Raw genomic sequence first — 288,358 nt, forward strand, 5'->3', positions numbered from 1 at the left:
AACATACGAAGTTTCGTCATGTCACCGATTTTGATAAAACAGCTGTTATTTACTAATTAAAAGACGTATATTTAAAAAATATAAGCCCTTAGGGTCTTACGAGAACAGTAATGGATGTAAGGAAAGTTTAAACCATCATCAAAAATAGCTCAAAAACAAGGATTCAAAAAATTTCTTTTCTCACAAAACCAAAGTACCTAAGCTTCCAAAGGTGTGTATATTCTGAACATATATAAAATTTTCTACAAATAATATATAATAATTTTCTGAATTATTTTAATAATTCCCTGACCAGAAAATGTGTAGCATATATAGCCAAAAATGACCAATTTTTCAATACCTACATGTATGTACGAATGTTGTCTTTTAAAGTCAACTATTTCATAGAAAAATACTTGCCCCAGAACCAGTAAATAAACAAAGTAAAAAAATAAATATCACATTAAAAGCCAAATTAAAAATGCCTCCTGTCCAGGAAAAAAATAACCACGACGAACAAACAAAAATACAGAATATGTATATGGCCCAAATCCTAGTAAATAAGCACAGTCAAAATCACTAATATTATTCTAAAAGCCAAATTAAGTATGTCTTCCATCCGAGGAAAAAACCAAACCCGACAAAGAAAGGAGACTCATAGCCAAACATATTATGCATGGGGAAAAGCAAGATTCGGACGATGCGAGAGCCGCGCCGGCTCGATCCGCCCGTGGGCGTCCCTCAATGGGCGGGCATGTCACGTGACGACGGCCACTGGTAGTGGCTCCGCCCCCACCGGTAGGCTCATTGAGTGCCAGCGAGCGGCACATCAATGGCCGTGAGTCCGCGGTCGCCGTAACACGATCTGCCGAATGTACACGTGTGTGGTGATGATGATAGTCAGCAGCGTTATGTCGCAACGGGACTAGTGGTGCCGAGCTGTGGTGCAAGTTGTGGCCTGTGCATGCATGCACTCTAGTGCCTCTGTGAGTTCTTGTCGCGGCCTCGAGCTGGATCATCCGGGCGGTTTTGGCACGTCGCCTTGGGCGGCTGTGCTGGGTCACCACGCGGCCGCTGCCGCCTCCATCATGCAGACGGGGGAGTCCCACGGGTATGGAGCGGCTCACCATCCAGCGGCGCCCATGGACCTTCACATGCCGCAGGCTTTCCCGTATTACCGGTAAGTGTAGCAATGGTGCGATCAACAAGTGACATGACGGCCTCAAAAGGACCAAAATCACTCCTTAACTATTACCTAGAAAAAATCCTGGATTGATATTCAAAGATAAACCACCTGCAGCTGAAGAAGATTTGAAATAACAATTCTGTCTTTATCATAATTTCGATTTCACGTACTACCGGTGACATGGGTGCTCAGAAGGACCAAAATCAGTCCTTGACTATTACCTTTTGTATTGAATCTCAAAGAGTAATTAGGAATACTTTTAGTTGAAGATTTGAAATAACTCTGTCCTTATCATAATTACTGATGAAGAATACATATCAGCCTATAAAATACTTATTATCTCGAAAACGAAACAATTATCCCCCAAAAGATCATTTCAAGACTTAAAGGAATATCTGTCATCAGCTGTCAGTCCTTTGTATACATTCCATTTCCCCATTATTCAATTTATCATCACTAGGTGCAAATTAATGTTCAGGTATAGAATAAACAAGTTACCGCCGCACAAAGAAGGCCCTTTGGCCACTTGTTGCTCATTTACATTTAAGGCAGTTCTCCACGTAATATATAGACGTTTAGCACGTGGATGTTTTAAATAGTAGAATTTTCTTGCGCATTTGATTTTAATGGGAATATAATTTATTCCTATAAATCCCGAAATTTTCATAATTTGATCACTATGGTTGCTATTTTTGTTAAGAAGGGTCCAAAAGAAATTTTCTCACAAAGCCATAAGGTACCCAGGTTAAATTATGAATCTACATAAAATTTCCTACAAATACTGAAATTTGCGTAATTTTATGACTATGCTTAGTATGTTTCTAAGGCTTTTGGAAATATGTAAAAAATAGCCAAAAAATGGAGAATTCCTGGACTTTTTTCGGTTAATTATGAATCTACATAAAATTTCCTACAAATGCTGAAATTTTCATAATTTTATGGCTATGGTTACTATTTTTCTAAGGTCTTTGAAGATATGTAAAAAATAGATAAAAATGGACATTTTTTCGACTTTTTCAGTCACGAAAATTGTCGATTTTCGTCATGTCACCGATTTCGTTAAAACTACTGTTATTTACTAATTAAAAGGCGTAGAATTAGAAAATATAGGCCATTATAGTCTTACAAGAACAGTAATGGACATAGGGGACATTTTTCATCATGAAAAATATGTCCAGAAGGTCCCAAAAAACAAGGGTCCAAAAAAATAATTTTCTTACAAAGCCAAAGTACCTAAGCTTTCAAAGGTGTATATTATTCTGAATATACAAAAATTTTCCTTTTAATAGCAAATAAAGAAAAAAATGTCTCTTTAAATACCACAATAAGTAAATTCCAACCCATTTTTTACAGAGTCTAATAACAGAAACTAAAAAAGATTAAGTAAGTTAACAAAAATCCAGAAAACCAGTAAACAAAGTTTTTGTTTAAAAAACTAGCTCGGTTTGAAATGATTAGCTGTCCTCTCCTTATATGTCATCTTGCAGACTACTCTTTCGGTACGAAGGTTTTTCATAAAAAATGCAAAGAAAAATATATTAAATCAGCTACAGCATCGGTCGCGAGACCGGAAAATTTCGTTTCTAAAGTGAAACCAGTGGGGCTGATCGTATTTAAATTTTAATTGATGTAAATTTTAACGCTTCTTCGGCCACAAGCCTCTACCAGACTGGTTTTCACGATGGAAGGAAGCTCTCAATGAGTTTTATTTATCTGTTGACTGTCTGGAGAACAAATTAGATCATTGCTTAATCCGATTATATTGATAAAGATTTTTTTTTGAAAACTGTACATTTTTATTTTATAGATTTTTCCTTTAAACCTAATGACGAAGAGTATAATTTCTGTCCATATGTATAGCAGATTCTTCGAGATGGCTATCGGGCCACTGCGATGTTTTCAAATCTGTTGTGGTCCCCTTCTGATCCTTAGGGTACATTCTGCAGTCCTTATCGAGCTTATTGAGTTTGCCGAGAAGAAGACTATGAAAGTTTTCGCCATTCTTGTGACTGCTTTGGTAACGCCGCAGAACAATTCTGGGTCTATGAATGGCACTGATGAGTCTTGTTTGGCCATTTCATTTGCAATTTCTTTACCCTTGTGACTTGTGACCCCCGTAGAATACAATGTGGAATGTATGGGAAGATGGTTAATAACCGCGACCTTACAGATCTATTGTGTCCCCGTTGAGTTATAACGAGTTATAACTCATCAAGCCAGTATCTAAGACGGCTTCACAGAGGCTAGTTCTCCAACTCCGATATCAGTCGCAGAAAAGTTTATGACACGAATGGCTGCCGTCTCGGCGCACGCACTGATGAGATGTTCTGGTGTTTCCCCATTTTCCCCACAGAATCTGCATTCGTCGTTCTTTCTTACTGAGGTGTTCGTTGAGGAGACAGTGTCCTGTTAAAAATGCAGTGACAATCCGAAGAGTGTTCTAACAAGGAAAATCGTTGATTTTTCTCGGTCGTAAGTTTCTAGCTAGATGTTTGTTTTTTCATTGCCTTCTATCCCTTGATGAGCTGGCACCCAGAGTAGGAGGACTTTATTTTCTTTGCCTAATTTGTTCAGCTTCTCTAGGCATTTTTTGACCAACTCCCTCCCGTAAAATAACGTAATAGGTACTAACCTAACCTAACCACACTAGCCCAATATGTTTAGAGCATGCACACAGTCAATACTACAAATACTTTACTTAACAGTAAAAACTATAGGTAAAATTTTAAACTTAAATGATTAAAGGTTTTAATTTTAATTTAAAAGGTATATAATTAAAACAGACACCGTTTTCCCAAAAAGTAACGAGACAAAAGTACGGGGGGATCGAAAACAAATCGACTTCACGATAGTACAAGCTGTCACAGCGGCGTAGCAAATTATTGCTAGTACTTTGACTGGATGGGCGCAGCTACCAGAAGGGGAGCAGCGAAACATCCACTGTTTTAAAGCATAATCAGGCTGGCGCTGCGAGAAAAAAAATCATACTTGCAAATTTCCTCCTGATCGGCCCTTCGCACTGCGTAAAGACATTAGCCTCTTACATTTACACCCCTTGAACTTAAAACACGACCCTTGCGAATAAAAATTCGTCGCACGGAATTATTTTAAGGGAAAATTACAGGGAACGGCCTCTCTCCGTTCGCAAGCCTTTACTCTTAAGGTCCTCTATTTTTTTCTCGTCGATTTTTCTACGTCCCGACATTCTTCCCCGATAAATTTTAAACACCTCGACAATTGGCATCTCGAACCGAATAAAATTACTCCTTATTGCCCTTCGATTCCTAACTCACTGGATCGGTGCATACTAATTCGCCGATTTTAATACAATTAAAACGAATTTAAAGTCAGTATAATTAAAAAAAAGAGATAATACAAAGAAAATTATACTAGCATACCAAAATCAAAGAGAAAATATAATTTTTTATATTAGTTTTATCGAGATCTAGATATTCAGATTACCTCACCCCGTATATTTTTCTGTCTTTTGAAAGAGCTTTACTTGTCTTTTGGTAAAGCACTCCCAATATTTCATCAATTTTCCCAGAATTTTAATTCAAAAATCCAAAAATATCGCTGTGTGTTGCTTTAGACTGACCTTCTTCTTTACCAGATTTAGTATCAAGCGATTTTTTTCCTTTTTAAAGCTCAAAGTTGTATATGCATTGAATACAAATATTTTCAGTTTAGAAAGATATCAATTAGTATTAATATGGAACCATCGAAAGATATTTGTGTGAATATTGATTTGTTAATAAAAAGTTGGTGAAAGAATGTCTAGAGAAGCTAAATAAATTAGGCAAAGAAAATAAAGTCCTCCTACTCTGGGTGCCAGTCCATCAAGGGAGTGAAAAAGCAAACAATCTAGGAAGAAAAGGAACGAACACCCCACTAACTGGACAGAACCGTTCTGTTTCCCAGGTGAAAATCAACTTAAAGCAGAACTCAAGAACCTGGAAGACTACATCCGTAACCTGGAATGGGAATCCAACGATCTAGGACACTCGATGAAATTTCTCAGAATTTACGACCGAGAAAAATCAAAGATTTTCCTTGATTTGGGTAAGAATAGTAAGAAATCTCCGGATTGTGTCTCCTTAATGAACACCATGTGCCATAAACTTTGGTGTTCCTCCGACTGATATCGGAGATAGCCCTAGAAAGAGAACTAACCTCTGGAAAACCGTCTCAGATGGTGGCTTTTGTCAAAACCCTGTATAACTCAAGAAAGGGGAACACAATAGATCTATAAGGTCGCGGTGACTAAGTTCCCGCCCCCATACAATCTATTTACAGGTATTTACAGCTATTATACAATCTTTGAACATATTCTTACCAAAATTTCAATCATTTTCCAAGAGTTTTCAGTGAAGTATACAAAAATTCGGTCTAAATTGTTTGCATGTCCTCCAAACCCACCAGATCTAGCTCTATAAGTTTATTTTTGTATTTTTTTTTATCCTAACATATCTTTAAGCGCGCAGTGATTAACCTCCCCTCCCACTCAATCTACATTCTACATCCCAAGATATTTGCGATAGACTTAGATGCAGAGGAAAAAACTGGAGTAGATTAGGAAGTACAAAATTCTGTAATATTTCTGAGAAAGTTGTATTCAATTTAATCTTCTTGATTTTTCTTAAAACTTTTACGGCAATTTCCGGGCATGGAGAAGGAAAAACCACGAAGCATAATCAGGAGATTAAGAAAATATGTCGCCCCTGGAATTTATGCGATCGCGACATATCTAGGCGTGTGCGAGAAAAATTTTCCCCGAAGACATTTACATTCAGGGCTTATCCGAAATCCTATTTTCGCCCGGCTCTAAAGAAAAAACACCAAAAAGTATGATTTATGCATAACAAGTCCCTTTTGACAGTCACCGGCGTCTTTAACGGCATTATAAAGTATATTCATGAGGCGAACCGCGAGCACTTTGATTTTTGCTTCGGGAGCGTCGAGAATACGTAGTTATATCGGCGGTGGGTTTAGATCGGGGGTGCCAAAACTAATCAAAATGCATAGCTTATGCTTACTTATTGGTTAAGCCGAAATAAAAAGTCTAACGTCTTTAAGGCTTCTTTTAAATCGTGCCACCCTCATATTTTCCTTTTTTTAATTCCCCATTAAAATTGCATGGGCTATGAACCTTCATTTCCATAAGCTACATGTTTTATTTAAAATTATAGGAATGGAAAAAATATTTACATTTACTTTCAGGATGCACAACTTTAGAGAAAAATTGGCAAAAATTACTCTTTTGAGGCTATCAAATCATAGATCTATTGTGTTACTCATCATACAGTCTCAGAGCTATGACAGAAGCCAGTATCTGAGACGGTTTTACAGAGGTTAGTTCTCCATCTCCGATATCAGCCGTACCAAAGTTTATGTCACGAATTGTCGCGGCGCATTCAGTGATGAGGTATTCTGGCGTTTCCCCATTATCCTCACAGAATCTGCTTTCGCTGTTGTTTCTTAACTTCAATCTACTGAGGTGTTCATTGGGGAGACAATGTCCTGTTAAAAATCCCGTGACAATCCGACAAGATTGTTCTTACTTAAATCAAGCTCGCAAGTCCTGAACAATATCTTCAAGTGCCTTATGGTGCATTTAGACTTGAGCACGCACGCACTGATCCTTCGCGAATGCTCAAGTGTAAACGGCCGTGCGCGCACGCTCACTCTGAATCTGTCTGTGCGCGAGCAGCCGCGAACGTCAGTCGTCTGGTGTCGGTTTTTGGCCCGTGCTCAAAGGGATTTTATGTGTGCGCGAACGCTCAGTTTGCACCGGCAATTTGTTTTCTCTGCATGCGTGCATGCGTGTCTGTGATTTTTTTTTCGTTTTCTTCATAAAATTATGGAGTGGACCAATGAATCTTCGTTGTTATTAATTTAAGAATATGAAAAATCGCCGATATTATAGGATGTTAAACATTCTTCGTATTATTCAAAATCAAAAAAAATACGCATGGCAAGACCGTGTAAATAAAATTAATATTGAACAAAGCCCTCGTCGGACACTAAATTATTTAATAAATTATATCGACTTCTAAAAATTTGGGTTTGCCACCAGCGACGATGTTTTCGATGTTTCTTCTTTTTATTAGCTCATTTTCATTGTTAAGCTGTGCATAACAATCAATGCAGCCGCGACTATTTCTTGGTCGTCCATTATATTCATCAATACAATTGTGCTGTGCGCGCACAAGTAGATTACTTCATTCGTCGAAAAATAAGTTTTTAATTTAAACGGAGCCGATAGTGCGAACGAACGCCGTGCGCGCACGCTCAGCTCGTGCGTGCTCAAGCCTAAACGTACCTTTAGACCGTTGGAGGATTCCCATGCCAGGTTATGGATGGAGTCTTCCAGGTTTTTGATTTCTGCTTTAACTTGGTTTCCACTTGGGAACCAGAACGGTTCTGGTTCAATTAGACTAGATAGTTTACTAGATCGCTCGGGTGCTACATCTCTCATATTTCTAAAGGTTAACGTTTTCTGAAGGTCGTCTATTGTTTATGAAAGTATGCATTTTTTGAAAATTGTAAAAAAAATTGTGTGTTAAAAATTTATTCTGGACTTATTCTGGAATATTAGTTGATATATTACGGTTAAGTATATATCTTTTATTTCGAAACCTAAAAAGTAATTGAATTCTAGCTGTTAGGATGCGAGAACTTTGAACAGTTAAGTGAATTATCGACAGTACGGAGAAACCAGTAGCCGGAGTAGTCCGATACGTACTTAGATAACGTCCATTAGTACTAATTGGTGTTGAACGATAATATTTTGCCTGCAATCAGGTTGCGTGATGATTCGCGCTCTTCAGAACGCTCCGACTAAAGCAGTTTTTCTCCCAGGCAGTACTCATCGCGTGAGTCAAGCCGCAGGTGATTTATTATAACTATATTTTAACAGTACTAGTTAAACTGCTTTTAGCGCGAGTACTCTTCAGCTACCAGTTCTAAGAAGAGCCCGACGCTTATTTTAATTAATAGGATTAATAGAAGGATACTTGTAGCAATAATTCTCGTATATCTTCTGTGGTTTATGAGTTTAGTTTTTTTCGATTTATTTAGAAATCCTCTTCAAGTGCATGCCTCACTGTACAAAGAGGTTTAATTTCAAGGAATCAATTTAATCGATTTAGGAGACAGATACTTTTAAATAAGAAAAATGATATATTTTGAGAAGATCGAATACAACAACAAAAAGATTAAATTCCAAAACCTGACCTAGGAAAAAGGCAAAATCTCTCGTCTCAGTTCCCTTTCCCAAACAACTTCTAAACTTCATTTAAGGAATCTGTTTGCACAGCTGAAAGGGGAATAATGAAACGTAAACATTAAGGAAGTGATAATAAGGATTTACTTCATTGCATAAGAGGTTGAACGCTGGCATTATTAGATTATAATCGTGCAGACCATTTAGTTGATGCCACAATACAGAGAGGCGTGTTCACTTTCTTGACTCGTGGAATATGTTCTTCGAAAAAAAATCAGTTGATAGTATCACATATCAGTAATTGCGAAGATCTATCTTCGGTTTATAAATCTCTACGTTTAAAAAATACAATGTATAGGGTAGTTCAAACTGGCTAAACATTACTAAACAAGATGGTTCACGAGAGAAAAATATGACAACAACAGAGGTTCAAATTTCTTTAATTTTTACGGAAGGAGAAATAGTTTGTCACCAAATGCATAAGTCATCAAAAACTATATATAGCATTCTCCGCCGGTGCTGCCACCATCGGAGAATATCGTATAACACCTAGTATATACAAACACACCGGTTTAAATAGCGAGTATACGAAAAAAAATATTATTTAATAATTCTAAAGTGTTAGGAAGTATAATTTGTGAAAATTGTAAAAATAAAAAAGTAGGTATATATTTTGATATCTTCAGAAGGTCTAACTTGTACCGTATGATCGAAAAAAAAACGGCGTCCAGTTGGCTGGGAAATGACTATCGATGACATTTCCCATATAAATTTACATATAAAATGACAGCGATCTTAATTTCATAGCCAACACTGACGCCGTTTTTTCTCGATCATACGGTATTATAATTTATATTCCAGTTAAAAAACTTTTTAGATGAATTCAACTACGGTAGCGAGAGTTTTAATCACCGGTTTTGCTAGTGGGGCATAATTGCAGCTATTTCTGCTATGACGAAATTTTTTAAAGATACCTAATTATAATTTTAGAAGATGTTCATAAAACATTTAATCACTAGTCGATTAAAAAAGTATATCATTTATATTGCAAATTATATTTTATCCTCTCATAGTATATGTCTATTTAATTTTTTGATTATACCGGGTGCGTCTCAAAAGTGGCTCACCCCTATAACTTTTTTATTTTTTTAGAGAAAAAAACGAGATTTGGTATGTTAGTATATGACATAAATTAGGATTGATTGGTGTATTCAATTGTTTTTGGTCACTTCCTGTTTCACCGGAAATGACTACAACTTTTGATTTTTAAATAGCACCCTCGGTATTTTTTTACTTTATTCGATAGAAAATTACATTTTGAATAGAATGTTCTCATATGTCAACTCATTCTCATGTCAACTTTTGGCATTCTCGCTTAATAAAAAATTATATTTTAAAATTCAATCTAGAGTGCCATGGCTATGTTAAAAACAGAAATTCTTCATCAAGGAGCCTTGGAAAAATATATTTGATGGTCTAATGTTTTTAGTGTCTTGTCCTGGCCAGTTAGAAAATGCTCAAATCGTATTTTTAATCATATCTCAATTTTTTCAAATGGCTCATTAGCATATTTGGAAAAAGCATTTTTTTACGAATAATTTGATACCACACACTTGGTATTTCGAGTCAAATTTTAGTTACGAACCGCAAGTTATAATTTCAAATAAACCATATGCGAAAATGTCGAAAGTTGACATATGATATGTCATTCTATTCAGAGTGACATTTTCTATCGAATAAAGTAAAAAAATCCTGGGGGTGTCATTTAAAAATCAAAAGTTTAGTAATTTCCGGTTAAACCGGAAGTGACCGAAAACAATTGAACGCGTCAATCAATCCTGATTTATGTCATATACTAACATACCAAATCTCGTTTTTTTAACTAAAAAAATAAAAAAAGTTATAGGGGTGAGCCACTTTTGAGACGCACCGGGTATAACGAGCACTTTATTTACTCACTTCAACTCGTCGAACTGCTTGAATCCATTTTTGCTTTTGATCAAATCGGTGTGAGAAACTATGAAGCTATAAAATGTTGTTTCGGGAGAGTTAATTAATATCCGGGAAAGTTTAGTTATTGAATGTTATTGCACCCAACAACGCCCTAATCAACGCTCTACTTTACGCGTTAACATTTTTTCGGCAATTTTATTAATATTTGAAACTGTCACAACACAACACGACGCGCGGCGACGTGAAATACATATTGATAATTTCTGATTTCTACCGTTGAAGCGCTGCGGCCGGAATTTGTTGAAATCAACTGAAATGTACCACGCCTATAGAATGTGCAACAAAACCTACCAATTTTATAATTTGTTTACTAAAATTACTGTTTCTGCTGAATATGTTGAATATGTAGCAAACTTTAATATGTAGTTTATACTGTCTTTTCAACAGATACGTCTATAAAAACCGTTGACGTTCTGTTAAAATGACATTTTATATCAAGTTAAACCGTGGCTAACGTCATATTCAAGGCCTGACTGTTTTGACAGTTCTACCGAAGTGGTCCAGAATTAGTAGTCGTAAACAAACCAATTGTTTTCATTAGTTTCGCAACAAATCTGTGTTTTTTACGCGTTTCTATGCTAATAAAATTATACTAAATAATCTTGAGTGAATAGTGAAATATCTAGATACGATTCATAACATCGTACCCGCGAAAAAACCCATACTTTCGGTAAAAATTATAGTAACACCGGCGATGCCGGCTGTGTGTCCGGACTAGGAAAAAGTTGGGGAATTTATATAAAAACATAATTAATAGGCGTTAGTGTTAGTGTATAGTGTTAAACCAACGTAAGTGACGTGTATTTTTATGTAAAACAGTTTTCGTTTCTTTATTTTTACTTTGTGAAATAAAAAATTCCGCGAGATTGTTCTGTGCCTGTGCCTTGTAGCAGCAATTATAATAAGTCCTCAGGATCTGTCTACATTCTCTTTCCCAACAATATTAACTGTAACTAGGTCACGTCCAAAACATACAGAACATGCTGTGCCTAAAATTTTTCCAAATCAACCCTCTTATGGACCCTCTGTGCATGTTCCCATAAAGAGAAAACGTCCCGATGAAAGAAAACAAGATTTGGAAATTCAGGATGAAATAAATATTGAAAAGTATTATTGTTATTATGAAATGGCAATATATTTTAAAGAAATTAAATGAATTTGTACTTTATTTCAGTATTTTATATAAAAAAAATTATATCTTTATCTTTTTATTTACGATTTATGGAGATGGTTACTTGATGAACATCGAACTACAAATTACTTAATGTTAATAGTTAATTCTATCTGATATCCACATTTTTTAATATGTTAGGCAAATTTTTACAATTATTTTTAATAAAACTTTAAAATGTATTCTGCCGTTATCATATACAATACATTTTCTTAACTTGTCGATAAACGTATAGTTTTCAAATTTTTTAATATTTGGAAACTTTTTATCACAGGTATATTATTACTAGTTGCTAAATACTCGCTAACGCAATTTTAGGACACGCTTTTTATTATCTAGATTTTATAATATAAGTTAATGTTATTTTTTAATACCTTTCTGTATAACATTTTTCATATTTATATCTGGAAAAACTATCAATAAATACTATTATTTATGCAAAACGTATATGCAGTACCATATGGCACAATACAAAAGCCGCACTAGTGCGGTGACGTCACAAATCGATGTCTCTGGCCTGTCTGTCATGTTGGTCATGGTTAAACTTCAAAATTAACAATTACTACCTGATAACAATTATTACTTGATGAGGTAAAACTCAAACTTTTTGTATGTAGTGCAAGTGGCGAAATACCCATAGGACTTTCTTGAAGAAAAAAGTATAGAGTGTAAGATGGAATCCAGAATCCAGAGATATAGGTGGTTTATTTTGATTTTAAGCAATAGAGGGGACGTAATAAACTGATCAAATGCTTTAATTCCCTTGTGTCGTGTAGGCAAATCGGCGGGGCTGGATGTTTAGCATCGGCGGATGTCATGTAGCGGACATAAAGTCTGTCCTGAACTGTAACATGTGTCTAGAAGTGGCGTTCGTCGCAAACTTGTCGCGGGCATGTGCCACTAACGGCTCTACTCGTCGGGAATTACCGATGCCCGGCCTTTCGATCTCGGCTAACGACAATCTAATGAGCATTCTCCATGAGATCGGTCTTACGGTCGGTACGTCCTCGCAAATTTTATATTCCCAATCTTCGTATATCCAATCCTACAATTTCTCCATTTAATCATTAATATCCAGAAAAAAATACGATTAGTATAAAAGTTAACCTGGCAGCTCAAAGCAATATGAGGCGTCAAGTTGCAAAACACGTCTTATCCCAAAAACGTTGTTTCGAGATAATATGCAAAATCTGTTTTAGCAAATGTTTGAAGCGTTTTTCTAAAAATAAAAAGAGATAATTAATATTTAATTTTTAAAGAGAAAAAAAAACACAAAAATAATTCGATAAGGCGGGTTATGTTAGGTTAGGTTTCTAGGTTTAAGGAGGGTTAGATTAAAATTAGGCAAGGATTTGAAATGGATAAGACGTCAATATTATACTTGTCTAAAAAGTATATGAAGTCTTACGAAGAAATGCGGGATTTGCAACGATAATGACAACAAGAAGCAAATATAAGTGGATAAGACGGATTTTGCTGCATTATCGTAATTTGTAGTGAATTTTATATAGGAATAGGCGATTTTTGCTGCAGTTTGGGACAATGTTTATGTATATTTCAAGGTACACTATTAATATGCAGGGTATCATAAATAAGTGCAAATATTTTCAGGGCCGGTAGATCTCGATAAAAATATTTTTTTTCTTTACCGTTTTTCAAATAAGTCCAAAATAACCAAATTATTTTACTTGGAAAATTTAATAAAAAAAATAATTTTTTACTTAAATTTTGACAACCACTGGATCTTTTTTGTGTTTTCTTTTTTGTAAATTTAATCTACTACCTATATTGCAATATGATCAACAAATTGTTTTTTAACTAAAAAAAATCCAAAATTTTTTTTCAAAAAAATTGGAAATTTTCATTTTTTTTTCGCGAAAGAACCTCATAGACGTGTTTCTTGGGTCGAAATGTACTATCCCTAAAAATATCTGCACTTATTTAAGACTCACCCGGTATAACCATTAGGCCATTTATTTAAAAATGAAAAAGTCGGGTTTTGCAACTTGACGCCTCATATTTATTTTCAATCGTTTCAGACCTTTATGAATATATTTTTTAAACAGTTCTGAGTTCAAGATCTTGGTAAATTTCTAAGGAAGGACTAATTGAATATCACTATATCTATATGCCCTTAAAAACTACATAAAATTTGTTACCAATTTTATTTTTTTTTCTCTAAAATTAGATACTATTTTTCTGAACATGTGAAAGTTGTAGAAAAGAAAGCCCTATTGACCTCCATTTACGAAAACGAGGGTTCAACATTTTTTAATTTCTAAGAAAGGAAATATTTCTTGTTATCAACTATACGTCTCCAAAAAACTAGATAATATTTTCTACAAAACCTTCCAATTTCATAATTATGTTACTAAATTGACTATATTTTGCTTCAATTTACCAAAACACAACGACTGCAACCTCAGTCTCCTATTCCTGTGGAGGTCCTTGATAAGATGGGAGCATAGTTCTTGAATTAAATGAACTATACCAAATAATCTTTCTTCGAAAATAAATAAAATAATTCTTGTGGCTAAGAAAACAAAAAAATCAAGGAAAGAAAAGGCCAAGGAAACTGGATGATATACGTCGGAAGATACCAACTGTCACTGCGGAAAATATCTGTTGTTGATCAAAACCTTCCAATTTCATAATTAAGTTACTAAATTGACTATATTTTGCTTCAATTTACTAAAACACAACGACTGCAACCTCAGTCTCCTATTCCTGTGGAGGTCCTTGATAAGATGGGAGCATAGTTCTTGAATTAAATGAACTATACCAAATAATCTTTCTTCGAAAATAAATAAAATAATTCTTGTGGATAAGAAAAAAAATCAAGGAAGGAAAAGCCAAGGAAACTGGATGATATACGTCGGAAGATACCAACTGTCACTGCGGAAAATATCTGTTGTTGATCAAAACCTTCCAATTTCATAATTATGTTACTAAATTGACTATATTTTGCTTCAATTTACCAAAACACAACGACTGCAACCTCAGTCTCCTATTCCTGTGGAGGTCCTTGATAAGATGGGAGCATAGTTCTTGAATTAAATGAACTATACCAAATAATCTTTCTTCGAAAATAAATAAAATAATTCTTGTGGCTAAGAAAACAAAAAAAAATCAAGGAAAGAAAAGGCCAAGGAAACTGGATGATATACGTCGGAAGATACCAACTGTCACTGCGGAAAATATCTGTTGTTGATCAAAACCTTCCAATTTCATAATTAAGTTACTAAATTGACTATATTTTGCTTCAATTTACCAAAACACAACGACTGCAACCTCAGTCTCCTATTCCTGTGGAGGTCCTTGATAAGATGGGAGCATAGTTCTTGAATTAAATGAACTATACCAAATAATCTTTCTTCGAAAATAAATAAAATAATTCTTGTGGATAAGAAAAAAAAATCAAGGAAGGAAAAAGCCAAGGAAACTGGATGATATACGTCGGAAGATACCAACTGTCACTGCGGAAAATATCTGTTGTTGATCAAAACCTTCCAATTTCATAATTATGTTACTAATCGACTATATTTTGCTTCAATTTACCAAAACACAACGACTGCAACCTCAGTCTCCTATTCCTGTGGAGGTCCTTGATAAGATGGGAGCATAGTTCTTGAATTAAATGAACTATACCAAATAATCTTTCTTCGAAAATAAATAAAATAATTCTTGTGGCTAAGAAAACAAAAATCAAGGAAGGAAAAAGCCAAGGAAACTGGATGATATACGTCGGAAGATACCAACTGTCACTGCGGAAAATATCTGTTGTTGATCAAAACCTTCCAATTTCATAATTATGTTACTAAATCGACTATATTTTGCTTCAATTTACCAAAACACAACGACTGCAACCTCAGTCTCCTATTCCTGTGGAGGTCCTTGATAAGATGGGAGCATAGTTTTTGAATTAAATGAACTATACCAAATAATCTTTCTTCGAAAATAAATAAAATAATTCTTGTGGATAAGAAAAAAAAATCAAGGAAGGAAAAAGCCAAGGAAACTGGATGATATACGTCGGAAGATACCAACTGTCACTGCGGAAAATATCTGTTGTTGATCAAAACCTTCCAATTTCATAATTATGTTACTAAATTGACTATATTTTGCTTCAATTTACCAAAACACAACGACTGCAACCCCAGTCTCCTATTCCTGTGGAGGTCCTTGATAAGATGGGAGCATAGTTCTTGAATTAAATGAACTATACCAAATAATCTTTCTTCGAAAATAAATAAAATAATTCTTGTGGCTAAGAAAAAAAAAATCAAGGAAGGAAAAAGCCAAGGAAACTGGATGATATACGTCGGAAGATACCAACTGTCGTCACTGCGGAAAATATCTGTTGTTGATCAAAACCTTCCAATTTTATAATTATGTTACTAAATTGACTACATTTTGCTTCAATTTACCAAAACACAACGACTGCAACCTCAGTCTCCTATTCCTGTGGAGGTCCTTGATAAGCTGGGAGCATAGTTCTTGAATTAAATGAACTATACCAAATAATCTTTCTTCGAAAATAAATAAAATAATTCTTGTGGCTAAGAAAACAAAAAAAAATCAAGGAAGGAAAAGGCCAAGGAAACTGGATGATGTATGTCGGAAGATACCAACTGTCACTGCGGAAAATATCTGTTGTCGCGCTATTATTTAATATTTGTAAACCGACCCTCTTCAACACACGCACAGGCGGTAGCCGATCCGTGCCGAATTTTACAATGAAATCGCGGCAATCGAAAACATCTGTTAGCGAGATCTGTGGCACCTAATATCGTCATATTCGACGTAACATAAAACCGAACTGCCGTGTTTTAACAACCTTATTACGCATCAAACACAGCGTTACTTTTTTACGTCCGAAGGGTACGAGTGTGCACCGCCGAGGCTCTTTTATTTTTATGGCCCTCCCGGACCTGAATTAACGCTCATCCAGGAAAATGAATAAACAGATTTTACGTCACAAAAAGAAAGTAATGCTAAACTTCAGCAGTACAGGAAAGATTGTGTTTTGTTACCCTAATACCCATGGTTATGTTGTAAAATATTGCTTGGTAATAATCTTCAGTAAGTTACCATCAACCAACCTCATGCTCAGCTTATTCAACCAACTCCAATTTTGGTGTAGCCTCCCTCACATAGTTAGATACTCTCTTTGTACTTGAGCCCATTGTTGTCTACTGTTGGCTATGCGGGCCCAAGTTTTCTCTCAGTTTTTCATCTCAGGTTTGGTCTTCTTCTAGGTCTCTTAATTCCTGATGGGTATCATGCTGTAATTTTTGTGATCCATTTGTTTTCCGTCCGTCTTGCCAGGTATCTTGTCCATTAGTCCATTGCCACTTGAGGGATTTGAACCTGTGGACGACAGTTAACTATATCACCCAGTATTTTCTGATCAACTTAGCTACCTTATTAAAACGTGAAACAACTGATATTTACAAGACGTCAAAATAAAAAAAATAGAAGCTAGAATTAATAGTTTTGAGTCACAGCCCAAGAGTTTAAGAAAAAGCATAAATATAATTAAATAACGCTCCAAACCAAACCATCAAAGCTAGAATATTAATAGTTTTGAGTGAGGACCTAGGGAAGACAGTTGTATTTCCGAAGATTTGATCTTAAAACCAGCAAAAGAAAACGTCTATGTCTACCGTTTAAGAAAAAAATACTAATACTCTGAGACAATTAAAATTTACAGGACGTATATAAAATTTTATGACTTTTAAGATACATCCTCAATTTTTTCTTAATCTAATTTGCTTAACAAGAAATAGGTAACTAGAGCCTGAGAATTTCGACGTTAGAGCACTTCCAAAAAGTTTGAAATTCGGTAAGCGGCTACAAACGAAATTAATAGAAGGAACAAGCTTAATTACATGCGAGATTGATGTCTAAACATGCCCGAGGGGTCATCGCCTGTATAAAATGTCATGAGAAACTGCTGGCGTTCGCCTCACCTTTGGTCTTTGCCGGCAAGACCATGCGAGAGATAGATATAATTTCCCAGAAAAAAATATCTTTGTAATTATATTTCGCTGATTTTAGGAAGCAGTCATAAATACATATGGATATTCAGTTAATAATAAGTCAGTTTTAAAAAGACTTACGCAAGTCTTAAGTCATTTCTAAAATCAAAATGATTTAAGTATTAAGTCAATTTCAAATTAAAGTTCAAATGACTTAAGTTTTAAGTCTTCGACTTAAGTCATTTTCTTTCAAGTCAAGTCCTTTTTGCAAAGACTTAAGTCAATATAACATTATTTAAGTCTTTTTTTACTTAAATCATGATAATCTGCAAGTTAAGTCAGTAAAATGACTTAAATCAATATAATTTCCCTCAAGTCAAGACCAACCAGAATTTAATTTAAATACCTATTTTTTAAATGTTAATATTAATTTTATTGTATTACCCATTACCGATTTTTTATTATCTATATTAATTTATTGTAGATACAGATTAGAATAAAATATTAGCTGACTTCGGGTTTTTCTTATTACCGATTCTGGACCGTCCTAGAACTGTGATACGCATGCGCAGAAGGAAATATGAAGAAATTATTTCATTTGCGCATGCGCTGCAGAATTCTAGGACGGTTCAGAATCGGTAATGACAAGAACCCGAACAAAGCTATTGTATAAACAACTATAATAAACAATAAAAAATAAACTCATCAAGGACATAAAAACACACATATAAAAACATCAACAACTTAAATAAAATTAAATTTTGTGGTATCTATTTTGTATAGGTTGTCCCATTTTTGTGTGTTTTACAGGTTTACTCGTTTATGAGCAGCGGTACAAAGATATGGTTTTCACAGTTGCTACTTTTTTATGAAACTAAAGATGGTAAATACATATTTGATGCCGCTATTAAAAATTTACGATAAAATTATATGACTTAAATCTTTTAAAAGATTTAAGTCATTTGGAAAATGACTTAAAGTCATTAAAAAAAGATTTAAACTTTTTTAATGACAAATCTGTTTCTATTTCAGAATAAAGACTTAAACCACAAGTCATTTTGAAAATTACTTAAATTTTAAGTCATAAGTCAGCTTTCGAAATATGACTTAAAATGAAATGATTTAAGTTAAAAAAAGACTTTACTATAAAAAATTAAATGTCTAACAATTTCCAACGAGTATAAATCTGGAATACGACCCTGTTAGTATTGGGCGAAAAAAAAGGAGGAAATCAATTGTCGATCAAGAGCCGCACATCGGACAATTCGAGAGAGCCACCTAGTTTATTAAATCGATCCTGGAAGTTCTTTTGTGTCATAGATATCTAATCTATATGGGCTCTTTCCCCCGAGATTGGCACCAATTTCCGCATACACGTCACTCGATGGGAAATAGCCCAATGCAAACAATCCCCATCGTTCAGGCTTAAGGCTCTTATTTGCTCTTTTTTTCATATTACTTCGCCAGCGTGTTTCTCTTAGAAAATTAGACGCCCGAGAGTGACGTCACATTAGTTTCTCCTGTCAGATTACTTCATCTACGTCATATTTACCGAGTAAATAACTCAGTTAAGAATGTTTATTCTCTGTTGCTCTGTCACAAATAATGATTTGAGGGTTCAGAAATAATACAAGGCGTTAATTACTAGATGTCACTATATATTTAAGATAGAGAACGTCTTTTAAGCTACGTAAAATGTTACAAATATTTTTTGAACGCAGAAATAAGCTTCTAACCCTTCCTCTTGAGATTTTTTCGAGTGTAAGTTTAATACTGCGGTATTTCAGAGCTTTTATCTTACTCTGGTTATTTATCTTGCATGTGGACGGTATCAGTCTTTGCTTTTAAATTGCGAAAAATTTGCAAAGAATTCCGACAGTGTTCGACGATAAGGATTTACGCTAGGAAGCTTACTAACATGATTTAATCATTAGAGGTGTCGAATACCCTTAAGAACATGGAAGAAATTTATCAGCTCTCATTAGAAACAGTTATAGATATAATTTTATGATAAAAATCTATTTTTTTGGGGTCGTAGAACGCTTACTACGTCCCTGGAAAAGTAATTCCGGTCCATTGTTATGCATAGTCTAACGCCTGAATATTTCCTGGATCTGGAAGATCATCGTTCCTGTTGCTCCCTTTCAGGCTGGCAATTCCTATTTCTTATGTCGATCCTCTACCATTCGAAAGAACCTTTTTACCAAGTGCAACGATGCCAGAGTTAAAAAGAAGCTGATAATAGATAGATTTTTTCTTTAAATCTAACGAAGAAGAGAATAATTTCTGTCGATGTGTATAGTAGATTAGATTATTCGAGGTGGCTATCAGCCTGTTATAGTGCGACCTTTTCGGTCTATTGTGGTCCTCTTCTGATCCTTAGGTTACATTCTCTAGTCCTATTCTTTTCAAAAAGTCTTGCAATTTGGAGAGTGAACACCCATATAGCTTTTTGTCAATGGACTATCATTGCCTAGTACAAAGAAGCGCACATTTGAAAAAATATGTTCTGTAGTGTCTTCTTCAAATTGACAAAACCTGGACATGGCTTCGTCCGTCAATCAGCTTTAGATGCCTATTCAGCTTTACAATGTTAAGTTAGTAGACCCACTACAGTTTTAACTGATTTTCTACTACTATATGTACAGTAATCAAAACTCGTGTAAATATTACTTATATGTTCTTCGTATTTGATTTATTCATTATTCAAGAGATCTAAACAAGTTTTTCTACAAAAGAAATGTCACAAGTGGTTGTTTGACTGAATACACAAAAATATATAAAAATAATGTAATCTGGCAACAATGTGCTCTAAAGTCGCAGTATTATTAACCATGGTTGGACAGCTATATTCACTTGAAGCGACGGTTGGTTAACTCTGGCCCTTTGAGACATCATTGAAATGGCCCAAAAAGTATTTTTTGCACATCAACGCTGCCTTGGGGATGTCCGAGAGACCTTCTCAAGACCGACTTTTTGAAGTGGAATGGTCTTATGTGATATTTTTTCTTTACACATAATTTATTTTTAGTGGTTAATACTTGTTAAATACTATTAGTATTTGCAAATATTACAACTTGTAAATTATTTTTTAAAAAATAATTTTTGTATTTTAATATATTCTACTAATTAGATTCTCATTAATTAATAGCACTAAATAACTAAAAAATAGCGTATAATCTACATTAAATACAACAAACCAAAGTATACAATTCGTTAAGTGTTTATATGTCAAAATATCAGCAGGTAAAAGACCATGCCATAACGTGGTGGTATACTGATGCTTCCAAAATCAGACAGAAATATGCGTACAATGAGAATGCGTACAATTTATCTTAGATAGGAACTATCGAAAACAGGAAATCTATCTTATCCGATAGTCAAACAGCATTAAAAGCGATTAAGTCAGTAACCAACAATTCGAAGTTGGTCAAAGAATGCCTAGAGAAGCTGAACAAATTAGACAAAGAAAATAAAGTCCTCCTACTCTGGGTACCAGCTCACCAAGGAATGGAAGACAATGAAAAAGCAAACGATCTAGCTAGAAAAGGAGCGAACAACACTCCACTGGAGCCAACACTCCACTAACTAGACCAAGACCGGATAGGGATAGGAGTATTTAGACCAAAAACTAAATACTCCGATCCAATGGGCAGTATCATTCCCCCCAGTATCATTCAGGCAGAAATCTAAGCTATCGAAAGATGCGTACAATTTATCTTAGATAGGAACTATCGAAAACAGGAAATAACCATCATATCCGAGTATGCTAGTCAAGCAGCACTAAAAGCGATCAGCTCAGTAACCATCAATTCGAAGCTGGTCAAAGAATGCCTAGAGAAGCTGAACAAATTAGGCAAAGAAAATATAAAGTCCTTCTACTCCGGACAACAACTGCCACCACACCAAGGGATAGAAAGCAATGAAAAAGCAAACGATCTAGCTAGAAAAGGAGCAAACACTCCACTAACTGGACCAAAACCGTTTTGTTTTCCAAGTGGAAACCAGCTTAAAGCGGAACTCAAGAACCTGGAAGATTCCATCATAACCTGGAAGATGAGTCCTCCAACGCACTATGGTTTCTAGAAGCTACTTTTTTGGCCAAAATTAAACAACTTACATTTAATGGAAAATATTGACTGTAAATTTGTGTTTTTAATAAAATAATAAGATACTAATAAAATGAAGTTATTTTTAATATTCTTATTCAACTTTTACCTACGAAGCATCTTCTGTATCTAGTTCCAAAAAAGAAAGTTGATCAATCATCGAATTACTGCTGTTCAAAAACAATCTTCTTTAGAAATATATTCTTGCTCTTCTTCTTTTTGCATTTCTTCTCTTCCTGCTCTTCCTCCTCGTATTCCTCTTCTTTTCCATGCTTCTCTTCAAATTGTTCTTCATTTAACTTCTTTTCGATAAAGTCAGGTACACGAAGTAGGTTAAGTACATCGGCAGGATAATTAAATTTAGAAAGCAGCCTGCAGAAGTAAAGTATTTTGCAGTAAGTAAAGCCAATCCTGCCTATGTTCCTCGGAAACTTTTGAGGCCGTCCTTCTCTGGGTTCTGGATGATTGCTCCGAAAAAGGTAATGGTGGGCGGGCAGCAGATGATGTGGATGGAAGGGGTTCATTCAACTCAAGGATAAAATCCTCCTTTAACCATTTTGTTTTAAAAATAAATCTTTAAGCCGCGAAGCCGCCTGCCATCATCTTTCAAAATGTATACAAAGGCGATTTATCTTTTTTCCATTGTGCCTGACAGTTCTTGTTCATTATTCTGAAATTTCTGTCTTACAAAATTTGAAACATACCCGTTTTTCTCAACTTTATCGGCCCCTTGTAGCCATTTTTCCAAAATATCTATTTTTTTCAATCGATACATAGGAGAAAAAAGAAATTCTTTTAAAAAAAAAGTTGCAGCTAGTAGCAGCCAATTTTTTCTTAGATATGTTCAGAAAGGATTGTTTCAAATTTTAGAATAACATCTAGCATGGAGAAACATGGAGAATTTTTTATAAGTCAAACTAAACTTTTAACTTTATATTTATATTCTGTCTTAAACTCATTATTTTTAATTAATTAAAAAATAATGGATGCTGATTCTTATGTGCAATTGTTAGTGATTTCTTAAAAATACATACCATAAAGTGTAAAAATAACAGTAATCCGTTTTTATATCCCACTGAAATATATGACTTAATATTCACCAAAACTCTTCCGAAAATTAACAACTAAATAGGCACAAATACTTCACTACAACGTCTAAATATAGTCAGTAAAACGAATAACTTTGAATTTGACAGTTCCCGCGGGCTTTTCTAGTGTTAATTTTATTAGGTTAGCAACTTGCGGCCATGCTGACGCAATGCCGTCTCTAATAGAACAGCCTCGGAACGAGATTTATAACGTCACGCTAGTTAGATACTACAGATTAATAAATATGTTGTAGAATACATGGAAAACATAATTATTCCTCGTATTTTTGGTTTGTATTTTAAAAATGATATAGTTTACATGAAATATACATAATATACAGTTAATAAATACAATATATACATATATACCTATTTATAGTAATAAATACTTTGGCAGATAAACTATGAACCATACAAATGCAGCAAATGTTTTACAATATGGCTGAAATCGTACTCCATAGTCAATGTAGATAGTTTTTGTGTTAAGAATAATAATTTTAAAAAATATGTGTTTATCTTTTGACAAGTTTATATTAGTTTATTAATGGCAGTAAACATTATAATATATAAATAAATTTTGTGAATTCAAATAATACATCACTATTAGTAGATATTGAATGTGTTTTGTTAAATTAGATCGATTTTCGAACCCCAAAATTTAAAATATATTTTACATTTTACCCATTATCTTATGTACCACCTATTCATTATTTGTATATTGTAAAACATTTGCTGCATTTGTATGGTTCATAGTTTATTTGCCAAAGTATTTATTACTATAAATAGGTATATATTATATTGTATTTATTAACTGTATATTATGTATATTTCTTGTAAACTATATCATTTTTAAAATACAAACTAAAAATACGAGGAATAATTATGTTTTCCATGTATTCTCAAACATATTTATTAATCCGTAATATCTAACTAGCGTGACGTCATAAATCTCGCTCCGAGGCTGTTCTATTAGAGACGGCATTGGTCTAATATTTAGAAATGTCAAAAGCTGATGACATTTTACTTTTGTCCATTATGACATTTCGTGTTGATTTTTGCAAGAAGAGGAAGAACTGTCACTTGTTTTATTATTTTCCTTTTCTATTTCACGAAAGTAAAAAGAGTTACCTATCTGATTCGTTCAGGCAGTCAATTTAAAGAATATCAGTAACTATTTTGACAGCGGGATTTTATATTTGCCATGTTGGTAAAAAATAACGGTCAAAATTCAAAGTTATTCATTTTATAGACTATATAAATGCTGATAAGGAATAAAAATGAAAACTAAACAAAAATATATGCATGTGGTCTTGTTCATTTGTATATCTGCTTGCATTCCACTTACAAAAAAAGTCCATATACAGTGGGTCTAAAATATGTATTTTGGCCAAAAAATTAGCCTCTAGAAACCATAGTGCAACGGTCTAAGACACTCGAAATAATTTCTCAGAACTTACGACCGAAAAAAATTAAAGATTTTCCTTGAATTAAGTAGAACAATCTTGGACACTGTCTCCTCAACGAACACCTCAGTAGATTGAAGCTAAGAAACAACGGCGAATGCAGATTCGGTGGGGATGATATGTTTACTAATTTTCTAAGAGCTCTAAATTTAATTATTATATTGCCCATTTTTCAATATTTTTGGCATTAATTTTTGTAGAGAATTACAGATTATTTAATTACCTTTAGAAGAAATTATAGACCAAAAAAACAAATTGATTTAATAACGGGACAAAGTAATAATAAATACAAATACCAGTAGCAGCAACTGTTGAATAGGAAAACAACTCAGCGAAGATTCGCGATTTGTTTACAAATAGCGACCGACTCGTATAATAAACTTCATGTATATTACCGGCTATTTGTAGTATTAAATTGGATATTACGTTTAGATTTGCCGAGTATGCATTATAAATCATGTTGAACTGTCTCCTAAGTTGACATTGATGGACTGTACTCGACCACGGCAGCTTTTAAATTTCGTATTCAGCGTCTGTCCCTCGCTGCGAGCGCCATTTTTGTGTATTTTAGGGTGCTTTAAAAGGCCGTGCAATTTTTCATCTCCAACAATTAGATTAAAAGTAAGTTGCTTGCAAATCCTGGCTCGCATAGAAGATAAACCTAGAGACGCAGAATGTCCATTCCTGCTCCCGCATAATGTATTCAGTCACAAAAATACAATTTATGTAATGGAAAAAACGCGTTACATATTTCTTGTGACAGCAGGGACACATTTCTTTGATTGCTTTATTCATTTCATGGGTTTACAGTGCGTACAAAAAATATTTTCAAGTAAAACGGATAAAAATTGTTACATTCTTCAAGTCAATTTAAACACAATTTGACGCTTGAGTTGTCAAAGAGTCAAACGCGCTCTATGGGTTATGGATGGGTAATATTCAACCAAAATGCCAAACCACATTGAACAATTTAGTGTGAGAAAAAAACCATAGCCCAATTACCTTTAATTTTACTACTGAAAGAAATGCTGTAGTATGTGGCTCTTTTATAAACTATTATAAATTAAGAAACAATAGTACCAATCGAAAAAGACCTGTATTTAAATCGGTTATGTAAATTGTTACATATTCATTCCTATTTGTGGCATAGAAACGATATTTTATAGGGCCATTAATTAATTGAAAAGGACGGACAAGGGCCTTCAGAGAGCTCGTGTCCCGAGAAACATGAAATTTCAATTAAAGAACTAAATAATGAGCTCCACTTCACATAAGTTGAGCCGATGATCCCCGTTACGGATAGGCGTTAGCACGCAAGCGCCAGGGTACTACCTAATTTGGCAGTATTGCCTACATACGAACGATTACATATTCCGCATTTTTATTAAGAATTATCCTATCAACGGAGTAGATACGTTTGTTTTTCATTTAACAACTACTTGTAATATAATGACAAAAATAAACTTATAAAATACACTTACTGAAAATATGACAAATAATATTTAATATACAGGGTGTCATTGAAATGGTGTAAAAAAATCGGGGGGTGATAGTACTCCTAAAAATAATAAAAAAAGTTCCTATAAGTATAGGGAGGAAAATGCATATTAAGGGAGTTAGGGGCACTTAAAGGGTAAATTTAAAAAACGGTTATTTAAAATTGTAGGCTTAAAGAACGAGATAAAATTTCAAAAAAAAAATCCTCTGTCATAAATTTTGACCCTAAATCAAATGGTGATACTGAAAAATTATTTGGAAAAGCGGAAAGGGTAGTTTTTTCAAGGGTAGGGGGTTGTTTCGTGAATAACTTTTTTGAGGTTATTTTTTTGCAACGTGGGTTCATTTTTTGAAAACTGCATACTTTTTCCTACAAAAAATGTACTCTTGTTGCACATCGCCCAGAGCGATGGTTTTGGAGAAAATTGAAGACAAAGAGTTTGCTCTGCTGGGTTGCTAACTGGTTAATCAACATAAACTTACAAAAGTTATGGCGGTTCAAAAGTAACCAAGTAGTTATTAAATAATTAATTGAAAAATCAAAATTTCATGATTTTTAAAACATCTTATTGCTTTAAAAAAAGAAATAATCCAATTACCAAAATTCCTTATTAAAATAATGCATTCCTTAATTCATTCATAGTAAATGTTCAAAGTGACCGCCATTCATTTCAATGTAGACATCTGATCTTCTTCTCCACGATCTGCGTACCATGTGGAATATCCTTGTTGCTGTCCGAATTTGATTGGAACAGTAAATAATGCATTGTCGTAGTTGCTCTTCAGTATTATTCGGCACTGAAAAAACCAATTTTTTTTAAAACCAAAAAAGATTATTTCATTTTTAAAGCAATAAGATGTTTTAAAAATCATGAAATTTTGATTTTCCAATTAATTATTTAATAACTACTTGGTTACTTTGGAACCGCCATAACTTTCATAAGTTTATGTTGATTAATCAGTTAGCAACCCGTCATAGCAAACCCTTTACCTTCAATTTTCTTGAAAACCATCGCTCTGGGCGATGTGCAACAAGAGTACCTTTTTTCTAGGAAAAAGTATGTAGTTTTCAAAAAATGAACTCACGTTGCAAAAAAAATAACCTCAAAAAAGTTATTCACGAAACAACTCCCTACCCTTGCAAAAACTACCCTTTCCGCTTTTCCAAATAATTTTTCAGTATCACCATTTGATTTAGGGTCAAAATTTATGGCAGACTTTTTTTTCGAAATTTTGTCTCGATTTTTAAGCCTACAATTTCAAAACAACCGTTTTTTAAATTCACCCTTTCAGTGCCCCTAACTCCCTTAATATGCATTCCGCCCTATACTTATAGAAACTTTTTTTTACTCTTTTTAGGAGTACTATCACCCCCCATTTTTTTACACCATTTCAATGACACCCTGTATAGTGGAAAAAACATCGTAACCAAGTGTGTTCTAAATGAAATAAAAAGATAAAAACTGTTAAGGATCAAAAGGTATTATGAACACGTGAAATGCCGTTAGATACCAAGAGATAAAAATTCTTAAAGGTATATATCAGAATATGTATAGCGTTATACATATACGGAAAAAAACGACTAGATCATAAACCTTTTTCACGAGTTACTATAGGCTTGGTGCATTCTCCGCCGGTGCTGCCACCATCGGAGAATATCGTAAACAATTAGAATATACAAATACTCGGGTTTAAATAGCTAGTATACGAAAAATGTGTTATTTAGTTATTCTAAATATAATTTGTGAAAATTCTAAAAATTAAAAATAAAAAAGTAAATATTTTGATATTTATATATTCACAAGGTCTAACTTGTATCATAATTTATTATTCCAGTTTAGATGAGTTACGGTAGCGAGTATAGTTTTAATCACCGGTTTTGCTAGTGGAGCATAATTGGGGCTATTTCGATTATAACGAAATTTTTTAAGATACGTAATTATAATTTTAGAAGATGTTCATAAAACATTTAATCACTAGTTGATTAAAAAATATATATTTTTTATTTGTAAAAATATATATTGTTATTGTGTAAACTATATACCATTAAATTGGAAATTATATTTTATCCTCTCTTAGTATGTCTATTTAATTTTTTGATAATGTAACAAGCACTTTTGCAAATTTGAAAGAAAAATTGTCACAAGTCACAACACAACATGACGCTTAGTTCAAATTCCTTTTCGCACTTATTTTTTACTACCCGAAACAGCGTTATTCTACATCACACAAACCTCGTACCTGAGTGCTTTATATTCTCAATAAGTGCACTAGCAAAAAACTAAAATACCTAAATATTATGACAAAACCACGATTTCAATATTATTTCTGCCGTTGAAGCGCTGCGGTCGGAATTTGTTGAAATCAACTGAAATGCACCCCCCCCCCTTAGCCTATAGCATATCAAGTTTACTTACCTTTTCAGCCTAAGAGCGAAAATCAAATGTTACAATGTTACCAATCCAAATGCTTACATACTCCATGACGCCTGAATTGGCCTGAAAAATAAATTAAATTATTAAAAATTAGCTAAATAAAGGAAGTTCAGGTGGTAGTGCATTTTGAGTAAATTAACTGCCAAGTGAAAGAAAGACAGGAAGACTATATAAGACAGAAATTTTAAATCGTGCCTGAAGTAATTAAAATAAAGACAATATGAACAAAAACAGGGCTCCCATTTCTTCGAGTGCTTTTTAATGACCAAGGGTTAAAATTTGTTTAAGTCATTTGGAACTGGACTATGGGCCCCTGTCCTCGGCAAGGCTAAAACTGAAAAGCGGCATACAAAAGAGGCCTTAAACTTGTTGGGCTGAATTGACGGCATATTGACGGACAGCAAGCGACGATCCGCCGGTACGGCCTGATCCGACCACAATGTAATTTTTATACCGGCCGACTCGTTTATTCAAACCCTGCGATAAATAAATTTTCGCTCACAATGAGACTGGCGCATTTCTTTCCAATTCAACGTCGCTTTTCGTCCGTTTCACTTAAAACGCTAAATAAGGCAAATACAAACGTAACGGCATGTAGGGAAGGAAGACGAAATGTCTAATTGTTGTCGTGGCCCGAGCTACTGTCATAATTTACTGGTTTTTCTCCCGGCTCCTTATTTGTTAATGACCCTATTCATTCTCCCTTAAAATTTTTATTAATTGACAATTTAGTTTATCTCCAACAACTTTTGAATAAGAGCAAACCCAACATTTTTATTTTTTATAAAAGTATATAAAATTTACTACAAACCATTAATACCGTATGATCGAATAAAAACGGCGTCAGCGATGGCTATGAAATGAAGATCGCTGTCATTTTATATGTAAAATTATATGGGAAATGTCATCGATCTTCATTTCATAGCCATCGCTGACGCCGTTTTTATTCGATCATACGGTATTTTCTCTGGGAGCCTTGAATATATTTTAAAAATGGCCAAATATGGGTAATTTTTCGATTTTCTTCTTGCAATATAGTCATGGCAAATGACGATTTTGGTCATGTCACAGATTTTCTTAAAACTGCTGTTATTCTACTAATTAAAATAAGGTGTAGAATAAAATGATATAGACCACTGTAGTCTAACGAGAACAGTAATAGATTCACAGGGCTCAAATAATTTATTTCTCACCAAAAGCCTTCAAAGTTTATATATTCTGAATTTGTATAAAATGTCATACAAATGCTGAAATTTTTATAATTTTATGACTATTATTATGATTAATATTTATGACTATGTGTGAAAGATGTAGAATATAGGCCATTGTAGTTTTACGAGAACAGTAGGGGACGTTTTAACAACAAAACATCATCAAAAATAGGTCAAAACAAGTTTCCAAAAAATAATTTTCTCCCAAAGCCAAGGTACCTAAGCCTTCAATAGTATATATCGTCCTATTGCTGCCAAAAGTCATTAACTGACATTTTTCCGAATAACGTGAAAATTCAATAACGAACTATATATTGAAGCGGAGAATCGATCGAAACAGTCATTGACTACGGTTTCTGGCTATTTATGCTGTATTTTAATACAGAATAGTCACTAACAACAACTTTATGCAATGTAATTAATCTTTAGACGCGTTTCTCTCGGAAGTAATAAAAAGGAAGTTAGTGACTTTTGGCAGCAATAGGACGATATTATACATTCAGAATTTACATAAAATTTCCTACAAATGCTGAAATTTTTATAATTTTATGACTATATTTACTATATTTCTAGGGGTTTTAAAAATGGGAAAAATTGCCAAAAATTGGCATTTTTTGACTTTTTTTTATACATATAGCCGTGAAATTTGGCGAAATTTTCGCCATGTGGCCATGTCACAGACTTTCTTAAAACTGCTGTTATTCTACTAATTAACATAAGGTGTAGAATAAAATCATATAGGCCATTGTAGTCTTACGAGAACAGTAATAGATTCACAGGGCTCAAATAATTTATTTCTCACCAAAAGCCTTCAATGTTTCATATATTCTGAATTTACACAAAATTTCCTACAAATAATGATTTTTTTTTCCTATAAACGTTGAAAATTTCAATTTTTTTTAACTATAAGTTTACAATATTTTAAGAGCATTAAAATCATACAAAAAAATAGTTAAAATTGCCTGTTTACAAATTCAATCTTTCTAACGATACAGAAAACTTAAAACACAGGTTTTCCGTTGCTGAGAAAAGTTTAAAGTACGAATATAACGAAAGAAGAATTATTGACTCGTTCAGGAACTTAAACACCCTTCAAATTGCTATTGCTTCTAGGGCAAGACAGCTTGCGGGAGACGTTTAACGGCCTCATAGTTTCCTAATTTAAAAATGCGATATGGGGGTATTTGTCAATTGAATTATTGGCGCGTTGCAGACGGTGTCACGCTTTAAATTTTCCGTCATTTGGCCGTAAATGGGAATTTTCTTATTATAAAGCCTACTTTACATGCCTGTGCCGAGGGAGGGCGGCCTGAAAAGAGCCCCATTTTTTCCGTCGAAAAGTATTACGTTCGACAATGGAGAGGCTGGAAAAAAAGGGGCCAAACATCCAGAACGCGTACTTATTACAAATCCCTCAGCGTTCCACTCATTTACCACTCGATAAAGAAAAATAATTCCTTTTCAAGCTCTGAATTTTCATCAAAAATAAACATATTCCTCTTTAAATCCAAAACATTCAGTTTTAAGACACTCTGTATACATATATCATTATGGATAATTAAAATATTTATACGCAAATGACAGAGTAGGGACGATGAGAATGATTAAAATGGTCATTGGCGGAAACGATACTGGGAGAACTGACAGATCAGCGGCTTGAAATACCCTCAAAAAGAAAAATCCACTCCTCCAACTCCAGAATGTACAACTTTGAAAAACACCTCACTGTAGTATTGAGCAATAAAAAGGATTGGAAGAGAGAAACGTTTAATCGGCATGTAAAAGAGAATAGATTAACATGATGACTTCCAAGATCAAAGCAGGGACAGAGATAGGGATAGGAGTATTTAGACCAAAAACTAAATACTCCGATCCAATGGGCAGTATCATTCCCCCCAGTATCATTCAGGCAGAAATCTACGCTATCGAAAGATGCGTACAATTTATCTTAGATAGGAACTATCGAAAACAGGAAATAACCATCCTAGTCATCCTAGTCAAGCAGCACTAAAGGTGACCAGCTCAATAACCATCATTTCGAAGCTGGTTAAAGAATGCCTAGAAAAGCTCCTCCTACTCTAGGCAACAACTGCCACCTCACCAAAGGATAGAAGGCAATGAAAAAGCAAACGATCTAGCTAGAAAAGGAGCAAACACTCCACTAACTGGACCAAAATCGTTTTGCTTTCCAAGTGGAAACCAACTTAAAGCGGATCTCAAGAACCTACAAGACTCCATGCGTAACCTGGAATGAGAATGTTCCAACGGTTTAAGACACTCCAAGAAATTTCTCAGAACTTGCGACCGAGAAAATTCAAAGAGATTTAAGTAAGGATTCTTGATAAACAATCTTCGGATTGTCACGGGGTTTTTAACACTCCTCAACAAACACCTCAGTAGATTAAAGCTTCCTGGGACTCTTTTGAATTCTCTGGGACAAAATGGGGTAACTCCAGAACACCTCATCTCTGAAAGCTTTGGTACGACTGATATCGGAGATGCTAGGCTCTGTAAAGCTGTTTCAGATACAGGCTTTCGTCAAAGAGACTGTATGATAAGCACTCATCGCACTCAAAAAAGGGGTACACACAATAGATCTGGAAGGACACGGTGACTAACCCCCTCTCTTAAACATTCTACATTCTACATCTAAATCTAACGATAATTTGAAAACTGGAAGCTAAAACTAAAGTAATAACTTTAGTTTTTTTTTTTGATTAGCTGGTGATTTTTTATTAAACGGTAGACGCTCGCCTGATATCTCTAATAATTAATTACGTTCGTGTTTTTTTTCGGCAAAAGAACGAACCATTAAAGGTTCCGCCACAAGCGTTGTTTCCCTCTCTGAATGTCTTGTTAATCGCCGCAATCCGAAAATGGAGATGTCTGGTCGCAGTTAGTGGACCGCAGGCCTCTATGAACTAACCCCTGATTGTCGGCTGGAGGTTCAAAACTTTTTCCGCAATAAGCTGCAACATTCTCGTTTTAGTTGTTTTTCGAATAAAAAGTCGTTTTTCCAAGTTAGAAAAATAAGCCGACGCTCCGTCCTGCCGGCCATACCGACTTGCACGCATAAAGGAATATACAGTGTGGCCCAGTAACAGACATCCGAAGAAAATAAGAGTTCAAAATGTATGCTGTAAAAGAAAATCGTACAAATACAAGACGCTTGTTATTAATATAAAAAAGTAGGGGAATATTGGTTGCTTATTGTTATCTCTCTATTATGGGCATTTAATTAGGTTATTCAAAACTGAAATTTGTTATTTTCGGAACACAATTTGATATTCGCAATTCTAGACCTTAATCAATTTTTCTCTCTTGTTTTAGATATCGAGATGATACGCTATGCTGGGCTGAAAGGTGAGTAAAGCTTCTAGTCAACTTGCATATCAATGTAGTTCCGCTAGTAAACTGAGTTTATAAATATGCTTTCATATATCAAGTATTATATAAAGGTAGCCACATACATTGGGTTTTCCCTGAAGGCAAAACTGCGCAGTCCAGGCCTTGATTTTTGGCGTCTACCGACGATGCTTTGGTGGTAATTGGTTGGCATCAATTGTATATGTCATCAGTTTAAGACTCCAGAGTTAAAAAAGTCTTTGAATTTTATATTTCATTTTCTGTAAGAACTTTGAAGTTATATTTTAATAGCAGTATTTTTTGTAGCCATTTGGCTCAAATTTTTTCATTATGTTGCTCTGTCGATCTTGCGTTATCTTTTTTTATATTCCTGTAGTGGTATTCATTACACTTTTTTCGAATATTTAAATAAAGTGTTTCAAAAACTGATGGTTTATATTTGTAAAATAATCGTGGTCTACAGCGGAAAACTGGCCATTTTCGAGGTGGCTATTGGCCTGTTCCACTCCGCCCTTTTCAGATCGATTGTGGTCCTCTTCTGATTTTTAGGTTACATTATCCTTTTCCTTTTCAAAAAATCTAAAAACTTGGAGATTGAACCCTCTATAATGGTTTGTCAATGACCTATCAGTGCCACGCACAAAGAACAGCACAGTTGCCAGGCTTTCGCACCGACATAACATGTTTTCTATCGTTTCTTCTTCAGATTCACAATGTCCTGTTAGTAAACCCATACAGCCTTGCCTGTTTTCTGTCTTTGCTTACAGTCTTTTTATACAGTCTTCACCTTTGACCATACACGCTGAGGAATATAAAAGGCTTGACCTGGGCAATACAAACCTTGAGGGAAAATTGAATGTGTGTGACTACCTTTCCTGAAATACCGAATACTATAATTATTGCTGAGGAATATAAAGAAGGTTCGTTTGGTTTGGAAGATATGCGAACAATTCTTGCTGAGCGAAAATTCAGCGGAAGAGTTGCAAAAAGCGAGAGCAATTAAAATTAGAGTAGGCCTTCCCGAATTGCGCAAAAAACCGGCCACCAAAAAGCAGCAGAAAACGAGTAATTCTAGGCATCCAAATAAAGCGCACGTGCGCAAAAAATAGCGAAAATATTGACGGAACGGTAAAAAAAGAGCCGAAGTTGCAGCATACCAAAGGCGGTTGTTCGAAAGAGTCTGGCTCGTCGGCGATGTGGTCGCGTTGGGCCGTCTCAGTCGATAATATCATATGGGCCACCATTCAATCGATTCTCGAAACAAATACAATTCCATATATGTCACTAACCTTCAGCAATCCCAACTACCAATTATGGTCTAATTGGTTTTGAGAAACATTGATTTTCTGAACGGTTTATAGCTTTTAATAAACGCTATTTAATTAGTGAAGTGGCACTTCAACCATCAAATATTCTTATTAACTGAATTCCATATCATTTCAAAAACCACAAAAAAAACTAAATTTGTTTGACTGTTCCCTTATTTAAGAAATAGTTTTAAAGAAAAATAGCTAGGCAATGTAAAGCGTGACTTGAAGGTTTTAAAGTAGTAGACCCATGTCAGTTAAAAGCGAAAATATATCACCTTTCGGTAGGTGATGCGTGGCACAAATTTACATAAACTTCAACTTAGGACACACCGGCAAGCTACCGTAAAATACCAAATAAATAACAAAAACTTTATAGCACTAAAAAGGCGTATTATAATTTTATGGGAATGGATTTAAGACCTAACAAAATATCTAATTCTTTCGAACACTTGGATTGTACTATGAGTGTTTAAAGCTCTTATTTTTTAATGGAATATTATGCTTGGTTTAGTATTAAAAACAATAAAAATATCGACTTATTTATACCATCCCCGTTTAATTTAAACGCTAGTCTTTACAAATTCAGTGAGCGTTCTGTTTTTACTATTCAAATAAGAAAAGCAATCGACAATTTCTCATAAAGTCTGAATTAAAAAGTAGGAATTTTGTGGAGGCGCCAGGCCACAGCTACAAGTGATCGTCGGAATGCCATCAAATATGACATCGGGCATTCCCCGAGTATCGTGTGCTGTTTATGAGATATTTAACTGCCCTATAAATCAACACCCTACCAAAACGCTTGTAATTAAGGGCTGAGTCAATTTACCACCGCAAGTTAGAAGGCAGCACGGTTGCCGATATTAACAAGAATTCAGAGAAAAAATAAATATAAGATCCTTTATAATATACAGGGCAACAATATTATTTATAATATACCGAACTGTATTCGGCAGCATATTCTGGCGGATAAAAATAAATAAAAAAGTTCGTATAAATGTATGTCCTAAAATGCTTAGTTTCGAAGATACAGGGTATAGAAGTTTCATTTTTATTTCGAATTTTTCCAAATAATTTCTCAAATAACGTCAATATTTCGATGAAAATTGGTGTCTGGTAGTTTTTTGACATGAGAAATTTGATTTTGACATCACTATGACTTTTATTGGTAGGGGGCGCCACCTACATGTGTTTTAACTGTTTTGAAGAGTAATAACATTTCGTCCGTACCTGTATAAAACAACTGAGTGAAAAAATATACATTTATGTGACTTTTTACGCAAAATATGTCTCTTGGTAAAAATCGCGACGAGCAAGCCGTTCTCAAGATATTTAGTATGGAAATAGCCAATACATGTCATTATTGACAAAAAATAAACACATTGATTAGATATGACTGAAAATTAAAAAAATTGGGAAATTTTTATTTTTTAAATTAATCATAAATTATGATCTCGATGACCATTTCGAGAACCATTACTCCTAGAGATTTTTACCAAGAGACCTTGTTCACGTAAAAAAAAGTCGTAAATGTGTACTTTTTCCTCAGTAGTTTTATACAGGTACGAACGAAAAGTTATTATTCTTCAAACCAGTTAAAAAATATGTAAGTGGCGCCCTCTATAAGTAGAGAGTCATATTGACATCAAAATCAAATTTCTCATGTCAAAAAACTACCAGACACCAATTTTCATCCAAATATTGACGTTACTTAATAAATTATTAGGAAAAAAATTGAAATAAAAATGAAACTTCTACACCCTGTATCTCCGAAACTAAGCATTTTAGGACATATATTTATACAAAACGTTTTTACTTATTTTTATATATCTGCAGTATGTATATATGCTGCCGAAGTTTCCGGAAACCAGTTCGGACCACCCTGTATAAATATATATCAGGTGGGGTTGTAGTTAAAGGTAAATTGACACTAGATGACAAAGATTTGACACTACCTTACCCCTTACTCCATGTATGGGTATGTGTATGTCCGTCTGTAACCAGTGGGGGAACAATGACAGAAAATACAATATGACTGTGATTTATATGAAACGCAACAACTCTCAGTATCCTTACTTGTCCGAAATTTCCAAAAACTTACTTATATAAGCTACCAGAAAGTAAAATACCGATTTTTGAGTTACAAAAATGTACTGAAATGGGCTTGGCAACATTGTGGGCAAAGTTTTCGTCACCATCACGTCTGTCCGAGCCCGAAGGCGAAGGCCTTCCGGGTGTTATTGGCCCTAATTAAACGCCTAATGTCGGATTATGTGTAGCCCAACTTTTATGGAGAGATGCATCAAGGGCTTAGCGCAAGACAGAGCACTAAAAGGCCACGAACAAGAACACCATCTTGTAATTACAACTATATCTCGGGCTCGTTACTGCCATTTAGGGTTTAACGATTGTCATGATAATTAAGTATTCAGACAAAGAAAAAGGAAGAATAGACTAAATTAAAGAATAATTTACTGTAAAAAATGTAATTAATAGAAGAAAAACAGACGGTTGTTGGTGAAGGGAAAAGGGGTAGCACAGTCGAGAGCCGAAACAAAGCATTCGTGATCGCCGTCAAATAGGTTGAGGACGATCAATCAAAAAATCTGCCGGTACGATTACGTTTTTCGTCGTCTGGCAGTTTGGCCAGCTCGCGCCCATTGATGCAAAAAGCCAGAAACCCGGGCCGGGTTCCTTCGCAAAACCCCACGGTAGCATGCGACAGGGACTTTTTGTTAGGGACGCACCAAATCCTCGAAGTATCGATAGGGGATCTCGATTAGTCTACTGCTCAGTTGGTCACTACTCGATACTAGTCGCTCAAGAGAAAACAAAAATTTGCAAAGGCCTTAGACACAAAGTAAAAATAGTCATAAAATTATGAAAATTGCAGCATTTGTATGAACTTTTATGTAGGTTCAGAATTTCATAAATATCATGTGTGTATCACCTTTGAAGGCTTATTTACCTTAATTTTTTGGATCCTTATTTTTCACTTATTTTTGATGCTGGTTATGTACAATGGCCTATATTTTCTTATTCTACACCATTTAATTAATAAATAGAGCATTTTTAACAAAATCGATGACATGACGAAAATCATAACGCCAATTTTCATGACTATATGTATGGGAAATATGCCCATTTTTTGGCTTTTTTGCACATTTTCAAATGCCATAGAAAAATACACAGTCATAAAATTATGAAAATTTCAGCATTGGTAGAAAATTTTATGTAGATTCAGAATATTCAGAATAACCTTTGAAGGGTTAGGTACCTTGGCTTTGTGAGAAAATATTTTTTTTGGACCCTTGTTTCTCAACTATTTTTGATGATGGTTAAACCGTACCCTACATCCGTTATTGTTCTTGGAAGAGTACAATGGCCTATATTTTCTTATTCTACGCCTTTTAATTAGCAAATAACAGCATTTTTAACAAAACCGGTAGCATAACGAAAACCGTCAATTTTCATGACTTATGACATTTTCAAGGGCCTTAGAAAAATACTAAACACAGTCATAAAATTATGAAAATTTCAGCATTTGTAGGAAATTTTATGGAGATTCAGAACACATACACCTTTGAAAACTTAGATATCTTGGTTTTGTGAGAAAAATAATTTTTGGGACCCTCGTTTTAAGCTATTTTTGACGACGACAAAAAAAAGCTGTTATATGACGAAAGGACTTAAATATTGATAAACTTTCTGGTGTAAAAGCAGAAGAAAACAGATGGAACCCCGCGTCGTTCATAATATCGATTGAAAATTCGATTTCTGGCGCAGCCCTAGGCCTCACGGGCCCCCCTCATTAAAACCCATGTATGTCGAGAATGTGGAAACGCAAGTCGGCTTGCTGCCAGCGTCCGTCACATTCTGCCAACCGGAGGGACACAATAAATATTGTTGGTCCATCTAGCCACTGGCCACCACAAAAAATCCACAGTCAACTGAAGGTTCAATCGGAAATCCGTACTCAACTCTCTCTGGCCTCCGAAATAACAATTTCGAAGGTCTAAATGATATTTTTGCAATATAACAATAATTAAAAACATAAATTACCATACCGGTACCATCAAAGATAGAAGAGGTTTTCTCTGTACCCTTGTTGACTCAAAAGTCAATATTTTTTCTCTGAATTAACGACACATTTATATTACTATTACACTAAACCAACAGAAACACTAATAATCCTTTCTAAAGAATATGCCGCGGTGTTTAAGAAACGTATTAACACCATATTTCTAAGTACTTAAGCAACCCCATAAAATATAAAATCCTGCAGCAACTAAATTTGCTATTTCTTTGAAATTGATGATTGAATTACAGACGCAAGCTGCTTAGAAATATACGTTTACGCATGTCCATTCGTTTCTGTATAAAATACTATGTTAAAAACGTTGTTTATTATTTGAAATAATTATAAATTTGATGCGACGGGCTCCACGCCCAACCTGTTCGTTGTATAAAGGATTTATACAGCACGTGCGGCTAGTATTGTTATCTGGTGAAATAACTCAGATGAGGCTAGTTCAGTCTTGCTATATGGTATTGGCATAGCCACATACATTATTCAGCTACTTGGTGGATTAATGGTAGCAGCGGAGCCTGTATTGCCAAGAGCATTCACAAAAAAACACGGTCTGGTTTCTTACGTAGAAGAAGCACTGCAACTTTATATATTTGTTAATAATTTTACTATAATTAAAGATAAAGTAACTATAGTTTTTTTCAGAATCCTTATTGCGACCTCAAACGCCATTAACTTTTTAATTTTTTTATCAAAGGACACGCCAGCTTATTTGGCGAAAATAATCTTTCATTACATGGTGTCCAGTGATTTTGTAACAGGTTTGGTTTTAAGGTTGATAGACTGGCTCAGTTCGATAGGTAGTCGAGTCACAACGTAATTTAGTATCATTTTCGTTTATTATTACCAACCAAACCAAACCTTATTAGTTTATTTATATCCGATAATTTCACTTAAATGTCAACCCAGTTTTAAATTTTCAATTCCAAGCAGTTTTTTAGTTTGAAATTCTATAAAATATAAGCGATAATATCAGCTGTTATTTTTGAAGGTGGTATAAGTCCATTTTTTCATGTATCGAGCTAAATATTCGTAAACCTTAATCTATTCCAGTGATGTTATTAACACTATAAACCTTTTAAATTTTATTATGAAGTAATAACTTTTACATTCCTTACAAAAAATAAACGATTTTTTAACTCCAAATAACCTTATACCGCTTTCAAAAATAACATATTACAAGAAATAATAAAAACAGGAGTAAATATAAGATTTTTTTTATGTAAAAAGTAATAATTAAAATGAAGACAAAAAATTAAATGTATGATTATAAATATGGAAAGAATGTGTATGTATTACTGAAATTACCAATAAGTATTTATTTTTAAATTGGACTTATACCGCTTAAATAACGGTTCATATGTAAAAAAACGTTTTAAAATTTAATCTGAAGAAAAGTTGGTGTTAAGCAACCCTATGAAATGGCAACGCTGAGGTGAAGTAAAGAGGAATTTTAAATTATTCCCTTTGAAATAAACTGAAAAAGACTTCTGTCTGATGCATGGTGTGACAAAAATAAAAACTCGATTGACCAGTGCCCTCCTGTCGGTAGCCAAAATCGATCGAATGTCGTCGACTTGAAGAAAGAAGATCAAAAAGAAAATCGCTGGAGAAATCGATAAGTCTTCAATAATATTATTTCGAATTTCGTTTCGCAGTCATTTTTAATATCTAACTTTTCAGAACTATTCCAAAAAAAATACCTATATCTTTTTTGTGAAAATGAAAAAAAAATGAATTGATTTCGTTTTATTATTTACACGTTCCTGGAAAAATAATATGTAAACATTATCAGAAAATTATGAAAGTTTCAGTAATTGTAGAAAATGTTATGTATTTTTAGACAATATAACGATATAAAACTAAAATGCCTTAATTTTGTGAGAAAATTGATTTTCTAGACCCTTGTTTTTGGGCGGTTTTTGATGATCTCACCAAAATCGGTGACTTGACCAAAATCGCCAATTTTCATGACTATATGTATGGAAAAAAGTCGAAAAAATGGCAATTTTTTGCTTTTTTGTACATTTTCAAAGGCATTAGAAAAATAGTAAACATAGTCATAAAATTGTGAAAATTTCAGCATTTGTAGGAAATTTTATGAAGACTCAGAATATGTACACCTTTAAAGGATTAGATATCTTAAGTTTCTGAGAAAATTATATTTTTGTACCCTTGTTTTTGGGCTATTTTTGATGATGCTTAAAAAACCGATATAACCGTTCTCGTAGGACTACAATGGTTCTCGTAAGACTACGCCTTTTAACTAATAATAAATAACATCAGTATCAACATATAATAAATAACATCAGTCAACTAAAATCAGTGACATCACGAAAATCGTCAATTTTCTCGACTACATTTTTGGCTATTTTTACATACATATTTTCAAAGGCCTTAGAAAAATAGTAATCAAATCCCACAAATTATGAAGAACTCAGCATTTGTAGGAAATTTTATGTAGATTCAGAATATATACACCTTTAAAGGCTCAGGTACCTTGGCTATATTAATTTTCTGGACCCTTGCTTTTTGATAAAAGTTAAATCGTTCTCTGTATCCCTTACTGTTCTCGTAGAAGGACTACAATGGCCTATATTTTCTTATTATACACCAATACTAATTAAGTAAATAATAGCAGTTTCAACAAAATCGGTGACATGACGAAAATGGCCAAATTTTCATGACTATATGTACTCAAAGAAGTCGACAAATTGGTCACTTTTAGTTATTTTTTGAAGCTGTCAAAAATAGTAAACACAATGAGACACTTCTAAAAATATCATTATTTGTAGTAAATTTCATTTAGTTTCAGAATATTTAACTTTTTTTTTGGCTTAAAGAATTTGACATTATCAAAAACTGGATTTTCTGAATATCTGTTTTTGAATATCTGTTTTTTCATAATAAATAAAATTTCACTTCAAAATCAAAATCGAAAACTTCTTTATAACATAGTATGGAAAAAGTATATTTTCTTGAAAAAAAAATCAAAAGAGTCATGCAAATATATCGACAAAATAAATCTTGTTTTATTAGTTTCTTTAACATACAGACCCCACTCTTATCGTCGCAACAAATGAACTTCTAGGGACACGAGATGTATTGAATCGGACATATTAAGTCTTAGTTAGGGGTGGCATTTTCACCACCAGGAAAAGTAAGGGATGGGGCACAACGTTCCTTTCACAGCTCCAGTTGCATTTTCACTACCCTCGCGACAAGAAGGGTAAAATTCGAAACGTTATTTAACCCCATTCATTACGAGATGCTGTGCGGTTTGACATACACTGACTTTCTCTTTTCTTTTTCCAGAAAACCAACTGTAGACGACGTTGGAAACCCATCTTCGGTAAACGCACGGTAAGTACTAAAATATTAAAGTGCATACAGCAAAATTTACATATTTGTTTACCTTGTTTCAATAGTGTCCTAAACTTTAGTTGAATGATATTACAGATAAAAATAAGAGAAAAAGTTCCTAGTGTGAACATAACTAGGCTTAAAATGATTTCTAATGAAGTTACAACCCTTACAACATATCAACATTTACATTTTTAAATATATCTGGTACATACACTCACCGGCACGAAAAACGAACACCTTAAAATTTTTATGTATTTTGCTTGCAACAAATATTCTGTTCTAGTGGACCAATTTTGATGACCTTTTGAGTAGTTTGTAGCTAAATTATTTTACTTTTTAGTATCTCTTTCTAAATTAAAAATGATAGTTCACATCTGTCAGTTATACGAGAGTACACAAAATATTGTTATTTTGGTGAAAGTTGGTGGAACACCCTATAGAATATGTTAAAAAAACAAGGAATTTAAAAATATTTTATCATCTAGGTGTACACTGAAAAAAAGGATCTCTCAGTGGAAATGAATATGACTTTGCCCCAAAAGATTGGCGCTTTTCAATAGGGCCAAGAACGACGTTTCTTTGCCCAAAGCATTAACTATCTTTTCATAAGCTTTAAAAAATTACTTTAGAGAATAGAAGAATCGATCTGTCCAAAGTATTTCACTCTTGACCCAAAATGAATATGCAAAGAAGTTCTTGCTACAAGAACAGTAGTCTCTTTGATTCATGCAAAAATTCTTGATTGAAAGGGGATATTTCTTGATTAAAGAGACACTTTTCTTAAACCAATAGCGAATACTATTGACTCAACTAAAATTTATTTTGATCTAAGAGCAGTCTATATATACAAGCATATACAGGCATATTACGAGGTATATTATTTTCTGATAAATTTAGGTTTTCCTGGTCTGTAGTAAGTAAAGTGATATTATTTTCCTCGATAGTAGTTATTTCTGCTTCTTCACTCCTTGGCATTTTTTGGGGTGGTTCATCACTCTACAAATTACAAAAAAATGTTACATCACGATTAATCAAAGTAAAGCAAATAGGTTATTAAAATTATAAGCTTTGGTCACATTGTGAAATTTTTAATACGGCGACTTTTGTCATTATTTGCATAAAAAAATCGATACCTATATTCTTATTCTATCTATAGTCACGCATGCATTATCTAAACAGGCGCATTAGGTAAATGTCTCTTACCTTCAATATAGCAAATAAATGCTCTAATTTCCATTTTTTCAGAAACTCCTTTAAAGAATCCATATTTCCTAAAATTTGTCATTAAAAAATGACAAATGCATGTTAATAATGATCACTAATTTGTTATACGATATGCGTTTAAAAAGCAAATTATATGCAAAATTCCAAGTGGAAAATTCCAAGCAACAAAACCCGGGCGTACTATGATGTGCGACCTATGAAATGCGACGTACGACTGATTGTATGTACCGTCATTCGTCATCGTCTTTGCGTGTCGTTATTAGTTTTCATCAAAAGAGTATTTAGCTATTGGAAAAATGGTCATGTTTCTTGAATGAAGTACTTCCTAGCGTATTTTTCTTATTATCTTAAAACAAAGTAACTTGCACTTGGTTGAATGAAAATAGATTCAAGAGAAATTTTCGAATTTTTCAAGAGAACCAGTTTTCTTGAGTTAAGAGAGTTTTTCTTCAGGCAAAATATTTGCAAAATATTTCAAGTCTATCCTTTTTATCAGTGTATCTTATCTAGATAGTTTATTTTTTGGTTCATCTCAATAGCTTTATTTTTGTTGGAGATATTCGTTTTTCAACATTTTTTCGTAATTTTAACATTAACACCATGCCTTTGCTTTTCACTTGGGAAATCAAAACTACCGAGAAAGGATGTGGTACATCCTTTCTCGATACTCGTATAATTGACAGATGTGAACTATCATTTTTAATTTAGAAAGAAATACTAAAAAGTAAAATAATTGAGCTACATATTGCTTAAAAAATCATCAAAATCGGTCCACTAGAACAAAACATATTAACTTTAAAATACATCAAAATTTTAAGGTTCTGAGGAATTTGTTCATGGTAATTTAGTACTTAGGGCATATTATATGTTCATAGGAAATTTTTGTTTTATTTTTATCTGTACCAATCGAAGTTTGGTACTTGATTTCTTTTACACTCTGTCTAAGAAAAAAATATCAAACTCAATAAGTAAATTTAAAGATGGACATCTAAACATTGAATTACAAACAACAAAAAATGTAAAAAGTCGCGCGTAAGATAAAAATGCTTGATAGTACAATCGGAATGTTTGCAGTAACATTAGAAAAGCACATTTCAATCGAAAACGAGAAATTTATACTGTGGAAGTGTCATAATGTGCATTTTTTCGAGCCTCGTAATAAAATGAAAATGTTTATCGCCGACAGTGAAGAAATTAGCTGAGAAAAAGACACCTGTTGCTGATGGCTGCGTTGTTTATGTACGATCGTACGAATTATTTGCACGTAAACATGCACGAAGCATAGCGCCTATAATTTGTTCTGTAACAATTTGTCTTTTAACTGCGTACGTCGTCAACTTTAATATGTTGCATTATTTATTTTCCGTGTCCGCCGCTTTCCGCAAGACGCGCAGCCTTTTAAATTAATTTGTTCTCTCGATTGGTATCATCACTGAATTATTAAATTTGCAATTTAAAACACGCCTCAGATATTTACATCGATATTTTTTAGCCTTTTATATAGCCTTTTTAATACTACCCTGTCAAACATTAATATCTACAGATTACACTTGATATCTCCACTATTAAAATGTATTTAAACTTTTTTTTCTTTACTGGAAAAGCTTTATTTATATAAACATTTTATTACCCATAAACTTATAAGTTTTCATGGCTATACTTTTTAATTTAGAAAATTATGAGAATTTCAGTATTTGTAGGAAGTTTTATATAGATTCAGAATATGGGTACACCTTTGAAAGCTTATGTACCTTGGCTTTGTGAGAAAATTAGTTTTTGGACCTTTGTTTTTGGGATATTTTTGATGATGGTTAAAACGTTCCCTTCATCTATTACTGTTCTCGTAGGACTACAGTGACCTATATTTTCTTATTCTACAACTTTAAATTGGTAAATAACAGCAGTTTTAACGTAATCGGTGACATGACGAAAATCGCCATTTTTCACGACGGTATGGAAAAAAGTGGAAGAAATGACCATTTTTTACACACTTTTAGAGGCCTTACAAAAATAGTAAACGTTATCATAAAATTATGAAAATTCCAGCATTTGTAGCAAATTTTATGTAGATATAAAATATGTACACCTTTGAAGGCTTAGCTGTCTTGGTACTGTGAGAAAATTAATTTTTTGGACCCTTTTTTTCAGCTATTTTTATTTTTGATGAAGGTTAAAGCGTCCTCTACGTCCATTACTATTCTCTTAAGGTTACAATGGCCCATACTTTCTTATTCTACACCTTTTAATTAGTAATACTAGCAGTTTTAACATCGGTGACATGACAAAAATCGCCAATTTTCAGGTATGGAAAAAAAGTCGAAAATCGACCTTTTGGCTATTTTTTACACACAAAGGTCTTACAAAAATAGTAAACGTAGTCATAAAATTATGAAAATTTCAGCATTTGCAGCAAATTTTATGTAGATTCAGAATATATAACCAAATCAAACCTTTGAAGTCGGCCTCGCGAGAAAATTAATTTTTTTGAACCCTGGTTATTCACCTATTTTTAATGAAGGTTAAAGCGTCCTCTATATCTATTACTGTTTTGTCGTAAGACTAAAATGGCCTATATTTTCTAATCCTACACCTTTTAATTAGTAAACAATAGCTGTTTTAACAAAATCGGTGACAATGACGAAAATCGCCAATTTTCATGACCGAATTGACAATTTGACAAAAAATGACAATTTTTGACCATTTTTTGAACTTAGAAATTTGTAAACATATAAATCGCTAAATGGTTTCTTTAAAACATGCCTCTGGTATATACACTATCAAAATATATTTATACATTTTTTTTGGGATATTTTTCCACCGAGACAAAAAAATCATTTAAACAACTGTATCGTATCAATAAAGTTCGCGAAGTCTACTCTTACGAATATTTCAATAAAACTACGTGACTTAAAGCGAAGAAATCTGACTCTCAGAAAAATTGAATATGAGTTATTGAAACTGCGACGTCTGGAGAACAATCTGAATATGAAATGTGACGTGTATTTTAAAATCTCATAGAAAGCCACAACCAAAATAGATAGTTACGATATACGTATAAATCAAATTCTCTTTGCAACATTCCCGAATGCCAGAATATAGAAAGCAACTTACAAGCCACAGGATCGCTTCTGCGACTCACAGAACTACACTGCGTTCCAGTATTATTCATAAGTTCGCTCTTATTTCACGTTTCTCTCATAATTCATACATAAAGTTGTGTTTAAAGTTTTGTTTTGAAGTACAAACATCGAACTAGTGGTAATAAAAATAAATACTATATATTTTCGAGGACAAAAAAGAAAGATCTATGTGGATAGAAACGAAATATAAGGTAGAATTCAGGAACTCGGCTTTGGGGAGGATACACATTATGTCAGGAATATCGAATCACAATGTTTATCAATTATTCACCGTATTCTCGCCTCACAAGCGTTTCTTTTTTTCTCAATTCCCCAACGAGATGCTGAGGTATACATAAAATAATATTTTTCTTTATTATTCCTGGTGCCATTTGTTAGGTTATTTTTCTTTTTCTACACACAGCAAATCCTCGATTTGTTTCCAGTTAAATACATTTTTGATAAAATGAAATAATACAAAATGTACTTGAGAGAAATTTTAGAGCTTTTTAGCCCGAAAAGCATTTGAAATAAAAAATGAGCAGGTTCAACTAAGACCATCAATATAGGCACGTGGCACTCTACGCATGAATCTGACAAATGGTTATGTTTATGAGAGAAGATCAATCTTTATAAATGGACCAACAAGGGCCAAAAAGCTCCCGATAGGAATGTGCAGTAAATGTAAATGTTCGATATTTTTTTTTAAACTCTCAGCTAGAATATTTATAATTTTCAGAGAAATTTGTAATTTTTAAGATCTTGTTCTTAAATCTGGTCTGATAGTACGAGCTATAAAGTAATGCTTTGAAACAACTTGATGACCATTTCTGGCTATTTTTTTACACATTTCAAATGCCTTAGAAGCATAGTAAACATAGTCATAAAATTATGAAATTTTCAGCATTTGTAGAAATTGTAGAGAGAAACAAGCCCTATAACATAGGATACAACATTTTAATGAACAGTGCTTTCCATAAAATCAAAAAAATGAAAAATATACGAAATAATATACATGTACTGATTTCTTTCGAAAATCGACAACTATGAAACTATGATCCCTTCCCTGACACAAACAGTACATTGTGAGACAGGAAATTGTAGAGAGAAACAAGCCCTATAACATAGGATACAACATTTTAATGAACAGTGCTTTCCATAAAATTAATAAAATGAAAAATATACGAAATAATATACACGCACTGATTTCTTTCGAAAATCGACAACTATAAAACTATGATCCCTTCCCCGACACAAACAGTACATTGTGAGACAGGAAATTGTAGAGAGAAACAAGCCTTATAACATAGGATACAACATTTTAATGAACAGTGCTTTCCATAAAATCAATAAAATGAAAAATATAGGAAATAATATACATGTACTGATTTCTTTCGAAAATCGACAACTATGAAACTATGATCCCTTCCCTGACACAAACAGTACATTGTGAGACAGGAAATTGTAGAGAGAAACAAGCCCTATAACATAGGATACAACATTTTAATGAACAGTGCTTTCCATAAAATCAATAAAATGAAAAATATAGGAAATAATATACATGTACTGATTTCTTTCGAAAATCTACAACTATGAAACTATGATCCCTTCCCTGACACAAACAGTACATTGTGTAGAGAGAAACAAGCCCTATAACATAGGATACAACATTTTAATGAACAGTGTTTTCCATAAAATCAATAAAATGAAAAATATACGAAATAATATACATGTAAACGGAAACCGCTTAGGAAATTTTAGGTAGATTCAGAATATATACAGCCTAAATATCTCAATTTTGTGAGAAAATTATTTTTTTAAACAGTCCGAAATAATTGCTCCACTTTAAAAAATATTAATAATGTCCTGAAACAACTGAAATTTTCAGGACATAAAATATTACGTACTTTCAAAATAAGCATTATCTCCAAAATAAGTTAGTAATAAATAAAATTCGTATTTCTGAAAAGCTTGTCCTAATATTCGTCATGAAATCGATGTCGATCTTCTCTAAGCATCGATACACGTCGAACCTACGTAGTGAAATAGAAGGCCGCGAATTTAAAATGCATGAAAATGTCATCGATACAAAAACTAGCAATATTTTATGATCGACTCGATCCCCTCGCCCCTATAATCCGAGGATCTTCGGCTCCGGCGAGCGGGCAGAAGAAAACTGACCCTTGCCGGACCTCAAATTGGATTTAAAACAGGGTGGGCCCTTTATAATCCCCTCGAGATCGTGACACGCGACCTGGTCGCGTGCTCTTTTAATTCCCTTTGTCGATTTAATCCCTCGCCTTTCCCTTGGTTCCTTCGGTACGACGCCCACCGTTTAAAAGCCGCGCGTTACGCACTTAGATCGTCGTTAAATATTAATTTTTTATGCTGTTTTCACGCCTCTTCGTCGATTAAAAACATTTACGCGACAGGAGGCGTATTTAAAAGTCGCGTTTTTATTAATGCAACAGCTAGTTCCCGCGTAGAGACATCTAGTCTAGGAGGCAGTGAAGATTTTCGGTACTTATTTTCCCAGTCAGCAAACACAGATAGAATTATACGGGTTTCGGATGGGTTGAGGCAGAAAATACGTTAAAAGGACAAATATACTGCATTTTTTTCAGCAATAAAAATAGTTAGTAAGAGAGATGTGCATTTAAGAAAAACAATTTAGTCTGGCTATTCGGTGAGAATGTGTAATATCGTAACGTAATACACGGAAAAAAATTATTTCTATATTCAAGAACAATCATACACTTAAAATTTTACACTTTCTTTAAGGATAGTATTCTCTCCATGAGTACAACAAATATTTGGAACTATTTTACTTTTACACTTGCTTTTTAAATATAGTTATAGTCACTTTAAGTAATTTAGAATCTAAAAAAAAAGAATAAAATGACTTATATTTAAGAAAAACTTATATTACTATCAAGTGAATAAATCCTTTAGCAACGAAGAAACTAATATTAAATGAAGTATAAATGCTTTTATATAATAATAAGTCGTATTCTTAACTGTTTTAAAACTTTTACTTGAAATCGGTGTATTAAGACTTTAAATAAGTATATTATTCTCGGCGCGCGAGAATAACACCCCATTTCCAAGAGTTACTATTCTTATATTAAGTGACCATCCCCAACAACAACAACGCAACAGTGCATTCCTGATTCCTATCTTCATTTCATTGGGTTTCTGTTTCTCTTCTGCGACACGAGACGCGCCGGGTACTTTATATAAAGTTTTTTTGTTATCGTTTGTGCTTGTGATATGTTAAAATGGAGGACTTTCTTCAGGCATAGGAGATGACGGATTTGATCCCAAAATTTCAAGGTAATTTTAGCAATAATCCTACATTATTTGGTGACATTGGTTTGAGGTTAGGGGGACTCCATTTTAATATGCATTATTTCTTATACACTGGTGGTAAACTAGGTATGTACGCTTTTGGAATGATTCAATTATGTTTTAACAATTTTTATTACTGTTTCTCGTTTTTAATTAGCGATGCCGCTGTCCAATATCCACCTATATTGGGAAATTACACAGTTTTATTGTATTTTCTTATTACGAAAAGCATATAATTTGGTAGGCGATGTTTAGCTAATCTAATTTAAAAAGTATTAACCATATTCGGGGTTATTCTGGTGATATTTCAAAATTCCATACCTATTGTAAATGGAAATTAAGAAAAGATTTTACCAAAACAAGAGTTTCTAACAAGATCGAACCCGAACCTCCGAAAGCATAGGGAACACGTTACCGAATTTTGTGAGAACTATATAGTTTTTCGATCCCGGTTAATATTCGTCCTAAGAAAAACTAGTTTATCCTAAAATCGGGTTTGCCCGATAACATACATGAATATAATAGAGTTGGGACATGCTAAAAATTTTAATTTCCATTTCCCCCTAACCTCCAACCAATGTGATCAAATAATGTAGGATTATTGCCAAACTTACCTTGAAATTTTGGGATCAAATCGTCATCTCCCATGCCTGAAGAAGGGCCTCCATTTTCACATATCACAAGCACAACGACGATATTCTTGATAATATGGCAACATAGATAGTAGCTTAAATTTACATGAAAGAAAATCCAGAAAAGATCCAGTGGTTCTCAAAATTTTAGAAAAAAATCTTTTTTTTTTGGAGTAAAATAACTCGATTATTTTGGAGTTATTTGAAAAACGGTAAAGAGAAAAAATGTTTCTTTTGACCAGATCTACCACCCCTTAAAATACTTGCACTTATTGCTGGGACACCCTGTATATTCACCCACTGGGAAAATAAGTACAAAAAAAACTGCCTCCTGGTTAATCTGATCATTTTTAAAAACTCTTTCGATCATTAAAATCAAGTACTGTATCTTTTGTGAAACAATTCTAATCACTGGTCTGAAAATTGGCCAGTGATATGACTACGAGACAATAATATTCCATGCTTATAAATTGTTTTTTGAAAAGAAAATCTATCTAATTCCATCAAAACTGCGGTTTTCTTCTGGGGTTTGGCAAATATGGCTTTGGGAAAGCCAATAATATAAATCTATGCGACCCTTGGTCACCCCAAAATGTGTCGTCAGTCGGCATTATTTCACGTTAATCCTTGCATTGGTCACGGGTCTTACGAGATCAACTTTTTAATGTCCCGACGGTTTCCAATCATGGCCGGCTTTACCGTACCCCTCCGAATCGACCTTACAGCCCAGACGGTCCAAATTTAAATTTACCATTATCTTTGGTTACGCTAACTTAATTTCTTGGGGTCGTTTTAACCTCTTTTTTGTCTTGCTATCTAATCGTGCAGCCGAAGAAGTTTTTAAAATCATTCGGAAAGAGTTTTAGCGGCTAAGATTTTCCTTCATTTAAGAAGAACAATCCTCAGATTGTCACGAGATTTTTAACAGGACACTGGCTCTTCAATAGATTGAAGCTATACTCGATGCAATGATGACTGCAAGCAGATGACGTCCCATACCAATCTATTTATTTTACTAAAAAAAGTTTCTAATAATTTTTAAGTTAACTATGGATGGGTTTAAATATAAATCCGTTATACGTCGTCTCTTGTTGTGTTTAACCAGTTTTATTGGTTTACTTCAAAAATGACAGATCGTATTTCAATTTTATTGGTTTGAGGGAACGATGAACGACAAACGGACGCCGATGCGTATGAACCATGTATGAACTCGCCTTTAGATTTTTGACGCTTGTCAAGGTCTTGCCAAATTATAGGTTATAATTTTGTGTCAACTTTTGTCAAATACCCTGCGTTTTGGAAGATGATGCATTTTGATTCGTGTTATTACGTGTGTTTTGTGTCTTTTGAAGTCAAGTGGAGATAAAATCGAGTGAAAATTAACTGTAGACCCAGAGCACATTTTATGGTTAATACTCGCTGCCCAGGCAGAAAGTCTTATACACCAATAAAGTTCGTATACCATCTCGTCGTAGATAAGTGCATCTCGAATATGGTAGAAAGACCATACCAAACACATACTAAAAACTGGAGTAGCTGTAAAATATCGACATCACACGATAGGTAAATAATAGATTTTAGTACTGCAGAAAAATAAAAGGTACTAGTTTAAAAAAATTAAGATTAAAGTTAATTAATCAACTTTTAAGGTATAAAATTTGGTAAGTGTTATTATTAATAAAATAGTTTGTTTTATTTATGTTGTTTTATTTATTCCTGTGGAATATTACAAATTTGTATTTGTACATAAGTTCAATTGATAAATATAATAAATGCGGGAAGTTTCATAAAGCTTGAAAGTAAGAATAGATAGTTCTTTTTTATATTTTTTTGGTATGTGGTGTCTTGTTCTTGTTTGTTTTGATTAACACATACCGTTTTTTATTAAATAAAATAACTCGATTACATTTTTTCAGTTTTATACAATTTTTTTCACAATATTTTCAAGTATTCACTTGTCAGTCAAATTTTAAATATATTAATTTCCTGCTATGCGTTCCAGTTGTACCAACTTATTTCTTTGTAAAATAAAATAAACTACTTTGAAATTAAAATGACAGACACATCTATCACTGTCAAGGATCTTCTCGTTGGACAGACTATAAGAAACACCGGTAAATATGCAGATTCTGTGAGGAAAATGGGAAAACACCAGAACACCTCACCAGTGAGTGCACCCAGACGACAATCATTCATGCCAAAAGCTTTGCTACGACTGATATCGGAGTTGGAGAATTAACCTCTGTAAAACCGTCTCAGATACTGTTTTTATGATTATGATTCAAGAAATGGGGTCCATCACCGCGACCCTGACTCGATCTATTGTGTGTCCGCCTTTCTTGAGTTATAATGAGTTATAACTCATCATACAGTCTCAAGGCTTTGACAAAAGCCAATATCTGAGACGGTTTCTGACTGATGAGGTGTTCTGGTATTTTCCTCATTTTCCCACAGAATCTGCATCCGCCGTTGTTTCTTAGTACTAAGGTGTTCGTTGAGAAGACAATGTCCTGTTAAAACCCCGTGAAAATCCGAAGATCTTACTTAAATCAAGAAAAATCATTCATTTTTCTCGGTCGTAAGTGCTGAGAAATGTCTTCGAGTGTGTTGGACCGTTGGAGGATTCACATTCCAGGTCATGGATGGAGTTTTCCAGATTCTTGAGTTCCGCTTTAAGGTGGTTACTACTAGGAAAGCAGAACGGAAATACAATCTACATCTCCTGTAGTACAAAAGTGTATGTGAATGTGATTTTATTGGTGATTCCATTGAAACCAAATTACAAATTAGCATCGAGGCCCCAAAAGCGAAAGCCAGCTACTACGCGGGCTCGGTCAACTATTTATATCGAGCCGGTAGCATTAAAATGTATCGATAGACGTTGATTGGGTCAGTAATCTTGGCGCAGTGATTGATGTGCCGGTGCAGCGAGGGACCGCTCGCATCGGCAACATCCAAAAGGTACCGCTCTATGACGCAGGCCTTTGCCGCAGTACTATTTCAGCCCGAACCGCGGCCAGTTTACATTTGATTCGTATCGAGAACAATATCGCAGTATAATAAGATCGATAAAGATTAGCAGACGAAGGGCACGAGGACATAAGTTTGATTTTGCAGGATTAGGAAAGATACAAATAAATTTCAAATTAATCGTTTCCTCAATTTTTGATTTTATTATACTCAGATGCAAAAAACGCAACGGAAAGTTTTTTCGTCAAGTTTAAAGTGTGATTTTTTTAGAAAACTGAATATAAATCTATCAACTTTTAATACATAAACTCAGTTTTTTATAAACTTAAGTATTTCGCTTATTATACAGGGTTAATTGAAGGGTTGTTTTTAGCCTAACTTTAAAACACTCTGTGCAATTTCGTGTGTAACTTTTTTAGTTATACTTAGTCAGTAGTATAGTTATATTTAGTCAGTAGATATTTATTATTTGGTAAAATCTAGGTGGCTGTGATATGTCTGACATTACTTCAACATAGATGCCAAATTAATTTAACTTTAACAACTAGTTATCATTTTTTGTCAGTTAAAAAAAATCTCAGAAATTTGCCGAAAATGGAAAGATGAATGTCGCCCCTGAATGAGTGTGGTCTGCACAGGGTGGGTCAAATTCGACGCTTTTAAATGGAAACACCCTTTTCTATAGGAGCTCAATTTTTGTCAAAAACATGGTGGTGAAAACCGCATATCGATATCTGTTACCGTTTCGGAGTTACGGGGTGTTTTTCAAAAATATGCATTTTTAACAAATCGCTGTAACTTTTTTGATATGGAATATTTTGTATTTTTATGAAAACATTTCCAAAGCACCTTTTTACGTAGAATTTAATGGTTAAGTATATTTTTTAAAATTAATAGTTTAAGAATTATCAACAGAAAATTTGATTTTTTATATGGAACAAATTTATTTAACCAACATCAACACATTTAAACTATATCTAATAACAATAAAAATAAATAGCAAACCAAGACATGAGATTTTGCTACAGGTGTTCGACATATCGACCGTCTTCTGTTATGGAACTGGCAGTTTTTGGAAGATTTCTCGCGGAATTCATTAACTCAGTGGGGGTGAAAGATACCCTTCCATAACTGCTAAGTATTTCTAATTCCTGTGTAGATTATACGGAAGAATAAGGAATCTTTATTCTTCGGCAAATATATCCATAAGATTAGATCCATCGGCACTAAGTCAGGCGGCCTCGACGGCCAACGGCTGGGATCTTGGTTAGCTATTCAATTATTCTTGAAATTGGCTGTAAAAATTTGCTGATAGCTTCAGCGTTCTGAGGCGGTGCGTCGTCTTGCTGGAAAAATATGTTCTCGAGTTCCATTAAGGGCATATCATCAATAAGGGGTCCAAAGCCTACTAGTTAAAAGTGGCGAACTTTTAAAAATTCTGTATTTCGAAGGGGATTATAAGAAAATATCAAGTGTGTTATATTTTTGAAAAGGTAATTTTAAATTCTCTTTAATTAATTAAAAATATAGAGGGTGTCCCAAATAAAAAATCAATTTTTCTGTTGATAACTCTTGAATTATTAATTTTTAAAAAATTATACTTAAACCATTAACTTCTACGTAAAAAAGTGCTTTGGAAATGTCTTCATAGAAACACAAAATTTTCCATAGCAAAAAAGTTACAGCGATTTGTTAAAAATGCACATTTTTGAGTAAGTAACTCCGAAACGTTAACAGATATTGATGTGCGGTTTTCACCATCATGTTTTTGATGAAATTTGAACTCCAGACACCGATATTAGTTTTCGTCTATCTCCTATAGAAAAGGGTGTTTCCATTTAAAAGCGTCGAATTTGACCCACCCTGTACATATTAAAGCTTTCCTATCTAATATGGGATTAGTAAAACCGCGTAAAATATGTTACTAGTGTTAAAAATGCCAACGGTTTATAAGCGAAACTGTACTGCCTGTACTCCCAATGTCGATCGGTATTTGTTCTTGTATCTGCTCGGCCGAAGAAGAGAAACAATCTGAAATTAAAGCTCGTAAAGAAGTTTTCCCTGCATTTTTACAGGTCTAACTTAAATTCGGTAATAAAAACTCTCCCCCGGGGTTCTGAAGGTACACGGGGCGCGAAAGTAACAGCTTTCCTTGCGCCATTTTTAATTATCTAGCGCCGATGTTACCATGCTTTATCATCTGTAAATTTTATTAATGAAACGTTTTTTTCCTTCTCGTTTTCTGCCACCGACTTCTATTAAAGTAGTATGTAAATTGTCGGCCTGAATTTCTTTTCTCCCTATTTGACGACCTCCTTGCGCACTAATTAAAAGAACTTATGGTTTTTTTACTGCTCGGGGCTCTTGGCAATTTGTTTACTGGCCCCCTTTTTATTTCCTTCGAATTTTTCTTTTTAGATTTATGGATCTGGATGAGAATCGCCTTTAAATAAGGGTTATTCCATTAAGAATTAGACATTCTAGTAAATAACACAAGAATACACTGAAAATACACAGCTCGGGATCTCTACTACTAGAAATCAACAGAAGAATTAAGTTAGCATCGAGTACTTATTGAAGAAACTCAATCATATTCAAATCTAGAATACCACTTTATCTATAGAAGAAAACATTCGACCAATGTGTACTATCAGTCATGACCTAAGCATGCGAAACCTGGACACTTAAATCGGACATTACTAGTACAAAATATGCTGGGAATAACCAAGAGACCGTAACTGAATAGAGTGGATTCGATAAAAGACCAGGTAATAGTGATGGGTTGTTATTTAACTATCTGTTATTTTATAACAATTATTTAGAAATAACATAACGCAACCGTTACTGCTTTTAAAAAATAACAGATATAAAATAACCACACGCAGAGATCGAGTGTTCGTGAAACGAAATCGGCGCTCTGCACCGCCACGAAATTCGATGCTGCTCGAAGCAATTCCAAAAAACAACTAGTATGGATGGAAAACCTATTATTTCGACAACCATCGATACAGGCGGCGAGATACAACGGACAACGGAGTGGGGTATGCGCTACGGCGCGGCGCGTCGTGTTGGGCTGACAACAGCACAGACAACAGCTTAAAAATAATAGGATATAAAAGAAGCAGCTTTTTTGAAACAGTTGCGGGCATAACGCCTGGCTGTCGAGATAACAGGAGTGGGAAAGGAGCGCTGCTGCATCGGTCGATTGTCGATGGAGGCTCGCAACGGGTTGGAGAATAACGCATCAGTTGTTTTAGCTATGTTGTTTTTTTACCTGTTACGAGCATAACAGAACGGCGTTCGAGATAATCGGAGGTTTGAAACAGGTTGGAGAATAACGCATCAGTTGTTTTAGATACATATTGTTTTTCAACCTGTTACGAGCATAACGGGCGGAGGTCGAGATATTATGGCGCTGTATGTTTCAATACTTTGTTATTAAGTTTCAATATTTAAGTATTTATTTATTCTGAAAAATTTTCAGAATAATATTTTAAGATTTTTTAAAAATGTATACAGGGTGTTTTGAAAAATCTGGTCATTGATTAATCACGATCCTGCTTAAAGCCCTTGACGTAAAAAGCTGATTTTTGGAAAACGGATTGACTTTAGGGTGTAGAGGTGCGATAAGAAGGGATTTTTCGAAACTCAAATTCTAAGGGGGTGAAACCACCCTCAAATATTAGAATATTTTTTATTTAAAAACTGGTGAGTTTTTCGAAAAAACTCTTAAACACGTATATTTTATTTTGTTGTTTTACATATTTTGAGATTTTTACAAAATATATACAGGGTGTTTCATAAAATATGACCACTGAGTAATCACTATTCTGCTTAAACTGCTTGACGTTTAAAGCTGATTTTTGGTAAACGGATTGACTGTGGGGTGTAGAGGTGCGATAAGGAGGGGTTTCTCGAATCTCAAATTCCAAGAGGGTGAAAACGCCCCTCAAATATTACAATATTTATTATTTAAAAAACGGTTAGTCTTTCGGGAAAACGATTGGACACGCATAATTTATTTTGTTTTTTTACATATTTTGAAATTTTTTAAAAAATAATACAGGGTGTTCCAAAAAGTTGAGTAATTGATTAACCACGATTCTGCTTAAACTGCTCGACGTTTAAAGCATATTTTTGGCAAATGTGAGAAAATTTTATCCAGTTTGTATGTTAATGGAAATTCTTGCTTTGCTTTATCATCACCATTACAAATTAATAATTCGATGCGAACGAAGTCGCGGGTACAACTTAACAAGTATAGCTAGAGACGTGAGAAATATAAAATAAGAGACGCCCCCCGATGCGCAGTGGACATCCCACAAATTTGCTTCAATCAGATTTTTCGTAGCGTAACTGCATCTCTCTTCCGCCGAATGCGTTCTCTCTCTATCGTGTGCGCGACCGGTGCTATCCCCAAGTCTCTTCCTATATTTGTCAAACTGTACATGCTAGTTTAAGTGTAAAATTAATTCGAACTCTAGTGTGTAGTTGGTTTACTTATGAAGAATATACTACACATTTTCTTATATTGCTATTTTTTGACCGCAAATGGTAAAATCATAACGAAGAGCTTCTCGCCCGTCGAGTGAGATGCACCCTGTACACTGCTACGCAATTCAGAATCTACGCGGATCGAGGGGTAGGGCGTAGGTAGATCGGAATTTATAGATATAGACGAGTGGCGGCATTTTGGCTTTTTTATATCGCAATTTGTAAACAGCGCTTATTTGTAAACAACCCCCGTTTTTAGAGAGGTATTTTAGATAACAATCGATATTTAGAAATGTTATGACACCCTGGAAATACTACCACCGAGCACGTCATTGTTGCAACTGCGTTAATACGCCTGGCGGTGACCGCCTCATATTCTTTCAGATATTTAGCAATAAAATAAAGAAACCTGTTATTTTTAAGCTGTTATTTTAAGCTGTTTTTTATAAATAACTATAACAGTTTCAACTGTTATCTAAAAATAACAGTTTTGCCCATCACTACCAGGTAATAGATGTCATCCACAGAATGAAGTCCCTCAAATGGCAATGGACAGGACACCTGGCAAGAAGGACGGGCAACAGATGAAACACAAAAATTACAGCATGGTACCCACGAAGAATTAAGAGATCTAGATCGAACCTGAGATTACAAACAACAAATAACGCTAAAAAGCCAAAATAGCTTCATCGACAAAGCATTTACAAAACAAACAAAAGCACAAAAAATATACAAATAATATAAAATATACAATACAAATCATACAATTCAAAAAAAAATAAGTCGTTAAAATTACAAATAGAACATACATGGACTGGAAAATTAATTTTATTTTTCAGAAAGTATTAGAGACAGAGTTTACCAAAAATGCTTTTTATGACTACTAGTGGGTAAATGAATTTCTAGATATATTACGAATTTTTTTGGAACTTTAGTTTCGGAGATATAAATTTAATCGGACCTTTTTAAAAAAATTAATTTTATTTTTCAGAAAATATTTGAGACAGAGTTTACCAAAAATGCTTTTTATAACTACTAGCGGGTAAATGAATTTCTAGATATATTACGAATTTTTTTGGAACTTTAGTTTCGGAGATATACATTTAATCGGACATTTTTAAGAAAATTAATTTTATTTTTCAGAAACTATTAGAGACAGAGTTTACCAAAAACGCTTTTTATAACTACTAGCGGGTAAATGAATTTCTAGATATATTACGAATTTTTTTGGAACTTTAGTTTCGGAGATATACATTTAATCGGACATTTTTAAAAAAATTAATTTTATTTTTCAGAAACTATTAGAGACAGGGTTTACCAAAAATGCTTTTTATAACTACTAGTGGGTGAATGAATTTCTAGATATATTACGAATTTTTTTGGAACTTTAGTTTCGGAGATACTAAAATTAAGGGAGGCTACACCATAATTGGAAATGGTTGAATAAGCTGAAAATGATGATGATGATGATTTTCTTAAAAAAAGTTGTTTAAATTTTGAAACACCCCACACCCCGTAAAACGAGGCATCCCTGCAATAAAAATATAAAATATTATATATAATATTATTTATATTTTTAATCGGATAGAAGATTCTATATAAACCATATTAATTTGATTTAAAAGTTGTTGGTTAAGTGCATCATAAATAAGAGGATGGTTTTGATTTGACGCGCGTTATAATTGCAGAAAAACCGCCCTATACGCCACAGGTGCCATTGGGGGGTGAGAAAATGCAACAAGGGTGTATAGGTCGTGTGTGTTCGACTTCTTCAGAATGCATGCTCACGACTGTCGAGGGACCAAAGCTGACACGAGCTCAATTTATGGCGGCATCTCGACTATTTATGAATACTTTCACGGAATTATTGCCATACGGATGATTTCGGAGACTTCCAGCTTGATTTTTCTTCCTAGATTTTTTTATCGCACTTAAACCGGAACTTACTTCTACACTCAGAACGGAGAATTTTTTTGTCAAGTTTAAAATGTTATATTTTTTTACTTTTTATTATTTATTTAGTAAATTTTATTCTGATCTTATCTATACTGACTCACTGATTAATCACGATCTTGCTCAAACCACTCAACATAAGAAGCTGAATTTTGGCATACAGGTTGATTCTTGGGTGTAGAGGTTCGATAAGAAGGGATTTTTCGAAATTCCAGTTCCAAGGGGGTGAAACCACCCCTTAAATGTTACAATATTTTTCATTTAAAAAACGGTCAAGTTTCCGAAAAACGCTTAAACATGTATATTTTATTTTGTTTTTTACATATTTTAAGATTTTTTAAAAATGTATACAGGGTGTTTCGAAAAATCTGGTCATTGATTAATCCCGATCCTCCTTAAAGCGCTTGACGTAAAAAGCTGATTTTTGGATAACGGATTAACTTTAGAGTGTAGAGGTTCGATACGAAGGGATTTTTCGAAACTCGAATTCTAAGGGGGTGAAACCACCCCTCAAATATTAGAATATTTTTTTATTTAAAAACCGGTGAGTTTTTCGGAAAAACTCTTAAACAAGTATATTTTATTTTTTGTTGTTTTACATATTTTAAGATTTTTTAAAAATTTATACAGGGTGTTTCATAAAATATGACCATTGAGTAATCACGATTCTGCTTAAACTGCTTGACGTTTAAAGCTGATTTTTGGCAAACAGATTGACTGTGGGGTGTAACGGTTCGATAAGGAGGGATTTTTCGAATTCCATATTCCAAGAGGGTGGAAACGCCCCTCAAATATTACAATATTTGTTATTTAACCCATATAACCCTGAAACTATTTTTTTTGCATTTTATGTATTTTTTTCTTGAAAACGGTTAAATTAAGGTCACTTGAGCTAGGAAAAAATGCAAAAAAAAATTTGGTTGTTCAGTTTTCCAAAAAAATGGTGGCCTTTTAAAAGGACAGTAGGTTTAAGAGCTGCTGCTAAATAAATAAAATACAAATCAAAAATATGTTAATTTATTCTATCAAAAAGTTTTACAAAATATTTAAACTCAAAATTTAAACTAATTGGTATGATAGTTGATAAACAATCTTTTGGGTGAAGAGAAATATTGCATTTTTGACACAAGAAATTTGCTTTTTTGTGGCACACAGCACACCTTCGCTGATTTTCTTGGTATATCACTAAATGATCTAGTCTGTCATAGCGCGTATATTGGTGCGCGTTTTTCGGCAACTTTGAAGGCCCTTTCTTAGTGCTTTTCTTGTGGGATTCTAATAGTTCTGTACCGATATCTCTTCTAAATTGTAGTTGGTCAAGGGTACCACCATCATTTTTATGAAGGTGCCATGAGTTTTGTACTACCATGTCGACACAATGCGAAAACAAAGGAAAATACCACTTCTTACCACGTATGGAAACTCTGTATTGGCCTATGTTTTGGTCACTGCGATCTACGCCACCCATGTTTTCGTTATATGCTTTAATTAATCGTGGCTGATCTATACTCACATGCTTTTTCTCAGACTGAGAAAATCTTTTCACTTTATGTACTGGAAAAACTGTACAAGCATTAGTGGCCAATGTAACGACGCTATTGTCATTCCATTTGCACAAGGCGATTTCATTGTCAGCAACTCCATATTCAAATGTGCCTCTAGCCTTTTTCTTTAAAACTGTCGAGTTACTGAATGGTGATTTGGGGATCCTATTTTCGCGTATAGTACCAGTTGCCTGAATATTCCTCAATTTTAACTCTTTTAGAAGCGATAAAGAAGAAAAGAAGTTATCAAAGAAGAGATGGAAGGGCTGATAAGGCATTTTTTGCAACATATCGGCATATTGGAGTACAACTGACGCTCCCAAACCCATATGCTTATATTTTTCTGAAATTGTTGTCGACGAACCTTGATACGGGTCAAAATAAACTATATATCCTAGTCGTAGAGTACCTACCCAAAATTTATACCCCCACCTTATCGGCTTTCCTCTTATAAACTGCTTGCAGGTATGCCTCCCAAAGTACGGTATCATTGCTTCGTCAAAGCTGTGGTTCTGTTCAATTGGTGCAAAATCAAAAAACTTTTTATTTAGATTGTTAAATAATGGGCGAAGTTTACAGTATTTGTCATTTTTGTCAAGAGTCGTATTATCATTACAATGAAGATTACTCATTATGAATTGAAACCTGTCTCTGGATATAGCGGCTGATATAAGCTTATTCTGAGTATCATCGCAGTTCTGCCAATACATATGCCGTCTTGAAACGCTTGCGTAACCACTGACAAGTAACACCCCTAAGAAGCAGTACATCTCGTCTACCGTAATGTCACCGGTGCGGTTTTTTTGCTGTGAATATACATTGCTAAAATTAACAATTTCTTCTACTAAGTCTTTATCAAAAAAGATCTTAAATGTAGTTCCAGGTGAACGATTATTTTTTACATTTTGAATTGGTTGCCATTCCAAAAACGAATTCTCTAAATCTTTATTTAGGGTATAAGCAAACGTCTTGCTATTTTTAGGTCGCCTCTCTATAAAATTTGACAATGGTAAGCCATCATCGCTGTCCCAATCGTTGTCACTTTCCACCTCAAAATCAATTTCGGCCTGAGCTCTCAACTGCACCCCAGGTAAATTATTCGGTACTACATCATTCTCGTCCCCAGAATCTTCGTCTGTGTCGCAGGTATCGTTGGCATTTTCCGGTGGAAAAATCACAATGCCTTTAGGAACCTGCGGTATAGAATCACTTTCCAACTCCTCTAACAGTTCTGCCAAAGTCAGTGGCTTTTTCCAATACCTAAAAAATCATCCATAGTAGTATAAAACCCTACCATCCTTTTAAAAGGACATGCTCAAATGCACGTCAATGGATGGAATAACAAACACAAAATATAACTTCCAATACAAAAAACGATTAGTTTATGTTGTTCTTGGTTAGAAATAAGTAAAATAATAAGAAAATTATAAACAAGTTTGAAGATAACTTACCTTTTGTCACTCATTGTATAATTGTAATATTCAACAGACTTTATTACCGTCACTATCAATGTAAAATCAAAAGGAATACAATCGAACCAAATTAATTCTGTTTCAGAAATGTTGAATTTAAAGTGTTAGACTGGCGCCATCTTCAAACTAATAAGTGAACTGGATATTCGCAGGTTTCTTTTTAAAGTCCTTTTAAAAGGACAGTAGGTGTAAATGGGTTAAATAACGGTTAGTCTTTCGGGAAAACGCTTGGACATGCATAATTTATTTTGTTTTTTACATGTTGCGAAATTTTTTAAAAAATCATACAGGGTGTTCCAAAAAATTGGGTAATTGATTAACCACGATTCTGCTTAAACTGATTGACGCAAAAAGCTTATTTTTGGCAAACGGATTTTTCGAAAGTCCAATTCCAACGAGATGAAACTACAAAACACAAATATTACCAAGTTATATAATAATATCGCCATATTGTTTTTTCTCGTGCTAACCTAAATGTGAGAAAATGTTATCCAGTTTGTATGTTAATGGAAATTCTTGCTTTGCTTTATCATCACTATTACAAATGATTAATTCGACGCGAACGAAGTCGCGGGTACACGCTAGTATTCTATTAAAATTTTTATTTTTTTTAAGAGGTCGAAATCGATTTAAACCTGACATAAAAAAACGTAATTCAATTATTAATACGTCAGGGCTCTTGTGTCCTGTAATTATAGTGGACAAGGGCCGCATGTGTGTCCGCCGACACGCTGTACATAAAAATGATTTGTTGTGGACACAAGAGAGGACAACATGTTGTACAAATTATCTTATATAAGGCCGGACCAGGCCCTGCCCGGTCCAGTTTTGTATATTTTAGAAGTTTCATATCGAAACTATGAGCAAGAACCGGACAAGTTTTTCATAATGTCCATCATTTATCATTTCTTGTCCGGCAGAATTGTATTTTTTTATTTTTTGGGGTGTCTTGATGTCGGGGAGAGTTTAATCGGATTTTTTTTTCAAATTAACCATAGAAGAAGAATAGCAATATGCAAGAAGGGTAATGCAAAATATTTTAGAAACTCATTATTCTTTATATACCTACACAGATTTTTCGTTAGTTTTTCCATTTAAAAAGTTATTTTTATTTTAATATTAACTTAATTTTGAAATAAAATTATGGAATCATAATATTAAATAAGGATTTAGGAAGGAGCTGTAAGGCTCCGAATAAGAAAGCAAAGTCATCCTACAAAAGAACTTTTAACGAATTGTTATGGTGCCTAAGTTGTTATTCGATTACCATTGAAGCATATCCCCACAAAAAAATGTTTTAATCAATTGGTAAAATTATAGTTCTCGAATGCCATTAAAAGTGACAACGGATTTCACTGAAAGTCGTTATAATAAATAGAAAAAGTCCTTCAGCTGTGCCATATTTCGATTTTGTGGCAAAAACCGTACTAATTAATAACCAAATAATGATCTTATTTGATATTACTGTATATTTTTACCACCAAACCGCAAAAGTTTGTTAATTTGAATTTAATATCAATAATTAAAGCTCAATAACAAGTAATTGAGGCTCAAAATAATTTAAAGAACTAAATGCTCAACTGCTAAGGTATTTTAGAACAAAGTTTACGTAGGTATCTGATAGAGAAAGTAACCCCACTTGTATCGGTGAATAGCAATAAGGCTTGTGCCTGACAGAACATTTGTCTTAATGCGACTTAATATGTCGATAGGTTCAATAAAGCTCACCTATTGATTTATAGCTTGCCGACAGTTTTTTCTATATTAAAATTCTTCGTGAAAACCTTCCTTTTTAAAAGAAAGCTGTTCGTTACAACCTTTCCTAAAATATCCGAGCCTGTTGATACAAAACTGAAAATTCAAAAGCAACTGTATATCTAAACTAAGATAGTCCTGAAGGTTTGCTGAATCACGAGCTGAATAATCGAAAAATTTGATTTTGGGCGAAGTCAAATAGAAAAAAACGAGTAAGACGTAATACTCATCGACAATAAAAGACTTCATTTCATGGATATTTAAGATATAAAAGATATGGCGACGAAAAAAGGAGCGCACTTCGTTCTCGTACCTGGAATTCAATTACACGGGCACAAATTTTTATTAATTTCATTTAAGCCAATGGGTTAACACAAAAATCCGTAATTAAGGTCAGTAATGCTTTAAAAGACGCCGAATTCTATAGAATCGGAAATTTTAATCTCTTCAGCGCCGTGCTTTTTTGCTGTTTAAGCACTAAAAGTAATAGATTTTTTTAGTTGTGACTGTACCGCGTGAAACTTCTCACTTTGTAACGATTAGGTAGGATATTTTTATATAAAATTATGTGTATAAATAAATAAAATATGGCACAATTTATCGCGAAATATTATTAGTGCCATTTTGTGACTTATACGTCGTGTGGAATGCATAATGTGTAATTTATCAGTTTCTATTATTGGCTTAGGTATCTGAAAACTGCCAACATTCCGGCAAGTGGAACAACCACTGGGACAGACACATAAAAAGTAATTTGCAATGAAAAAATTCCTGATAATGATTGTCTGGTTATTTTACCATGGCCCGTATAGGCGGCTCCAATCGGAAGTTGACATTGACTGCCACTAACAGAATGTTCGTTTCTTTTGTATATACCGGCTCTGAGTTGATCTGCTTACGTTACCTTTACAAAAAAATATACCAATAATGGCCTAAAACACCTTAAATGTTTTTATATACATAAAATTCGTATTCTAGATAACTAGAGCACCGTTATTAAATTTACCGTTTAAAAAAAATATTAATAACGGTCTCATATAACCTTAAAATGTACTTGACGTATACAAAATTGTATATTCTTAAAGAAAATTTCCACCTTTCAGGTAAAATATTATTAGTATTTCAACAAATTTGGTCTTAAAGATTTTGCAAGAGAAGTTATATGTTTGCCGTTTACATAAAAATATTAGGAATAATCTGAAACGACTAAAACAATACTTCTTGTATACAAAATTTTATATTCTTTTAGGATATGGTTTACTTTGGGCAAAAATATTACTACTTTTAACAGAGGACCCGAGAGAGACAGCTCTTATTTCAGTAGATCTTGTCTTAAAGGTAGGGAAAAAAAGTTACATGGTCATTGTTTAAAATATCATCAGTAATTGTTTGAAACAACTAAAACTATAGGCTTGGTGCATTTCAGTTGATTTCAGTGAAAAAGAATTCAAACTACGCGTCGTGTTGTGTTTGGTTTGGTTTGGTTTTGACAATTTCAAATGTATAAAGTTGCCAAAAATGTTAACGCGTAAATGAGAGCGTAATTAGAACGTTGTTGGGTGCAATAACATTCAATAACTCAAGTTTCCCGGATATTCAACTCTCCCGAAACAAAATCTTCATCGTTTCTCACACCGATTTGATCAAAAGAGTAAACAAAGTGCTCGTTACATAGTCAAAAAATTAAACAGACATATACTATAAGTGGATAAATTATAATTTGCAATATTAATGGTATACTTTTTTTAATCAACTAGTGATTAAATGATTTATGGACATCTTCTATAATTATAATTATGTACCTTTAAAATTTTTTGTTATAGTCGAAATAGCCCCAATTACGATCCCACTAGCAAAACCGGTGATTAAAACTATACTGGCTACAGTAGTTGAACTCATCTAAAAAATGTTTAGCTGGAATAATAATTATAATACAAGTGAGACCTTCTGAAGATATCAAAATATTTACTTTTTTATTTTTACTTTTAGAATTTTCACAAATATTAAATAATAAATTTTTCGTATACCCGCTATTTAAACCCGTGTATTTGTATATACTAGTTGCTTAAGATAATCTCCGATGATGGCAGCACCGGCGGAGAATGCACCAAGCCTATATACTTCTCCTGAGCAAATTTTTATATTCTTATAGTATATGTCCACACTTAAAGTAGAATATTAATAACTTTAATGTTAATAAAATGATTTATAAATAAAAAAATATTAATTGGTATTTGAGATATTTAAAAATCACAGTTAATTCTATAAAACAATATATACTTTCAAGAAAATGCTTGAAAAAAGAGTCTTCTCAAATCCTTCGATATGTAAATAATCGTGGAGTTCTTCGCGAACTTATCAATGATCCGTATTCCAGCGTGGCGTTAGCTGAGGCCAAGTGCCCAATATGAGCCCAGTAGAACCCCGAACACGTATGGAGACGTGACCCAGCTGTGTACCGCAATATCTGATGACCCAAAGACGATGAGACGAAGAACCTGGTGCGTGATCGGCATGGCGCTGCTGGGTCCGCGCGACGTCGGCGGCGTCTAGCTGCGACGCCCCCACGTAGGGCTGGGGGGCCCCATCGGCACGTAGAGCAACGCAACCCGTCTGGAATAGCCGATTACGCTCTTTGCGAAGGTCAACCGATCCGATACATTTCGTCTGCCCTCTCTTAATTTTCCATAGATTTATTAAATGTCACAACAACAGCCTTCCAAGACGTGCACATTTATCAACTCGTTTATAATCAATAGAAAAGGATAACCATATAGCCAAAAATAGAGACGTCTTACGATCGGGATTATTAAAGACAATTCTATTTTTATTAAACCAAGATTATTATAGATTCAAAAAATGTTCAAAAACTTAATGTTAATATCTGTACCTCAGAAGCACTTGGGCTGAAGTCCTCCTGAAGAAATGTGAAGTGCCTATACACGAAAAGTATAGCAACCTCAATTCACTATTTGCTTATTATATTTTTTCTTATCATATATTCAACAAACAGCCTTTCTGCTACAGAAAGCCACGATAATGGTATGTTCAAAAGTTCCATAAACAACATTTAGTAAAAAAGTGTATGTATACGTGTCTTAATTTTGGTATAATTCTCATCACGTAACTTTTCCTAGTTTCTACATTTGGCATCTTGTATGATAATGCCATGACTCAAACGAAAAAAATCTAGGCAATACCTAAGCAGTGGATATAAATGTGTTTTAATAAAAGAATATTGGTAAAACTATACATAATAAGTCTTAAATAGGCGCAAATATTTTCAGGGGTGGTATATTATGTCATCACCAGGTGTCACCACCAGGTGCCAGGACACGTCTATGAGTTTTTTTTTGTAAAAAAAGATGTTGAAAATCGTGCTTTTTCTTTTAAATTTTCCTGTATACTTTAGAAATTTTTTTAGAACTTCCTGTTCACTGCAAATTTTCCCACGGTATAGTTTCTTAATCTTTGATATTACGGCACAAAAAGAGATGCCAATACAGAAAGATTTAGGAGACAATTTTTTTTAAAAAATCATTTTTTTTTTTAAATTCAAACTTTAATAACTCGGTTATTTTGGACTTATTTGAAACCCGGTAAAGAGAATATAGTATGTTTCTTTTATTCATATCTACCAGCCCTGAAAATATTTGCACAAAGCAAACAAAAGAAACATTTCAAATGGAACAACAAACAAAATTATTAGATGTTTATTAAAATTATAAGTGTCTCATAGGAAAACATCTAGCAATAGTTATTTTAAAAATTGGTGTTTATGTTTAAAAGCAACTAACCATTATATTGATGCAAACTGCTTAGTTAGTTGGGCAGTCACTAGAATCTTACGTAATTTTAGTTAGAAGGTTAACCATTTAATTTTTGCTAAATCAATCTTTTTTTGAGTTCTGATCGGGACCGGCCCACCGGCCCACCGGGAATTTTCCCGTTTTCCCATATGGCCCATCCACCCCTGGATGGAACCATGATGTTAGGATATTAACAGTGGAACAGCATATCCAACAATAGATAACAAATTATTATCTAAATATGTAGAGAAGGCTACACAATAATTGGATATGGTTGAATAAGCTGGAAATCTCCTATAAATTCTGATATTTTTTGAAATTTCAAAAAATAATAAATGATAACATTAAATCTTAGTTGATTGATAATAAAACACATTTCTCTACTGTTTTATTTCAACACAAAAAAAAATCTTCTACGAGAGCATTCTATTGTTATTTTATAAAAGGAAATATTCCCGATTATATCGTATTAATACATAGAATTATCGTATCAGTCCCGGAGCTCAAAAAACAGAATCGAATCCACATGTGAACCGTAGAAAATGCGAGATAAGGATCTGCAAAACTTAGGGGTGGTTGCTTCGTCGGATATATCGAGTCTTTAATCTTAATTTATTTCTGGCTTTTGCCAATGATGTGCCTATCATAAAAAGTAAGATGCGCTTAGACAACCAAGCGATATTTGAAGAATAGAGTTTTCAATCTTTCTTAGATTGGATATTCTGAAAACGTTTACAATACAAATCTAAAAGAAAGGAAAGAACAACGTCCTCTACTTAATTGTACAATAAGAGAACAAAAAACTTAGATTTATACATGCAACTGAGAGAAACAAAAAAAATGTTGGTAATAATGGGACAGGGGAAAAGGTAGTGTCAAATCCCCTGCTCAAAAGCGAGAAATAAATGGACCAGGCTGACTAAATACGTCACATGTCATTAAATCCAAAACGTAACCATTTATTACCGGCAGTCAACTCGAAATTACATTATATTTACGCCCCACTCTAAATTGATGCATATGAAAATATTTAGTTAGCGCGATTTACATTTAGTATGGGGATGGGACCTAATATCTGAGCTTTCTTCACAGGGTTGTTACATAAGGACTTGATAATGTACTAAAGAATTCCAGAAAAATGTACTAAATTCATTATTACCTAAATTATCAAATATTTTATTGATATTTTCATGTCTATCTTATGGTGCGTTTAGACTTGAGCACGCACGCACTGATCCTCCGCGAATGCTCAAGTGTAAACGGCTGTGCGCGCACGCTCACTCTGAATCTGTCTGTGCGCGAGCAGCCGCGAACGTGAGCCGTCTGGTGTCGGTTTTTGGTCCGTGCTCCAAGGGATTTTATGTGTGCGCGAACGCTCAATTTGGACCGGCAATTTGTTTTGTCTGCGTTTGTGCGTGCGTGTGTGATTTTTTTTCGTTTTCTTTATTAAAATTATGGAGTGGATCAATGAATCTTCGTTATTATTAATTGAAAAATATGAAAAGTTGCCTATATTATTGGATGTTAAACATTCTTTGTATTACTAAAAAATCAAAAAAAATATAACGCATGGCAAAACCTTGTAAATAAAATTAATATTGAATATGTCGATATTAATGAAATTGCTGTTCTAAAATTTGTATCTTTTGTTCGTAACTTTTGGTGTTATTAAATTTTGTAAATATTTAAAGTCGGTCCTGGTCATTCTTGTAAAGTTTTTGAACTGATCTTAGCCCTCCTCAGACACTAAGTTGTTGCAGTAAATTATATCGATTTCTAAAAATTTGGGTTTACCATTAGCGACGATGTTTTCGATTTTTCTTCTTTTTAATAATTAAGCTGTGCATAACAATGACTTCAGCCTCGACTATTTCTTGGTCGTCCATTATTTTCGCCAACACAACTCTGCTGTGCGCGCACAAATGGATCACTTCATTCGTCGAAAAATAAGTTTTTAATTTGAACGGACACGGCCCGAGAGCGCGAACGAATGCCGTGCGCTCAGCTCGTGCGTGCTCAAGTCTAAACGCACCATTAGATTCGTACAAAGAGATTTTCTCACAAAACCCTAACATTTAAGCCTCTTAATGTTTGTATATATTCTAAAAGTATATAAAATTTGTACTTATGGAAGAAACTCAATCATATTCATATCTTGAATGCCACTTTATCTAAAGAAAACATTCGACCAAAGTGACTACCAGTCATGACCTATGCATACGAAAGCTGGACACTTAAAACGGACAATATTAGGAAACTGCAGGTCGCACAACGCTCAATGGAACCAAATATGCTGGAAATAACCAAAAAAGACCGTAAAAGAATATAGTGGATTCGACAAGAGACCCAGGTAACAGGTAATAGATGCCATCCACAGAATCAAATCCCTCAATGGCAATGGGCAGGACACCTGGCAAGAAGGCCAGACAACAGATGAACCACAAAAATTACAGCATGGTACCCACGAGGAACTAAGAGACCTACAAGAAGACCAAACGTGAGATGGGACCATTAGGAAATTAGCAGGGATAACTTGGGTCCGCATAGCCAACAATAAACAGCAATGGTCCCAACTACAAAGAGAGTATATATTATATGTGAGGGAGGCTACACCATAATTAGAAATGGTTCAATAAGGTAAAAATGATGATGATGATGACCAAACTCAAAAATTGCTAAAAATCACATGTTCAAAAAATGATGTATAAAACACATCACAATTTACATAAAAGCACGGAAAAAAACTATGTACCGTACTAAATGCTGTACAATTTTTCAGAAACACCAGCGCTTTTACTGCTATTGGGGCAACTGAATGTTCCCTATACGAATTGGGCAATAGACCCCCTCACAATTAGCAATATGTTTGCAATTATTCATTTTCTTCCCCCCATTAGGTGTTTCCATGCCCTTCGGATATCTAATATGTTCTGGATTCATCTGGATAGAAGAGGGTTCTAGAAGAATGAGCTATTCTTGGCTGGTTTTAAAGAAATAACTTCAAATAAGTTAGATAAAATTGTATAATTTTTTTTATCATAATATCAGCTTCAAGATATATTATATTATTTTCAGTATATAAAGTTATAACAATCATATTTTACTGATCTGAGAAATACTAAGTACTTAAGAACTATTCCAGTCCATTATACATAAGACTGGCGACCAAAGGCCCGTATATACGAGAGCTAAGTGCAAAATCTTGTTAACTCCAAGATATGCTTCTAAGTTGGCGATTTTTCGGTAAGAAATATATTCCCCCAAGAAGTGTCTGGCTGCTGATTTCGCCATGATTCAGTTCCAAAGTTATTCAGAATTTCTTTTTTATTATTCTAGGTAATCTCGAAATATAACTTTTGTATTGTTATCGAGTTAGTTAATGTTCGGTAGGAAAGGAATATGATTTTGAGAGGCGTCTGTTTCATTACATCGTGATTGAGTCCCGGAGATTTTCGGCGATGTTTCTTTTAAAGGTAAGCCGTATAATCATGACAAAAACCGCAGCGCACTATCTCTGTTGACCAATTACGATGATCTCCGCACCATGTAATTTGGACCCATAAATTAAATTGGGGTTTCGGTCAATACTTTTGTGGCCAACAATACAATTGGATGTATATGCGACAATTATTTTCTTCGTACTGTGAGACTTGGCATATCCTTTCTCGAAACGTGTTATCCACTTTCTAAAAATTATATTCCAGTATTGTAAATATGCAAAAAAATCCTACAAATACTAAAATTTTAATTAAACGCAATCTCTATTTTTGAAAAACAGACCAAAGTGGCAAAAATTTCGAATTTTTTCCATACATATAGCATTAAAATTGGAGATTTTGGTGCTTTTAACAAAATTAATTTTTTTAAACCTATAAAAATTATATAAATTTTTTAAACCTATAAAAATTATATAAAATTTTCTGACCAAGTATAGAATTTCTCTGGGGACAAAACCAAAATTTGTAAGTCCATAAAAGTTTATATATTTTAAAAGCACATAAAATTTTCTAGAAATACTAAAATTTTCAAAATTTGGACAGGTATAGAATTTTTCTAGTGGATTTAAAAATGGTTAATTTTTCAGGTTTTTTATTATACATTTCAGAAACCAGTATTTAAAAATCAGTTTTTCCACAAAACAAAGTTTTAAGCCTATAAATGTTTATATGTTGTTTGTTGTAAAAGCACATAAAATTTTAAAAAAATACTGAAATTTTCAAAATTTTCTGGACACGCATAGAATTTGTCTATGCGATTTATAAATGGTCAATTTTTCAAGTTTTTTATATACATTTTAGAAACAAGTAATTAAGAACTCCTTTTTTTCACAAAAACTAAATTTTTAAGCCTATAAAAATTTAAGTATTCTAAAAGTACATAAAATTTTCTAGAAATATTGAAGTTTTCAAAATTTTCTGGCTACGTATAGAATTTTTCTAGGGGATTTAAAAATGGTTACGAACGAAAAACATTGACCGTATAGAGCTTTAACATAAGTGTGACAATAAAAATCAGTTTGATTTATTATGTATAGATTTAAAGATTAATTTTCTAAGAAAATTGCGAAATCAAAGAAAATTGGAAAGTTGGAAAAGCAAGCTTTAAGCTCTCTTAAAAAAGCAAAGCTTTAATTTCCTGAACTTTAAATTGGTGCGGTGCTATCGTTGGATATTCAATAGGCAACTTCGGGATTGGTTCGGCTGATGAGATGCAGAGTATTTGAGACCCGGGGGACCTGGTTTAATGACTAACTTGTCTTGGCGTACGCTAATAATTAAGACAAACACTCGTGGGATATAGCCTCACTTCAGACATTTTCCGCCGACATCGGGCTTACACCTTCCACAGGACCGTATCTTACTTTTTTTTTTGCCTCTCTCGCATAGTAAGTTTTCTTAGTCATCTACAATAGTTCAGAAACAAAGCTTCGAAAAATGAAGAATCAATTGTATCACGATACCAAAATAATAAAGGCTTATATACTCTAAAAATATATCAAATTTCCTACAAATTATAAAATTTTCAAGATTTTATAACCATGCTTAGTATTTCTCTAGTAGCTTCTTAAAAAACAACTGAAAAAAAATCAGAACCATTTTTTTCACAAGAACTAAATTTTTAAACCTATAAATGATAAAATAATATACTAAGGGCCTGGCATTTCTGGTGTTGGATGCCGATTTTCGTGTGTACGAAGAGTACGGTCAACACGCTTAGCAAAATAAGATGTACTGAATAAAGACAGAAGACAAGTATTTTCCCAAGCGCAAGCGCAATGGAATCTAGCAGACTAAGTCAGATTAAGTGGTTATGCAATAAATACTTCGTATTTTTGCTCTCTCCGACTTACTACACTGCCATAGCGATTCACTCCTATACATGTAAACGCCGACCCAAGGTTTCGTTTCCCAACAGGGTATAACTAATACACAACTCGAGGATCTCATGGAGTACTTATGGAAGAAACTCAACCATATTCAAATAAATCTAGAATGCTACTTTATCTAAAGAACAAAACATTCGACCAATGTCTACTACCAGTGATGACCTATGCATGCGAAACGTGGACACTTAAAACGGGCACTATAAAGAAACTGCACAACGAGCTTGGGACGAAATAAGTTAAGAACTAACCAAAAAAGACAGGGTAAAAGAATAGACTGGATACGACAAGACCCAGGTAGTAGATGTCATCCACAGAATCAAATCCCTCAAAACAGATGGACCACAAAAATTACAGCATGGTACCCACGAGGGTAAGAGATCTAAAAGTAAGAGACCTAGCCATTAAGAGACCTAGAAGAAGATCAAACCTGAAATGGGTCCATCATATTAGGAAATTAGCAGGGATAACTTTGGTCCGCATAGCCAACAATAAACAACCAATGGGCCCAACTACAAACAGAGTATCTAGATATGTGAGGGAGGCTATACATAATTGGAAATAGTTGAATAAGCTGAGAATGATGATAATAATGAATCGATAATATAGCCTAAAAGTGTATAAAATTTTCTACAAATTCTTAAATTTTGCTCAATATTCCCAGACTGTCTTTACTATACTTTTGGGAGAGTTAACATTATTATGGTGCGTCCAGACCTGAGGAGTCGAGAGCGAGACGAGCGCGAGACATTCCAAATTTGCGGTGTTTTTCAAAGGATGGAGGGGTATCGCAAGAGCCTCGCGACCGTCTCGCGAGACAACCCACGGAGCCTCGTTGCTATCCGTTCCCTGTCGATTTTTCAACGGCCGATCAAAGAAAGCTCGCAGCCAAGTCTGGACGTGTTTTTGGTAGGCTCGCTCGACTGCGAGATATTAGCTCTGATATTATAGTGCATATTGAAATGGAGACTTTCAGGAAGATCAGCTGAAATTAATCGATTTATATAAAGAAAAACCAATATTATGCAATCCAAAAGATAAAGAATATTAAAAAAACACGATGCGTGAGTAGATATGTGAATAAAACTTGGGAAAAATGTAAAAAAAAGTATGTCTCTACTGGTAACATACAGGAAGGAGATTATTATGGGAAGATTAATTATTATTGAATCTTGTTACCTAGTAAATTAAATATACAGGGTGAGCCAACGATAAAGTTCATTTTTATTTGTTTTGAGAATTATTAAAAAGTGTTTTTTAGAATTATTAAAAAAATAGAAAAACTGTAGAGAAGGTTAAGATACACATTTTAAAATTATTATAGAGTATACAGGGTGGTTCAAAATAGTGTTACGGAGATAACATAGTTTTCTAAATGTAATACATTATTTTGGCTCAAGTTTCGTTTAGCCGAAATCAGTTACATAGAACATCGGTTTATAGGATGATTCTATACAAGAAAACTAGCACTACATAGTTTGATTTTTGCCGCGGAAATTCTTTGTTTTTGAGAAAACTCGAATTTTTAATTTTTCTATTATTAACTAAACTTTAAAACTTTACGGTGTTTTTAATAGTTTTTCATTATAGAATGACGTAAAAACATTTAATATAACGATGTGAACTAATTTTTATTCGAAAATATATTTTTATCACAATAATTTTCATTGATTTTTCCGGGTTTAGAAGTGCCGAAATGTGCTAGGAAGATAAAAACTACATATTTTCGTTTGATTAATAATTTGCTATAAATTTTCTATATAACCTTTTCCGCGGAAATTCATCATAAGGGCGGTGTAATGGAAAATCTTCAATATTTCGAAGTTTTCCATAGTATTCTCAACTTTTTTACATACTTTCGGTTTGGTTTGGTCAAGCTGTAGTTGGTTTGGTTGTAATCGGTTTAGTTGGTTTCGTTTGGTTTAGTTGTTTTTTTAAGGTTTGGTTTGGTTTAGTTGTCGTTTTTATGCTTTATTGACATTTTTTTAAATTTTCGCATTTATTGACCATAGCCATATTAAGTTGATAAGAATAGATATTATTCATTGATCTATGTCCAAGGTCGGGAAGCAGATCACTGCATAGTGGTGAAATAACGCATTTCCGCGGATTTTCGTTTATGATTTTCGTTTCTTCGTGCTTAAAAATAAGTCTGCAATATAAAATAATATTATATTTTTATATATCTCATTTCGTTACTTCTAAACCGTATTCAAAAAACAGCGCATTTCCGCGGAATTTCATTTTTGTATTAGTAGTTACAAGGCGTCTAAAATATGAAATAACATTAATTTTTCATGTACGTCATTTCGTTACTTTTAAACCGCATTCAAAAAATGGTGGCGCATTTCCGCGGCAAAATTTTTTCAGTAATATACTCCCTGAGGTACCTAAATGACAGAAAAAAATTTGATTCTTTTTTAACAGATTTCGGCTAAACGAAACTTGACCCATTATTTTTTTTATTTTTAGATTCTGCGTAAAATTTTATATTAGTTAGTTTATATATGTTAGTTAGTTTAATTTAATAGTTTTATTTAAGTTAGTTTAATTTGATAGTTTTATAGGGACGAAGAAAGAGATATAGGTAAAGATATTTGAGTTAGATGCTACAGTGTGTTCAACATATATTTATGAATTTCGACTATTTAAAATGGAATTTGTAAATTCTATTTTTGCGCCACTGACACTTTTTACCGTACCGAAATCTAATATTTCTTTAAACAAATTGAATTATTACAAAATCGATTATTTTAGATATGTATATAATATGATATGCAAAAAAGTTACCGAATTGCACGTAGAATCTAATAATAAAATAAAAAATAGGGTATCCCATTAAAACATACCGCGTGTGAGAGAGTCAGAGTGTTATTTTTTCTAGAATAAAGTAAGAAAATACCGAGGGTCCCATTTAAAAATCACATGTTGTAGTTATTTCTGGTGAAACCGGAAGTGGCCGAAAACAATTGAATACGTCAATCAATCCTAATTTGTGTCATATACTAGCATACCAAATCTCGTTTTTTTATCTGAAAAAATAAAAAAGTTATGGAATTTGTAAAACACCTTTTGAAGTACCCTGCATACTCTACAGAAATTTTCAAATGTGCTTTTTAACCTTTCCTATAACATTTCTATTTAACATTTTGTTCTAAAAAACGAATTTTGTAAAAGACGTCGTGTCTCGAAACAAATGAAGGGTAAAAGGGGAAAAATCGACGATGAATAAAATACGACAAACCAAATATCATGTTAAAGATGCAAAAATTTATTACTTATGCGTTATTATTTGCTGCAGGTTTTTCATCGGATATGTTTACACAAACCGGTCACCTTTCACTATGATCCAACTCGCTTGTCTCGCGGCAGGCTTGCGCCAAAAAATGGATAGGAAATGTCTTGCTCTCGTCTCGCACTCGTCTTGCTCTTGCCTCGCTCTTGTCTCGCTCTCGTCTCGCACTCGACTCCTCAGGTCTGGACGCACCATTAGGGAGACTGGACATTACCATATCATGAACATTTTAACAAATTCTACTTTTTTTAAAATAACTCTATGACCTCTGGTTTTCTTTATAGAGATTTCTTAGCTTTACTGGTTGAAAATATCCGTGAGCCAGAGCTGCAAACGATCTTCTTTTAAATAATTATTCGCCAATAATCAGTAATGTAACGGTCCAGTGGCTGGCGTCGTACTAAATTGAACAGTATCGATTTGATGCAAAAAAACAGAAAAAGCGGCAGCGGATTCATTTAATAACGGGAACAAAAAGCTCCGATAATTAGTTCTATTTTGAAGTTAAGTGTCTTCTTTAGTGAATAGCGCCGTGGACCATTCAAATCGATCCGTTCCGGTCCTGCTTCTCTAATAAATTAATTCCTGTTACTTTTAAAGACGGTGACACTTGGTCCGTTGTTATTAATTGACTTTTACAATTCTTTAAACTTACCCGTTTATAAATATTTATCGAGAATTAGCCATAAGCACAATTAAGGGGACAATCATATTCATCTTTCTTTAATATAAAATTACTTTTGTAAATGGAAACATTAAACGGTTTTATTGAATTTTCGGGTTGTTTTAATAAGTAGCCTGTAATTTACTAATTAGAACGCGTAGATTACGAAAATATATTCCTTGTAGCCTTACCAGTATTATAGTAGATATAGACGACACATCGGCCAGGGTTCAAAAAATCGATTTTATCAAAAAACCAAAGCATTTAAACCTTTAAATGTTTATACAATCTAAAAGTACATAAAAATCCCAACAAACACTAAAATTTTATGGCTATGATTGCTATCTTTCTAATGCCTTTGAAAATGTGTAAAAAATAACAAAAAATGGGCATTTTTTTACTTTTTTCCATACATAGAGTCACAAAAATTGGCAATTTTCGTCATGCCACCGATTTTGTTAAAACTGCTGTTATTTACTAATTAACTGGTGTAGAATAAGAAAATATAGGCCCTTGAGCACTGAGAACAGTAATAGATATAGAGAACGTTATAAAAAAATAGCTGAAAAACGAGGGCCCAAAAAAATAATTTTCTAACAAAACCGAGGCACCTAAACCTTCAAAGGTATTTCTTCAATATTCTGAATTTACATCAAATTTCCTACAAATGCTGAAATTTTCGTAATTTTATGGCTATCATTACTATTTTTCTAAGGCCTTTGAAAATGTGTAAAAATAGCCAAAATGGACATTTTTTGAATTTTCAAAGGCCTTAGAAAAATAGTAAACATAGTCATAGAATTATGAAAATTTTAGCCTTTGTAGAAAATTTTATGTAGGTTCAGAATATGTACACCTTTGAATGCTTAAGTACCTTGACTTTGTGAGAAAACGCATTTTTTGAACCCTTGTTTTTCAGCTATTTTTGATGACGATTAAATATGGTACCCTTCGTCCATTACTGTTCTCGTAAGACTACAATGGCCTATATTTTCTTATCACCAATTTTCCTGATATGTATGAAAAAAAAGGCCAAACATTGCGTATGTATGAAAAAAGCCAACATTTTTGGCTATTTTTTTATAAATTTTCAAAGGCCTTAAAAAACAGTAATCATGGTCATAAAATTATCAAAATTTCGGAATTTGCACCTTTAAAAGCTTTAGATATTTTTTCGGCTATATTTAGCCTATATTTTCTTGTTCACGCCTATTAGTAAATAACAGAATTTTTTAACAAAATCGGATAAAAATGTTGGTTTTGTAATACAACAGATTTTTTGAACCCTAAACAATTTTTGTAAACTTATTATTTCACCAGCACCTCGCTGTACTCTTAAGGGGAAAAATGTCTCTATATTATTGGAAAAAAATGATAGGTATCCCATCAAATCGAATATCTGTTATTTAAGACTGCGTAAAAAGACGCTATCTATAACATAATGAATATCTCAAGATATAATGTATTACATAAGTATGCATATTACGTAAAGCAAGGGGGGTTCTTTGGAACGTCATGCATATGATTAGCTCATCTTTCGGACCAAGTGACGGCGGTGTGGGGTTTTGACAGCACCGTGGGCTTCCGATGGCGCGGCGCCTTCAAAATCTGTCAATACTTCAAGATGGTATCTAGTTAACATGCAAATTGTTACACGACAAGTCAGCCGAGCCAGCCCAAGCTCTTTTAGTGCCGCATCTTTATACAGGGGAGATGAATCGAAATATGTTTATAAGCCAGTAATTGTGATTTATAGTTCTTTTATATTCAGTAGAATTTTAAAATACCGTCTTCTAAAAAACAGCAGATATATTCATAAATTTTTGAAAATTTTACGTATTTTCAGGATACAAAAACGTTTAAAGATTTAGAAGCTTTAGTTTTGTAAAAGTAATCAATTTTTGAAACTTTGAAAAAAAATGTTTCGGAGCAGATTTTTTTTTGTTCGTGGTTTTAAAAATCTTCTACATCTATTACTGTTCCCGTAAGACTACAATAGCCTATGTTTTCTTATTCTACGTCTTTTAATTAGTAAATAACGGCAGTTTTAAAAAACAGGTAACATGACGAAAATCGCCAATTTTCATGACTCGAAAAAATGCCTAATTTGGCTACTTTTTTTACACATTTTCAAAGGCCTTTGAAAAATAGTAAACATAGTCATAAAATTATGTAAATTTCAGTATTTGTAGGAAATTTTATTTAGATTCAGAATATATACACCTTTGAAGGCTTAGATATCTTGGTTTTATAAGAAAATTGATTTATTAAACCCTTGTTTTGAGCTATTTTCGATGATGGCATATATTCTTGTTTATTTATTATACATATGTCAAAAAAATGCCCATTTTTGGCTATTTTTTACACGCTTTCAAAGGCCTTAGAAACATAATAAATATAGTCATAAAATTATGAAAATTTTGTATTTATTTTAATTTCACATACCGGATGCGTCTCAAAAGTGGCACACCCCCTATAACTTATTTATTTTTTCAGTTAAAAAAACGAGATTTGGTATGTTAGTATGTGACATAAAATAGGATTGATTGACGTATTCAATTGTTTTCGGTCACGTCCTGTTTCACCGGAAATGACTAGAACTTTTGATTTTTAAATCACACCCTCCGTATAACCCCCGGTATATTTTTACTTTATTCGATGGAAAATAACACTCTGAACAGAATGACATATCATATGTCAACTTTTGACACGTTCGTATATGGTTTATTTGAAAATTATAACTTGCGGTTTGTAACGAAAATTTGACTCGAAATACCAAGTGTGTGGTATCAAATTATTGGTAAAAAAATATTTTTTTCCAAATATGCTAATGAGCCACCCTCGTTCCATTAGAAAAAATTGAGATATGATTAAAAATACGATTTGAGCATTACGATTAAATACGATTCTAACTGGCCAGGACAAGACACTAAAAACATTAAACGACCAAATCTATTTTTCCAAGGCCCCTTGATTAAAAATTAGTATTTTTGACATAGCCATGGGGCATTCTAGATTGAATTTTAAAATACGATTTTTTATTCAGCGAGAATGTCAAAAGTTGACATATGATATGTCATTCCATCGAATAAAGTAAAAAAAATACCGATGGTGCCATTTAACAATCAAAAGATGTAGTCATTTCCGGTGAAAAAGTGACCAAAAACATTTGAATGCGTCAATCAATCCTAAATTTTGTCATATACTAACATACCAAATCTCGTTTTTTTATCTGAAAAAGTAAAAAAGTTATGAGTGAGCCACTTTTGAGACGCACCCGGTATACCTAGTACCGGATTCCTAGATCTAGATTTTCTTGTTTTATTAAAGTAAGACTCATCGTTAATATTTCATTGAATTTGAAAAAACTTCGGGCAGCAAAATATTTCCCTGTATACAGATAAAATAAGACAGAAGTGAGGGTTCCGTTAAAGATTCCTGCCACGGTAAATTGGCAATGTCATCGTGTTCCCCACCGATATAATCACAACCACATCAATGTATATCAGCCCAGCGCATTTACATAATTTCCTATGCAAATAACACTCTCACCGTATTTTTTCCCTATCAATCCAAATGAGTTTTTTTCCCGATTTAATAGATTTTTAATTCATTTTTGCGCGTCGATATATAAATTAGAGATACGGCCTCGCCGGGACTGGTTTTAAGGCCGGAACAACCCTTGTATCCGGGGGTGAGCCAAGGGCTATCGCAAGGCAATATGTTATTGTCCATAAATCATGGTTTAGGATGACTAACAGCCTCAGAAGACGGCTACTAAACCCCAGATCCCGCGCCCTTCTTTTCAGAAATATGATGTAATTTATATGAAAATGCATCGGAATCTTTGTCATTTGGAGATATGAATGAAAAATTCAACCGCTATACATCAACGGCTTAAGCGTCACTTTGATAAATATGTTTCTATTTATTGTTCGATAAATAACATATTAAAGCTAGTTAAGTCTTTGTTGTTTACAGGCTTCGTCCTTGCATTAACTCAAGAGGGTTTTAAACCCTATTAGTAAAGTAGCGCGTGTCTAATCATTTCATTTCTTTTGTGGCAAGTCATTGCGGTTATTTCAACATTTTTTTTCCAATCCCGGCTGGTTTTCTCCAAAGGCTTTTGTTATGTTTTGAGTCTGTTGTTCCGAAAAGGTAATTCCATAATTAGTTTATCTAATAATACTACAAGTTCTAGTCTTATAATTACCTTAAAGCCTTACTACGAAGGAAATTAGTGAAATGTTGGTTTTATATCATGTACATTTTCAAGCATTTTGGATATATAATAAACGGGTCACAAAAGGTCACAACATTTTTAAAATCTCAGAATTTGGAGTATACTAAGGGCTGGCAAAGGTTAGTCTTGGGTCGAGATTTCCGTATGTAAGAAAAGTACAATGCGTTTATAATGTACTGAACAAAGAGAGGACAGTAAACACGTTGCCAAACGTATTAAATAAACCGAGAAACTGCACATCGCTAAGAGACGTGGAAGGGGATATAGCAGATTTGTCGCAGTTGACCGGTCGACCCAATCAATACCTCTGTCAGTACTTAAAGTTCTAGGGAAAGGTGTACGTCATGCGTTCAGCTTCACGATTTAATTACGATACTTAATTTGTTCATTTATTAACGAATCGTTGTAATTTTCCCTATAGCTTGAATTTTTTTAAGTGCAAGCTGGAATTGAGTGGGTGTTCGATAGTGGCTATTAGAACTCTGAATTCAAAAATCGATATCTCGAAATCTATTAGAAATAATAAATTGTAGTTTTTTCAAGAATTGTTAATATTTCTGCTGTATTTTCTTTGTAGACAGTATGTGAAAATCTTTATCAATAAAAAAATTAAACGATTGCTGAAAATTGCTATGCTCTAAAAGTAAACAAATGGATTGTTTACAATTTTTGAATAGAAAAAACAACCTTATCGAATGTTTCTTATGTAAACATATTGTAAAATATCCGATCTAGAAAATAAAAAAAAGTTTCAATATCTAAAGTGGTTCTTGAGTTATGGCCTGTTATCTGTTAAAAAGTTGAGTCTTTAAATTATTGCGATTACTGACGTTTTCTCGTTATAAAAAAAATGACACCCTAACGATATCCTTATAATTCCATTTCAGATGCTCAGAAACATGTCTAATGATTTTATCTAGTTATCTCTTGAAAAAAAAGTCTTTTAAAAATAAGAGGTTTGCGATCGTGATTTTACTTTACTTGATAGAGAAAGGCGTATCGGCAACGCTGCAACAACATTTCTCTCATTCCAACTTAATAAGATCCCTATGCGATTTACTTCCACACATGTAAATGCCGACCCAAAAGTAACCGTTGCCAGCACGGTATACACCTTTGAGGGCTTAGAAGCCCTGGTTTTGTAAGAAAATTAATTTTTTGGACCCTTGTTTTTGTTTTTCACTTATTTTTTATAATGGTTAAAACGTCCCATTCATCCATTCCTATTTTCTTAAGACTACAATGGACTATATTTTCTTATTCTACACCTTTTAATTAATAAATAACAGCCGATTTTGTTAAACCTGCTGTTATTTACTAATTAAAAAGCGTAGAATAAGAAAATATAGGCCATTGTAGTCTTACGAGAACCGTAATGGATGTAGGAGACGCTTAACCCCATAACCAAAGCTCAAAAACAGTGGTTCAAGAAATTAATTTTCTCATAAAACCGAGGGACCTAAGCATTCAAAGGTGTATATATTCTGAATCTACATAAAATTTCCTACAAATGCTGAACTTTTCATAATTTTATGACTATGTTTACTATTTTTCTAATGCCTTTGAAAATTTGTAAAAAATAGCTCAAAAAGTGCATTTTTTCGACTTTTTTCCATATGTGTATGGAATCCTCTCACTTTAATCTAAAAACTGCTGTTATTTACTAATTAAAAGGTATAGAATAAAAAAATACACGTCATTGTGGTCCTACGAGGACACTAATAAATATAGATGACGTTTTAAAAATAATCAAAAATAGGTAAAAAGCAAGGCTCCAAAAAATTAATTTTATTTTCACACAAAGCCAAGGTACCTTCAAAGGTGTATACTGAATCTACATAAAATTTCCTGTAAATGCTGCAATTTTCATAATTTTATCAAAGGCATTTAAAAGTGGGTAAAAATAGCCAAAAATTGATATTTTTTCGATTTTTTTCACTAGCTTTACTTTCTACTATAAATGCCAAAGGTCACTGTTAAACAGACTTCTTTATAATAAAATAAGGCCCTTAATTCCTTAATTATGTTTATTAATAATCCATCCCAATGCTCTTGAAGCATACTATAAATTACTCAAAAATAACAGAACATATATGCTTAGCTTGAGAGTCTTGAATAAAATTAATTAGGTTTCTATGACAGAATATCGTTAAAAAAAATAATAGTTCTGTATTGTAGCGTCTTAAAAATCTCCTTGTCCAAACAAATCAAGTGATGGTTGGCCCTTGTTCTAACCGAAAGCCGCATAAATAGTAATAAAGACTTTAGGCTGAGTTCTTCCCGAGACAGTCGTTTAACATCTTTACTTTGTACGACTTGTAAACTCGTAATGCCCACATTAAGCCCGCTCAGTTGTTAAAAGGCTGTTAAAACTACATAATTATCCGCCAAGGTGCCGCGTTATGTACGCTTTTCTTAGATTTCAGATTAGCCGTAATGGTTATAAGGAAGTTGTTAGCGCAGGGGGTATTAATTCTCCTAACTTAGATCACCTAGCTGTTAGGCCTCGAAACGCGCCACTTAGCCCAATTTTCAACATTCTCTCTTAATTTTATAACGCACCAACAAACTAAAATAAAAAAGATAGAAATACATAATCGAAAGTCCATAATAGTTGTAAAGTTGAAAAGGACGTTTTAAAATTCATCAAAAATAGCGGAAAACCCAACGGTCCAAAAAAATAATTTTCTCACAAAGCCAAGATATATACAAAGCCTTCAAATGTGTATATATTCTGAATCTACATAAAATTTCCTACAAATGTTCAGCTTTTTATAATTTTATGACTAGTATTGCTAACTTTCTGAGGCCTTTGAAAATGTGTAAAAAATAGTCGTGAAAATTGGTTGGGATTTTTTTTTAAAACCGCTGTCGTTTATAAAATAAAAGACGTACAATAAGAAAATATAGGCCATTGTAGTCTTACGAGAACGGTAATGGACATAGGAAACGTTTTAATCATCATCAAAAATAGTTCAAAAACAAGGGTTGAAAACATTAATTTTCTCATAAAACCGAGGTACCTACGCCTACAAAGATGTATATATTGTGAATCTACATAAAATTTCCTACAAATGCTGAAATTTTCATAATTTTATAAGCATGATTACTATTTTTCAAAGGCCTTTGAAAATGTGTAAAAAAATATCCAAAAATGGGCCAATTTTTCGGCTTTTTTCATATATATAGTCAGGAAAATTGGTGATTTTCGTCATATCGCCGACTTTGTTAAAACTGCTGTTATTTACTAACTAAAAGGTGTAGAATAAGAAAATATAGACCATTACAGTCTTACGAGAACAGTAATGTAAAAATAGCTCAAAAACAAGGGCTCAAAACATTAATTTTTTCATAAAACCGAGGTACCTTAGCCTACAAAGGTGCCTACAAAACATATATTCTGAATCTACATAAAATTTCCTACAAATTCTAAAATTTTCATAATTTTATGACTACGATTACTATTTTTCTAAGGCCTTTGAAAATGTGTAAAAAATAGCCAAAAATTTCGTCATGTCACTGATTTTGTTAAAATTGCTGTTATTTACTAATAATATTAAATATAATTAAAAGGTGTAGAATAAGAAAATATAGACCATTGTAGTCTTACAAGAACAGTAGTGGATGTAGGAGACGTTTTAACCATCATCAAAAATAGCCCAAAAATAAGGATTCAAAAAAATTAATTTTCTCACAAAACGAAGGTATCTAAGCCTACAAAGGTGTATATTTCTGAATCTACCATAAAATTTCCTACAAAGCATTTGTATTTGCATTTGTAGAAATTTTCATAATTTTATGACGATAATTACTATTTTTCTAATGCCTTTGAAAATGTGTCAAAAAATAGCAAAAATTGGACAATTTTTCGACTTTTTTCATACGTCTAGTCAGGAAAATTGGCGATTTTCATCATGTCTCCGATTTTGTTAAAACTGCTGTTATTTACTAATTAAAAGGCGTAGAAGGACGTTTTAACCCTCATGAAAAATAGCTTAGCAAAAAATCCGGGAGCGACAACAGTACATACAACATAGTACCTAGTTACATTATCCTATGAGAATAAAATAAATTAAAAATTTATTATCGACAGTTGAAAAGATTTAAAACCAGGACCCAGAAGTTTTCTTTTACGCACAGCTGAAAACACGAGACTAGAATATGCTTTCTTATTTCATATAAAAAGAAAATATCGTTAATGATAGTACCCGTATGCGTCGGGCAGGGCGGTACGCCTTGGCACTTGGGCACAACGCATTTAAAAGCCGAAAAAAAAGAGAGAAAAAGGATACGTGGAGCCCAGTTTACATCATCGAAACGTTATGATCTGCGGAAACCAAAAAATATGGAGTTCCCTTGGGTCGCTGATGTGGGAAGATAGCTTTGATTAGTTTACTCCGTCTAGAGATGCGATCAGGTGGGTTCACAATGCCATAATAAGGAAGGAGTTTGTTAAGAAACAGTGGCGTACTTGTCACAATACATCAGAGAGAAAAATGAGAAATTATACACATAGTTTTGTTATAGGAATATTATTTCTAACGGGTATTCTCGTATACCGGGTGGTGCATCGTCGTTGGCTACCCTATTAATTTTACAGCGAAGTGCTACTTATTCTGAAATGGTTAATCCCGTTTATACTTTTCAAAATTTTTGTAGTCCTAAAAATCAAAAGGCGTTTCTGTGGTATTTCGATTTCATTCTTTCATAGATGGTTATTATTAATTTTGATTAATGTCATATTCTTTGCTGTTCTTAAGTATTATTTTTCCGATAACTATCATCATCCTTTTCGTAGCATTCAACTAAATAAATTTTGTGCTTTTTTAACATTTTAAAACAACAAAAAACATTACGTTAATTAAAATTCTATGAATAACAATCTACCAAAGAATGAAAATGAAGTTATATTACCATAGAAACGCGTTTTAATTTTTAAGACTGTTTTCTTAATTTTCTCTAAAACGGTATGGAAATTTGAAAAAGTATAAACGGGATTAACCAATTTAGAACAAGAAATTTTTTTATAAGGAATACATTTTTCTCAAAATATCAATAGTAAAAAAGTTTTTTTCCTCTTGTAAAGACAATCCGGGGACATACTTTTTCAAATACCATCAATTTTCCCTTTAAAGTAAAATCACTCCGTCCAGTCAAGGAAGTATATCGCCAGACGACATCCAAACAATAGAAAATACAATTTACCAGTGAAATAAAATGACAGATAACTCTCACTGTCATGTCATTCAATCCTTCGACAAACTTTACATAAATAGTTTCACAATTTATTTTTCGAAGTCCAGATTTTGTCCGGAATATCCAGAAACTTGTATGAAAACCCTACTCGTATAATTCGTACGTTACAACGAAATGTAGACCTTCTCAAACAGTTATTTTTTTTGTGTGCGAACCTGAAAGGTAATCAGGCGGATCAGGGAAAAAGTATTAAATAAGAAATAATACAATAAATATCGGGGCTTTCGGAGGGTGTTCCTCGCCGAGGCCCATCTGGAACCGACCATCAAAGTGTAAATGCGCTATTATTGGGGCAAATGCCCCATTATTTCGCCCCTAAGCCCCCAACTTACGACGTCATTTCAATTTCCAATTGGGATCGTTTCTAGACTCTTGGTCAGTCGGCTCAAGCAAATGCCTTTTTTACGGTTGACTTTAAACCACTCGCCTTATTTTTATTATTATTTTTGTCGATTTCGCTGGCTTTGTTTTCGACCAGACAAAAATAAAATTACATATTTTATTAAGATACAATCATCCCCAAAAATTATTAACTTAAATACAGTGGGATTGTACGGTAAACAATGAAAGATATTTTGCAGGATAATTTACTTATTAGTATCATGCCATTTTTTTATGTTATAGCGACCAAAACTGTGACTCAGTCGGTACGCAATAAAATAAGACATTATTTATTTAAGCACTGTTGCCACATATTTTTACAATTTTTAAAAAGTGCAATTCAAACAGAGATTATAATTACTAATTTCAATTCATTAATTTTGTTATTAATAATGATAATTTTTAAAAGTGGACGGTATTTTATATATTTATTTCTAAATGAATTAATTACTTCTCTACAAAGAATTGGCATAGACGGCAACTGTGCTACAAAAAGCTCCGTCGTTTGAGGTCATGCTGAATGAACATGCGAGATAATTTATTGTGGGAAGAAAATGATTATTTCACTGAAGCAGGGAAGAAATGGACCATACCGTGGTATTCGCGACATTAAAGTCGCAGACAATTTTAAGATTTTAGTTAAAAAGTCATTTAGTTTAGTTCCAGTGCCGTACCGCACGACGGGCTACACAATTAAATAACTAAAACAGCCTGAAACAGAGCTAGAATACCTATTAATAACTGTAAGAAAAAATTATATTTTCGATAATTGTGTTTCTATATTTACTATTTAACAAAAATATTTGTAAAGGTCTGAAACAAAATAAAATGTACCGTATGATCGAAAAAAACGGTGTCAACGATGGCTATGGAATGAAGATCGCTGTCGTGTCATGTAAACTCATCATCAATCGGATATGTCATCACATATTTATGCGGTTGTAAATAAAAAAAAGAAAATCACAAAAGTACCTGTCCATTTTTATCCATTTCATTATTCGTTAGTTTGACTTTCTCAAAAAACACCACGTGCTTCCTGAGCTGTTCTCCAGAAAACGGTGATTCTGGATGTGCGTATATCCTGCAAGGAGCTGGAGGAAGCGCTTTGCCAGCCACCTATACCTTTTGTTATCTACCGGTACTATGTCTAGTAGTCCTGCGTATTTTTGTTCGGGCCTGATACCGATGAAGGAAACTCGGAGAGTTGGAAACATCCGTCTGGAAATAAAAGAACATATAGACTTAGTTTTACTTTAATTAGTACCTTAGATAATTAAAAACTCAAATATAACTTTAATATATACAAATATAGTCTGACCAATGTGGAACATCCCGAAAGCTTTGCCGGACTGCGCTAAATTCGGCATTTTCAATTATACAATGCCGTTTCTTCTCCTCATTTAAGTACCTGGCTTGGTCAATAGTCTGGCAAGGTTTTCGTGATTGTAAATGACAGCCAGACGTGTATTTTCTATGAAATTATAGTGTGACAATTATTATGTGACAAGTTTTCAAATCTGGGAAAATAAAAGCCAAAATTTTGTAACTTTTGCAATTTTCAAGATGCCGCCAGACTTATTTGCCAATTTCGTAAATCAGCCAGACTTTCGATTATAATTTATGATGTATAATTTATTATAATTTATGATATATGAAATTTCAAAAATCTGTCAAATTTCTGACTGACCCTCCACTTGAGATGTGCCAGACTGTTATATCCATTTATATAAAGATTCACTTTAATAAATGTCAAGTAATTATAACTGGAAAAGTAAGAAAACTTTTTTATTTTTATCTAGTGAACCCATCAAACAATTTTAGCCAGACTCACAAATTGTCATTAATATAATGTCACCAACCAAACATGCTTTTTATATTCACCCCACTGGGAAAATAAATACAAAAATCACTGCCTCTTGGACTATTGGTAGTTTTGAGAGAGGACCCGGGAGAGACTATCCTATATGCGGGAATATCACGCTGTCGGAAGCAACTGAAAGTTTCAGGAGGTAAATAAAATAAAATAAAAACACTAAGATAAAGAAAAATTTAAAGTGGCCAAGACAAAGTATTGGAGAAGTGTCGGGCTGAAAGGAGTGAAAAAGCCCCACCGTGTATACGAAGAAGACAGAAGAACCAAGGAGAGAAGCCACCAGTTCAATTTGAGGGACGAATTAAGAAAATTACTACGTTGTTGCCATATTCTCGATTAACTTTTTTTTATTATTATTTTTCCCCATTAAAATAATCTGCTTAATTATATATTAAATTTAAATTAAGTTTTGGATTTTTATGCGCGCCTGCAATTTGCCGTGCCTTGATTAACTATAATGTGTGGACATCATATTGAAAGTTAACTGCATGCTAAATTTAACATTTTTACTATGAAACCGATCTTTTTCTAATGCCGCGCCTTCATTAAGCACGTATATCTAACAAGATTTTATTACTCACAGCGTAATGACAGCAAAAAACTACATTAACTAAATCAGGACATTTAATAATATAAAAAAGGGCTATAATTATTGAGCTGTTATTTTTGAAAATGGTGTAAGTCCAATTTTAAAAAAAATGAGTTATAATTGTAATTTCAGTAAGATATAGACACATTCTTTCCATATTTATAATCATTTTCAGCACACTCCTGTAATGATTTTAGAGGAACGTTGAAAAAAATGTATTAGCAATTGAGTATAAATTTAAGGAATCATCCTAATGGGCGGAAAATCGATGACCCCACGAGAAATAAAAGAGGACGATGTCCAGGATATGACGTTTGGGAGTATGACCCGACCCCGGCCGGTCATTTCGGCAGGTTATGGTCGAGTAATGGAGCCCTGGATGTGCAGTAAACGTGGCTGACTTTTAGATACCGAGCCGCGAACTCAATCAAGTGTTGAATCATTTATCGGACATTACCTATCGGTCAGCCGACCTCAAGACAACCTTCCGATGCAATCGAGCTCGCTTTGGCAGAAATTACGTGTTTTTTATCTACACGCCATCTTATCTAAGATCGCGTCATTATCGGCTTTTGTTCTACAATCTTTAATAGATCGAGTTTAAGGAAAATTAAGGATTTTCTATCGATTCTTAATTATAAAAAAAACTTTTGTATACCAATACCGACTGCACAACAAAATTTTTCACCTTTTGTTATTAAGTTCACTTACGTGAATACTGAAGGGGCATTATTATTGACAAAAATATTCCTATAAAATAAATTCAGATGCAAAAAAAACGCAACGGAATTTTTTCGTCAAGTTTTTTAAAGTGTTATATTTTTTTACTTTAAACCCTATTTTCATGAATTTTTTAGCAAACTGTATAGAAAAATATAAACTTTATATAAAACTAAAATATAAAACTTTAATTCATAAACTCGGTTTTTTTAAACTTTAGTATTTGGCTTATTATACAGGGTTAATTGAAGGGCTGTTTTTTATCCTAACTTTAAAACACCCTGTTCAATAATTTCGTGAGTAACTTTTCATAAAAAAAATATTTTTCGATCAGAACCATGTCTCCTGAGCATTTTGTTTTTTGACTCATCTCAACACACGCCAATTTTTAAGTGCGAAATGCCAACAATTTGCAATTTTTTCAACCATCATTACTTTATGATGTTTTTTTTAATATCACGAAGTGGCTTTGGTGACTATTGTCGTAATGTCATATCGACACTGATTAGAACTCTATATTATCTTGGTATTAATAAATATTAGTAGATATTAAAAAAATAACTGTAATAACTAATTAACACACAAACAAAAAACTTGTAAAAAATACTCTAATAACTTGTATTGCCTCCCCCGGCTGTTATAACTGTCTGTAGACGAAATAATATACAGGGTGGCCCATCGAAAACGTTCCGCAAGGCATAACAGCCAGGGTATTTTTTTTCGAAAAATCCAAAAACACGTCAATTTTGTTTGTGAGGGGGACAACTTTGGCCCCAAAAATGATTGCAAAATCTTCAACCCTCTAAGCGGGGGTGTCATCCCCCAATTTTGTTCAAATGGGAAGGGGGGTCAAGTGGCGTCGCAATGAAAAGGGCTTTCTATTCTCTATATTTCCCCGCTTCGTTTTTAAAAATCGGTCGAGTCATTTTGAAAATATGAAAGACTGAAATTTGAAAAGTACTTTTTGCAAAATAAATAAATAAATAAATAAATGCCTTTATTGTCAAAAAATTTTTCAATTTGTAGACAAAGGTAAACTAACAAACAAAGTAGAAAAAAAACAAGGTACACAAACAAACAAACAAACAAAAGATAATACAAAACATTATATAAATAATATTGTCAGTCTTATTGTTAAAATAAACATTTATAAATGTTTACAATGTCAAAGAACAAAAAATTTAAAATAATATTCAAAAATATTTAGCCAGTTTATAGCAAAATATCAATGACCTCTAAATAAATTAATTTCGATGTCATTAGTAAATATAGCAATAGCAAACATTAGACCAGTGTTTTCAAGATCAAATTCGATTTTCAATTCAAATATTTACAGCGTAGAAAGCCTTGTCTAGTAAATAAGAGTTCAATGCTTTGCGAAATGAAAAAAATGATGTTATGGATTTGATTTCAAATGGCAGGTGATTGTGCATTTTTTTCGAGTTGTATAATATTGAACTTTTAACTAACTCTGAGCGTGGGGTAGGTAGATAAAGATCTTCCTGAGTGGATAAGTGTGAGATGGCCTTTCTTGAGAAGCTGATACATGTTTACGTATTAGGCAAACGGATTCAAATATAAATAAGGAAGGAAGAGTCAATATTCTTAATTCCTTAAAAAAGTCTCGGCAATGAGTTCTGCTGTTTAGTCCTAGTGAATATCGAACAACTCTCCTCTGGAGCTTGAAAATGCGGTCAAATTGAGTCGCACAACACGTACCCCAGAATGGAAGGGCATACCTGAGGTGCGACTCAAAAAGTGCATAATAAACAGTTCTAGCCACTGACAAGTTAAGCTCCTTAGAAACAGACCTTAATGCAAAACAGGCAGAGCTCAATTTTTTCGACAAAGCTTCGATATGTATGTCCCATTTCAGAAAAAAAAACGCATAAATTGAATTAATTAAAAAAAAATTATCTTATTAATGAAGAAAATGCTGAAAATGTTGCCTGTCAACCTCCATACAGTAATACAAATTATTTTCAACCCGTTCTAGAACATTCTGAAGAACTTGCGGGGTCACTTCGCAACAAACATCAATAATTCGTCTTCGCAGGTCTTCTAATGAGGCGGGTGGAGTGCTATACACTTTACTTTTTATGTGTCCCCATAAAAAAAGTTTAAAGGAGTCAAGTCGGGTGACCGGGGGGTCCACTCAATTGCACCCCTTCGCCTTATCCACCGAACGGGAAAGTTATTGTTTAAATAATTACGCACATTTTGAGAGTAATGTGGAGGTGCACCGTCTTGTTGAAATATTAGTTCCGCTTCAACGTATCCAGGATTGTTCTCTATGATGTCAGTTACAGCTGGGTCGATGGTATTTTCCAGTAAATCCAAGTACATATCACCTGTTAGATTTCCAGGAAGAAAAAAGGACTCAGAATAGAATTACAAAAAAAATACCAGCCCACACGTTCAATTTCTGAGGGTTTTGAGTGTGCACCTCGTGAAAAACCCTGGGGTTGTCCTCAACCCAGTACCGACAGTTGTGCCGATTAACTACACCTTTCAAAAAGAAAGTTCACTCTACCTAACCCGATCGTTCATCCTTATGGCAAGTGAAAAAATGCGTAAACATCTAGAAATAATAAGAAAAAAACAGCAAATTGGTTGAAGGAATTTATCCTTATCATTTACTCTGATAAATGTTTAAATAAACTTTTCAAATTTCAATACTTCATCTTTTCTCAATGGCTCGACCGATTTTCAAAAACGAAGCGGGAAAGTATAGAAAATAGAAAGCCCTTTTCAATGCGGTACCACTTGACCCCCCTTCCCATTTGAAAAAAATTGGGGGATGTCACCCCCGCTTAGAGGGTTGAAGATTTTGCAATCATTTTTGGGGCAAAAATTGTCCCCCTCACAAACAAAATTGACGTGTTTTTGGATTTTTCGAAAAAAAGAAATACCCTGGCTGTTATGCCTTGCGGAACGTTTTCGATGGGCCACCCTGTATTTTGTTGTTTTCCCATTTTTCTTCAAGGACCAAGCGAATATTCATAATTTCGGCTATCTTCAACAAGATCAATGACTTTTGCACAATCTTCGACACTAAGAACCATATTCAATCGTACACAACAATAATCACCAAAAGCCACCTCGTCATTATGAAGAATAACATCAAAAAATTAACGATAATTGAAAAAATTGCAAAATGTTTGTGGCAAATTCATTTTGCTCTTAAAAATTAACCAAGGCATGTGTTGACATGAGTCAAATAACAAGGAGACATAATATAGGATCATTTTAGGAATATTTGCTCACAAAATTATTGCACAGAGTGTTTTAAAGATAGAGTCAGATACAAAAGTTTATAATAAATTGAGATTACGAATTTAAGTTGATATATTTATATACAATTTGCTAAACAAATCAAGGAAATGCGGCTAAAAATAAAAAAATAACATTTTAAACTTGACTAAAAATGTTTCCGTTGCGTTTTTTTGCATCTGAGTGTATAAAGATATTTCAGGATGAAAAAATGTTATGTTAGACGCCATTAGATGAGAATATTGTAGCGTTGGTGTTCAAAGCCGACTTGACATAAACCATTTCCACAATCCACAATACGTTATATGATATCAAGTTCACTTACCTTTTCAACTAACAGCAAAAATACATCCAATCCAACATGTTTCATGATTTATTAGGTCCTATGATTACTTCAGCTCCAATATGAGAAACGAATTTTCCATCACTCATAACCTGATACACAGAATCTGACAGCAGAAATACATCCAATCTAATATGTTCCATAACTCACTAAACCCTATGATTACTCCAGTTCCAATAAGAAATACGAATATACCATCACTCGCGACCCGATGCACAGAATCTGCCAGGATATGGAACGACCGTGTCCAGATGAATCTCTCGAAAGACATCCACTTGGCTAGCAGCTCAGGGTGTATATTCTTAGGTTATGATGAACTCATCCAAATTCAACACGACCGGAAGATCATGATGAATTCTTCAAAAATCCAACATAACTGGAAGGCCTTACCCTACCGTCCAATCCTGGCCGCGATGCGTCCGCGAATATAACGATACCGATATCGAGATTCTGTGCATTACAATGTCTAATTAATCTGGCTAGATCACTCTTCATAGGGCAGCAATAACAATTCATAAATCACTCCACTAGCCCTGAAAGAAAATAATTGAATATTAACTACTTTATTAGTATAAATTATTAAGTAAATAATGCCTTAATGATTTTTGACTTCAACCAAAGATTTTTTTAAATATGCCTAATAATGTAAAAGTACCTATAAACTGTAACATTAGCATGTAAGTGTAATAAGAGACAAGACAGAATGGAATGCGATGAATACTGTACTGATTACAGAGCGCTAGCAATAAGAAAATAAAAACAGTCACCGGGAAAATGCGAAGGACACTGGCAGAACCGAAGAAGAAAATTGTGAATTTAAATTTATAGACGGTTAATTTTCTGGAAGAAGGAAAAATGCGCGTTAGACGTTTTGCATCGGAATGCCAAAAGGCCGAAATGAGAAGAAGAAGGTGATTGTTTCTACTGGCACTCTTTCATTATCTTGCGATTCCTCCTTCTCATTATACAGAGAGATTCGTCTTGTATGGTTGGCTGGCCTGGCTTGGCTTCGCTCTCTCAATCGAACAATATATATATTTTGAATTATTACTCGGGATAGTAATAACAGGATCCTTTTGAAGTGTTTTTATCTTTCCGACAACGATAATTCGTTTCAATCTCGTTCAAAAAATTCACCGGCATACTCATTTTCACCGAGACTAATTTAAAATCGATTTTTTAAATACAAAATATATGAAGGCGACCCTGTATACTTTTATAGTGTTTTACAGTACAATTAATTTCCTAAAAGCTTACAATTTTATTAAATTCTTCAATTTATGATCAAAAATTTGAATTTTGCTCTGATCAAATCGATTTAATAAAATCAAAATATATATTCAAGACAACCCTGTAATTATTTTAAGTATTTTTATAAATAAACCTATTTTTCAGACTAAATTAACTTAAATTTCATAGAAAAACACTAACTTTTCTAATGTATACAAAAATAGACATTGTTCTCTAATTTTGGCAGCCTCCTAACTAATTTAAGACATTTTTAACAAAAAACTAAGAAATATTAGTCTAAACACAGACTTCGAGTACGCTTCTTCTAAAAAATAAAGTAATTATTGACTTTTATCTATAAATCTTGCTGAAATATTAATATTATATTATTTAGACAAGCATTGTGAATAACGGAGAAAAAGTCTTTTAAAAAACACAGAGTAAAACAATTTCAAATTTACACGCGCGAACAGAATTCTGCACTGGCAGCGCCATCGAGCGTGGAGCTTTCGAGCCAGCAGCTTGGCCAGTTTTCCGCCAGAGGGCGCGGCAAGAAAAATTTCGCTCTATTAGGGAACTACAAAGGACCAAAGCTCGCCTCTCTTATGTGAAGTCGGCGTAGCGAAGAAATTAGAGTTAATCGAGGGGAAATAAACAAGAAGCTGAAATGTAAATCTTCTAGAGGCCCATTAAATGGGCGGGAAAATGCAATTTGGCAGGGAAAAATAGCCGAACACTTTTTAACAGATCGAATTTGGTTTTATTACGCACTTCGAGCTTCAAGGAAAGAGAAACATTTATGTTATTTGTAATTTATAATAAAAGCTCTAATATCAATAGAGTGTCCTACCAAAAATTTTAATGTTTTAATTTGGTTTTTATTGATACTTTGCCTCGAGAAACAACAGACTAATCATGTTTATTAATATACAGGGTGGTCCATTAGTGAGAGGAAGTTCAATATCGTTGTCGACAAAGATATGAAACATTTTTTTTATACAGATGTTGCATGGCTTATAACGGTGCATATCCTAAAAATATTTTGTGGTATCAGTATTGTAAACAGAGTCCCCGAAAAGAAGTTATGATAAGAGTTTTATTTTTTTTAAATTACACCCCATATTTTTTGTACATAATTGGATTATTTTGATTTGAAGTATAATGCGGTGTCGCCGTCGTTTTTAACCACTTTTCGGATATAATGTCTTTAACCAAAGTTTCAGTAAATATAAAATAAAATGGCAACACCGCATAGTACTGTAACGTTTTTAGTTCGTTACATGTCTTTTTTATATATGATATACATGATGTCTATCGTATCGTCATCGGATTCCGTATCGTTCAGGCCTGATAATTTATTTAACTTAACGTACATTTTAAATAATATCGTACAGACTATATTTAGTGGTTAGATTATTAAGAACATTTATGTCGATTTAGTTGTTACAATATGATTTAGATTTTAGGTTTCATTACATTACGCCTTGTAATGGTATTACTTTCATAGATATTTAGTACAACTCTTAACACCATTTTCTTTGACATATAACCACTATATATTTACTAGAACTCTACAATGTCATGTACCAGCAAAGAACATCATGAATAAATATAGTCATTAGTTTTAAGTAATATACAACTGTGTTTTCTTTCTCTGTACATGCCTGGCGCCCAATATTTATATTTTCGAGTTATTATTGTTAATTAGTTCTTTCCAGTGAAATACCTTATCCACGACTGCTCTACCAACGAACAGCTGCCGTTCGCAGTGGTAATGTTTTTTAATTTGTATAAATAAAAATAGCGTATTATATGGAGTATTTTATGCTTAATCTCAATCTGTACAGAAAAATTGGGGACGCAATTTCAAAAAAAAAACTCAAAACTTTGTCATAACTTTTTTGGGACACCCTGTACACAACAAAATATTTTTAGGATATGCTCCTTTATAAAGCATGAGACACTTATATAAAACTTTTTTTTATATCTTTGTCAACAACGACGATATTCGACTTACTCATACTAATGGGCCACCCTGTATATGGCACTAAATTTCGACCTTCCCAAAACTGAAACAGCAATAAAACTGTAGTTACTTGTGGAACAATTAAAGCGCGCTATCTCTACTTACACTTATGGCCCTAAGGATATAATTTAAATCCGCAAAACACAGCGTTATCTTTGCACAGTAGCTTTATACATGTATCGCACCGAAAATGCAAATGCTTTCATAAAATTTCTCTTGCTGGCTGCCGGTATGTGTATATACCTAGATTTTGTCTCCCTGTCTTACCTCTAAACAATCATTATTTTTGCTTTAAATGCTGAAATGATTTGAAATGATTATTTTAGTCTAAAGCCATGAACTTTTTTTATGATTATTATTAAAAAAAGAAAAATTCTCAAGTACTATTAACCCTAAGAGTTTTTATATGGAAAGTGGTTGTAAAGAAACGTATACGACTTTCAAGCGTCAATTTTGGGTGAGAGACCCTTTCCAAGACCCTAATGCCGAATTTATGGCATGGTGTCAGCATTCGTAAACGCATTTGCCTTGACAGATCCTCAAATCCTCTAAAATGTAAATAAGATAATAAAGGTGATACTCCAGCGACACGTTTGATCTTCTCAATCGTCAAAACATAAGCTCCAAATTGCCAATGGGGCTGAAGAGTTTGCAGAGCTTTAAAAACCGGGATGTTACAGATTTAGGCGGGTTTTTACTGGATTAGAGTCCTATTTTTTTTTGTTTGTTTCAGTAGCTTTTGTGTCATAATCCTTCAGAGAAAAAAACACTGAAGTTATAGGCTTGGTACGTTCTCCGCCGGTGCTGCCACCATCGGAGAATATCGTAAACAATTCGTTCTTACCAGTACACGGGATTAAATAGCGAGATTACGAAAAATTTATTAGTGAATTATTCTAAAAGTGTTAGGAAGTATAATTTGTGAAAATTCTAAAAAGAAAAATTAAAAAGTAAATATTTTGATATCATCAGAAGGTCTAACTTGTATTATAATTTATTATTCCAGTTAAAAATCTTTTTAAACGAGTTCAGCTACGATAACGAGCATAGTTTTAATCACCGGTTTTGCTAGTGGGGCATAATTGGGCCTATTTCGGCTCTAACGAAATTTTTTAGGTAGGTACATAATTATAATTTTAGAAGATGTTCATACAACATTTAATCACTAGTTAATTAAAAAAGTATACCATTAACATTGCAAATTATATTTTATCCTCTCATAGTATATGTCTTTTTAATTTATTGATTATGTAACGAGCACTTTGTTTACTCACTTGTTTCGTCGAACTGCTTGAATCCATTTTTGCTTTTGATCAAATCGGTGTGAAAATGTTGTTTCAGGGAGTTGAATATCCGGGAAAGTTGAATTATTGAATGTTATTGCACCCACCCTAATTAAAATACGCTCTTCTTTACCCCTTAACATTTTTTCGGCAATTTTATTAACGTTTGAAATTATCACAACACAACACGACCCCTAGTTCGAATTCTTTTTCACTTATTTTTTACTACCCGAAACAGAGTTACACCATACAAATCTCGTACCTAAATGTTTTATAGTTTCAATAACTGCACTCTAGCAAAAAACTAAAATACTTAAATATGACAAAACAAAACCACGATTTCAATATTATTTCAATTGCCGTTGAAGCGCTGTCGGAATTTGTTGAACTCAACTGAAATGCACCAAGCCTATATTAAAAAATAGGTTGATGTTGAGGTTGAAACGATTAAAGATAAAAACCCTACCTTATTGTCTGGAACAATAAACATAGGTCTATTTAAAAAGGCCAATCTGTAATAATAAAAACTGTAGAACATGTGACAGGAGACATGTACTGTAAAATTTTATATTTAAATTATTCGGCGTATGAATTATCCGAAAAGCTCTGGGGTGCACTAAATCGTTTTTCAGAGACACTGGCTGTAAGTACAGCGAAAGATTTTTAAATTTATGCACGACAAGGAGCAATTTTTCCGGCTTTCTTGCTTCTTTCTCTTTTCGAACAAGGTTCTCTGCGGCGAAAATTTAGCTAACCCAATACGAAGATTTATACAAGAAAATAGCTAATATAATAAGCATACGAAATGAGGGGGTGCAACCTTTTTATCTGTAGCTGCGACCCCAACATAAGTTCGCTCAACGCAGTAATTTAAAGCTTTACAATGTTTAGTGGTTTACTAAAGGGGTGTACTTAGGCAAATTTAGTGACATTGTGCTGTAATTTGCATTTTACTGCCTTATTTATAACAGACTCGCAGAATTTGATCCTTTGTTTAGCAGTAAAAGCTCAAGTTTCAATAGTACCAAACGACATATTGTTTTATTTGAATATGAACTAAATAAAATTTAATTTTCCTTTTTAGATCCATATATTAAGACACTAGTACTGTTTTCGATATAAAAAAAAGTTTAGCAAAGACGATTTATCTTCTCTCGAAAAAGGAAACTTTTTGCCCGACAGAAAGAACATAAAATAAGGAGAAAGACAACAAGACTAGAGGATAAAATAAATGCGAGGAATATCTCCTAAATTAAATTTCTGTTTTATCGTACTGTTTTGGTGGCAGAACCGAAAACCCTACTCCTTTTATTTGTATCATTTTACATCTTGAATATTTTTCAGTTTGCTTGGGCCCTTATCAAGGCAGCTTAATTAAAAAATCATTATGAATTATTATCTGAAATCGCTCGAGAGTTTTATGATAAATGACTCCACCAAGCTCGGTTTGTTTATTACTTGTGCTTACGTTTTATATGCCCGGGCTTGAACAACGTCAGGAACAACTTACAAGGTGTTTCATTTAAATAATTACGTTGGCGAAATATGGCCGTATAAAATCATACAGAAGCACAACAAGAGTCGTAAAAGTAAACAGCTTGGTTTATAATTAACAACTTTATATTAAAACATTCTTTATTTCTTAATCGTCATTATTTCTGTAAAATATTTTGGTGCAGTTTTACTAACATATTTAGCATTTTATTTTATTCAAATAGTATAATCGTTTTATTTAATTTTATACTAGCAACAATATGAACTACTTTTCAAAAAGTTTCTTGACGATTTCTAGCATACTCGGTGTAAAAATTTCTCATGGAACACCTTGTATATAAGCAAGACACGGTTGTTTATGATTCGGCTTTAAAAAGAAGACCAGAAATTTATCGATACACACTGGGCAACATTTAATGCCATTTATCATTTAATTACGAACAGTCAAAAGCATAATAATTTAAAGGTGAAATAATATTAAGATTGCATCTCTCCTTACCTCCAACCGAGCGTAATGAAGATACACATTTATATGATGGTTTTTACCATCAGAAATTAATATGAGAGAATATGTCAAAGTAACGGCATAACACCAAATATGGCTTTTGTAAATTCTTGGCTTTTCCTATACCATCACCACCCCTTATATTATAGAATGTTTACTTTAATTAATAATTACCTCAATTATAGTTTTCTACAAACTTAGAATACTGTGAAAAAATAAAGAAAAACTCCAGAACTGAAATTAATAAGAGAATTAGACTATAATTTTAGCCTACAATAAAAGCGTTGAGCTTTTAGACATTTTGAAACAAAGAAAAATATAAAAAAATTGAAAAGCCCCCTTGGAAAAAATGTATTCCAAATAGAAAATTAAACAAATTATAATTTCAAATTTTTACAAGCGTTTAATTAATAAAGAAATTAGTTAACAGGGCTGTTATATTATATAATAAAAAATACCTGAGTTAATAAGTAGAGAATTATAAAAAGACAAATATTTCAAGTCAGTATAAATACATCACTGATTACTCTGATTAGTATCGGAATTGATTTTTATAAATCAACAATAATTTAATTAACAAATATCTGGTAAAAAATGGTGTCATATATAGTAAAAACGTTTTATAAAAACAAAAGGAAACTGGAAGATTAATAAATCAGGAGCCGAAAACCCTAGAAAACGGCTTATCTAGGTAAATCTGAGCTGCCTTCAGAACCCTACACGGCTTTACCGTTACTTCTCAACGCATCGGTGTAATTCAGGAGCATAATTTCTAATTATTGTGGCCACAAAACACTTGTTTGACTTTTTTTCACGGAAGGGACGATTCCAAAAAGACAGAAATATTATATTTTGAAGGGTGTAAACCGTTGCTTCTGATCGGACGATAGGGCCGGCTTTTGACAGTTATAATGCCCATATGAATCAAGGCTCCAGGTAAGAGAGGTAAAAAAGACGAAAGAAAGTTGTTTTATGGTATATTTAAGTGTCTCGTGACCTAGGCTAAGTTATGTCTTAATTTCTACCAGCTCTTGGAAAAGAAAAGAGCATGATCGAGGTAGATAAGCACAGTTTTTTGCATTGATATTTCAAAGAATTTTTTTTATAAACATCAGATGAAATTTTGGTAAAGTAAAATCAGAGCTGCAACAAGTCAGTTTTAAAAAGACTTAAGTCTTAAATTTATTATTTCTAAAATCAAAATGATTTAAGTTTCAAGTCAAATTCAACATAAAGTTCAAATGGTTTAAGTCTCAAGTCTTTGACTTAAATCATTTTATTTCAAGTCAAGTCATTTTGGTAAAGACTTAAATCAATATAACGTTATTTAAGTCGTTTTTATGACTTAAGTCTATATTTTTGACTTAAATCATGACGATCTGCATGCTAAGTCAGTAAAATGACTTAAATCAATATAATTACCCTCAAGTCAAGACAACCAGAATTCAATTTAAGTACCTTGTTTTAAATGTTAATATTAATTTTCTTGTATTGCCGATTAGGCGATTTTCTTACGTATATATAAGTATCATAAAATATTAGGATGAGACTAAAACTACATAAACTGACTGACTACGCACGCGTAACAACACATGATCAAATCCGGTTCCGAAAAACTAACATTTTATTTACTAGTGGTATTGAACATTGCTCGGCATCGGCTTGACAGTTTAAAAAAAATGCTGCTGTTGAAAATGTTGCATAAAAAAATATAGAAATCTGACTTAAGCCTTTTATAAAAAGACTTAACTCATTAAAATCTCTCTATTAAAAAATCTTTCTATTTCGGAATAAAGATTTAAATCACAAATCATTTTGAAAAAGACTTAAATTTTAATTCTTAAGTCAGCTTTCAAAAAATGAGTTAAGTCATTAAAACAATTTAAATAAAAAAAAGACTTAAGTTTTCTGTGAGCTTGCAGCTCAATATTTATGCACGAAGGGTCATAAAAACACAAGAGTCATCTAGGTAAGCAGCAATACCACTCAACGCCACTTGCATTTTACATAAGGTGTGCTTATGGCGAGCAGTTACTTTTTTACTGCAAGAAACAGACAAAGTAGAAACGGCAAGAAGTTGTATTAAACGACAATAAAATGTTTAGGATCAGCTCGGCGGGGGTGAGCTTCATAAAATAAGCATTGTAAATCCATTCTTCCAGGTTCTTCCCGTGGAATATAAAGAGCAATCTACGAAAGGCAGAAGACGGGAGAGCCAGGTCCCATGCGGCCAATACGTATACATATTTTAAAGAATGATTCGCGGTTTCAAACGGCTGGTAATTCGAAATTACCGCCAAAAATGGCACGACCGAGACAGATAAAAGTCTCGGCCCTCAACCCTTTTTGCATTTTCAGACTCGCGGGTTATTGTGTGTGAAATTAAAACCTTTAATTCAGCCCTTTTAAATACGATTCGCTTACCTAGGGACCTCATCTGCATCTGGACGACATCATCAGTCCTTTCAAGTACCTGAAATTAACAAGGAAACGCAATAACAACTCTTCTACCCTATAATGATAACCTTAGAGCTTTTAGACATTTTAGCCAACACAAAGGAATACTAAAAAAACGAAAAATCCCATGAAAACTTCTTAAAGTAGACTACTAGAGATTTATAACTTTTAAAAACATAAAGCTTTTAAAAATTTTCATATAAAAGCTATAAAAAATTTGTAAAATGTATTTATAAACAGTCCATTACAAACAAACAACTATAAGAACCAAAACATAACAATGAAACGAATTAACAGCGCTGTTATATAATATAGAACCAAACTTAGAGCTTTTAGACATTTTGAATAGAGAGAACATATCCATAGTCCAGGAGGCAGTGCATTTTTTTAATTATTTTTCCAGTGAGCGAATATATAAAAGTATGTTCAGATGGTGACATTAAATGACAATTTGTGAGTCTGGCTAAGATTTTCGGATAGGTTCACTAGATAAAAAACTAAAAAAGTCCACTTATTTTCCTAGTCAGAAATATTTTACATTTATTATAAAAAAGTGAAGCATTTCATTAATGGAAATAACAGTCTGGCACATCCCAAGTGGAGGAAAGTTAGTCTGGCTGAAAATTAGGAAAAAATTTAACGTATCATTTCATAAACTATATTCAAAAGCAAGTCTGGCTGATTTACGAAATTGGCAAATGAGTCTGGCGGCATCGGCATCTCGAAAATTGTAAAAATTACAATATTTTTCCCGGATTTGAAAATTTGTTTATATAAAGAAAAAATATTGAGATTTTAGGTGCCAAAGAATTTGAAATTAATAATGAAACTAAAAAACAGAACTGTTTTACACTATTATGACAAACTTTTCATGAGCTTTTAAACATTGAGAACACAAATAAACATTTAAAAGAACTGAAAACTCACCCTGGAAAACTTCAAATCAAGTAATCCAAATAAATTACTAGATGATTTTTAACCTTTATTTATATTTAAAAATGAATTTATATGAGACGCATACATATACTAAACTTTAATAATTTAATATCTATATTTATCTTATAAAACCTTCCCTTGTATCTTCTATGCAAAATTTTTGTCCACAGTATCATTTTACACCCTCTTTTAAACCGAATTAAAAAAATATCAGACCACAATCCAGCTTGAATTGGCCCTCAGCAAGTCATCGTTCCCCTCCCTAATTAAAACGATTAGATTTTGACTTCCCAATTACAGCCCTATGTCATCACCGATTTGTATAACAAGGGTAAAAAATTATTCGACGAACTACCATCCCTTAAGGACTCTTCTTTTAAAATTGTATCTTCCCGTTGATATCAAAACGCCAAAAAATATCAACTTCCTAGTTAACAAACTGAACCAAAATTTACCCCTAAAAGGAATATAGTTTGTATGCGACAGGAGTATAGAGATTTTCGTGAACTTTTATTGTTTATCCTGATTAGTGGAGTGATCATAACAAAGATACGTGAGATAAGAATTTGCAGAAGAGACAAAGACACAGTCTATAAACTCACGATTCGTTTGGTATTTTTCCCAGCATTAGTGTTTTGTGTTTTTATTCTATTTCTTTTTAATAGAGAGAGAGTATATTTAAAAATCTATTTTCGCTTAGGGTACAGAGGAAAAAGTACATTATTATTGTGCAAAATACTGAGGACTTTTATCAAGAAAGCTTCTGTGGAAAAATGTAATTTGTAGGGATATTTATCACAGGTCCCTGGGGTAGAGTAATGGGGCAAAGAAATTCATTATAACGGCGCGACATTAATATCTAGAGTTTCGTTAATTCATTTTTATTATCATCAGAGGAATTGCGATATACAGTGAGCCCCCTGATGATTTCTTTGCAGGAAATAACTTTTACAATCTTACTTACCTCTTCCTGTAGGGCTCTTGAAGTTGCATTCCTTTTCACTCCAAAAAAGTTACAAGAAGCGTCATAAATATTCTTATTTCATAGATTTCTACTTAAATGGGGAAGTATCCAACAATTTTCAGATATAAATTTTGGGGAATCTTCTTCAAGAATTCCCTAGGAAGTGTTGGAACAAGACCAATTTCATAGGTGGTCGTCCAGGCGGTGGAGGTGCGTTTGGTCGTCTCTCCTTAGCAATTTTCTCTAAGCGGTCATTTGGCATTCTGTCCACGTGGTCTGTTTCTCTGCTCTCTTCTTCTGAAAGAAAAACGATTGATTTTCAATAAAGCTTTTGACCTAGTTGCCTTGGTCATAGAAGTACTGATATGCTTTCTTTGCAGGAAATACATTTTACAATCTTACTTACCTCTTCCTGTAGGGCTCTTGAAGTTGCATTCTTTTTCACTCCTAAAAATACAAGAAACATCATAAATATTCCTATTTCATAGATTTCTACCGTACGAATTAAGTATTGTGTTCTCTTCAAGGGTTTTTAGGAACAGCTGGGATGATGAAGACCAGCTTTCATACCATCTTATAGGTGGTCGTCCAGGCGGTAGTGGTGTGTTTAGTCGTTTCTCGATAGCATTTTTCGCTAACCAGTCATTTGGCATTCTGTCCACGTGGTCTGTTTCTCTGCTCTCTTCTTCTGAAAGAAAAACGATTAATTTTCAATAAAGCTTTTGACCTAGTTGCCTTGGTCATAGAAGTACTGATATGCTTTCTTTGCAGGAAATACATTTTACAATCTTACTTACCTCTTCCTGTAGGGCTCTTGAAGTTGCATTCTTTTTCACTCCTAAAAAAATACAAGAAACATCATAAATATCCTTATTTCATAGAAGTCTACCTAAGTGGGGAAGTACCCAGCTATTTTCAGTTATAAATTTGGGGGAATCATGAAACAAAAACAAAAATGATTCTTCTTCTTCGTACATTAGGTCTAAGTCCTGTCTTTTCTTCAAGGGGTTTTAGGAACAGCTGGGATAATGAAGACCAGCTTTCATACCATCTTATAGGTGGTCGTCCAGGCGGTCGAGGTGTGTTTTCTCTGTTCATTCTGTTCACGTCTCTCCTTTGGTCTCTCCACTCTCCTAAAAGAAAAATGATTGTTTTTCAATAAAACATTTGCCCTAGTTGCATTTGTCATAAAAGTAATGATCTGTGTAATGGCATTATGGAATATAATTTTATACAGGATTTGTTAAACTTGTTAGAAACTAAATATACTTTGGGATATCGAAAATTAGCATTTAGTAGAAAGAAGCGAACGGCAACGTTATATTAAGGCCCGATCCCCAAGGTTTTCCGAACAATCCGATATAAATGAGCATTTTCGGGATGCAATGAAGCAATAGAAATCATAGCCCGGGAGCGGGCAAAATATATACGTTCTTTTGGCAGCCACGCGCGAATGAATACGTAATGCCATTCACATTTGTTTTTGTCGCACCCCAATTTCGTCCTGGCAGCGCTTAGGCGCATTATCTCGCAAAATTGCATTTTAAAAGATGCCTCGACATGTGTTTTTGATAAGAAGAATATTGCTTTGTTGCTTTCTTATCGTTCGACTTATTTGTTTCGCTTGTCTTCCTCCTCTTTTAAAATTTATCAAATTATTTGTCATTTTATATCTCCCACTAATACGTAGGCACGTGAATTCAAACGAATATAAATATTCTCTATGTTCTAAATGTAAATGTACAGTTATTAAATCTCCTGAAAGACATGAAGAACTATACAGCTATTTATTCCATTCTAAAGCAAAACTGAGAAGTAAATCTAACTGTAGGCATCAGATGGATTATCAATGTTAACAAACCTTTGTCTTTGTAGGTAGCTTAATGATAAGCGTAATAAATTAATAAAACAAGCAACAAATATCCCTTATCTGTCAAAGAATCTGAGCTGTTTACATTTGCTGAGGCCTGGTCCCCATAAAGATGCAACGAGTACTGATATGCATCTATAATAGTTCGAGATTTAGAGATTTTGCTAAAAGAAAGGTTGTAATGCATAGGATGACTATATAACTAACCTTTTCTTTAGATGTTTAATTGAACAAGTTTTGTGATTTTTTCTAGAAAAATATTTTCTTTCATTTAAAACAAATATCTATTTTAATAATATATTGACTGAAAACAAGTTATTAAAGATTGTCAGTTGTTGGCTGTCAATTAAGAGTAATAATAACGAGAAAGAAGTTGGTGGATCTCAAATAATTTAATAATAATGAAAGGGGTGTAGTCAATATAGAAGTGCCTTAATTCAGATGATAATACTTCCTTCCAATTTCCTGGTCGAGCCCCTGCTTAGAATCTTATGATTAAGAAAAGGGTGACATCGGCTTTGAAGGGGTTCGCTTTGATAACACAGACCATTGAGGACTTAACAGCGGTATGGCGATATTTCTTATAAGTTGTTTCAGACAATCAGTACGTCTGTCTCAACTGAAACTCGTTTATTACTTTAAAAAATTAACTACAGCTATTTTGCTTTAGCTTTTCACATCATTTATAATTCTCCTTTCTTTAAAATTCTTTGGTTATTCCCATGAAGCTTTTTACTTCTTTTTAACATTTCTATATTAAATATTAAAAAATAATCACTAAAAAAATAAGTCTCATTCTGATTTGACGTTGATTTAGTCCTGTCCAGTACATCAAAGACTCTTTCACTCAATCACCACGTATGGGGAAGACGGAAATATTTCGCCAACCGTAAGTAAAAGAATAAATCGAAAAAATTCGAGCCATGGCAGTAATTCTATTTCTAACTGTTCGGTCATCTCTAGCGTTTGTAATGTAGATTGAAGTAATTCCCGACAGGAATGCCACTTACTTGGCTCACACCCTCGAACGCAGCGCATACGGGGGCGTCGAATTTTTGGGGTGCTTAAAGCTCACATGGTCAGCTGAGCTTTATCTTGTAGGCCTACTATAGAGACAACTTTATAAACATAATTTTAAAGATTTTTTATCACTTAAAAAAATTATCTCTATACGTTACTACAAAAGTACAGACAATAGTTTTGTAACTATATAACTGATATTTGGAAGGAAATAAACTAATGACAGAAGTCCTATCAAATTAAAATATTTAAAAAACACCTATTTAAGAAAATTAATTCTGTTATTTAATTTATATACAGAAAAACTGATAGAAAAATTTGATTTCGTGACGTAGTGAATAATATTTAGTTACATTGGCCTATTTATGGTATATAACGCCTGTTCTATTTGTTATTTTAACCGTAGGCTCTTTGGGGCAGCGCGAATTATCCCGTGGGACCAGATATTCAATACTCAATGTTAAGGAAACCTAATCAAGCCTAGAATTTTTTTTTCGTGCTAAAATTAATTAAGAAATATTAGTATGTCGTCTAGACAGACATAATAATAAAACTGGACATTTCGAGAACAATTTTGTTTATTGAAAATTTAAGACTTAAAGAAATCATCAGTTTTTCTATTTATCTTTTAAAAATACATATTAGGACATGACGCTTCTCACTGCTTTTATATATTATCTGTTTCAAATTGTCTAAAAGCTTAAAGTTTGTCAATATAGGAAATATAACAGTGCTACTTTTTTCTTTATTAACTTCAGGTTCTTAAAGACATACAATATTCAGTTCTTCTAGTTTACAATAATCTTATTGTTATTACTGCCTCAAGATTCCTTTTGCAGATTGTGGACTGTTCTATATTGTAGTATAATAACCCATTGTGATAACATTGGTCATAACCCATTGTGATAACATCGTATATTTTTCATTTTATTGATTTTATGGAAAGCACTATTCATTAAAATGTTGTATCCTATGTTATAGGGCTTGTTTCTCTCTACAATTTCCTGTCTCGCAATGTACCGTTTGTGTCCGGGAAGGGATCATAGTTTCATAGTTGTCTGTTTTCGAAAGAAATCAGTACATGTATATTATTTCGTATAGTTTTCATTTTATTGATTTTGTGGAAAGCAGTGTTCATTAAAATGTTGTATCCTATGTTATAGGGCTTGCTTCTCTCTACAATTTCCTGCCTCGCAATGTACCGTTTGTGTCCGGGAAGGGATCATAGTTTCATAGTTGTCTATTTTCGAAAGAAATCAGTACATGTATATTATTTCGTATATTTTTCATTTTATTGATTTTATGGAAAGCACTGTTCATTAAAATGCTGTATCCTATGTTATAGGGCTTGTTTCTCTCTACAATTTCCTGTCTCGCAATGTACCGTTTGTGTCCGGGAAGGGATCATAGTTTCATAGTTGTCTATTTTCGAAAGAAATCAGTACATGTATATTATTTCGTATATTTTTCATTTTATTGATTTTATGGAAAGCACTGTTCATTAAAATGTTGTATCCTATGTTATAGGGCTTGTTTCTCTCTACAATTTCCTGTCTCGCAATGTACCGTTTGTGTCCGGGAAGGGATCATAGTTTCATAGTTGTCTGTTTTCCAAAGAAATCAGTACATGTATATTATTTCGTATATTTTTCATTTTATTGATTTTGTGGAAAGCAGTGTTCATTAAAATGTTGTATCCTATGTTATAGGGCTTGCTTCTCTCTACAATTTCCTGTCTCGCAATGTACCGTTTGTGTCCGGGAAGGGATCATAGTTGTCTATTTTCGAAAGAAATCAGTACCTACATGTATATTATTTCGTATATTTTTCATTTTATTGATTTTATGGAAAGCACTGTTCATTAAAATGTTGTAACCTATGTTATAGGGCTTGTTTCTCTCTACAATTTCCTGTCTCGCAATGTATTATTGCAATGTTACAATATTTGACCAACTATATATAAGAAACAATTTAAATGAAATAAAGGAACCTACGTTGTGTTAAGAATATTTTTTATTGTGATTAATAATAATTTCTTAGTAAAAGAGGAATAATAATAATACAAATACTGTCCCCATACTAAGGCTTAAAGTTTAACACACTTAAAACAGTGATAACTGAAGAGGTTTTGTTAGTTAGCAGGTCAGCACCTGCAGGTACTGAGGTCCCTGGATTCCGAAGGCTACTCAGCTAGAGCTGATATGGTTGGTGCCAATATCTTTAGACTATGAGTCAGAAATATGGCTTTAAATATAATATTTACATCAAATTATCTCTATTACACCTCATACAAATGAAAATTATTCATAATATCAATACATAGTTTATTAACGTAGTTTTCATGTAGTTAATTAACGGGAAAAGACGTAGTTTTTGAAGAAAAACTACACGTAGTTAATCAGGTAAATTACGTCCTAATTAACTACTTCCGAACCCTGCTCACAAGTCATACAGAACCAAAAACATCGGCTATATAACTAGTAAACGATTGTCTTATATTTAATTTTATACTAGAAATTATTCACAGCATAAATCGAATCCATACATACACATGTTATTTAATATAATTCTCAGATCAAATAAATCCGGAAAAGCTTTAGCACCGAATATTTTAACAGGAAAATAAAATTAAGCTTTAGTTAACACTAGTTAAATAATGAGGAAACGTTTACTTTACCTTTAATAACATTCTTTGTCACAATCTTCCAAACTAAAAACACATCAATGCGTCTCGAACGGTAGTCTAAAAGCTATTACCTAACATCTATGTATTATCGCTGTTATTTTGATTTCCCTCTCCCTAGTTTGCGACTAATATTTTAAAAATCAATAATTTTATTTATGTATACAGAGTGTCTTAAAACTGAATGTATTGAATTTAAAGAAATATGTTTATTTAATAGGCGGTTCATCTCAATATACTAAAAAACAAAGAGTTTCTTCTTAAAGAAGAATGAATCTTCGATCATTTGAATTCGTACCCATTTACTTCGACGTAATTTCTGAAGTCTGATGTAAAATAATCAGAGAGGCATTGCCATAGCAATAATAAGATCGTTCAGGCTAAATGTTTAATTGGGAAGGGACTATTATAGGTGCAATCAAGAGGCACAGATAGCGCTATCTGGTGTTGCTAATTGAAAGCTAATCGAGAGCGGCCCAATAAAGTAGAGGCTCGCGGCTTAACACAGATTTGTGCCCCGGGCTGCTGATAAAGGGCCCACTTGTAAGACACTAACTGCTTTAACAAATTACGCCCCTTATTTTACTTGGACCGATTTAGTATACCCACGGCAGCACTTTACGTATGCCCTTATAGCGAACGTGACCCATTAATTGATAGAAATGTTAACTTTGCCAAATAACATTTTTCAATCAGTTTTAGATAAAACATGAGTAAGTACAGGGTAAGTCAACCATAAACTTCTTTACAGGGTTTGCAAAAATTATGATTTTTTTTGGTTTAAGCCAGATTTTATTGATTTTAATAGAAAACATTATTTAAATCGGATTTCCGAATAATTAGGACTTATTTCCAAGTAAAGTCCTATCCTAAATGGCTACCGATAACATTAACAATTATACTGCGCGTTTCATTTTTCCACATCGGTCACCAATATATTCCGGAAAAAAGTCGCCCGCTTCTGATTAAAAGGATTTTTTTCAAACGTCAAAAAGTATTAATTTATGTCATTTTAACGCCTAGGCATAAAAATAAAGCCCTTTTACGCCTAAGCACTTTTTTAATGTTCCATTAAGAAATGTTGCAATAATGCAAAATAATATATTAGTTTTAATAAAATTAGTTACTCAAAAAATCGTCAATAAATTCAGCAGTGTAAATTCATTGTTTTATTTCATAAGTTTTAGAGTCACAAAAGTATTAATTTTTGGGACGTGATTTAAAATTGATTAAAAATTTATTTGTAAACGTTCGAAAAAAACTGTTCTATTCGGACTAAAAGTGTACTTTACGTCGGATTTTTTTTTTTATTTAAATAACATGATTAAAATTTAAAAAATCACTTGATTTAAATCACGATTTAAATCATGCCAACCCTGAAATAAATAATATTAATGTTGAATATATATATAATAAAATTGTTTAAGCCCAAACTATTTTGAAATATGTTTTATTTTATATTTATTACACTTGAATAATTAATGATCGAAAAACATAATTTTTACTCTATAAATGTATCTAAAACTCATTTAAAATACGAAAAAATACCCAGTTTTCCATTTTTAAATACTGTATAGGACAGATGGAATGGATAAATCGAATAACCCCACCAAAAACATGTTTTATCTATTTTTCAACCAGATTCAGAAGCTACAAAGGCCAACAATTTAAACATGAGAATAGGGCTAATTATTTAGGGGTTGCATTTCACTGCGTCTGAATTAAATACATTCTGTAAGGGTCAAGCGATAACTGTGAGATACAAATTAAGATATTCTAATTGCGCTGCTGTAGTATCCGTTCTTCATTTGCTTCCACCAACGCTGAGGGTATTTTAGGGACCGATCAGATGCGTATTTACTTTAGGTCCCTCTCGAAAAATGTGACTTTGAACACACTAATCAAACCTTATACTTAATTTCTTGTTTAGTAATGATACAAAGAGAGTTCTAATGTAATGAAGGAAAAGAGCTTTGTTATAGTACAATATGACAAATTAAGTTGAGTTGATATTCCTCGAAAGGGGTAACATTCCATTAAATTATTAAAATATCTGCATATCGCTGGGTCCAATCTTAACTGCTTCATAGTAAGCAAAAGGGTAGAAGTTACACTTTAGTGCTTTTAATTCCTGGCTGGGGCTCTTTTAAGTGGAAATTACACCGATTTGAACGCTCGATTTTCCAGCTGATTCTGAGAAAACATACGTAGATCAGTTTTTAGATAGAAAAATCTGGCACTAAAAAGAAACCCGGTAGTTGGGTCCCGTTTATTTTTGATGATTTGAAAGAGAGGGTGAAAGAAAGAGAGACAGGGAGGCAATAAGCTAGCAAGTAAATTCAGAAAATACTGTAAAAGCTAGCCTCCCTAAAGACATATCAAATAAGATGGCAATGATTGCTGGTTACCCTCGCTTATATTATTTACCCCTAACCCCTGCGTGTATCCCAAGAAGGTAAATACAGAGTAATCATAAAGTTCATTAGACACTGCATCGTCTGAGACCTAACCCCAATTCTATTGATTTTCGGTTTATTTTGCTGTGCTAACTTTATTTTTCCTTTTATTTATTTTTTTTTTCTTTCCTGTAAAAATAGTCAATTTTCAACCATACTTTATATTAAATCCTAGTTTTTAACACTTTCTCTAAACCATTTTAAATAGAATATTAATCATCATGGACTATTTTAAATGGTTGTAAGATATTTATGTCCTAGAGAAAGTTAAATAACAATAATAGCAAGACAAAATATATGATTTGAAGTAATATTTTTTTTATATAAGCTAATTTAAATGGCCTGCGATGTAAGCTTTAACTACTGTTGAAAAAAAAGATATTTATATGGAAAGACGTACAGAATATTAGGAAAAAAAGGATAGGAAAAAGTTTTCCTAAAGAGCGAATTCCCCTATTGCAATGACCAATCATTACTGGTGGGGTATTATGTTTGTTCAGAGCAAAGGAAAATAGTCTGGCTATCTTAAATTGGTCCTAACGAATCTATTGAATAAATTCAACATGTACATAGATCGGCCTAATCAATATTGGGGTTCGATTGATTATCGAAAGGGGGAGGTAAATTTCTTTGGTATAAGAAAAAGCTTAAATACAACTTCCACAAAGGTTCAGAGCAAAGAATCGTTATCAAAAATGTCTGGTATCAACTTGTTAGACACATTTAAAGTATTAAAAGTACGAATTATTTTTAAATTATTATTCTATGATCTATGAATCTAAATATGTTGAACACCTTTAGTACATTAATTATAAACAAAGTATTTTACATGTAGATTACATTAAATTTTATTTCTTTCAGATACCTACCCTACGATGAACCGTGAGTATTAATCTAAAATAAGTATACAAATTAACATCACACTACCCAATGCACCAGTGTTAATATTATTTATCAAGGTTTGGTCCTTATCATATTCATATTCACCATCAATTTCAACGTAACAAAACAGTTTTTTTGGAATTAATAACATAAATTAAAAAAATACGAATTTGAAATACACTGAATTGAGCTTTTTTACAAAAACGTTCACCTGATAAGTAAACACAAGTTACTTAATGCATGTTGTGTTTAACTTTTTGGGAAGAGATTTCTGTATATGAATCCTAAAACTCATTTTTTTAGCAGATTGAGATTTTTAAATGACGATTTAGTACATTTCTGTCAGCTTTTTACATCATCTATTGCTTCAAAACAGAATTCTATGTACTAGATATAATTTTAACATCAACTGATGATAAATTTTGATGAAACCACTAACGAATGCTTTTCTACATTACAGCTTTTCTGCATGTTGTGTTGAAATGTTCTGTTTAAAAGGTAATCATCTTCTATAAATTTTTATTTCCTAAGAATTTTCTATTGTTGATGTTTGAAAGAATTATCCTACCTATCCTTGGCCTACTGAATTGGCATAGGGAACTTTTCAGAATGATTGTTAATTTAGAATAGTATTTCATTCATAATATGTTCTGGCTTTTTGCTCTTTAATTTTTACTTCACAGAAAGAAGTGTAGTATGAATATCCTTGAGTCTTAATTGATATGGATTAGTCGTCATAATAACTGTTAATTTATAATTTCACTACCAGGATACGAGATGAACTACAATTTTTTGTAGTTTTTGATGGAAGCACTGAAATTTTCTGCATCGAGAAAAAAATTATGAGTTTAACAAGAATTCCTAGGTGTGATGTGAATATTCTTGAGTCCCAATAAATTGGCATGGCATAATTTTCAAAATAATAGTTAATGCATAGTTTTACTACCACAAAATCAGGTGATTTGGTTTGATTCACTTCTTTGTGTCAGCTCTTCAATTTTCTGCTTCGAAAAAGAGAAGTTTAAAACAAGAATTCCTAGGTGTCGCGCGAAAATTCTTGGGTCCCAATAAATTGGCATGGGATAGTTTTAACAAGAATTGATAATGCATAGTTTTACAACCACAAAATCAGGTAACCCAGCTCTTCAAATTTCTGCATCGAAAAAGAGATAAGTTTAAAACAGTAATTTCTAGATGTGAATATTCTTGAACCCCATAAATTGGCATGGGCTAGTTTTCAAAAGAATTGTTAATTTCTAGTTTTACTACCAGGAAATCAAGTGAACCAGCACTTTTTTGTGTAAGCTCTTCAATTTTCTGCATCGAAAAAGAGATGATAAGTTTAAAACAAGAAAATTCCTAGACGTGATGTGAATATTCTTGGACCCCCATAATTTGGAATGGGCTAGTTTTCAAACGAATTGTGAATTTCTAGTTTTACTACCAAGAAATCAAATGAACCAGCACTTCTTTGTGTAAGCTTTTCAATTTTCTGCATCGATCAAGAGATGATAAGTTTAAAACAATAATTCCTAGTTGTGATGTGAATATTCTTGGACCCTCATAAATTGGCATGGGCTAGTTTTCAAAAGAATTGTTAATTTCTACTTTTACTACCAGGAAATCAAGTGAACCAGCCCTTTTTTGTGTAATCTCCTCAATTTTCTGCATCGAAAAAGAGACGATAAGTTTAAAACAAGAATTCCTAGGTGTGATGTGATTATTCTTAAGCTCCAATAAATTGACATGGGTGTTTTCAAAAGAATTGTTAATGTATAGTTTTACTACCATCAAAACAGGTGAACCGGCACTTTTTTGTGTAAGCTCTTCAATTTTCTGCATCCAAAAAGGGATGATAAGTTTAAAACAAGAAGTCTTAGGTGTGATGTGAATATTCTTGAGCCCCAATAAATTGACATGTGTGTTATTAAAGAACTGTTAATGTATAGTTTTATTACGAGGAAACCAGGTGAAGCAGCACGTTTTTGTGTAAGCTCTTCAATTTTCTGCATGGAAAAAAGGGACATAAATTTAGCAGGAACTGCGGGTCAGTACAGGAGCAGCAGACAGGGCAAAAGGCCAAAATTTGCGGCTGTCACCGATGCATATTGGCTACTTGTTGATAGAGCCCAAGCGAGCGTTTACGTGGGCGTTCGTCTCGGCGAATGGCCACGGCGAAAAGCCAGGCGCTAGGATCGCTGCGTGGCTCCGGACCAACCGGAGCGACGGAATTTGAGCCCGTTCCGCCCGCATACCGCCCATTCTATCGTTAGGAAATCCGAATACTTCTTTTCCATCATTAGTCACTCTCCGTATTCGGCAAAAGAGACAACTTTACCTGACGGTGGTGCCGCACACTGTCAAAATCTCGCCGCGGGCCTCGCACTCTCGCTCCGGTGCTTTTTCCGGCAACCGCTACCATTATCGAGGTTTGTGAACTGTTTTTTGAGGTTTTTCACCTATTTCCCGTCTGGTATTGTGATGTTCTCAAAGCCTGGTAAACATTTTCATTTATATTTTCACCAAAATTAAATCAACTTTATTATTTTTTTTATACAAGAAGTTACTGCAAATCAATAAAAATCGTATATCTCTTGGAATTATAATCCTTTTAACACAATTTTTCATACATTTGGTTCCTCTAGTGTCAAAAACCTGGAGTATTTCTTTTAAAACTATATATTTTCATCACCAAATATGTTAACCCTCAATAGCTACACTGAATAATTATTTAAATAATAAATCCTTCAATCGCTACAGAGTCAGAGTAGTCTGGTCTCTTATTAAATTACATAATTTAATATAAAATAAAATGTTTTTGCATATCTCTATGTTTTTATGAGTTTACATGAGTTAGTAATGAATATACACATAATAGAAATTATGAATCGGCAATCAAACGTTGTTTGAAAAATTACATGGTAAAGTAAAAAAAAATCTTCTCATATGTTTTCATCCTCCCAGCAGTTTAAACATATTTTTCTTGAGCACTGTAAACAATTTTTTTTTCACAAACTGTACACAGATGCTGCATCCTTGTTTTTATTTTATAAGAGCACTTAGAGAAAAAAGTTATTGTTTCTAATCACTCCTCTTCAGCTGTTGTTTCGCATACCATAGTGTCCTTCAATATTCGCCCTAAAGTCTTCAGTTCTCTTAGTATTTTTTGGTTGAGGATTTTTTTCCATCATTGGATTTCTAATATCTCTAGCCAGATGTTTAAGTTCATATTATTAATTCATATTATGTCCCATTTTGAAGGCATTTTTATAGCTTTGGTGTATAATACATGCATTTATTGTGTTAACGTCAACCATTGGGGAAAAAAATGTCATTGGCTATCAATACAATTTTTTTAATAAGTATTTATGGTAAACTAGAACATACCTAACTTAATTGTATATATGTCTAGTATAAAACAAACAAATAAATAATGAAAACTTGTTTTTTTTTTTGGTATATTGAAAGGTATTCATCCAATAACTTTTTTATTGGATGGATAATAATTAATTCGAAATCAATTTTCCAAAAATCTATGGTACTAAACTTGGAAGCACCTTTTTCAAAACTGCATTTGAACGAGCCATTTTTTACTCGACTATAAATAAAACAAACCATTTAATTACTCAATTAAACTATCCTTAACAGTATCGCATCAAATTGGACATCGAAATCTGTATTCCACACCTATCGTCGCTATAAAAATGGTCATGCTAGATGGGAATACCGCAACTTGACAGCTTTATTATTTTCAATTGACGATTTTTATTTTATTTGTCCTTTACGCAAGTGTTTTCGTATTTATCATTAATTTATTCAGCAAACAGTACTTCGAAAAATTTATGACTAATATAAATTAGGTTTGTGAATGGAGAACATCACAGGTGACGTGAGAAAACCTCAAAAAGCTTTTTACCAATAACCTTTATGTTCTTTCGTGTAGTATTTAGTGTGGGAAGGCATTGAGGAGGTATGCTGCCGTACCAAGCGGTAGCGATGGACTACGCGGTGACGTCAGGGTTCCAGAGGCATCCAGGAACACACCAGGCGCCGATCAGTTTGGGAGTGAACATCAACCCGGGCTTCACGCACTCTTGGTTCGTACCGGCGGATCTCTGTGTTCCCTACAAACAGACTCCTCTCCTCGAACCAGGGCATGTCCAATTATATTATATGCTTTTTTCTCTCTCTTCTCATTTCTTGCTCCTTATGGTTCCAAGATGGTACACTCTTCGTAACACTATCTTTGAATCATGGAGCACATTCAGTAATTTTGTGGTACCCTGATATCTTGATAATTTGTAATTTATTAAATTTTCTTTATACAGATAATTGGTAAAAGCTGATATATTTATTAGGCCAGCTTGAACCTATTTACATTAATCCTAAGAATTAAATACTGAATAAAAAGTATGTATTTCTGTGTATTTACAGTTAAATTATTTACGACAATTGCTTAAATCAGCAATGGCACTATGCGGTTCGAAAAATCAAAGCCAATAATCAATCCCTTAACACTTCTGCCCGGAACGAAATTTTATAACGTCCTAAAATAGGGGTCCCTAAGGATGATAATACGATTATGTAAGAGACCAAATCCACGTATGAGGGGGACAATAAAATAAAATCGAAAAAACAGACTCTCTATTGGGGGACAATTTCGATTTTTTCTCTATTTTAAAGACTGAAGAACAGGAGTGGAATATAAAATTTATTCAGAAAAATATGTATATATACATGTAATTGATTTGCGTTAATATCGTTAATAATATTGCCATTTTTCTTCATTGTAATTGAATAAAAATAAAAGCAAGGAAAACATGGGGAAATGTGGAAATAGAAAACCAAAAGGATGATTATTTCCCTTCATCGTCGAGCATTTGCTCAATTTGGCGGCGAAGGGCAGCGTGTGAAAACAAAATTACGCTCAGAACTTTTGGCCAAATTGGCAGAAATTGGTCTCTGCTACTTGAAGCGCCATCCAGGCCTCCAGAGACTGCTGGCCCCTCAAAAGCCTTTATTAGGTTATCCTCGCCCAAAAAGAAAGCGTCTCTGATGTCCCGGAACGCGCCTTCCAGGGAACATCTTCGGTAACATGCCGAAAATACATACTACGCTCATTTTTAGAAAAGGTTTATTCACTATTCAGTTAACACCTAACTGGTTTCGTCAATTTAAAATATACAGAGGCCTAACTTGAAGTTCTATGACCAGTAGAGTTGGAAAGATTTGAGCTTTCAAAAATTATTTAAAATTATTAATATTCTCAGTGATTTATTGATGAAAATTGATATTTTAAAACTCCTTACGCTATTTTATAAGAATAAAAGTTCGACAACATTATGTAAATCTTTTTTGGCAATAAAAGATAATCAAATTTAAAACGTTCGAAGTATATAGGACTCTTGGGTACTTCAAACGTTAAATTTAAGGTAATACCTTTGTGATTTTAACGAGAAATCTATTATGTTCGATATGGCGGAAAAGACGTAATGCTAGGGGTCTCACGTCGTGTGTAAAGGTTGTATTGAAATAGGCACTCCCAATGGGGAATCGTGAAGTTTGCACCCTGGCAAAAACTCGGAAATTAGAATTCTACGTATGGGACAAAGGTCTCAAAGGATGAATAAAGCAAAAGTAAGGAACTGGGATCGCGGGAACTCAACTCCCAAGCCGGGAACTTAAGATTTACCTTTATTTTTCGATAAATAAACGTTTTCAATCGGGTTTCATTATAATTTTTCGATAAAATAGGATGTAGATCACAAGATCTAATAAAAATATTGCTATTAACTAAACAAAAGATGCATAATAAAAAAATGTAGTCATTTTTGACCTCACAATCGCAATTTTAAGTGTAGATATTTTTAAAAACCTCCAAAAATTGTTTCAAAAGCAAAGGTGTCAAAAAACACAGTAAATAATACGTAAACATGCATTTGTATTTTCGAATAGCACGTAAAATTTCCTATAAATCCTAAAATTTTCTAAAATGTACCTACGTCCACGTTAACTATAATTATTTTTTAAAAGCTCTATATAAAAATATGCCAAAAATGGCAGTTGGCAATTTTTCAACATTTTTCGAAACATCGATTGTGACAAAGATAATTTTATAACTAATTAAAAGGTCTAGAAAACGAAATTACAGTCCTTTTTGATCATACGATCACGGTGTTAAATGTAGAAATAATTATATACCATCAAAAAAATCGCAAAAACACAAGAGTTCGAAAAATCGATTTTCTTACAAAATTGAAGTACTTCAACCGTAAGTTTTTATTATGTGTCAAAAGTACATAAAATTTGCTAGAAATACTAAGAATTCTAAGAAGTCTTAATGTCTATTTTTGTTTTTTTATGAGCCCTGAATACAGGATGAACAAGTTTTCGATATTTCTCCATGCATATATAGTCATGAAAATTGGCGACTCATTAATAACTGACATTGTTAACCAATTAAAATATTTAGAACAAGAAAATACCTATATAAACTTTTTAGTGTTGCTAGTACTGTTCTACATGTAGACGAACTTCTAACAATCATAACAAACCGTTCAAAAACAAGACTTAGGTTTATATATCCTGAAAGTACTTACTTAAAATTTCCAACAAAATCTGAATATTTCAAAATATAATGGCTATATTTAATATTAACTACTTTTCTAAGAACTTTCGAAATGATTATTTCATAAAACAAAAATTAATACAGGACGCTAATCTTTCTCTTACGAGACAATCTTAAAATAAGTAATTACAAACGCACTTACATGCTTAACAGATTCAGAAAAAGTTCCTCAACAATGTACGTGCAGAAAAAACACTTCACTATCACTTTTCCCCAGAAAAAAATGAAAATTACTGAAAAATTTACAAAAACTTAATTAACTAGACGCCATATTAGCATCTCCGACCTGTCTCTCTCTCTCTCTGACGCCAACTCCACAGATCAAAAACAATAGCCGAAACGGAAGGTGTCGCTAAAGCTCTGTATAGATTAAATATACTAAACTCCTAAGCAGTGTTCACGCTAGATTTAATGTAAAATTTGTGATTTTTTTATGTTTTATTGGAAATATAATAACTTTAATAAAAAATTAAAAAATAGGAAATACGTTTATTAATTGCCAAAATTACAAAATAATGATAATATTATGTAGATATCACAAGCAAGACTTCAAAAAAAATGTTTACAGAAAAAAGCTTGTATGTTCTAAAAATAAGTACTACAAGTTACTATAAATAAAAAAGTCCATTGTAGTCTTATGAGAACAATAAAGCACGAAGGGGACGTTTTAACCATCACCAAAAATAAGAGAAAAACAAGGGTCCAAAAAATTAATTTTCTCAGAAAGCCAAGGTACCAAAGCCTTCAAAGGTGTATTATTTCTGAATCTACATAAAAATTCCTAGAAATACTAAAAGTTTCATAATTTTATCACTATTTTTACTAAGCACCTTGGAAACGTATAATCAAAAACGGGAAGTTTTTCGAAATGAAAACATGTCAGAAATGCTCTGAAAACATGTCAAAAATGGACCCAATTTTTTTTACTTTTTTCAGTACATAAAACTATTAAAAACATATATAATCAGCAAAATCGTCATTTGGAGTATCCGTTTAGTTTTTAGAATGAGACTAAAACCCTGTGCTAAAATTCTATAACTCGAAAAATTGGCCTAGACAAAATGAAAACGATAAAATTTTATTTAATCCCATGAATATTTGCAAAGGAATTGAACTGATCCCCGAACAACCGTTTGTTCACGAAGAAAGAACAAATACAATTATCGATAAATCGTGGAAATAAAATTGTCGGTAATAAAACTAAGTACGAATGGTCCAAATAGTGATTCATATCGGACGAGCCATTGGAGAGGTCACTTGGGGCCGAGCATATATTTTTTCTAAATAGAATAACCCCAGTTCTGGACATGGCAGCGGTATATCAAGAATACTAAGCTTTTTATTTGTTTTCAGGGAAAAAACGAGATATTTTTGATGCTGAAATGTTGTGTTATCACAAGGCAGAGCTGCAAGCTCATAGGAAACTTTTTGATTTAAATCATTTTAATGACTTAAGTCATTTTCAAAACGATTTGTGATTTAAATCTTTATTCGGAAATACAAAAAGAATTGAGTCATTAAAAATAGGCTTAAATTTTTTAAAAGATTTTTTTTAAAAGTCTTTTTTGGAAAAGACCTTAGTCATTAAAAATTAAATGATGTTTGGACTTAAGTCTTTTAATATATTATTATTAAATAACTTTCGACTTAAGTCTTTTTATAAAAGACTTAAGTCAGTCTTATATATTTTCATAATATTTTTTTAACAGCAGCATTTTTCTTTAGCATAACTGTTCAGCGTCAAATAAAAAAAAACACTCAATCTCAATACCACTAGCAAATAAAAAGTTACTTTTCCGAAATCGATTTTGATTATATTTATTTGTCGTGTTACGCATGCGTAGTGAGTCGGTTATCTTTCATGTGAATCAAGTGAATCTCGGAGCGGTATTTTTTTGTAACGTCGTGTCGCGCTCCACAACGAATCAGGAACCTGTTACTGAAGAACGACGATCATAATGAGGACAAAATTATAAATTATTTATATTTTGCAAATAAATTGTTTATAATCGCACTTGAAGTTAGCTCGAACCGTAATAACCGCATAGCGACGTGTTTAGCTCCAGCCGTCGTGATTTCGTCGGTCGCCAACAGTAGTATCTGGAACTGGTATGTATGTAGCGCCGCGCGATCTTGATCGGGACGTGTTCGCTCCAGCCGTCGCGCTCCTAGAGTTGTAGTTTCCTGTCGCGAACATAAGTAACTGCTGTAACTGGGCATCGACGCTCGACCTCGGCGGCGACCTACTTCGCTCCAGCCGTCGCGCTCCTAGAGTTTTAGTTCCCTGTCGCGAACAGAAGTAACTGCTGTAACTGATTATCGACGCTCGACCTCGGCGGCTACGTACTTCGTTCCAGCAGTCGCTGGAGCGCTTCTAGGGTTTCGGTTTTGCCTGTCGCGATTTGGTCGGTTACTATTGTGCTCCCGTCGCCGTCGCTAAGTTACTTTCGAAATAGCGATTTTTGGTATGTACTAGGCATGGTATAAAATAGTGTTGTTTGAAAGATGAAACGCAAAAGCAAATAAAATAAAAATATTTTATTTGCTTTTATACATTTATATAAGTTTTATTGTTTATATCTACAGGGTGAGTTTCCTACGATGTTCTCTATGGGTATCTCGGAAACTACTGGAGATAGAGAGTCGGTTAAATGGGGAAAGAATTGCAGTTTTGTGGGGTCATAAATATGCGCTTTTCAGATTCTTGAAAAAGTTCATGGCTTACTAGATATTTCGAAAAAACAAATTTCGGCAATTTTAAAAATTGTTCCTAATTCCATTATAAGCTATTTTAGACAAAAAGTTTTCAGATAAAAGTTGTAGATAATCATATCTTTTATGAGAATGTGCCCTCTGTTTTCTTCTAAAGCCTGTCATTTTTGACATATGACACAAACATCTGTTTTTTTAAATGGAAACCATAGTTGGTCATTACTTCATAAAAAGCGCCATTTTTTAAGCTTTTCAGCGATATAAGCTATAATATGTTTTCTTCGAAAAATTACTGAGTTATATGCAATTCTTATCATTTTTAAACAATTTCACTTAGTTAGCCATGGAAACAAGTTTAATCACCTTTGTTCTCAGAAATGTGAAGCTGTCACATCCAAACTTCGTAAATTAAAATAAGCAAAAATTGTAAATATGAATTTTTCAAATGAAGAAAAGCGTGTAGGATTATTGGTTCAACTTTTCTTGACCATGATGAACTTTTCTGGTGAATGTTACGTTGTTTAGAGAACGGTTTTCAAGACATGTTAGGAAAGTTAAATTTAGTTATAGCCAATTCTTATCTTTTTTGACTAATTTCAATTAGATTGCATGGTATTCTTATTCTGTTATGATTTATAACTTATAAAAAGTCACAATATATTACTAAACGGTTCCTTACAATTTACATTGAACAAACTAAAACTTAAAAAAAATAATTCCACTGCATACACTTTAAGTTATTTTAGAAAATGTTCCGCCATTGTTTTGAGTTGTATCTTTTTAAAACTGAATTACTACCTATTCTCATAAAAGGACCGGTCGACTTAATTAAACTTCTCTAGTACCGCCACTCGAGAGCAACGACGATTGAACTTGTTTCCATGGCTAACTAAGTGAAGTTGTTTAAAAATGATAAGAATTGGCTATAACTCAGTAATTTTTCGAAGAAAACATATTATAGCTTATATCGCTAAAAAGCTTAAAAAATGGCGCTTTTTATGAAGTCATGGCCAACTATGGTTTCCATTTAAAAAAACATATGTTTGTGTCATATGTCAAAAATGACAGGCTATAGAAGAAAACGGAGGACACGGTCTCATAAAGAATGCGATTATCTACAACTTTTATCTGAAAACTTTTTGTCTATAATAGCTTATAATGGAATTAGGGACAATTCTTAAAATAGCCGAAATTTGTTTTTTTCGAAATATCTATCGAACTTTTTCAAAAATTTTAAAGGCGCATATTTATGACTCCACAAAACTGCAATTCTTTCCCCATTTAACCGACTCTCTATCTCCAGTAGTTTCCGAGATAGCCATAGAGAACATCGGAGGAAACTCACCCTGTATTTTAAAGTTTAGGTTAGACCAATAAACAATTTTTTTTGACAGTGGTTTGGACTTTGTTCTTGATTTTAACATTAAATATATTATATTGCAATACACATAAATATGAGCCGTTCATTTTATTTTAACGAATATTGATAAGAAAAAAGATAACAAGGAATGTCATACGTCTTTCTAAAAATGAGATAGATTGGCTATACACAATTATAAACTCGATATTTGGAAAATGAGTGGCGGATAAAAGTTACATTAATCTACAAATATAGATAAGTTAGATATATTTTTAGCGAAGACTGCAATACTTTGGAAGTCGGAACCTCGGTTACAAAATCGCGGTATTTTGTCGCGGTATTTTTCTGGAACGGTCGCTATTGTAACGCGACTCACGTGGAACCGGTATTCCCATCGCTAATTTGATGGCATCTAAACTATAATGGATATATAATAGAAAAAGTACAAAATCAGTTAAATTTTATAAAAAAAACTATTTTTATGTTTGTAGTTAGTCTGAAAATTAACCGTTTTATTTTATGTGGTTTTAGTTTCATTACAACAAATTAATTATACAGGGTGCCCCAGAAATAAGTGCAAGTATTTTAACTGGTAGTATATTGCGGCCTCAGAAACACGCCTTTTTTTTGAAAATTTGATTTTTTTTAAACATTTGGAATTTTTTTTTAGTTTTAAGTTAAAAAGCATAATTTCTTGATAATACGGCAACATAGGTAATAGCTTAAATTTACATGAATATCCAGAAAAGATCCAGTGGTTCTCAAAATTTTAGCAAAAAATGATTTTTTTTGGAAATTTTGAAAGTAAAATAACTCGGTTATTTTGGACTTGTTTGAAAAACGGTAAAGAGAAAAAATGTTTCTTTTGACCAGATCTACCACCGCTTAAAATACTAATTTAAAATACCCTTATTTCTGGGACACCCTGTATAGGTAGTAAGCAAATCGACCAATCGGTAATACAAGAAACTTATTAAGATAAAAAGAAAATATTAATGTTTAAAAAATAGGTACCTATATACTTAAATTGAATTCTGGCTATCTTGACTTGACGGTAATTATTTTGATTTAAGTCATTTTGCCGACTTAACTCGCAGATCATCATGATTTAAATAAAAAATAGAGACTTCAGTCGTGAAAACGACTTAAATTACATTATACTGATTTATGAAAAAAAAAATGGCTGTGAAATTGATTTAAGATTTAACTCTTTTGGTTTTACATAAGACTTTAGATTTAAGTCTTTTTGAAATTGACTTGTTGCAACTCTGTCACAAGGATCGTGTTGCTAACTCGAACAGAATATACATATTCAAACTTTAATTCTTTTTTCAATTTTAAATTTCTCAATTTTCACATTAAAATTTTAATTCTTAGAAAAATAACGTACGTTCTAATTATTCCATAGATCAAGAATACTTGATAAATACCTGAGTATTATCCATGTATTATCAATGAATTTGACATTTTGTTCTATGGAAGTAATCCGCTTAAAGCTCTAGAAACTTGGCAAAACAAAAACAGTATTAGATGTAGCCTTTCTAAGACTGAAAAGAGAATAAAGCAGAAAGGTAAACTATGTCTGAGCTAAAACGAACCGTATCCTTAAAATGATCTATGTCGTAAAGAAAATAGAGGTGCCGGTTTTATTACAGGGGCGTAACGAATAAAAGACAAAACGCACCGGACAGCGAAGTGTCCGGTCCCCGGAAGCTTTTCGTTGTCCCCGGATTTGAAGTGTCCCTAGGGCCGCACGACTCATTAGTTTAGCTGGGATGGCACGTCCGGTGCTCATAAAACCGGACAATTCGCGGCCACTATGTCAGCATTCTGTCGAAAAGCACCTATCGAGTTCGTGACGTGGCCAATTTGACTGTGGTCATTCTTTTATTTAGATTGACTTTTTTCTTCTCCCTCAAGAACCCTATTCTTGCTGAAACATTAATCACATTAATCAAAAAAATAGTTTTGAAAAAATGCACTTCATACTGAAACACTTCTTGCTTCTGTTATACAGGGAGAGTCTTAAATCAGTGCAAATATTTTCAGGGCTGGTAGACATATTGTCGCTTTAGCGTTTTTCAAAACAATCCAGTTATTTTACTTTGAAAATTTAAAAAAAAAATTCTGCTTAAATTTTAAGAACCCCTGGATCTTGTCTGGGTTTTCTTTCTTCTAAATTTAACTATTACCAAATTTAACCCATATTATCAAGAACCTAAAAACCAAAAAAAATCCAAAAAATTCCAAATTTTCATTCGTCGAAATATACTACCCCTAAAAATATTTGCACTTATTTAAAACGCACCCTGTATTTTTATACGAGCCAAAACAGAAATCTAACATACTCCTTCTCGTTGTTTACAGTATTTTGGAATTGAGGAAAGAGAAAAGCAGAGATGCGGCTAGATCAAGGAGAGGAAAAGAAAATTTTGAGTTCTATGAACTCGCTAAGATGTTGCCATTGCCGGCAGCTATCACCTCACAGTTGGACAAAGCTAGTATTATAAGACTTACGATCTCATATCTTAAGTTAAGAGATTTTTCTGGTCATGGGGATCCACCGTGGAGTAGGGATGGACCACCCCCATCAAAGACTTTAAAAGGTAAGAGTATGGAGTTCTTTAAAACCAATATAAAACATCTAATCTATATAATCTTACTAACTAGTATATACCCGGAGTTTATCACAAAGTCATCATCATTAAAAATCGTTCAAAAACAAGAGTTAGTTTTTATATAATTTTAGTTTATTAACTAAATAATAAACTTATAAAATTTTGATTGTGTTGACTGTTTTTTCGAAAAGCTCTAAAAACGTCAAAATACTAAATATTGGATTTTTTTTTACTTTATTTCCTATAGACAAGGATAAAAGTATTGTATTTAAGTAATTAAAATAGTCGGGACAAGAAAATATAAGACTTTTGTAGGAAAGGAATAAAGATAAAAATATGGAGAGAAATAATTTTCGACTCAGCAGCCAAGTTTTGGCTGCGAAAAGTAAATCCCAGAACATCTGCGGTTGCTGAAAGGTCCAGAGTAATCGAATTACCTTCGGAACAAAAGAAATACTGACCGCTGACCGTAGGCTATTGTTTAGCGAACCTCTGGCCGCTTGATTTCTGTCAAGCCTCCAGTCAAACGAATCGAGGGTAAATAACATTAAGTATGACTCTCATATAGGTATTTTTATTTTATTTACTATATCACAGTTATAAATGTTTGTTTTTAATGTATTCGGTTGAATTAAATAAACAAGATTCGATAAAGTTGAGCTTTTCCGAGGCGGAACTTTTAAATAAGCTCCAATCAGACAGTGGGGAAGTTTAAAACTGGATTAGAGCAATTCGCGGGGCTGATTTTCATTTAAATATTGAAACAAAACCGCCTCTAAGCCCCTAGATCAATGTCAATTCATTAGCGGAGGTTTGCACAGGCCCGGTTTAATTTTACATAATTATTTCAATTAGGAATCTTTTCGTCCCTTGCCACATCGAGTTCGCTTAGACCTCGCCAGCCACAAGTACGAGAATTAAGGAAGTGAATTTTCCCAGTTTGGTTTACAATAAGCAACGGCTAATTTTATCACTTGTGTCGGGGAATGGAGAATTGGATTTGCGAGTTTAACATGGGGGACTGATGATTCGATTTACATGTTGTAGTTCTGCGGCACGCAGTTAGCTCGAGGGGATGACACATTTTCAATCACTACACACAAAGTACAGACAGCGACATGTGTGAACACTAAATATATATGTTATAATTCAAACCATAAAAAATACCTAAATCAGCCAATTGCAAACTATTGTAGAAAAAATATCAGTAATAAAAATCGTTCAAAAATACAGAGGTTCGAAAAGTCAATTTTCTTACAAAACCAAAACATTTAAGATTTTAAAAGTTTTAGTTTCCTAAAAATACAAGTTTTCAGCAAATCCCAAAATTTTCCAAAAGGGTAAAGGTGTGGATCCGGTGGCTGACCTTGAAGCCTGTATTTGCTGCATTTGATCATCGATACTACGCAAGCGCACATCGTCGATGTTGCCAAATGGCAGTTTATTTTCGAATTATTTACAGTAGAAAACAAATGATTTTTTGAGTGTTATTCAGTAATAATACAAATTCTATAATTCATTTTATAATTTCAGATTTATCTTGAACAAAACTTAAGGTAAGAAGGATAATGGAGATTGTGAAGTTAAGGTATTATGATTGTAATCGGAGTTGTAAGTAATATAATATTGTAATGTTTATATATTTACAATAGATTTAAAAATTATCATTTACGGATTTTTTCCTATTGGTTTTAAACCTATTAGATTTTTTTTGTATTATCAATATGACACATTTATTACATCCAAGTTGTTGATTAGGTATATCAATTATATGTATTGAAGTACTATACCGCATGACGAGTTTTATAGCACAAGTCGATGAAATAGAGGTAACATTTTACCTAGTTTGATTGTAGTGTGTTTGTATCATATTTTTTTAAAAATATCAAGTTAGTGGGTTAATAGCAATTGCTTAGGCACATATTTTATCGAAAAATGCTGATAGGATTAAAATAAGCTTTATGTTTTCACTTTTTCTCTTTAGAAGGGATATGGATATATATATATATATATATATATATATATATATATATATATATATATATATATATAGGATATCCTGTACTGTGATATTCTTTTCTTAATTTACTTAATTTCTTGTTTCCTGTAATGCCAAAATTAAAATTATTATTTATTATCTTGATAATATGGTGAAGGTTTATTTTTGATCTCATTAAATTTATACACATACCAACTTAAGCAAAACTTAAGTTAGTTTGTGATTTATATTAAGATATTTCTAATAATTTTTTTATGTCTTAATACAACGCACATTATGCTTTATGGTGTGGAGAATAAATGTTAAGATATCTTAATACTTACATTACTCCTTCCATTACGAAAAATATTATTTATAAATCATGTATGCTAAGAAAATCACATAAATTAGGTGTAAGAATAGAAAAATCTTAAGGTAGCAGAAAAATTAATGCAATATATGTATAAGCAGAATTAAACAAGGTACCTCTATTTAATGTTGCTGATTCTACAGTTATAGTTAATAGTTACCGAAGCTAAAAGGCCTTTTTAAGGCCTACGTACAATGGAATGATATAAAACCTTTTATGAACATGATATGGAGTTACAGCATTTAAAAATTTTAAAAAAGAAGAAACACACCCCTTTTAATTTAACGAATTTTTAACAAAGCAATTTTTAAATGTAGCATAATCTAGAATAATTAGATTAATTATAGCAATCTAGAGTTTTATTTCTATTTAATTTTATTGGCTATAAAAATACATAATAATCATTCACGTGTTGTGCAAAATATTAAAATAATAATATAAATAATAGATACAATTGACAGCACTGAAAAAAACATTATTTGTTTTCTACTGAAAATAATTCCAAAATAACCTGCAATCTGGCAACATTGACGATGTGCGCATGCGTAGTATCTGTGACTATATGCAGCAAAAGCGCGTTTCAAGGTCAGCCACCGGATCCACATCTTTACCTCCAAAAGTTATACCCACGTTTACTATTTTAATTATTTTTTTAACATATTAAATAATTAAAACGTATTGAACAGAAAATTATAAGCCTTTTGGCTTTACTGATACGGTAATAGATGTAGACGAACTTCTAACCATAATCATAAATCGTTTAACAATTAAGGGTTCCAAAAAGCGATTTTTTACGAAATCAAAATAATTAACGCCTTTAGAGATTTATATATCCTAAAAGTACATCAAACTTCTTATAAATTTTGATATTTTTGAAATTTTATAGCTAATTTTATTATTTTTCTACGAGATGAAGAATGTAAAATGTAAAAGAACACTTACTACAGAGCGCTGATATTTCACTTATGATAAAATTTCAAAATAAATATATACAAACGTACTTACATGCTTAACAGGTTAAGAAAAAGCTTCTCTACTAGTTACTTCCAGAAAAACACTGCACTATCACTTTTTTCCGTGAGAAAAAAAACTACTGGAAAATATACAAAAAATCTCTGCAAAAAATTAATAATTTGATTTTGATTTTTGACATCTTGACACCACAGAGTAAAAAGCGAGCAGCTACTTAAACTCTTAAGCATGGTTCACACAAAATTTTATTTAAAATTTGTGTTTTTAATGTTTTATTGAAAATATCGTACAAACTTTATTTATTTTAAGTCCCAAAATTACTTATTAGTACAGTATTAGATTTAGGCGACCTTTAACTATTGTTATATATAGATACCCAACACTGCACACAAGCAAGGCTTTAAAAAATAACTTTTTTTACAGAACGAAATAAAGCTAATTGTTTTAGTTTTTTAGTTTTTTTTTTAATTTTAATTTTGCAGTTTTAAATTGTTTATATCCCCCCTATTCTTAAAGTTTTATTTTTAATTTTATATATTACTATTTTTACTATATATCTAACACTGAAAAAGTACAGTCAAAAATAGTCATCATATTAACTAATTAAAAGGTGTAGAATACAAAGATATTTAATCATTAAATTGTTTATAACTCTTAAAAACAGACAAAACTTACTTTAACACATATTATTTTTCTAAAAACTCAAAAATTGGTTTCATATACAGGGTGAGTCTTAAATAAGTGCATGTACTTTTAGGGGTAATATATATCGACCCTCCTAGAAATACGATTGTGAGGTTTTTTTCGCAAAAAAAATGAAAATTTACAATATTTTGGAAATATTTTTAGTTAAAAAATATAATTTCGTGATAACATGACAACATTGGTGGCAGATTAAACTTACAAGAAAGAAAACCCAGAAAAGATCCAGTTGTTCTCAAAGTCTAAGAAAAAAAATAATTTTTTTAATGTTCATATATAGTAAAATAACTCGGTTATTTTGGACTTATTTGAAAAACGGTAAAGAGAAAATATGTTTCTTTTATCAAGATCTAGCAGCCCTGAAAATATTTGCACTTATTTAAGACTCACCCTGTGTATAGGCTTTAAAAATTACAACTAATTTTCGTATTTAAAAATGCACAGAGGCGTAAAAAAATAAAAATGCATATGTATTAATAAAAATAGTGCTATTAGAAAGTACTCATTTAACCTACATTTGGTACATTTTCGTACCAATCCACGTATTTTATGACAGGCGTTTTATGGCTGATTCTGAAGGAATCCAATCAATGAATACTAATTTGATATATTTACAGTAGCAAATGAGGTTACGCCAAATACCACTGTCTCAATCTTAATTATTTAAAAAACTTTCTATGAATTTTGATTAGGTCTTGCTTAACATTATTACTATGACGTTATTGTTTGTTGTTCAATTTGTTTTAACATTAAATTATCGATTATTTTGTTATCCTACACACCCCGTATAAACATGAAAATGTTTATTGGTTAATTCTTATGTGTTTTATAAAATAACAAATTATATTGAATGAATCGAGCAATAGTAATCTAGAAAAATACGACGACCTGTATCATATTTGTAAGCACGCAGCGAGATTGGGGTGATAAAAAGTAGGGAGACTGAATTTTGGGCGTCTAACAGTATCTATAAAGCCTGATATCAAGTTGCAATATTTCACCGCTGACATTTTAGCCAATTTGTTACCAGCTCCTAGCAGGTTGCTGCTGAGAAATATCCTGCAGCCTCATATGTTTCTTTATACCAATATGCGAGCGATATTTCACTCGAATTAAGATACCCAACAAGAATAAGTATTTTTCTTGTAACAAGGTTTATTCTTTTATATTTTAGGCAGGCGGTCATCTTTAGCTATGGATATCTTCGAGCAACACCAAGGCACACATATTTTACAGGTAACCGAATAATTTTCTGTAAATTTTATCGTTATTAATAATTTGTTTTGTTCGATTTTTCAGTCTTTGGATGGATTCGCTCTAGCTGTAGCTGCCGATGGCCGATTTTTGTATATTTCAGAGACTGTTTCCATATATTTAGGACTATCACAAGTATGCATTATTTTAAATAATATTAGTAATTTGTAAAAATAATAATAATGAATAATAAATGCCTTACTTTTAAATAGTAAACACTATGGAAAGATACGTCTATATGTCTAGCTGGAGCACGTACATGTTAAATTAGATACGTCAGCAATTACAGTTTTAAAGTATTTTTCATATAATTTCCTACACGTGCCTTTTCTAATCTGACGTATCTCTAAACTAGCTAAAAAACTCAAATAGCTACGTGAGCGTAATTGCCTGATGTATCTTTAGTATAGATACATAATAACGTATAAATAAACCAGGTACGTCGGCAATTGTAGACGTATCTACGCAAAGTTACTCGCATGGGGTAGTCTACATTATCGCCTGACGTATCTAGAAACTAAAGAACTCGTATCCATAAACAAGACATGTCAGCAATTACAGACGTATCTATTAGTGTAGAAACGTCTACTTAATCGCTCGACGTATCTATAAACTAGCTACAAACTCACCTATAAAATAGGTACGTCAGCGTAATCTCCTGATGTATCTCTAGAATATCTATATAATTATATTTTTTTTAATAACGTATAACTAAACCAAGTACGTCGGCAATTATTATAGATGTATCTACGTAAAGTTACTCGCATGGGGTAGTCTACATTATCGCCTGACGTATCTAGAACTAGAAACTAGGCAAAACATATCTATATAAACAAGACTTGTCAGCAATTACATACGTATCTGCTGGAAGTGTCAACAAAATGTTTTTCTCGCGTAGAGACGTCAACTTAAAATCTAGAGATGTCTACGAATCATATAACATGGTAACAACGCATAAATTTACAAATTAGATATGTCAGCGAATACACACGTATCTACTCAAATAATTTCTTACCAGTTTACATGTGCCAGAAATATGTGCCTGTCAGTTAAGTATTTTAACTGGGAGTATAGTTTATCCCCAGAAACACATTTGAAAATTCGGAATTTCTTGATAATATGGCAACATATGTAGTAGATTAAATTTACAAGGAAGAAAATCCAGAAAAGATCCAGTGGTTCTCAAAATTTTAGCAAAAAAAATTTTTTTTTGGAAATTTTCAAAGTAAAATAACTCCGTTATTTTGGACTTATTTGAAAAACGATAAAGAGAAAATATGTTTCTTTTATCGAGATCTACCACTCCTTACTTGCACTTATTTCTGGGACACCCTGTATAGATCATAACTTCAATAAGAGATTGTTTTTTTTAAATAAGCCAGAAAACTAATGTGGTTTAGGAGATCGATAACAGTCTGTTGTAAGGCGGTTGGTAAACAAAACTTACAACTTTTTAAAAGGCGTATGCAGGAATTTCGGGGCCTGCCGTAGCCTAGAGCAGGGCTAAAAGGTGATAACACGTAGGGCTACGTGCCCCTCTGTCCTTTCTGTTCGGGCTAGCGTTTCCCGCAGTTGCAAATACCCTATTGATTACGGCCCGGCAGCGGCATTATAAATGGCGAGCACGCCGCTGCAGAGGACTACGTGAGCGGCATGCCCATCTTCCTGGGGGCGGCTCAAGCCCTGGGTGGTTCTGGACACGTACGCCGGCGCCGCTACCGCCACTGCAATTCATGACGCAAGACCTCTGTCTTGTCGCTCTTTCGCTTTTCAGGATTTTACAACACAATTGTTAAAAAATTAATTTGCCATATTATTACCACATTATTACCATCATCATATTAACATGCATGTGTAGGTATTATCACCTCGCGGTGGCATATTATGTGCTCCGCTGTTGCAGGATCTTTATAGCAGAGTCTGCAGCAAAGACTTCCTTGATACAGGCATAATACAGGTTGAGCTTGTACAGGTAGAATCTATGGCAGGGAGCTTATATCTCTCTTTCTTGAGTTATAACAAATTATAACTCATCATACAGTCTTACACATACATATAGTCTATGACAAATCATACAGTCTTTGACAAAAGCCAGTGTCTGAGACAGCTTCATCACTCTTCTCGGCGAACTCAGTGATGAGGTGTTCTGGGGTTTCCCCATTTTCCCCACAGAATCTACATTCGCCGTTGTTTTTTAGCTTCAATCTACTGAGGTGTTCGTTGAGGAGACAGTGTCCTGTTAAAAATCCCGTGACAATCCGAAGGTCGTAAGTTCTGAGAAATTTCTTCGAGCGTCTTAGACTGTTGGAGGATTCTCATTTCAGGTTATGGATGGAGTTTTCTAGGTTCTTGAGTTCCGCTTTAAGTTGGTTTCAACTTGGGAAGCTGAACGGTTCCGGTCCAGTTAGTGGAGTGTTCGCTCCTTTTCTAGCTTGATCGTTTGCTTTTTCATTGCCTTTTTTGCCAATTGTAAATTTATTGCCAATTTGTTATAAAGGCAGTAATTGTTCAGGTAGAACTTAACAGCCATATGTCCTCTCAAGAGACCTGTTGTAATCCTCAATTTTTATTTTATTCCCACTTACACTAGTAGTTCTTTTGTAGTTTTATAATAAGGTCCTGTCTGTTTCTCCAGTGCTCATTCTGCTTTTCCTTGGCCCAGGGTTTTTCTGCACTACGGGTGATACATTTGGGTATTCCCATCAGTACTTGCTCTAGACCAAGATAGTGTTTGACCCGTCTGTATACATTACCTCGAATATAAAAAGCTACAGCAAGACAAAATATGTCCAAGGTGATATTTGGACATCTTTTGTCTTTGGAAATGGAAATTAATTGTAGTCATTTGTTTTCAGGTCGAAATGACGGGTAGTAGTATATTCGATTACATACACCATCAGGACCATACCGAAATAGCGGAGCAGTTAGGTTTAGGTTTATCCCAAGGCCAGAACCTTGCATCTCCTGGGAGTGGTTCGGAAGAAAGCAGTTCTACGGCAGGGACGAACAACCCTGACGGTAAGGGTAAGGAACAAACAACAACATTTTGAATATTCCAGTAGTTATTCAATATTTTGTTTTTTGGTTTGAACCGTACAATCTTTCGTTCCTCCCGGTATACGAGATTTGCCATTGCGGCATTCCACCGCACGGCAGTTGAGTTACACTTATGGAATAACAATTGAACACGTAGAAGTTTTGTCTCTTGCATTCTTAAACATCGCTTCCTGGCGGGTTCACTGCATGGTTATTTCTCCAACGAAACCATTCAGATCTATCTCGATTATTATTTTACTACCAGAAAGCGTACGTCATCGTTTCAAGTTTATTAAAATTCTAGGGATGAGAAACGCCATATCCAAAATTATTTCTTGTCGTCTATTGTTATTTCCATAGTCTCAAATAACTGTTCTTGTTTTTACGACATCATGGATTCATAATAGGTATATAATATTTTCTTTTAGTTTCAACTGTTATGTCGATAGCAACCAATCCTCCTTATAAAGGTTTAGATAGGGCGTTTTGTATTAGAATGAAATCGACCTTAACCAAAAGAGGCTGTCATTTCAAGTCGTCAGGGTATAGAGTACGTTATCCATATTCTCAGTAAAAAATAAAGTTAAAATAATGTTTTCATCCAGGTTGTATTAATGGTTTGTCGACTAAGGCCGCAATACATCTTTGCACACTCTCGCAAGTCTCAGCAGCCTCCCCTTCTGGGAATGGTAGCACTAGCCATAGCTTTACCTCCACCTAGTGTTCACGAAATTCGGCTAGAGAGCGACATGTTCGTAACGAGGATAAATTTTGACTTCAAAATTGCCCACTGCGAACCAAAAGTCATCGACCTCTTGGATTATTCCGCCGAAGAACTGACTGGTAGGAATTTATACACGTTGTGCCATGGTGAAGATGCCAATAAACTTAGGAAATGTCATATAGATCGTAAGTAATCTTGAACCTATATAGCTTCTGACTTACTAAAATTTGTATCAATATCATACTTATCCAAATTTTAGTTTGTTCGATTTCTTATTAATGTTATGTTTGTAGTAATAAACAAGGGCCAAGTACTGACACACTATTATAGAATAATGAACAAAAATGGAGGCTATACATGGATTCAAACTTGTGCCACTGTAGTTTGCAATACCAAAAATGCTGATGAACAAAATATAATTTGTGTAAATTATGTCATAAGGTAATAAAATTACTCTCGCGCCATGTATAAATTAATATTGATTTTTTTATCAAATCTTTAGCAGGAGGGAGTATGAAAATCTTATAATGGACTGCTGCCAGATGGAAGAGAGCGCTCATATGGTAAAAAGAGAGGAAGCAAGTAGTAATGACCCTGAAAATGGATCCCCAGATGCGGATCGAGGAGGTACGTTGGAGTACCTGCAGTGCTAGTAGAAGGTGCTTTTTTACGCCACATCTCAGTTTCTAACTGCAACTGGTACTCATCTCATTTTGTAAATCCAGAGAACTCTTGAACTCAACCAAATGGGGGTACCTATTTAATTATCATTAATAATAAAATTAGAGAAACCAAACTTTGTATAAACTCAAAAAGAGTCTATACAAGCGTTTAATTTTTTTCTGTATAAATTTTACTATACTGAGATGAGGTGAGACCAGAGATATAGAGATATGGAGAATAAATGTACAGTCTTAGCATCAAATAATTTTGGTATACAGACATATAATGCTTTACATTTTATTTTTTAATTTCAAATCGGTGAGTTTTATCAAAAAAACACAAGAGATAAAAAAGTTTCTAAATAAACTAAATTATCAAAATTAATTTTTTTTGCATGTGTTTGATAAGATTTTTCTTTAAATTTCATTAACAAGAATGATAGGGGTAGTTTATTTCAACCCCTTCCACTCATTTTAAAAAAGTGAAAAAATTACCAGAAAGTGTGTTTTCATAACAGTAATGCTTCCGTAAAATTTCATTAGTCTATCTCTTTTCGTTTTCAAGATAAAAAATAAAAACATTATTTTTCCGCCATCTTTGTACCGCGATATCTCCCTAATGGTTGACTTTTGACCCAACGTTTATAAAGCAAACTACCCTTTATTTTGAACAAGGCATTTTTTTTCGCATTTGTTTTGAAACACCCTGTATATACTCTTCGATGATTCCCTTATCTCTATTTTTCTCTGGGTTAAACAAACTTTGATTGAATTGAAATGTTTTATAAAATTGCTGTTTATCTTAATCGGCTCCGAATGGACAAGCCAGGAGGGAAAAAACAGAATCATATTTTTCTACATTTACTCTTCTGATATATTATATATTTCATACATTTCAAGAAACAGAAATCACACAAAAAACGTCAGTTTTAAAGCTGTAGTAGAAAGCTATATTTCCATCGAATTTTAACAAAACCAAGCATGTTTTTGGTTGATTTCTAGATGACAGAAATAGCGGAGGTCCACCAAACCCACCACCAGACCCGCCACAGGATATGGAAGATTCTACAGGCCATGGTTCCGATCCAACCACCATAACCAAAGACACAAGCGACTTAAGAACGCGGAGGTTGGATCCAACGAACTCCGTTGCGCAGCTACAAGGTACCGCTCCTCAGGTTGAACAAAGGAAAACAGCGACACCCGTCAGAAGGGCGGCTAAGAGAAAAAACACCTCCTCTGACGAGAATGACGAAGAAGAAGGTGCTAATCATAATCGAAATACTGTGATGAGTCCCGCAAGTTCATGTCATTCGACAACACCAGCCCATCCTATCGTTTCCACTTCAGAACCCACCGGAAATAGTCCAAAAAAAGTTGACGATGGAGGTATTTCCTTTTTTCTTTTTTAAAAATCAAATTTAGTTAAACTTATTTAGATAATTTTACAGGAGGGGCTACAGCTGGGGCATCTGTAAAGGATTTAGAGAACGCTATGTCGAAACATCTTCCAGCTTGTAAGTCTCCTACGCATCAGCCCACAGACTTCAGCACGGACGCACTTTTGAAACAACAACAGAGAACAACTATTCAGTGGATTGGAGCTCACCAACAGCTGCAGCAACAAGGACCCCTGCCTGCTTCAGCTCTGTTAAGGCAGCTCTACGCTAACAGGGAGAGTGTAATAAGGGCAAATGTGCATGGTATTACTAGTGCTGGAACTAGATCAAGTAGTACATCTGGTAAGAAATATATGATACGAAAAATATGAACAGTAATATTTTTTGTTTGCCAGGTTATTATCCTAGTGATAGTCAAGTTGGACCATTACCAACACCTCCAGGTAGTGAAGGTTCTTCTTCATACAGCGAACATCAGTTTCTGTTGTCCCAGCACCAAAACTATCCCACAGGGTACTCAATGGATTACCACTCCGCCATGACTCCTCCGTCCAGTGTTTCCCCAAGAGATAAGCACCAACAGCTGCATTCAGGAGTGACTTTCGACTCTCCTGTGCCCTACCAAGATGTCTTAAGGCAATACCCTGACAGTCCTTTACCTCTAAAACCCCAAGTATATTCCTATGTCGATCAACCGCAATTTTATCATCACGGGACTTCAAGTGCTGGCTTTCACTTGTACCATCCGAGTAAGGGCAGTGGAGCGCCATCAAATTGGTACTCACCATCATAGTGTCGTTAAAATAAACTTGAAACAGTGCTTGGGCTATATACGGACACTTTTTGTATCGTTGGGTTATTTTATTACAAAGATATCGCATAGCAGGTCTTGTGGTTAAGATTCATTTATTAATTTGACTGTATTTATGTATGTATTTTGTATACAGGCTAGTGTTAATTAATTATTAAATGGACATGTAAGGCTAAATGAGACAGAGTCCTGTAGTAAACTCTTGAGAATGTCACAGTATATTTACTGTATAGACAGTTATTATATAGTGTTCAATCGACTATTTTTAAACCAAAGAATACAATACAAAATAGCATGAATTAAAAGTTTGTAAAAGTATCTTCTGCCGCCACAGTCATATTTATATAATATTTTAGTAATAAAATTCTTAACAAATATGTAGGAAGCAAGAAAATATGTAGAGCAGAATTGATACTATATCTCAAATAAATTTATTTATCATGATAGGGTTTTACAGAGGCTACTAATAACTTTGCATGTCAATAAAAGTACAACAAATCTCATGCTATTTGGTATTAAGCAATTCAGTGCTATCACTGACTATATATGTGAATATATATCTGAGTTTTATATTATCATTCTTTTGGCTCCAAAATATACGATCTACGATTTTTCTAGGAGGATACAAAATTCAGTTAACCATTCATTTGATGCTAAATTAGCAGATTGGATCTGACCTAGGTAAATTCCGGACCGAAATGTTCAAATCTGTAGATTTATCATCTGCTTGAATGTAACTGGTAACTAAAGATATAGGGCTAAGTAGAATGAGAACATAGGCAAAATATTCATTCTCCTTAGCTGTAATGTATATCTAATATCTGAATCTAGCGCAAAAGAGTTAGGCTGAAACTATATTGTACTATGTAAATATTTAATTAGGAATATCTAGGTATAGATAGCTGTATGTATGTTATTTTTTGTTGGGCATTGATTAAAGAATTTTTATACATGTACTGGAAACTTGAGGAACGGCATACAAATTTGTTTTTATATTTAGTACAATTTGATTTGTGACGTTAAAAGTGACGATGCTCGACGACTATATCACTACGAAACGGTGCTGACAAATGTAATGTGATATTTTTTTAATTTTGTTAGTTTCTTGTTCCGTGTAATATGTTAAATTTATCACATGATGCTCAGTACAAAAATAAATTTGCGCTAATATACATGTTAACGTGCAATATCATTTTCGTATCCCTTAATTATTAGTAGTTATCTGTATATTTTAAAAATATTTGTTTTGGCAAGTTCTGTTTGCCTTTAAAACAGAAAACTAAGATTTAGATTCTACCTCGACATGACATGGTAACTAAATTATGTAGAAACCATTTTTGAGTTGGTCATTTGCAAAATTACAGTAGTCACTGTTTATTTATATTGTTCAATAAATTATTTACAAAACATGCATCTTTTATTTACACAATAAGTGCAAATAGGTACCGTATGATCAAAAAAAAACGGCGTCCAGTTGGCTTGGAAATGACGATCGATGACATTTCCCATATAATTTTACATATAAAATGACAGCGAACTTCATATCATAGCCATCGCTGACGCTTTTATTTTTCATTCATAAACCACTCTGGTGGAAATTGGGTGGAAACGAACCGATTTTTTTAGGGTATAGATACTTAATCTGTGGTAAACGGGGATGCATTGGAAAATTGGAATTTGATCTCCTCTAAATATCTGCCTTATTTAAAGCTAAAGGCATAGAAATAAAAGTGTAAAGCATAGAATAACTAACTGTATAAAGGCTCATGGTTGGGTATATCTACGGTATATATATTTGGTGACTATTTTCCATTAATATTAATTAATATTTATGTGTAATTTGTATGTATTAATTTTTTTGAGAGAATGTATTTTTCCAATTCGTTTCGAAACTTTTTTTTAAATTGTGTTTTACTAGTTGCCTATACATTGGTGAATTTTTAAATTAATTCCTTGATTGTGATTTAATAACTTTGCTGTATACAGATCAGAAAGTGAATAATAATAAAATAAAAATAGTTCTTGACAATTACGTTTTATTAACAGAAAAACAAATTACAAATATATAAAAGTTGTAAGTGTAATATAAACAATAACTTCATTTCAATATCTTTGGATTGCATACTTTGAAGATTCTTGGTAACATTTCGGTCATTGATGTAAAGACTGCCTGAGATATATCCTAAAAAAATAAGTTTTAGACCTATATATTGCGATAGAAATAATATCTTACATCTGGTAACATAAATTGTAAATTCTTCAATTCTGATCCACCCCAAGAAGCCATTTCAATCATAAAACCCTTAACACACTTAAATACTAATTCTGCTCGCTTTTCGCACCAGTTTATGGTCATCTCCTGCAAGAATAAACATTGAAATACACAATACAAAGAATTTTATTAATACCTTAATACCTCTGTCATTTCATATTGCAACAGTAAAGGAATGGTCAATGAAGTGATATCATTTGAACATGCTGTCTTCAGTATATGCCTCAATCCCAACACAACAGGATGTCTGCTATTAATATCACTACCTCTTAATGTATCATCTGTTACCATATGGAAAATAACATGAACTTGGGCCAAATTGGAATGTTTAGTCATATAAAAATCTCCAGTTTGTAATAATTCACTATTACTATTCCTTGGACTTCCAATCTGGGGATTTTTAAAGTACTGCTGAGCAACATTTGAAATTTTCTCCAACTGATCTTCAACATGGGAAAAATGGAATTCAGTTGTCCTCTGACATACTTCCTGGAAATCATGTGTGAGTCTTGATCCTATTTTATTATCAGTCATTAAAACCAATCCCGACAAATCATTAGAATATAATCCTAGAGCAGTTTGAAGAAGTTGTGGTGTTGGTTGAGAGCTGAAAAATTATATATTGTAAATTATATTGAGAGAAATATATTAAAATATACTAACAATCGTTCATTATCTTGTATAGTACACATATCCATGACATTGGCAGATAAAATTCTAATATTATGCATTTGCTTTAATTGGGAGCCCAAATGAATGGTAAAACTTTCTTCCATTAGTGGAGAATTTATCTGATGTATGCTCTCTGAACCAGAACTTTGAAAATCTCTATCAGCATTAGGAATAAAAGGTGAACTACAAATAAAAATGTCTCATAAAATTAAAAATAAATATTTCATGAAAAAAAGAAATATATTTTACCTCGGGGTGGGCAAAGAAGAATCTGCTTCATTTTGCTCAAGCATTTGCATGATCCACTCTCTATATTCTCTTCTCTGAGCTTCCTTTAATGTATCTAATTCACTACTAAGCTCTCCTTGCAATAAAGAATGAGTTTCATAATGTCTTGCTACCAGCTCATTAATTTTTAGTTCAGTCATGTCTTGTTCTAATCTATCAACAGCTTTATTCATCTCTTCAGTTTGACTAAAATAAGTATTTTTACAGTAGGTGTCTATGTAAATCTATTTGTAACTGTGTAAGCAGTTACCTATCTGAAAGATTCTTAATTAAAGTATTTTTCTCTTCAGTCTTTTGTCTAACTGTCTTTGAGTACATATGTTCTAACTGCAGCATTGTTTCTAAAGCGGGTGAATGCACTAATTTATGATAAGCCGTGGCAAATAACTCTTCATCAGATGCACAACGCTTTTCACCGAATTCTACAATCTCCTATAATAAAATAAATGTTAAATATAATTCACACATTTAAAAAGAAATTTGTAGTATTAACCTCTCTCATAACTTTTTCCCATTCTTTAGTAATACCATCTATGTTAATTTCTTGATCTTTTCTTTTCTTAATAATATCATCTGAGAGCTCTTTATAATAATCTCTTGTTCTATCATCTATAAAAGCCCTTAAATGTGCAGTTAAGTCTAAAAATGAATTAATTGAGTAAAAAGTTTTGGAAGGAAAGTATATTTACAGTACCCTTTTCTATATAAATTGGTAGACTATATTTGATTATCAAAATATGAGTTAATTCTTCAACTGAGTCATCATACGGAATTAAAATTGAGTATTCAAAACCATGTTGGTCGTTTGTATAGAGGTAATATTTTTGTTCTAGCATAATTTATTTATAAATTAATAAGAAAAATAAATATATTCAAAATCATAACCACAAAAATGTCAATAAACAAAAAAGTGAGGTTATAATATACTAGAGATTTAGAGATGTCTAAAATACATCGATGCATCGAAAACATCGATATTTCCATTTCGCAGCATCGCTTCTATATATTTTCTATTCACTTCAATATTCACTTATTTACTATTCGATATATCCAATGCATCGATGTATTTCATTCAATTTATCGAAATATTTTGTTGGCCTTGTTGGCTATAATTTACATTTCGGTATTATAGGATACTATAAGATAAGGATAGTTCGATTCCTATCTTCCTGCACTGTCAGTTTTTTTACATCATCTAGGGACCGAGTTGAAGTATGGTTGAAGCGTGGTTGAAGTTGGCGCTAAAGATTTTAGACAGTGACAGATGAGTGACAGTTATTTTTGCGTTTGACGGACGAGCGCACAGTGCGATGGAAGATAAATTTAGCGGGACAAAACCGTTTGGTGACAAATAAGTCAAAAAATGTGTACTGATAATAGAATAAATAGTAGACATTCCAATTGATATAAAAATGCATGAATATTCTTTGTATTTCGATACATTTTTATCAACCAAATTTGGTCGTTTTCTGCTCAGCAAGGCAGAGATCATACGAAAACAAAATATTTACAAGTGCTTATACATTTTATTCCAAAGCCAAATTATGTTGAAGATTGCCAAAGGTATGTACTTTTCTACTGTACGTATATTATTTGTTAAAATCCTTCGTGCCTTTGTTCTGCAGGTATCAACCTTTCACTTTTTTTCAAATATCGATATATTGAGTGATGTAGATCTTTTGAGTTACCAATAGTTACCAACACAGGTAGTCACAGTCACAGGAAGTTCAAGCTTACCAGGTGAATGCCCAAAAGTTTCATTTCAATTGGATATTATAAAAACAAAACAAAAACTCGTTAAAGGGTTAATTGAAGAGCATTCAAAAGAAGAATTGGGTTTTGCATGTACTATGAGCTTTAGGGCTAGTAAGAGTAAGGATGCTGCTGTAATTGTTGAAGCCTTAACTCCATCGAAAGGCACTGAGTTTAAAAAATTAATAGCTGCCCATACACGGAAAGGCCCGGGCTTCGGACTTGGTCTTGAGGCCGGGGCTTTCACCCAAATTACCATAGCGTGAACATATCCGCGGACTTTGCCTTTCACGCAAACCTATGGTATTTTGGGTTAAAGGCCGGACCCAAGGCCGAAGGCAGGCCCTTTCCGTGTATGGGCAGCTAATGAATGACACCAATAGTCAGTTCGGCAATTTTCCTCAAGACAAAAACATCCAAATGATATTCTAGTTAAATAAAGCATGACGATATGCTAAAGTCTTTTTTTACTTTCTGATAATTTATAATAAAACTAAATGATTATTACTAGTTTTAATAAAAGTTTAAAAAATTGTCTTAGAGACTTACTATATATGAATTTACAATTACCGAGTGTCAAAATTAAAATATCTATCTTATTTATTATTTTCAAAATAAAATAGAATTTTTTAAAATAAAATATACAGGGTGTCACAAGATTACAAAGTAATTAAAAAATAACTGCTAAAGAGTTTTTTGTAAGTATTTCACCTGATATCATAATTTTATGTATTTGGCAATAGTTTACAGTACTGTTTTTGTGTGTCATGTACGAATAATATCATAGTTTTATTATCTTGTATTTATTTATTTATTAATAAATAAATAAATTTAACCATATGGTTGCTATATATTATATATTAGACCAGTTGCTACGTTCTTAGATTTTAAGTCCCAAACATCGCTCCTGAGATTTTGTCCCGCTAGAATAACCATCCGCCTCACTGTGGAGCGCTGGTCCCTGCGTGACGTAAGCATCCACGGCCACTACGACACCACAATGGCCTGTGCTACACATTTTGACAATTTACATATTTATTATAAAAAATAATACCAAAACAGTAAATCAGCTAACAAAAGCTGTTTTTTTTTGCTTTTAAGTTATCTAAGTTATTTAAGTTATATTTGAAGTTACATTAAAAGAGGCCGCAAGTGAACTTTAAATTTTGAACTGACAAATATCATTTTCGGTCATTTATTGGTCGAGTCAAAAACGGTAAATAGACAGGATTGCTTAATTCCTTAAATAATACATAACACGTACTTTGGCCAAATTCAGAGGCCAAATTTCACTGTAGTTCGGTCCACTCGTTGGCATACGTGAATAATATTCAATTCCTATTTCACTTTTCCTCCCATATCAGCAAGGTCTGCTCCTGAATTGTTTACAGTTTTTAAACAGACTTTAACCGGTCTAATTTTTCCATAAAATCGTTAGTTTCGCGACATCAATTTTGACGTCATTGCAATATTTGCTGGCATGAGAAGAAGTGAAATGGGAAATGAATATATTGACGTATACAAACGAGTGGAAGTGAGACTCTTATCGAGACTCGTAATTATGCTTTAAAATTTGGCGATTTTACGTCTTATTCTTGGTCTTATTGGATAGTTTACAATTATTGGTCATGGTCATGGATTGCTACACAATGCTACACATTTTTATGGTCAAGTTCTGCACAATCAAAAATTTTCTTGTGGCAACCCTGACGACAGCGGCGAATTGACGCGATCGAACAGTCCCACAGAACAGCGTCTTTCTGTGAGTCCTTTAAGGTGCGTATTCATTATCCGAACGAACGAACGAGCGAATGAAAGTGCGGTATATTTAGACGAGGACCGAACGCATGCGGCCGTTCGTTCGTTCGGATAATGAATACGCACCTTTAAGCCCCGTTCTCAGAACAACGTCGTGTCGCGGGCGACACGACAAAAGAACCAATCAGATTTGTACAAAATTCAAACAGCTGTCAATTTTAAATTTAGTACAGCTCCCATTGGTTGTTTGAAATGTCAAACTGTGTCGCCCGCGACACGACGCAGTTCTGAGAACGGGGCTTTAGAATATATACAGTCCTTGCATCACGGCTACATTTCAAAGAAAATATCTACACTTACAAAAAATTACGCCTGCATATTTTTAACTTAATTATAACTTAAAACTTAGTTTAAAATAATTAAATGATCGATTTTACATATTATTTTTAGCATATTTTGACAGAAATAAATGGAAATTGAAACTAAAATCGATCGGCAACAGCATATGACGAAAATAAATATACATATAAAGCATTTTAGAACATTAGCATAAGTATAATAGAATATAGACGAAATTTCTTTATGATATTTGATATTTTATTTCATTTCTCTGGCTGAAAAAATCATTTTCCAAAACTATATAATGTTGCCTACAAACATTATTTCGACGGTTGAAAGGAGAAATGGCTAATACGCCACTTTTGTGAAAATTGAGTTATTTATACCTTCGAAATCAGCGAATTTTTCTGCGTCGATCTACTTAGGTTTCATCCTAAAAATCCTATGATTTGGCGCATAAACATTTTAAATTTTTAATAAATTACAAGAAAGATAATGTCTTAAGCGACAGAGTTTCAAAATAAAACAGACAAACAGGTCTTCTGTAAAGTTACGAAAGTGGCGTATTAGCAGTTTCTCCTTTCAACCGTCGATTTGATCATGGTTGTCAATTCTGTGCGATCTGAGCGATTGTTCTCGGAAACTGGACAACGAACCGATGAATCAGAAAAAAAACAGGCTTAAAGGAGACCGATTAAAAGTAAAATACTATTTTTACAAAGTTTAGACAAGAAGTACCTTGGGACTTGTAATAGTCCCAATAATTTTTGTAATATTGTCTTTTTCTGTTTTGTTGTTTGTTTAAAATGTCAATAAAAAGATAAAAGTCCAAGGAGAAAAATGTATGGAATACTACCGGCTACGATGATTTATGATGAACATTGAAAGTTCATTCTTCATTTGAAGAAAATGTAATAAAAGTTTTCGCAAATAAGAATACATACTAAAAGAATTGATCTTAATTTTAAAATTTAAGAGATACATTCATAGCTTTGTTTTTTTACCTAAATTTAGTTCTATTTTAAATTGGTTTGATTATTTTTTTAACCTGTTACATTTTTTGTTATATTTTATTTTTGTATCTTCAAAATTAAAGACTAATAAAAAAAAGGAAAAACTTTATTGTGTTGATAAAATTTTAATTTCAGTTACTTATTACATCCCATTGTATTGACGCCACGCTACGGCGCTGATGATATCTTCTATGATTTTTAAACATTTATATAACACAAAATAAATCTTAGTAAACAAATCAATATACCAACTTTCACAGGCGTTACTGATGTAGAATGTTTAGGAGGGGAGTTAATCACCGCGACCTTATAGATCTATTGTGTGTTCCCCTTTCTTGAGTTATAACTCATCATACAAGGTCTGTTCGTTTTCCTGTTATTATCGATTCTGAATCGTCCTAGAACTCTCCAGCGCATGCGCAAATGAAATAATGTCTTCATATTTCCTTCTGCGCATACGCATCACAATTCTAGGACGGTTCAGAATCGGTAATAACAGGAAAACGAAAAAAGCTACAGTCTCAGGGCTTTAACAAAGGCCAGCTCTCCATCCTCGACATCAGACGTACCAAAGTTCATGGCGCGAATGGTCGTCGTCTCGGCGCACTCAGTAATAAGGCGTTACTGATATATAATCACATAAATATAATGCTGATACTGATAAACCTATAATAAGTAGATCTTAACTTAGTTGTCTCTGATCTAAATAAGAAATACCTATAGTATAGCAAGATTTTTTATTTAGTTTATAACAAAGGGTTATAATAAAATATCTAATATATATTTTTTTGATGTGAAGTTTTATTTGGAATAATTTATAGAGTACACTTTGATTAAACTAAAGTAACATAATACAAACTTATATAATAGTGGGATTAACTGAATAATACCAACTAATATGAATAAACTTCGAGTCTCGGAGCACAGCTCAGAGTAAGTAATGTAATGTAAAGATTAACAGGACGAATACCAATAAGAAATTAAAAAGAAAATCCATATTGAAAAATATATGTTGTAAAGAAAACAAAATTATTACATATTTTTACTAATCATGGTCCAAACAATTATCTTCAATAATTTTTGCAAAATTTTGATTCCACCCTTGTACATGGTAGTAAAGGTCTGTGTATGGGTCTGATGACTCACGTTCAATTATTTTCATTAGGCTTATCAAACTAATAATCTTCTTCAAAATGTCAATTCTAGTTGAATTGTACTCCGTATCACAATCCAAAATTTTTCTTAAATCTTCTTCAAGAAGTACCAGTATAGGGGAATCAACCATTGCACTCGAAGACCACTGATGCTTTTCTATCAAACTGCTGATCTCGGACTGATAGTACTTTAGATGTTCCAAAGTAACTTCGTATGGAAATGCATTAGAATAATATAGATAGCAAACTAATTTCCGTAATGTTAGAACTCTTGTTATGTTCGTAGTAGTACTTTCCAGCTTCAATAGAGGATGAAAAGTGTGTCTTTTAAACATTTGTTTATTATGATCTGATTCTTCCCTGTGTTTCATGCGCTCGGAATCTGATAGCAACTGAAGACCACAAAAGTGGCAAAACAGACTTTTAACTTTACTAAAAGAAAAAATAGGTATATATATCGTTTATCAAAAATGTCTCCATACACTTAGCATCATTCCTGGTAAATCAAGCTTTCTAAATTTTGTTTCAGAGGTTTGGTTGTATATACTAAAGGAAAATGCTATATTTAAACTGAAAATACTGGTTTACTAACGAACTGACGTAAAGTTAGTTAATTATTCCACAAAAACAAAATAATCTCCAATAAAAAAGTCCATACATATTACTCAATTATTGTTGCTTATTGATTTATCATAAAGCAAGATAATAGCATCTTCTTTTAATTAATACAACCAATACGTTGAGAACTCTCATGTGTTTACCAAAAACAGGAAGTACATGGAGATACTTTTTTAATAGACTGTATAAGCATTCTAAATTATAATAAAAGTATGTGAAAGATGGGTAATGTGAATATGTGAATAAGGGCTTTGCCACTAAATATTCGATGGTCTAGTTTACAAATGTAAGTACAAAAATGTATGTTTTGAGTTATATGAATTTTAAAGTTTATAAGTTCGCCAAAATTTGCGTTTTTGATTATACTTATAAACAAATGGAAGAAAGCTCCCTGGCACCAACAAATTTGAATATTTTACTTACCACTAGTGTGCATAAGAAAATTTATGCCTAAATTATTTGTTAGTGAGTTCAACTCAGTTTTGCTAGAAAATGCACTTATAACATTTGTGTTATGTGTTCTAGACCATCGACTGTGTCGATGGTGGTTGATGGTGTCGATACTCTGGTCGATATATATTGATATATATGCATGCAATTAATTTACAATTTACCTCTGATGCGCCTGGGTTCGAATGTGTTCTTCCAGAGTGGAATCACATTTGCCGCAAAAAGTGCAAGAACTCTCTTCGGCCATTTCCATTTTAGATGCCATACTTTTAACAGCGGTAACTAACGTTATCGTTAATAAGAATTCTCTGTTCAAGTTCAACTGAAAACTGATAGAGTATAGAGAAAAGAAACTGTGAAAGAAACGTGGTATACCAGAAACGTAAATCACAGTTGATCACAGTCTGTCGCAGATGTGAATAAAAACCACAGATAAAACCTGTGATAATTTTTTTTTCCACTAAAGCCCCGTTCTCAGAACTGCGACTGTCGCCAGCGACACGACAAAAGAACCAATCAGATTTGTACAAAATTCAAACAGCTGTCAATTTTAAATTTAGTACAGCTCCCATTGGTCGTTTGAAGTGTCAATCAGTGTCGCTGTCGACACGACGCAGTTCTGAGAACGGGGCTTAAAGCAGCTGACTATAGTCTATAAAAAAGTACAGTCGTATAACCTATAAAAAACCTGATAAAAAATGTATTAGGGATGTAGGGATGTCCAAAAAACATCGATATTTCCGATTTCCGTTTCGATGCTGCTTCTATTCACTAGTTTCTACGTCCCGCTAGTCAACTCGTGTATCCTACAGTGTTGCCGTTTGCTGTTTCCTTATTTTATCTTATGGTGCGTTCCTTAAGGAGGGTCCACATTTAGTAACATGTTATATAACATTGCTATATAACAAGCTACATGTAACATGTTAAAAAACCGGGGGCCGTCCACATTATAGTTTTCGTAGTCATGAATCGTTTTGGCGAGAAAGAGGTTCAGCTCGCAGCAGCGGCGTGCGTAATTATTTTTGAACAAAGGGAAAGAAAGTCGAGAAAAAAAGCGGTTTTGAGTCCGCCATAGCCTACCAGCAAGATCTAGACACAGTTGAACTCAATTAGCTTAATTAGCTTATCTTTTCAATACTTGCCTCGGCTGTTTCTCGTGGTGTGTTTCTGTCTTTTAAAATCATTAATAACTTAAAAGCAAAAGCAAACCATTTTGAATTATCCACTTCGTCTAAACCATGCAGTACCTGATTTGCATTTCTTTTTGTTCCCTCTGGAACTGGCCTATTAGATAACGCATTTTTTTCTCAACTTTTTCTCTTTCCAAATACATACTATGAAATGAAAATCGCTGTCATTTTATATGGAAAATTATATGGGGAATGTCATCGATCGTCATGTCCAAGCCCACTAACCAGTAAATAAACAAACCAATATCAGCTCACCACACTCAAGAACGGTAAACTAAGAACGGTTAACTGTTCTTGCACCACACTAAGATTCTGTCGCGCACGTCCCTGATAATATGAGCGGCTAAACTAGAAATTTAACAAGTGTGGACACGTTGTTTCATGTTACAATAGCAATGTTGCACAACATCTTTTGATCTTTACCGACTACAAATGGATGACATCTAGCAAGTTATATAGCATCGAAATTTGCTAAATATAACTAAAAAATATGTAACATGTTATATAACTTTGCTATATAGCAGTGTTATATAGCAAGTGTGGACCGTCCTTTACAGGTACGAGCATTGAGCAGTGTCTAGTTCTAGCAGTCAACTATTAAGCTTGACCAATCAGGTTGGTTAGCGTGATTATTTGAAGGGTGTTAATACATTTGTGTTTATCAAAAACTCTAACGTGATTGGTCGGGCTTAATAGTTGCCTGCTAGGGCTAGACACAAGTCGAGCATTGGTATCTCCTTAGACAAGGAAAGAGAGGGGACGGCTAACACGCATATTCTCCCGTGATCGGTTTGTGAGGCCAAAATTCGATCGGCGGCCATACTTTGGTGACAAGACTTCGAGGAGACACCGAGCGAATTTTTATGTTTTTTTGTGACAACTGTTTTGTTTTAAATTTATAAACTGTATTGTTTAGTATGGTGAGATGTTCAGCGTATGGCTGCAAAGGCCGAAGCGAGAAGAAAGTGGCTGGAATTACATTTCACAGGTAAAAATTGATACACAACTTTTGTTATGTGGTCATAAAATGTACATTTTTTCATTATAGCAGTAAAAATATGTAAAATGCTTTTAATATGTTTTGTACCACATCCAAACCAAACTATTTTTTATAATTCCAAGTAGTATTTTCAATATCCTGTATTATAATTAATGTTTGAAACTCTAAATAATGCTACTCAGCATGGATTTCTCCAGTGGCGTAGGGAATTATAATCAGAGAAATACAATTTCTGCAATAAACATTTTTTTATATATTTTACATGTAAAAAAATGTATAAAGTATAAAGTATTGTTATCAAATATGTAAAATAATTGTAAACTATAAAAAAATTTAAAATTCTAGTGATAAAAAATCTATATGTATAGTTGTTATATAAAACTTAAATTTACCTGCCAAGATTTGCTGGGGGTGGACAAACTTGTGGTGGGCTACTTGTTACTTGTTACTACATATATTTTTTTAAATATTCTTTCAAAAAATTTCCTAATTTAAGTGTATAATAATAGTTGCAGTGAGTAATTAATAAAAATTTAAAAATAAATAAAATAACACAAAGTTTCTAGAATTGTTTTTTTTTGTGGAAAATTAGGATATTCTTATGATTGAAGGTAACAAATATTAAAAATTACATTATTCATTGAATCTGTACGCAAGTGTGAAGGGGAATGGCTAGATTCATTATTATACCGTATGGTCGAAAAAAAACGACGTCCAGTGGCTTGTAAATGACGATCGACTACATTTTCCATATAATTTTACATATAAAATGACAGCGATCTTCATTTCATAGCCATCGCTGACGCCGTCGTTTTTCGATGTCGTTTTGTATAGTTTTTATGTTATTTTATATGTAGAATATGTATATACACGTATAAAACATATGGTATTACATTATTTTTTATTTAATTATACATTATACACACAGGGCCTATTTTTCATCTGGTCGGGCCATAAGGCCCAAGCAAAAATTCGGGCCCTCTTTTCCAATAAAATTCAAAAATTCAAGAAATTATTAATATCACAACCTTTAACGGGCCCCCCAGACCACCGGGCCCAAGGCCCAGGCCTTATGGGCCTTATGGTAAAATAGGCCCTGTATACACATGTTAATAAATAAATAATTGTCTTGATAATCAGTCCACTGTGACTGTTAAATAAATTTTGCATTATCGACTTAGATATTCTAATATTATAAAGGTGGGACTATAAAATACAAAATTGTATATGCATTACTAAAAAATGAACGATATATTAGTTTATACGTTTTAATAAATATTTTGTACCGTCTAGGTACAAGCTAATTTCTGATGCTACGCCATTGGAGAATTTCGCGTGGTGACAACTTGCCTCACTTTCAGCTGCCGTGTTACCTGTCCCCCTGCTGTCCCCTCTCTTTCCTTGTCTAATGGTATCTCGGTAACCGTAATTCGAACATGGTTAAACTGGGGCAAAGTTGCGTTTTGCGATGTTCACCAAGATATATTATTATAATGGTAAATTCCTATATATATATTCATGCTTATGAATATATATATAGGAATAATATATATATTCTCAAGTATTTATATATATTGGTATAATTATATATTACCAATAAATTATATATTACCATAGAATTGAAAAACCTTTTCACTAGTGAAATAAAAAAAGTTGGTTTCCATTTGAAAAAAATGATTTTTGATAATTTTTTAATCGCTCAATTCCATGACAGTTACCGCCATTCCTATATGACATTTGAACCACTTAATTTCTGAAATAGATAGCCAGATGTCTTCTCTTTATGGCACAGTAGCTGTGGTAATCACTAAATTTGACGTTTAGGCTATACAAATTTTTTTGAAAAGTAGCTTTTTTCGTCCCAAGAACAGTTAACCTAATAGGACTGCTCATTCAGCCAAAAGTGTCCGCCAGGTGCATGCGAAAACTACTCGCTTTGTGACGTCATTGTAGCCCTTGTCATGGTTATTAGTCCTTATCCGGCAACCAATAATACACACACGTGCATTATTGGTTACCGAATGCAAAACGTTCATTATTTGGTTTATTTATTTAAACACCTTATATGTATGCAGTATAGAAAATTAACTGTATAAATCGTATTAAATACTCGGATAATGCATTTTTAAGAACAGCAGTTCCCAGCATCACCTTTTGCAAGCATTCTTTTTAGAGTACTTCCATATTTTGCTTTAAAATAATTAATAAACAAAATCGTGGGCACTTAGTATGCACTTTGTCACAATCCACAATACAAAATGAACGTATTTATACACTCTATAGCTTTAAAAACTTTAAAGAAACCTTTTTCACATTTAAAATTGACAAAATAATTAACTCAAAATTTCTTAGCTGTTATTTTTATAAGTTTACCATAGGCAACTAATATACACATTATCATGACAAGGCCACGAAGGCTTTGACAAGGGCTGCAATCTGCAATGACGTCACAACTGTCAGCTGAAGCGCGGGAAGAGGCGAACGTACGTCTTATGAGGATGAGCAATCCTATTAGTTTACCGTTCTTGTTTTCGTCCAATAATTTTAAATAGTTTTTTTTTCTCAAAAACGGTTAATGTTAGATGTTAGGTATAGAGTGTTTAACATCAATATTCAAAGAATTTTACAGAGAATTCAAGTATGAAATTAAAAATGGGGGCACCCATTTAAAATAAGAAAGTTGCTGTCAACTTCCGGTATATCCAGAAGTGCCGCCATATTGAAAATATTTTTAATCGATAGATCTCTTAGATAGATCTCGTTGTAAAACAATGATGCGCAAAAAATCTCCGGTCTAGATATTGTGGTTCTCTAGAAACTTCTAATGCACGCTCAGTCTGGGACACCCTGTATATATGTATCCCAAGAATACTTTTTTCTTGCTTAGATTAGACATTATAGATATACCGTATGATCGAGAAAAAATGGAGTCCAGTTGGCTTGGAAATGACGATCGTTGACATTTCCCATATAATTATATAAACTTATATATAAACGTATAAAATGACAGCGATCTTCATTTCATAGCCATCGCTGACGCCGTTTTTTTTTTCGATCGTGCGGTACTTTTATGTTATTTACTTAGATAAGTGAGAAATTAATTAAATCAATCTAAGCTTTTCAGAATAATAGTAAAACTAGAGTATAGTGAGCGGAATAATTGGGAAAGGAAATGAAATAAAAAAGAAAACAAAGGATTAAAAAACAATACTTTGTCATATATTTCTTCGGCGTAAGAAGACCCATCAATTTACAAAAATATCAAAACCACTCTCAAAATCTGGGGAGAGGACGCGCAGCGCCTCTACCCAGAAAACGGATTGCAGTAAATTTATACAATATATTTTTTTAGATAGGTATTTAAACTGTAGTGATCGCTATTTTGCTTATGGTTTAATTATATTCAAATTATTCAACAAATACAGTGTCTATTCAGTCGTTCTAGGAGAGATCTGGATATAAGGAAACAAAAAAAAAGAACAATCTTAGCACGACAGTATAGGGTGCTGTTTAGAACCTATATCGAATTTCTTTTATGCATTGTATAATTAAATATAATTATAGTATTATACAATATAATTACTATAATAAAGATTTTTTAAGTATATATTATGTATACTATAACTATGAAAACTACTACAAGCTAAGCATATTTTGCAGTTTCTTGGGATAGATAAAATTACATAGAGGCTAGGTAGGTAGTTAAATAAAATTTAATATTTATATATATGCGTGATTATATTTGAATTATGATTTAACGTTTACCTTTATGAAAATATTTGTAGCATTTTTTAATTAGTTTCTTAAATTATATTACAAGTATTTTTTGGAACAAACTTTACAATTTTTAGAGCGAAAAATCCAACAAAGGTAACAAGGAATAAAAAAGCCTTTTCACAAAAATATTATATTTGATCCTGAAATGGAACAGTAATACCTTAAATATTAGGTTTATTATTCACCTCTCTTTAATTTAAAGCTCAAGACCTTTTATTTTATAAATAAAAGCACATTGTAATAAGACAGACAATAAAAGTTATGTATATATTAGGTAGACGAGTTGCACTCGAATATATTCCGAACATGTCCGATTCACCCCATATACGTCTGTGACCATCGCTGTTTCACGGCCAAAGGCGGAATTCGGGCTAGCTTTATACATCAGTTTATATTATAAAATAACAATTATAACAAATTAACGATTCAATATTTTTACCATTAAAATTACAGATAACAACATTCAACTCAAATGCCACCTCACAAATATTTGGCATTAATAGGAGCTTCGTCCAACATGTCGAGGGCGCCGAGTCACTGGAGGAATCTGCGCGAGCTGCTGTGACTCGCGTCACCGACACTTGAGTCTATTTGCCTTCGGGTTACTCGGTCTACTTTGGTAACACCCCTTTAAGAACTATTTCCTAGTAAAACGTGAGGTCAGGAAAATCTTTTTGTTTCTTCTTGGAATTGTACTAGATTATCCTTCGGTCCAGAGGTCCGTCGAGGCTCGACGGACCACGGACCCGGCCGATAATGACTTAAGAGACTACAGACGAGAGCAGGACAACGTCCCTGTCAGAGGGTGAGTGGACAAAGGCGCAGTCCCGCGGTGGTGGGCGAAGACAAACTGCTTGCGAGGTGAGCGCCGCAAGAAGCGAAAAGCCCCAAGATACGACAAGCTCCGTTACTAGGCCGCTAAACAGAAGGGAGAATCGTATCATGGGGCGGTCACCGCCAACCACTGGTCTCGCAGAGGACAAGCTTATTCCGATACGGAGTGTATATATATTTATGTATGTATATATGTATAAGTATGTGCGTGTGACAAGCCGCGGTGGTCAGGCTCCTCCGTCATACACGAATACACTAGAAATCGCAAGTATCACTCTATATCTATCACATATCTACCTTAAAACTGCGACGCTCCAAAAAAAGATAGGTCCTAAACAAGATCAAGTCGAGGAATTGGATTAACACCTTTGGTTAAATTTTCTAGATAGATACATGGACTATTTATTGAATTAGATTGAATCCCTTACCGAAAATCATTTTGTGTAACCCGGTAGAACATTTTTCATTCGTAACGATTGAAAGTAAGTGTTGTTGGCTTGAGGAGCTTAAAACAATTCAAAAATACAACGGGTGTTGTTGCAATTCCAAAATCCGCTTGCTAATTCCGTCGCTACCTGTCTCGTAGGCTTGCCAGTAGACACTTCATTATGTTAAGTTCTATGTATATTACAAATAAAACGGAGTACTACAAACAAAATAAACGAGTTAGTATAAAATACAAAACCATATTAGGTTTAAGCAACAGCATCGCCTAAACGTAGCGCGCAGTTGTTGCGAAACAGAACAACTGCGTGCTTCGGAAGTCTCATAAATTTAATTTTAATAATTTATTTCTTTCTAATCTATCTACATAACTGTATAATTTAGACCTAGGTAATAATAGATTTCAACTGGGGAGAGGCCGTAATTTAGTGCTTAACAAACAATTGCGACTAAGTACAAAATTACATATTTCAAGACTGTCCGTTAAACCTGTTTTTTCTTCATTTTATTTCAACGACCCAACCCGAAAATGCCTCTATAAGACACACTTCCAAAAATCTGATTCTCTTTTGTTATATCTACTGGGAGTCACTTTTAAGTACTTTTAGTTTCCTACCATCTAATTTTATAATCTACATATTTATTTTAAGTATTATGATAATTACATTACAAAAACATTCCCAGAGCGTTTCTTAAGTCTAGTGCCTACAGTTCATTTATTATTGTATACAGTGGTTTGCTTCTGCGATCGGATCAGGCATTTCAACGTTAGAAACTAAGTCGAGTGAGGTAAAGCACTGTATACGACTGATGGGAGCGTTGACTAAGCAAGGAGATAGGAAAACGACTTGAGTCAGAAGGAACTATAGATCATGTAAACTAACCTTCATAACTTGTGTTACAAGAATATATATATATCTTACTCTCATGAATTATGCATACTTGATTATATATTCTAAAATAAATAAAAAATAATAATATTAAAAAATTTTAATTAATAAAGTTCACCAAATAATTTGGCACAGTCATATTACAAGACATTTGATACTAAGGCTTAATCTATCGGCATATTCCAGATATTTTTTAATTGGTGCAAACAATAGATTATTATAGAAACCAGAATCTTTATTGTTGGTTGAATATATTCTTTGTTCATAACTATGTATTCACAAAGTTTTAATTAACAAGTCTGACCAATTGATAAAAGAAGTAATCTTCATCTGGGATGTGAGAGATATAAAAAGCATAAAGTGAGCTGTTTAAAAAGATAGATGTCTCGATGTTGGTTTATATGATCTGAGAAAGGAACAGGCACGCAAAAACTGGGCCGAAGGACAGTCGAGAGAACGATCTAGGTGCGTGAATGATTACCGCCTCTCTCCGCTTTGGCAGATAAGTGCTACGGGCACGCTCGAAGCCCCGATGGAAGCGGGTTGCGAGGAGGCCCGCGTACGAGGACGACCAAATGCTTCGGTTGGGTAAGAAAAAGAGTCCCGCGAAAGGCTGCGAATTGGTGCGGGGTGCGGATCCCCGTCCCGCATAGGCACCTGGCTGGGGCGGCCTAGCCCCACTTATTGCTTAGTCCCTGGCGCACGCGCGGCGCCTCCGCACTCGACAGGTACTGGTGAGAGCCGCTGGCGCAGCGCGGCGCGCGGCGCACGACGTCACGACTGCTGCGTGGGTTAGGTACGAGTGGAGCTGCGCATGGGGCCCGTCGGCGGCTAGACCGCCGTTTCCGTGTGGCTGTGGGAGGACAGTCGTTCCACGTCGATCTCCGGGATGGTCAGCTCGTCGGGGATGTTGTCCGCATATTCTATGGAAGAAGTTTGCGACAACCTCTTAGAGAGGGAGGTTTGCTTGCGGAGCACCTCGGCTAGGGAAGCATTGCTGTGCTCGCCGTATCGAGCGTCTAGGCCCTGTCGGAAAGCATTAACTACTCGGATCTGAAATTAACAGAAAACACCAAAACGAAAAGAATTAAAATAGGATCATTCCGGGTCGTGTGGCGAGCTGTTAGCACATTCTAGAGAACAAATCGTGCAGTTATTTATTGTCAAGCTCCATGATTGGTTTCTCCACGATAATGCCCGTCTAAACGGTTTTTATTTTCTCAAATATCTAAAATTCTTAAGTATTTACCTAAGACCAACCAGTATACAGGTGTATATGCCTAGTACGCAATCTTTACAAATATTAAATATATTTGCGTCTTCCTTACACAAAGCTACGCAAGTATTGTCTAATAATATAGCATACTCACATTTCACACATTGTTGCTGGGGACTGACGATTTTATACAAAAATTAACAATTTTATTGATAAAAAGACGCTTTCCTGCACTACAGCTTTGTAAAAAATCTTTAGTTCTAAAAATAATTCAATTTTGAAATGCTATTTAAATTTCCACGCTAAAACATATTCCTGCGCAGCCTTGTGTAATAACGGTCTTGCTGTTATTAGTATTTTTTATAATTAACTACATTTACCACCTATTCCTTTTATTTATTTTTTGATGAATATGCTACAGAAGTTGATTATATTTATAGGTATGTTTCTGTTATATTTTTTTTTCTAAAGTAATAATATTCAGGGTATTGTATAATGGTACCTCTCAAACTATAAAAACAAAATATGTTTACAAACAGCTGAATATTAAATTCATTACAATTCAACTACAACAAGTCATTTCGTCCTAAAAATCAAGCGATATTCGAAAACCAAAATACTGATTGGTCGATGACTAAAAGCGGTTGAAGCAAGCCGTCGAGTTAGCATGAAAGGTCCTCTACAGACTAATTAGCTAATACAGAATGCAACTTAAATCTCTAAAAGTAAAAAGAAAAATGGTAGGCTAACATCAGTTGCGATTATTTACAAGTCAGATCGTGTCTGATAGTTCTTACGTAAAGGTTAGTGGCGAGGTATGGCCATCGACGACTTGCCCTAAATGGCGGATCTACATTATTCTAAACACTTATTTAAGAGAATATTAATCTACTTTGCCTAATAACACATACACACAATCTGTACAAATACCAATACCTAAGAATTTTTTTGTTTTAGTTTAGTTAAGAAAAATGTTATATATATAAAGAGGGCAGTTTTCTAGGAAGAGATATTTTCTAAAACGTACTTACCAAAATACATTTTCTTTGGGATTTTTACTTTCTAGAAGAGTTCTAACTGAAACTCGGGCATTAAACAATTACATAAAAGGATTGGGTTCAGTCAAAATTTCGACCAGTAAGAGTTTTAATATATTTATATTTACAAATTAAAAATTTTACTGACGGTCCCCATTAATAATAAAAGCATAGGATTTTATATCGTGCTACAGACAATTTCCTTTACAGAAGGTAATGTTAGCGAGGTTAAGTACGTGTGAATTATGCCTAGCTTAGATATACCCATCTTCTGTTAAAATGTAGCAGTAAAATGAGAATATATGGGAAACATACACTGTGCAGTGATATCGTGCATTAAACAGAAACCTATTTAAGAAGATGGATACACAAACTTTAATGATATCTACATGGTAGCTTGAAAAAAAAACGACTATATTTGGGGAATGAGTAAAATATTGTGTATATAGAGGAGAACCCACTCTTGGAGCAAAAAAGATAGATTTTAATCATACTTTTAGCTTGAAAAGAAAATGTAGAACTTACAGGCTAAAATCTACCTTATTTTAAATACAATAAACATGCAATCTTCATATATACATGCCACACGATTAGCTGTGGCTTGCATACATACATGTGAAATAGGCTGTTCGACAGTGTGTGTACTGCCACGTCAGCAAATATAGTGACACATGCCGTGATTAGACATTTTGAGGCTGAGATACAAAGCTGTTGTAACTAAAAAGCTGCCTCCAGTCAACTTCAACATATATATGGAAGGAATAAGATGGAGTATAGGTAGAAGGTGTTGACGTTGATGAGGTTTGTCAACATTTATAATGCACTCTAACATACTTGTCTGACTTATCTACACTTATTTTTTCCACTGGCTTTTTTTAGTTTGCAAATCAAAAGAAACTTGACAGCGTCAGAGAAATATATTAGAGCGGTGGGAAACATTAATTGTTTTTTGTTTTTTAATGATGTGAGCTGTCGAGTCCGAAAAAAATAAACAAGACAGCAGGCTATAGTTATTTGAACTGCAATGTTAACATCGCAATTGGTCGCGAGTGATTAAATCAGGATAAAAACATTGAACTTGCAATTTCCACAAAAACACAGTTTTAACTGTCTGAGCACCACTTAACAACACACGAATAACAATATTTATACATACAGTTTTTACCAGATATTTCTTAGATTGCTTACTTGACTTTGCCCCACCTGTATGTATGTATATATGTGGGTATTAGTAAACACACCAAAACTCTCATAAATAAAACTATTACGATAAAACACACATAATAACGAAAACAATAATAAAAAAGGCCACTTAAACACAACTTGGCATTTAGTCAAAAAAATAAAATCTGTTAATAGATTTATAGGTTTTTATTTTAAAAAAATTATCGCAACTGTGTTAAAACAAAAACTAAGTACACTTTCTCAATAGAGTATGGCAACGTCACATGGATGAAGAAACCTTGGGGGCATCCCATATCCGAATGTGCGTCTCCATACAAAAATAATTGTGTAAAATTATACAATACCAAAAAAACAAATTTATCGGAAACAATTTTATACAAATAAATAGAAGCCTCTACAGTAAATTTAACAAACAACACTATAACTATGTGCAATGAGGCCAATTCGGCCAATTTTAAAAAGCATCAGGCGCTAAGAATATAATAATCGAGATTAAACTTTTAGTTTTATTATTCGAGGCTATACGAAAAATACTTTTTATGTTACCAGGCAAGCGAAAAACATTTAGCCTATGTTTTACCGTAGTTACTTTACTGTTAAAAATCTACATTACTTTTTTTGAACAAGTTAACATTGTATGTCTCTAACAATTATTATTTCTATATACATTAAAATCACTCAACAGTTTGGCTTGATGTTGGGTAGGCTAAAAATGTTCCATTTTTATTTTTTCTCAGCTTTCTTGAATTTAATCAAAAAGAAGTGACACAAAGAAAACATTCTTCTTGTTAAGACTGTCTATATAGATTAGGCCGACCATGAATAAAATTAAGTACTGGAAATAAGTGTTTAGGCGGTTTTATTGAAAAAATATGAGGTTGAAAATATCAAGAAAGTCGAGGAAAATAAAAATTATTTTTTTGGCCGTTCACCTGATACAATTTTTTTGAACATAAACTTTTCTGGCTTTATATTTACATTATTTATACCAACAATTAAAGATATTGGCTCTTAATAAGTAGTTTTTCCTTAGCTAATAAAAAGTGTCGAAACCAAAAGGAAAAGATATAAATAAGGGGTGTTGAGAAAGGTAAAATTGGAGAGACAATACATATTGAACCGCGAATCTGCCTGGTCGACGGTAATTTGAACAAATAAAATTTGATCATTCGGCCGAGCTATTTGTCGATTTGAGCGATCTTATGCATCTGTGAACTAAACGTTGTTAACCAACGGAAATAAACTAACCAAAAATCGAACAAAGGGTTCATGCGGCATGCTAAATCAAAACTAAAAAACTAAATAAAAATAAAACCAAACCACTACAAAAAACGGAAAAGGCTAAAAAGTACTTCACTGCTTCAACATTGGCCAAGGCTCCGAAGTAGTACCGAAGCTCCTGAAGAAATCGCTTTGAGAGTGCCTTTACAGCGCAATATGAAGCAGTGGAAGCGGCTGCACATTAAAAATATACAAACAAGGGCGAGAGCGCATACGAATTACACAGCAGACAGAAAAGATGTAGGAAAAGCAGCTTACAGCTTGGTCAGTTGAGCTCTTGCTGTATGGAACTGGAATCAAACGTTCTTGTAATTCACCACCTATCACCTTCAAGAGTAATAAAGGGCAACATTAAAGAGTGATTCGACAGACAGTGATAGACACAAAACAATAAAAGATAGTGCACAGAATAATAGACGCTACTAAGTAAACCTGAAATAAGTCTGTAAAAAAAACAGCGCTATATATACAGGGTCATAGTTTTGGTAAAGCCTACATACTTGCCCTGAAAAATTCCAATTTCCATTACCCTATCGCTATTTTAATCTAATCTTTCCACAACAAAAAGACAGTGTTCTCCATTTTTATCGCGTTCAATATATAAAATCACCTCCTACGAGCAAAAACACTTCTTTTTGTTCACAGAATTTCAAAAAAACATGCAATATTTAAGCTACATACCAAATTGATTTCAAATGGATTATTTTCACAAGGTTATAAGCTTCATATTTAGGAAAAAAAATTTCGGGACAAAATGCACCTTACCAAATCTACGGGTTTATATTTTTTACAACCCTTTTAGTAATTAACAAAGAAACCTACCATTATATCATTCCAAGTTCTTAAATTTTATCGACTTACAACTATAATTAATATGAAAGGAGTTAAGGACCTAATACGATATTTCAGAGTAATATAAATATCGTCACAAAGACAGGCTTAATATTTACAAATTTGGAAGACGAAGATGGATCTACGAAGAGGGTTGTAAAGAAATAAAACAAAACGAATAGAAATTCATCCTGTATATTGACTAAATTGGAGAAATAAGAAGTTAACAAGCCTAGTCGCTGTATTTTTTGCAATAAGAAAACGTGGAGGCTACTCAGGTATGCTTAATGATGTAAAGGGTAATATTACCGGTAATTTTGGTAATATTACCGGTAATTTTGGTAATATTACCGGTAATTTTGGTAATATTACCGCAAAATCGGTAACACTGGAAATGTTTATATATTTTTTCCGCTCTACTCTTTTCCTTTTTTTTTTTGTCAAAACAAGATGGGGCTGCTGTTTCTTGTCTAAAAAACGTTTTGGACACTCATTAAAAAGCTTTGTAGTTGATGATTATAATAGCCCAGATATTTATGATGTTCTTTCACCAAACACAGTAAGCCTTCTGCTTCGAAACGAATTTTGGATACAAATACAAGCAACTTATGACTTGTTTAAGCCAATCTCTAATTGCATAATTTAGGGGGGGGGCAGATAAAAAGTAATGTAGAATATGCTTTTTAGGGCACCATTTTTAACCCAAAAGCCTAATATTTAACGCAATTTATAGATTTTAGGGGCGGCCTTGGCCCCATGGGCCCCCCTCTGTATCCGCCACTGATGTTGGCTATAGTCAATTTAAATTTACTATCGTAAACAGCCGTAACGGAAAGAATCTTCAGTTCTTACGGATTTGTCTAGAAGAAACAATCTTACCGTGGAAAGGGCCGAAAAACTTACTTATACAGGGTGTTTCAAAAAACATGTGCCATCTCTCGTGGGGAGATTCCTCACGTAAAAATAACATTTATTTTTCATATCAATGTAGGTCCGATTCTGCTTTGTTTCGTAGCTACAGGGTGTTAAAACTTTAATAATTTTTCGATTTAATATAATTTTCTTTTAAGTACTTTTTGTGATTCAAACGAAAAATTTTGAGGGTATAAGTTACTATAAGTGCTACATATTTTAATGCTAAAAAAGTGTCGATAAATTCATCAGGGACGTGCACATGTGTTATCAGGGAATAGTTTTCAAAAAAAAAAAAACATGTGCGCCACTGACTTTCTTTCTTTTGATATCAAAATTGTATAGGCTGTATAATGCCAATTAAAAGTTATCTCTTGATATTTTGTCGAATTCGGCTTCCTTGATAAGATAAACGCAATTTTATTAATCACAATTAATAAAATTAAAATAAAAATGAAACTAATAAATTGTATATTTTAGCTAATTTATTATTAAATATTATTACTATTAGTTATTATTACTATTAGTCGAACATACAGCAATTTCAAATAAAAAATTATGGTATTTAAGATAATTACCAAAAACCTAATTTTAAAAAATTTTAACATCCTGTAACTCTAAAACTATGCATTTCCATACCCATGTTTATAGGAACTTTTCTTCATATTTTTTGATGAGGAATCAATGAGTACTTATTTAAAACTTTCGCAAGTTAATGCTATTAAATTTTTTTAAAGGTTGCTATTAGACTTGGATCAAGGCAAATTAAAAAAATTGCGTTTATCTCATCAAGGAGGCCGAAATCGACAAAATATCAAGAGACAACTTTTAATCGGCATTAAATTGCTTACACTATTTCGCCAACAAGTTAAAAAAAGTTAGTGGCGTACATTTTTTTTTAGAAAAATATTCCAGTGATAACCCATATGCACGCCGTTGTCGTATTTATAGTACTTGGAAAGAAAATTATAATAAATCGAAAAAATATTAAGATTTTAATACCTGTAGCTAAGAAAAAAAGCAGAATCGAACCTATGTTGATATGAAAAATAAATCTTATTGTTACGTCAGGAATCTCCCCACGAGAGATGGCACATGTTTTTTGAAAAACCCTGTATTGCCCAAAATTATAATTTACTAAATGGAGAACATCCAAGAATGGTAGAGGCTGTTGAGAAAGAAATGGAAGAAGATATCGATTTCGAAGTAACTCAATTAACGAAAGAGAAAGAAGAAACATATAAGATTAAGGATGATTTACCATTATCCACTCTATCACGTACTATAACATAGGCCACTCTGACTAGCTTAAAAACGTTCTTGTCTTTTTTGTAATGTTTTTACTGTTTTGAAATAAAAAAAATAATATTATTTACAAAGCTGTTTTTTATAAATTACTAATGTTACCGTAATATTACCGATTTATAAATTACCGGTAATTTTACATCACTAGGTATGCTTACACGTGATCTATGAAAATGTGTTCGAAAAAAAAACAGACACACGATTGCTCAAACGTGTGTACTTTTGCTTGGCTCAGTGCCGAATATTAAGAACAGAGCATTTCGAGCATTGTGAGGTTCCAAAAGCATACCCCTACTGGTCTGCGTGACTGAGAGTTGTTGTAGAACAGATAAAAATTGATAGATTCTCATTCGAATTAAAAGAGTTTCAAATATTTGTAGGAGATACCTTTGCGAACGCAAACACTCACAGAAAATGTAATCAAAAAATTAAAAATTTAAATGGTTCAACTAAGAGTATCAGTTATGTCTCCATAAATGAATATGAGTGCAGCAGCGTGTTTAATAAATGCTTTCAATAGAAGAAGGTGTAATAACTAAGCCTATCTAATCAAAAAATATTCTATAATTTGACCTGCTAAATTTCATGAGACATACAGAGTGGTCCGAATTGCATTCGGCAGCATATTCTGCAGAAGAAAAAATAAGTAAAAAAGTTCGTATAAATGTATGTCCTAAAATGCTTCGTTTCGGAGATACAGGGTGTAGAAGTTTCATTTTTATTTCGTTTTTTTTTCAAATAATTTCTGAACTAACGTCGATATTTGGATGAAAATCGGTGTCTGGTAGTTTTTCGACATGAGGAATTTTATTTCGATGTTAATATAATGTCTCTTACTCATAGGGGGCACCACTTCCATGTTTTTTAACTGATTCGAAAAGCTTCTCGTCCTTATCTGTATTAAACTATTGACTCAAAAATTATATTTTCCGTAATTTTTTGCGTAAAAAATGCCTCTGTATAATATATAATTTTTGTAAAATAATTCCGATTTCAAATATCTTGAGACCCATTACTCGTAGCGATTTTTACGGACGGAAATGTATACTTTTTCACTTAGCAGTGTAATACAGGTAAGGGCAAAAAGTTATTACTCTTCCAAACAACTAAAAAATATGTAGGTGGCGCCCTCGACAAGTAGGAGTCATACTCACATCGAAATCGAATTTCTCATATCAAAAAACACACAGACACAAGTATCGATGTTAGCTCAAAAATTATCTGGAAAAAAACGAAATAAACATCAAACTTCTACACCCTGTATCTCCGAAACGAAGCATTTTAGGACATAAATTTATACGGACTTTTTTACTTATTTTTATCTGCAGAATATTCTGCCGAAGTTTTTCCGAATATAATTCGGACCACCCTGTATATTATAGAGTCTATCTTAATGACAGGGTTCCATTAATTTATACAGAGGTAGTTGAAAGGAGACCTGCATTATCCAGTCTCGTTTCTATGGGATCTGTTCCCCGATAGAAGGAAAAAAACATATAAGAGGTAAATTGTATATATTTGAGGGAAAAAAGATAACAAAGAAAATATGTAAAAATGTTAAAGGTCCTTATATAAATGAAAATATCGAAAATATTAAGTAAATGTAGCCTGCTGACCCACAGCCCAGCGCAGCACATAGAAATTTCGGTTTCTCTAATAATTACAATATTAATGAGGTATGAAGGCTTCCCGATTTCATATATATGTCGTTGGCCGTCTTTAACACACAATACAGTTGACTCGCAAATAGTGTGCATGCGCTAAACAAGTTCAAAAATAAAAAATATCATTTGTTTCCATTACCACTAACCTGAGTTACTAACTCTAATATGCTATACATACAGCTAGTCTACATAAAGACGAAATATTCATATGTACAAAATAATACATTGTAGTAATGGTCGGTCAAAGTTTTTGTCTACTTATAGTGCTAAGCTAAAAAATCTCTTCTAGTTAAAATACCGAGTTTCTACCCAGAGAACCTTCCTGTACGATTTTTTAGACCCACTCTTACACTTCCATTCTAAAAAAAACATCTCATCTATCTAGAAATTGTCTATATTCGTTATTTAGTAAAAAAATACAAAAAATATATTTAATAGTCAAATATTGAAAGAAAAAAAAACTGACAGTAGTTCTAAAAAATCGTATAATCAAAATTTGACTGGGTTGTTGTGGCACTTTGACTAGGTTAAGGAAATCGGTTAACGACGCAATGATAAGGATAAAAACGTAATGGGAAGGAAGAAAGGCTTGCTAAAAAACAAAAAAAAAATAACACACTAGTCCATTAGCTTAGGGCGGTCCAGACCGCAACGCTGTAACCCTAAACCAGGCGTGCGCACTAGTGAATCTCGTGTGTGAGGTGATGCTGAGCTACTTATACCGATTACTGTGCGTAAAAATTGCTCTTACACTAACTGCCGAATATTCTACATGTAGGTGTGCTTCTTAGCCAGTCTCAGTACAATTAATATCGTGTAAAAAGTCTTTATCTACAGAGAATTAAAATAATATAACGTATAAAGTAATAATATGTCGTTTCATTTACGCCTTCCTTAATTACATTTACTTAAATTGATATTCAATAACATAATATTCTAGTAAACACATATGTATATATTATTTGATAAAACCTATACAGATATAGAGTCGATAAAAATTATAAAAATAAGATTATAACAATAGCAAATAAAAGTAAATAATATAGAGGTAAAAATAAAACGTTTTCACATACATGTACAAGTTTGGTTTATTTAATACGAAATAAAATAATTATATTAATAAGCATTACAACTAGGCAAGGAGTAATTAATAAGTACCATCCTGTATACACTGTACTTTAACAATTAATATCACTGAATTATAATAAATTGATTTAAGTAAAAAAATAATTCAGTTATAAATGTACAGTTCTAGTGAACAAATGTCGTATAAATGTGTTTAAAAAAGGCGTAAGTAAGAGTAGTAATGGCAGTTACTGGTTGTGATCGGAGAAATCGAGTTGTGGGTGGCCCAGTTAATGAAATCGGCAAGTAGGCATCGCGCGCGTTATCACTGTGCGTTCACCAAGTGGAGGTGTTAAGGGAGTGCGCGCGCAGACGGCGGCGCTCGGGCCGCTGATGCGCGCTGGCACGCTGCGGCCAGGACCGACAGCACTAGATGCGCGTCTCATGCACGGGCTTAGGCAAATCCGCGGGGGCGGGGCTCGCGTACTGCGCGTGGTGGATGGGTAGGCGCAGGGTGTTGGGGGAAGGCGCGGGTCGCTGGTCGTCCTTGGGGCGCTGAGCCGGGTGCGCCGGGTCTTCGTCAATGTAAGTGATGTCTGAGAGCGGCCGCGGAGGCCATGGGCCGGTGTGGCTGCGCGAACTGCGCAAACTGTGTAAGCTGTGTAAACTATGTACCGAGCGCCGCTCCTCTAGGTCCTCCAGGGTGGACTTGAAAGCTCTGATTACTCGCAGCTGCAAACACAGGGAAGCAGGGTCTCATCAGGCGGGCCGGGAATGCATGCTCGCGTTCGGCCGTGCACACGCTCCCACGCACGGGCGGCCAGGCCGTAACTACACCTTACTCAATTATCAGCAGCTTATCTCGATTTATTTTCATTTTCTACAGTAATAGTCATATAGTCTGCCCAGTAAAAGAATATATGACATTAGTGACAATTATCTGATATTTTCATTAAAAATTACAGTAGGTTGTACTTTTAATTCCTAATTTACCAAATAAAAATCATATTTATAATGTCATTTAATTCTATGATAAGTAGGAATCAAGTACAAGTCAGTGTAGTAAAGTGATAATTCTTAGTCTTTCGGATTATTAACGCTCTAGTGTAGTTTCTTCATTTATAAGAATTATGTATGCTTTCACAGGACAGACTAAGCCGTCACAAGATAGTCAGCTGGTGTTGAATAAGCTGTGCCAGAACTCTGTCCACCCTGACATCTACCACCACTCAAAAATTTTTTTTTTCAGACAGACGAAAAAATAATTACTTCCAATTAAAAAGAAAGGTATAGTAAATTTATATAACAAAAAATTCTCATTTTACCAGATTTTGACTATATAAGCTATGTAAACTTACATATAATTCAGAGAATATAAATATATTAGCTGGATATGCATTATTATTTGGTTTTAAAAATATTTCTAGATTTGAGTTGTGGTGTATGTCAGCAGCTTTAGTTAATGTCCACACTCAAAAAGTCACAAATTTTCGAGTTAACTCAGCTTCCATCATAATTCAACATTCACACTAGTTCACACATCACACAGACCTTGATGTTTTGATAATTAAAAAGCACTTTTCTAATATGTTAATCAAAAAACCAAGGTTAGATAAAAAATCGGCTCACTCTATTATTCACACTTTAGTACAAGGGCACTTTAGAAAAACAAAAGTAAACTGTTTGGTTTCTGTCTCAAGAAATTTGGTTCCATAAGACGTATGAATAATAGCAGTAAATACAGTCTCCTCTTGGAGAAGCTGGTGATAATTTAAACCCCTTGTATAGTCCAAGATCTGGCTAAAAATTATGCATGTTACCTATTTCCTTTTGATGAAATATATCACAAATTAAAAATTATTAAGTAATATGGTACTTATTTAAAAAAAATACGGCAAAATTTAGTAGTGCTGGATATTACTATTACTATGTTATTAATAATGTTTTATTCAAAATACATTTCACCAATATATTAGATACACGCAAAGTTTTACAGTCGGATCTCGCACTATTTGTACTGATAAAAACTAAATCTAACAAGAAGTAGACACATTATATACAAAATTAAATCATAATTAACTGAAACAACTGAATAAACCTGACGAAAAAATATTGATAAAAACTTGATGAAATCAAGAATGTGCAAAAACGTATCAGAAAGGTGGTTACTTTAAAGATTTTAGAATAGTATAATGCAATGTGTTTTTTTTTGTTAAAAATGGTTATGTTTGTTATTTACAGTTCCCAGGATCCTCTAGTCTCAAACCAAATAAGAAGAAAATCAAAAGATAGAACAGAGAGAGATTAGAGATAGAGCAAGAATAGGGCATACTCTAACATACATTTACAGGAAACTAATACCTCAAGACAAAGCTGGATTTTTCCATTTGTTAAGACTCTTCCACCCGTTAGTATCAGAAGCGGCTTCTAGGGGGAGTTAATTTATTATTCCTCTATCGACTAAGATCACACCACCATTCATTCGACGTACCTAACATTTTTCGGTAAAAGATTTTCCATGAACTCTTATGGTAAAAATAATGAATTTAATTGGTACTGTTGGTGAAATATCTTACTGTGAGTTCATGAAAAAGCTCGAAATGTTGTAACAAACATAAAGTAATAGGCTGTGTTGTCGGTAGCACGCGAATGGTTTCGGTTTGGTTTACTGGTAGAAAACTGGTATAGAAAGATACATAGACCACGGTACCACTACTCTAAATGAGGTACAGGGGAAGGGGGGCGACAAGACACATCCAGGAAGGTTTGCTCTAAAAAACATCTAACATGATATAGGGTGCAAAAGAGCAAGGTATCGCATCTCATCTAAAAGAAGGCCTACTACAAACTACATACTTGTTTTGTGTGGCTGAATTTGGCTTGAGGCACCCAACGGTTCCCTATACCTCAGTTTCTTTCATTGGTTCAGCTGGCTATCAAACGTACAAAAAACTTCGATTATATATGTGAACCACTTGGCACAAAGTGCGTCCGAGTTGTTTTGATATCATTTTCATCCATATTTAAACATAATTCATACTGTGCATTAAATATATATTCTATTTCACTTAAAAAATCTGTTTATGTTGTTTCCTCCATACTTTACCACAAATTAGCCGAACTAACAAAAATGATGCAATGGCTCCAAGGCACATCTCCCCCCGGAAATGTACTTCTGGAGTCGTCATATAATTTTTGGTAATTAGAGAAATTTTTGTTAAAGTAGATATCTCCCTAGACCAGTAAATCAGTGGAGTTTTGCGTTAAAAAGAATCGGTATTCAAGATAGGTTTACTAATACAGTATTATGTCTAAATAAGGATAAAAACGTCTCTCTAGGTCGACTTCTAAAGTGGCATCTCCAGAAATAACTTCTTAAAACGTGTATTCCATAAATCAGTAAACCTTACAGTAGAAACTTTGTACCCTAAGATTATTGCAGCTGGGACAAACCTCTACTGAAGAGACTATGGTGTTTACTGGTTTTAATTCTAAAATTCCTACTTGCACTAATTTGTGTTAAACCTTTTTGTTGTTTGTACAAAAATAAGGTACAACTAACAGTACCCTTCACAAGTAAGGACAAACAAACGAAAAACAAAATAAAGCAGCAAGAAAGAGTGATACAAAGACAGAAACTTTCGTCATCGATTAGACTCGTGTATAAAAAAAACAGTGCTACCTCAGACAACACAGCCATAGGTATCGTTCAATCAGGGGATTGTTTAAAAATATGACACCTTTTTCTACACTACTGCGGTTTGTAGTCTTACCAAAAAAATCGAAATATGTTTTCTCTTCGTTTAAAAATAATAGTAGTAGTGTTAAAAAGGTTTATATACTATATCCTGGATGTTTGTTAGATAAAACATGCACTAAGTAAGATGATAATTCGTTAGCCGGGCTATTCTAGTGACTGGGTTACTGACAGCTTGTTTTGTGATAATCTATGCATGCATAATAGCCCCATAACACCAATTTCTGGATAAGTAGCATCAAAAAGTCTAGATATTAGGTTATGGGGCTAAGACAGAATTTGGTTAGCTAAAGAAATAATTTAAAACCTAAAAGAGAGTTAGGGTGAAAAAACTAAAGGATATGCATTATAATTTAAAGTATCACCAACTCTCTTGGAATTCAAAACAAAATTAAAATGTCTGCAAGGAGAGTAGATCCACTGCTGACCTACATACTGATAATTATTTTCTTTTTGACTGTCTGACTACGAAAATAAAAATGTTATATTGCACCTGCAAGGCATTATGTTAATTCTATTTGACAAACATTAAAATAGGAGTTCTACAAAAATACACTGACAACTAAAAGCAAACAGGTAAGTCTTGGGTGGACAACAAAACAAAAAGTTGTCCTAAGACAAACATAACAGTTCCCCAACCGATATTTAGTGTAAAAAGTTCCCTGATTTCTTTCTCTTAAGCGTTGACCACCCAAAATAAGTGATTAATAATATTGCGACACGCAATGTCAACTGTTAAGCAGCAATCATGCTGGTCAAATAAGTCTAAAAAGAGAAGTGGTATAGGAAAACAAGGATGAGACAGATGGGAGGACCTTAACTGAACTTGATCATTTTTTTTTTGCCTATGGAAACCCTATAATTATGAGCTCTGTTCCAAAAATCAGTCACACATTTCATATCATTACACTAGTATAAGTCAGAGGCTTGCTACTGTCAAATAACTATCAAAATCACTGTGCTAGAGCCTCTAACCTATTCATCTGAGAACTAGATACCTTATTTCTTTAACTTAAACAAGAAATAAGGTAACTGGTCGGGAATACATAACGTCTTTACAGAATTCTTTATATAGTCTACACTCAGAATGACTTACCTGAGTCTGTAGCCTCGTAAGGCCTCTGATCCACAAAATTTGACCTGCGCGTGGTTTCTTATCTGAATCCACATCGAATTTTTCCTCGCCAATAGCAATGGCTTCGGTGTATTCTTCAGGATGACCACGACCCCAACTAAATAAATAAAATATAAATGTAAACATATCCATCACAAAAATGCGCATGTCTTTTTTTTAAAGAATTTAACACTCCATTCAACAAGCTTTATTACAAACTTTTATTTAAAATTACATCAAAATTTTGAATATCACAAGCTGTATCATTACTTCTGGTTAATTACGTCTTCGTCACCGTTAAAGTTCATCTGTTTAAAATCAAATCATCATGCATTAAATATTTTTTTCTTAATATTTCATTAAAAATCGAGTTCTTCTTAACAATAAAGAGAAGGAACGTTTTTTCATCAGGTACTTACGATAAAATTTTCGGTAATTTACGTGTAGGAATAGTGGTAACAAGTTGGCCCCATAAAAGAGTGCCGATACCGAAGAATAAACACCAGAACCATTGTTCCAGAGTAAGAGCTTTTGTAGCGAAAGCTACTCCACCATACTGAATAATCACAACCTGTAAATTAAAAAAAATATATTTGAAATAATCATGAGATAAAATAAACAAAGATCACAAAAAAATCATTACCTGCGCGGCTGTAGTCCCAATCCAAATAGTGTAAAAGATAGGATTAGTAAATATTCCTTCAAAAATATTTCTCTGCCCATGAATTTTCCTAGCATTAAACTCATTGAACAAGGTCATCATTACAAAGGAGTTGAATATAATAGTAAAATGTTGGGACGGTCCTGAACCAATAGCAGCACCTCTTCCTGATTCAATATCAAGTATTTTGTCGCCTAAAATAATAACAACAAAGGATAAGACCTCAAATGCCCTACTATAACTCTGCAACATACCAACAAACAACAAAGAAAAGATAATAGTCAATTGATAAACAGCTTGTCCAAGAATATTCTTCATCATCGTTCTGGAGATTAAAGGCTTGGTTCTTCCATAGGGTTTCCTCAGCAATAAATCATGTGTAGGCAACTCAGTGGCTAACGCCAAGGAAGCCAAGGTGTCCATAATTAAATTCACCCACAACATTTGCACAGCCTATAAAGAAAAACTTGTTAGTTGAATTTTCAAAAACTATGAGAGAATCATCTGATACCTTCAGAGGACTGTCTTGAACAGCGCAAGCACCAATAAACGCAACGATAACAGCAACAACATTAACGGTAAGTTGGAACTGTAAGAATTTAGCTATACTGTCGTAGACATTTCTGCCCCACATTACAGCTTTTACGATACTACTAAAATTGTCATCAGTGAGGATGATGTCAGAGGCTTCTTTCGCCACATCAGTTCCAGCAATTCCCTAATAAATAGCAAGGATATTGTTTAATAAATCAAAGAAAATAAAGCTTAAAAATCTTTACCATCGCGAAACCAACATCAGCTTTTTTCAAAGCTGGCCCGTCATTAGTACCATCGCCAGTAACGGCTACAACTTCCCTATTTTCACTAGCGGTACTATCGATGATACCTTTAACTAGAATGTACTTGTCAGTTGGTGATGATCGAGCCAGAACTCTCAATTTAGGCCAAACTTTATCCAACAAATGTTGTTGAACCTGTAACACAAAAACGAGTAGAGGAAACCCGACGGGAAATGTACGAATTGTACCTCTCCAGAACCATCCCTAATTCGCATATTAAACTCTTTGCCTTCGAGAATAAGAAAGTCCTCATTTGGTTTCACTATGCCGCATTTGGTGGCTATAGATCTGGCGGTGTTGATGTTATCACCAGTGACCATCCTGACGGTGATGCCAGCCTTCTGGCATTTCCTGATGGCGTCGGGTACTTCGGGACGGACAGGATCTTCGATACCCACCACGCAGAGACAGGTCAGATTGCTGACGATGTTTTCTTCGTCGTCCCAGTTTGGTTCATTGTCAATGTGAACTTGATTGATCTCAGCTTTACCAGGAACAAATTCTTTGTATGCTATGCATATTGTTCGAAGGCCGTCGCAGGCCATTGGCTCGATAACCTGCTTCAACAACCGCTCTTGCATGTCGCGAGTGAATTTCTCCAAACGGCCATCATGACCATAAATAAAGGCACACCTAGAATTACAATTATTTACAAAATTATATAATCCAAATATGCAAGTCCAGAAATGGGTGAACCAAACATTACCAGGCAGTACTGTTTGATACACGCACTTCGAGATACGTTGTATATTAAAGGCGATTTATTACCGGTTTAAAATGATTTCAGAAGCACCCTTGGTATATAATCTAAACCCGCCTTCGCGGCGAGGAATAACAGTGCTCATCGACTTTCTAACAGAATTAAAAGTATACACTCTCGTAAATGATTCTTCGGGATAGTCATCACGAATGTTTTGATAGTTCTTGTTCAGATTCAATGTAAAACCTAACAAAGCGCATTCGGTTTTGTTGCCCACTTGTTTGGGCAATTCGCTTGGGTCCTCGGAAGGCTAAAACCAAATTCAGCCGTCAGTTAAACAGCTCTAAATGCCCTACACCATATGAGATAACATGAACACCTTTCCTACACCTTTTCAATTGAATATGAAAACATTACAGATCAATTTTATAGTCTACTATGTTGGCAACATGGTTAGGAGAGCTGTAAATGGTATCCATGTATACTTATATGATCTAGGTTATGTAGGGGATGTGTGTTTACCATGATGCGCGATGTATATGCGCAGTTTACAGCAATACCCTGTATGATCAAATTGCCGACGTGAGCGGGAATGTCGCTGAACTTCGGGATAGTTTTGCAGAGTTGTTCGCAAATGTAGGATTGAACGACGGTCATGCGGTTAGTGGTCAAAGTACCCGTCTTATCGGAACAGATGGCCGTGGCGTTACCCATGGTTTCACAAGCGTCTAAATGTCTTACTAAATTGTTATCTTTCATCATTTTCTGGAAGGCAAAAAAGTCATTTTAAGGAGACAGATTGGTGGTGTCTCGAAGATCTCACCTTAACACTATAAGCTAAGGAGAGAGTTACAGCCAATGGTAGACCTTCAGGCACAGCAACTACAAGAACAGTGACACCAATAATCAAATGGTTAACGAGCTGACTGGCGTAAGTGTTCTTCCAGGGCAATTTCTGGATCATAAACGTCCTCACGCAGAACTGGATGATGAGGATGATGACGGTGAGTACAGCGATCGTGGACCCTGCGTAACCAATCTGGATGGCAAGCTTGGTCAATTTTGCTTGCAAGACAGATTTTTCCTTCTTGTGACTGGATTCTGGGGGCGGAGCGTTGTTCACGTGATTCTCCTTACCATCTTGAGTGGCGTCGTGCTTGTTAGAGACAGGGGCTGGAGAATTCATGTGACTGTTTCCAGTCACATTCTCTTCATCTCCTAATTTCAACGCGTTGGTCAGTGTTTGAAATCACGCAACTTGAAGACGCCGAAATTTTGGTTTTGTGTTTTGCTTCATATTGTAAAACCGAATTTATATAAACTCTGACACTGAAGACACTACAGTAAACATATATACAAAAAAGTCTATCCACAGAAAAAAGTTCACAAACCATACTTAATGAATTTAATGCATTAATAATTAAATTAAATATGTACAAAAGTAAAGTTTTCGTTAGTTTGGAACCAAAACAAATATATAAAAACACTTTTTTATATAAAATACATTGACAATAAAATTTAAGTATTTTAGAAAATATGAAGAAAAACTTAATTTTATCTATAAAAAATAATATATAAATAAACTTAATAGCTTTTTGCAGCAAATTTGTCCATTTATTGATAAAATTTAAAACCAAATTAAGGCGTCCTATATCCATAACAACAAAAAACACTTAACAAACATATTTAGAAATTTTAATAAGGAAAAAAAAATAAAATAAGAATGAGCATGCAGGTAAGTTATTTCCAAAAATTAGAAAAATATTTTAAACTTAATTTTTTTTAAATTGTTAGTTAATTAAATACAATAATTTTTAATTATTTATGGGTGTTTTTAAATCTGTAATGTATAAATAAGTAAAAAAATTATTCACCTGTTAAACTTTTCTTCTTCCGCTGCTTTTTAGCTTCTGTACAAAAACACATGCAAAAGGATAACATTAGCAATCTCAAAAACACTCCCAAAGTCCTGACATGGGTAAAATATAAAAAATCTGTGAAGGGGGCCCTACAGTTCATGAGGTGATAAATGAATTATCAAAAAAAAAATTAAAAATGTATTCTTTAAAAAAAAAGATTTATAAATATATTTTTTTTAATATTGATTGATCTAGGTGATTCATTTCTCATAAACTGTAGGTGGCTTATATAGCCAATTTTCTATATGTAAAAATAATATACTAAAAAAATCACATACATGTATATATCTCTGTAAACGAAGAGATGGGTAAAAATATTTCAAATGTGACCAAATTAAAATACAAATAGTTAGTTACTGTAAAAATATTAACGAAAAAAATATCTGTGATCCCTAAACCCTATCCAATTTTCAACTCTGTCATTGTATGTGATAAAAAAAATAATACACATGTATGTTATGAAAAAAGAGGACAGGGGTAGAATAAATTGTAAATATATCGCAACCATTCTATTCTGATGTTACAGACATTTAGATAATGTGCAACTAACAGTAATACAATTAAATGTCGCCTTAATGCTTCACCTGTAAGTGCTCTTATTACAGAAATAGTACAAGTGGTACATTTTAACTAAAAAAAAAATAGAAAATAAATTTAATCTTCAAAAATATCTCTTTTCAGGCATACTATGAAACAATTGACGTAATAAACCAGTCGTAAAATAATATAAAAACTTATCTATTGCGTCAAATGCTTTTCAAAATGTAGATGTGATTAGATTACTCTAAAAAGAATTAAAAATAAATCTATTACTCTACTAAATGTAAAAATGAATGAAAGGAAAGAAATTAACCAAGGAATAGAACCCTACTATTCTGCAAGTGGAAAGCCCTTACAGATGGGAAATTACAGGGGGGTCACGAATCAAACAGTGACATGCGCACATAATGGGGTATTTTCTACATACCTTTTTTCATTTTCTTGATTTCCTGTTCCTGTTGATCTACTGCAGCACCCAATAGTGTGAAGATGATACCAGCTTGTGAGTTGACGCCTACTGCTGTTACCAACATCTTTCCAGAACCTTCCATTACATGAGTACCTGAGAGGACCATTGGATCAAAGGATTCACCTTTTTTCACATGATCTGATTCACCAGTAAGAGAAGATTCATCCACCTGAAAATAATGGGAATTGAAAAGGCGAAAAAATGTTAAACTGAAGAGGATACCTTAAGATCATTGGATTGAATAAGAATACCGTCAGCAGGCAAAAGATCACCATATTTAACTTGGCAGATATCTCCTACAACTATGTCACTGACAGATATTTGTTTTACTTCACCCTGCCTAATAACTGAAAACTTATGTTCTCCTTCTATTCGACTTTGTAGACCGCGAAATTGTCTTTCTTTAGTATAATCATTAAACGCTGTCACTAATACTACTACAATAACTGAAATTAAAATTGCGAGACCTTCAATCCATCCATGGCTTGTTTCATCATCATCAAATCCACTTTCTGCAAGCAAAAAGTTATGGATAAATTACAGCATAAGAATATGACTTTGCATGTTAAATACCTGATTCTTCTTGTTGTGGCTGGTAGAATGAAAGTCCCAAAGAAACTATGGCTGCTACTTCTAAAATAATTAATGTTATGTCTTGTAAAGCTTCCCAAACTAACTGTAAAAAAGTTTTTGGAGGCTTTGGGGGTATTGAATTTGAACCAAAGGTTTCTCTTCTATGTTCTAAATCTACATTTGACCCACTAAGACCTAAAATTTTAGATATAAAGTTAACATATTGAAATTAAAAGTATATGTAATGTTAGTACAGTCAAATAGTTGCTCAGGAATATATATAACTAATTGACTTCTTTTTTACAAACACATTTGAATTAAAAATGTTAGTTTTTAATGCCAAACCATTACCTTCGCTTGGGGATGTGTAAAGTTTTTTACAAATCTCTTGTACCCCTCCCAATTCATGCACTTTCTGAATTCCTTCGCGACCTCGATGTTCCATGAGGTCGCGGAGCTGTTTTAAGGATATTCCATATTGTGCGGGACGGCCGTCTATCGTAGCCATTTCTTACTGCAGTTCTGAAACAATTTTTTTTATAATTAGACTACAGGATTAGACTCAAGACACATCCTAACATATATAAATTAAGAACAGAATATATTTTTACATTATATAGAACTTATCCTAAATTATATCGATATCACAGCCCAGTCTTACGCACAGTACCACAGCAGTATAATGCTAATCGTCCTTATGTCTGTATCTCTTTTATTATAGCCACTCCAGTATTTTTCTAAAGTATTTATTTACGCACTTATCTTTCTTAGTGACATCATTTAAGACGTCAATGATTACCTTTATAGCATAAATATGTATACATATATGTAGACACTTGAGTAAAGAAAAAATGTCCCTTATACGCAAGTTACTACTTACAGAAATTACCTACTTAAAATTTAGTCTTTAATATTAAAATATATATAGGAACTTTTTATAATTAAGGACTATTTAGATACTAAATACTAAATAGATATATTATCCTTTTAATGTACCTATCTTGGTATAATACCTGAACTTGTTTAGCTTAATGTTACAAATAAAATATTAAAAATTATCGCTCAATAAATAAAAAATTTTATTGCATATAAAAAAAGGGAATGTTTTATTCAGAAAATCAGTTCATAAGCATTTATTCCTTGAAATATAAAAGAACATTAATAAAATAAAGGTAAGAAAATGGTAAGGGGGACATCAAATTAGAAAAAAAGTGTCGTATTCGCGAAAAACAATATAAAAATTAATAATACCTTTATAACATCAAAATAATTAATAGTATTTACCTTAAGCTGCATACATTAAGTACATAAAATAATAAATCACTTAAAATTACTTAAATACTCATTGCCTGATCGCCTCACTAATACACAATAAAGTTAGGTTAGAATAACATGACAATAGGTATAGATTAGCAAAACTAAAAATATAGAGAGTTAATGCCATTGGTCGTGACCGTAATCAGATAACGTCAAATTTGTCAATAATCATAATTGTTCTTTAGTTTTATTAAGAGTCGGTTTTATAAGAAATTCGCAACAAATTGTTAGCTATTACCAGTATTATTCATTTAAACGGTCAGTCAGTGATAAATATAAACTATTGTATCATACAAAAACTATTTACTTATTATTCCTTACATAAAATTAGGGATCGGTTGCAAATTCAACGACAACAAAAGAACGGTAAACCAAGTACAATTATTACTTTAGAAAGTTAGTTTTTAAGTTACTTTTTAAACTGGAACTCATAATTTATTAATTAGGAGTCTTATAAACAATCAGAGGACATGCCTATTCAATTTACCTTACCTTATATCTGAAATAACGAGAAATTATGGCCACGAAAATTATGGCTTGATATGTATATCCAAGAACAGTAGTTTCTACCATAAAATATTTCAACTAAACAGCAAAGTAATAGAGAATCACTGGCATATCTTATCACACAGCCAACCGAAACTCACTGACACAAAGAGCAGTTTTGTCAAAATATCTCCTTTTATCTGTGCGATGGCAAAACTTTATGGGTACCAATTCCAAAATTATTAGGGTACCTATAAGACGTTTTAATTGTACTTGGCAGTGCATTTACGTAAATTAAGTTTGATGTTATGAAACTTGAGATTTAGAAGAACGTTTACAGATTGTAAATTGTATGCGTGTGTCATTATCTTAATCACGGGAAAATAGGCAAGCGAATAAATTATGGTATTAATAAATCCCAACAATATTTAAAGTATTTGTCTAAAAGTAGTGGGGATATGCGTATTTTAAAATGAAGGGGAAGCGGGATTAAATCTGACCATAAACTATTTCCTACAAACACAATCACGTTATAAGAAGAATATCCTAGCTACACATCTACTAGCTAATATCTAATATGTTGTTTTATTTTTCAGGCCAAAAATATTTCTTTCTATTCCCCTAGGGCAGTCCTATTCCAGTATTAAATATTTGTGAGGTAAGTCTGACATGCATTTCTTTTTCTAATTTTCCAAGTTTTAATATCCAAATTTTTTAGGACTGCTGAGTTATTTGTGAAATCGTAGATGCTTTCTATTAGATTTTGCTTTGTAATACAGAGTCTCGAGTATGGCTATAATATTTTTGTCACCGACACGCGGTATGGACGAAGGGCAAGGCCTTCCAGTTATGTTGGATTTGGAAAAGTTCATCATGGACTTCCAGATAAACCCAAATTTAGGTGTGCTACCCAATTTTCTCATATTGGAGCTAATAACTAATCACAGAACCTAGTAAATCATGGAACATATGGATTGGACCTAGTTTTGCTATTGAAAATGACCGATGAAAGTTGATATCATATAATATTATGGTGAAAAATGTTTATAATCAAGATCTTTGAACACACCACCGCTAAACATATTCTGATATAATATCTAAGATATATTTATTTCTAATCCCCTAACGCCGTATAGTTCATAAACTTTTTGGGCATCCTTTTGTATATACTGTCTCGTTTTATTTCCTTTATTTCAATTAGAATGATACACTAAGTGTTTACAGTGTTTTTCCACTATATTAATACTAAATATTAGTTGTATTACATTTTCAATAAGTGTATTTTATAATAATAATCCCCTCTTTAGAGTTCCAAAATATACTAGCTGTTGATCCTCTCTTTTTGTATGCATATTCGTAAAGAAATCTCTCTCTAAGGGCCCATTTCTATATCCTTATCATCGCGTCTTTAAAGAGAAGACCACTCTTGGGACGATCTTTTAAAGTACTTTTAAAAAGCTCTAATTGCTTCTTGTGAACAAGAATCAGCGTATTTCGTAAACATAAATAACTACTTTGGTTAATATTTGATCGATATAAACAATATCGATTTTTTTAATGAAAATCTAATCAAATGGGATGTTGGCGACTAAGCCGGGCATCCGTATAAAGCACGCATTATAGGTTTTAAGTTCCCTTTATACAGGGTGTTAAAAAAAACATGTGCCATCTGTCGTGGGGAGATTCCTCACGTAAAAACAAGATTTATTTTTCATATCAACAAGGGTCCGATTCATCTTTGTTTCGTAGCTACAGGCATTAGCGTAACCAGCAATTTATCCTGGGGTGGGCCTGGGCCCAGGGGGGTTCTAGGGCTTTTGTTTTTTTAAAAATAAAAAATAATTTAAAAAAACAAATTTTTTGAATAAACGTTTACATGAATTTCTCTATCAATAAATTTCATAGACTTGGTTATCAAACCGTGTTCCCGTATATTACTTAAATACCTACAAATTTTCTAAAAAAATAAAAATTAACACATTTTTTGAACACAACAAAATAATATTAACTAAACAAAACTAGAAAACATCATTTTTACTGCATCACAAGCAAATAAAAATTAATACGTAGCCAAGAGTCATAATTCAGGATTTCTCTGGGGGGTACCCAGCAGTACATGGGGAGGCCCGGCACCCCCGGTCCCCACCGGTAGTTACGCCAATGGCTACAGGAGATTAAAGGCTTAATTTTTTTTCGATTTTTATAATTTTCTTCCAAGTACTTTTAGCGATTCGAGTAAAATTTGGAAGGTAAAAGTTACTATGAGTTAAAAATTATAATAAATCTTTGAAAAAAGATGAAGACTGTAGCTACGAAACAAAGCAGAATCGGACCTGTGAAAAATTAATCTTACTTTTACGAGAGGAATCTCCCCGAGAGATGGTACATTTTTTTTGAAACGCCCTGTAATTTCTGCCTGTATCGATTTGGAAACATGAAATTTCCGCGTTCGTTCTGGCAAACTGCGATAATTCAACATTCAGAACGCGAAAAGAATAAAAAAGCCTGTCTCAAAATGACCTGCTCGAAAATTACAATGTTACCTATAGCCTATAGGTATGCTCCTGTGCCGGGTTTTATCTTTTATCCATACCGCTATAATTCGTAGTTGCCAGTTGCCAGTATTCGTGATATTGACTAGTTTCCTGGAATAAATTGTAAAAAAGGACGTCATTCTGATTCTATTCATCGGCAAAAGACGCGACAGACAGGTCGATACCGCTCGCCCATAGGGGAGCCTCGAGTAATAATGGCAAAGACACACACATAACGACTTTACCTTTTATATGAAACTTGATACCCCCCTAAACCCCTAATACTGGCCGCTAATGTTAACAAACCGCCCTTAATAAATTTCGGTTCGCCTCGTCAAACATAAACAAAACTTTTCGCACACAAGTCGTACAAATTGAGAAACATCAAGCCTTTAAAGTGAACTTGATAAATAAAAGTTATTTTTAAACTCTCTGTGCGAATAGCAACCCTTTGTAGATCAAATGTCGTAAACAAGGGCCGTTTTTTACCAAACTAAAATGCTAAATTGGATACGAATATAATGTTACTGTAAATAACAAAATATAAAGGATCAAAGATTGTTTTACATCAAGCTATACGTCTTCGAAAACAAACAACGTCAAAAAAGGCAAAGGTAGTTATTTTATGGAATGATCTATACAGGGCGTTTCAAAAAAGATGTGCTATTTCTCGTGAGGAGATTCCTCCCGTAAAAATAAGATTTATTTTTTATATTAACATAGGTCCGATTCGTACCTACTGCGGGTTTGGTTTGGTAGTCTTCATTTTTTCTTCTTCCTTTCTTCTTTGTTTTCTTCATTCTTTCTTCTTCATTTTTTTTTGGTTGGTAGTCTTCATTTTTTTTTTCGATTTATTATAATTTTTTTCCAAGTGCCTTTAGCGATTCGAATGAAATTTTGAGTGATATTATTGAGTACATATTCACCAGAGACGTGCATATATGGGTTATCACTTTAATATTTTTTCTAAAAAAATGTGCGCCACTGATTTTATTTCTCTTGTTAGCAAAATTATGTAGATTGTTTAATGCCGATTAAAAGTTGTCTCTTTATTTATTCCTTACATTTCTCGTTTAATTTCTATTAAAATTTAATAATAAATGAGATTAAATAAATAATTTATTATTTTTATTTTTATTTTAATTTTATTAATTGTGATTAAAATAAAAATGCGTTTTTCTCACCAAGGAGATCGAAATGGACAAAATATCAAGATACAACTTTTAATCAGTATTAAACGATTTTGATAAAAACAATTTTGATAACAAGAGAAATAAAAGTCAGTGGCGCGCATGTTTTTTTTTGAAACCCATATACATGTTCCTGGTGAGTATGTCGACACTTTTTTTGCATTAAAATATGTCGCACTTATAGTAACATTTACCCTCAATTTTATTAATTGAATAATATAATAATTTTATTCGAATCGCTAAATGCACTTGGTCAATGTTAAAATTCCACTGAGAAGAAATTTTTCATGCCTACCAAATGTAATAACTATACCGGGTGCATCTCGAAAGTCACTCACCTCTATAACTTTTTTATTTTTTCAGATAAAAAACGAGATTTTGTATATTAGTATATGACATAGATTAGGATTGATTGGCGTATTCAATTGTTTTCGGTCACTTCCTGTTTCACCGGAAACTAATTTCGGTATTTTTTATTTTATTCGAGAGAAAATGATACTCTGATTAGAATAACGTATCACATGGCAACTTTAGACATTTTTGCATTGAGTTGGAAGAAAATTATAATAAATCGAAAAACAAATGAAGACTTTAACCCCCTGTAACTACGAAACTATATAAGCAGAATCGGACCTATGTTGAAATAAAAAATAAATCTTATTTTTACGAGAGGAATCTCCCCACCAGAGATGGCACATGTTTTTTGAAACACCCTGTATAGGCACAAAAATAGTACTAGAATATTTTTAAATATTTTTCCGTGTTTTCAATTGTCCAAAACCTTTATAAATCTATTTTGAAAACGATGATCTTGTCCAGTAGTTTTTATCGGAAAAGTCGGATTTTTCTGGCCAAATGAATTATAGTTCCCGTCTGTTACAGGCTGGCCGGGATAAAAATACTATAAAGCCAACTAGCCGATATACTATTTTCTATTTTCCCTCATAGATTTATAGAATAGTGACGGCATCAGCAATGTTAGTGCTGTAACGAAAATACTATAAAAAAAGTGCCAAGGACAACATTTATGATAGCGAATAGCTCCCACACTATTTAACTCGAATTAGCGGTAATAGTATTAAATATGACGATAACATTTTGTAAAGTTAATTTAAATGATGACACTTAACGATATAGATAGGCTCTTTTAATTACTAAATTTTGCACGTGTTCTGTCTACTTATTTCTAATTTTTATTAATATATTCCTAATCCCATTGAGATATGAAGGAATATTCAAATTAAATGTGAATAATTTTGTAAGGTGGAGCTATAAAGATCATCATCATCATTTTCAGCTCCCTCACATATTCAGATACTGTCTTTATACTTGGGCCCATTGTTGTCTATTGTTGGCTATGCGGGTCCAAGTTATCCCTGCTAATTTCCCCCATCTTAGGTTTGGTCTTTTCTAGGTCTCTTAATTCCTTGTGGATATTATGCTATAATTTTTGTGGTCCATCTGTTGTCCGTCCTTCTTGCCAGGTGTCCTGCCCATTGCCAGTTGAGGGATTTGATTCTGTAGATGACATCTATTACCTGAGTCTTTTGTCGTAACTACTTTATTTTTTTATGGTCTTTCTTGGTTATTCCCAGCATATTTCGTTCCATTGAGCGTTGTGCGACCTGCAGTTTCCTTATAATGTCCGTTTTAAGAGTTCCAGGTTTCGCGTGCATAGGCCATGACTTGTAGTACACATTGGTCGAATGTTTCCTACTTTAGATAAAGATAAAGTGGCTTTCTAGATTTGAATATGACTGAGTCTCTTCTATAAGTACTCCATGGTAACGTAATTCTTCTGTTGATTTGTGGTAGTAGAGATCCCGAGCTGCTGTATTCGTTGTCCCAAACATATATATTCTTCTACTCTTTCCAGTGTTGTGTTATTTTATGAATGTCTTTTTCTGTCTATTAGTTCGTTGTACATTACTTTGGTTTTTGCTAAATTCATTTTGAGACCTACTTTATTGCTGGAATTATAAAGATATCTACTGTAATATAAAGAGAATTCAAACCCGATGTCAATGACACTCTATTTTAGTGAGAAAGTATTGGAAATCGATTGATGTTAATGCTCTAAATAAATAATGGCCAAGGTAAACGCTATTTTTTCCCTAATTCGGAGAAAAAAAAACAGTTGTCCGAGAGATATTTTGTTTTTTGCTTCAAACAAGAGAGAATTCCCTATATTCATTAAATAAACATAAATTAGAAAGATATTTGTTGCAAAATCAATAGACAACTACAAATAATTATAAATAATAAAGGTTGATTTAATAAAAAAATATATAAACTACATATACAAACAAATCTCTTGAGAACCTTAACAAATATTAAATCTAAAAATAAGCCAAATCGAATGTTTGATGTATTATATTTATGTTTATATGGAGGAAAATTGGTAAATTAAACAGATTTTATTGTTACTTCGTTGCGTATGACTGATTCTTAAAATAAAATAAGACGTGTTTGTTTATTTCGAATTTTACGAGCGATACTTTTCGAATTCGATAAATGAAATTTGCAATAAATTTGAGTCATGAAATTTGTATTTATCACGAAGGAATCACCCAAAACAAACTGTTTGATGCATTCTTCTCTGAACGTTATAGTTAGTCATGTACAAGTATTAAAGAAATCGATATGTATGTATATATCTATAAAATCGATCTAAATTCTGGGAAAAATTTCTTCCATCCCTATGTCAATGACGTCAAATAGCGAGACTGTTAAAATTCGAGTTTGTGTTTAAGGATTGAATTATTATATCCCTACACAGTGTTCGGATTTTTCAACATTTTATATACTTTCGGCAAGCAGCCAAATTAATTTTGGCAGACATTACATCTGAGACATAAATTATTTCACAAAAGAATAATTACTTATATACCGAATATACTTTTCGCTCATAAATAAAGTACTATTATAATAAGTAATTTTAGTTAGAGAGACCCATTATATTTACTTTTTATATTTATCAATAACTAAAATTAAACATCGCACCGATCTAGCCAAAGTAATAAAAAATCGCGTTTGTGTTAACGCTTTTATTTTAACCAATCACTAAAAATACGTAAAATAATTTCGGAATAAAAAATTGCCCTAGCTTCAGTTAATAATAATAACATTTATCTGAATTATTGGCATAACGTAAATAACTTTGTAACATCGATTCGAGCCATTAAAATTTCCAGGAGAAATATTAAACTTTTTTGATGCTTTTCCATTAATAAAGAATTTGGGGAAATGAAAGTGTCGAAATATGTGGCATTTTTCATATAATAATGAAATTTTTCTCTCGAGTTTTAAATAACTATAATTTCTAATAATATTATAACTATGGTAGAAACAAATAATACTAAGGATTTTGATATATATATAAAACTAAAATTGGTAAATATTGAAGCACGGGTCTGTATTATGTCTCTATGCAGAAAACTAAATCAAAAAAGAAAATCGAGGGTGTTCCCATCATGACTTAGCAGAAAAAGAGTTCATTACGGCATAAAAACTATCGATCTATCGATTGATAGGTATACAGAAATGCCCAGATATAATGTTTATTTCTTTTGTATACCTATCGCGATTAATTATGAATGAGTTTTAACACTCCTTATTATGGATGATTTATTTCTTAAAACAATAACTTGTAATAATAAAAAAAATACCTACCATCATTAAATATGTTTTCTGTGGTGTTCTTTCTGAGAAATAATGGAGAAAATAAATGATTCTACTCTCTGAATGAAGAAAACGAAAGACCAGCAACAAATAACGGATAGATCTATCAATCACATCAATCGCAGGGGAAGGAATCGAATTCCCCCCTCCTCCCACACACCGTTTCAGCACGTATTCCATTAAAAAAATCTTCTAATTAACTAAACGTCGGGTGAAAGTTTTAATCAAAAATAAAGTTGAACGAAAATTAACTTATTATTAGATGTGAAAACGTAAGGGGACCTACCTTTAGAATTTTGAGTCCTTATCTGGTTATTTTGAACTCTAATTAATATGATTTATGTTTTACGTGGAGGAAAAAACACTTGATCTTTTATTTAAGCTAGTTCGTTTATTACTTTGAATAAAAAAAAATAAAGAAGGAGCATATCAAAAAACTTAGGTGCACCGCGATGGGCCTCAAATATGGCCGACTTAAATTCCGGTTTATCAGTGCCGTTCTAATTTTATTTAAAAAATGTAAAACTATGATGTAGGGTAGACGTGGGGTAGACTCAATAATTTGTTATTTTATTTTACGTTGTGAATAAATGTTGGTAGTTATTAAAATTGTTATAAAAATATATAATTCTAATAAAAATAGATAAGTTATAATAAGTATTTATTAACACAAACATCCGATACGCTACTGAAGCAGGTAAGTCAAATTAACGTATCTAAATTCTTTGACAAGTAGTAAATAAAAGCAAAAATGCAAGAAAAAATATATAATTTAGTTAATTTAAGTGAATTTCATAAATGATCGGTTTACTACACGTATGTATATTATGTAGTCACTTACTAGCGAAAAGTTGTTCCATTATTTCTCTCAATTTTTGCCGAGATCTACCGCACGCTACACAACCATTTTAGAGTCTTTTTCGATAAATCGCTATAGTGTCACTGTTAATTTTAGCTCTGCCACAAAAAAATCCTTCTAGAGTTACCACCTCTACACAACTGTCAGGTGTACAATAAATAGTAAATAACATAAAATAAGGTCAGTAAAGACTGACAAATCCACAAAATTTTAAATCAAATTCAAATGTGCCAAATGAATCGTCAAACAGAACTGTCGAGGATCCGGAAGATCCCCACCCTAGAGTCCCACCTCCGTCTACTATGCATGAATACATGGATAGCATTCCTTCCTTAATCCTTTTATTCAAAGTTTCATTATCGGCCATGGAAGAAATCAAAGCATGGAAAAATATAGATTGATTTTCTTATTTAGACAAAATATATTCGATTGCTTCAGCTATTTTTATATTCTTCTCTGCTGATTCAAAGCTGTTAATTTTATTCTTCTGTTAATTTCTGTAAGTAGTATTCCCCTACTTCCAGTGTAATATCATTGATGGTAGTGTTGTGTTATAGTAACTGGCCCAATTACATTGCAGTAAAGAATGTCTTGTGATTAGCATTCCGTGGGTGGTATATTTCTAATAATTAATATTCAACAGAAGCTGTTACATTGGAAAATGCTGCCTCACGTAAAACTACGTCTATTTTTAACTGTTAGCCAGCTTATAATTTTTTTTCGCGGTTTTATTACACAGGTGAGTAACGGCAGAGAATCTATAGAACATATAAATTTTCAAATATTCCGGAATATGTATATAAATATTTACATGGCACGACGAAGGATTTATAAAATCAATTGTGTTAAAAAGTAATAACAGTTATTTTTGCGTAATTATACAATTATGTTAGTTTGTGGATCTATAAAACAAAACCCCTCGAGCCCGAAAGCCAGATAAAAAGTTATGAGGAGCTTTAATTTATATTTATCTTTAATCAAGACCGTAAATCTACAGACTAAATTATTATTACGTGCTTTGAAAGCATATTTACATGTTTTGAATAGAAAATTGTTAGAAATTGCAAAACAGAAAAATTTAGAAAGACCGCGTGAAAAATCTCGTTCAAATTGGTTAGAATTTTCATATGACGAAATTAAAATAATGACATCAGTTGGCTAGTACATAAGCTTGGCAACGTGGAATCACAAAAATAGATTGTCTAGTCAGAGTGACATAAAATTCCACCAGAACATTTCTATTCAAAAGATATTCCCACTTTTTTTTAATGCCAAAATAAAAATAAATAAATAACTCTCCTAAGAAAACTCTAAATATTATTTTCTTTTTGAAAAAACAGAGTGTTCAGTCATATACATTGAGTTCATTAGAATGAGAGTTAATATGTAAAGGTTTCTAATTTAAAAATACTATATTCTTTTGAAATAAATTATTACATATTTCTGAAGCACAGACGTAGAGTTAGGTAATATCCACACCAGATGGTTTAGAGGTATGCCAGATATTTTTGCCAAGATCTTATAGCGTCTGGGTTTTTACAAGCCTATAACAATCATTTTGTTTTGTGTTGCTAGTGATCTAAATTCAATTAAAAAGATTAAAAACTATAAAATAACTAATAGGAAGATTCTTGTTAGAGGGAAAAAGTAGTAAAAATGATTGATGACATGAAGAGAATTGGCGAGGCGAATGAATAAAATTTTTATGTAACCTTTCGATATAGCAGTATAAAAAGAAAAAGCATGTGTCCTTGGTGAAAAGCTTGTCGCAAATTTGGACGGGATTTCAGACAGTATATTACGTCAGGGGAACAGAATAATCTTTTTTTAATTAGGTTTGTGTCTAAAAATAAATGGTGGCTCGTATCAGACTAGGAATTGACAGATGGGTCATGGTCACAAGCATTTCCTTTTTGGACTTGATGGAAAAATTTTCGAATTTTTTTCTCAACGGTTGCGCCACGATCAGCGCGAAAACTATAAATAGAAGATTGAAAATAGCTGTTTTATGGTAAGTAAAGAGAGCTTGCGACGGGCTGGTTCATCGGGGTTTGTTATTTCCACTATAGATGGAACATAAAATATAAATTAGAAAAGAACACAACACACACATATATACACAACTATAAATAGCGACTAGGAAATAACTTACTTTACGGTTAAGCGGCAGTAAAAGCCCGAACACTAATTTTAGCTAGAATAAGGAACGAATACCGGTCCGATTTTGCCGCTCAGCTGAGATCTGCTCCAGGTATTTTTGCAGGAATGCACTAGGAACATTTTGAAGATTGCGACTACCTAAGACCGGCGAGATTCCGAAGCGTGCACATCCCTCACCCGGTTAAAAAATTATTGGAACTGCAATTAGGGAACACACGGTATACACGCACCAGACACACGCACCATGAGAGAGAGACGATGGTCGGCCTATGACGTAATCGGTCCTCGGAGCCAAGTGATCGTTTTAAATTTGTAAATATCTGGGGCGACGAGATGCGAATACGAGCGTAGTGGAAATCTGGATGAGGCAGGCTGACTGTGGTCCGACGTTGCCGGCTCGTCGGGAAACTTGCGCGGAAAATCCTCGCTCGTGCCAGATATCCCATCCCCACCACTAGTTAGGCCCGTGCTTGTTCCCAACTGACGATTAACAATTTCAAAAGAGATCCACATGTATTTGCTAATTATTTCGCAAACAACCCTTCTCATCAAATCGCTTCTTTGGAAATAGCTTTTAAAGTCCTACTACAGTCGAGACTGGACCTATTGAAAACTCTTGTGTAAAAGGAAAACAAAGAAAAAAAAACAAGTTCTCACTTCCATGGAGCTTCTATAAAAAAAAAACAGAGGGTATCCAACTAGAATAACATAAACTCTCCTTTGAAAGTCTTTTACAGTCCCTCTACTATCGTCTATCAAGGAATTGCCGAATGCTTAGCCATTATTCTAGAGCATAGAGGCTCTTGTCTAAAAAGAAAACAATTTCTCACTTCCATGGAGCTTCTATGAGACTATGAGAAAAAAACCAGAGTTTCTCCAACTGGAATAACATAAACTCTTCTTTGAAAAATCTTTACATTCCCTATTATCGTCTGCCAAGGAATTGCCGAATGCTTAGCCATTATTCTCCAGCATAGAGACTCTTGTGTAAAAGAAAACAATTTATAACTTCCATCGAGCTTCTATGAGAAAAAAACAGAGGGTGTCAAACTAGAATAATATAAACTATCCTATCAAGGAATTGCCGAATGCTTAGTCATTATTCTAATTTGCCGAATGCTTAGTCATTATTCTCTTGTGTAAAAATAAAACAATTTCTCACTTCCATGAAGCTTCTATGAGAAAAGAACCAGAGGCTCTCCAACTGGAATAACATAAACTCTTCTTTGAATATTCTTTACATTCCCTACTATCGTCTGTCAAAGAATTGCCGAATGCTTAGCCATTATTCTCCAGCATAGAGACTCTTATGTAAAAGAAAACAATTTCTCAATTCCATGGAGCTGCAATGAGAAAAAAAAACAGAGGGTGTTCAACTGGAATGACATATACTCTTGTTTGAAAGTCCTTTACATTCTCTACTATCGTGTGCCAAAAAAATGCCGAATGCTTAGCCATTATTATACAGCATAGACACTCTTACACTAGAAGAACACAATTTTTTACTTCCATAAAGGTTCTATGCGAAAAGAACCAGAGGGTTTCCAACTGGAATAACATAAACTCTCCTTTGAATATTCTTTATTCTTTACATTCCCCACCATCGTCTGACACGGAATTGCCGAATGCTTAACTATTATTATACAGCATAGACACTCTTACACAAGAAGAAAACAATTTTTCACTTCCATGGAGGTTCTATGAGAAATGAACCAGATGGTGTCCAATTGCCGAATGCTTAGCCATTAATCTACAGCATAGAGACTCACGTGTAAAAAGAAAACAATTTTTCACTTCCATAGAACTTCTATAAAAAAAGACCAAAGTAAAGAATCTGTTATTTTAATCATTTTAATCTGGCACTGGATTGAATAACATATGTATGCACTACCTTATCGCAAGTTTTAAACTGAGTTATATCTGGTTTTGTACAATTAGATCTAGTTTATTTACAATATTGATAAGAATACAGAATTGCAAGAAACATATCAAACTGCTCTTTCAACTCGAACTGAAATTAAAATGTATTTTGAAAATATGCCTTAAAATATATCAATATGTTGTTCAAAATGTTCGGAGCAGTATTGAAGGGTGCTCTAAAATATAGAAAATGGTTTAATCTAAATTCCGAAATAATTAAATGCTACTGATTTAAAATTACGTGCCTTGATAAACAATTTAATCGAAATGTTAATCTATAATTAATAATATGTCACTTATGTGTGTTATTACTAGACCACAATATTCGAAATTGTATTATTTTGAACCGTTTTGGACGAAACTGTATTTGAGGATGAGTAAAAAAGAGAAAAAGAAACGTATGGCAACGATGTTTTCTGGGAGCTATGCGCTCGGAGTCTGGCAGATCGGGAATCGCCATAGTGACGCCAACAACTCTCTATAATCTCAAACTAATTCTTGCCAAACTTTTTGTCTAAGCATTTACGGCATTTGCTTTTGATATATTTCAATTCTGAAACACTAGCGAAAACGGAATTTTTCATATTACAAAAATTGTCAATTTTTAATTCAAGTGAACTAGCTTTATCATTACTTAGAAGTAATTAGAAATCAAGGGCAATATCAATTTTGTTCTCCTATTCTAGGGGCTCATGAATAAAAACGGCCGGCCGTCCAGTTAAATTGTAATTAAGAAGAGGATTTTGCGAAACAATAAAAAAATAATCGTAGCATTTGACTTTCAAATCGGGATTCAAAGCAGTTTGCTGGCGAATATGCCTGGAAATGATAAATTACTTATTTTCTTGTCTTTGTGCGTCGGAAAATGGCCCAAAAAAGGATTTGGAAATGAAAGAAATCTCCTATCCAAGTGTCGCACTTGCCTTGAACTCAATAGCATTACCAGAGAATATAAAAAATATATTCGTAGCCCTCTGTCTACAAAATACACGGGAACCAGATGTTTCTTACGAGCTCATCATACCAACGTTAAGAAATATTTTAGCAAAATTTACAGTGTTTCTGTAAATTTACAATTTTTCTGTAAATTTACACATTCTCTGTAAATTTACACTTTTTCTGTAAAGTTACACTTTTTTCTGCAAATTGCATGCGAAATTGCATTACTTCAGCGCCGCGCCGGCGCCGTCGCACAGTGCTTCGAACATACGGCCTCTAGAGGACAAAAATGCAAAACTTCTCTTTTAGGCAATTTATTCAAACTAGGTTTATTTGACACAAATGATGAGTACTCTCATTGTACTAAATGATGATATTCTTAGTCCCACGTTTATGAAAAAAAAAATCTTATAAATAATAAAAATGTTGGAGCTGTGTTCCATCTAAGGAAATATTCATTTATAGTATGAAAACGGTGTAAGTATTAAATAAATCGCTGTGATAAAAAAGAATTGGAATAACATTAGTACATGATTTCTACAATATAAACCTAATATAAGATAAAAATGTTTTTCTTTAATGAAAAAGAAACATTAATGCTATATTTAATTAAAAAAAAACTTAAGATACTATAAATTTACTTTAGGACAACAAAATGCATATATCGTAACTACTCTGATTCAGAAGAATCACTGCTGACAGAATATTCCAAATTTATAGTATCCAAATCACAGGGAGATGAAATATCCTCACATATAAGATATTTCTGTACATCATTTTCCAATATGTTACTTTTTCGCGTTGTTACTGTTCTTTTTGTTGGTATGAGGGGTTCGGATGTTAGTAGTTACCTCTTTAATAGACCATATCCATATATTATTTTTTCGTTTTCTTGGGTATGAGGTTTTATGATAAATTGAAAGATGGAAACTTTTTTATGCCACGTTTCGCTCCAACATAGTGGACTTTTTCAGGCACAAGTGGTTGTCTCATTGGGCTGGAAGGTTCATCAATATCTAATAAAGAACACATTTTTTGAAATACAAATAATTTTGAGTTCTTGTCCTTATGACCAAGCCAAGTATTAACCAGATCGGCATTGCTTATCAATTTTACTCCATCTGAAAAGTATTATAAAATAAAGTTCGTCGCAAGCAGACGCAGGTGAACTATACAAAAATTAAAAGTGTATGAATATGACAACAAAAATATTCAATAAATACGATATGTTTTGATATGTTTTTTTAATGCCTTTTTGAAGTTTGAAAACGTAAAATTTTTATACCCATTTTAGAATCATCTTAAAAAATAAATAAAAACTAAACAATCACGAACTTGTTTAGAAATAAATTTAAAGTACATACCTTGTGTTTAACAATAATGTAAATTTTGCTAAAAATATTTTTCAATGTTGTTGTGGTTTTTAAACTAATTCAAATAAAAATTTTAATAATAAACTGAATTACACCAAGTGAATTTCAAAAAACTATAACTGTGTATGAACTGAAATCGAAATATCTGAAGTAGGTAAACATAGATGATATCGATAGGTCACGATAAGAAAAAACCTTTGACATATATGTAATTTGTTCGATACATGTATCTATTACCGCTTTTTATGTGCTGTACTAAATTAAAACATCCTATATTTTTAGACAGGATCATGTCCACCGTTATCAAATGATTTTATTATTAGTCCGCCACAATAACAGTTTTATGAATCATAAACCAATTTTCCCTAATAGCAAAGACAAATATTTATTAATAGGATGGACATAGATATATTAAATAATAATATTGAAGCTGCTGCTAATGGATAATTTTGTTTTAAATATCACATAAACAAAACGAACTAAAAGTTATTTTATTTGTTTTTTGAAAGCTAATGATAAATAATTTCTGATTATCAATATGACTCTCCCGGTGAGTCATTGTTAGTATTAATGGTTTGTCATTAATTCTTCCATCATCATTAAATATTTTACATAATTATTATGAAAAATACAGTGAATGGGAGACAAATTTATTAATGGCTCTTATTTTTATCTTACAAAAACAACAAAAAATGTAATATCATTTCAAATACAGTAATCTTTATGATTATTTTCTTGAAAGCAAGATACTAAGTATTGGGATTTAATAAATTTTCTTCTCATATTAAATTTTAAAAGCCATATGTTGATATGAATTTGAATGCACGCTTATTACTTTTCAGTAAGTTATTACATTTTCTGAAGTATCTAGTAAGGTAATGAAAAATTTATTCGGATTTTGCAGCAAGTCTGATTTTCCAATTTTTCAAATCAAGTTAATGTGTTATTGAGAACGAGTAAAAAACCGTACCCGTTTATTTAAGAGACACAACATCTATTTTAAAAGTTATATCTCGTTTAATTTTAGAATATATTTGATAATGCTTCCGGTTTTTTTTAACAGGTATGACGTCAAACTTTACTTCCACAAGTTAATGTGCATTAAGTTCTTAGTCGCCTGAAATTAATCAATTAACATAAACACTAGCGTACTTATTCTGAAACTTTAATTTAGTTAGAGTTGGTAAAAAGTTGACTGTTTCAGTTTTATCTCGTACAGTAACAGGTTATATCTAGTTTGAAGTAGATTTCTAACTTTTTAGTTTCAGGATTCGCAGTTATATAGAGACTTTGACAAGAATTACATGATACTAGAAAGTGGAGATATATGCTATTTACTTTTCATATATTATTAAACACACAGAGCTGCAAACTCACAGAACACTTAAGTCTTTTTTTGATTTAAATCATTTTAATGACTTAAGTCATTTGATTTTAAGTCATTTTTCGAAAGCTGACTTAAAACTTAAAATTGTGGTCATTTTCAAAATGATTTGTGATTTAAATCTTTATTCCCAAATAGAAAAAGAATTAAGTCTTTTTTATAAAAGACTTAAGATACTTACATTATATTATATTATATAGTATACATTTATATACCTACAATAAATTAATAATAAAGATAATAAGGAAATCGGCAATCAGTAGGTAATACAAGAATAATTATATTAACATTAAAATATAGGTTCTTAAATTGAATTTGCTCTATCTTGACTTGACGGTAATTATTTTGATTTAAGTCATTTTGCCGACTTGTAGATCATCATGATTTATATCAAGTCATAAAAACGACTTAAATTACATTATACTGAATTACTTAAATCTTTACCAAAATGACTTGACTTGATAGAAAATGAATGACTTGATAGAGAATAAACATTTTAAATTACAACCAATGCACAGCATAACTTGTATTCTAGCTCCTTTACCGATGTTGAGCAGTGCCGTCTTTAGTATATCGGGGGACACGGACCTGAGACAGCGAAGGGGCCCCTCGGATCTTGGAGGACTTACAAAATCGCGATATTTTGTCGCGGTATTTCCCTGGAACGGTCGCGAAAGTAACGCGGCACATATGTGGAACCGGTATTTTCATCATTTTGTCATCATAAGTTGCCATTAAATACATGCGAACATTCCGTCGGGGATTTCCTGATCTAATACTCCATGGCCCGTGATATATAACATGGTATACATAGGTACATAACCGTGGTATATCTAACATTAACAATTTTTGAGAAAAAAATTTTTAAAATTTTTGGACAAAAAAAACTACCTGTCAAAAAAATTTGTACAGCCTAGAAGTCAAATTTAGTGATTATCACAGGCACTGTGACATAAAGAAAAGACATGTGGCTATCTATATCAAAAATTAAATTTTCAAATGTCATATAATAATGGCGGTAGTTGTCATGGAATTGAGCGATTAAAAAATTATCATAAATTTTTTTTTTCAAATGGAAACCCACTTTTTTTATTTCACTAGTGGAAAGAGGTTTTTCAATTCATTACGTTTTAACTATACATATTCGTATACCTAAAATAAAACGTTTTTAAGTTATTTAAGATTTAGTTTGAAGTTTGAAAACGAAAATTTTTCTTGATTTTATCTAGCTTCCTTTGACATTAAGTGTCAAACAGTCAGACAATTTATTCCCATCTGTCAGAAATCGAATTATTTGAATTTCCTATATTATAAATACTGCTGCCTAGAAGTTTAAAAAGTGTATTTATATAAATATATGTCGTATTTTCGCTCTTTAGTGATATCTAATAGTTGATATTTTAATAATATACCGTATGATCGAAAAAAAAACGGCGCATAGGCTACTGGTTAAAATCAAGAAAAATCTACGCTTTAAAGCTAAATCTTAAATAGCTTAAAAACGATTTATTTTAGGTACAGGAACACGTATAGTCAAAAAGTAACAAATTTTAAAAACGAAAGTAACGAAAACCTTTTCACGAGTAAAATAAAAAAGTGGATTTCCATTTGAAAAAATGATTTATGATAATTTTTTAATCGCTTAATTCCATGACAGCTGCGGCCATTATTATATGACATTCGGACGTTTTCTCTTTATGGTACAGTGGCTGTGACAATCACTAAATTTGACGTTTAGGCTATATACATATTTTTGACAGGTAGTTTTTTTCCTCCAAAAATGATAAATATTTTTTTTTCTCAAAAACGGTTAACATTAAGTATAGATAGAGTGATTAATATCAAAATTCATAAAATTTTACAGAGAAATTAAATATGTAATAAAAAATTGGGACACCCACTTAAAATAAGAAAGTTGCTGTCAACTTCCGGTACTTCCGGAAGTGCCGCCATATTGAAAATATTTTTAATCGATAGATCTCGTTGCGAAACAATGATATGCAAAAAATCTCGGATGTAGATATTGTAGTTCTCTAGAAACTTCTAATGCAGGTTTAGCCTGGGACACCCTGTATAAATATTTGAATTTTGTCAACCATTATACATACGTCAGTCAATTTTTACAAAATGTGTATTAGAAGTATATCATTATCTGAATAGACCGGGGCCAGACGTAGCTTCGCCGCCCCGGGCCCCCGGCCAGTGGCGTAGCTACCTAGGGGCTAGGCAGGGCAGTGCCCCGGGGCCCTCAAGCTCAGGGGGCCCCCGAATCCTTACCAAAAATCTCGATCGAACTGAACTTTTGGAAATTTCTCCAATTTTCAAAATAAATATGACAGGTTGCAACCCCACTTTAATCATGACAACTCAGTTGAGAGAAATTCAAAAGTTATGCCTAGGGAATTCCCCTAAATTCTTTCTGTAGGTTGGCAGTGTTGTCAATTTGATGGATAGTGTGATAGTATATGTGCGTTTTATTATTCATCGATATGCGTTTTATTGTGAATTCGAGTTAAGATTTTTTGTCGAGAACGGTTGCAAAGCCAGTGAGACTGCAAAAAAAATATGGTATTGATACCCATTTTCAAGAAAAAAGGCAAAGAAAAGTTAAAAAACATTTTGATGAATTAGCTGCTGATCACTGATTTCCAAACCGAGAAAAAATATTTAAAATTGAGATTTTCGATAATGTACTAGACACAGTAATATCTCAATTAGATACACGTTTTATTGGTATGAGTGCAGTCTGTCATATATTAGATTTTCTAAGACCAACATTTTTATTACATCTTGATGAAGCAACTTTATTACAAAAGTGTGACGAATTCCAAAGAAAATATTCAGATATAATAGGGCCTAGTTTTTTACTTCAATTTACTAATATTTACCACCTAGTTTTACCTCAACTAACTCAAGCATGGACTGTTCACCAATTATGTAAGGAAATAATGAGCAAATATGGAGTGCTAGAATGCGACCTAACTGAAGTATTTAAAGCAATGTTGTTATTCTTTACAATTCCTGTCACTTCTGCAGCAGCTGAAAGTTCATTTAGCAAATTAAAAATAATAAAAAATTATTTAAGAAATAATATGGGCCAAACTCGACTCTCCGACATTATTGATCGCTAATAGCAATTGAAAACAAAACCGCATCAAGACTGGATTTAAACGTCATTGATACTTTTGTGAAAACTCAAGCTAGGAAAAAATTGTAAATATAATTGTTATTTAGTCAGTTGGTAGGCCTGACTGTTATATAATAAACCCTTGAACACAGTTTAAAGAATAATATATATATATATATATATATATATATATATATATATATATATATATATATATATATATATATATATATATATATATATATATATATATATATATATACTTATATTCTTTGAATCTTCTCTATATTTCGTTTTATTAGCCAAACCTACACCAAGTATTAATTGTAATTTATGTATTTAATTATTTAATTTTTGTATTTAATATTTAATTGTAATTACAAAAAAGATCTTAAGTAGCTTAGTATTTTTAAAGTATTTGTATATTTCATATTTTTATTTGATAAAACCTAATCAGTTTACATACCAGTGGGGCCCCATTTTTTAATTTGCCCCAGGGCCCTTGGTTACCTAGCTACGCCACTGCCCCCGACAGGCTTAGTCCGCCACTGAATACACTCTAATCCTTTTCGTCCCAAAACATTGCTCTGTTTTGTTGTCATATATAAATATTTGACAAGAACAAATAGACAACCATCAAGCAAGTTATTACCTTAACTATTTAAAAAATAAATACTATTAAAGATTATCAGGAGTTATTCACGCAAATTGATCATTGAACTTTTGTCTAGTCGGGTTTTTCATTCTGATAATAACATGTCAATAACCTTACAATGCGAAATATAGCTTTTTTAATTAACCAACCTCTTTGAAAAAATTAATGGAATTTTTAAAAAGTGAAAATTAAAAAAAGGTTAAACGAATTCATTAAAGAGTTATGAAAATTATTACTCTAACTTATGCTGAAATTTGACTTGGCAAGGGGTTCGTATCACTTGTAGATTGAAGATATCATTTTAAGCATGTCTTAGAAGTTCATAAATGAAAATATGCAGATATTGAGTTCATTCATGGCTTCTCTAAAGGTAATAATGTGGTTGTCGTGCAGAAATATAATCAGCGTGTTCCTTAACACAGTACTCCATTAAATTGACAGGCATTTATCTTTGTAAATTATAAGAAACCAGGATTTTATGAATGAAATTCTAGTAATGTTTATGCTATATAAATCATCTAAGTTTCCTAACTAAAAATACACTTAATTTTATGCCAAAATGTCTAAAATAATAATGATCGGTTTGTTCCAAGTTGTAGTAAAGTAAGAATAAATTCAAAACATACTAAAAATATTTTTCTGTAATTCCTGTTTCACCAGACACACAACAAAAATAATAAATCACGAAATACGAAAACGTTTTTTAAGGGCTGTTTATATTTTTGCTTGATTATTATTAATGAAAGGCATATTACACACCATTTAGAGGATTAAGATTAATCTGGAACCATCATGTCAAACATTTTTAATTTAGACCGAAATGTCACCGAAAGAGAATTTTTGAACGAGGCAATTTTTTCCGAAAATTAGAAAGTGGATAGCGAGGGTTGTATTTAAATATTAATAATAAGCACAATAAAGAATGAAAGTTCCAGCAAATCTAAAGCCTCGTCACCGAACCCAATCTAAATTTTAATTAATATCTTTAAATATTGGCTGTCTGGTTTGTTTTCAAAGTTATGTTAAAAGTTTTTGCTCCTGAATTAAGGTAAATTTAGATAAAAAAAAAACGTTTTTGTTTAAGACCCACTAAGAAAACTCGTCTCCCTGGATTTGGAATTCATACGATTTTCAATCAAACTTCAATATTTATTTTGTAATGTGTATTTTGATATTTAAAACATTTTTAATGCCTTATTTTAATGAAATATACACGTTAATAACAAAAATAAGAGAAAACGTATACATTGTTTCTGTATTTTAATGGGATTTATGTGTATATTAATTAAAATGTAAGTTGAGACTTTTCAAAATAGTTTCATGCTCTACCAAGTTCAAATTTTATGTAATTGTTTACCCCACGTTGTTTTTTTTTGGCTTAGAAAGTCGTATATTAAACAATTTTCTGAAAAAAACTTACTTTAATAGGATGGTTATTACTTTGAATGTGGTTTACAATGATTCAGTATTGAAACTAAAAGAATTTCGGACTTTTTTCCATTTTCTTTATCTGTTTTGCTTACACAACGTTTCGGTCAGAAGTATCACTGGCCGTTATCAAGGGTAAATTAATCTTAAACCTTAAAACTACTCAGCTTATATACTAGAGCGCATTCACCCGTGAAGAAGTTGGGTGCAGTCAAGCATGAGGCTGTTCACTGAAAATACCTGCATTGGAGCAGCATCATTCCTAAGGATTTTATTATTGCTAGATATGAATACGGCCTCTTTAAATTTGCGCTTTTTCTAATGAGAACAACCCACCCGACCATTTTATGTTGTGATGCTTGGACCACAAGTGATCTGCAATGCCCGACTTCATTGTTTCACCTCCTTGCGTATGTTTTCTATATTCGTCAAGTCGTACAATGTAGAAGAGTTTTTTTTTCTCTCCAATATACGACTTTAATTCATTACGAAAATTATTAATGAAAAACTCCTACGATTATTACAGGCTTAATAGCAATATTAAAATAAGCACAATAAAATTGTTTTATTCTCGTCATTTGGATTGTAATATATTGGCTCTTATTTGGGAAGGTATATTCGAACTTGGCAATAAAATATTCTCCATCAAGGATACAAATCTCAATAAAAGAAAATGATTGGACTATTAAGAATGAGAAGAAACATTTTATGATGCCGTATATTGTTTTTGAAATGGTAATACTACCGCCTGTTTCAAATAAATAAACCTACATATTCCTATATCTAAATAAAAACATTTTTAAAAAGCTTTTTATTAAATTATTAAATACGAAAATTGTTTAATCTAGTTTATATTAAAAGTAATATAAATTCGTTTGTAGTTTTTGATATCTGATTAATATTATTATAATTATCTAGAAAATGAAGTCATATTCACATTTGAAAATCCATTTATAATACTCATCAGAACTGGATCAGTGCTAAATATATACTTTTTCAAATAATTATTAAATAAGTATAATAACCTATATATATTTTATAACTGCTAATTTTATAAAATTATTAATTCCACGAATGTTTTAGTTTCCATATTATACAGGGTAAGTCTTAAATAAGTGCAAATATTTTTAGGGGTGGTATATTTCGACCCCAGAAACACGATTATGAGATTTTTTCACGAAAAGAATATTTAAAATTTGGAATTTTTTGAAATAAGAAAGAAAACCAAGAAAAGATCCAGTAGTTCTCAAAATTTAAGCAACCAAACCAAACCAAACATATTTTTTTTTGGAAATTTTGAAAATTTTTTGGTACCAAGTAAAATCGGTTATTTTGGGCTTATTTTTAAAACGGTAAAGAGAAAGTATGTTTATTTCATCGAGATCTACCAGCCCTGAAAATGTTTGCTCTTATTTAAGACTCATCCTGTATATTAGTATCCTATAGATTATCATTTTCAATTAAAACTGCCATTATTCTAAACAAGTTAATATATAGAAGTAGATCTGCCATTGAAATGGAATAGTTCATTCAGAAAATACACACAAAGTGGACAGTCATATAAAATGAACGGGATATAAGTCTGGAGATCACGGAGGTTCATTTTTAAAACCAAAAATATTTATAAAGACCTTTAATTCGTATTTTACTGGGAACAATTTTATACAAAAATGCTTCGCTTGTCCGCTAGAGGGCATTAAACTTTAAAAAAATAAACATATTTTTTAAGATATTTTAAGTACCGTTATTCAAAATGTTTTTCTCAAACTATGCGATGTGGCGTTTTTTGCCATGTAGCAAATAATAGAGGGACCATTTTACGAAAAGAAAATCTGTCATCGGTAGAGCTGGCAAGGGCGTAGATAAGGGGGGGGGGGTACTGGGGGACAGTACCCCCCCCCTGACGCTTGACGAGATACGAGAATTGAAATAGTCATTGACTATGAAAGGATTTTTTTTAATTAATATCCGACATATAAGAACACTTTGTATGCTTTTAATTATGTTGATTTATCGTTTATAATATGTTCGACCTAATTAAAAGCATACAAAGTGTTCTTAACAATATTCAGGACAGATTAGTGGGGTTAACTCTAATCAATATCCATAAAGATATTGAAATAAATGTTGATGCTGTTATTGATAGGGTTTTCCAAACAGCGTACTAGAAAACTTGATTTTGTTTTGTAGTTTTATTTATAGTTTATAGTTTTATAGTTTTTTTGATAGTTTAGAGTTTTTTATTTATAGTTTATAGAAAATTAACTAATAAACGTCGTTGTTTCATTTTTTGTTTATGTTATTTACAAATCTATATTTTAATTTTTGTGTTATGTTTTTATATCTTTTTGAAGACAAAAAAATCGCCGTCGTTTTAATTCGACAAAAAAATTCCGACGGTGATTTTTTTTGCGACTTAATCATAGTACCACCCCCATAGCATACACCTATCTACGCCCCTGAGAGCTGGAAAATATTTATACTAAAATTTATGTAGGGGTGGGGGTAGTTTTCACCCTTCCCGTACTTTTTCTTGATTTTTGTGAAAGTCAAATGTTAAAGCACAAAACATAGACACCCAAAATTTCATTCAAACGTGGAAAAACTGCCATTATTCTAAACAAGTTAATATATAGAAGTAGATCTGCCATTGAAATGGAATAGTTCATTCAGAAAATACACACAAAGGGGACAGTCATATAAAATGAACGGGATATAAGTCTGGAGATCACGGAGGTTCATTTTTAAAACCAAAAATATTTATAAAGACCTTTAAAATTTAACTTGAAACTTCGTATGTTATGCCTGTGACGAAAATAAATAAATTCCCTGGCATTTTCTCTTGGAAACTTTCGTATACATCGGGGAAGCTCCCTTTTGAACTTGCAAAAGTGATGACGTAATGGGGGAATAGCTTTAGGCTTATAGCCCGCAGTACACACAAGGTTGCTATTTTATATCCATCAGTTAAAATCTGACAACAGTGAAGATATTCCCCTTCACGTATATCGACTCAGATGTTTGATTGATAATTAAGCACTTCCTAATAAATATTAATAATTTGTGATATACAGGGTGGTCCGAATTGTATTATATATATACAATTCGGACCACCCTGTATACCGAGAAAATTATAATTTGAAGTTCGAACTTGTCGATAAGTTGTTAATTGTTGTCAAAATGAATAGTTCGAAAGATGTATGAAAATAAGAATGTATTGAAACTAAAAGAATTTCGGACTCTCTCTGGACGATTCGATATGTGAAAGGAACATCGTAGACATTGGCGTAACTACAGGGGTGCCCGGGGCGGCCGCCCCCCAGGTACCGCTGGGCACCCCCCAGAGAAATCCTGAATTATGACTCTTGGGTACGTATTAATTTTTATTTGCTTGTGATGCAGTAAAAATGACGTTTTCTAGTTTTGTTTAGTTAATATTATTTTGTTGTGTTCAAAAAATGTGTTAATTTTTATTTTTTTAGAAAATAGGTTGCCGCCTCTCCCTTTAGGATTGGTCCCTTGGAATTTGCATTAATAACGTTCCCAATGTTGGTAGGGTGTTTCCCCACAGCTTCACCGGTGGTGTTTTTTTATACTTAAGTTCATAATGTTCCCACGAGTTGGGTTAGTCGCCTTCTACCGAGCCCCACATGTACAATATGATCGACAAATGGCGTCAGCGATAGCTACGAAATGAAGATCGCTGTAAACTGATATGTAAAATTATATAGGGAATAGGGAATGTCGTCGATCGTCATTTCCAAACCAACTGGACGCCATTTTTTCGATCATACGGTAGAAGTAAGGAGTGAATACAACGGGGTGCCCCCTGGTGCCCAAGTGTTAAGACCAGTGCTCTACACGAGGGTGGTCTGTGAAAAAAAAAGTGTCTGTGAAAAAAAAAGTTTCCGACCTAACAAAGATACAAGACATTTTTTCTGAATATTTGTTTTTATTTTCCAACATAGTCCCCTTGTAACTCTACACACTTTTCCCAGCGATGCTCCCATCTCTGTATCCCGTTCAAATAGTACTCGGCGTTTTTCTCTGCAAAATAGTAGTTCACGAAGGTGATTGTCTTTTCATTTGACGAAAATATCTGTCCTCCAAGCGCAATTTTTAAATGAGGGAACAAAAAGAAGTCGCTAGGGGCTAGATCTGGTGAGTAAGGCGGATGGTCAAGCAGTGCAAACCGTAATTCATGGATTTTCGCCATGGAAACCGCTGAGGTGTGAGACGGTGCGTTATCTTGATAAAACAGGATTTTCTTCTTCTGTAAATGTGGCCGTTTATCCGCAAGTTCTGCTTTTAGCTTGTCAAGTAATGATGCGTATCTAGTATGCTCCTGTGATGGTTTTTCCTTTTTGAAGATAATCAATTAAAATAATTCCATGACTATCCCAAAAAACAGTCGCTATCACTTTCCCAGCCGAAATAACAGTTTTTGCTTTTTTTGGAGCCGGTTCTCCCTTTGCCGTCCACTGTTTGGACTGTATTTTTGTTTCTGGTGTGTAGTGGTGTATCCAACTTTCATCTACAGTAATTAATCGACGCCAAAACTCGCATTTATTGCGCCTAAACTGCGCCAACATAACGTTGGAAATGTTCATTCGAACACGCTTTTGGTCTAACGTGAGCAAACGCGGCTTTCTCATGCCTAAATCTTGATTTAAGATGTGACAAACACGTTCTTTTGATATGTTCATAATCTCTGCTATCTCTCTCACTTTAATTCGGCGGTCGTCTAGCACCATTTGGTGAACTTTGGCGATATTATCGTCGGTAGTTGCAGTTTTTGGACGTCCCGAACGTTCATCGTCTCCCAAGCTCTTACGGCCACGTTTAAATTCAGCTGCCCAAAATTTCACTGTGGTAAATGATGGTGCAGAGACCCCATACACAGAATCCAACTTATGTTTAATTTGTGTAGACGTATTGCCTTTCAAAACCAGATATTTAATGACAACTCGATACCCGATTTTGTCCATTTTCGCAAAAACACTCACATCAACTCACTCAAACGGCTGTTACATAACAACTGCGCATCCAAAATGGCTGAAATTTTGGTAAATAACTGTCAACAGATGAACAATGAAAATTCACTAGCTTTTATCTACGAGTGCTGCCATCTTCACGTTAAGGTCGGAAACTTTTCAGACCATCCTCAGGTTTCAACACCAGACCCCCCCCCCACAGGCCCACCCCAGGAAAAATTGCTAGTTACGCTAATGATCGTAGAAGAGGTCGGAAGCCCGGGTTGTCCACTAAGAACCTCATTGGAAAAAAAATCTTTAGTAATCCAAGTATGGAGATTTCAACAATATGACATCAACAATATGGAATGCTCGGCTCTAGTAAGTAAGTAAGTTCAGTAGTTTCACACTTGACAACGGTCAGTGATGCTTCTGAACGAAACGTTATGTATGCAAAATAAATAAAGACAATTGAAGTTCGATTTTTTTTAGTTTCAATACTAAATCATTGTCTACCACATTCAAAGAAATGTTTTAACTGTTTGCCTAGTTTTCTTACACACCTTGCAATTTGGTTGTAAGATGATGATATCACCGTAGTGCAATGACGTAGCTATCTTGTTAGCCGCAATTAACTTAGTAACGCTATTAGTAACACTATTTCTGCGAAGGTAGCGTAGCTGGGAAGTCGTTAACTTCAGATTTCCTTCTAAACATATTTTTAAATTAATATTCTTTGATATATGCGTCCTCAATAAGTTATTACGACACCGAACAATTAACATTTAAGATTCCATATTTATTATTATTTATATTTAACAATTGCTGACTTTCTTGGAAATATAAGAAATTGAACAGCTCCGTGTTTGTTTTATCTTGAGGAAATTATTCCAAAGTTGACGGACCAAATTTAACAACAGGAATTTGAAAACTTTTGAAATCGCAACCTGTTTGCTTTTATGTGTAAATACTTTATACGAATGAAATTACTGTACCGTTAAGACGACAAACCATTCAATTCCTAATAAAGTAAATTCCTTAATTTCTCTTCGGTTTTCCTTGAAACAATAGCCCACAACGGTTAATTCTCTCGTGAAACATAAAGCAAAATATATAAATTCCAGAACAACATGCCAGAAATTATTCTCAAAGTTAAATCTTCGACAAAAAACATCCATTATCAAGTTATACAGAAGATTGTGTTAATAGGAGTTATATTACAGCAAAATACTCATATGTTACGCTTTCTCTTAGATTTTCGTATATCGGGTGCGTCTCAAAAGTGGCTCATCCCTATAACTTTCTTATTTTTTCAGATTCAGAAAAAACGATGTTTGGTATGTTAGTATATGATATAAATTAGGATTGATTGACGTATTCAATTGTTTTTGGTCACTTCCTGTTTCACCGGAAATGAGTACAACTTTTGATTTTTCAATGGCAGCCTCGGTATTTTTTTACTTTATTCGATAGAAAATGGCATTCTGAATAGAATGACTTATCATGTGTCAACATTTGAAATTATTCTCGCTTAATAAAAAATCGTATTTTAAATTGCAATCTAGAGTGTCAAGACTATGTTAAAAAAACTAATTTTTAATTAAGGAGCCTTGGAAAAATAGATTTGATCGTCTAATGTTTTAGTGTCTTGTCCTGGCCGGTTAAAAGATGGCGAAATCGTATTTTTAATCATATCTCAATTTTTTTCAATTGGAATGAGGGTGGCTCATAAGCATATTTGGAAAAAGCATTTTTTTGCAAATGATTTGATACCACACACTTGGTATTTTAATTATTATATTTTCTATCGAATAAAGTAAAAAAATACCAAGGATGCCATTTAAAGATCAAAAGTTGTAGTCATTTCCGGTGAAACAGGAAGTGACTGAAAACAATTGAATACGTCAATAAATCCTAATTTATGTCATATACTAACATACCAAATCTAGTTTTTTTAAATGAAAAAATAAAAAAGTTATAGGGGGTGAGCCACTTTTGAGGCGCACCCGGTAAGTATATAAATTATATATCAACAGAACATATATCTTTTTGTCATAAGTAAAAAAAACTACTTATTTCTTGACAGTCAAAATTATACTAATCTTATATAGTACGGTAAAACCATATTAATGTGTTTAACGAGTAAACAGGCTACAGTTAACTGTAGGCTATTCCTAGCCTAATTTACAGATTTATAGACTACAGTTGATAATCAACTCTAGCCTGTTTTAGGTTACAGTTTAACATTAAACAGCAGTAAACTGTAGCCTATCAGAAGCTACAGTTTTTCTGAGACTAACAGTGGCCTACAGTATTGTAGGATACGGTTAACAGTCAACTGCAGCTATTAAGATATGATTAACTGTAAGCTTATAGTAGCCTGCATTATTATAGACTACTGTTAACAACGAACTGAAGCTCATTATAGGATATAGTTTAACATACTGCCTCAGTCAAATGTAGTCTACTCTAAACTACAGTTTACCTTAGAACACCAGAGGCTACAATATAAAGCAGTAGTAAACTGTAGCCCATTATTTGTTGGCTTTTTGTAGCCTCCAGTATTATAGTTGCTATTTAGTTAAACTACTTTAGCAAAAAAATATTCTATAAATTATGTTGTGTTAATTCTTGTGTGTGAATATTTTATCCCGAGCTATTGTAGTGTTAAGAAATACTCCTTCGTTTCTGGGAAAGTAGATTCCTTAATTTTCTCTTCCGGCTGAGCTTAAATAATTCTCTGACAACTTATAGTTGATTCTGATAAATTATAGGGAGGCTTTTATCATCCCCGGCGCGAAGTATACAAGATGGCGTTGTCGAATTATAATCTAAAGCTCTCGAAATTGAATCGCTCGGCTGGATTTGGAATTATAGGAACCCCAATGATATAAGAACTAACAATGAACAAAAGACGCCGAGCATATTTAGTAGAGCTTGCAAAATGTTCATTGTGAACTGACCTAGTATGCGGCGCTGGTTATTGTTTTAAGTCTTCTATGCATCCAAACTCGCCAGGTGTAAACGTTTATTGTGTCAAACTTTCAAGATTAAACGTGTAGGTATATAAAAACAACTTTATCTCAAGTTTAATTTTACATAAAATTTGGTTTAATTGGTGTTTTTATTTAATTTCCTTTTTGCCCAAGTGTTGGATACGATTTAGAACCTAAACCCAATCATAAATGAATGAATTATGCCCTAATCTGAGCTTCCATCAGGGTTAAGCAGACTCGAAATTAAAGCAAAGTCGAAAATTGAGAGCACCAAATTAATAATTAATTAACCATATTAATATTTAAAGGGAATTTGTTTATAAAGGAGCTCTAAACGTACAAATTTATGCAAATTGGGCCAAATATAATTTCGTAATGATATTAGGCATAAATTCTGGAAAATCGGGATTTATTTTCAATCTTTAAACAGAGGAGAGATTAAGCGAAGCTGAAAAAGAACGAAATTCACAATTGTGGAAAAAAGAACCATTCGTCAGTCCGTTTCAAAAGTTACGAATAAGAAAAATCCATGTATTCGTAGTTTTTTGAGGACTTTTTTTTTCATTTTACCTCTCAAAATAAAATTATTTAAATTCGATGTTAGAAACCCCATAGAAAACCCCAAAGCTGGTAGTATTAAAAACCAAAAATTTCACTCGAATAAAATATACCTACCAGGTATGTCTCAAAAGTGGCTCACCCCTATAACTTTCTTATTTTTGCAGATAAAAAAACGAGATTTGGTATGTTGGTATACGACATAAATTAGGATTGATTGACGTATTCAATTGTTTCTCGTCACTTCCTGTTTCATTGGAAATGACTACAACTTTTGATTTTTAAATGACACCCTCGGTAAATTTTTACATTATTCGTACATATCATACGTCAACTTTTGACATGACCGAAGCAAACTCTACTACGTATTTCATTGGGCACAATTTTATACAAAAATGCTTCGCTTGTTCGCTAGAGGGCATTAAACTTTAAAAAAATAAACATATTTTTTAAGATATTTTAAGTACTGTTATTCAAAATGTTTTTCTCAAACTATGCTATGTGGCGTTTTTTGCCATGTAGCAAATAATAGAGGGACCATTTTACGAAAAGAAAATCTGTCATCGGTAGAGCTGGAAAATATTATAAAAAATTTATGTAGGGGTGGGGGTAGTTTTCACCCTTCCCGTACTTTTTCTTGATTTTTGTGAAAGTCAAATGTTAAAGCACTTGGCAAAACATAGACACCCAAAATTTCATTCAAACGTGGAATAACGGTTCTCAAAATTTACATTTTGTTTTGATTCCAAAAATACGTAGTAGTTATCTACGTCCACGGAATATTGGGACACCCTGTAGATTTTTTTATTAATAAACCCAAAAAAGTCGTTTATTGTTCTTCCAATAATAAATTTATTTCTATTTAAAAGAGAAGCATTAAAGGAAATACTCAAACAGGCAATAAGAAATAAATCCGTATATGAGGATAATAAAGTTTTAGTAACGTCTGTTATATCGTATTGAGTATACTTGTAAAATCAATAAGCCAGAGAAAATAAAATATGATAATCTGAGATAAGTTTCAAAAACCGATATATTTACGATAAACATATTTGTTTCGGCGAAGCCTCAATTCTTCCAATTATTTTTGGATTACTTATTCTGGATGTAATCTTCAAGAACTAGTAAATAAATAAATATCTTAATGGTATTTTCTTCTTATATTTTTTCACAAAAGGCAATTTTATTACTTCTTCCAATAACCAATTTATCTTTTAATATAAAAATTAAAATATACTAAAGAGTATCAAGATAACATTATTTATACCTCAAAAACCCGTAGGTATATACTTCCTCATAGTAGGTACACAGAACAGATACAAATTTGTATCTGTTCTGTGGTAGGTATAATCATCTCTCGAATATATACACGAGTTTTACCTCTAGCTTTCCATAAGAAATTCATTTGTTTAATTACGCAGTTCTTACTTTATTGTGTATATGCTCCTTCATTTATTCTATAAATATTTAAATAAAGCAGATTTATGCTATGTTAAATTATTAAGAATTTGATTCCTGCCACGTCTAATTCACTACATAAGGAAAATCCAAATCACAGTACTGTAATTTACTTGTTAATATACCGGGTGGCGCATCGTCGTTCCATTAATTAAAACTGAATAGGTAACAATGCAAAACCAAATAAATGCCAACATACTTTCAGTTGTCAACTTATAATTTAGTCAATGTCAAATTATATTTCCTAAGCCTTAAGCTTTTGTTTAATTTGAACAAGTTTTACATTACAAAAATGTATATCGGGCACACTAACCCTAGGTACTATAACATAGTAGTGTAAACACCACAAGAAATTGCATTCAATCATAGGTTGATAACTTAGCACTTCGCTATAAAATTGGGACCAAATATTTGGACATTCAAAATTTGCATGGGATTTCCTCTTTCCAACGTCGATGCACCACCCGGTAGACTATGAGTAAAAATAAACTACTTAGTTTGTTTTCTATATAATTTTATTATACTCCTCATGCTATGATCCCCATTTAAATTACGAGATGTTATACAACACGGAAAGGTAGTAATAACATTCCATGCATTCTCGAAACAAAAAGTTTAAATTTGTGTTAATTTTTATTTGTGAGAAGTTTACGTGTTCTTAATGAAAGAACTTGTTTATTTAATTCGAAATTAAATATGCTTTGATTCAAAAGCTTAACTCAATATATAGGTTCTGAATTATTAATTAACTGGGCATAAAATTAATTTCGGATGCCTATCAAACAGAAAATTCTAGATATTCTCGGAATTGTGGAAAGGAAATTAATGTACAGGAAGTATTATTACGTATAAATAAATATAAATGTTGATGTTTATACATTAGAATAGTACGGAACTAATATACAGGGTGGTCCGAACTGTATTCCGGAAACTTCGGCAGCATATTCTGCAGATAAAAAAAGTAAAAAAGTTCGTATAACTGTATGTCCTAAAATACTTAGTTTCGGAGATACAGGGTGTAGAAGTTTCATTTTTATTTCGATTTTTTCCAAATAATTCCTGAAGTAAAGTCAATATTTGGATGAAAATTGGTGTCTGGGAGTTTTGTGACACGAAAAATTTGATTTTGATGTCAAAATGACTCCTATTTGTAGGCGCCACCTACATGCGTTTTGACTGTTTTGAAGATTAATAACTTTTTGACGGTACCCGTATAAAACTACTGACTAAAAAAATATACATTTCCATAACTTTTTACGTAAAAAATGTCTCTTGGTAAAAATCGCTCCGAGCAACAGTTCCCAAGATATTTAAAATGGAAATATTCAATACATGTCATTATTGACAAAAAATAAGCGCACGTTGAATAGAGTTATTTGACTGAAATAATAAATTTTTATTTTTTTTAATTAATCATAAATTTTTCTGCGAAAAAATGACGATTAAACAGTTTCTGTTGAACTTTTGGCACAAAAAGATTTCAAATTTAAGATTTCAGTCTAATAATTATTTGGTCAACATGTTTAATTTGCCAATGATGACAGGTATTGATAATTTCAATTTCAAATATTTCGAGAACCTTTACTAGTAGCGACTTTTACCAAGAGACCTTTTTTATGTAAAAAAAGTTGTAAATGTATATTTTTTTACTCAGTAGTTTTATACAGGTATAGATGAAAAGTTATTACTCTTCAAACCAGTTAAAGAATATGTAGGTGGCGCCCTCTACAAGTAGGACTCATATTGACATGAAAATCAAATTTCTCATATCCAAAAACTCCCAAACACCAATTTTCATCCAAATATTGACGTTACTTCTTAAATTATTTGGAAAAAATCGAAATAAAAATGATATTTCTACACCCTGTATCTCCGAAACTAAGCATTTTAGGACATACATTTATATGAACTTTTTTACTTATTTTAATCTGCAGAATATGCTGCCGAAGTTTCCGGAATACAGTTCGGACCACCCTGTATAGTTTATTATACAGGGTGAGTCTTAAATAAGTGCAAATATTTTTAGGGCTGGTAGATCTCGATAAAAGAAACGTATCTTCTCTTCACCGTTTTTCAAATAAGTCCAAAATAACCGAGTTATTTAACTTGAAAATTTAAAAAAAATATATTTTTTGCTTAAATTTTGAGAACCACCGAAGCTTTTCTGGGTTTTCTTTCTTGTAAATGTAATCTACTACCCATGTTGTAATATTATCAAAAAAAAAATTATGTTTTTTAACTAAAAAAACTAAAAAAAAATCCAAATTTTCATTTTTTTTCGCGAAAAGAAACTTATAATCGTGTTTCTATAGTCGTATTATACTACCCCTAAAAATATTTGCACTTATTTAATGCTCACCCTGTTTATAGAAATCGAAAAAGAGGAATGTGTGTATTGAAATTCGACTGGTTTTCTAATGAACATATTGTTTTTGAAAATATCTGCTCGGTATTTTTAGAAATATTAATCAGAAAGGTATTGAAAGCACCTCTATTTATTTATTTTTTAATTAGCATAAGCCAGTCTGTTCATGGTGACGTCATTATCGTGTTATTTAATGCCAACTGATGTGTTATATATATGTATTATTACGTATTTATACATCAGCCAGGAAAAGTAAATTACTAAAATACATTTTGATCTACATAATATACCTGTATTCGCTCTGAAATATATGATTTTACATAAAGCATCCCTTTGGGAACCGTCATTTTTTATTAATAACATATCGGATGAACAGTTCCTATATATTTGACGTTCGTATCGAATTTTTTATATTAAACAATATGAGATCATAGCATTTTATCGAATATTTTATGTTTTTTTTTTGAACTTAGGGTGTACTTATATATAGCACATAAACAGGTATAATAAATTTATAATTTTTCTTTTGTACGACGCCGTAAACAAATGGGCATTAAAGTAAATGTTTAGAGAAATATAAAATTCCTGGTAGACTGAAAAATAATAAATCAGCTAGACGAAAACCTGCTGCTTTATGACATGATAAAATTTTGTTGAAACTATATAAATAATACGGAAATTGAAAATGTACAAATAAACTATTAAACTATTTAATAAGAAAGTACTAGCAATTTTATAATGACATAATATTTTAAATTAAAAGATAATATATAATACAGAGAAAGTACGAAAATTTAGAATTTTCGTGTATTTTTACACCTACTCTTCAAAGCTCTTTAAAAAAATAGTCGTGATAGTCGTAATTTTTTGAAAATTTCACATTTTCAAACACTTAAATAAATAATATCTAAGTAATAATAATTTCACAAGAAAGACCATAAAAGAATAGAGTGTATACGACAAAAGACCCAGGCAATAGATATATCCACAGAATCAACTCCCTCAAGTGGCAGTGGGCAGGACACCTGGCAAGAAAGACGGACAACAGGTGGACCACAAAAATTATAGCATGGTACCACAGTTTAAAGAATATAATGTGATGGTACCCATGAGGAATTAACAGACCTAGAAGAATACCAAACTTGAGATGGGACCACGTTATTAAGAAATCAGCAGATATAACTTGTGCCCGCATAGCCTACAATAGACAACAATGGGCCCAACTACAAAGAGAGTATCTAAATATGTGAGGGAGGCTCAGTAGCGTGTCGTGGATAAAAGGGCGGAGGGGGCGAAGACCTTATATTAGGCGCAATGATCAATAAAAGATCAAATAAATTACAAATTTTTTTTAAATAATAAGACTACATGAAAACTTTTATTTTTTTTAATTATAAATTTGTTTATTAAAAAAGTTAGTATACAAAACAGTTATTTCAAAGATGCTAGCGTCTTGTTTTAACGGCTTTAAAAGATTCAATTAACGAAATAATTGAATCTATATAAGTGATAAATAATTGGTTCTATCTTGTGTGCTGGTGCACCTCTGGTAATTAATAATTCTTCCTAATCTACTGAAAGATCGTTCTCCACCAGCACTGTTGGTGGCTATAGTGTAAACAAATTCTCAGTAATGCACATATAGATGGATATGAAGACTCTAGGTCATTGGAAATTAAAAATGATAAGTATTCGTCAGGTGCAAGTTTGTTGTCATCAGCATTAATTTCTTCTAATAAACTGCAAAAATGTTTATATTCCCCAACTAAAGAAGGTTTAACATCCGCTTGGTACAATATCTGTAGATCCATAAGACATTTTAAATTGTCATCATTGACGTCCATATCCAATAAACAATTAAATTTTTGGCATATATTAAAGAAGTCTTCAAACCGATTTTCTAGAGTACCAGTTAAAATGTCTAAAGTACCATAAAACACTGATATCTTAAAATTATTTTCAGAATTTTGATGTAGGTAAATCATTCTGGATTTCACCATGAATTTTTTTTATTCTTCTTTGTCTTTTTGTGGAAAATGATGTTGACGTATTGCCTTTATTTGCCAAAATAATAGCCTGTTTTTTAAAATTTCAAAATATTTTTCACTTCTTAATGATTTGAGATCTTTAGTTACCGCAGTAATCATATGAGCAGCTGTACATAAGTTGATATCAACCTTTTGCAAGTGATTGGACAGTATATTAATTTTATTCAGCACTTCATTATAATCGATTATATTTCGGTCGGTGATTCCCCGAATTTATTTCCATCGCGACTGCTTTCCTCTGATTCTTTGGCGGCGCCGGCGCAACGTTATGTCTAGCCATTGTATTTATTTATGGACAATGGTCTAGCGGTAGCATAGTTTCAAACCTTTTTCAAACCCATATGAAAACTTTCGTACGTATACGCCTACTTCATTAGAGATTTAGATTTAAATTATTAAATATAAGTAAACATTAAAAAACAAAAATAAAATGTGAGAAATATATACGTCATTTGTTTTATCTTGAAGAGCTAAGGGCACGGTAGGGCACCGTTTGTTTTTTCGTTAAATTTAGTTTTTCTATTTTTTTTTCAAAGGGCGCCAGAGGCGCTAAGCGCACATGGCGGAGGGGGCGTTCGCCCCCCCTGGCCCCCAATGGTTGATTAAGCTGAAAATTATGATAAATAATTTTATAATCACACAGCAAAATAATAATTAAAAATGTATACTTATATGCTACACAGAAAAAAAAGCTTCGACGTTGTAAAATTAAAAGATGAAAGGCAGTATAAAAGAACAGAGAATATTTTATATTAAATATGACGAGAATTTATAAATTTAGGTTATTTTTCTAAAGGTTATGTTCCTTTAGAAAGTTGAAGGATGCCATTTTCAGTGAAAAGACCGTCTTGTAACATGATACTGTATTCCATCCCGCACAAATTTGAAGATAAATTCCTCTTTTTGCTCATAATATGAAGTTAACAAATGACTCTAAAGAGTGACAAAAAATGTTCTTTAAAATACATTTTCGTTATAATTTTACGTTTAATATTTTACGAAATACACCATTTATTTTTTAGATTGCGATATAGATTTTTTTTGTTTCTTGTCGTTAAACAAGATGATTGAAAAGCCCTGTTTTGGGCTATACAATATTCCTCGATTTTGAAATAATCTGATTAAGATTAATGATTTCATCTAACTGCAGTGATTGTTAGTTTCAGAGTTCTTTATTTCAGTTTAATGAAATTTCAACGTAAATGTATGTTTTGCTAAACTTCCAATGAATTACAATAAAAATAAATGATGCGGCAATTCAGATACGGATATACGGCTGTATCTAGGAAAGCTAAACAAAAGAACATTTTTGTGAAAACAATTTACACAATACAAAGCGAGAAAAAAATATTCTTGCCAAAACAATGTCTTGTCAATTCGTACGACGGAAACTGTAAATAAATAGAGTTAAACTTCATTTATTCCAGATCCACAAATCTCCGAGGTACTTCAATAGAAAATAGATTTCTCGGACCCTTGAAAGTAAGTGGAAAAATTTCCAATTTTTATCTTATTTTTGATAGTGAAAACGTCCTCTACGTCAATTACTGTTCTCGTAAGGCTAAACTGGTCTATGTTTCCTTATTCTACGCCTTTTAATTAGTAAATAACAACAGTTTTAACAAAATCGGTAACATGTCGAAAATCGGCAATTTTCATGACTAGGTATAATGGAAAAAAGTCGAAAAAATCTTAATTTTTTGGCAATATTTTATTCATTTTCAAAGGCTTTAGATAAATAGTAATCATAGTTATAAAGTTATGAAAATATCAGTATTTGTAGGAAATTTTATGTAGATTCAGAATATATATACCTTTCAAGGCTTGGATACCTTGGTTTTGTGAGGGAATTAATTTATTGAACCCTTGTTTTTCGGTTATTTTTTATGATGGTTAAAACGCCCTCTACTTCTATTATTGTTCTCGTAAGACTACAATGGCCTATATTTTCTTATTATACGCTTTTTAATTAGTAAATAACAGCAGTTTTAACAAAATCGGTGACATGTGGAAAATCGGCAATTTTCAAGACTCTGAAAAAATGTTCATTTTTGGCTATTTTTTACTCGTTTTCAAAGGCTTTAGAAAAATAGTAAACATAATTATAAAATTATGAAAATATCAGTATTTGTAGGAAATTTTATGTAGATTCAGAATATATGCACCTTTAAAGGCTTAGATATCTTGGTATTATGAGAGAATTAATTAATTGAATCCTTGTTTGGGAGTGGGCTATTTTTGATGATGATTAAAACGACCCCTTCATCTACTACTGTTCTCGTAGAACTACTATGGCCTATATTTTCTTATTCTACACCTTCTATTTAGTTAATAACAGTAATTCCTTTTAAATCTACAAGTATATAGAAGAAAGTTGAGAAATCAATTATCAATTTGGTATATGACTTAAGTCCAGCATATATTTACCCCTTTTTTTAGTTTAAATACCTCCACTATGCAGGTAATATAAAACAAGTAAATATTTCGCATCCTGAACGAGACAGGACTTACAAAATCCAACGCGATGTCAAAATTTCATGCCGGAGCTTGATTATTTATTAAAGTGCGAACAGTAGAGCGTTTGGAAGAATAATCCACCATCAGGATCCTTTCCACTTTATCCTAAATCCATAGTATTACATAATTTAAATCTATTTTACCTGGATGTCTTAGCGCCGTGGGAAAGACTCCAAACAGATCGTAAACTACTTTTTATTTAAGGAAACTTTATTCGTGTCAAAAGTTACAATAAACTTATTTATTACTGGGGTTTTCATACGTCTGTATTTTTAACGTTGCCAAAACGGTCCGGCCGGAATTTGAAAAAATTGAAATCCTTATTTCAACTGATACGAGGGTTGTCTTTCATATTTTGCATATAGAGGTAGAAACAAAAACAGTAGATAACACTATTGTATTTCGAAGTATTCTCCACGAAAGAAATGTATTTTTGCATCCGTTGGAACTAATTCTGAAAGCAGTTACTCCACTCGCTTGCTGGTACCTTCAAAATTACGTTTTTGAAGAAGCTAACTGTATCTTCTGGCGACTGAAACCTATGACCACGCAGTTCATTCTTAATTTTTGGAAAAGTAAAAAAGTCGTTAGGATTTATGTCGAAACTGTATGAAGAATGGTCCAGCAATTCGATGTTTTGTTGCTTTCAAAACTCAATTGTTTTACGAGCTGCGTGGGAACTTTTGGCATTTTCCTGGAAGAGGATCATTCGTCGTTGAGGTTTGTTTTTCGAAACTCAGCAATTACTTCCGACAAACAAATATATATTTACTAAAGCAGTGTAACAGTTCTTTGATCTTGCAGAGGAATTGTTGCTACATGACCCGCTTTTGAGACAAATGTCGCCACCATCTTTTTGGAAACACTTAGAAAATGGACAACTTTCGTCGGTTTTGGTTGATCTCGAAACACCCAAACAGCCGATTGACGTTTATTTTCGAGTTCACAAGAGTAAATCCAGGATTCATTAGCATTGACAGTACTATATATTTTTTGAGTTTCCTACGTTAAACCGGTGTAAAGTTTATTGATACCAATCGCTAGTTTCGTCAGCAGTTGCGGTATCCAACGAGGAATTAAGTTGTTACAGGTAATATCTCATGCAAAATTTTTGGAATTGAGGTCATTGAAATACCCAATAATACTTCAATTTCACGATATGTGATATGTCGATCCCCTAGGATCAGCTTACGTACAGCATCGACGTTTTCCTGGGTGACTGTCATTGTTGGTGGACCTTTCTTGGATCCTCGCTAAGACTAATCCGTCCATGTTTAAACTTTCCATAACAACGAGAAATTGTCGACTAATGGTACTTCATTGCCGAAAACAGAAACCAACTCTACATTCTTGTTGAGAAATGTCTTCGAAAATTTTTAAAAAATATTGCGCGAAAATTTTCGCGGCTTAATTCCATTTTTCGACTGCCTCGTCAACTTCAAAAATTCAGTTAAACGGAGCGGTTAATTTTGACATTTGATATATGTTGACAGCCGCCTACTATGTTTCTACATGCAAAATATAAAAGAAAACCCTCGTAATAAGAGAAAATAAATATATCCTGAAACCGAAAAAATTCTATGAGGATTCTATTTTCAAAGTAATCTTTACCTGACTCCATGCAAATAACGCGTTTAAAAGAAAAAGTCTGCGCGAGACTGGAAAGGTATAAAACTAAAAATAGAGCCGATGTTAAAGGCTTTAAAATGTTTTGGTAGTATGGGTAGTACTGAATTCGAAATGGATGTCGTGATATTGATTTCAGTTTCTTAAAAATTTACACATAAATTCTATTTTTGTTGCGAACAGTTGTTTCCAGCAGTTTATAAGAGTCTGATCGTTCGAGCAAAATGCAATATTTTTGCAATTCCAATACAAATATCGTCCGAATGTTCGCATTCCAAATTAGAGTTAAACGGGAAATACACATATATTTTTAGACTTTCCCCATTTACTTTTACTTTATTGTCCGCAATATTTTTTTTCTCATCTGATATGATCATCTGATATTTTATTTCAAGTTATTTGCATACTTAGATAATGTCATATGTGTTATTGATAAGGTTATTAATGTATCTCTTGGGTGTCCAGACGAATTCTTGTTTAAATTTATATCAGTTTGGATAAAATGCAATTTAATTATTTGAGAAAAACGTGGTTCTAATTTTAAATTAATTATTTGGGTTCAGTTTAACGTTTTCTCAAACGTCAACCTCGATTTAATCTTATCGAAGACAAGCGCTGCTTGCTAGTTGGCTGAATTAAAAGCGAAAACGGTATTTTTATCACTTACATAATCAATTATACCGCGAGATAAATTGTTTACGCACGTTGGAAATCAAGGCGTACCAGTACTCATCTTTCGATAAAATAAATTCCTGTATTTCTTTAAGCGAACAATTCGAAATCTTAACAAAAATATTTTATAATTACCAAACCGAGTAGGGGCTTGATCTGGCTTTACTACATTATGTTTGAATTACCTGAAAAATAAAGAGAAATATTATTAGAAAAATATCGTTTGAAATATTCAAAAGCGTAGAGTAGCAAAACCAACGTTGAAAAATATTTTTAGCAAAATTTACAGTTTTTCTGTTAATTTACGCTTTTTCTGTAAATTTATATTTTTTCAGTAAATTTACACTTTTTCTGTAAATTGCATGCAAAATAAACTACCCAGTAGGGTTTCCGGAACCGGAGCTGTTTTTCGGAACCGGCAATTTCGGTACCGCACCTGTTATAGGAAACTGGACTTCCCGGTTTTTTCGGTACTTTCGGTACTGACTAATTTTTGTTCAATGGTGGTGCAGTTCATCAATCAGAAAGCAAAGGATGGGTTTTCAAAGTAAAATGGATAAAAAACTGAGATTTTTAATGAAAATAATATCAAGAAAGTTAACACAGGTAAAGAAAAAAGTGTAGGTAGCTTAAATTTCACATCAAACAACATAAACCAACTTAACTGAATTTGAGACAAAAGCCCTAAAATATTGAATTAAAAATGCAAATATCTATTAAAACACAACATAATAAATATTATAGGAACTTCAAAAGAGAAAAGAAGCAAGAACAATAAGAAGAGAATATATTAAAACCTACTTTCAAATTGGATTAAGTCACAAAGAAAATTTTGACATGTCTGCTAGAAGACGGTTATGGGAAGTACTCGTAAAATAACGGACCACTGTTGCCACTAACGCAGAAATTGACAAAAAAGTCTAAATTTACAGAAAATCTGTAAATTTACAGAAAAAGTGTAAATTTTGCTAAACATATTTTTCAATGTTACGATAGCAGCTCTACGCTTTCGTTGAAGTCGAGTATTAAAAAAAGTATCGTATTATTTGGAAAATGCATTAAAGAAATAAACCGCACAATAAAAGCTGGTAGTTTTAATGCAGCCTGGAAAAGTATCGCATTTTCGTTTTATTTATGCAAGGAAATCTGGCAGGCCCCGGCCTGCTCCACCTATTTTAATTTAACGGTATTTACGATCAGTCCGGCATTAAAAAATCCCATTAATCCATTGTAAAGAATAATGACCATCAAACGATGATAAGCGTCATAAAAGTCTGACATAACGCCGCAGTATCTTCCTTTTTTCGTTTAAACAAATACTTTAACGGGGCAATTAAAAATAAAATGTCGAGTGCGTGCATATCGAACGATCGAGAATTAATCCGGGAATTTGCGTAAAATCAAAAATTATTTCGGAATTAAGTGAGCCATTAAATTTGGCCGTAGCGTTCATAACACGGCTATAAAAAGTACTGTTTTGAGTTGAGGTACGATTCACTGGATTTATTGTTATAGAAACTCTGATAGAGAAATCCCTAGAATTCAATAAACCTATGTACATATGTTTCGTAGACCCAAATCAAGCATAGGTAAATTATAATGATAAAACTATTTTGTTGAACTGTATATCTCTTGTGTCACAAGATGTTAAACACTATACCACTGATGATGTTTAATTAGAACTAATTAATTTTTTGCAGCTTGTTGAAACATTTTTGCTTGGAATTTTCAACGGAGCTGCCATAATATTTAGTCAACTATCTTTCTAATCCCAATCAAATCAAAGAAGTGCTTATAGTTTTGTAAAAACAATATTAAAAAAATCTATATCTCTGTGATACGCTCATTTCTTGAAAAGAATTTTGCATTTTTCGTTACTATAAGAAAATATTCAAAATAAAATAGATAATTTTAAAAAATTTGTTTCTGCACACCGTACAACATAGAGTCACATAGAGTTCTGTATGCAGACCTAAATGAGTTCAAGACAATGCGCCACATTTGTAGAGCCGCATGTGATAGATAAAAGTAAATATAGACAATGAAGTAATCCATTTAATAAGCCTTTTCCACACGATACTTTATTTTGTCATACGAATATTTACATGTATTTTATCCAAATATCTCCACTGAAGTACGTTTATTTAAAATTCAAATCTGTGAAAGCCTTCAAAGTCAAAAAATAAGATATAAATCTGCTTTTTCAGAAGATACTAAGCTCCTAAATTCAATATATCGGATGTAGTTCAGGCACGAGTCAAGCAAAATGTATGCTACATGAATAACAGTAATTACTCAAGCATGTCTACAATTCAGTAATCTTTTATTTATGAATTATGTCACTCCTATCATTTCTTTTAACACATTGCATGAAGTTTTTTTAATATACACGACAGTTGATATTTTGCTATGCTGTAATAGGTGATAATTTGTTATGAAAACTATAATTTTAATCTAATTTAGTATTCTAGGAATATTGTTACTAAAATATACAATTTCTTCATATATTATTTCTTAGTAAGTCTTTTACTTAAACAAAATTTTATTTATCCAGTGATGATGACTTAAAAAAATAGAGGAATGTTAATATTTTTAATATAGTAGCAATATTTTTTTTGTTGTTAAGGGTGTTTACGTCATGGAACATACACAATAAGATATTTTTATTGACCACTAAACGAGTAAAATTGATTGATAAATTTTATATTGATCGGGAAATTAACTTACATTAACGAGCTATTAGAGAAAAACGTTTTTCCTATCATAAAATAAGGAAAACGATGCATTATATTACTTGTTACATAATTTTTAGTACTATTATTGTCCGCGGTTAAAATTCCCTATAAACATTCTTGGATACCAGTTATTGAATTTTTAATGTATGCATTTTTACAATTTTTCAATAGAATATATAAAATATAGTACTTTCCTGTCAACATTAATGGTAAAAAAATACATTTTCTCCTTTTCAATGTAGAAATGGACCGAACAAACCATTTCAATGGCTAATTTTAGGCTTTCAAACACCGGAAAATTACAATGTTGCTTGAATTGCACCAACTTTCATCTCAATTTTATTTATTCAACTCTCGATTGGTCCGTTAAATTCTTTTTAAAAGCTGATTTCTTTTTATAGAAACAATTTTGTTTAATTTACAGTTTATTTTATACTACATTTCCTACTCTAAACACTGACCAATCTATTGTTCTGCTAAATTGTTTCCTAAAAGATGGTTTACATCGATGTAATTGAAAACATACGTAAATACAGTGGTAAGAGATATTTTCAGATCTTACTTAAATTTTAACTCTAACACAAAGCCCCGAAATTAAAGTTTAGAGCACCCTGTATATCCAATGATTTATTATCTGTCTAGCAGACAATAAAGGTTAATAACAATTAATTAATTACTTTTTAATTTTGAATAATTCGTTCTATTTTTAGAAAGCTCTGACCTCTTTTCCGGAAAATATCAACAAAAAATTGATAGCTGAGGAAGATAAGGGCTACCCTAGTTATAGATCAGGTTTCCACAACAATTCTGCTGACGTAGCAGAATTCTTTCTTAATTAGTCTGATATTAAAGCTGAAAATAAATACATGTCCAATTTTAATATTATTAAGTGACCCTCGTACCTTATAAAGAGAATAATATTAATATCGAGATAGATATTGTTGAAGTAACAGTGAGTCACTAGTATAAATAAACATCAAGCTGTTCTGTGAATAATATTATGTCTCTAGAATATGAATACATTATAACGATATTAAATAATAAATGAATTAAAGAAAAATTTTAAAAATTGATTAACTATACATCAATAAATATATTTTTTCTAGTAGGGCTAATATCCCCAAGCACGAATCAGATATAAAATACACAGACCCTCCGTGTTTTCAGTATTTGGCTTTAGGATCATTTTAAAAATAAATCGAATCTATGTTGTCTTTTTGTTTTAAACATTTTACTGAATAATAAACATGTCTAGCAGTTGAAAGAACGAATGGAGATATCAGTAATGTACTGACAGTGGTTTTCAACAAAATTTGCGTCGAATTTAATACATCAGTATTTCTAAATTTCATCTCTTAATTATTTGTTCAAATGTTCAAACGGAAAATATTTGACTCCGGGCTAATTTCATCTAAATGTCAAACAAATCACATTAGAACTTTAAAATGCCTTCTTTTTTTAATGCTATTTTAACATCTTTGGGATGTTGATTTGGAAAGAGAGTCAATTTAATTATCATTCTGCTTAGATGGTTTGTGTGTATTTATTAGAGTGCTTTGTGTTGCAAAAATTCATATTGCATTGCTTTATGCAATTACCTAGTAATTCATAATAGTCCAATATTTCTTTCCAGAAACACAAACGCTATTTTTAGAGGAAAATGCGGGAAATTAGAAATGCTTTTTGTTATGCTATTCTACGCCAATCTTCATTATTCTTATTTGATTTTCTGCCAACCTCGAATAATAAAAATTCCTACAATATGAACGTACAGAAGATCCAAAACATAATAAAAACATATTTACTTCATTGACATCTTTCATTGAGGAATCGTAACCAGACAGAGATTCATCTATAAATTACTAAAATAAACGTTTCCAAACTATACAGGGTGTCCCAGAAATAAGTGCAAGTATTTTAAAGGGAGATAGATTTGGCTAAAAGAAACATATTATTTTCTTTTGCCATTTTTAAAATAAATTGATAATAACCCAGTTATTTAACTTGGAAAATTAAAAAAATAATGGCAACATTTTGAGAGCCGCTAGCAGCAATCGATATTCAGCCGCAAATACCAAGTAATTACCTGAATCTCAACTTGTTCGACGCCCAGACACATCTTGACACATCGGCTAGAAAGATTTTAAAACGACTTGGAAAATTCATTTTTGTAGAAATTTAAAAATGTGAACTTATAAACATACAGAATGTGGATAACCATAGATTTAGGAAGAACAGATATCACATTATGCATTTTAACCCGATCAAACATTCGGAGGTTGACTACGTACTGTGAAAATCAACTGAGATAGGGAAGGCGACATTGCCACATATCAAATTTGCGCCTATCTACTTAGTTTGATTTGCTTCACCGGATATCAATAAATCTCAATTTCTTAATTAAATTAATAGTTTATTTAAGCATGCGCAATATGTTATTAACCAGAGGATATATGCGTTACTATTAAAAGACATGTTTACTGTTTTATGTGCTGAAACGTCTAGAACTACTGGCAACGTCGCTGCTAGTCTTCCAGAATGAAATGAGCCGTCCGTCCCACCACCCCTCGCGAGGGCCCATGGTCCGTTATAGCGTACTACGTTTAGCTTACGGTGTGTTTGAAGTCGGAATCAAGTCCGAAGTGAACTTTTCAGTGTTTTTCAGTAGTTTTTGTTTTTGTTTAATGTACTTTTGAATCTGCGAATTTTCAATATGGTACGACAGTGTCAAATGTGTGGACAAATAAGCTCAAATTACCCGAATTTGTCTTTTCACAGGTAGGTATTGTTTCCGCCGCGCCGTAATCGTACATAGGCGTCCCACAAGGGAGCCTCTCACAATTAAAATAATTTCTAATTATATTTGTTGAATTTTGATCTATTAAAACAAGAACGTAGGAGCCGGTAATTGAATTATAATTCGTCTCAATTACTACCTAACTGTTGAAACTTTATTATAAGCCAGAAAGTGACATTTTTTTCTTAAAATTGCGTCCTATTTTGGTCATTATATACGATATTCTAAAGGAATTTTGCTCAATAAATAAACAAAGGTGTTTACCCGACCTTTTTTTACATTTTATTGCTTTATTATATCTGCCCCTTCGGCCTTGTTTAGACAATTTTTTACCACCGTACAAATACATCTTCCTAGAGTTATTTGTACGATGTGTTTAACTTTTTTTAGAATGGGACGAACTGTAAATAATTCTTACGCTACTAGTTTTATACATACCTATATAGAGAGCGACCCAGGCCTCCAAAAAAGCTTTTTACCTATTACGTTTTTGGTTTGTGATTTTTATTTCAATTTTTTACATAAGATGGGGGCCATTGTAACGCACATTTTCAAAATTTTTTTGGCAACATACAGGGTGATTCAAACCGCAATACATATGCTTAATACAGTTCATGAAGATTATGACATTTAACTAAAATTTGATTATCTGATGAAGCTACAATTTTCTCATTAAATATTGATTTTGGGTATAGGAAGTTATTAATAATACAAAATAAACAACTATTACACAGTACTTCACAGGAAGCTATCGATTGCGAACTAACTAAATCGTTACTAATTAGGTACTAATTTTGAAAAGTTCTTTTTAAGATAAAAAGGTAAAACTAAAACCTAAACTATCATTTGAGATTAAACGGGAAGTTCTAAATAATGTTGCCTATTCTAAACAAGAAAAATTTATTTATATGTTAAGTTTTATAACAATCCTAATTAAATTTGTGCGAAAAGAATATTTCTGTTTGCTGTAGGTAATTTTCTCAGGGAAAATACGTAAATAAAAATGACTTTTTAAGTCAAAAAAAGTCAAAAGGACAAGTTATTCCAAAAAAGGACTGTCCTTTTTAAAAAAGGACAAGTGGCAACCCTAGGTATTTCTGGAATGGAAATTTAATAACAAATCTGCAACTTTGGTTTGAAAATATGTTCCGGCCACCTGTGTTTACAAAAATGTCTAAAATGTGCCTAAATGCCTCCATATTCTGAAAAAAAAATTGAAAGAAAAGTCACCAACCACAAACCTAATATAGAACTGTTTCGGAAGCCTGAGTCACCCTGTAAATATTCAAAAGTAACTGAAAGTTTATTAGAAGTAACTGAAAGTTTAAATTGAAAATCGACGTTGGAGTGATTTTCGAAAACTACTAATGTTTCAACATAAGTATATGTGGGATATTAATTGTATTATTATATTAGACCTTATAACAAAACTCATCTGACGAGAAAGTGTTAATGTAGTATATCAATATGGAGTAAAAATTTTACCAAGTACTTTACTTTTACTTTACTAATTAAATTCGTTCCAAAAAACGATACGCCACTGGCCACTAGAACAATCCCAAATGCGCCTAGTTGCCGGGGTCGGAAATTTTAGACTTCTCTGTCTCTTCTGTCCTTGTTTGACACATTGGAATGTTTGATACACTACCAACGAGTATTTATGAATGAGATGTTCGGTCTATCTTTATAATGTCTTTGTGGATAACGTAGGAGGTGGCAACATGGCATTCTCTCAAAACACTATAAACAAATTTCCGGAAACTGAACAAGCGGCACTCAAAAGTTTTTCAATATTTTCCGGAAAATGTCAAGAAAAATATAAAATTTTCATAATTTTTTTTTGCAAAAAAACTCCCGGGTGTGTTTTTAGGATCGAACTATACTACTAGTTAAAATACTTGCGCTTATTTCTAGGACATCCATTGCCAAACCATCCAATTTGCTCGGAAAAAAATTCTTATAGGCTGAACAAATGAGATTAAAATGGTTAATAGGTTTTAATTTGACAAATGCTAAATTCAGAAATTCTTGACTCAACGTGTGGATAATTGACATTCCAGGAAAAAATAGCTTTAATAGCCTTGGCTTTCAATAAAACTTTTGTCATTAGATACAGCGAACAAATATAGCTGACTTGTTACTTATTTATAATAAAATGCACTTCCAAGTGTGTTGGAAAAGATTTTTTTTTACATTTGTCAATAATAAACTAATGAGATACAAAGCAAGAGACTAATATAGTAAATAATATTATATTTCGACGTTTATACATTTACATGGCATGTTTGATGTTTTAGATAATTAAAGAAATGATACCTACACATGGTTAATATTTACATTGCCTGTGCATTTATCTCACGTTATTTGACAGATGTTTACATAGTACAATAAGTCGAGAAAAAATTGTGTATGAAAATTATGAAACAGTGATAAATAAAAATGCCACAGCCTAACTAAATGTTATTATTTACCACAGGCGAATAACGAACTTCTGATGTGTAATGGTAAGAATAAGTTTTACAGGTTCATTTTCTTGACCTTTTATTAAAATTTTAGTCAAATTAAATTTATTTCGTTTATTAAGTTAATAATAGCGAATGTATAAGAATGAATAGTGAGCGGGGAGCGTATTGACAAAATTGAAGCAGTATTTTACCCAATGACTAAAGAATCCAAGGACAAATAACACCCGAGAGCAAATTGTGACGATGCCATCTAACAGTGCCGTGGCACATATTTTTCTTAACCTAAGTTAACCTGTTTGAAGCAATATTTATATTTTTTGATAATTGTTTTGACTACGCCTATTGTGTATCATCCTAATTAATTACGAAAAAAACGTATTAAAATGTTAACAAAAGGTACAAAACTAGTATCGACGTATAGCACATATCAAGTACATATAGATATTAATTGAAATTGAAGAATAATTATCGAATTCGATAAGAAAACGCTAAAAGGTTGGAGTGGACTGTTTATTTACCTATGAAACGTGAAACCTAGAAACTCCTGGCTCTTTCTTATCGCTGCTGCTTTTACACTTGAAAGCTGAACAACTAATCACCATTATAATAAAGTTTATACAAAGTTTACTACACACAAAGTATTAAAAATCGCTAAAATTGTCGCTGGTGCCCAAATGATGACTCATTGTTTGCCACCAAAACAAAAAAAAAGGTCACAAATTCTGCTGCAGCCCGTATAGGGGCGTTACATGTCCTTATATTCTTTAGTCATTGATTTTATCCAAGAAACTTTATATTTAACAATAAAATTCTTGATAAAGTTCCAAAATGAATTTTGTGACAGATGTGTTTTATAACAAGTCTTTTAATTTAACCCTTAACGGCTACAGAGAGATACAAAAACATGTTATTTTCTATTAAATTATGTAATATAACTAACTCTGTAGCGATTAAAGGAAAATGATTCGGTGTAGCCGTTAAGGGTTAAAAAAATAATGCTCTTCAAAGCACAAAGTACAAAAAAAGAGGCATCTACTTTCTTTCAAGTAGAACTAAAAATCTTGCCTACCTACGCGAGGAAGAAAATATCTTTTAACTTTTCCATATTATACCGTTTATCAATAGAAAATTGTCTGACATCTTGGAGCTTTAAGATTTAAACTTTATTAAAAAAATATATATATATATATAGTATATGTATATATCAAGTGCGAGAAATCTGAAAAGTTGTTTATGTTCCCATTTCCCGAACACAAAGATAGCAAAGCTTTCTGATTTCCTCGGCTTATTTTATTTATTTGTCGAATGTTATTTGTTATTTGTCATGTAGCATTGAATGTGACAGATTTTTCACTGGCAAAAGATTCTTTTTTTATTGAAAAGCGTGGAAGCAAATATCCATTAAAATGCTTTAGATATCGGTTGTGTTTGATAGGGGTAGTTGTGTACAAGTGCCGAAAACGAAATTTAATTCCTGCCGAAAAACAGCAAAAGGAAATACGAAATAAAGAACACCGGAGGCAGAAGGACTGGGATAGCTCCGACCCTAAAGGACCTTGGTAATGACGTCATTTCGGCTAATTTTTATCGATCACCAACGGCCAATTCATGGCGGATAAAACGGTCTGAAAGCTCTCTTCTTCTATCCGGATATTTTACTTATTTGGACAGCTTTTTATAAACCTTTTTTATCCAACCCATATTTCAAATATCTTCGACAGAGATGGTTCTGTTTAAATCCAAGTATTTTTCCAGTAATACTTTCATACAGGGTGAATATAAATAAATGCAAAGATCTTAATTATATGCAATGTTATAGTAATTAGTGACACCTTAAATAAAACAACTAAAAGAGAAATAAGAAAAGATCTTAGGGATTATAAGAGAAACCAAATTTTGGAAACAATTGAAAACAATAGAAGCATGAAAGTGTTAAGACGCAAGCAAATGCGCGGAAAACAAAAAATAATAAAAATAAGAAACACACATGGCACTATAACAACAGACAAACATGAAATTAGAAATGAAATTCACAAATTCTACGAACAACTTTATCAGTCTGTTATACCAAACAAAGATAGAGTACAAAAACACATCACAAACGTAGGATCAGAAGATATGCCAGAAATATCAACCACAGAAATTAAATACGCACTTCAACAAATAAAAAATGGCAAAAGCCCAGGAGAAGATCGTATTACACCTGAAATGCTGAAGATGGGCGGAAAACCATTAGTGGATGCCGTGGAAGTATTGTTAAATAAATGTCTGATGGAGGGTAGAATCCCGGACGCATGGAAAAACGCAGAAGTTGTGCTATTATACAAAAAAGGAGATTTTACAAATATAGAGAATTATAGACCAATAAGCCTTCTCTCGCATCTATACAAGCTCTTCACTAGGATTATCAACAACCGACTGTCTACGAAACTAGATTCCTATCAGCCAATAGAACAGGCAGGCTTTCGAAAAGGTTTTAGTACCATCGATCATCTACAAACAATTAAAACAGTCATTGAAAAAACAACAGAATACAATATACCTCTACATTTGGCCTTTGTAGACTACCAAAAAGCCTTTGACAGCATCGAAACCTGGTCATTTCTAGCTGCAATGGAGGACGCGAGAATTGATTCCAGATATTATTCCATTATTAAAAATATCTATGATAGTGCAACCTTCCAAGTTAAATTAGATGATGACCTCAAAACAGAAAAAATACTACTCGGCAAGGGCGTGAGACAAGGAGATACCATCTCTCCCAAGTTATTTACACTGGCACTGGAAAATGTCTTCAAGAAATTAGAATGGGAAAATAGAGGTCTAAACATCGATGGGGTACACCTTAGCCATCTGAGGTTCGCAGACGATATTGTCTTGCTGAGCACCGACATTCAAGAACTAAACACCATGCTAAATGAGCTAAATGACCAATCCCAGAAAATTGGCCTTAAAATGAACTTGAAGAAGACCAAGATAATGAGCAACAATATCCATAACATTACCGTTGACAACGTTATTATTGAAAACGTAGACCATTATATATATTTAGGTCATAAAATCAAGCTGGGCAAGGAAAACCAAAATACGGAGATCAAACGCAGGATCCATTTGGCATGGGTAGCATTTGGAAATATGAGCAATATTTTCAAGGATAAAAAGGTGCCCATGAACCTAAAGAAAAAGGCTTACGACAGCTGCATTCTACCTGTGCTTACGTATGGCTTAGAGACTATGGCAATTACTCGAAAAACAGCAGAACAACTACGAGTAGCACAAAGAGCCATGGAAAGAATCATGTTGGGAGTCATCATTAGGGAAAAAATACGGAATACCCATATACGTCAAAAAACAAAATTAATAGATGTCGTTAAAAGAGTGGCAAGTCTGAAGTGGCAATGGATAGGACATGTGGCAAGACAGGATCCAGACCGATGGCCCCAAAAAGTAATCCTATGGAGACCTAGGGGAACAACAAGAAGTGTGGGCCGACCAAAAAAGAGATGGGTCGATGACGTCAGGGCAGTGGCGGGAAGACAATGGATAAGATTGGCTAGAGATCCCGAAGCATGGAAAAACCTAGAAGAGGCCTATATCCAAAACTGGATGGAACCAGGCTGAGAAAGAAGAAGAAAGAAGAAGTAATTAGGGCTAAGTGAGTGTAATTATCAAATTTCTTTTGGAGAAGTTTGTTAACAAATTCCCACAAACTTCGCAAATATACAGCAGAAAACCGAAAGTTATATTGATTAGATACCTTTTTGGCCTTGCAAGGGGTATATGTATATAATATTCTAAATACCAGGGTATAGCGAAAAGTTCTCGCCGTTAGTAGAATGTAGAATCTGTTGGAGGAGGGTTATTTGGTGTTTCCCAATTTTCCCCACAGAATCTGCATTCGCCGTTGTTTTTCAGCTTCAATCTACTGAGGTGTTCGTTGAGGAGACAGTGTCCTATTAAAAACCCCGTGAAAATCCGTGAGTCTTCCAGGTTCTTCAGTTCCGCTTTAAGTTTCCACTTGGAAAGCAGAACGGTTCTGGTCCAGTTAGTGAAGTGTTCGCTCATTTTATTAGCTAAATCGTTTATTTTTTCATTGCCTTCTACCCCTTGGTGAGCTGGCACCCAGAGTAGGAGGACTTTATTTTCTTTGCCCAATTTGTTCACCTTCTCTAGGCATACTTTGACCAACTTCGAATTGATGGTTACTCAGTTGATCGTTTTTAGTTCTGCTTGACTCTCGGATAAGATGGTTATTTCTTTCGTCGTTAGTAATATTGTTAAGAAATGTATTATAAAGTATTAAAACAAAAAGCTGCTGGTACTAAAATTAGAATAATAACATCATTATTCAGCGTGGAGAAGAAACAGTAATGAATTTTTTAAAATATATGGCTCAAATATGAAATTAAATACGTGTTATTGTTCGCAGATCATTTTAAAGAAGAAAATTGTAAGTTTTACTTATTATTTTTACTTTGTAAATATTAATAAACGAGCTTTTACGATTTGTTTAACCGATAGCCGTGGTTTAATTGCTGCCAAAACAACTTTATAGAAATATAAAATATTACATAAACATTTAGACAAAAGCAAATCACCAAAAATAAAAACGGATATGTAGGTAATATTTATTTAGTTCTCTATTTTTATCTCTTGTACATGTTTCAAGTTAATAAGAGTTAATTAGATATATATTATAAAAACTATAAGGTCGACAGTTTGGTCACGTCAAACTGGTTGTTGTTGGTTTATACTAGATTCTAAATCGACTAAAATGCTAAGCTAGGTGAAATGTTAGCTTGGGGATTAATTTTTCGTAGTATATTCATTAAAACCGTGTCACTCAAATTCAAATACTTTTCCTGTCCCTCTCTGAATTGGATTATTCAATTCCTGTTTATCTTCAATAGATTCCAGTGGATTTGCAGACGTGTCGAGCTCTCACAGTTGATCCCTTTTCACGTCCTTCAGAGCCAGCTTGATTGCTTGTTTTGTCAGTTAGGGTATTTTAATAGTTTGCGTAGAATGAATCCTTTTTTTTTTCATAGATAATGGAAAACTGTTCGTTATCTATCTTCGTTCTCATTAGGATTTAATTTTATGAAGTTTATTATGCAGCCAGTTTTGTTAACCCTCAACAGCTGCACTGGATAATTTTCTTTAATCGTTAGTTTGTTAGTTAAAAATATACCGGGTGCGTCACAAAAGTGGCTCACCCCTATAACTTTTTTATTTTTTCAGATAAAAAACGAGATTTGGTATGTTAGTATACAGGGTTGTTCACCACATACGACACGGAGTATTGTAGCTAAACGATTAGATTTTTACAAATTGTAAGTTTGGGGTTCGTTGAAGGATTATTAGAGCTACAATTTAAAAATATTTTTACAAGATACAGAGTGAGCTTTTTCCAAATATGCTAATGAGCCACCCCACACTAATGAGTTTATCGCTTTATTAACTTATTGAACGCATATTGACTTGAAGATATATGCATCCTCATTACTACAATTGCAGGCGTTTACGAAATATAGAGGAAAGCTTAGCGCGATGTATCTGACAGACCACTCTGTAGCCGATCAGGGTTAAATAAAATCTAATACTCTTTAAAAAATATAATGTTTTCAATAAACTTCAATGTTCGGTAAGTATTCTGTTGGAATCCGTATTTTTAAAGCTCCTTAAAATATTGAGAAATAATATGATTTTCCAGTTAAGCAAGTGGAGAAAATCTCAATTCGTTATCGCTAATAACTTTCGGGAAATTTGCAAGAAATTCAAAAAATCCTAACACAAAAAGAACATTAAACTTTAAAAATGTTTCATCTCTTAGCTTAATTGTTTGAAAAACCCTTCTTCATAAATTAATTTATAAAAAAAATTGTCCCGACAGGAAATATTTTTATAATTTAACATTTTTACATTTTTTCTCAGTAATATTTATATTCCCACATGGTGATTAACTATTCATTTTATTTTAAATGCGAATGATTACAGTGATGTGTGATGTGGTAAAGTGTTTAGTAATCGACTTGAAGAAGGAAACATTCGCTTGACGTCATATTATAATCAGCTATGAATGGCGTCACTGTAAGACTCGTTAAATCAGAATATTAACTATGTATTTGTATAGTAATCGTATATTTTAATCCATCTCAAGCTAATAAAAAAAATTCTATTAAAAAAATTTTTTTTTGTTATTTTTGCAGGCGGAATCTACACGTATACCGTCTGTAGGCGTGATAGTTTTTAAACTAGTTAAAGCCCCTGCTGAAACAAACCTATTTTAACATACACGTGTAGGAGATAATAGTCCCCTGCCCCGTATAATAAAAAAAACAAATCATAAAACACATTAACACATACTCGTGGAAGAGAGCAATTGGGGATTCACCGCAGCACACTCAGGAATTATAAAATACCAGTTAATAGAGGTCCCAGAACGTTTTAAATTTTCAAAAAATGGTTTAAGAAAAGATTCCAATCTAACTTGAGATTTAAATAGGATTTCCATACGTCCGGATTTACCCAGACATGTCCGGATTTTTAAAGTGTCCGGGGCAAAAAGTTGTCCGCAAAAACAATTTAACTTAGTAAAATATTTAGTTACAGTTACAGTTGAATTAATTTCTCAGTTACTTTGTTGAATATTTTAGTCTCTACGATCAGGGGCGCATATAAGGGAGGGGTAATGGGGGTAATTACCCCTCCCAGAAAGAAATTAATTTATTTTAATTATTTCTTTCGAAAATCGACAACTATGTCATCACAATGAAACGGTACATTGTGAGACAGGAAATTGTAGAGAGAAACAAGCCCTATAACATAGGATACAGCATTTTAATGAACAGTGCTATCCATAAAATCAATAAAATGAAAAATATACAAAATAATATACATGTACTGATTTCTTTCGAAAATCGACAACTATGAAACTATGATCCCTTCCCCGACACAAACGGTACATTGTGAGACAGGAAATTGTAGAGAGAAACAAGGCCTATAACATAGGATACAACATTTTAATGAACAGTCCTTTCCATAAAATCAATAAAATGAAAAATATACTAAATTATATACATGTACTGATTTCTTTCGAAAATCGACAACTATGAAACTATGAACCCTTCCCGGATACAAACGGTACATTGTGAGACAGGAAATTGTAGAGAGAAACAAGCCCTATAACATAGGATGCAACATTATAATGAACAGTGCTATCCATAAATCAATAAAATGAAAAATATACGAAATAATATACATGTACTGATTTCTTTCGAAAATCGACAACTATGAAACTATGAACCCTTCCCGGATACAAACGGTACATTGTGAGACAGGAAATTGTAGAGAGAAACAAGCCTTATACAGGGGCATATATACGGGAGGGGTAATGGGTGTAATTACCCCTCCCAGAAAGAAAATAATTAATAAGATAAAATTTGGTATAAAATTGTTACAAAAAAGTTAATAATACAAATTAAAACAGAATATCCAAACCAATTCAAGTAGATTTTTTCCACAGTTACAATACCTTCCAGCAAAAATTTAATTCAAATTTAGTACTTTTTTGAATATTCACTCTACCCCTCAAAGACTCAATCTCTAGATGCGCCACTGTCTACGATGCTACAGCTTACTTAACCGACGCATGTTGGAAAGTACCTATTTCTATATATTGGCGCTCAAATTTTTCGCTTTTGTTGCAGTCCTGGAAAGTGAATGTTTTTTGGTTTATATTTTGTTGATTCCGGGGCTATTATTTGCCTCCTATAAAATTTCATAAATAAATTAATATTTTCTTTTTTGCGACGCCGACGTTCGGATTATGTCCGGATTCATTTGTCCGGAATTTCCAAAAGCCTTTATGGAAACCCTAGATTTAAAAGATGTAGAAAAGGTTAAATAAACGAAACAGAAATAAATTAACAGCTAATTTGTGAATAAATAAATTCAATTAGTCCATAAACGAAGAAAAAAGGTCATTACTTTCGTTCCAAATAACTAAAAATAAACAAAGGCCACAAAACGATGGCTAACGATGATTACACTTGAGGTTAGGCTAGTCACAGAATTACAGATAATTATAATTTATTACAATTTTTGTTTGCACACAGCAGGACAACTCGGAGTTGTTTTTTGTACTCTCTTGTCTGGAGTTCAACAAACGCAAAAGAAGATATCCTGACCTTCCAAGGTTCTCCATTAAAGAATATTTGTTTTGATAGGTAAACAGAGTTTTTTTCCATTGTACAACTAATTTACTTCAATGAAAGTATCGGTTTTTATAAAAACACAAAAAAAATCATATCCATATTTATTAGTAACTAGCGTGTACCCGGGACTTCGTTCGCGTCGAATTAATCATTTGTAATGGTGATGACAAAGCAAAGCAGGAATTTCCATTAACATACAAACTGGATAAAATTTTCTCACATTTATGTCAGCATGAGAAAAAACAATCGAGAAACCACTCCTTATCGAACCTCTACACCCCACAGTCAATCCGTTTGCCAAAAATCAGCTTTAAACGTCAAGCAGTTTAACCAGAATCGTATATTTTATGAAAACCCTATATAAATTTTTAAAAAATCTTAAAATATGTAAAACAACAAAATAAAATATACGTGTTTAAGAGTTTTTCCGAAAAACTCAGCCGTTTTTAAATAAAAAATATTCTAATATTTGAGGGGTGGTTTCACCCCCTTAGAATTCGAGTTTAGAAAAATTCCTTCTTATCGAACCTCTACACCCTAAAGTCAATCTGTTTTCCAAAAATCAGCTTTTTACGTCAAGCGCTTTAAGCAGGATCGTGATTAATCAATGACCAGATTTTTCGAAACACCCTGTATACATTTTTAAAAAATCTTAAAATATGTAAAAAACAAAATAAAATATACGTGTTTGAGCGTTTTTTCGGAAACTTGACCGTTTTTTAAATAAAAAATATTGTAATATTTGAGGGGTGGTTTCACCCCCTTGGTACTGGAATTTCGAAAAATCCCTTCTTATCGAACCTCTACAGTCTAGAATCAACTTGTATGCCAAAATTGAGCTTCTCACGTTGAGTGGTTTGAGCAGGATCGTGATTAATCAGTGAGTCAGTCACTTAAGGATTATATATTAGTATAGATTGTAAAAAGTATTTGAAAGTTTTTTTTTGTTCAATACGGTGAGGTAAGGCCCAATAAGGAAAGCTGCTTTGTTAATTATACATCTAAATGCTAAAATTTAATGTTGGCAATTAATTGTTAAATAAGCCTGCTTTTCCATTTTCCTGTAAACACGTATTAAACAGATCGAGGCTCATTATTATTACTATAAACAATCTAATTGATACTGTGCCCGTTTGTTGTCAAATTTAACTAGATCTGAAACGAAGTGCTTATGCGGTCAATTTGTTTGCATCCGTGTTTTCGATTGTGCCGTATAAATATAACGGGCACTAATCCAGTTAACACAATAATTGGTTAGCGCAATTCCATTTGCTCTTCGAAAGTAAACCAATCCTGCCCTCAGATCGTTTAAATCAACCTTTGTTTAACAGTTTTGAGGAGTAATCAAAATTAAACCCTGTGCTTTACTCAAATAAAATTCAGTTTTTAGGGTTCCGTACCCAAAGTACATTGTTGTTCCGTACATTGGACGCGGGTCCGTGCGTTTTTTTTAAACGTTCGAGCTCTGACGGAATTTACTCGCACGACTATTTTATTATAGTGGTTACATTATAATATATATTATCGCAGCGACTCTTCCCTTACTCGATACCCAATTTACCAAATTTTGACTCCAATGAATGAAAACTCCAAATATTCTCGTATAATGATAAAAAGGTTAGCTCTGCAATATATTTTTTTAATTTGGAAATAATAAAAATCTAAATGGACCAGAGAAAGAAAGATTTATCAATATACACAGGTATGAGATTCTTAATCTCGATGAATGCGTATGCTAACAAACCAACTGCTTGGAGGGAAAAGAAGAGAAAAAAAAATGACTAAACGAGGTCCACCAAATCGTGGCGATATACCAGTGTTTACCATTTTACTATGTTGTTATACTAGGTACTTATATTTTTAATACATTTTGATACAAATTCTGTTCTTTTACAGTGTTTTCTTACTTCTGGTTTCTGCAGTGTAAATAATTATCATTATTGTATTATTTGTGCTATTGCGTTCCATGATATAAAGAAATATAAGAATTTTATTTTTAACCACTTAATCCATTTTATGGGAAAAAAATGGCACATTTAATACAAAACAAAAATGGAACAATTTTAAGGCTACTTCTCTTGAACTTACGATCGAGATACTTTTGGAAAATACAAAGTTTTGCCTTCATAATTTTTGTTCTAAAAATATATAATTGGTATTATTGAATAAATATTTCTTAAAAAGAACGAAAAGTTAGGCATCAAAACTAGTATTATTTCCTAAATTCGTTCATAAGAAGCAGTTTTATCTAGCACAAGATGTATATACGAAGCAAAATACAGACGTATACACGCAGTAGTCACAACTGCAATGTGTAAACAGAGTTTAAACCTAATACACAAGCACTGTGTATCCTACGGCACACTGTGTATACCTTAATTTGTGTATACGTAAATGCTATACTGTGTGGCTACATTGTGTGAGGCGGACGTTTAACCTTTGTGCATACGTGTTGAACTACAATGTGTAAACATATCATATTTACATCGGGGGAATTGTGTCACCCTGTGTCTACATCTAATAATGTAAACACATCATAAATGTGATTTGATGTGCTGTATGGGTCCTTATGTTTGGACTAAATTTTCTCGAAAATAAAGACATAATTTAAAATTCCGTTACAATACAGAAGGAGATTGAAGTTTTGTGATTACAGTGATATATAACTTATATGGTTTTGTAACAAATTGCTCGCTATTTTATGGCAAGTACTGAAGCTCTGCAAACCTTAATCAAGCTTAATTTAATCAAAGCACGTGTGTAATAGACTAACATGACTATTTCCCAAGAAAATCCCTTTGATCTAAGCGGGCGACTTTGTTGCGGAAATAGTGATATTGGCAAAATTTACAGAATACAATATATGGATGACCGATATGAAAAAAACAACACACGCCCTAGAAATGCTAATACATATTATCAATATCGGGCAGAGTTGAGAAAATTTAGCCATTTAGGATAGGACTTTAACTGAAAATAAGTCATTAATTAGTTGGAAATCTGATTTAAATAGAGCATTGATTAAAATTTAAAAAAAAACGATTAAAATAAAAAAAATTGATTATTAAATTTAAAAAAAAAATGTACATCCTGCCGATTAGCAATTCGTTTGCGCTTTGAATCTACGCGAAAAATCAAATAAATCCATATCGTTGCATAGCTTAAAGCTGTTTGCAATTAAACGACTACCTATTTTTAGAGAAACAAAAGGTTCAATAAAAACACCACGAAATGTCATAGGTTAGAGCCGAAAGAAATCTGTGCTTATAGGAAATCCTTTGAAAAGGAGAAGTGATAGCTTCTAAGGAAAAAAGCAATCCATTTTTTTATTTTAGTTAAAAGAAAGAACTAGTCCTGACCTTACTAGCATATTTACATAATTCTACCCTGGGCAAATATTTGCCTGGATATTCCAGAGATAGAATCTTTATTACAGTATCGAATATCCTTCTTATGTTTCTAGAAAAATGAAAATTATTACCGCTTAATGTAAATGGCGACCTAGAATTAAACCTAAATACATCAAAATTCTGTTAAAGAATACGACATTCTGTGCTGGGCCATGCTATTTAGTTCCAGCAACAGTTTCGTTGTTGATATGCAGTTCTATAGCTGATGACAGAGGTGTGAGCTCCTTTACAAAACTAAAAGTTTTCACGTCCAATTATTACATGACCTAGAACCACCTGAATATATCTATGTTGGATTTCATTTTTTGTTTTATTAAAATATCTTAACAATAGTGATACAAGGTTCGTACTATCGTTTGTTTTGAAAACTCATTTTATTTTATCACAAAAAAATGCTTGTTTACAGCAGCTTTTACCTTATGTTATTTCCAGCACAGAGTAATTTTTCCAGATCTATTTAAGATCCAATTATCCTGATTTTGTCTCAGTCTTTCTTCCCCCAGTACGAACCCTGTAAAAATAAAACAAAATATTTACTTTCTGTGAAATTATTTACTCGTATAAATTGTGTAAAATGTGTGTATGCCACTCTTTCCAAGTTTTCCAATTATTAATGATATCCAAATTTTGAAACATAAAGCAATGATAATAATTACAGGGCTTAGAGTATTTTTTTGCCTTTTGTAAAAAAGATTTTCAAATACTGTAGAAATACATCAAAAGTTTTTATTCGCAAATCGAAATCCTATTCAAGGAATTTTCTGCTCTAACCTATTGGCAATGGGTGTTTGAAGTTCACATTAAGAACGAAAGCTATGGAGATTGGTGTGAGAAAAAAATATCTTTCAACTTTTTTAACAAGAAAAAACGGAAAAATTGCCTCATTTGAATAAAATCCTCCCTGGCGTAATTTTGTAAATATATTAAACAGAAATCCAAATCAATTATTTTTTTATATATTTTGGTATTAATATACAGGATGGTCCGAATTGTATTCGGGAAACTTCGGCAGCATACTCTGCAGATAAAAGTAAGTAAACAAGTTTGTTTAAATGTATGTCCTAAAATGCTTCGTTTTCGAGCTACAGGGTGTAAAAATTTTATTTTTATTTTTTCCCAAATAATTTCTAAACTATATTTGATATTTGGATAAAATTGGTTTCTGGATGTTTTTTGACATTAGAAACTTAATTTCGGTGTCAATATATGACTCCTAAAGGACTCCTACTTGTCGGGGGCGCCACCTATGTGTTCTTTAACTGTTTTGAAGACGAAGAGTAATAACTTTTCGTCCGTACCTGTATAAAATCATCATTTTTTCGCAGAAAAATTTATGATTAATTTTAAAAAAATAACTTTTTAATCAACATGTTTAATTTATGTCAATGATGACAGGTATTGATAATTTCGATTCCAAATATCTCGAGAACCATTACTCGTAGCGATTTTTACCAAAAGGTCTTTTTTACGTAATAAACGTCGTAAATGTATATTTTTTTACTGAGTAGTTTTATACAGGTACGGACGAAAAGTAATAACTCCTCAAACCGGTTAAAAAATTTGTATGTGGCGCCCTCTACAAGTAGGAGCCGTATTGGCATCAAAATCAAATTTGTCACGTCAAAAAACTACCAGACACCAATTTTCATCCAAATATCGATATTAGTTCAGAAATGATTTGGAGAAAATCGAAATAAAAATAAAAATTCTACACCCTAAAAAAAAAACTAAGCACTTTAGGACATACATTTATACGAACTTTTTTACTTATTTTTATCTGCAGAATATACTGCCAACGTTTCCCAAATACAATACGGACTACCCTGTGTAGTCGAAAAAAACAGGGAAAATAAAATAAGTCATTTTCTGAAATATTGTAAAAAAATATAAACTAAAACAAAGAACCTGGCGAAAATAAAAATAAATGTTTTTTAAGTGCCATAACTCGCTCGTCTCTAATATTTCAGACGACATGAAAATAAGAACTCATTAAAGCTTCTGTGTTTTAAACATTTTATATTTGAAGGCTTTCAGCTCACTAATTGTTAACCCGCTGGTCCTGAAAAATTACACAAAGTGCTGAAAAATGGCGAGCAGAAAAAAGACAAGGAGATATGCTCCTAAAAATACTATTTTTTATTCGGCAATTTTTATGTATAACCTTAAACTTCTATGAGTAGCGATTATTTTTGACCTTGTTCGGATGGCATACCTATAAATAACTATAATTTACTCCGGTACATATAGATTCGAAAACAAAAACAACTAGCTTAAAATATTTTCTGAAAAAATCTCTAATTGCTAATAAATCTCCAGTCAAAATCTGTTCTGCCGTTCCAAGGATTGATCTGGACAAACAAATAAAGAGACAAGACATACAAATATTTCAATAACGCTTTTTTTAGGTTCTAGAAACTTGCAAATGACATGCCCAAATTTGAAAATTTACTTATTTTTTTTTTATTTTGCGCATTTCTAGTATTCTTAAAATTGCAGTGGGTAAAAAATTTTATATAGATTCCGAATATACATACCGTATGATCGAATAAAAACGGCGTCAGCGATGGCTATGAAATGCAGATCGCTGTCATTTTATATTTAAAATTATATGGGAAATATCATCGATCGTCATTTCCAAGCCAACTGGACGCCGCTTTTTTTTTCGGTCATCCGGTATAAGCTATAGTCTTTAAAAAGACCGAAATAAATTGTTTTCGTGAGAAAATCGAATTTTTCAGCCCATTTCTTCAGCTGTTTTTGATGATAAAACTTACGCCATAGCTACAACTACCGTATAATCGAATAAAAACGGCGTCCAGTTGGCTTGGAAATTACGATCGATGACATTTCCCATATAAATTTACATATGAAATGACAGCGATCTTCATTTCATAGCCATCGCTGACGCCGTTTTTATTCGATCATACGGTATAATCATAAAGCTGCAAATTATCATTATAATGTGTAATGTAATAAACATCTTTAAATGAATACTCTGCAATAAAACATTAAAAACTTACTTAATTTTAGTATTATGTGAAATGTGAACCCATACTTAATATATTAGAAATAATATTCTATACCGAGCCTTAAGTGCATCTACATTTTTGTTTTGTTCTGTGGTGATGACACAATGGGATGACATATGCTGTGCATATATGCAAATATGGCTTCCAGTTTATCCAATTTTTGTGAAATTTCCATTAATTTTATGTTTTTTTTCTAGGAAAAAGTGATAGTGAAGTGGATTTTCTTGTTGTGTTTTGCAGAGGAACCTTTTCTGATTCTCTTAAGCATGTAAGTACATTTATACATATTTATTTTTTCATTTTATCTTAAGGGGGTAAAGGATCTAATAACTTTTTGTTTATGAATGCAATTTTTCAATCCCCTATGAAAAATAGTAAACACAGTAATAAAATTTTGAAAAAATCAGAATTTGTAGAAAATTTTATATAATTTTAGAATATGGATATGTTTTTGTCTTAGATGCTTTGGTTTTGTAAAAAAAAACTTTTTTGGACGTGTTTCATTGAAATAGTTAATAGTAATTTCACCAAATCATCAATTTTCAACAGACCTTAAAAGAAGTAAAATGATATTGTTTACATTACTATTGTAATAAATTGTATTTCAATGGTTTTCCGATACAAACAATGAAAAATCTATGTAATCTAAATAAAGAACACGTATTAAATATTTATTTCTATGACTAGTTATTACTAAATAAAAGAGAAGGAGAAATTTCAGGGAAACAAATTATTAAATCTAAAACAGTTTGAAAGATATCGTTGAAACAAATAAATGTAAAGTTTCGTTAAGCCCTACAAATAGCAACTTGAGGTATAGAAGCTCAAGAAAGAACATAAATTAAACAACTTTATCAATAACAATCTGAAAACTACCAAGTGTGTTTTAATATTAAAGGAAACTTTAAGCTACTTAAAGACGACGTTTAAAACATGAGAGAATTTACAAATTTGTTTTCCTCTGGCAAAAACAAACGTTTTTTTTTATTTTTCTTTAGAAAAAAAACTTATTTGGCCTTTCATGTTACAGACATATATTGTTAATACCATTTTTAAATTAAACTCTTGTTTTTTTTAAGTGAGCCCTGAAATTACTATATTTTTTGATAAAACCAAGGAAATTGAATTTCAAAATCACTTAAAGTTGTTTTTCTACCTTAGTAATTTTCTAATACATTCTTTGAGATAGTAACATATAAAATACTCGATTTCTAAGGCAAATAATAAAACGAAAAGTATCGTACCAGGTATAAAGTTCAATTTAGGTTATAATAATCTTCAAAAAGATTTTAAAGAGAATAAATAGCCTGAAAAACTCTCTAAATGTTGATAAGTATTTTTTTATATATGCTTTTTGGAGATAAAAAAATTAGATATTAAAAAAATAAATTATACCACGTAATACTACTATTAATCCCATTTTTAATATTTTTTGTAACGCAGAAATCTTATAAGCCCTATGTTCTACTTATAGGGCTTCAAAATCAAAGAGGATTGTGGAAATATAGTAGGTGTTTTTAAGGAAGACTTAAATCATAACCTTCTCCAATAAATAATATATTACATACTCTACGAAGCTGAGAGTTACCTATGATAATTAGCTTAATCTTATTAACTCTATATTAATGTTAGTTACCTGGTTTATAGTGTTTCCAGTTAATATAACAATGGGTAGATCTCCAGTATTATCTATGATAATTAATCCTCCAAATCGTTTAGGCTTTAAATTAAACTATTCATAATTAAATTTCATCTCTTCTAATCTAAAGGTGATCTAAATTATTTTACAGGTTTCTGTAAAAAAATATTTTTTTTGTTTCACCTAATTAGATGCTAGAATAGTGGTCTGTCAAAATTGGTGACTTGATTAAAATTTTCAAGACTATGTCAAAGAGTAGATAAGAACGCAACCAAACCAAATATGTATGGAAAAAGTGTATCAAAATTACAGAATTCGTAGGAAATTTTATGTACTTTTGGAATATATGAACGATAAGGCATAAATATGCTTTAGTTTTGTGAGACAATCTATTTTTTTAACCCTTGTTTTAGAGATTTTTGATGATAATTAAAACGTATTCTGTATTTATTTTTTTACTCGTATACTTTCTTCAATTTTTACTTAGTTCACGAAAAAAATCACTATAGAGGAAAGAAATCATATATTATTTCTACCCGTTCTATTCGTTTATTCGCTAGGCTAAATGAGAAATCAATATGTCTTCTCTAGTTTTTGATATAAAAAAGAAGAAAACGCATTACCGTCAGTTAATTATGTAGCATTTTAAATGTCAATTAAGACAAAACGTTTTTTTTTAACTAGAGTCCCATCGTAAAACATATTGAATTTTAACTTGATTAAAGCTATTAAATTATATGTTCCGCTATTATAGACTATATTTATAGAGCCGCTGATATGTTTTGACCGATACTCGATAAATATTCATTAGTAATTTAAATATAACTTACAAATTACATTTTCAAACATTTTTTAGTACTACACACTAAGAAATGTTATAAATAAATAAAGCTAAAATATAGTACTCTATACATATATCGCTCTATACATATATGTACAAATGTGTAGAGCTAAAATGGACCATATTTTTTTTCGTTCTATGCCTTCTAATTATTCTATGTATACAGGGTGTTTTAAAAAACATGCCATCTCTCGTGGGGGGATTACTTTCGTAATAATAAGATTCTGCTTTGTTTCGCAGCTACAGGGGGTTAACATTCCTCATCTTTTTTTCAATTTATTATAATTTTCTTCCAAGTGCTTTTAGCGAATTGAATTAAATTTTACTGCTAAACATATTTTATTGCTAAAAAATTGTACACAGATTTACCAGGGACGTGCATATGGGTTATCACTGGAATATTTTCCTAAAAAAATTTTGTGCGACTTTATTTCTCTTGTTAGCACAGTTGCCATTTAATGGCGATTAAAGTTGTCTTGATATTTTGTCGATTTCACTCTCCAAGAGAAACACAATTCCATTAATTTGGCTTAATCCAAAACTAACAGCAACCTTTATTTTTTTTAATGCCATTAACTGACGAAAATGTTAAACCAGTACACATTGATTCTTCATCAAAAAATATGAAAAAAAGTACCTATAAACATGAGTGCGGAAATGCATAGTTTTAAAGTTACGGGATGTTAAAACTTCAAAAAATAAGTCTTTTGTAGTCATCTTAAATACCATTACTTTTTTCATAAATTTGTTGTAGGTAGCACTGAACATCAGTGTTATAAATTCTATAAAATTTGATAATAAATTAAATTAATAATTTATTAATTATATTTTTATTTTATTTATTGTGATTAATAAAATTGCGTTTATCGCACCAAGGAGATCCAAATTGACAAAATATGAACACACAATTTTGGCCTACACAATGGTTTGAACCACCCTGTATAGATGTGGAAAAAGTCGGAAAAAATCCGCCATTCCTCTTATAAAAATAGTAAGATCTTGAAAAACAATTTGGGTCTACTAAAATCAAAATAAAGACATTTGCATAAAACTGTGGGTTTTTCGTTAAAAAAAAGGTGCCATTTGCGAATTCTAAAAATAACTCTAATCTTGTTTAAAACGGCTGTAAATAAACGGCTATTCCCGTACCTACACATAAAAACTGTAAAATTTAAATCCTTTTTATACCCCTTTATACCATATTTTTTTCCATTGGCCCTTTTTATTTGTCTTCATGATACAAATTTCATTTTAAACATCGTTAGGATAACTGAAACATATCCCTATGGAATATGTTCGTTCAAAAATGTATAAACATATATTTTTATTTACTTGAAAAGGTAAAAGATGTATACTTTTTTCTACAGAGCGTGTCACTCAAACATATCAAATTCGATAGCAGAAAATAATATTCCTAAAATACTTTTGTAGCTTTTTATTATATCTTATTGATGTACACCTACATACAATATAAATATCATAGTTTATTGTTTTCATTATTTTATATTGTATAACAAAATTATTATTTAACTCAAATAATGCAGAATTTATAAATAGACAAGATCAGATTCAAAATAAATTTGCACTGACCTTTTTAAAGGGGATTAACCTTTATTTGTGTATAATGGGGCAAATATGCTGAAGTTAAAAGTTTTGTATATCCTTATCCCGAAGGATCTAGTTCCACACAAACCCTTCACGGATGCTTCTGATACTAAAAATAGCTGTTACCTTGTTTAGGTCGATTATAAATATAAATCGCAATTGTTTCAGAGAAATGTGTATATCCTTTATAATATAGAGAGAATATATCTTGGAGAATATTAAAAGAAATCGTGCCTATTTTTAGTTCTTTATTGCTTTAGAAAAATGGGACCGAAGGGACCATTTATGCATACATCATTATTTATATCACGATTTAATACATAGAACAGTAAAAAACAATTTTTTAATAAATCCTAATGTGAACTGATTAGAAAAAATAGTCTATACAGAGCCTTAGCGCATCTACATTGTTGATTTGTTCTGTGGTATCGGTCAGGATGACAGATCAGTAAAAATGGTTTCCAGTTTGTTCAAATTTTGTGAAATTTCCAGTAATTTTATCTTTGAAAAAGTGTAGGTGAAGTGGATTTTCTGGATGTGTTTTGTAGAGGAACTGTTTCTGAATCCCTCAAGCATGTAAGTACGCTTCAGGATATTTATTTTCAGATTTTATCTTAAGTTAAAAAATAGGGGTTTGTAATATTTTCCTTTTATAAAAGAACAGTTTTCAAGGCTCATAGAAAAATAGTAAACGTTGTTATAACATTTTGAAATTCTCATAATTTGTAGTACATTTTATGTGCTTTCAGAATATATAAACATTTCAAGTCTTAAATTATTAAATGAATTTATATTTTGAATAGAAATTAGAGTAAATAATTATATACATAATTTGCCTACTGTTTAAACATACATAGTATGAATCTTTCTCTTTGAAATACTTCATAATTTAACTTGTTTGAAAAAATTATTTATTAATATAAGATTAGAACTAATCACTTTCCTTTATTAAACCATATAGTATAAATATACTAATAAATAACATGTGTGCTCAGTATAATTAATTTGTATATTTAGATGAATTATAAGACCTTATCACATACAAAAAAGGGTAAGGCGACTTAAAAGAAAACCTATCCTTACTTGTGTTCAAAAAGCACTAAAATTTAATGTTTTCTCTACCTTTGTCCCTTGGGATAATTTAGTCCCTTAACACGCCTCTCTGTCTATGTTTCTGTACTAAAAATAGCTATTACCTACTTTGAATCGATTATAAATAAAAGCCAATCTTCATGTAGCGTGTATTGTATCTACTGAGATAAAATGGGAAAAATATTTGTATAGGTATACTGAAGATGTATATTGAGTATCGTTTGTTGTCTTGATTGTAAATTAAATTGTTTTGATTCTGAATGAAGTGTTTACTGCTTGCCATTTTTCGAGTTTAAAAAAATATCCTTGGGGCGCTTTTTTTCATACACAATTTTTACGACAACATTCTTATATTTGTTCAGTTGGAAAACCGAGTGCTTTTCCAGAGTGCATCACCTAAAATATCAAGTTGGCATTTAGGGAAAATATTCTCCAGCAAACATATTTGTTCTTTTGAACGACTGGATGAAAAATAAACTTAAAAGAAAAAAAGACTATTATGGGCTCTGGATATTATTTAAATTAAAACCAACCATAAAACCGACTGGAGAGCTTCTTTTTTTTAGTACTATAGGACGTCTAAAACATTTTTTGAAGGACTGTGTTGTATAAATAGCGGCCAATTTATATTCCCCAAGGTATAAACTCTTTGGTTTTCACTGTAACGTGCGAAACTTTATTCGCACCTAGTTAATTACATAAAACTGTAAGGAAAAATCCGAATTAATTTTAGTATTATTGATTGAAAATATAGGCCAGAAGAAAAACTTCGGAATAACTTATGCTGTTACTCGATTAATGATGTATATATTTCTCCAAAATTCCGCGCATGTTTTTTTAATAAAAACTATAGGTACATTTTTTTTCTAGATACTTCATTGCCCAACTAATATTACAGTTAGGACAAGTAAAGTTTTAGTCTTTCTTATTATTCTATATTCGTGATTTTAATGAGATATGTAGTAACTAAAGAAATTCTAATATAAATAATTGCTCAAGAGAATTATTTAATTCTTAAAGACTCAATTATAAAACTTTATTATTATACAGCAGTGGATTAAAATTGTTTTTCATTAGAATAAATTTTATGACTACTAAACGTAAACAAGCCACAATTCTCAGAGAAGGCATCGTGTAACGGTAGGACACCCATTAACAATGCTGTCACGCTTCTATGATTATTTTCTCTTTTGAAAACCTCAACAAAAACTATGTCCATGACTGACACAGCGATGGAACTAGAATTTCTTTATAGGCGTTGTTTTACTGGACAATATAATACCAGAGGCATGTATAATGTCCGAAACGATGGACAGCTTCCATATCTTCCGTGACCCAAATCAGTGAAAAGCAGCAAATAAAAAAAGGTGATTTATGGCGTTATTTTTTCACATTTTCCAATTTTGTTTAGCTTCTGACTTTCACTGTGGTCAAAAATTGATTTTGTTGTTTGCGGTCTTGGTAAAAAGAACTATTTTAACCTAATGCCGCGAGGCAACTTATTTTAAGATGGTATGTGACTACGCGATTCGGTGGCTTTGACCTCTTCGTTTATATTCTTTCAAAAGGAACTCGGGAAGTGGCAGGATTTATTTATGCAGCCCGCGACAAGAATACTCATTATTATTTATAAAAACGTGATTTTTAATTTGTCGTCGGAAGACGCCGCCGGGATGGATAACTGGTTTTTTCTTGTTTTCAGGTCGCATGTTGAAAACGCATTTTTTTCGCTCGCTTGACGTGCCTAGCCTAATATTGTGGTGGGAATAGGCGAAAAAGGGGAGCTGAAATTGGTCTGTGTGTAAGCGGGCCAGCGCAAAAAGTGACCTAATTGGAAAGAGTGAGCGTTGGCGAATTATCCGCGGATGGAGGTACTTACTTTTCAGCTTGGTCCAATATGTTCGGCTGCGGTAGTAGGTCGCCCCAGCCTGCTATATCGGCGCACAGTCGCGGGGTCAGGTAAACATCGGGCCTAAACGACAAACAGCCGGACACTTCGCGCACAACTGCTCGCTCCAGGCCTGCTGCTGCCGGCCCCGTCGCTTATTCTATAGCCTGCCGCTCGCCGATATCCTGCGCTGGATGCGCGTCCGCCTCCAAACCGCGCCGCCAGAGGTAGCGGCACGTAGCAGGAAAGCGCATTCGAACCACGTTGCCACGATTCACCAAAATATCATACTTACTACCTCTTTTTATACCACTTCTTTATTTTGTCACTGTAACCATATCAGCATCATCAGCAGATGATAAAAACGCAAGGTAAATATCATCAGAATCCTGTATTGGTACAGAGCCAGTACTGGGAACACCCAAATATATAATAAACAGAGTCTGTAGTCGTTCTTTGTGAAACATCGTTGAAATATTAGTATTTTAATAAAACACGCTTTTAGATGTATCAAATTTAACTGCCTTTTGTTTCTCTATGTAATAACTTATTAATGAAAACTCAATTAAGTTATTACATAGAGAAACAAAAGGCAGACGGTTAAATTACCTTGAACAGTTAGAAATATTAAAATCAGTTAAAATCGACAAAAATGTAAACGACCAACAAAGATTTCTAAACGCATTTTTATTTCCCCTATTGTAAACTCCTTTAACCCACCACCATAACAAAATATAAATATATCCTACAATGTAGCCAGACGAGTAATTTTAAAAAATTCTTGAAAAAGCCTAACAAGCCAAATATACAGGGTGTGTCTTAAATAACTGCAAATATTTTAGGGGTAGTATATTTCGACCCAAGAAATACGATTATGAGGTCTTTTCGCGAAAAAAAAATTGAAAATTTGGAATTTTTTTAGTTTTTAATTTTCAAAGTAAAATAACTTAGAAAATATGTTTCTTTTATCGAGATCTACCAGCTCCGAAAATATTTGCACTTATTTAAGACACCCTGTATAGCCCGTACTGCAGAAAAACTCAGGGAAAAGCAGAATATCCACTGGAAAACCAGACAAGGGTATAGGCCTTCATACAAGAACCTAATTCTAAAGCCACAAAAGAACTGCTAATGATTAGCTTAACAGGAAAAAAGTGCGGATTATAACAGGTCTCTTGACAGGACATATGGCTGTCAAGTACTATCTGAACAAGCTCAACCTGTATCACGGAAGCCTTTGCTGCAGACTCTACAATAAAGAACCTGAAACAGCGAAGCATATGATATGACACTTCTTTTTGGGAAAGCGAGGCAAGAACCGGAGTAACTATGCTCCCATCCTATCAAGAACCTGCACAAGTTCAGTGCAGTTATAACTATCAAGTTTTACGATCATGTCTTATGATTTCTTACATTTTAGTACAACTTTTCGAAATAGTCTAGGATAGATCTCTGGCAATGCTGCATTTCAAATGCTCGCAATGCGTTTGCGTCGGTGCTTCGAACGTTCCTGCTAAAATCGCGGGGTTGCCGGATTTTCGTATCGGTCTGATCGGAATTTTCACAGATGATGGAGAAAATTGACCCGACGATAATCTGAATGCCTGCATGGTTCTTTTTTCCCCGCAATTCCTTGCATAGTTGCGGATTCGCCCATATTCCGCCCGATCTACGTATGTTGTGATAAAATTTTCAAACCGTCCCTGGTCGCAAATAGTTTTGGTAACTTCTGAGGATTTTTGAAGTGAAATTAAATTCCGTATAGGGAAGGAATAAATGATTTTTTTTTTAATTTACCTTGCCGTTTTCGTATTCAAATGTAATTACTTCTGAACTTTTTTCGGGGTAGAATTCTTGATACTTTCCCCTCGAGAAAAGGGAAAAAATATATTAAACCTAATTATAACTGAATTATGTATAAACCCTTTTTGTTCCACTTTGAATCCCGGAAAAGAAAATTTCTTTTTTTTTTATTAAAAAAAAATCTATTCCTTTCTGTCTGTTATATAAAACTTTTAACATTAATAATCGCATAATAAATTTTCCCCAAATTTCTGTCTCTCTGTAACGACAATATTAGAAAAATAAAAGTGTTTCTGTTTTGTCTGGTCGAAAGGTTGAATACGAAATATGTTATTTTAAAATCCTATTTCCGCCACAAACCGATTCGTGAAAAATCATAGGAATTTTTGAGATGACGTACACCGTCTGAATACACAAAATAGAGAGAAATAAAATATTAAGTACCGAAATTAAAACGGCCATATTTTAGCGCGACACAGAAAAGAAAATACAAATAGCTTTTGTCTTCGGATAAAAAAAAGAAAAATATTATGAAAGTCTCTACCATCAATCTTCTTTTTTTCTATATTTAACGAAAAGCGACAGAGGGTTTAAAAATAGAAAAAAAACCATGTACATACGCAAAACGTCAAATTTTACAATGACACATCGCGTGATCGGATTAGGTTTAAGAATCGAAGGTTTCTAGCTTAATTAAAAAGGAAAAAATGGACATACGTTATTTTAAAATGCCGACATTAAGTGAATATAATTCTTCTGTAGATCAATAGACCTCGGGGGCACTCCTTTTTAGACTAACATAAAGGCGTAGGTATAATTTTCCTGCTGGAAAACTTAAATGGGTGGGTAACAATATTTGAATATTGCTGTAAATAACTTTAGATAATTTTTTCTTGGAATTTTTGTTTAAAGAAGGAACAGATGATAATAACATAACTAAACTTCACCTTTTTGAAGGAATCCCAGTTCCTTTCATTACGCCGCTGGTATAATTAATTAATTATTAATAAATTATTCTATTATTTTATCTATAAAATTAAGTAATTTCTCAGTATACATTAACAATTGGGTAAGTTTTATTTTTCTCAAAAAGTCTACTTGATTATAAAAATTTTAATATTAAAACCAGTTCTACACATCACGTTTTACCTGTCACTTAAGACTGATAAAAAGCTAGGGTATACACTGGAAGGTTTATCTGGGGTTTTATCAATTATAGCCATTGTGTTTTGTGAAGTTGAAAAGAAAAAACATGGAATTTTATATTTATGAAACATTATAAACAATTTTGTAAACTATACAAAAATATTAAATTTGCAAAAATCGCTTATTAAAGATGCTGTAATATGTCCATATTATTTTGTGTAAATTTACTTATATTTTTTTCAGTATAGGAAAAACGACAGTTTTGTCTGAACAAGTAGGACTGGCAGTTAAAACGTTACGTGTAGAAGGGTCTTTAGAGTATATAAACATTGTTTCATTTTTCGATAGTTTTACCTATTGACTGTTATCTAACGTAAACACATTTATCGCTAACATTGTATATTTTTTTTTTCTGAGAACTTGCCTTTGTTAGTAATAAATAAAACAGTTTTCAGATCGTACGAAAAAAAATTTATCTCGGTTTTATCTAATTTAGAGATATGTTTCTAATAATTTTACTGGTTTTAGAATTAATTAAGAGGCACTTACCTTCTTTTCGTTGAAAAAAAAATCTGCTAGTGGCTGGCAAAATTTCCCAAAGGCTCTGCACCCATCAGAGTGTCCGATTTGATGTCCTTTGCTTCGCACAACCGACTAACTGGCAGGCTGGTCATCTCCATTCCTTCGGTTGCCCTTCGTCAAACAATATCTTCTACAAACCCCATATTAATACACCCTCTAAAAAATTCAGCCCCAATTAATTAATAATTACACGGCAAAAATAAACACTCGAATGTCCGTATTACGAAGGAAAATATTTATTTTTGGCCTTGACACATTTCTGAATATTTTTTTATATAATTAAGCTAATAACAAGGGCGTCTAAATACTAAATATATATTTTAAAAAAATGACGCACGTAATGGTTGATGGTTGTTTATATATAATTTTTTTAATGTGAAGTAAATGTCAGGCTTTATTAAGTTTATTGAAAAAAATAGCTGGTACAACGACTTTAGCCTATATGCAAAAATTTGTAGTCGAAGATGCACTAAATGAAAGCAAAATCGATAAATAGTGTGAGCGAAAATTTCATTGCAAAGTATCTGTAAATTACCGTGGAAATTGCAGGAAAACATGGCATGGTAGTTTTCATGTTTTTTCTATTGGAAATTGGGTACCTTTCGATTTCGGAAGCCTGAAAGTGAAAAGTCACTAATATAAGGAAGTGAGTGGAAAAATGCGGTAATATTCACATAAGTTGTGATGAGGAATTATTTGCTGTTTTCTGCAAAACCCATAACCCATAAAAACACTGTTAATATGTGAGCAAAAAATAAAAATTTCCCGGTTTGATCGGTACAGTGAGTACGGGGTCTTGACGACGAAATGGGAAATTATTGGAAATACCGCGTCGGCGTACCATGTTGCCACATTTTGCCCCCGAGACAAGTTTAACCCTGACCTCTAGAACCTTACTTCGAATCTTCCAAAAGACTCAAGAATGCTTTTCCTAATTTGCCACCCACCAACTTTACGTTTTCGTTTTGTTTCATTAAAACCTTTTTTTTTTATTTATTACCACCATTTCATTTGTGCACCATTTATTACAAAATCAAACATTCAAATTAAATCAATATTCTTTCTTAATAACTATATTAGTATAATTTAAACCATAGTTTTCTTATGTGAAATTATTTTTTTTACAGTTTAAAAAGATTTATCCTTCAGAAAATCCCCCGTAGAAATCGTATCATGTCGATTAGCGCCATCTAGTCTCGATAATATATACTAGCTATTGATTAATTATTACAAGCTTAAAAATACCATCATTCAGATGCAAAAAACGCAACGGAAATTTTTTTCGTCAAATTTAAAGTGTTTTATTTTTTATTTTTAGTCCTATTTTCATTAATTTTTTAGCAAACTGTATATAAATATATCAACTTTAATTCGTAAACTCAGTTTTTTATAAACTTTAATATTAGGCTTATTATACAGTATTTTTATAGTTCTACTCAAAGGAAAACTTTATTAGGTATTAGGAGACCTTGGAAAGCAATATTAATGGTAGGGCCACCAGGTACTGGTACAACAATGTTGGCAAAATTCAGGTGCAGATGTTACAAATGCGTGTGCCGAGTTGCATCCATGATGTCAATGAGGTGGAAAATTTGTGGTCTCAGGCGTGACCAAATAAAACAGCTCCCTAAAGAAGAATTATTATCCTAAGAGTTTCTAAACAAGACTTGATGAAAAGTGGAGTATTGTTTTGGTATTAATATTTTATCTTTATTTTAGTTTTATTAATAAAATTAAATATTTATTGAAAACTGTTTATTTTATTTATGCCAATTCATTAATTGGTCCCTGCCAGCAAATCAACCCCATATCTTTTTAAAGATATTGAGTTTTTTAACTATAAGTATATGAAATATTTTCAACTACAGCATGCATATTAGTTGTAGATCCATGTTTAGTATTTATCTTGTATTAATATAAGTATTAAAATAACAGCTTAGATGTAAATAGATTTGAATAAGTTGATTTGTATACGCGTGGATATCTGATATTTAAAATTATTAATGTTGAGCGATGTTCAATAATTGTTAACGTTTTGCCTCTTGTTAACAGATGGAGATTAGGCCAGAGACAGTAAAGTCCCTAGATACACTAATCTATGGCATGGTACAAAGAATACAAGGTATGATATTGCGCAGGTTGGTCGCTACGTCACAGGTGATAACAAGCGCTATTGGTCAGCACGCTCCGCGCGCCAGTTTAAATCGTCATGGTATTGTTATAAACCTGTTTTTTTTGTTTATATACCGTCATTGAATTATCGCTAAGCAAGTTACTATGGAGCAGTGCGTAAGGAGTTGGGCTAGGAAGCGAGAGACCGGGGTTCGAATCTTGGCGGGACATAACTTTTTTTTTTAAATACTGTTGTATTCTATAGTTTATTTTTGTAGTATAAAAGAAAGAACTATTTATTCTGTTATTTTTTAATCTGCGGTATTAATATAAATTGATTGTTGGTACAATACCTCATTTAATATAAAATAATATTCTACTTTTTGAAATGTATCTGGCCCTAATTGTACCTAAAAGTAATATATTTTTACAGTGATATACCATATTGTAAACTATTGAATATTTCAATCACTTAAAAAGTTAATTTGCATTGAATAATTGCCTACAATCAAAGGAAATTTGAGCTATATAATCCTTGATGGGCATATTCTGGGTATGCAAATACTTTTTTTAATACCTCTAAATTTTGGGTTTCGTTCAACCGATTTATTCTCAAAACCAGAAACATCTACATATAAAAAGAAGCACAGGTCACTAATTATAATAAACTTCACCCTTGGAATTACTTCTGTCACAATTACAATACATTCATCTGCATTGGCATTTTCTACTTTTCGATGGGAAACAATATAATTCCCAACATTTTTTAAATGATGTAACAATTCCTCTTGTGGTTACTTTTCCATAGATATCCTCATCTCTGTCGTCATGTGAATTCAGAGGCAATGAACATAAAAATTATTTACCATAAACATCGCAAACTAAAAACCTAATAAACAATTTTATAACGAATATAGAAATAAATTTAGTATTCTTACCTATTATGGTCCAAATCCATGTTAATAGATAATTATTATTTTTAAATATATTTTTGAAACTGCTGGTTTTAGTAATTATTAAATTAAACGAACTAAAAAGTCTTAAAAATAAACAATTCTTAACCATAACCCCAAAAAATGCAGATCTCCTTTCAACTTTCTTTATTTTTTATTTATTCATTATTTTCCTAGTGACGTCACAGGTGGTATGCGCGAACTGAACGAAATTGGAGCCGCTATCGATCATACCTTGTATTCTTTGTACCATGAATCTATGGCTAGAATTTGACAAGTATGGTATTTTGATGCACTCAGCTGGAGTAAGTTTTTGGAATAATCGACCAACTTTGCGTTTAAAAGCAATAAAGTAGAAGATTATTAATAAATAAAAAGTACATCATGTATCAATACAATCGATATGGCTTAAGTAAAATTTAAAATATGCATCCAACAATTCCTGCTATTGAATGTTGACAACTATGTTGTTTACATTATTTGTGAGAACTAACTTGAGTTTGATAATTTTTTTCCCACAAAAATAGCTTAAACATGGATTTCGACAGCCCTGAAGTCATGAAAGACTTCCCTGGACTATATTCGTCTGAAAAAAAGAAGGGGAATGATAATGATTGTATGTATATCAAGATAAGATAAGACCATCAATGTACAATGTATCCCTTTCCTTTTAGATAATGACGAATGCGAAAAAACTACGAAAAAAGACATGCTTATAGGAAAACGTAAAGAAAAAAAGGACAAAAAGGATAAGGACAAAGGTTATGCAGCCCTTGAAGGTGAAAGCTCTGATGAAGCTAGGTAATCGACTAACAGTGCTTCTTAATTACAATCTTATGTTATTCATATTCTTAATTGAATTAATTTTAGCACATGCAAGTCTAAAAAGTCAAAGGCATTTAAGTTTACTAAATCTAAAGATAAAGAAAAGGAAAAACACAAGGATAAACAGGAGTCATCTAAGAAAAACCCACCTAAGAAAAGTGAAAAGCCTCATAAAGTTCGTAAAGGATTTGGTCCATCCAAACATTATGTAGGCGATTGTACAGATCTTGCAGGTTGTTAGATTAATAATAAAACCAGAATTTGTCAGTAAATCATTAAATTTATAGATGCTTTGCCAATTTTTGGTGTAGATATTGAAGAAGCTTGTACTAGAGGTAGATGTCACGATGGAATATCAATTCCACTTCCAGTTAGAGAATGTGTAGACTATATAGAAGCTACAGGACTTACTTTTGAAGGTGTTTACAAAGTCAGTGGACCAAAAAACAAGGTTTCACAAATTAGAAAAATATACAATAACCGGCAAGTAGTGAGACTTAATGAATATGATGTTCCCACTGCTACAAGCTTATTAAAAATGTTTTTGAGGTAATTTTAAGGAATGTAATTTAAGTATTAACTCATTCAATTTTGATTATTGCAGAGACTTACCTGAACCCATATTTACAAATGAATTATTAATTAGATTTGAAGAAGCTGGAGCAATATTAAATTATAATACAAGGGAAAAACATTTAAAGACTTTAATAGAATCTTTACCAAACTTAAATCGTCTTCTATTGGGCTGGCTTATAGTACATCTGCATAATGTTACCCTTAAGGTGAAAAAATTAATATATTTAACTTTTCAGAAAAATATATTTTAGTATTTATAGGAGCATATTAATAAAATGAACAGGCAGGCTTTATCGCAAGCTCTTAACCATACATTTCATATTTCTTCAAGACTTTTACAAGCACTGATTCTACATCAAGAGGTTTTATTTCCAAATTTAGCTATAATCAAGTACTATCCCCCTTTAGAATCGGAAAGTGCTCTTCCAGACGACCCCGTTATTATTGAGAAAGAACTAAGCAAATTAGAATCACTTTTAAGCCAGATTCACTGGGAGATGCAAAATGGGCATTTCTCTAAAACTAGAGAGGAACATTTGTGGGAAGTGCAAAGGGTCACAACAGAATTGAAGGTAAATAATAATATTTTTATTGTTTTTTGCCTAAACATCAATTTTAAAAATTATAGAGGAAGTTAAAGAAGTTCGCTAAGACTGAAAATACAAGTCAACAAACAAGTCAAGATATTAAACAACAGTCTGAAGAAAAGGAGGCTGAAAAGGTCCTAGAAGAGCCTGTACAAGTGCCAAAATTAGAAGAAGCTACAACAGTTAATGTTGAGGTAGAAGTAAAAAATATAGAATTAACTTATGATAAGAAAATTGATCCTGAGTCAGTCACAGAGAGTGAAGAAACAGCAAACAGTTCAGATGCAATTAAAGAGCAAAGGACTGATTCTGAAGAAGAATATTCAGATTCTGAATTGTCTTCAACTGATAGTGAATTGTTAGAAGATGTTTTTTGCCAATATTTTGATGAAAAAATTGTTACTTTAAAAATAAAGAATACTCTACTAAAGGACCTTATAGAATCTCTTACAGAGAATATTAACCAAGAAAAGAAAGAGATTGAAGATCATCAGAAAAAAATATCTAACTTAATGCGCTGTTTGCCTCTGAAGCCTGCTTACAGAAGATGTTTGAAAGATCCAAATAGCTTCAATGAAGTACAGACACTTTTAGTAAGGGAAAACCATATGCTTCAGATTAAAAAATTACATTTAGTTCGCCAAGTTATGGAGCAAAAGGAGCAATGCATTGATTTACAAGCCAAATTGAAATATGCCATGAAAGATAATAAAGATCTGAAGATATTTTAAAGATATTAGTTTTCAGACGCCATAACTATTTAATGATTATAATATATTGCATTGTGTGTAATCTATGTACATTATAAAATACTAAAAATAAATTATATTATTTGTTTATTTTTTTTGTCATTTGAAAATAATTAACTTAAATCTTTTAAGTAACCGTTTTCAAAATTGGAAATTAAAGGGACAACATTTTTTTTTTATTAATTACTGTAGAACTACTAGAAGTTTCAGGAGTTATGGCTATATCAAAATTATATATTATAATGTCTCATTTCTAATATTTTAGATCAGACCTTTAATTGTATTAGACTGAATATTTAGGGCGCACCAAAAAGTATATTTTTTCCTATTTTTTCTTTTAATTACCCTCAAAATATCCTTCACGATAATGAAAAAAAATTCTGGTAAAGCTTGAGATCTTAATATAATCGACTCGTTAGGAAGCAATCAGATTAAAAAAAATATATGCCCGTGTTGTTTAAATGGAAAATAGAAAATCACTATGAACCACCTCTTAGTATTGATATTAAGAGTTCAAACTTTACCAGAATTTATTTTTTATCATCGCAAACCATATTTTCAGGGTAACTAAAATTAAAAAAAAATATTTTTTTGTGCACCCTACTGAATATTATGCATATAATAGTATTTTTGTAGCTTGAATTAAGCTTATGTTTAGAACTTTGAATAAGAAGACTAAGGAAGGAGCATATCAAAAATCTTAGGTACATCGCGATGGGCCTCAAATATGGCCGACTTAAATTCCGGTTTATCAGTGTCGTTCTAATTTTATTTAAAAAATGTAAAACTATGATGTAGGGTAGACGTGGGGTAGACTCAATAATTTGTTTTATTTTACGTTGTGAGTAAATGTTGGTAGTTATTAAAATTGTTATAAAAATATATAATTCTAATAAAAATAGATAAGTTTATAATAAGTATTTATTAACACAAACATCCGATACGCTACTGCAGCAGGTAAGTCAAATTAACGTATCTAAATTCTTTGACATCTAATCTTTGACAAGTAATAAATAAAAGCTAAAATGCAAGAAAAATATATAATTTAGTTAATTTAAGTGAATTTCATAAATGATCGGTTTACTACACGTATGTATATTATATAGTCACTTACTAGCGAAAAGTTGTTCCATTATTTCACTCAGTTTTTGCCGAGATTTTACCGCACGCTACACAACCAACTATTTTAGAGTCTTTTTCGATAAATCGCGATAGTGTCACTGTTAATTTAAGTTCTGCCACAATTTCCATCTAGATTTACTACCTTTATACAACTATCAGTAGTAGAATAAATAATAAATAACATAAAATAAGCTCCGTAAAGACTGACAAATCCACAAAATTTCAAATCAAATTCAAATGTGTCAAATGAATCGTCAAACAGAACTGTCAAGGATCCCCACCCTAGTGAGCTTTTTCCGCCCACCATGCATGAATACATGGATAGCATTATGCTCCTTCCTTAGTCTTCTTATTCAAAGGTTTAGAAGTATTAGAAGGGTAAATAAAGGAATTTAAACAATCAGAAAAAAATTATTATTTTACATTATCTAAAATGGTAACAAGCATAGGGTGATTTACAAAATTGACCGAGCTGTACAGTGATGAAAGTAAAATAGAGCGAAATATTTGAATTAATCATGTTTTGGGTATATATTTGATGATTGCAAATTGTGGATGTCCCTTGCCACATACATATTGTTTTGTGCAAAATTGCAGTATATAATATCACACTTATAGCGATTTTAAGGCAGTTTTACACTGGATATTTGTCAGTTTAATATTAGGATGTATAGCTTAAGTTAATTGTGATCTGTGACAATTGTCCAATATAAATGAAAGCCTCGGTAACATTTAACATAGGCAGAGACTACTTCCGATTTCTTGTAACTAAAAGATGACTTTGTAACTATACTCGTTGTGCGTGCGTTTTAGCACATACAACCACCCTCAGAGTCTTGCTGGTTGTTTTGTAGTTGGGGCTGAGTTTGGAGATCAACAGCTGAAAAACACTGATTAAGGAAAATCTCATTTTTTTGCACTATTAGCACAAGCACAACGAACAGCCATTACAAAAAGCTACGTACTGAAATGAAAAGCAAATTTCATTGTGTCACTGACTTTATTTATACAAATTTAATATGCTAATGACTACCATACAAGCCCATATAGAAAAAAAAATCAAATAAAAATGTAACAAGACACACAAATAAGTTTACTGTGATTTTAACAACCAAGATAAAAATGCTGCACAAGAAATTGAATTTTGAAAATTATCTGTTTACTGGACAAAAATAATTAAAAAAAAATTTGAGAGCTAGAATTTGAATTTAAAAAAAATAGCGATAAGAAATTAGACATGCTGGATCAAAAATGCATTTCGGTGAATTATTTATTTAAATATTTATTGTTAAAATTGTACATAAAACTTCCTGTTTTCTCATGAGGGAGCCAATGGACTTGCTTGGTTCTCATTTTAATAAAAAAAGAATTAGCAACCAAAAGAATTATTTCATATATACAAAAATCAATACATATTGCCAATCTATAAAATGTGCAGGTGCAATTTACTGGGAATTATTTACCATGGCCTTTGAAAACTTGACTGAAAATTAGTCATACTTTGTATTAATAAGAGCACTTATGCATTTAGAAAAGTTTTAGTTTAAATTTAGGCGGATTTATCCTAGAGATTGTGTTATTATCTTTTATACACTTAATCTAGGTACACACGTACATTATATAAATATAAATACTTATATTTTAAGTTGATAAATAAATCTTTTAGATTGGTAAAACACTTAAAAATAAATAATAATCGTCCTAATAATTCATTAGAATATTTAAATGCGTCTTTTAAGATAGTAATACTCACAGTATGAGAATGAGGCCATGTGGACATTTGTAACTGATTTATCTAATCATATAAAAAGTGTTCTAAAAAAGTTATAAATATTTCAAAAATTTTGAGCAATAATTGGGCACTCAGTGATAAGTGGGAATCTGATAAATGTAGGATTTAAGCAGAATGGACGTAATTTTTAAAAGCTCACTTAAATAATTACAAATAAAGCTTTCATAAATATTAATTGTAAGCTTGCATTTTACTAGAGTATTGCACAAAATGTCACTGTTCAATTATTGCTTTGTTCAGCTCTTTGCAGGAATAAATTAATATTACATTATTTAAAAATGTAATTTGAGAATTTGCTTCATAAAGCAAAATGCCACTGACTTATACTTTCAAATCAATCAATCTATAAATAACTTAAAATATAAAGGCAACAATGTTAAAAAAAAAATAGAAAAAATATTTTTACAAAAAAAAAACATTTACAGTTCAAAGCATGGATAGGTAACATAGATCTAAGTCAACATGCACAGTTTCCATCTGGATCCTGGACTTCATTGGGTGTGTCTTTCAACACAACTTCTTGCACTAAAAAAATGATTAAGGAAAATAAAAGAAAAAATTAAATAAACCAGAAGAATGCAATAAATCTAGTCGAGTTCATGCGAGGGGCTTTAAAAATGCCATGCAGCACAAAACAAGTAAAATAAAGGATACTGTCCTCAGGAGGTTTATTCTCTGTTGAATCCATACCAGGTAGAGCTGCTGCCACACGCCTAAACAACTGTTTAACATTATATCCAGCTTTAGCACTGGTTTCAATAAACATAACATTGAGTTCCTTAGCCTTTCTTTCCCCTTCTTCCGTACTAACTTGTCTTTTATCAGATAAGTCGGTTTTGTTGCCCACCAACATAATGATGACGTCGCTACCTCTTTCAGTCCTTACGTCGTCGATCCATTTTGAAGTTTGGTGAAAGGAATTAGCATCTTTAACATTACAGAACAATTATAGATAAATCCAGCCCCTATAAATTTGACAACATTTAGTAAAATACTTACTAGTTATATCATATACTACAACAGCTACAGTAGAATCACGAATATAAGAGGGAATTAATGATCTAAAACGTTCCTGACCAGCAGTATCCCATAATTGCAGTCTTACAGTGCGATCTTCTAGATACATTGTTTTTGATAAAAAGTCTATTCCAATAGTAGCCTATTAAAAAATAGAAACAGAACTCTTTCAATTAAAGCATTGACTGCATACTTATTTATAGTAAAAATATATTATTTACTGAAAGTAATATGATGTAGTAAAACTAATAATACCTGATACGTGTTATCGAAGCTATCGTACATAAACCTTGTGATGAGGGAGGTTTTTCCCACTGAAAAAAGAATACTTCAGTTATATGAATGTTTTTAAAGATTCTGCATAATATCTCTTTAAATTAAATCTCATATTATGATGTTAAATATGATTTGCCATGTACGTGTGTCCATATTTATGTTTGAAAATGTGTTCTACATAGAATATTAGGATAATTCATACTAAAAAATGGTGTATAATTAAAATTACAGGCATAATAATCTACAGTTTTTAAGAGACAGATAAATTTTACATGTTTGTTCTAAATTTCTGTCTCTATATTAAGGTCTATAACCTGCTGTAAAAGGAGTCATGTAATGGTTTATTTCGATGAGAAAAATATGAATTTATGATGTTGTTTAATGAAATATAAATATATTAACGCCATCGATTTAAAAAATAGTTTAACACAAAAAGAAAATCATTTATTGATCATTTCGACTACGCCTGCAATGAAAGTTTACAACTCATCAAGAAATGTCAAAACTTACCACTTTGTTCTCCTAGAAAAACCAACTTAAATTTTCGCAAGGGATTTCCAAAATCGCCGGACGTCGACATCCCGATGGCTAAATTTTGATAAATATTTTTCTATTTTCTTTAGCAGACCGGATAACTAAAAACTATTTTATCTCAGAACGACACAGCTCCCTACCACTAAATATCGTCGTGTCTTTTTATTGACAGATGATAATGACATGACTCATGACACATGACATGATAAATTGTCAAACGCTCTCTCTATTAGTTGTCATTAAATTTAATAGAGGGCTCCACAGGTGTTACTCAGTGGTGTTTTCGTTTTTATGAAGTTTTTGTTTAATTTTACCATGTGATGGATGGTTAAATATAATACTTACACTTGTATTTGTTAATTATTGTCAGCTACAAATCCTATGTAGTGAATTTAATAGTCTATAGTACAGTTTTAATTAGCCTTGTTCCATATTGTAATCTGCTAATGTTTAATTTGAAAAACATAATGCGCGCCTCTGATTGGTAAAATGCCCCAGCAGCCATTTTGTTGGTAGCCCATTAACAAACAGTTCCGTGTTTTAAGCTGGTTTAATTGTTTATCAGATAAGGATTTTTAATTCTATTTGAAAAAAGTATAATTATATACGTAGCCAAGATGTTGATCGTCAGCAAAGAACATTTCTAAGGCTTCAGTAATAAAAATCGTCGTTCAATATTTGAAATAGCATTATACCGCCCTACTCCCAAATATTGCTTTGGTTAGTGTATTCGTGCTTTCTACCCAGTTCAGTTAAGGCTGCGGTGGTACTCATAAATGATTTGTATCAATTTTCATCTGAGAATTTAGTGCGCTATTCACCGAGAAAATTGCAAGTACTTTGCTGGAGAGGAAAATATAATAGATCTAACCTTATCAAAGTTGGTACTGCTGAGACATCGGTTTTTTGACCAGAGACGTCTCAACCACCGATTTGGGGATTTCTAATAAAATACTGCACACGTAAGTAAATCAAAAACTTATTAAGTTACTCAAGCTTCATATCTCTCAAATGCACATTTATCAGATCAATTTATTTTTGAGATATTCTCTCTTCCTTACTGTGAACATCTCAACATAAACAAACATCCTTTTTTGTACAGACTATTCATATATTAACATTTATAAATAGAAGTAAACGTAATTTACCTCTTTACATGCCTTATAAATGTTTATTTGTATATGAGATAGGGGCTTTAATTTTTTCTAGAATTATTTAAAAAATTACTTAGATGGATAGCTACATTAGCACCTTTTCCTCAAAATCATCAATATAGAAGTGTGGTTAATATTAAGCTTTGTTTCCATTCAACAAATATTAAAATTGAGTATACTTGTGATTCAATCATAAATAATTATTTTATAATTAGCATTGTTTTTTTTAAGTAGTTCTTAAATGTAGATACAGGTATGGTCTTTTGAATGGAAAATTGTTTAATTAAAGCATATATAAAACGTTTAATTAAAACTGTAGAATATTATAGAGCTTCTCACATAACTATCATAATTTGAAGACCCTCTACTTATTATTACATCGATAATTTAAGATTTGAGATAATCTTAAAACAGCTGAAAGAATAACAATTAATTATAGAAAAAAGTGTACCTCAATGCAATACTATTTTTTTGTTATCTAATTGCTGCTAGTCTTTTAGGAAATCATTTAGTTTGATCATACATGAAAAATATTCTTCACTCGTCAGATTAGGAAAAGGTTAATCAATGGGTAATCACTCATTACTCATAGATCTATTAATTTTTTGAAGTCTTAAGATATCACTTAAAATGGTCGTGATTTAAAATATGTCCGTTCGTTTGAAACCAAGAATCTATAATCAATTACCCACTCATATTTAAATTATATGAGAAAATGGCAATATTTCTAGAAATCATGGAATTTCTGTACATATATATGTTTTGATTCATCCAAAAAAACTGTATTACGCATTTAAATGATGAAATTAATCATGATTTATTAATGTTGTACTTATTTGTATTCTATTTGAAACGAAATTCCAATTTAACAAATTTATGGTTTGGTTGTTCATATCACAGTACACCCTATTGCATTATTTATTATTTGTTATAAATAAATATACCTATATTATTTAAGTTATATTTACATATTTTGTTGAAAATTGTATTCAATCTTTGTATTTTTTCTGTTACCGCGGAGAAAAATAAGAAGTCAAGTGAAGCATAATAGATTCCGTAAAAGCTTTTTGTTCGTTTTGTTTCTTTTGAGAAAAGCAAGTTTACCTAAATTGAATTTTCCTATTTTCCGATAAACAACAAGTCTCCAATATCTCAATTACTGTGTTTCAAGGTTTCCCAGCCAGTCAGGAACTCTTCTTTTACAGAGAAACTCTGCTTCTCAATTATTAAGAACCGCTGATAAAGCAACAGAATCTCGATAGATAAATTAATTTTAATCCCCAAACTGTTTAATTGAAGATTGTTTTTATTAGTTTCTTATATTTATTTGTAAGCAGTTTTATTTTGAATGAACATAAACCACATCTCAAAAATACCTGTGAGATTTGTGAATTAGTCTGAAAATTATGTGTCTTTTTTGCCTGAGTAACTCTGAGATTTGAGATTACTCATAAAAGTTTTAAATAATTTGTCATAGTTCTGACGATGTGTTTGTTAATCACCGAGACCTTACAGATCTATTGTGTGTTCCCCTTTCTTGAGTTATAACGAGTTATAACTCATCACACAGCCTCAGGGCTTTAATAAAAGCCAGTATTTGAGACGGCTCCAAGTGAGTAGTACCAAAGTTAATGGAACGAACGGTTGTCGTCTCGGCGCACTCAGTGATTAGGTGTTCTGGTGTTGAATCTGCGTTCGCCGTTCTTTCTTTTATTTTATATTAGCTCCAATCTACTGAGATGTTCGTTGAGGAGGTAATGCCCTTTTAAAAATCTCGTGGCAAGCCGCAGATTGTTCTTACTTTTTCTCGGTCGCAAATTCTGAGAAATTTCTTCGAGTGTCTTAAACCGTTGGAGGATTCCCGTTCCAGGTGAGAGATAGAATCTTCCAGGTTCTTGAGTTCCGATTCAAGTTGGTTTCCACTTGGAAAGTAGAACGGTTCTGGCCCATTTAGTGGAGTGTTCGCTCCTTTTCTAGCTAGATCGTTTGCTTTTTCATTGCCTTCTATCTTCTATCCCTTGGTGAGCTGGCACCCAGAGTAGGAGGACTTTATTTTCTTTGCCTAATTTGTTCAGCTTCTCTAGGCATTCTTTGACCAACTTCGAATTGATGGTTACTGAGTTGATCGCTTTTAGTGCTGCTTTACTATTGAATAAGATGGCTATTTCCTGTTTTCGATAGTTCTTATCTAAGATAAATTGTACCCATCTTTCGATAGCCTTGATTTCTGACTGAAGAATGCTGCTCCAAACCCATTGGTTCGGGGTATTTAGTTTTGTGCTCAAATATTCCTATCTCTGTGCCTGCTTTGGTTTTGGAAGCATCAGTATACCACGTTATGGTATGGTCTTTTATATGCTGAACAAACGTTTCTCTCTTCCAATCCTTTCTTCTATTGCTCAATACTACGGTGAGGTGTTTCTCACAGTTACCCATTCTTGGTATGTCACCCACTGGGAGTTGGAGGATTGGAATTTTCTTTTTTGAGGGTTTTCCAAGCCCCTGACCTGACAATTCTCCTAGTTACAAACGATTTATTCATAGGTAGTTATTTCTTGACGAAATCTTATCAATCTTTTCAGAGATTATCATTAGAGTGTCGTCAAAAATATTTAACTAAAATCTACACGAGATTAGATAATTTGTATTTTTAAAATAGATAAGTTTGTTTATGTTTTATGTACTTATATTTTGTATCTTATTTTTTTTAAGTTAAAAATTTATAACACCCTGCTTGATAAGCGGAGCTAGAACTGATGCTAATAACAAACGAAAAAGTGTGGGATTGATTTAAAACGTAATTGTTCTATAGATAAAAGTTATTAAAAATTATCACAAAGCTATTTCAAATGGGTGTTAATGGACAATTGAAAACTGAGCGGATGGCCATATGTGTGTTTGTTTTTATTGACGTCATTGTGGCTAAAAACAACGAATGCCAATGTTTACCGTAGTAATAGATACACAGGTTATTTCATAAAAGTGATTGCTTATACACTGGCTCGTCCAGTTCAGATTTTTTGATTGATCGTTTGATTGTGCTGGGAAAACAAGTTATTTTTTAACGGCGCGGCGGTATATATTAATTGGATGATATCCAATACCGAAAAGGATCTACGATTTAAATATTAGTCTGCTGATTACGTTGATAGTTCAGCCAGTTTTTTATGCTTAACAAAATAATAGCACTTCTAATTTTTATACAGAGCCTTTTATTTTTATTATGTTTCTGTTTATACAATACTCCTTTAAACTACACCCTGTTCTTGTTTTATCTTATTTGAGATAAGTAGGTACTTTGGAATATTATTTGATGTACGAAATACTTTCAGTTCATTTGGAAAATTTGGAATTTTGGTAACAGTTATCTCCAAAACCTGGTATTTTGGGGCTAAACTTTTTTAGGGCTTACGAAATGTAGATTTTGTTTATCAGTTTCAGAGACATGTTCCGTTATGGTAAACAACTTAAGAGATGTGTTTTTGGAGTTGTCTGTCAATCAATATTTGAAATTATAATTATAAGCCTCCTATTCTCATGAATATTAATTATTGTTATAATGAGTTAAAGTCAATCACTTTTTTGGTGGCCTTAATTTTTGGAATACATCACAATTTCCTAAGACAATCAAAATGGGAGGCTTCAAGATCTGTTCCTGCAATTAGTATCTTTTAACATGTAGGCTCTCTAAGATCCAAATTTTTTATTATCAAAATCACACAATTTCAAATTTTCTGTCAAGAATTTGTTTTATGTTAACTATGGAAGCAGGTGAACCCTTTGTTGTTTTAATTAATTGTTTAATAACGAATATTCTGAGGAAATTTTGCCGAAATAACGGATTTAATTAATTTTTCCTGCCTTGCTTATTCCGTGTGTAAATGTATAAAATTGAAAATTATATAGCAGAAGTAATGTAGGTATATTTTAAAATCAAAGAGTGTTAATAATTATTGGTAAAAGAGTGAGTTTCCTTTATTGTAATTAACGTAAAAATGTAAAAAGTTTTTTTGCAAAGTCAAGACTGTTTTATAATTTTATCGCCCAGGCAGACCAATTTGAATGATTTTTTTATGAACATTATACGTAGTGGAAAATATCAGACGTCACCGAATTAGTAAATATTGAATCTGCTGAATATGATTAAAACGATGATTTAATGTAATTTATGATGACGATATATTTAATATAAAGTATGTTTTATTATTTTATTGTATTTTTTAACAATAGCACTTGTTTGTGTGTATGTGCCCGAGATTAAATAAATATCTTGATATATTCTCTAATAATAAACCTGTTTAATTAATACACCTGAAAGGTATTGATGAAAATTATAATATGACTGATGTTTATACGAGTTTAATTTTATAATTGAAACGTATTTTAAAACTATATTAGTAAAAAGAAAAAGGTTAATTAATTAACTCAATTAAAATAATATTTTAATTATATTAATGATATAAATAAATAGTATTATTATCTATTAATATATGCTTTTATTTCATAATTTTTTAGCTTCATAAATAAACTTACATACGGCAATGAAGGCATTAATAATGCAAATTAATTAATAGATTAAAAATAATCTATGTGCAGCATTAGCTCCGCTTCTACATTTTTGCTCTGTGGTGTCGATGTCAGTATGACAGATGCGCAAAAATGGCTTCCTGTTTATTCAATTTTCGGTGAATTTCCAGTAATTTACGGTTTTTTCTCGGAAAAAGTGATAGTGAAGTATTTTTTCTCTATGTATTTTACAGAAGAACCTTTTCTGAACTTCTTAAGCTTGTAAGTACGTTTGTATAGTTTTTATTTATATGTTTTTATCTCGCGTAAAATGTTTAGGCCATTTAATAATGTTTTATAACAATTTAAAGTTTTAAGGTGCTTAGAAAAATAGTAAACATAGTGATAAAATTATGAATATTTCAGGATTTTGGTTTGGTTTGGAAATGTTTTTTTATAACCCTTGTTTCTGAACAATTTTTGATGATATTATAAGTTCGTTTATATCTAGTACCGCATTCGTAGTCCGATGGCCAAAAATGAACATATTTCCTTATTCTTCTACCATTTTTGTTAGTTCATAAGAGCAATATCGCCAAAATCGGTAAACATGTTCAAAATCGCTAAGTTTTATGACTATATATATGGAAAAACAAGTAGTATGAATTTTTCAAGTTGCTTACAGTGATAGAAAAGAGAGATAAAAATATCACAATTTCGGAATTTGTAGGAAATTCTATGTAGATTCAGAATATATACGTCGTTGAAGGCTTAGATACCTTGGTTTTGTGAGAAAATAAATTTTTTGGAGCCTTGTTTTGAGCTATTTTTTGATGGTGCACAGTGGGCAAAAATCCAGAAGTATGTTGCAAAAATTCTTTTATTGTACGATTTCATTCAAATTTGGTAAAAACATTCTATGCCAGTAGCCCGTGAACCCAGTTAGTTTTGGCTGACTTGAGATTGGCTGGGGGTGGTGGGGGGATTCATAAAATGGAAAAATCATCTTTTGACTAATACAGCTACCAAAATGCGGTAAGAATATTTTACATTTCACTAAATTATACGATTTTTGGCAGAGCCAAGATGAAACAGACAAATATTGAGCAATTATTACTCCTCCGGCATATACAGGGTTTATTCGACGTTTTCGAAAAAAGTGTCTTTGAATAAAAGTTTAATGGTCTGGAATACATTTTTCAAAACAGTCTTCTTTGCATATACCGGGTGCATTAGAAATCCTGCGGCCGAACTTTCTTATTTCAAATTAGTACCCAATTTTTTTTTTTTTATTTTCCTCTAAAAATTCTAACTACTTTTATGTAGCATATCCTATACCTAATTTGAAATAAGATAGTTGAACCACGCCCAGATTTTTTGAAGCACTTTGGATATGCGAAATAGACTTTTTTGGCAAATTTATTCAAAACCACTTTCATTTGAGACAGTTTTCGGAAACGTCAAATAAAAAAGATAAAGGAGGTGTCAATGTATAAAAGAAAACCCTAAGTATACTAATCCAATCGAACTTTTATTCAAGATTGTTTGTCATTTGAATAAGTTGGGTCTCTAATAATACCAGACAATATGTGAACAATATACCACCTACTATTTACTGATATTTTGTTTTATAACAGCTGGAAGCAATGGTCACGAAGTGCACATTTTTAAATCTGAAAGAAAAATCTGTCAAAATTTGTCAATTTGTCAAAAAATGTCATTTGACATTTATGACATACCTCTTCGGAAATCTTGAGAAAAATTACGTAACTTTATATTTCAAGTTCTTCTCTAGCTACTATAACAATTAATTTATGAGAAGTATCCATATAAAGGATCTTACTATACACATACGCATGGAGACATACGCTTCCAATAAGTTTAAAGTTGCGATTTTTTGCGATTTTTTTGACTTAACTTTTCTAAGATAGAATATCTGCCACTCTCAAAAAAACCTTAAATGATTATTTTCTACTTTGACCTTTACCTAGTTTTTATCCAAAAAATCAAAATAAAAGATCCTTTTTTTTATCTTGACATTAAATTTACCGCAACCGGGAATCCACGTAAAACACATTATGACAATTTCACAATAATTATCGACAGCAAGCTAAGGTCGTCCGATTCAATTGTTATAATACTGTGTCACTTGAATGCAACGCCTACTATTTAAAAAATTGTACAAAAAAGGCAGTTATTGGACACAAATTAACTGAAAATGTAGGTTTTGCGCAAAGTTCGTTTTACGGCCCCTCGAAAGAGACTCCGAATATGTTTTTTTGTTAGTTTTATGTGGTTTCCTCTTAACTAATATGTTTCCAATCTAATGTTATTGCCATAAATGCTAACTGTTGATGTTATTTTTTGCAACTTGGTTTGGACATATTGCCTACTGTGTGGTGGTTAAAACGTCTTCTACATCCATTAGTGATCTCGTAAGACTACAATAGCCTATATTTTCTTATTTTACACTTTTTAGTTAGTAAATAACAGCCGTTTTAACAAAATCGGTGGCATAACAAAAATCGCCAATTTTCACGACTATATACTATGTATAGAAAAAATTCAAAAAGTGGCCAATTTTTGGCTATTTTTTACACATTTTCAAAGGTCTTAGAAAGATAGTAATCAAAGTCATAAAATTATGAAAATTTCAGCATGTGTAGCAAATTTATGTAGATTCAGAATATATACACCTTGTAGGCGTAGATATTTTGTTTTTGTGAGGAAAATAATTTTTAGGATGGTGGTTACAACGTCTCCTACATCCATTACTGTTCTCGTAGGACTACAATGGCCTATATTTCCTTCTTGTATGACGAAAGTCTCCAATTTTATAAATAAATATGTATGGAAAAATAAATAATATAATATATAAACCTTTAAAACGCCTTAAATGCTTTGGTTTTATTAGGAAGCCCTGTTTTTGATTAATTTTTGATAATGGGTAAAAGTTTCATGTTACTTTGTAGGTAACTGGCATATTGTGTTGGGACCGGGGTTCTTTTATCTACGCATTGGAGCTATTATATTTAAATATTGACAAGAACACGGTGATATTTGCCAATTTTGGCAGAGCCATCGCGCGATCTTCGCTTCTTTCCATTCTCCATTGCCCTCTTCTTCCGAATTTGACGGACAGACTTGCGCCTAAATGATTTCCAGTAGGATATATCCTAGGAGGATCGTTCCGTTCTTGCATTTGTTGTACAGTCCGGTGCTTATGGCCGTTCGTACACGGACTTGTTGCATCTGAAAGCACGTAGCGAGTGGTGGTTGGTCATTGGCGCTCTTCTAGCAGTCCGAGGACCATAGCTGGGCACGTATTTAACGATGTTTCCGGTTTGAATATTTCCATGAAGTGTCGTGAGTACGTTACCGTCTCGATGAAAAAAGTTTTTAAGAAAGTTAAAATTCTGCCGGTGATGAAAACCCGAAGAAGAAGTACCACGGTATCTATAATAACTTTCGCACTTTCTGTTAACTTAATTATATTACAGAATATGTTATCTGCATAAATATGTTTCGTCCTTTTCTTTTTTCTGCCAATCACCAACAAAAAAAAAGTTTCAATAAAGTTTCTTTGTATCTATCTGATTATTTTTTAAAATTATATTTTTTATATTTTCCTGCATAGTTTCTTTTTTTCTGTGTTCTTATCGGATGTGATTGATTGCATTATAAGAATATTTTTTTTATTTTATTTTTCTACACAGCTTTCGCTTTATAGAACTTTTTCGAGAATTTTCCTACAGTTTTTTTAACTACCTGAGATTGTTTATTTGTTTCTCTGTGTACTGGATTTGATTTTTCTATTTTTTTTTTATTTAAAAGGTTTTTGATCTACCAAGAGAAGACCAAAGATTTTTTTTCAATGTTCATAGAAAGTTTTATATATAAGATTCTACTTTTTAGCCTTTCTAGGCACTTAAGAGTAAAAAATCTTTTTGAACTACTGAAAAGAAAAACCAATTTTTTCTATGCCCCTATAGAGTTATTGACATTTGATATAGAAATAATATGATGATCTATTCTAATGAAGCTGTAAAAATATATAATTTTTGAAGTTCATATATCCGCTTATATTATTTATTTTTAATTTGAATATAAATAAGCGTAGTTTATTCAGGCCATTTTTAACAAATATGCAAATAAAGTGCATTGTGAACCATACAGGGATACATTTAATGTTTATTTTTTGACATCTATAACCCAGCAGTGTCTATTTTAACAACGCATTTGAAGTCGCATTCAATTTGAAGCACTTTTTACAGTACAGACACAGACATAAATTGATAAGTAACATTTTTTTTTCATTTGGTAATAATCTTCTAATAGGTTTATATTTTTTATGTCAATTTTTATCCAATACGTCCATCATTTTGATCTCTAGCGTTTTTTTGCTTTTATTAAGTCTGACATTCTAAGTTCGTTTTATTAAATTAATTTTCTTGTTCATTTTTGATTTGTCAAAACAAATTACTTGTTGTGTATTGCATGATTAGGTTAGTAAATATTGATATTAGTCTTGAATTGTTTTCTATATTTCTCCCATGGTCGTAGTTAGCAAATATTTTAATATTGATTTATATTTAATAAAATAACAAAGAATATACAGGGTCCAGCAATAGTGCGTCGGGCATCTGTGGCTCCTAGAATAAAAAACTTAGGAATTTTGTATAAGTGCAAACCTAAAGTATGTACTAGAATGAGAATGAACTTCTACAGAGTGGCTGGAAAAAGTGTGAGTGGATCGGGATAATTTTTTTTAAATGGAACACCCTGTATATTATTGCATCTTTGGCTTCCGTTCTTATCACTTTATATAATATATTTTTTCGGCCTTTTTTAAAAAAATTATTAAAAATGTAAGAAATGTCCTGAAATCCAAACTATACTAGGTGTTTATCATAGTTGGTCTGTACTTATTTTCCTATAAATATCGTAATCATAAACCACACAGGGTGTTCAAAATTCTATGCCAAACTTCTAAATATGTAATATGATATTACGAATATCCGCAATACCGTTAAAAAGTTAGAAATACTTTAAATACAAAAAATGTTAATTTTTTAATTCTCCACCTAATAATCCTTCTAATCCTCCAGGAATAATATACAGGGTGTTCCATTAAAAAAAACAAGAAAAACTATTTGATATTTTAGAAAGTTTGGCATATAAATTGGACACCCTGTATGGTTTAAGACTACTATATTTATAGGAAAGTAAGTACAAACCATCTATAGTAAATACCTAGTATAGTTTTGATTTCAGGACATTTCTTGTATTTTTAATAATTTTTTTAATATAGGTTGAAAAAAAAAATTATATACTTAGTAATATCTATCGAAACTATCAAAACATATTTAATAATATCTTAGGATTATATATAAAGTGATGAGAACGGAAGCCAAAAATGCAACAATATACAGGGTGTTCCATTTAAAACGATCAGCCCGATCAACTCACACTTTTTTGAGCCACCCTGTAGAAGTAAAAATATTTTCCTGAAATACATCCTAGTACATACTTTAGGTTTGCACTTATACTATATCATAGGAATATAAATTCCTATGCTTTTTTAGGTTATTCTGGGAGCTACTGATGCCCGACGCATTATTGCCGGGCACTGTATAAATAGATACGTTTTTTGGTATTAACAATCAATCTGGTATTTTGTAAATCTGGCTTTATTAATTTCAAATAGATATTGAAATAGCAAACGTTATTTTTATATTTGTTCAATTGCCTCTGGTCCAATAATCCGGATTTCATATAAATTCTTATACTTTCATCTAATGAAAACTGACTATTTCATTTAATTTTGATCAAATTATTTTTTTTCAATTACTAAATGCTTTGTTTGAGTATTTATTTTGTTTATTAGAACGGACCTTTAAATTTGATGGGAAAAATATACATCTAGGAACAAAATTAAAGCAATCTGGAATATTTATTTAAGATCGTATGGTGTGATTTATGTGTTCTATAAAATCCACAATAAAACACGTTTTATCACATTGAAGAACCAATTTTCTCAAGTTCCGAAAAAATAGAGGATCTTTAATAAATGTTTGGTTTATCCATGATTTTATATTTATGACTATATCGTAAAATTCTTTACAGCCAGAATTGTGATATTTCATCTGGTGAGATGAAAGAACCAGCTTACACAAACAAATGTTGTACTTTGTATTCCAGTGTTTTTAATTATTATTTTTGAAAACGGAGAAAGATGCCCGATTTTAATACTCTTTTTCTGGGCTTTAAACCATTTCGCTACTAGAAATTAAAAAATTTCGTACATACCGGGTGCGGTTCAAAAGTCACACCTATAACTTTTTCATTTCATTACAGAACGAACATTTAAAATTCAAAAGTTGTAGTCATTTCCGGTGAAACAGGAAGTGGCCGAAAACAATTGAATACGTCAATCATTCCTAATTTATGTCATATACTAACATACCAAATCTCGTTTTTTATCTGAAAAAATAAAAAGGGATGAACCACGTTTGAGACGCACCCGGTATATGTAAAATATAAATCAAAATTTTACAAAGCTATTTGTCCGTTTACGATTTAAAATTTACAGCCTATTAAATATTGATTTTATTTGAGGATATATTTTTTATACCTTTTTATTACAGAATCTTGTATATTGTCACTGCACCTATAATATTCTTTATAGCAAATTTTAGGGCATATAAAAATTTATACATTATTTTTTATATTTATTAATCTAAAATTTTAAATACAGTAATGTAGTAAAATAGTCTGGTGTGTTAGGAGAGCAATTAATAATTTACACTAGGCTTCCAATAAAAATCTCTGAAGCAAGAAAAAAGGATAAGCCTCAATTAAATGCTATCCACTTATTTGCTACTTGTAATTAATCTTTGTACTGTTAGCAGGAACAGTCGGTGTATTTCTGTTTAACTTTAACCAACTCGTGTAGAAGTATTTTTGAAGGGTTTAAGTTAAAGTCGGATTTAACAAGCGTCACTTAAACTCATAAACAAGCGTCACTTAACTCATGTCACTTAAACTCAAGCGTCACTTAAACTCATGTCACTGTCACTCATAATCATTGATTTTTAACATAATTGCTTTACTTAATCCGTTTTATATTTTTTACTATCATTTTTACGTACTAAATCAGTGTTCCAAGAACTTTCTAAAGCACCATGTATTTATAATTTATATACACCACTGTATTTATCTATTAAATTAGTATATGCTTTATACTAATTTAATAAATAAATTCAGTGGAAGTTTTTTTGAGTTCTATTCTAATATAGGCAGAGGGTTGGGTAGGTAGAAAATTTTATATTTTCTACACCAACTAATTTTTTACATTTTTTACACCTCCAAACGTAGAAAATTAGTTTGGTACATTGTAAGCCTTTTTTGAGTTTATATTTATTTCAAATACTTCAGTCACAACGATTAGTACAAGAAATATACTATATCTCTAATTGTTATTTATTATTTAACAAATGGATAGTATATAGTATGTCAAAAAAAGGCTTAACTATTAATTTTCATATTATTTTAAATTGATATGTACAACGGGAGGATGCGTGACAATGACTGTTGTGTCATTATAATTCACAGACATGTATTTTCTGTCATTTTCTAGAAGTCGTCTGACGAAATCTTCCTTTATCTGTTACACACTATAGTCGAAGTTTACAGTAAAAGTTTTCAATAGTAAGATCAAAGTTTACAGAATAATTCTATGTAATTATGTGAACTTCTGTGTAAGACTTTTCTGTACGGTCTTCAGAATAAACAGAAAAAAATATTCTAATAGTGTTCAGATAGATTACTGTCTCTTATCTCCAGGGAGTGACAGACTACCGTCACAGAATAGAGAGATACCGCGCGCACACATATTACAGTTTTAACACTTATAGAATTTAAAGAAAATAGAAAGGAAGAAACCTCTACAGTGAAAAAAACCGCTTTAAATATACAAAATTAATTTTGTACCTGTTCTCACATTTTTATACATTTTCTACGTAGCGTAGAAAATTAATTTTCTACGCGTCTTTACCCAACCCTGAATATAGGATATTTAGTCATTTTATGGTACAATTACTATTAAAGATATGTAAGACTTTCGACGGTATTTTTCCATATCGAGCGTCTGGCCGAGAAACCTTTAAAAACATATTAAATTTTATTCTTATAAAAATTAGAATTTTCAATTTTTTTTTCGACTTGTATTGATTTTTTACCGAAATTGGATCATTTTATCATCCATCTACCAATCATAGTGACGTTTTTTGTTGTTTTTTTCAGTTTGTCAGACTGGAGGGGCACGTGCCTTCTTCGGCATCTCCTCCAGACACAGGGACAGCTACACTGGCTCCCAGTAGTTCGAGCCCAGATATGGATGACGTCAGTAGTAAGAGGCAAGCTACAAGGTAATTAAAAATATATATGGATTATATTTGTTTTTTTTTTTTTCGAAAAATTGATCTTTTTTAAGCGTCCTTGTATAGGTCCGGGCTTAAAAATCACTCGTAGTCAAGGTGGTCCGAATTGTATTCGGGAAACTTTGGCAGTATATTCTGCAGATAAAAATAAATAAAAAAGTTCTTATAAATTTATGTCCTAAAATGCTTCGTTTCGGAGATACAGGGTGTAGAAGTTTCATTTTTATTTTTTTTTTCAAATAATTTCTCAGCTAACGCCGATATTTTTATGAAAATTGGTGTTTCGGTATTTTTTGACATGGGAAGTTCGATTTTGATGTTAGTGACTCCTACTTGTAGGGGGCACCACCACAGAATATACACCATACAGAAGCGACAAAGAGCTTTGAATAGCATTGGTCAAATGGGAACTAATTGCGTGACGTCACGTTTGACATCCGTGCGCCTTGAACAGCATTTCACACTGAAAGAAAATTGTTAGATTTTAATAGAAAACGATGAAAGGCAGGTTTATTTAGTTTTTAAAAACTAGAGGGATTTACATCAGTATTTTTATTTAGAATTAAAAATAAATAAATAATTATGAAATATATTTTTTAGTCTTTTATGCATAATATCTAGAAATAATTATACCTGCGGTCGTGAATTTTTTTTGGTGTATAATTCTGTGACGTCACGTTTGACAGTTAACCAGCATTATCCCCTCCTAAAAATTTTGAAGCAAATCTCTTTGTCGCTTCTGTATGGTGTATATTTTGTGGCACCACCAACATATTTTTAGCTGTTTTGAGGAGTACTAACTTTTCGTCTGTAGCTGTATTACATTACTAAGTGAAAAAATATACATTTCCGTCATTTTTTTACGTAAAAAATGTCTCTTGGTAAGAGGTTCTATGTACGAGTAATGGTTCTCAAGATATTTGGAATGGAAATACTCAATACATGTTATAATTGACAAAAATTATGCATGTTGACTGGATTGTTAAAGATTAAAAAAAAAGTTCCCAACTTTATAATTTCAGTGAAATAACTATCTAGTCAACATGTATATTTTTCCGTACTTTTTTGTAAAAAAGTACGGAAATGTTTACTTTTTTACTCAGTAGTTTTATACAGGTACGTTAAAAAAAAGATGTAGGGTGCTTCCTACAAGAAGTTATATTGATATCGAAATCAAATTTCTCATGTCAAAAAACACCCAGACACCAATTTGCATCCAAATATCGACGTTGGTTCAGAATTATTTAGAAAAGACCTCATTAAAAATAGAATTTCTACACCCTGTATCTCCGAAACGAAGCATTTTAGGACTAGTTATCTGCAGAACATGCTGCCGAAGTATCCCGAATAAATTCGAACCACCCTGTATATTGTATAAAGTCTAATTTTTGAAAGAACTTTAGAATCACCCCTCCTATTAAATGTAAATCTTTTACGTGACCCTAAAAATAATTTTAATAAATAATAAATTGGGATCTCAGCAGAATACCTGGAGGACCATGGATGGATACGTCGTTTTTTTTTTAAACGGGGACTTGAGTTTGAGACAACTTTATTATACTATAATGACATCTTTTGAGAGTTTTTTCGGAAAGAATTTGTAATAAGATATGCCGAAGTTCAAAGACTTCCGAAACGAGACAAAAAGCCAGGACAAGGGGAAGTTTACAGGAATATTTTAATAAACAAGTTGTTATATAATATAAAGAGTACCCTGGAGGGTACGTAACATGTAATGATATTCGAAATTGAAATATTGCCATAGGCCATATTTGTGTATGTACTTATTTTCCGTTTTTAAGACAAACAATTTTGAAAACAACGTGATAGCAGCGACATAAATTTCAATCTTTCGTTCAAATATAAACGCTGGGGATAAAAAGGACGACCATTTTCTTGACATATTTAGAAATGGTCTTGTCAAACCGATTTTTGAAATGCTGGACACATACTAAAGCTCTATCTACACATAACGTTTTACCTGTCAGTCTTATAGGATGTGGAATGAGTGGAAGGGGGGTTAATCACCACGAATTTAAGGACCTATTTTGTCCCCTTAATATAATTCATCATACAGTCTATAACTCATCATACAGGGTGGTCCGAGCTGCATTCCGGAAACTTCGGTATCATATTCTGCAGATAATAATCATGGTACAAAGAATACAAGGTATGATCGATAGCGGCTCCAATTTCGTTCAGTTCGCGCATACCACCTGTGACGTCACTAGGAAAATGAGGAATAAATAAAAAATAAAGAAAGTTGACAGGAGATCTGCATTTTTGAGGTTATGGCTCTGGTTATGGTTAAGAATTGTTTATTTTTAAGACTTTTTAGTTCGTTTAATTTAATAATTACTAAAACCAGCAGTTCCAAAAATATATTTAAAAATAATAATTATCTATTAACATGGATTTGGACGATAGGTAAGAATACTGAATTTATTTCTATATTCGGTATAAAATTGTTTATTAGGTTTTTAGTTTGCGATGTTTATGGTAAATAATTTTCATTTTCATTGCCTCTGAATTCACATGAGGACAGAGTTGAGGATATCTATGGAAAAGTAACCACAAGAGGAATTGTTACATCATTTAAAAAATATTGGGAAGTTTATTGTTTCCCATCGAAAAGTAGAAAATGCCAATGCAGATGAACGTATTGTAATTGTGATAGAAGTAATTCTAAGGGTGAAGTTTATTATAATTAGTGGAAGTAATACCAAGGGTGAAGTTTATTATAATTAGTGACCTCTGCTTCTTTTTATATGTAGAAGTTTCTGGTTTTGAGAATAAATCGGTTGAACGACACCCAAAATTTAAAGGAAGTATTTGCATACCCAGAATATGCCCATCAAGGATTATATAGCTCAAATTTCCTTTAATGGTAGGCAATTATTCAATGCAAATTAACTTTTTAAGTGACTAAAATATTAAATAGTTTACAATATGGTATATCACTAAAAATATATTACTTTTAGGTACAATTAGGGCCCGATACATTTCAAAAAGTAGAATATTATTTTATATTAAATGAGGTATTGTACTAACAATCAATTTATATTAATAACGGAGATTAAAAAATAACAGAATAAATAGTTCTTTTTATACTACAAAAATAAACTATAGAATACAACAGTATTTAAAAAAAATAAATAAAAAAGTGATGTTCCGGTCGAGATTCGAACTCCGGTCTCTCGCTTCCTAGCCCGACTCCTTATGCACTGCTCCACAGTAACTTGCTTAGCGATAATTCAATGACGGTATATAAACAAAAAAAACAGGTTTATAACAATATCTTGACGATTTGAAGTGGCGCGCGGAGCGTGCTGACCAATAGCGCCTGTTATCACCTGTGACGTAGCGACCAACCTGCGCAATATCATACCTTGTATTCTTTGTACCATGGATAATAATAAGTAAAAAAGTTTGTATAAATTAAATGTATGTCCTAAAATGCTTAGATTCGTAGATATAGGGAGTTGAAGTTTCATTTTTATTTCGATTTTTTCCAAATAATTTCTGAAGTAACGTCAATATTTAAATGAATATTGGTGTTTTTTGACAGATTGACAGAAACTGGAAGTTTTTTGACAGATTTTGATGTCAATATGACTCCTATTTGTAGAGGGTGCCACCTACATGTGTTTTAACTGGTTTGAAAAGTTATAAACTTATGTATAAAACAACTGAGTAAAAAATATACATTTACGACGTTTTTTACGTAAAAAAAGTCTCTTGGTAAAAATCGCTACGACTAATGGTTCTCTAGATATTTGGAATCGAAATTATCAATACCTGCCATCGACATAAATTAAACATGTTGACTAAATAGTTATTAGACTGAAATCATAATTTTTTTTTGTTTTTGGGCCAAAAGTTCAACAGAAACTATTATCATTTTTTCGAAGAAAAATTTATGATTAATTTAAAAAAAAATAAAAAGTTCCCAAATTTATCATTTCAGTCAAATAACTATCTACTCAACATAAGTTTATTTTTTGTCACTAATGACATGTATTGACTATTTCCATTCTAAATATCTTGAGAACGGTTGCTCGTAGAGATTTTTACCAAGAGACATTTTTTACATAAAAAATCGCGGAAATCTATATTTTTTCACTCGGTAGTTTTATACAGGTACGGACGAAAAGTTATTACTCTTCAAAACTGTTAAAACACATGTAGGTGGCGCCCCTACAAATAGGAGTCATAATGACATCAAAATCATATTTCTCATGTTAAAAACTCCTAGACACCAATTTTCATCCAAATATTAACGTCACTTCAGAAATTATTTGGAAACAATCGAAATAAAAATGAAACTTCTACACCCTGTATCTCCGAAACTAAGCATTTTAAGACATACATTTATACGACGTTTTTTACTTATTTTTATGTGCAGAATATGCTGCCGAAGTTTCCGGAATACAGTTCTGACCACCCTGTATACAGGGTGAGTTTCCTACGTTGTTCTCTATGGGTTTCTCGGAAACTACTGGAGATAGAGACTCGGTTAAATGGGGAAAGAATTGCAGTTTTATGGGGTCATAAATATGCGCCTTTCAGATTTTTCAAAAAGTTCATGGCTTACTAGATATTTCGAAAAAAACAAATTTCGGCTATTTTAAAAATTGCCCCTAACTCCATTATGAGCTATTTTAGACAAAAAGTTTTCAGATAAAAGTTGTAGATAATTACATCCTTTATGAGACTGTGCCCTCCGTTTTCTTCTAAAGCCTGTCATTTTCGACATATGACACAAACATATGTTTTTTTTTAAATGAAAACCATAGTTGGCCATGACTTCATAAAAAGCGTCATTTTTTAAGCTTTTCAGCGATATAAGCTATAATATGTTTTCTTCGAAAAATTACAGAGTTATAGCCAATTCTTATCACTTTTAAACAATTTCACTTAGTTAGCCATGGAAACAAGTTTAATCGTCTTTGCTCTCGGAAATGTGCTGTCACATCCAAATTTTGTAAATTAAAATAAACAAAAATTGTAAATATGAATTTTTCAAATGAAGAAAAGCGTGTAGATACTCCCCCATCAATAGAGTGGTTCCAACATGACTTTTATTACGACCCCAATAAAGAATACCATGCAATCCAATTGAAATTAATCAAGAAAGATCAGAATTGGCTATAACTGAATGTAACTTTTCTTACATGTCTTGAAACCCGTTCTCTAAAAAACGTAACATTCACCGGTTCACGTATCGTCGAAAATGTATGGTCAAGAAAAGTTGAACCAATAATCCTACACGCTTTTCTGCATTTGAAAAATTAATTTTTACAATTTTTGCTTATTTTAATTTACAAAGTTTGGATGACAGCTTCACATTTCCGAGAGCAAAGACGATTAAACTTGTTTCCATGGCTAACTAAGTGAAATTGTTTAAAAATTATAAGAATTGACTATAACTCAGTAATTTTTCGAAGAAAACATATTTTAGCTTATATCGCTGAAAAGCTTAAAAAATGGCGCTTTTTATGAAGTCATGGCCAACTATGGTTTCCATTTAAAAAAATATATGTTTGTGTCATATGTCAAAAATGACAGGCTTTCGACGAAAACGGAGGGCACAGTCTCATTAGGGATGTGATTATCTACAACTTTTATCTGAAAACTTTTAGTCTAAAACAGCTTATAATGGAGTTAGGGACAATTTTTAAAATAGCCGAAATTTGTTTTTTTCGAAATATCTAGTAAGCCATGAACTTTTTCAAAAATCTGAAAGGGGCATATTTATAACCCCACAAAACTGCAATTCTTTTCCCATTTAACCGGCTCTCTATCTCCAGTAGTTTCCGAGATACCCATAGAGAACACATCGTAGGAAACTCACCCTGTATAGGAGGATAAGGTTAGGTTATTTTTTCTCCTCCAACGACAGGGTCTCGCATCTGCTAGAGGAAGACCTGTCAGCCTTACATGTTCTATTACCTAATAACAATGTCATTTTCCTTTGGAAATTGCTAAACTAGTGTTGTAACTAAACTATCAAGTACTCCTGTTTTATGCTTTTTGTTCGATAATATGTTATTCGATTTTTAAAACACCGATTGTTATTTTCAACAAATGTATCTATCTACATCAGATAATAGCCTTTTTTTTGGAAAAAAAAAACATTTTAAGGGGTTCCGTCGGTAAACTTGCTTGTGATAGCATTTCCTGCTACATCCATTTTGTCATGACACAACAGTTTTTATTTTTCCCGACGTCTTCGAAAAAAAATAATTTAACCTCCACAAAGCCGGAAAGGAACATCCAATTCGAAATTATTCTGGATAATACAGAAAAAACGAACAGATCCAAGGCCGTTTGTACGTAATTTGGAGCCCGTTTGTATTTATTTCACTGAATGGGCCGTATTTTGTACTTAGAAGATAAAAAGACGTCAGAAAAACTATTGGGAGTGTCTAAGAATCATTTTTCCAGAAATCTCTGGAAGAGAATTAAAAAAAAATAAATTACAATTTGAAATTAATCTATTTCATGGACTTTGAAGCAGTATAGTATTTTTATTTTTATTAAACCTCTGGTTAAAGCATAGATTGCCTATTATCACTTTACTAATCCTTCGTAAAGTTCTAACTATTATTATTAAGATTTTAGAGAACTATTCAGGCACGTTTCACTATGTGGGTGTTGATAATTTTAAAGTTTTAGTTTGTGAAATTTTTCTATATAAACTCTGTTGATTTTCTTAGAATCGCTTCATTCATTTTAATCGTTTTTTTTTTACTTTTTCTAACTCACATTGAAACTACTAATAAAATCTGTCGTTTCTAGCAATCGATCAGACTCAAATTAAAACCATTGTGTCAAGTGATTTTTAATAAATATTTAATAACAATTGCAGACGGAAATATTGTAGTAATTTTATTTAAAAATATGCAGAGACGGTTTATATTAAACATACGACCGATGTATACTGCTGACGCAAGTAATAAAGAGTGGTTTATTGTAAAAGTTAAAAAAATAAATAGCGCTTTCGACATTTTTAGAACGAATCTTCGAAATACTTCGATAGTTTTCAGTGAACATGTAATAACCACAATTTTCTATAAACTTTTTTTGGCAAAAAAATAGCATGGGTGTGTTTCTGGGGTCGAACTATACTACCAGTTAAAATACTTGCACTTATTTCTAGGTATAGTTGGGGCACCCTGTATAGTTTTTGTCTTCAGGCATTAGAAAAAAATAGGTATGAGAGTTAAACAGCAATCTATTATGTTTTGTAAACTATTTTAAAACTTATATACAGCTGGAATAAGCTTGTTATTAAAAGTGAATTGGTTTAGAAAAGTCGAAAAAAATGTTTTGTATCTACGTGAACGCATTGTTCTCCAAAAACAACGAAAAAATAAACAACAAAAGCAGCATTACGTACCTACTAATGCCCATTGAAATATGTGGCAAGAGAGCCGATAAAAATCATTAAGATAAAAAGAATTTTTCACACATTACGTATTTTAAAACTGGCCACTTAAAGGAATTTTCTAATTTTTTTTATTTTTTACGTTAGTGTTTCCATTTTGGTACAGCGAATTGTAACTATTTTATTTTCTAAATAATTATGGATATATTATTTGATATTGTTGATGGGTAAGATAGCCTATACAACGAAGTGTGTTAATTATTTTACGGAGTAGCATTTGTAATTATATTTTTTTTCTAGGGTATTCAAGAAGAGCTCACCCAATGGAAAGGTAAGAATTTTTTAATTTATTATATTATAACGTCAAAATGAAGCTATAAAATGTAATTATTAATTTGTATATTGCATATTTTAGTTAATATCTATCAGCAATCGTTTATTAATTAATTTTCAAGCAACAGTTAATATAAAATTTAATGTCGATTTTAATTTACGTTTTCCAGAAAAAAAATGATGTTTTGGTTAATGTCTCCTGCATACATTTTGAATTTGATGGTGTATTTTGCATCACCGTCGGTTAAATTTTGTATTGTTTAAAGATTTCCTGTCGATATTTATCACATTAGAATTCAAGGTCGGATATTGTGCAATATTTTTGAATAGGTGTTTGCGAAGAGCATAGTTTAAAATTGAAATAAGGCCTTAATACATTTTTTAACATAAATATTTTTTTATATATTTCTTACATTTTAAATGAGCCTTCTAAATTTTTCTCATGGAAATCATAAAAACCCTGGAAATGGCTTAATATTTTTAGGATAGCTTTGTGCAAATAGTTTTTCTCTAAGAAAAATATGTTTTTAATAATATATAAAAATAGATTGTGTGCAAAAATATCTTGTTTTGCTAGTATTTTTATAAAGGTCAAAAAGAGTTTTTAATTTTAAATAATCTATTGTTAAATATGCATATTTGGTTTGAAGTATAATCCCATGCAAATAAGAAATCTTCTTTATATTTAAGTGATTTTTTTAATTTTTTATTCATGATAAACCGGGATTGGAGCGGGGACTAGAGATGGGATTTTTTGGATATATCGATAACTATCTGCAATCGATATATAATAGATGACTTCAAAATTATCGATATATCGACATTGTCGATTCGACAACTACATACATACTACTGCCCTTACTCGCTGACGAGTATTTGACACGCATCAGAAGATGGTCACGCAAGGCGTTTTCTTTCATGAGCCTTTCTGTGACTGAAAAGCCCAATACGTGATGTTATTTGTCTACCGCACTCCGGACATTCAAAAATCTCATTGTTTTGTTGCCTCTTAACTTTTTGGTTCTCGCTGTTAACTGAGTTTACAATTCTTCTCCATTGAGTTCTATTGTGAGCTGCTACTTCCCACTCATTCTGCACATTAATCCCCTTTAAGTTTTCGTGGAAAATGTCCTTGTACCTTTTGAGTTGTCCACCTGGCCTCCTCTTACCGTCTACAAGCTCACCGTAAAGCAGTGATTTTGGTATGCGGTTTTCTTGCATTCTGCATACGTGACCAGCCCATCTTAGTCGGGATTTTGTAACCATGACTTCAATACTCTCGCAGTTAGCTTTTTCAAGAACCGATACGTTTGAGACGTGATGGAACCATTTGATTCTTAAGAGTTGTCTAAGGTGTCTCTGTTGCAGCTTTTTTAATGCGTTCATGTGTCGGCGGTACGGCACCCAGGTTTCGCTCCCATATAACATAGTGGGGATTATTATTGCTCGGTACACTGCAAGTTTCGTTTTTGTGCTCAGGTCATGGTTGTAAAAAACCCTGTCTTTTAATTTCCAGAATGCTCTTGAAGCGCTGCTAATCCTGTGCTGAATTTCAGAGTCGATATTGGCCTTTTCCGAAATCAAACTGCCGAGATAATTAATTCCGCTACATATTCCAGTAGTTCTTCTCCGATTTTTATAGCATTGTTGTGATCTTCCGGGGGAGTGCACATGATTTTAGTTTTGTCGATGTTTAGCTTAAGGCCCAAAGCCTCGTATGCCCAGGTATATGTGTTCAACATTTCTTGTAATTGCTGTACAGTTTTTGCAACTAGAGCGCAATCGACAACTATTATAGATTCGACAACTATTGATGTATTGATAGCTTTGAAAAAAAGATTAAGGCCTTCCTTAGTATAATGCTATTCAGATTTCCATAAGTATCAGTTATTGGTATATCGATAATTATCGATATTATATTAAATAAGATATAGAACATTTTCATTTTTCCTTAAAATTTCATTATCTCATCAAAAACTATCCATGCGTTGAATAACAATAGATGATTTCAAATTCGCTTCATTATTGATACCTATAGGTATAAAATATATATTGATAGATGAATTGCGACGACTTATCGATAGGCAAACATCCATTG

At 32.5% G+C, this 288,358-nt stretch overlaps 8 protein-coding genes across 23 annotated transcripts in view; 3 read left to right on the plus strand and 5 right to left on the minus strand.

The window, feature by feature from the left end:
* Positions 1-827: 827 nt before the first annotated feature.
* LOC115876835 (protein trachealess) lies at positions 828-140,236 on the plus strand. Of its 4 annotated transcripts, none has more exons than XM_030892811.1 (15): positions 828-1,159; positions 32,689-32,721; positions 41,437-41,484; positions 113,613-113,633; positions 126,701-126,939; positions 132,148-132,209; positions 132,273-132,362; positions 135,083-135,251; positions 135,692-135,813; positions 135,869-136,172; positions 136,281-136,428; positions 136,490-136,614; positions 137,652-138,038; positions 138,089-138,391; positions 138,445-140,236. In XM_030892811.1, the coding sequence occupies exons 1-15, from the start codon at positions 948-950 to the stop codon at positions 138,840-138,842; spliced, it is 2,661 nt and encodes an 886-aa protein (XP_030748671.1). In that variant the 5' UTR covers positions 828-947; the 3' UTR covers positions 138,843-140,236. The 4 variants fall into 4 exon arrangements, with proteins under 4 accessions (XP_030748671.1, XP_030748672.1, XP_030748673.1 ...); XM_030892812.1 differs by having other exon boundaries at positions 135,083-135,245; XM_030892813.1 differs by lacking the exons at positions 828-1,159; positions 32,689-32,721; positions 41,437-41,484; positions 113,613-113,633 and adding exons at positions 115,935-116,062; positions 117,577-117,787 and having other exon boundaries at positions 135,083-135,245.
* Positions 60,320-62,436, minus strand: LOC115876836 (piggyBac transposable element-derived protein 3-like). Its single transcript, XM_030892815.1, has 3 exons — positions 62,223-62,436; positions 61,067-62,031; positions 60,320-60,932 (listed from the first exon to the last, which is right to left on the minus strand). Exons 1-3 carry the CDS (start codon positions 62,234-62,236, stop codon positions 60,913-60,915), a joined length of 999 nt encoding a protein of 332 aa, XP_030748675.1. The 5' UTR covers positions 62,237-62,436; the 3' UTR covers positions 60,320-60,912.
* Positions 140,237-140,880: 644 nt separating the features above from the next.
* On the minus strand, positions 140,881-143,103 carry LOC115876837 (protein C12orf4 homolog). Its single transcript, XM_030892816.1, has 8 exons — positions 142,787-143,103; positions 142,586-142,731; positions 142,343-142,524; positions 142,054-142,278; positions 141,796-141,987; positions 141,277-141,739; positions 141,094-141,219; positions 140,881-141,042 (listed from the first exon to the last, which is right to left on the minus strand). Exons 1-8 carry the CDS (start codon positions 142,926-142,928, stop codon positions 140,959-140,961), a joined length of 1,560 nt encoding a protein of 519 aa, XP_030748676.1. The 5' UTR covers positions 142,929-143,103; the 3' UTR covers positions 140,881-140,958.
* A 4,630-nt stretch (positions 143,104-147,733) lies between these two features.
* On the minus strand, positions 147,734-149,825 carry LOC115876839. The gene is made up of 4 exons (XM_030892817.1): positions 149,809-149,825; positions 149,552-149,636; positions 149,341-149,498; positions 147,734-148,540 (listed from the first exon to the last, which is right to left on the minus strand). Exons 3-4 carry the CDS (start codon positions 149,439-149,441, stop codon positions 148,000-148,002), a joined length of 642 nt encoding a protein of 213 aa, XP_030748677.1. The 5' UTR covers positions 149,442-149,498; positions 149,552-149,636; positions 149,809-149,825; the 3' UTR covers positions 147,734-147,999.
* A 4,733-nt stretch (positions 149,826-154,558) lies between these two features.
* LOC115876840 (plasma membrane calcium-transporting ATPase 2) lies at positions 154,559-253,879 on the minus strand. Of its 9 annotated transcripts, XM_030892818.1 has the most exons (20): positions 250,354-250,543; positions 240,685-240,779; positions 178,731-178,901; positions 178,380-178,574; positions 178,029-178,318; positions 177,765-177,975; positions 176,753-176,788; positions 175,702-176,096; positions 175,401-175,643; positions 174,947-175,188; positions 174,367-174,811; positions 174,119-174,313; positions 173,851-174,057; positions 173,594-173,792; positions 173,322-173,533; positions 173,098-173,249; positions 172,661-172,796; positions 162,289-162,357; positions 160,753-160,767; positions 154,559-158,364 (listed from the first exon to the last, which is right to left on the minus strand). In XM_030892818.1, the coding sequence occupies exons 3-20, from the start codon at positions 178,885-178,887 to the stop codon at positions 158,143-158,145; spliced, it is 3,621 nt and encodes a 1,206-aa protein (XP_030748678.1). In that variant the 5' UTR covers positions 178,888-178,901; positions 240,685-240,779; positions 250,354-250,543; the 3' UTR covers positions 154,559-158,142. The 9 variants fall into 9 exon arrangements, with proteins under 9 accessions (XP_030748678.1, XP_030748681.1, XP_030748679.1 ...); XM_030892821.1 differs by lacking the exons at positions 240,685-240,779; positions 250,354-250,543 and adding an exon at positions 253,861-253,879; XM_030892819.1 differs by lacking the exons at positions 240,685-240,779; positions 250,354-250,543 and adding an exon at positions 190,599-190,949.
* Positions 253,880-257,219: 3,340 nt separating this feature from the next.
* LOC115876843 (ralA-binding protein 1-like) lies at positions 257,220-259,783 on the plus strand. 2 transcript variants are annotated; one of them, XM_030892835.1, is made up of 8 exons: positions 257,222-257,263; positions 257,486-257,574; positions 257,633-257,759; positions 257,829-258,016; positions 258,071-258,332; positions 258,388-258,565; positions 258,620-258,931; positions 258,988-259,783. In XM_030892835.1, the coding sequence occupies exons 2-8, from the start codon at positions 257,493-257,495 to the stop codon at positions 259,675-259,677; spliced, it is 1,839 nt and encodes a 612-aa protein (XP_030748695.1). In that variant the 5' UTR covers positions 257,222-257,263; positions 257,486-257,492; the 3' UTR covers positions 259,678-259,783. The 2 variants fall into 2 exon arrangements, with proteins under 2 accessions (XP_030748694.1, XP_030748695.1); XM_030892834.1 differs by having other exon boundaries at positions 257,220-257,574.
* Positions 259,784-261,203: 1,420 nt separating this feature from the next.
* On the minus strand, positions 261,204-264,624 carry LOC115876851 (ras-related protein Rab6). 2 transcript variants are annotated; one of them, XM_030892848.1, is made up of 5 exons: positions 264,413-264,624; positions 263,882-263,940; positions 263,609-263,768; positions 263,264-263,536; positions 261,204-261,697 (listed from the first exon to the last, which is right to left on the minus strand). In XM_030892848.1, the coding sequence occupies exons 1-5, from the start codon at positions 264,480-264,482 to the stop codon at positions 261,627-261,629; spliced, it is 633 nt and encodes a 210-aa protein (XP_030748708.1). In that variant the 5' UTR covers positions 264,483-264,624; the 3' UTR covers positions 261,204-261,626. The 2 variants fall into 2 exon arrangements, with proteins under 2 accessions (XP_030748708.1, XP_030748709.1); XM_030892849.1 differs by lacking the exon at positions 261,204-261,697 and adding an exon at positions 261,799-263,134 and having other exon boundaries at positions 264,413-264,622.
* An 8,813-nt stretch (positions 264,625-273,437) lies between these two features.
* Positions 273,438-288,358, plus strand: part of LOC115876845 (beta-arrestin-1-like) — a 26,561-nt gene continuing 11,640 nt past the window's right edge. For all 3 annotated transcript variants that reach the window (XM_030892838.1, XM_030892837.1, XM_030892839.1), the window contains exons 1-3: positions 273,438-273,548; positions 278,401-278,525; positions 286,228-286,258. In XM_030892838.1, coding sequence (XP_030748698.1) covers positions 273,453-273,548; positions 278,401-278,525; positions 286,228-286,258 — 252 coding nt within the window. In that variant the 5' untranslated portion in view covers positions 273,438-273,452. The remainder of the gene's footprint in view (positions 273,549-278,400; positions 278,526-286,227; positions 286,259-288,358) is intronic.

The sequence above is a fragment of the Sitophilus oryzae genome, unplaced genomic scaffold (assembly GCF_002938485.1).
Source record: "Sitophilus oryzae breed Bouriz unplaced genomic scaffold, Soryzae_2.0 scaffold_1440_pilon_pilon, whole genome shotgun sequence".
NCBI classification, from domain to species: domain Eukaryota; kingdom Metazoa; phylum Arthropoda; class Insecta; order Coleoptera; family Curculionidae; genus Sitophilus; species Sitophilus oryzae.

Coding starts and splice junctions, on each gene's coding strand:
- LOC115876851 (XM_030892848.1), bottom strand. CDS start 264,482: ATGTCGACGTCCGGCGATTTTGGAAATCCCTTGCGAAAATTTAAGTTG. Junction 263,769..263,881: donor GCTTCGATAACACGTATCAG/GTATTATTAGTT, acceptor ATTTTTTAATAG/GCTACTATTGGAATAGACTT. Junction 261,698..263,263: donor GAATAAACCTCCTGAGGACA/GTATCCTTTATT, acceptor AGTGTTTTTCAG/CTGTTGATCTCCAAACTCAG.
- LOC115876836 (XM_030892815.1), bottom strand. Junction 60,933..61,066: donor GTCAGTTGTACTCCAATATG/CCGATATGTTGC, acceptor GAAAATAGGATC/CCCAAATCACCATTCAGTAA.
- LOC115876843 (XM_030892834.1), top strand. CDS start 257,493: ATGGATTTCGACAGCCCTGAAGTCATGAAAGACTTCCCTGGACTATAT. Junction 258,333..258,387: donor TTATTAAAAATGTTTTTGAG/GTAATTTTAAGG, acceptor TGATTATTGCAG/AGACTTACCTGAACCCATAT. Junction 258,932..258,987: donor GGGTCACAACAGAATTGAAG/GTAAATAATAAT, acceptor TAAAAATTATAG/AGGAAGTTAAAGAAGTTCGC.
- LOC115876837 (XM_030892816.1), bottom strand. CDS start 142,928: ATGCTAGAACAAAAATATTACCTCTATACAAACGACCAACATGGTTTT. Junction 142,279..142,342: donor ATTAAGAATCTTTCAGATAG/GTAACTGCTTAC, acceptor TACTTATTTTAG/TCAAACTGAAGAGATGAATA. Junction 141,043..141,093: donor TACAATTTATGTTACCAGAT/GTAAGATATTAT, acceptor TTATTTTTTTAG/GATATATCTCAGGCAGTCTT.
- LOC115876835 (XM_030892811.1), top strand. CDS start 948: ATGCACTCTAGTGCCTCTGTGAGTTCTTGTCGCGGCCTCGAGCTGGAT. Junction 135,814..135,868: donor TCAAGTCGTCAGGGTATAGA/GTACGTTATCCA, acceptor GTTTTCATCCAG/GTTGTATTAATGGTTTGTCG. Junction 138,039..138,088: donor AAAAAAAGTTGACGATGGAG/GTATTTCCTTTT, acceptor AAACTTATTTAG/ATAATTTTACAGGAGGGGCT.
- LOC115876840 (XM_030892821.1), bottom strand. CDS start 178,887: ATGGCTACGATAGACGGCCGTCCCGCACAATATGGAATATCCTTAAAA. Junction 175,189..175,400: donor CATATACATCGCGCATCATG/GTAAACACACAT, acceptor ATTTGGTTTTAG/CCTTCCGAGGACCCAAGCGA. Junction 162,358..172,660: donor TTACGAGGCTACAGACTCAG/GTAAGTCATTCT, acceptor TTACTCTTGAAG/GTGATAGGTGGTGAATTACA.
- LOC115876839 (XM_030892817.1), bottom strand. CDS start 149,441: ATGGCATCTAAAATGGAAATGGCCGAAGAGAGTTCTTGCACTTTTTGC. Junction 148,541..149,340: donor CGAACCCAGGCGCATCAGAG/GTAAATTGTAAA, acceptor TTTTTCTTTTAG/TAAAGTTAAAAGTCTGTTTT.